The following is a 288,358-nucleotide window of genomic DNA, read 5'->3' as shown; positions in this document are numbered from 1 at the left end:
GACGCCCAGTCCTCAACCACCGGGCCGCCCTGGTGAGGTCCTCAGAGATACGTACACGCTCAGAATACATTCGGCAAAAGGGACGAAGCGACAACACCTAAGTGCATCTATGGGTGATGCAGGAGCAGAGCCCCCGTCTGGGTGAGGGGCAAACAAAGGGGCCCAAAGGCGCTCACCCTGCCTGGTGCGAACCCTTTGGTGGCCAAGCTCAGCAGCCTGGAACCCTGTGCTATCTTTTCATGGGAAAGGAAGGGCACTCCCGGGACAGAAGGAGCAATGGTGGGAAAGGGGTGAAGATGGACAGTCCAGGGGGAGAAGCCTCCTGCCCAACTCGGGGCAGAGCCCAGGACTGGGGGTGGGCAGGCCTGATTGTCAGAGGCCCTAGTTGCAACGTCCAGGAGGGGCTGGGATCCCAAGGAAGGAAAGGAGCGTGGCGGGGGAGGTTTTCTGCTTTGGCCCAGGAACTCCTGAGTCCCCTCCCCCTCCCTCCCCTTACCTGAGGCGGGGGGGGGGGGGGAGGACCAAGACTAGAACCAATAAGTCCATAAGAAATTATATATACACACTCCCTATAGAGATATGAACCAGTGTAGACCCTGGGCTGAGGCGACGCTTGTGCAGGACTCCCAGGCCGTCAACCCTTGATAATTAGGCTTTCGTGACCACTCATAGGTGATGGGCAGGGTGGCTCAGGAGGCCCCTCCCTTGGGTTGCAATATACCTGCCTGGGGTCCCCACTCACCAGACTGGGCTCAGCACCTCCCAAGCATCCCTCCCATCGGGAGGCATCTTCAGATTCCCTGTGGCCCACTAGCCCCTTGGCTCTGGTCTGGTGGGAGCCCTAGTGATTTCTCTGCTCCAAGAAGGAGGACGCTAGGCTATTGGGGGGACCCAAATGGGAGGGGGGATTGAAATTGGGGGAGAAGCTGGGGATAGAGGCCATCTAGATGTCCACACCACCAACTCTGGTACTGGCCCCACTTTCCCCCACTGAAGTGCACCAATTGCCATGGGGATGAGCCGAGATATCCCACACTGGGTGACCATTTGGCCCCTGAGGCATGGGCTTTGGCATTCTAGGGGGGTCTTTTCTCATCCCCCTCCCCTCAGGCCTCATGCATCACACTTCTGGGAAGGTAGCTCTAGGGGCCAAAATAAAGTGCTTACACCCCAAGACCCTGGCAAGGGATTAGGTGATTCCCCTGTCTTGGGGGTGGGGGGCATTGCTGACCAGTGGGTCTTCTAGGGCAGAGCCTAGGGCCGGGCCACTCGGTAACCCTGGCTCCTGAGGAGGGTGGGAAGAAGACAGGGCTAATGGAGCCACCTCATTGCACTCTCCAAGGGCACCATCCTAAGCTTCAACTGATTGTCAAATAAAGGCAAAACTAAAATGAAGCCCTCAAAGCAGATTTTCCCTTTCTCCCCCAATCTGGTAGCAAAGATCATTCTTTTGGGGGGGAATATGGTGGGCTATGACCCTCACTGCCCCTTCCTCCGAAAAAGGACCAAGAAACTGGTCAGTCTCCAGGCCATGGAGACAACAGCCCTACAAATGTCACAAAAATGCCATGCCAACATGGGCGAGACTAAGGGAATACCCACCTGGCAGTGAGAGGCAAAGGAGACTGGGGGAAGGTACCACACCCAGGGAAGGGGCATGAGCATCTCTGCACAGGACTGCAGCCTTAGAGTTGGAAAGGACTTGGATTACTGGTTTTCAGTCCCACCAACCCCCTCATTTTACAGATGAGGAAACTGAGGCTCCAAGGCAATGTCACATAGGTAGTAAGTGGCAAGGCTGGGATTTGAACCAAGTCCTCTGGTGGTTATTGGAAGGAAAGGAAACATGATATTGGGATTGTGTGTCTGAACCTCCAGATGAGTTAGTGTATATGGACACACAACTCCCCTGGAGAGGAGGGCAGGAGAGCATAGAAGAAAGTCAGCCCACTACCCCAAGGTTGGCCAATGAGTCTGAAAGGACTGGGCCATTCTTCTCACTAGAGACACAGATATCTTCCATCTTCAACCACTGCGCACACGTGCGCGCACACACACACACACACACACACACACACACAGCAGGAGGGAAACAGTGGGAGCAATGGGCTCTAGGTCAGGGGCAGGGACAGGAAGCAATGGGTATGATGAGCTATGGGGAGGAGCCAGACTTCCCTGAGCCAGCAGAGACCTCCCCTTGTGCTTTTCCCAGGGACTAGGGAGGGAAATTCATAGTATCTTTGATTTAGAGTAGGAAGGGTCCTTAGCAGTCATCTGGTCCAACTTTCTTCATTTTACAGAAGAGGAAACTGAGTCTCAGAGAAATGAAATAACTAGCAAGCTCACGCAGCTAGCAAGTGGCAGGGTGGGCATTTACCCCCCAGGTCCTTGGACTGAATTCAGCTGTCCGAGGAGCTCCGTTTGAGATGATGATCAAAGTGTCTCCTCCTGGGCAACCCTTGACCAACAGGCTGTGGAGAGCCGAGGAGCAGCCACCCACCCAAGACTGCTGGGGACAATAGGCACCGGGTGGGGAAGGGGTGGGGGTGGGGATAGTCAAAGGAACCTTGTGCTTTCTCATGTCAGTCTCCTCTCCTTGCCCTTCGCCTTCCTTGGAAAGGGTTGGGGTAGTGGTAAGAGTGGGGAGAGCTGCCCTGGAGCAGCCATGAGGCCGAGAGAGGTCATGGAGCTGGGGGTTCTTCTTCAGAAAGGTGTCCATGAAGCATGAGAGGGATAGTTGGGGCCTGGAGTAGAGACAGAAATCCTCTGGCCCCCAGGCTCCTGGAGAGGTGGGGGGAGAGGGACGAAGAATTGTGAAAGATGGAGCGGGGAGTTGGAGTGAGATGAATGGAGAAACTGAGGCAGAGGAAGGGCCAAGTGAGCCAGAGGAGAGTGCCTTGTGTCACACTGCCTGGGGATCTACTCCTGAGGGCTTCCTTCGGGGCAGGGGGGAGCACAGAGCCTTGGATGGAGCTTAGGCTCCAAAAGCAGAGTGGGGCAGAGGAAAGACCAGAGGCCTGCGGAGTTGAGGCAGCCCTGCTCAGCAGAGGAAGAACTAGGGCTGGAGGCAAGGGCCGGGCATGGGAAGCCAGAGCTTAACAAATGAAGGCTGGTGGGATTCGCTCCCTGCTCCCCTGGGAGCGGAGAAGGGAGCATCCTGGCAAGGACATACTGGGAATCACAGGATCATTTTGCTGAAGCTGGGAGGGACTTTCCATTCTCTCCTATCTCCTTCATTTTACAGGTGGGTAAACTGAGACCCAGAGGTCCTTTGAATCCAAATTTGGATTTCTTTCTATTGCTCTGAGGAACAAGTGTGCTTGGTGGGGTCTGGTCTCTGAGAGCAGAGGGGCAAGAATGAGTGAAGGGGAGAAGGAGGGAGGAAAAGAGGAACAGGGAGACAGAGAAGAGAGGGGAGCGAGGGAGAGGCAGAGACAGGCAGAGAGAAGGAAGGGAGAAGAGAGGAAGAAAGGAGGGAGGGAGAGAGACACAGAGAGAAGAAATAGGAGAGGAAAAAGGAGAGGAAGACAGAGTCAGAGAGAGAGAGAGAGAGAGAGAGAGAGAGAGAGAGAGAGAGAGAGAGAGAGAGAGAGAGAGAAGAAAGGGAGGGAGGGAGGAAGAGACAGAGAAACCACACGAGTCAGCATGCTTCTCCCAAGCTGCCAGGCAGAGCCAGAGTCTGGGACAGGGAATCCCTAACAGTGTCCCAGGGTGAGAGGTCCTGGACCCAAGGAGCCACAGGGTAGGAGCCTGATCCCACACCCTAGGTTAAGCTGCTCTAAGCTCTCTGCTCTGCCTGTACCTCCACCATATGCCAATATATGCCCCCAAATCCAATTCATTACAGACCCCCCCTTCAAAAAAATCCCAACTCTGCTCTTCCTTCTGCCCCTCGCCTCCCCCAGGACTGGTGGCTCTCCTGGCATAGTGTGGGTCTCAGGAGCTACCTGCCCAGGACCTCCTGACTGCGGACCTCCGAGCTTCCCCTCAGGCCAAAGCTTCCTGGGAGAGGTTGTGGTTGTGGCTGTGGGGGGACTAAGGTCAAGGTCAAGGTCAGGACCTAGAGCGGAGAGCTCAGAAACATGCACATTATATAACTCTGCTTTAAAATCTCTGCATCGTCTTTTCTTACAGAAATAAATACTAACTCTGTCATTCTGCCTGGCCCAGACTCACTGGAGGCAGCAGCGGCAGGAGAACATAGGGGGCCGGAGTTGTCCCCTGGGTTTGGAGAGTTGACCAGGGTCCCCAGGGTGGGAAGGTTTGGGGTTGGGTCTAAGATGTCACACCATTCCCCTTCCCTTGTCCTTCCAAGAGAGCTGTCCTAAGTCCCAGGTATGTCCTGGTCTCCTCACCCCCCCACCCCCAGGCCCACCTGTCATTTCTATGGAGATTGGTGACAGAGAAGGGCCCAGAGTCCTGCTGGGTTTCTCCCTTGATGCCCCACTGGGACTGAGGTTGGTATTGGCACCTTCCACCAGATTGGAGATAGAGGGGCAGAAGGGGGCCCCATGGCCCATAGCCTTGATGAGCTACAGGAGGCAGCCCTGGAAGAGGGGCTCAAAAGACCAAGGGTCTAGGGAGGCAGTTGGGGTTTATTGCAGGACCCCTTGAAGGAAGGGGCCAGGACAGGATATAGGAGTGTCAGCGTCTGTCTCTGCTGGTGACTGCAGCTCCCTGTCCTCCTAGGGGCCCCAAATCATCCCCTGTTCTGATGGGGTTTCTGGGGTCAGTGGGCATCCTGCCCTGGGATGGTTATCATCAGGGGCCCAAGAGGATTTGGTTGCTTCAGTCCAAGAGCCCTTAGAGGGGGAGGCAGTGCCTGGGATGGAGGCTTAGGCAAGGGGGCACCCGGCTCCAGGGTCTCCACAGCGGATGGTGTTTCATGCGGCTGACCCAGAGCCCAGACGGAAGGCCTCTGGAGGGGACTCAGGCCTCTCTGGCCCCTTGAGGTCAAGTCCAAACCTGCATCCCTTGGGTGGGGGTGTCCAAAGATGTTGCCTTCAGGAGGCTTGGCTTCACTCCAGAGCCTCTGAGTGGAAGTGGTGGGTGAGGGGTGCCCACTGGCCCCCCTGCCCGGGGTTAGCAGCCGCCTTCCACCTTGATGTGTAAGATCTTGGAGAATCCTGGCCGCCGCCTCAGTGCCTGAGGAAATGAGAAAGGGCCAGAAATTGGTCATTTCTGCACCAGAGACAGAAAAGCCTGGCCTGGCCTTCCCTCTCCTGCCCAGTGAAATGTCACTCCCTCCCCCGGCCAAAGTGTCTCCATTCATAAAAGGAGCAAGGATGACCAGAAAGATCTCCCAGGATGGCCAGTGAAGCCTCCCCACTAAAAACTATATTCCAGAGACCAAGTCTTCATAAACTTTCTTTTTACTATTGTGATAACTGTCTTTCAGACTAACTGGATTCCTTTGTAATCCTCCATATTTTATTTTATGCACTTAAAAACATTATTCGAGAAGGGCTCATTAGGCTTCACCAGATGCCATGGGGGTCCAGGACCTATAGAAGGTTAAAAAAAAAAAACCCTCTGCCACAGATCATGGTGTGTAGTATTATTTCAAAGGCTTTTCACCCATCACCTCCAATAAGTTGGAGTGAGCTAATGTTAATTCTGCCTTTTAAGAAAATTTGATTAGACTTGCTTTGGATTGAGATGTAGTCTCAATCTCAAAGCAAGTCTGACCATGTCACTCCCCTCAGTAAATTTTTTTTTTTTTAGTTTTTAGGGTTTTTTTTTTTTTTGCAAGGCAAATGGGTTTAAGTGGCTTGCCCAAGGCCACACAGCTAGGTAATTATTAAGTGTCTGAGACCAGATTTGAATCCAGGTACTCCTGACTCCAAGGCCGGTGCTTTATCCACTATGACACCTAGCCGCCCCTTTTTTTTTTTTAGTTTTTGCAAGGCAACGGGGTTAAGCGACTTGCCCAAGGTCATTATTATTGATGTGTCTGAGGCCGGATTTGAACTCAGGTCTTGCTGACTGCAGGGCCAGTGCTCTATCCATTGTGCCACCTAGCTGCCCCTCTCAATAAATTTCAATGGCATGGCATGGTAAGCCCAAAAGCATTTTGGCCAGAGGAGAGGTTGAGAAGAACGAGCTGATTCTTTCAAAGTTGTTTGATCTGCGGGGGATAGGTGATAGGTGATGGTTCAGGACCTGATTCCAATTGAAGGGGAGGCCTACCAAGGCTCTGGACAGAGATGATTTTGCCAACAGGGAAAGAGTTCCATCACAAATTAATGCCATTGGCTGCTTGGCTTATTATGGGTTCCTGGAAAGTAAAGAATGTGGAAGCTGAAAGAAGTAGCTGAGGTTGTTCTTCCTAGTGGGGTAGGGATTGGGGGGATGGAGAAGTGATGGTCCTGCCTTCTTAAAAGAACTGATACTCAAGATTCTGGGCTTAGATAAAAGAAAGCAGAATCTACTGCAAGAAAACCTCATCTAAGGACCTGAGCCTAGGAAATTCAGAAAAGTGGGAGCAGCAAAAATGTTACACCCACTGGAGAGAGACAGAAACATGACTTCCCGAGGAAGTCCACAAGCCCAGTAGAGGATCATACTCCTTATGGAGCCCAGCTGGGAAGGGCAGTGCCATGATATCCCTAGAAGGCATCCTTGGCTTCTATAAGTTATTTGGAGTACACCCGGGCCACCTGTGTTTCCTATATACCCAAACCCTAAGAGATAACCATCTGCCGTCCCTGCTGATTTTGTGTCTTTGTGTCTTTATGTTGTGGGGAAGAAGGAGGAGAAATGTTTTATTGCCATTTTTCTTCTCCTGAGGCTATTTTATTACATTCTTTTGCTGGGAATGAAACAGGTCCTCTGACTAGCCACAATGTTAACACACTGGTGGGGGCTTCTAAGTTATGGTTTTAAGTGGCTACTGAGCCACAAAATATCCTGAAGCTGGTTTCGATTTCTGGGGATGCCACACTGCTTAGGTCTGTCTGGGATCTCCATTTTGCTGTCCCGTTGTCCAGTGGAGGGAAGAAAAAATTCTCCCTTCAAGTCACAAAGGAACAGATGGCTTCTGGTGTGTGCTTTTATGTTTACAGGTCAGAACAGCTTTTGAAAACAGTTATTATGCTATTGTGTGGAATAGGTTGTTTATCAACACTGTAGAATGGTTGGGATACATGGGGACTGAGAATCAGGTCTAGGAGTCGCCATGACTGGTTGGAAGCTTGGGGCTTTTTTAGGGGAACTGACTCACCCTAAGATTGTGGCAGTAATTTTTGATTGTGGTGACAATGATATACATTAATTGATGAGGGAGGAGGAGAGATGAAAAGGAGAAGATATAGATAATACAGCAGGAGAAAAAGTAATTAATGGTGCCACATTTACTGAGGGAGACGATGGCCCTGGATGCAAGGTAATCAGGGTTAAGTGACTTGCCCAAGGTCACACAGCTAATAAGTATCTGAGGTCAAATTTGAACCCAGGTTCTCCTGTGCTATTATCATGCTATCATGCTAAGCTTCTTAATACCCTCACTCATGGTTCTATTTGGGGGAATACAGGAGGGGCAAGAAGGGTCAATTTGGACCAATCTCACAGACACAATTTGAAGATTTTGGAATGAGAAGTGTGAAGGAGTGCCTCAATATACCAGGTTGGCTCCAGGTCTCTAGAAGCATATATGAGCCATTGTTATTGAACAGCTATAGCTTCATCAAAGATAAGTTTCCCTGCTGCTCTGAATTGGTACAATCAGTGTGGGAGAAGAGTAGCAGAGGGAGAAGGTTTGCTAATAATGTAACAGAAAACAGTCCCATGGGGGAGGCGTTCATGGTTGGGTCATCAAAGTCAAGTGAGGGGCTGTCTTGAATTACCCAAGGACTTCTATGGGAAATAAGTCTCCTAAGTGGAAAGGAAGAGACTTTGGAGCAGCATGACAAGCTAAAGAGACCATAAAGTAGCTTCTGTTACAAAATCTAAACTAGATGGTCATATGTGTGCCACTAAGTACACTATTTTAAAAATGATTTAATATTTATTTCCCCTCCTTTACATTTAACTGAGTACATTCAAGAGAAGAAAGGCATTTAATGTCCAATAGAAAATGTCCATCTGTCAAGACAATGTTTGCCTTTCATTCTCAAAGACCATAATTCCATGACAAGCACATGAATTGGATTTGAGTGAGTGGGGGGCTGTGCTAAGTCACAAGTTTCACTTTCTCTTCCAGTGGTCAGGCAGGAATCAGGATGACTGAAGATGGCCCTAGATGGGAGGCAATCAGGGTTAAGTAACTTGCCCAAGGTCATACAACTAATAAGTATCTGAAGCTGGATTTGAACTCAGGTTCTCCTGACTTCAGAGTCTGTGCTATTTTTATGCTATCATGCTAAGCTTTTAAATAACCTCACTCATGGTTCTATGTTTGGGAAGAACCAAATGCAGGAGGGGCAAGGAAGTCCAAGTCTGTCTATCTATCCATCCACCCATCAGTCAATTTGGAGCAACCCATAGATGTAATTTGAAGATTTTGGAATGAGAAGTGTGAATAAGTTTTCAAGGACTTGGTAAAATGCCTCACCCAAGGGCTAAAGTTGCTTTATCTCAGATGGGATGGTTCCATGGCATGTCCACATTAGCTTGGTATAGGGTCAGTTTCATGCCAAGAGAATCATGGGCATAGAGGGAGGCTCATCTCAAACCCAAGTTGGAGTTCTTAGTGTTGAAGGGGGTATCTATTATTGAGAAGTCCTTTGAGTATGTGAATAGAGCAAGTACTGCCCACAATCTATTAGTACTAAATTGTATGATGTCTGCCAAGGGTGGGAAGAGGCATCAGTCAGTTAAAAATTCAGTCTACACTCTAGGGTGGGGAAGACCAATGACTGTGCTGTTCCATAGACAATATGAGTCTGAAAAGATGGTGATTCCCATAGAAGTAAAGGTTCCCTGTGACACACACAGAGCCAGACCTCTAGCACATAAAGTATAGCTGATCACCTGGGATTTCCTCCTGGAAAAATGTGCCATCAGAACTAGGTGTTTTTGGATGACCAGAAATGCATCCATTGCCTATTGCCATGGCACGAGCTCAGAAAAAAACTCTGATAGATACGATAATGTTATGAAGCCCAAATTCATGATCAACACCTTTGGCAAGGGTAGGAAGTTCTGCCAAGATACCTTCCTCTTGCAGGGGGTACATAAGATTGATGGGAAGCCATCTTACACCAAAGATCAGGCCACTTGCCAGGCTACAAAGTAGTCCCAGGGAGGGCATGGGGCCCTATAAACTAAAACAATGCATTACAAATGCCTATTTGTCTTTTGGGGAGGTAGAATCCCTGGGGAGCAGAAGGAAAAGGGAACTGAATGGCTGGTGAAATGGATTCTCAGAAGGGCCACCTTCTTACAATTTAAAGAGGCCATTAGTACCAGATAATAATAGCTCAGGTTTAACGATTTAGATGAGGAAGAAACTGAGTGTCCTGCATGTTGAAAGGCAATGGGATGAGAGGGGAAATAGCTCTAGGTCATGTGACATTGGACACAAATGACAATTTCTCTGAGTTTCATTTTCCTCACCTGTAAAATGTAGGGGGAAACTGTAGTAGAAAGCATCTGAGATCCCTTCCAGACCTAAATCTGAGTCTCCGGTACCCAGAAAAAGTCAATCTAGCCTATCCAAGCCCTATGAAGATTTCTGTTCAGACAATGGGGAGTGACAAATCTGGACATAATCCCCTTCTAACCTAACAATCTAGTTATGGAGAGCCTTCCACAAACCCAGGAAGGGATGGTGGGTTAGTGTTCCCATGACATTCTACTGTCAATCTAGCCTTTCCATAAACCCAAGAGGTACCATGGAAGTTGGGCCAGTGACTTTTGATGTTTGGGGAAACTGGGAGAAATGGTTATTCATTAAATAAGGTGACCCAGAACTGTGTTAAAGGATGATTTCTGGGCTTTGCATATTCCAAGATGCCATGATTCACTTTGTATAATTTTTTTTTTAGTTTTTACAAGGCAATGGGGTTAAGTGGCTTGCCCAAGGCCACACAGCTAGGTAATTATTAAGTGTCTGAGGCCGGAGTTGAACTCAGGTACTCCTGACTCCAGGGCTGGTGCTCTATCCACTGTGCCACCTAGCCGCCCCCATACTAATCTCTCTTCTTTAGCTGATTAATGGAAGTTAACATACTGGTGGAGGCTCACAAACTTTTGACTTATAGAATATCTTGAAACCAGAATAACTTTTCTGGGTGGGGAAAGGTCTTCCATTTGGAGATGGGTGCATGAGAGGAAGAGGGTCTTTCAGCTTAGCTGGAGCATTTAGTATATTGAAAAGGTTAATAGCTGATAAGACTGGAAAAGACAAGATGGCACTGGTTTGTGGAGGGTTCAAATTCTAGACAAAGGAATACAACATTTACTTGAGATGTGATCTGTGAAGTGACCTGCCTAAGTATTCTGAAAGGCTGTCCTGGAGAATAGGGAATAGGTTTATGGGAACTTGAAATAGAATTGGAGACACCCTTGGAGTTCATCAGACCCCAGTCAGGGCTGTCCAAAAGGCAGCCCACAGTGCTATTTTATGCAGCCCCCCTGGTGGGTTTACTAAATGATTTAGTAAACGAAGCCGGGTTACCGCAGAACTCTCACTAAAATGGCAAATCAAAATATATTGTCTTTTGTTTCATTGAAAACTTTCAAAAGTAAGGTTGGACAGGCCTGTCCTGGGTCATGGATCTGGAGGGATTTCAGAACCCATCTAGACCAATCCTTCTATTTTGTAGATGACCAACTTAATGTTTAGGGCACTGAAGTGACTTGCCCAGGGTCACACAGCTGAAAACGAGCTAAGTCTTCCTGGCCCTAAGTCCATGATAGTGTGCTTGCTCTAGTCCTGGGGACAGAAAAAAGAACACTCTCTGGATGGCAAGAAAAACTTGCTAACAGTGTTTCCAAAGGGGAATGTGCTTCCTAGGTGGAGGGATGTGTATGGCTCCCTATTCCTTGGAGATTTTTGACCAAAGTCTGGATGATCACTTGTTATATTGTCTAGGGAAAGGAAAGGGATTCAGAACAAAGGCATGGGTCAAGAATGGCAAACAGTGCAGAAAAATCCATTAGATTTGGTGACCAGGAGGTTGCTGGTCTCCCCACCTATCTTCAGTCCCATGTACAGAAGTACCTGAAATAACAAGACTGGAGAAGTAAGTGTGGGAAATGAGTGAGCTCTCAGGTGCAGAATGTATGGTCAGGGGCTGCTGGGTAGTGCAATGGATAGAGCACTGGCCCTGGAGTCAGGAGGACCTGAGTTCAAATTTGACCTCAGACACTTAATATTTGCCTAGCTGTGTGACCTTGGGCAAGTCACTTAACCCCTTTGCATTAAATAAATAAAATTCAAAGAAAAATGTGTGGTCTGGGGAATCCCCCACAAGGGGCCTAAGAAGTGATGTACTTACCCTCATTATCCTCATTCACTCTCATCACCCCTTTTTGTTCCTGTTCTTATCATCTTACCATATTTCTCTGAGAACCATGGCCTTTGGGACTGGGGTTTGGGGAAGGGAGATGTATTCTCCCCCCCCACCCCAACCCCTTTAGAAGTTTATAAATAACTGGCCATTTTTAGCCTTCACCCAGCTAACCTGCGGGGCGGGGGGGTCCAGGATTTCAGACTGTCCTCAGAGGAACGCTGCCCTATCCTTAGAGAATAAGAGGGTTTCTTCTTAGGACTGTTCCCCACCTCTATTTTGTCTCCCCACACTCCACACCAGAAGCAAATTCTGTCAGTTGTATTGGAGAAAATGTTCCTTCAACCTTCTCACCTGGAGCTTGGTCACCATTTCCTCAAACAGCTTCCGGGCTTCTGGGCTCCCAGGTTCTTTGAAGTAATCCACAATCCCAATCTGTACCACAATGGACTTGAGGTTTCGGCAAACGCCTAGGAAGGAGCAGGAGGAGAAAAGATGATAAAGGTCTTGCCAGGGTGCGTGACCCAGAGCTTGGGGAATGGGGGAAGGAGCCATATATCTTGTCAAATCTCTCAGACACCAGGGGCCAAATTATACTATTTCATGAATCCCCAAAACTTGGATGCCCAAGGGAGGGTTGGGGATATTTACCTGGACTAACAGAGGACCAGCAAATTATATATTCATTCTTCTTTTCTACTCATTAATCCATCTAACCATCCATCCATTAATGCATTCTTCCCCTCATTCAGTCACAAATCCCCCCATTCATCCATCCTTTCATTCATTAATCCATCTGTCACTTTAGTCATTCATTAATCAAGCCAGCCATCCTTCTACCCATTAAAACAATCACCCATCCCTTCCTCCATTCACGAATCCATCCACTCATCTCTCTTTCCATTCATTCAAGAATCTACTCACTCATCCTTACTTCCTCTCATTAATCCACCCATCCATCCATCCCTCTATTCATGAACCCATTCATTCAGGCCCCACCGATTTCCTCCCAGAACCCCCCCCCCCCCACAAATCTCACTCCTTCTCACTTCAAAGATTGCCTAGGTTGACACATGAGCCATGACAGGACAAGACCAAGCATGATGGGACATGCTGCCTGTGAGGAGTGGCCCTGGTTCCGCCTCGTGACTCACTGTTAAAATGAAGCAATGCCTTTGGGGTGACTGGGGTGGCTGTGAGCACCAGCATCTCCAGACCCTTCAACCCCTCTCTGCAGACCTCGGCCGCCACCTCCTGGGTGATCTCTGCCACGTGGTCCAGCTCTAGTACCTGAAGCCTCATGCAGTTCCGGGCTGGAGGGGGTAGAGGGAAACCGAGGCAAGGTCAGGATTCAGCACAATTTCCCATATCTCTTGACCAGCTTAGCTTCCCCATTAAAGGGAGACAGCCTGCAGATTTTGCTTGATCCATGACCTCTCTTCCTTTGCTAAGTCAGTCTCTAGCCTCTCAGTAAGATGATCTCCCTCATTCTCCACAACTGGAATAGATTCCCCCAGAAATGAACCAGTCAGAACTACGGAAGTTTTCACAGCCTCTCTTCAGTCTTGCTAAGACGTGCCTTCATTTGCGGCCTTATCCCTTTCTACTCTAAAGCTAGACCCTTGGGTCACTCCCTGCTCAATTTTGAGTCCTGTTCCTTGGTCCCCACCAGATGCTCACTCTTTCCCAAGTTGAGGTCACTCTGCCTTAGCCTAGGGGCATGAACTATTTGACTTTCTGAGAGGAATAACTCAGGGCTAGGAACCCCCAAGTAAGGCTGCTCAGAGAATAAGGACTTATCTCCTTTTGGTGGGGGACTTACCAAGCGATGCCAGGCCCTGCACACCACAGCCTGCTCCTCCTACCCCCAGGGCCCTTAGGTGGGGCCAGCATCGCCCTATCATCTGCAGGCACCGGTTACTGAAGCGTGTAGGCTGCTGGCTAGAAGACAGGTTGAAGGGAGCAAGAGTGGGGAGTGAGAAGAGAGGTCAGAGCGGCCACTGGAAATTCCCAACCGCTAACTGTCTCTTTACATCTTCTCCGCCTCCTCTTCTTGGAAGGTTGCCTAGATCTCTTTGTCTCACTGACAGAATGTAGCTCCCCCTGAGGCTCCATTCTTTAATCCAAGTCCCAAAATGCAGCATTAAGCCCATGCAGTACAACCTCCAGTCAACTCATCTTGGTCTCTAGTAACTTCTTAGGACCCCACAGATTTAGAGGCTTTAGTTGTGGAACGTGGAGGCCAGAAAACCTAATAGAAATCAGGGCTACATAGAGAGGGGGTAGTTTCCACAAATCGGGAGACAAGGATCCTACTGTGTTCTGCCCTCAACAGATCTCATCTGGAGCAGAGATCATTTCTGGGCACTGAGGTTTAAGGCAGACAGTTGAGCTAGGGTGCCCTTAAAGAGGGCACCTAGGATGGTGAAGGCCTTTCTTCACTTCTTGCCCCTTTCTCTCCTCTTCGAGACTGAGGACCATGTGAAGGCAGGACCTTGTCCCCTTTTTCTTTGGCCCTTCCTGCCCAGAGCCCTGCCATCCTGACTAGCAAGGGTCTGACATTCAGACAGGCTCTAACTGGGCTTCACTTAACCTCCTGGACTTCTTCTCACTTCGGGGACTTTGCCCTCCCTCATCACTTTCTGAAATTTCTGAAATCATAATCTCATCACTACTACCTCTGAAAAGAGAAAATCAAAACCATTCCCTATGGTTTTTTTGCAGCATCCCTGAAACCTCCTGACCCCAAAGGATCCCTCCGTGATCGCCAGTCCCTTACCGATGTTGTCAACCCCATTACAATGTATCCTCTCCATTAAAATTATAAGAAACAGTATCAATGACATTTGTTGGCAACTTTACTTTCTAACACCCACACCTTCTCTCCTCCCAAAGTGTCATCTCTTGTTACAGTCTGGCACGCTTAAAAAATGTTTATTGATTGATTGGAATGAAACAAGGTGGGGCCCTTGGCAAAACCAACCCATGCATCAAAAATACTGACATATGTAGGTAGTATTCCATATCCACAGTCTCCCACCTCTGTAGAGAAGCAGGGAGAGGTGCCTCTTCATGTTTCTTCTTTGGGACCAAGCTTGTTCATTATATTTTTATATACTCCATAATAAATACCATCTACTCTATTTAGTGTGCTGTATTGTTCCAAGTTTTTCATGGGCATTCTTTCCAACAATAAATTCATTTCTATGCTGAGGGGAGGGAGTAATGCTTTGTGGTTTACAAAGAAATTTATTTTCATGATTCTTTGATCCTCATAGCTACCCTCTCAAGGTGGTAGTGTTGAATGATATTGTGCCCATTTTACAGATAATGGAACTAAGTCTTCAAGATGAGACAGGAGATGATTGGATAGAGAGCTTGGAGGGACCTTAGGGGCCATTGAGTCCATACCTCTCCTTTTATAGGTGATTAAACTGGGGCCCCAAAAGGGGATTATTATGTAGCCCAAGTGTGGTTGCTCCAATGTGTGGAGCCAAGACTTGGATGCTGATATTCTGGGTCTAAGATTCCCACTTTCTCCCCTGTTTCTGAGAACCTCACCTTGGGGATTTCTGGATCAGGAGCCCAACCCTCCCAGCAGCCCCTGACCCCACTCACCAGGGGTGAAGAGGGGCCACCTGGAGAGAGATGATCTCCCTACAGCCAGCCCCCAGGGCCCAAATAACTTCATGGCCTACAGGATCTGTGGCACTCCTGTAGGGAAGAGAAATGTAATGAGGGCCGACTTCTAACCACACCCAGGTGCTCTTTTGGGAGCTCCACTGGCCAAAGCTGCTTTTACAATAATACCTCTACCTGCTTCCCTCCTTGATGGCTGCACAGTGCAAGGAGGTTTTCTCTTTTTTTTTTATATACCTTCATTTCCAAATAAATCCCTCCCAATCCCCAGTGAGTCATCTGTTCATAACAGAATAAAAAAATTTAAAAAAGTAATTCAGCAAAACTATCAAACACTATCAAAAATTGAGTCTGACTGTAAATGCAATGCTCGGCATCCTCAATCTCCCACCTCTGCCAAGGAAGGAGGGAAGTAAGGGATGTATTTGTTACAATTTTCAAAATTTCAAAACATTTTCAAAAATTTCCTCTTCACAATGCAATGAAGAAAGTTGTTCAAATATTATCATCTCCATTTCACAGACAAAGACCCAGAGAGACCCAGAAAGGTTAGGCCATCTCCCCAGGATCACATAGCTAGGAAGAGTCCAGTGCTCCCTCCCCTGAACCCATTGCCTCTTACTACACTGCTGAGGTAGTGGAGTTAACCAATGGTCATTTCAGACCAGGAGTCAGAAAATGCTTCTTAAGGGGCAGTGGAGACCAGAGAACTTTAGTAACTAACCAATATTTGGTGATGGCATTGGAGAGATTCAGGGGTGAAGCATCCTCCTTTGCCTTATGACATCTCCCCTACTGTACTTTCACCCACCCCAAGCCTTCCCCACCATCAGACCCACCTGTAGGTGACTGCTTGCAAGGCCCGGCAGTAGCAGCTGGCCAGCCAGAGGGAGCGGTCTGTGAGGACATTGGGGCAGTGGGAGATGCGCAGAATCAGCAGGTTTCCACCAGCAGCTTTGAGTAAGGACTCCAGCCCTGCTTCCAAGCAACCCCTGGGAACAGTGACCAGGTGGTCAGGAGACCACCCAACAATGTCCCAACAGTAATTCAATAATCTAAGCCAACAAGCATTCATCAATGGTATCAGAAATACAAAGATCAAACAAAGCAATTCCTATCCTCAAGTACAGAATTATTGGAAGGAAATTATTGACTCATGAATTTTGAATTAGCCTGGCCTCTCCATGTTGGAAATGATCAAGCAAGGTCCAGAGATATGAAGGAGGTAGCCAGTTCTGGGCCTGGGTTCAAATTCATTCTTTGGCAGACATTACTTTTGTGACCTTGGACAAGTCATGGTTCTCTCATTTTAATAATAATAGCTAGAATTTATCTAGTGCTTAGGTTTACAAAATCTAAGTTATCTCATTTGGTTTCCCCAAAAGCTCCATCAGGTAGGTGCCATTATTATCTCCTTTCATCAGATAAATAAAATGAGGCTGAAAGGAACTTAAGTGACTTGCTGTGGATCACACAGCTAGAAAGATCTGAACTTGGGTCTTCCTGACTCCCATATGTCATTAGTGACACTTTTTTTGCCTTTGTATCTATAGCATAGGACACACTGTGTAAAGGCTTTGTTGGATTACATTGAAGATGTGGTGTTCCTGTCCTTACCTGCTTCTCATTTCCACCTTTGCTTGGTTGGCCAATGCCCTTTATCCAGCCTATCCATGGACCTCATGTGTCCAGTGTCTACCTTTAGGACTTGCCCAGGGAAGAGCCATTCCCAGTTGCCCAGCTCCTCCAACTTGTGCTGGCTCTGCTCCCAAGCCCTCCTATTCACTCACCTGGTGCTCCTCAGGTACTCCTCTTTGCCCTCCTTCTTTCCCCGCTGCCGGGGCTTCAGGTTCTGCAGAGTCAGTGAATGTGTCTGGGTGCACCACTGGGACAACATGGCCAGGAACTGGGAAGAGAGAAGAAGAGACACCTATGTGTGTCCCAGGACACATGTCCTGGGGTCGCTACAGGGGCTAATGGAGAAGGAAGGCAGAGAAAGGAGGGAAAAGCAATCTGTCCCAAAATGCTGATTAACCACCTACTACGTGGCCAGCCCTGAGCTTCCAAAGAAGTTTTCAACTCCAAGATCTAGTTGGGAGAGAAACCTTCCATGTACCCAGGAAATGGAGGACAATAGAGACTATGTGGATAAGCAGTCATGCAGACTGGGAAGATGGAGAAAGGAGAGACAAGGGTAGGCTGGAACAGGTGAAGGGGCATTGGGGATTGGACTGGACCTCTAAAAACAGGTAAAAGATTGCTTTTTTCTTTTTTCAATTTTCTTTATATCTTTTGTTTTTACAACATCTAAATTTCCCACTTTTTCCTCCTCCCTTTTCCCTTGCAGAGGGAACTATGGAATAAAAAATTTATTAATTACCAACTATGTACTGAGCACTTTTTCATCTCTATAAAGGTAAAGGGAACAGATTGTTTTGTGACAATCACAGGGGTATTTATTTCTCTTTTAGTCATTGCTGATAAGATTCTTGTCAGAGTCCACAATAGGTTGATCCTTTACCTGGAAGACAGTTACCTCCCTGAGAGCCAGTGTGGCTTCAGAAGGGTCAAGGAACAGTCGATATGGTGTTTGATCCCTGACAAAATGCCAGGAGCAGGATAGAGGTCTGCATGCGACATCTGTAAATCTGACCAAGACCTTTGATACTGTCAGTATACTGATGATAAATTCTTCAGCTTGAAAAGGCTACAAGCCAAGACCAAAGTAGAGGGAGAGTTGGTGCCTGATCTTCTGTTGCAGATGATTGTGCACTCAATGTAGCTTCTGAAGCTGAGATGCAATAAAGTATGGGTCGATTTTCTGCTTCCTGTGCTAATTTTGGCCTAACGATTTCTTTTTTGTCAAGGCAATGGGGTTAAGTGACTTGCCCAAGGTCACACAGCTAGGTAATTATTAAGTGTTTGAGTTTGGATTTGAACTCAGGTCCTCCTGACTCCAGGGCTGGTGCTCTATTCACTGCACCACCTAGCTGCCACTGGCCTAACAAATAACACCAAAAAACCACAGGTGCTCCATCAGCCAGTATCACACCATCCAAATGGAGAAGTTTTGAATGCCATGGACAAGTTCACTCATCTTGGCTGTGTCCTTTCAGGAAGGCACACCTTGACAATGGGGTTGTCACTTGCATTGGCAGAGCTAGCTCAGTATTGGGGAGGCTCCAAAAGAAAGTGTAGGAAAGAAGAGGTATTAGACGAATTACCAAAATGAAGGTCTACAGAGCCATTGTGCTGATCTCATTGTTGTATGTCTATGAAATATGGACAGTCTACCAGCTCCAGACTGGGAAACTGAGTTGCTTCCATTTAAATTGTCTTAGGATCACCTGGTAGGAGAAGATACCAGACACATAGGTCCTTTCTTGAACTAAATTGCCAAGCATTCAAACATTACTATAGAAGGTGCAACTATGATGGGCTGGTCATGTTAGATGCCAGAAGTATACTTGCCAAGAAGACTAGTTTATGGAGAACTCACACAAGGCAGGCACTGAGGGTGGGGGGGGGTCAGAAAAAATACTGGGAGACTCTAAAGGTCTTAGCAACTCTCTTAAGAACTCCCATGTGCAGGAGACATTGGCATAGGACTGCCCAGGGTGGTGTGCCCTCACCAGAGAGGGTGTTAAGCACTATGAGTAAAGCAGAACTGAAGCAGCTCAAAGGTCTTCTTTGATATCAAAGAGCCAACCAATTGAGGACTTTGCAATGATCTCATTTGAGCTTCACAACAATCCTGGGAGGGAGGTACTGTTATTATCCCCATTTTACAGAGGGGAGAAATGAGGCAGACAAGAGACTTGTCCAGGGTCACACAGTTAGTAAGCATCTGAGGTCAATCTAGAATTTAGGTCTTCCTAACCCCTGGATCAGGGCTCTCTCCACTGTTCAGTCAAATTAATAATCCACTGAAAATTCTGGAATCATCTGTGGCATTCACCCATAGTGCCCCACCTCTGCAAAGAAGCAAAGGGGGCTAACTTTTTTCTTTTCTATGGGGCCAAGCTCAATCATCATCATCCAACAACATTTGGTCTCAATTGATCTGTGCTTCTTCTTTCTACAACCATGCTAATGAAGTCATCATATTGCTTTCCTAGTCCTGCTGTCTTTCCTCTGCATCAGTTCATATAAGTCTTCCCATGCTTCTTCAATGCACCCTCAACACAGTCATCATTCCACTCCATTCATGGATCACAAGTTATTCAGGTCTTCCCCAGTCAATGGGCATCTACTTTGTACCATGAAAATTGTTGTTATAAATATTCTAGTGCATGTGGGTCTTTTCTTTGTAGTACTGTCCTCCATGGAGTATGTTGAAGCCTAGCAGTGGAAACTCTGGGTCAAAGTAGACTGAGTTTTCTCAGCACAATTTCAAACTACTTTTTAAAAAAAAATTTTGCAAGGCAATGGGGTTAAGTGATTTGCCCAAGATCACACAGCTAGATAATTAAGTGTCTGAATCCAGATTTGAATTCAGATCCTCCTGACTCCAGGGCTGGTGCTCTGTCCACTGTGCCACCTAGCTGCCCCATCCAACTACTTTTTGCAATGATTCTACCAACTGTTCCACCAACATGACTATTTCCAACTTTTGAAACCTTTACCAATTTGCTAATATGAGGTGAGACCTCAGAGTTGTTTTAATGTGCATTTCTTTCATTATTAGTGACTTGGAACATTCTTTCCTGTAGCTGTCCAAAGTTTGCAATTCTTTTTAGGACTATTTCTCTTCTTTCATCATTTATCTACTAGAGGATGATTTTTGGAATTATATATTTATGCTGTTGTTTTTGTTCAGTTGTTTCAGTCTGACTCTTCGTGATTCCATTTGGAATTTTCTTGACAAAGATACTAAAATGGTTTCTATTTTTCATGTTGTGGATGAGGAAACTGAAGTTATCAGGGTTAAGTGATTTGCTAAGGATTTGAACTCATGAAGCTGAGTCTTCCTGATTCTAAGTCCAGTGCTACATATTCCACCAAAAATTTGTTAATTGGCTATATGACTATATTTGTTAGTTGCCTATATTACTTTCATATCACATCATTGTCAGAGATATGCAACACAGAAATTTTTTCCTAGTTGATCCCTTCCCTTCTTAGTTGCATTAATTTTGTTTGTACAAAAGATTTTAATTTCTTTTTTTTTAAGGTTTTTGCAAGCCAGTGGGGTTAAGTGGCTTGCCCAAGGCCACACAGGTAGGTAATTATTAAGTGTCTGAGGCTGGATTTGAACTCAGGTACTCCTGACTCCAGGGTTGGTGCTCTATCCACTGTGCCACCTAACCGCCCCCAAAGTTTTTCAATTTCATGTATAATGGGAGCTTGGCCAATCCCAGTCTTTACAGAATATTCAGTTCATACAATCTTCATGAGAACTTTTTTTTTCAATTTTTTCCTGTATTTTAATGGAGATGATGGAACATTAAGTGAGTTGGTTCTTTCACTTCAGCTCCTTCACAGCCAAACCAGGAGGCAGGGACTGTTTAAGTTTCTCTGCCTTCTCTTTGTCTGTGATGACCAATGTGTACAGGTACCTGCTGCATCGGACCTTAAACTTCACATTGTCTTTGTTTTTCTTGATCTTGACAGATTTAGCATCTTTTCGTCTGACTGTGAGCAGGAAGTCTTTTATTTCCTCAATTTTTTGGGGCATGGTGACGGCGGCGGTGGGTGGCCCAAGAGATAGAGCCTCGGGAGGGATTCTCACAAGGAGCCAAGAAAGCCGGAAAAGGCCATGAGAACTTTGATATAGGCTTAAGTATTATATCTGCTTTCTGGACCACTGACCACAAGGTAAAGAGAAAAACTGCTGATTAGCTGCTGAACTGGAACTCTTGACTTCTTTTTTAATCTGGATCCAATTAAGGGAAAACATATTTTAAGCCTCTGGGTGGGGAGAGAGATCCTGAATCTACCCGAATCTACCTTAATATGCCTTAATCTATCTACTTGGGTCCACATGAACCATAGTTTTCTTAACTTAACTTGACCCAAGTTAAGTTGTTGTCAGATCTCTCAAGGAATCTTGTATAATTTTGGTACATCCTTGGGAAACACCTTATGGAAGAGTCCTCAAGGGAAGTTTTGTTCCACTGAACGTGTGCTTTTTGTAAAAATAGTCCTGAAGCATTGCATTACAGTGAGATGTTGCATTCCCTGTGCCTTTCAGTCTACTGTATTACCATAAAAGTTTTGTAGCTACAGATTTTTTTTTGACCAAAGTTGGTCTGGTTCATAAGACTTCTCTCAAGGATGTCCTTTTTGTTCATGAAGATTCTCCCTAACATTCTTATAGATATGGGAAATCAGACATGGGCATTCAAAGTTAGAGGTCTTTGTTGTCTTTCTGGGAAATAATGTGTAAGTGTTGGATATTATAGTTCTCTGTGTCAATGCTTAATTCCACCATTAGATAGCCTAGCAGAGTACACTGAACACAGACGGTGCTTAATAAATGGTAACTTAAATGGAATCTAATCTTTGTATCTCCCTCTTCACCCCTTCAGGGCTCAGTGCATTGCTTTGTATGTAGCAATTGCTTCATAACAGTTGAATAATGAGGAACCACCAAAGTTTCTTGGACAAGAGGTTCATGACTAAAATGGTGGCCCTATGTCCCATGAACTAGAAGGAGATGATGCTGGTGACAGAGACTAGCTGGGAGGGGTTGGAAGGAGGGGAGAGTGGCGGAACGGAGGGGGAGTCAGAGGCTGGGCTGGTACCTTGGAGCAGACACGGGCATTCTCTAGCAGCACACGGGTCCAGACGGCAGGATGCCGGGCCACAAACCTCCAGTCCTTGCAGACCTCGGCAGCGTGCAGGAGGGTACGGGTGTCCAGGTAGGTGAAGATACAGAAGAGGGCTGCCCGCATCTTCAGGATCTCTGGGCTGATGACTTCGTTGGAGCGCGAGGGGCTGCCACCATCAGCCTGCCGGCCCCGCCCGCTGCCCCCCTCTGAGCGGGCTGGAGGACCTAACACAGTGTCAGCGGGGTGCACGGTGGGGAAACTGAGGCATGGGGTAGGGGAGGAGAAGGCAAGGAAGGGAGTGGTGGGAAGCTGGGCAGGAACAGGAGGGGCATATCAGGTACTGGGGGAGGAAGGGGCTGGGCCATGGACACCCCTGGAGAACATGGATAGTGTGCTGGGATTGGGATGGCGGTGAAATCATGCTTTATATATAGACTTGTAGCCAGAGGCAGATTTGGGGAGAAGGGAACACAGGAGCCAAAAAATATTCATCCAGATGGCGGAAGAGATTTTCTTTTATTCTTCACTTGCCCTCTGATTGTGGAACTTAAGTTACTTTGTCAGAAGTATAGGTTTTGTCTCCGACTAGCCCTGGGGAAATAAACCTCTGCACCTTTCTGGACCTCAATTTCTCCCTTCTGTAAAATGGGAACAGTCATTTTGGTCCCAGATGATGTATGAGTTCCCTTCCCCTCCTGGGGTGAGAACCCCAGAGGCCTTCTGGTGAACCCCCTGACTTTATGGAGGAAACTGAGGCCCAGCAAGCTCTTTCCATTGCACCCTAGGTAATAGGGAATGGAAAGTACCACTGAGGGGCAGGGGACAAAAAGCAAAAAGGCTCTGGAAGGTGAATCTCTGTCTCTCTCCCCTCCCACACCACAACAATGGAGGGCCTGGGCACTCACCGGACAGTCGGCAGCTGCTGAGGGCCCGGGGTGGCGTGGGTCCAGAGGCCGAGGCTTCGGAGGGCCCTTCGGCCTCTGACTCGGTGGTCCGGGAGCCCACGTCAGAGACGTCACCTTCCTCGCCCTCTGTGCTATGCCGGCGAGGCCTCCGCTGCCAGTTCTGGATGGCCTGGCGCCTCAGGCCCGAGCTCCGGGGCACCTGGGGCCTCTCCAAGCCCCCTCCACCCTCTGCCCGGGTCCCTGGTCCTCCAGCCCCGCCATCCCCAATGGCCGCCTCCTCCGAGGGGTAGGGGTCTGCTGTGTCGCTGTCGTAGCAGCCGGAGCTCTGGGACACGGCCTTGGCACGGCTGGAGGCCCTGGGTGGAGGCAGGAAAGGTCAGAGGAGGTAGCAGTGAGGAGGAGCTGGGCCGGGCAGCCCCAGGCCGGGGTGACCCACCATTTAAATGCCCCCTCCTCCAGGGAGCCTTCCCAGATTGAGCAGAAAGGAGCAGACAGGTCAGTGCAGGCTCTGCCAGGATGGCTGAAGGAGGGAGAGCGGGGGTGGGGGGGTGGGGAGGGGTCCTGGGGGAGGGCTGGGATCTCAAGAGCTTACCCAGTGCTGGAGGAGGAGCGGTGATTAGACACGGCGTATGTGCTGTGCATGATGGGACCTGAGTGGCGGTCCCGCTGTGGGGAGGGGGCAGAGGGGCAGGGACAGGAGGGAGAGAAGAAAAGAGGCCGGCATGGTGGGGGAGGGGAAGGAGAAGACAAGGAGGGGAGGAGAGCAAGAAGAGGGGGGAGGAGGAGGAGAGAGGAGAGAGAGAGAGAGAGAGAGGGGGAGGGAGAGAGAGAGAGAGAGAGGGGAAGGAGGAGAGGGAGGAGAGCAAGAAGAGGGGAGAGGGGGAGGAGGAGGAGAGAGACAGGAGAAGGATGAAGAAAGGAGGAAGAGGGGAGGGAGGAGAGGGAGAAGAGGGAGAGGAAAGGAGGAGGGGGAGAGGGGAGGGAGGACAGGGAGAAGAGGGGAGAAAGGAGAGAAGACATAGGAGAAAAGAAGAGGAAGAAAAGAAAGGGAAATTAAGAAGATAAATAAAAAAGGAGGGAGTGAGGGACAAGAAAAAAATGCAGGGAAAGGCAAAGATTGAGAAAGTGCAAGGAAGGAACGGTAGAGAAGAAGAGAAGGACAAAGAGGGAAAGGGAAGGAGGAGGAAGACAGACACACAGACCCAGAGAGAGCTCCATGAAATCCTCCCGTGTCATTGCCCCCTCCGTGTCTTTGCCCCTCCCCCTGCCCCCTCACATTCCCCTTCTCCTGTCTCTCCCCCCCACTTCCCCAGGTTATCCCTGACTGCTCTGAGTTCTAGGAAGCTGGAGGGGGGCGCCTCGCTTGGTTGCATCCTTGAGGGAAGGAGTGAGGACCTCAGAGCTGGGAGCCCGGTTCAGACCGACTTCTTCTGATGCCAACTCTTGGCCAGGACCCAGACGGACCTGCAGCCTCCCCTTCATGGCCCACATGGGCCTGGTCTGCTTAGTCTGAGACTCCTGGTCCCAGGGAGAAGCATCCCTGGGGGATGGGTCTGAGGGTCTTCTGGCCCCACCCCTTTCCTTCTCTGTAGTCCAGGAGGCCCAGGTGGATTCAGCCTCAGCTGTAACTAGTTACAACCCATTTATTTAAAACTGTGTGACTGAGCAAGTCTCTGAACTTCCCTGGGCCTCAGTTTCCTTGTCAGTAAGATGAGGGGGGGGTAGATGAGAGCATCTCTGAGGTCCTTTCTAGCTCTGGAATCTGTCACACAGTCAACATATGTCAGCTGAGACCTGACACCACATCTTCCCGAGGTCCCACAGCCCCCATTTCTCTTCCAGAACCTCTGGTGATTCCCCCCAGGAGCCCTCAGTGCTCCAGGGGGGCCTTCATGAGTCGTTGTGACCTCTTGGGGAGGTCCTTCTGCTCTAAGCTTGGCTGTGCTCAGGCAACAGACCTAAGACCTATGAATGTGTCTGCCCTTGAAGCCCTTCCAGGCTGGCAGGACCTTTGCCACCCAAGAGGGTCCTGGAAGAGATGCCAATGATGGGAGGAAAACTTCAGCCTTCCATTGGGGCTGTGGGAGAAGTGATAAACTACAAAGTGATACCGAAGTGCCAGAACCTCCAGAGGGGTGCTATGTGTAATGACTATGGTACTGGCCTCAGAGCTGGGAAGACCTGGGTTCAAAACTTGGCTGTGTGACCCTGGGCAAGTCACTTAACCTCTCTTCTAGTCTCAGTTTCCTCACCTACAAAATGGAGATAAATCTTAAAATGCTACGGAAACACTAGCTATTATTATTGCATGTCTTCCTTCCCTTGAGGACCCTGGTATTTTAGAAGTCAAGAGGATTAAGCTTAAATGGTGAAATTCCAGACATCATTGGATGCCTGGGGCTTGGGCCCCCCTTGGGGGTGCTGGTTGGGCACCCATTCTTGTAAAGATGGAATGGAATTCAAACCAATGACAATTTCTGAAGCATTTCTATGCCCTGTCCTAGGAGACCAGGAGCCGGCCGGGCACTCACCATTCTGCCCTTGGTCCCTGGGACGCTGCTTCGGCCCAGGCTGGCATTGGGGGTGGTGCCGCAGCTACTGCTGATAATCTGGAGCTGCTTCTCGGCTCGGTCAGCACGGTCCAGGAGCTCCTCAATGAACTGCTGCAGGCGCACCTTGGCATTGGCCTCCCTGGCCGCTGTCTCCTTCAGGAACTGGTCAATTTGAACCACCTCCCTGAGGGGTGAGGAAAGGAATTAGGGGCTTCTGACTCCCCTACTTGTCTCCAGGGGAACTGTCACCTGTGACCCTCACAAGAATTTTCTTAACATAACCTTCAGGGAACCCCTGATCTCTGACTCCTGGAGCTTGTCATCTATAGCCCCAGGTATCTCCTCATCTGTGATCTCTATGGGCCTTTTGCCATGACCCCTGGAAATCCCCTAACCTAGGAATGACCTCTGTGTGTCTTGTCACCTGTGAATTCTAGAAATCTTTTCACCTATGACCTCTATGGGCCTTGTCCCCTATGAACCCTGGAAATCTCTTCACCTGTGAATTACTTCTATGGACTTTGTCTCCTGTGGTTCACGGAAATCTCACCTATGACCTCTATGGGCCTTGTTACCTGTGACCTCTAGAAATCTCACCTGTGAATGACCATTATGGGCCTTGTCTCCTGTGATTCACAGAAATCTCCTCACCTATGTTCTCTACGGTTCTGGTCACCTGTGAATCCTAGAATTCTTTTCACCTAGGACCTCTTGTCACCTGTGACCCCTAGAAATCTCCTCACCCGTGACCCCTAGGGGGGTCTATGATCAGCCTGCTACCCTGGCCAAGGTTAGATTCACTTCTAAGCCCCACAGCTTAGGAAAGGCCTCTATCACCTTCAGGATGACCAGGAGCTATGGTAGAAATGGCAGAGAAGCCAATTTCTTTGGGCTTGATTTCAGGAAAGGCCTGCCAACTATGAGAGCTACTATGCCAAGATGGAGGTGAGCAGCCTTGGGAGGGAGAAGGGCCTCTTCCTTAGAGATCTTCCATTCAAGGCTCAGGTGCATTATCTGAGGATGGGGAGGATTCCTTTTGGGGACGAGCTAGATGGTCCACAGATTCTGTGACCCCTAAGACCCCCCTCACCTTGGGTCCCCCAGCCCCATGTTTAGTGCCCTGTGTGTCTCAGACTTCAGAAAATTCCTGAGGGGTCACAGGGTCTTGACTAAGCTGAGGCCCACTTTCCCTATCATGAGTTTTCACTTCTGAATTCTCTAACCAGTTTTCAAACCCTGAGCTCTGTTTTATAGTTGGCACCTGCTATCCTGTGAGGGAGGAGATCTCTCTCCCCACCTGGGGTCTCACACACACACATGCGTGCACACACACACACACACACACACACACACACACACACACACACCATTTCAGGCCCAAGTAGTCCCAACGATACCTCGTTGTCCAACTTCTGTTAAAGGACCTCAAAGAAGAGCCTGGGCTCTCCAGGCAGCCTGGAATTGCCTCATAGCAACCCCCACCCCAGCTTCTCCTGATTGTAGCCTCTGGGGGCAACCAGAACATGTTTAATCCCTTTAATAGATACTTGATGCTGGAGGAAGGCGGTGATTGCGGCCACTCTATCAGTTCAGTCTTTCCCCCTCCAATCTGCACCTCCGTGTTTCCTTCAACTGGCCTTCCAGTGAGTTCTTGGCTCTCCCGGTCCCATTCCTAGCTTAATGATATCCTTTCTAAAGATGGCGGTTGCCATCCAGGTGTGTTCTGATCAGGTGTCTGCCACCTTAGTCCTAGAAGCTATGCTTCTCGTCACAGCCTAGAACTGAAGCATGTCAAACCCCAGACAAACCCCTCCATAACCCATTCCTCCCCGATCTTGTACTTGCTATGCAGGCCAGGCCCAGGATTTCTCCCTGCCAAGGAAACTCTCCCTATGGCAACCTTAATGGTCTTATGGTCATTGCCTAGCATCTCGAGGACATAAGAGACTTGTTCAACCTACAGCTAGAATGTGTCAGAGGCAAGATTTGAACCCAGCTCTCTTCACCCTTTCTCTGTGCCTTCCCTCTGAGATGACTGCCCACCTAAGCTGTTTATTTCTAGCACTGTACATCTCATCTACTTGCCCTGGACTGGGAGCTCCTTGAGGGCAGGGACTGTTTTTGCCTTTCTCGGCATCTCCATCACTGAGCGCAGTGCTTAGCATGCAGTAGGCACTCCATGAATGCTTGCCGACGGACAGACTGATGGTGTGTCTCATTAATTTCATGGTATGGCTCCTGTCCCATTTGGGCCCCCCTCCCTGCAGAGGTCACCCCCATGCATGACACCAGCCACAGGCTCCAGAAGGCTCAAGGCCACCTCACTCACTGTTGTTTCCTGGTCAGCTCCTGCTCCTTGCGCACCAGGTCCTGCTTCAGCGAGGCCAACAGCTCCACGCTGACGTCCACCTGGCGGGAGAGTTCTGTGGCTCTCTCCTCTAGCTCCTCTTTCTCGCGGCCCAGCCTGGCGCTCTCCTGCCGGGCCTTCTCCAGCTCCGCGGCCTTCCTCTCCAGCTCCGCCTGCAGCCGGCCCACCTGCCCTGCGATCTTCTGCTCCACCTCCTCACTCAGACGTTCGAGCCTCTTGTCCACTTCCAGTTTCTCCAGGGCCCGGATCTTTAGTCGGGCCAGGCCTTCTTCATAGGCCATGTCTGCCGGGGATGGAGAGGCCGGGGAGGCTGAGGCTTGGCTGGGGCCGGGGCCTGGGCCAGAGCCAGGGGGCGGTGTGGATGATGCCGAAGAGGCCACTGATTTCCGGGCAAACAGTTCACCCAGTGGGATCTCAATCTCCCGGAGGGCATAGCGAGTTGTGGTGGGCATGAGGCTGGGCTCACCCAGGTCTTCGCAGGAGACTCCTGCAGGGACTAGGTCTCCCGGGAATCGAGCAAGCGGGGGGTGGTGGTGGTGGTGGTGCAGGTGATGGGCAGCCTGGGCCGGGGGTCCCACCCCCTGCTCTTTGCCTTGGAAGGATGTGCTCTCAAAGACATCCCGGCGAGCCCCAGGTACAGCCAACATGGCAGTGGGATCGGGTGCCAGAGGGAAGACTGCAGCAGCAGCTGCGGCGGCTGCGTCACAGATGCTATTGGTCTTAGAGAGGATGTAGAGGGTCTCGTAGGTGTGACTGTACTCCAGGTGAGCTCGAAGGGAGGATAGACTCCGGAAACGCTTGTGTTCCCCACAACGGGGGCAACGATAAGGCAGGTCTAGAGAGGCCATGACCCTGACCCCGGGGGGGGGTAGCCCCTCTGCCCAGCAGCCCCGCCCCGTCAGTCACAGGGGCGGGGCTGGCTCAGGGCAAGGTCATGGCCAGTTGTTGGGGAGCCCACCAGGAAGGACTGGGCAGATCCTGGGCATTAAGCCAGCTTTGGGGGGCAGAGATGCTGGAAGAGAAGAGACCAGGATTAGTCGAGTTCATGCTTCCCCCTTTCCCCTACAACTCCTACTCTTCTAGATGGGAACTGACAGAGACACAAGGCCCCTCCCTGAATGGCTCTCCCATGCCTCAGTCTGAAGTAACCTTTCCCTTCAAAGGAAGGGGGGAAGAAATGTGAAGGAAGTGGGGGTGTCTGGGGCTCACCTCCATGGGAAGTATCCCATGACACTAAATCAAGGGTCTCCCACCCCTACTCCAGGAAGATCCAAGAGGGAATCCCCCAGGAATGGCTCCTTCCCAAGGGGAGAAAATAGCTATACTCTGGGCCCCCAAACAATGGAAGAGGCTCCTGGGGATAGGCATGAACAAATTCTTAGCAACATGACCATTGTCCATATAGTGAATGAAAGATGTTTACAGAACCCTTTAACATTTACAAAACACTTTATTTATGCAACCTCAGAGAACCTTATTTAAGTGAGTGCTTTATTCCCATTTTACAGATGAGGAAACTGGGACCGGGCTGGTGGCTTGTCTAAGGTCATATAACTAGAACCCACGTGAGGTGGGATTTGAACCCAGGTTTTTCCTGTCTCCAAGACCAGTACTTGAATTCTGATACCAAGGATCTTAAGTTCAGAAGAGATGGAAGAGACCTTTGTGATCATCTAGTCCCTCATCAACTCCCTCATTTTACAATTGAGGAAACTGAGGACCAGAGTCAGAGGTAAAATGTGGTCTAAGACCACAAAGGAAGTGATAGAACTAAGATTCAAACCCAGGTCTTTTGACTCCAAATATAATATTCGTTCCATATCTGCATCCCATATTCCACTTTAGAGTTTATGGAAACTTTTTCCTTTCCATTAAGGGCTTCCTTTCCGCCACCCCCCAAGGGGAGCTGTAGCTGCGTAAGTTCAGAACCCCCAATTGACTCTCAAGGCTCCTTAAGGAACTCCCTTCAACCTCCAGCACAAGTGCCTATGCCTCCCCCACTCCACACTATTCAACACCCCAGCTTCTACCCTCAGCAACCTCCATAACCTATCTCACCTCCATCCTTCTTTCATCTCCATACATGGAGAAACCTCTGCACCACTGTGGTTGAGAATTGCTTCCTCTCTGTGCCACTCCCTAGCCTGCAGTCTGGCTTCCTTAGCCTGCTCTCTCCAAGGTCATTCATTAGCCATCTCTTTATCCTTTTTCAGTCTTCATCCTCTGCCCTCGACCTGTTCTACCATCTAACGCCTCATTCTCACCTCCCTTGGCTACATACAACATATTGGTTCTCCTCTTAGCTCTCTGCCTAAGCTATCACCTTCATCAGCATTTCTTCTGTCTCTCATTCCCAAATGGGCTTACCAAAGTTTCTTTGGAGATGAGGATGCTGAGTCATTTAACCATTTGCCTCAGTTTCCTCATCAGTAAAATGAGCTGGAGAAGGAAAAGCAAGCCATTTCAGTGTCTTTGCCAAGAAAATCCCAAATGGAATCATGACTGAAATGACTGAGCAACTGGTCACTGGAGGTTCTGGATGAGAAAGTGAGGCTGCTGACTTAACACAGCCCTCCCCTCAAATCCAGTTCATGTGTTTGTCATGGCATCACTTCCTTGATGTTGTCATTATTTTCTTCAAGATCAAAGGACAGACATGAATATATAAGGACAGACATGAATATATATACCTCTCTCTCTCTCTCTCTCTCTCTCTCTCTCTCTCCCCCTATCCTTCCCTCCCCTTCTTCTCTCTCTATTCCCCCTCCCCATCCATCCACCCACCCATCCATCCATGCAATCTCATCGATTTATCTATCTATCGATCTATCTATCAGTGACATGCTAGTGCACTAGATAAAGTGCTGGACCAGAAGTCAAGAAGTTGTCCACTTATTTCAGTCGTGTCCTACTCTACGTGACTCCATTGGGGTTTTCTTGGCAAAGATACTGGAGTGGTTTAGCCATTTCTTTCTCCAGTTCTACAGATGAGGAAACTGAGCCAGAGTGAAATGACTTGCCCAGAGTCACACAGCTAGTATGTGTCTAAACTGGATTTGAACTCAGGTCTACCTGACTCCAGACTTGGTGCTCTGTGCACTATGTTTGTCCTTTGTTCTCGAAGACCATGACAGAAATGCACATGAATTGGATTTGAGTAAGAGGGGCTGTGCTAAGTCCTCAGACTCACTTTTTTCTCCAGAGTCACCTGGATCCTGTGGCCAGAAAGGAATCAGGATGACTGGAGATGGCCCTGGATGTGAGGCAGTCAGGGTTAAATGACTTGTCCAGGGTCACACAGCTAGTGTCTATCTAAGACCTGTTTTGAACTCAGTCCTCTTGACTTCAGAGTTGGGGATCTACCCACTGGGTCATCTAAGGTAGGAAGGAATACTAACTGGTTGTACTATGCTGAAAAGTTATTCCCCTTAACCTTGCCAAGTCTTGATTTCTTCAACAACAAAAGGGAAAGAATATCACAGTGATGTTTCAAATATAATAATGTCTGTAAAGCAACAACCACCAAATAAATGTTTGACTGGTGTGGAAGGATTAGTTATTGCTGTTAATGCCTGTCTCTCAGAGTTCTGGCCTCCATACAGATAATTCCCAACTCTTCATCTCTAACCTCATCTCCAGGCCCAGATTGATGAAGATTTTGCCCCCAAGAGTGAGAATGTCCCCCCAGCATCATCTAAAATCAAATGCTTCCTCAGGGATTAGTAGTGAACTGCGATGGAAATATCGCTGACTAGGAGTCCAAAGACCTCAGTTTACTGTGATCTTGATAAGTATATCAACCTCTTTGGGCCTCAGTTTCTCCCTTGGCACAATGGAGTTTGAATTAAATGATGTTATTTGAAAGTGAAAATTTTCTGAAGGTTTTTCTCCTCCCCAAACTTCCCTTGCTGACTTCCTACTATCCTCTCAGTTCCCCAGATTTGATTCCAGCCTCCATTTTGAAAAGATCACAGATCTAGAAACAATATTAGAGAACATTGCTCTAACCTCTTCATTTTACAAAGGAGAAAACCGAGGTATAGAGAGTCAAAGGGACCTACTTCGGGTCATACAGGGAGTGACTAGGTAGAATGCAAACTCAAGTCCTGTGACTCTAAATGCATCACAGACCTCATCTGTAAAATGGGGATAATAATAAAATTCTTCATATGGCACTTCAGATAGTAGGGATTTCACTTGAATCTCATGATATCCCTGGGAGATAGAGGCCATTATTATCACCATTTTACAGATGAGGAAACTGAGGCAAAGAGATTTAAATGATTGTCCAGGATCAGGCAGATAGTGAGTTTCTGAGACAGGATTCAGACTCAGATCTTCCTGACTCTAACTCTAGAATGCTACCAGTTATGCCCCATAGGATTATGGGGAGGATTGGGCGAGAGTCTGTATATAAAGGGATTTATAAGTTTTAATGTGCTATATAAAAGTTACTTATATTTTTATCATACAATCCCCATGACCAAAAACTTCCCTTGATTCACCATTATCCATTAGACCAAGATCATACTCTCTTGTTTAGTGTTCGAGGCTCTTCAGACCTCACCCAAATTTATAACTCCATCCTTATTCCCAACAACTCAGCTCCTCAAAACTTTTTTTTAGGTTTTTTTTAAGGCAAATGGGGTTTAAGTGGCTTGCCCAAGGCCACACAGCTAGGTCATTATTAAGTGTCTGAGGCTGGATTTGAACCCAGGTACTCCTGACTCCAGGAACGGTGTTCTATCCATTGCGCCACCTAGCCGCCCCTCCCTAAAACTTTTGATCTCTTTTAGTTAGACTACTTGGAATCTCCTCAAAGTCTTAAACTCTCCTGCCTCTTCTTTCTTCCCATCAGACATCTCTTCTTCCCAACCAAACCCCACCTTTCCTCAAAGTCTAGCCAAGTCACCTCACTCCATGACTGTGCCTGGCCATCCATCAAGAACCTCTCCCTTCTCTGAACTCAGAAAATCAAGAACTATTGACTTTTCCTTTATCTGAACTCAGTAATGCTTAGCCTATTGTCCTAGAGAGGCAGCTAGATGCACTAGAGAGCCAGCCACATCAGGAGGATCTGAGTTCAAATTTGACCTTAGAATCTCCTCAGCTATGTGATCCTGGGCAAGACAACTAACTCTCAGTTTTCTCAACTGTCAAATAAACTGGAGAAGGGCAAACTACTCCAGCATCTTTGTCAAGAAAATTCCAAAAGGGGTCATGAACAGTTGGACAGGACTGAAAAAAACTACTTGAAGTTAGGTACCAAAGAGGTAAACAGAAACAGTATCTGCACTTCACTGGGTGATGCAACCAGCAAGCAAGCAACCAATCAAATAGATATAAGACATGGAACAAGGGGTACAAAGGGAGAGGAACATTTGAGAAGCAGGGGAGTATTTTCTTTTTTCTTTGGCTTTTGAGAGGCAATGGAGTTAAGTGACTTGCTCAAGGTTACACAGCTTGTAAGAATCAAGTGTCTGAAACACATTTGAACTCAGGTCCTCCTGATTCCACGATACCACCTAGTTACTCTCAGGTCAGCAATTTCTATGCTTAACATAAATCAGCAGCTGGGGATATAGATGCAAAAATACCAAGTCCTCAGAGAGGAGAGACATTTCCTTCACCCAAGAGTCACTGCAAGATACAGCTTCTAAAAATACTCAGTGATTGAGGTAGGGGCTGTGACGGGGCCCCATCAAGACCTGCCTCTCTAGGAGGCAGTCAGCTGAACTCAACCCTGAATGGATGGCCTCAAACTCCCACGGGGGGGAAGTGACAGAAGAATGCATTCTAGACATTGGGGACAACCCAGAACCACATCTTCCACAGAATCAACACCTCCAGTGACAGAGAATTTGGATAAAACTTCTTTCATGGAACTGAAATTGGAGCTTCCTGTGAGTCCATCCCCTATTCCAGTCCTGCTCTATGGGGTAATAAAGAACAAATCTGCCTGGACTCTGATAAGGGTCTCCTAGGTCTTCCTGAAAATCATCCTCTTTCCCCTCTACTCCATCCTTCACCTTGCTGTGATCAGATTCAAAGTTCAGGAGAAAAACAGATGGAGTTGGAGTCAGAGGGTTTGAGTGCAAATCTCACTTTCATTCCCTCCCTGGATGACTTTGGACAAGTTAGGCCTCAGTTTCCTCCTTCATAAAACAAAGAACAGATAATGAAATAAAAAAAAAAACCAAAATATTAAAAAAAAAAATCTCAGGAATTCAACCATTCCAGCTTAAGAACACGTGACCTAGAAGGTTCCTTCCATATTTAAATGTATGACTATGAGTTCTCACCAACATGGGCAGGTCATCTTGACTTTTTAAGTCTCAGTTTCCCTATTTATAAAATAAAGTTCATCTCATTGACCTCTAAGGTTCCTTCTAGCTCTGATCCTAAGAGGTTCCTGGATAGCTGGAATATTTATTTAATACTTACTCTGTGTTAAGGCACTGTGTTAAGCACTGGGACTTCAAATATGTGGAAAGCAAGGCGATCCTTGCCCTCAAGGAGCTTCCATTCTAAGGGGGGGGGGGAAGCTGACCCACAAAGAGGAGCTGGAGCCATGGGATAAAATAGCCAAGAGGCGCAAGTAGAAGGCTGAGTCCAGGAGTGAATTTCTAGGTCCCTGGCTAGTTCCTGATGTCTCAATTCAGCCAGAATCACAGATGAGACTCAGGATATCTAGCCCAATCTACACACCAAAGAACCCCCACTCTAACACTCTAAACAACCAGCTCACGTTCACTCTCTGAGACCAAGCAGAACAAGTTTAAACCTGCCCTCCCCTTTTCTGAAGGATGGATGGATGGATGGTGAATGACTATGAATCATCCTTGAAGATATTTTGGTCAGGATTTTACACATCTCCCCAGGAGACACAGCTGTTTGAGATCAGCTGAGATGGAAGAGGAGAAAAGAAGGAATGGAGAGGCAGATGTACAGAGAGGGGAGGAACATGGAAGCAATAGAGGCTTGCTTCCACATAGGGACACACTGTAAGAGACCTTCAGAGGCAGATACATGGGGGTTGGGGCAGAGGCAGGGAGGGGTACAAACAGAAATATGAAGGAATAGGGACCAAGAAAAACCCAAAATCTTTGATGGAGATGAGGATCATTGATCAGGAGCTAGAAGGCACCTTAGGAACCATCTCCTGAGAAGTCCACCCCCCCCATTATAGAGATGAGGAAACTGAGGCCCAGGGAAATAAATCAACTTGCCCAAGGTCACTTAGACAGTATCACAGCTGGGATTTGAACCCAGGAGTTTTCATTTCCAAGCCAGGATACTTCTCATTGCACAACAATGTTCTTTTTTAATTTGGGACAAGCCAAGGTATTTCCTTAGTAACAGTTGGTTCTACCCAATGAAACTCAATCAACCAATCAATCAATCCTCTCTCATGGGAAGAGTTCTCTGATTTCCCAAGTCTTTATTGTGAAAGGGCTAAATTTGTGACATAACCTTAGCAGCTGTGACTGAGCCCTTCCCAATTCTTTGATTCGGTCATCCAGTAGCATTTGCCTTTCAAATCCCTTATCTCTTCCTACTTTTATTGCATCATGCCCATAAACTCAGCCGATTTAAACTACTAAGCTTGCCTCCCCATCTCCTTCCTGGGCTAACACCTGAGTGGGGGCAGGACAGTCAGTTCCTCCTCTTAATTCCAATATCTCCTCTCTTTTCAATATCACCTAGTAATCCTGTAGGGAATCTGCTTTGTATGTATTTGTATGTCTCCTCCATTAGAAGGTGAACTCCTTGCGGGGGAAGGGGCTGTCTTTACCTTTCCTTGAATCCATAGCAATAAGCCCAGTCCCTGACCTGTAGTAGGAAGAGAGGGAGGATTTATTATGCTTTGACTATGTAAAACTTCTGCTAAGAAACATAGAAATAGATATAAATATTATAAATATGTATATTTATCCTCACAACACCCCTGGAAGGTAGGTGCTATTGCTATCTCCATTTTCTATTTGGGAAAACTGAGGCAAAAGGTTAGGAACTTTGCCCAAGGTCACACAACTAGTGTCTGAGACTGGATTTGAATTTGGATCTCCCTGACTCTAGATCTGGCACTTTTTTCCACTGAGTCATTTAACTGTCCAGGTAGGAAATGATTAATAAATGCTGGTTGACTGTGGGCTGGCAGATCACCCCCCCCTTCCAAAAATAAGAATGTCTTTATCAGAGGGATGTTATGAACATCAAATGAGATATCATTTAGAAAACATTTTGCAAACCTTAAAGTGATAATTATTTACATACACATATATTCACATGTAAATATGTATCTATGAATAATGCCCATCTCCCCTCTTGGTAGGTTCAGAACAAAGTTGACCTTCAGCAAAAATGTGTAATTCTAATTCTTCATTGCCTCCGGCCTCCCATTTCTTTTATTCTTTCCCTTAAGGTGTCCAGTATCTTCATTTTTTTCTCCTTCAAATCAAAGTGAAGAACATGCTTGTGGGACTGGACTCAACTGTTCGGATTGCATTTTATTTAGAAGTAGAAACTCTGAATGTCACAACTGAAGGAGATCTCCAGTGCCTGTATGATAAAACTCAAACTGGAGAAAGAATTCTTTCCATGATTTACCCAGAGAAGGGTTTTCTGGCCTCTGCCTCACTAGGAGAGGGCAGCCCCTCCTCCCATGAGGAACTGATAGGCAATTCTGACTGGCTATGGAGAATGGAGGAAAAGGAAGAGCTAAGTTCCATTTTGAGGTTTCAAGGCTGGGTGATTGGGACGGTGAGATCCTCCATGGGAATAGGGAAATTTTGGAGGAGAAGTGGGGTTTTATTGGAAAACCATGAATTCTCCCTAGGACATGTGATATTGAACTTCCAAATAAGGGCATGAAGTTAGGAATGAGAAGAGAATTGGAGTCCACCATATTTGTTTTCTACTGACTTAGATTGTCTCAAAGCCCTTCCCCTTCCTGGATGTCTTAATCCAGCTTGTCAACAGCCTTCCTAAACTGAGGCACTAAGAACCCCACAGAATACTACTGATGTGACTGACTGGGGCAGAGTTAGGACTTTCACCTCCCTAAAGCATCTCCTATGTGCCAAGGGCTTTACAAATATTTGCTTTTTTGATCATACTTGTTCAGTCATTTTTGAGTCATGTCTGACTTCATGACCCCATTTGAGTTTTTCTTGGCAGAAATACTGGAGTGGTTTGCCAGTTCCTTCTCCAGCTCATTTTTCAGATGAGGAAACAGAGGCAGTAACTTGCCCAGGGTCACATAGTGAGTAAGTGTCTGAGACTGCGTTTGAACTTAGGAAGATGAGTTTTCCCAATACCAGGTCCAGTACCCTATCCACTCTATGACTTTGATTGACATCTGTGAATGTAGCTCAAGAGACCCTTAACTCTTTTGGCTGCCAGGTAGCTCAATTTGGAAAAAAGCCCTGTGTAGTCAGTGAACCTGAGTTCAAATCTCTGCTCTGTGGATTTATGGAACTTAAGGGACCTGGGTCCTTTAGAAACTCGAAATCTTAGTTTCCTCATCTGTAAAATGAGATTAGATCAGATAATCCTTAAGTTATTGCCCTTCCCCTAAGCAAGCTGTAAACCTGAGATCCCATGAAATATGATTTGTGAAAGTGATTTCTTGAACCCAATATAGAGCTTTACATTGAGTTTTATATTATTTATAAATATATATTATATCCATTTATATATATTATATATTTATTTATATTAGATCTGTCCTGTTACTCTAGCCTGAATGATAAGACAGATGAAATCTCTTTGGAGCCTGACAGTCACCCGGTATATCTTTTCTTTCACTCTTGAGTCATCTGAAACTTTGAAAAGCATACCTTATATGTCTTTAGTTAAATTTTTGATAGAAAGTAAAATGAAAAAAAATTTAAGGCCATATCAGGTTCCTTGGGTACTCCACTAGAGACCTCTCCCAAGTTGACTCCAATGCAAACTTGTGAGATTCAGGTGTTCCCTTAGGTATTCCCATCTCATCTCATCCATACCTGTCCATCCTAAGCACATCTCCTCTTTCCTCCACAAGGTTATCTCAAGTGGTGTCCCTTCCCCCCCCCCCCAGATGCTGATGGTTTTCCTTGATTTTTCTTGGTAATATGAAGTCATTGGCTCATCAATGGCAACATTTAAAATTTTTCTTCATTCTCTCAACAACCCACATGTATATGATTCTTTAAGCTATTCCAGTAGCACCTGCCTCTCAAAGTTGTTGTGAGGACCATATGAGAAAACTTGTAAATTAGAGCTTTGCAAACCCAGTTATTAGGCAGCTAGGTGACCCAGTGGATAGAGCACTGGTCTTGGAGTTAGGAGTTTGAATCCAGCCTCAGCCACAATACTAATTGTGTGACCCTGGCCAAGTCACTTAACCCCAATTCCCTCACATCCAGGGCCATCTGCAGTTGTCCTGATGCATATCTGGCCAAGATGAGGCTGGAGGAGAAAGTGAGGCTGGTGACTTAGCACAGTATCTTCCCCCATCCTCAAATTCAATTCATGTGCTTTTCGTGGCATCACCGCCCTGATGTCATGGTTTTCTTCGAGAATGAAGAACAAATATTATTATTATTATTAGTGAAGGTTTGAAAATATTAATTGACATATTGTCTATATTATTTGGTCTGTGTAACTACCCTCAGAGATAGGCAATATTATTTTCCTACTCTATAGAAAAAGAAACTGAGGCTGAGAGAGTTGGAGTCCACCATATTTGTTTTCTACTGACTTAGATTGTCTCAAAGCTCTGACTACAGAGGCAGATACATGGGGGCTGGGGCAGAGGCAGGGAGGGGGTACAAACAGAAATATGAAGGAATAGGGACCAAAACACCCCAAATCTTTGATGGAGATGAGGATCATTGATCAGGAGCTAGAAGGCACCTCAGGAACCATCTCCTGAGAAGTCCACTCCCCCCTTATAGAGATGAGGAAATGGAGGCCCAGGGAAATAAATCAACTTGCCCAAGGTCACTTAGACAGTATCACAGCTGGGATTGGAACCAGCGTCAAGCAGCTGAGGCGAGGTTCAAGCTTAGGTCATCCTGACTCCAAGTAAACCCTTGTTTCCAGCCAACCGCCAAACCTTTGACAAGACACCTCTTGCTTCCCCAATGTCTTTTATGATTCCTCTCTACTTTCCTCTGAGGCTCAGAAATCCCTGTCTTCAGGCACTTAGACTTCTTTTCTAGGATAACTGGTCATGTTTATGTCCAGTTATGTTATGATTATAATGCCCATGGGCGCAAAGATGATGTGCTTTCTGTCTATCTCCCTGACTAGGTGCTATAGGATCTCCCACACAGTACGTGCTTAATAAATGTGAAACTGAATGGAAGGTGGGAGATTTGGTGGTTGCCTCCCAAATTCAACCCTGGTTAGGTCCTACTAATTCCTGTTATAAATTCAATTCAAGAGTTAATAAACACTGGACACAGGGACAAAAATAGACAATCCCACTACACAGGCAAACAACCAAGTACAAAGTAATTGGAAGAAGAAGAGAGCATGAGCCGGCATTACATTTTAGCCAAAATCCATCAGTCCCAAACAAGGTGTGTCCACTTTCACTTTCTTCTGAACTCTGCACTCTGCCTTCCCACTGACCTCATGATTCCACTAGAATATTCTCTCCAAAGCTCCCAATGATTCTGGAATTGCCCATTCGTACGACCTTTTCTCATACTCATTCGTCTTGACCTCTTAGCAACATTTGCCATAGTCTATCATTAACTCCTTCCGGAGACTCTCCTGCTGAAATGTTCCCTCCTGGTTTCCCTCCTACCTGTCTGGCAGCTCCTTCTCAGTCTCCTCTGCTGGATCTCCCTCTAGGTCATGCCCGCTAACAACAGGTATCCCCCAAAGTTCTGACCTGAGTGATCTTTTCTCTATATGCTCTCTCACTTGATGATCTCATTGGTTCCAAGAGGTTCCATTATCTTTCTATGCCCATAATTCCCATATTTATATATCTGGACCCGATCTCTATTCTGAATTCTAGTTCCACGCCACCAGTTGACTTTTAATGTCATATTGTCCTATAGGCATCCTAAATTCAACATATCCAAAACAGAACTCATTCTTTCCACTCATATTTCCTACCTTATTGTTGAAGACGCCACCACCTAGTTACCAAGGGTCAAAAACCTGAGGATCCTTCTCTGACTCCTCAATGGTTTTCACTCCATATCCAACCTGTGGCCAAGCCTTGGCATTTCTACCTTCCTTCCATGTCTTGTGTCCTTTCCCTTTTTGCTACTCCCGCAGTCACCCTAGCACTGTAGACCCTCACCGCCTCTTGACTAGATGTCAAGACCTTCTGACTGTGCTTCCCACCTCACCACTTCCTTCTCAAATGGGATAAAAACCACTGCAAAGGGCTCAGTACGGCATCTAGCACATAGCAAGTGAGCCCTCTATGAATGAACTCTTCATTAATATTAATACTCCAATCCATCCTCCACTTGGCTGCCAAGGAGATTTCCCTAGATCATGTGTTCCACCAAGTCAGCCCCTTGCTGAATGAGTTTCTGTGGCTCCCTCTTCTTCCACTATCAAATATCGAGCCTTTGATTTGGCATTTGAAGCCATCCTGGCTCCTTCCTAGTCTTTCCAATCTTTTCATTCTTTGCTTCCTCCCTTTCTGCAATACAGCAACAGTTGATATTCCTTAAATACACCAATCGGTCTCTGGATTTTAGGTCTTTGTACTGGGACGCTCTCTCCCCATCATCTGCCCTTGGTTTCCATGGCTCCCTTCAAGATTCAGTTCAAGTCCTTACCTTCTTCAGAAGCTTGGTCCTCAGAGATGACCAACCATTGACATTCTTTTTTTAGGTTTAAGTGGCTTGCCCAAGGCCATACAGCTAGGTCATTATTAAGTGTCTGAGGCTGGATTTGAACCCAGGTACTCCTGACTCCAGGGCCAATGCTCTATCCACTGTGCCACCTAGCCGCCCTAGCCATTGACATTGAATACATTTATTCTTTGGAACAATTATGGAATGTAGGCTCTGCCATTAGAACGGAAGCTTAGTGAGGGTAACAACTTTGTTTTGAACTTATGTTGTTCCTTCAGAGACTGATAGGGTGCTGGGAAACTATGAAGCACCTTCTAAATGATCTTGTCCAACTGGTTACACTGGAATTTTGCCCCTGTTCTCCTGAACTCTTCAGATCCCACCTCAAGACTGGAACCTTGTGGGTGACCCGGAAGGCCTAAGGGGTCATTGCCTTTTTCTAAGTCTTGTTTCCTACCTTCTCGGGATTGGTAACCCTGTGCCTTCCCACAAGGTCCCTGGGTCAATTTATCCATCCCTCTGTCTCCAGGAAGTCGTTTTCCCTGGAGAGTGTGGTTGGGCTAAATCTAGCACGGGCGCGCACACACACACGCACGCACACACATGTACACACACACGCACACACACAGCTGCCTACAAACTGCAGGCATCACCACAGTGGTAAAGCCGCCCACAGGAACACACAGATTCTAGTCTGCAGCCCACGCTGGCTCATGTAACCCCAACTGGCATCCAGGCTCCTCACTGCAGCCTCCACGGCGCTGGAGAGCAGGCTCCATGACATCCTCTGGGCCAGATCCCGAGCCGATCCCCCAGATGTGGGAAGACACACACACACACACACACACACACACACACACACACACACCATACATACACACACACACACACCACACACACACACACACACACACCACACACACACACACACACACACACGGAGTCTCTGGGACCAGCCACACGGACGACCCCCTGGGCGCACACGGAGAGGGGAGCACAGCCCCCTCACACCCCGATGCCCCTGGCTCACCCACCCACACATACGCACAGGTGCCAAGCCTGGCCCCGGCCCCTCCCCCTCTGCTCTGGAAGCAGGTTGGGGTGGGGGTAGATCTGGGGGACTGCGGGGTGGGGAGGGCCCGGGGCTGACCTCTCCCACGCCGCCTCCACCCCCTCCCCCGTTTCGGGGGCTTCGGGGCCCTCGGATGCGCCCAGCTCGGCCCCTCCTCCGCTCCCAAACCTCGCCCCCTCCCCAAACGAGTGCGATGCTCCCCTCCCCCCGCCTGTCCCCAGCCCGGGGGCCGAGGGGGAGGGGAGGCCCGATCGCTCCCTCCCGAATCCCCCCCCCCCCGCCCAGGGAGCATTAACCCCTTCTGGCCCGGCACCGCCAGGCCCGCCCTCGGCCCCCTCCCCCTCCCCCAGGCTCCGGAGAGCTTCGGGTGGTGCCAGGCCCCGGGGCTCCGGGGCCGGGGGAGGAGGAGGAGGAGGAGGAGGAGGTGCGGCTGGGCTGGGGCCCCCTCCTCCCCTCCCCCCTCACCTACCTGGGCCGGGCCCCCCGCCGCGGGCTCCGCCGCTACCTGCGCTGCCCTGCCTCCCCGGCCCCGGCCGCCCTGCCTGCCTCTACCTCCCCTGCTCGCGGGAGAGGGGGCGGCCGAGCCGGGCCGGGCCGGGCCGGGCCACCACGGACAGCGCCGCCGCCGGGGGCTGCTCCGGGCCGGGGGGCTGGGGGAGGGAGGGGCGCCCAGACAGATGCGCGGCCGGGAGGAGGGATGGCGACGGCCAGGAGGGGCGGGAGGAGCGCGAGGAGGAGGGCCGGGGGTGGAGTCAGGCCTGCGGGGGGCTGGGCGCGCCGAACACCCTCCCCCTCCTGCTGCAGGGGCGGCTGCCCGCCCAGGTGGGCAGGGCGGGGCTGGCGGCTGCTCCGGGGTCCCCCCCCCGCCTCCCCTAGGGACCACCTCCCCGCGGCGGCCTCTGGCCCTCGCGCCCCCCGAGACTGGAAGCGGCCCAGGCCGGTAAGGGGGGGCCCCGGAGCGTGCCCGCGTTCCCGCTGGGCACCCGGTGGAGGCAGGGTGGCCTTCCAGAGGGACGGGGCCGGACCTTCCCTCCCCTCCCCCAGCTGTGGGCAGGTGTGTGTGGGGCGCCTGGAGCCTGGGCGCCGGTGTGGGGTCCTGACTGGCCCCCCATGTGGGCAGGTGTGTGTGTGGCGCCTGGAGCCTGGGCGCTGCGGGAAGGTACCTTTGTGGGAGGGGGGTCTCCACCTCCCTACCGTCCAGTGGTTGCCCTGAAGCGGCGCCAGGAGCCCCAGCCCGACGTGGAGGACTGCCCAGCCTGCCACCCTGCTGCCGGTACCTTTCCATGGACCATCAGAGGGCGCCTCTCCCCAAGGCTGGGTGCAGGAACACCGGGCACCTCTTAGAGGACCAGTCCTTGGCCTGGCTCTTCTTTAATACGTGTTGAGGTGGGTTTAGAGAGTCTGCCTCCCCTCTGGTCTGGGGGCAGCAGGGAAGACCTCTCCCTTTGATGCCCCAGTCACCCTTCTGGAGCCATCCCCCAAAGAGCTAAGGGTGTCAAAGGGAAAAGAGCACCCCAACTGGCAATCAGAGGCCAACTCCGCTATGCCATCAGCTGCATGCTCAGTCTGCTCCATAGATGTGAACTGGGTAGGACCTTGTCCTCTGGCATACTTGGAATTATGCTCTTTGGCTCACCAGGCTGACAGGTTTGGAATTTCAGATTCTGGTTCTGCCATCACATCCCCTCTTTGTGCTAGAATGTAGGGGTTGGCCCAGTGGGGGGGGGTCTTATCCTTTGCCACCCTGGACCCCTTGGAATAGTCTGGTGAAGTCTAATGACCTCTTTGAAATAATATTTGGAATGAAATATATGGGATTACAAAGGAATATCAATGCTACCAAAACAGTAATTATGATGATATAAAATGCTAAATCATATTAAATAGTTAATATAATTCTTTTAAATGTCAAATATTATTAACCTATAAGCCCACAGATTTTAGGGTAAGAACTCCTAGACAAGCTGAACTGCAAATCTACTGTTCCTCTAAATTGTTGACATGGGACTTGGAAGTGTTTGAGCACCCCCTGACCCAGAGGATTTAATCCTGAACAGACTTCCTGGGAGTTCCAGCTATTGAGGATTTAACGGAGCATCCATTTTAAAGTTGTGGAAACTGAGGGTGGAAGGATGCCGTTCATAGTTTTGCAAAGACTAAGGAGCAAAGATTCTTAGGCAGGGTCCCTGCATTTCAAATTCTAGTTCAATTCAATTAAACATTTCTTAAACCTGTGTTATGTGCAAAAGGCTGAGAATAAAAAAAAATGGGGGGAAATAGCCTTTAATTTTTGTTGTTCAATGACCCCATTTGGGGTTTTCTTGGCAGAGACACTGGAGTGGTTTTGCCATTTCCTTCTCCAACTCATTTTACAGAGGGGAAGACTGAGGCCAACAGTGTGAAGTGACTAGCCCAGGATCACACAGTTAGTAAGTGCCTAAGCTCCGGTTTAAACTCAGGAAAATGAGTCTTCCTGATTTCAAGGTCTGTAGACACCCTATTCACTATGTCATTTAGCTGCCCTTGTCTTTAATTAGGTCTTCTCAAAATTTAGCTGCATCATTGTTGTTTGGCCTTCCTGACTCAAAGAGGACCATGACATCAGGGAGGTGGTGCCATGACATGCAAATGAATTGGATTTAAGTAAGGGAAGGCTGTGCCAAGTCATCACTTTCTCCTCTGAAACCATTGGGGTCCAGTGACCACATAGGGATCAGGATGACTAGAGATGGCCTTGAATGCAGTGGAAGACCTTGGTGTTTGAGTGAAGCAACACCCATTCAGTGGTCTAGGCTTGGTAAGAAAGCACTGAAGCAAGGAAAAGCCTTTTTTACCTAGTTAAAAAAAATAAAAGCAACAAATAGAACAATAGAAACAATTACTATTCATTCTGAATCACTGGAGACCAAATATGACAAATTGGGTTTAGACCATTCCGTGGTATTATTATGGTTGTCAAGTCTATTGTTAAATTCTTACATAGGATAGATAGCAAGTAATACAAATAATAGCAGGCACATAGGATTATAGGAACATAGAATGTTTTTAAATTATGGATCATTCACAATTATTTTATTTAATCTTTCCAGCAATCCTGCAAATATAGATGGATGGAAAAGTGAATAGAGCGCTTTGCCAGGAGACAAGAAGACTTGATTTCTAATCTGACCTCAATTTCTTATTAGCATTGTGACCTTGGGCAAATCAATTAACCTCAGTTTACTTCAGTTTTCTCATCTGTAAAATAGGGATAATAGCTCTGATTTCCCAGTGTTCTTGTGAGGATCAACTGAATTCACTTAGCAAGCATTAAACATGCTATATAAAATGCTGGCTTTTATTAGGTCCTTTTGTTATATGCTCTTTGCAAATTTATGTTTGCTATCAGCAAATTGAACATCAAAGACAAGTCCCAGTATTCCCGATGCAGCCTCCCTTATTCAGCTCCTTTTTCCTGAACTACTTTAATGGGCTTCATCATCATCTCCCATGTCCAACAAATCTTCTGCCAATTCAGGTGTTGACAGAAGGACATCTAGTATGACCTGTCCCAGATCAAAAATTCTCTCTTCCACAATGACAAGTGACCATCCAACCTCTGCTTGAAGACCTCTAATAAAGAGGTATGGACTTCTTTCCAAAGCAGCCCATTCTACTTTTGGACAACTCTCATTGTTAGTTATGTGCTCCTCCCCCCCCCCCTCCGCCCATGGCTTTTAATTTCCATCTATAGATATGAGTTTTATTCTTTGGAACCAAATGGAACAAGGCTAATCTTTCCACATGATAATCTTTCACATACTTGTAGATCAATATTGTGTGCCTTCTAAGTCTTCTCTTTTTTCTTCCTCATCTTAGTTCTTTCAATTGACCCTTTTATGGTTTAGCCTCAAAGTCTCTTATCAAATTGGGCTCTCTCCTCTGGATGGTCTGTAGTCTGACAATTTCATTCTAAAATGTCCTCAGAGTTGAACCTTTTGTTCCAGATGTAGTCAAATCAGGGTGTACCACACAGAGAACATTGTTCAACTGCCCATATTGACTGCCAAATCAAACCTCTTCTTCATGTGGAGTTTACAAACCATTAAGCCTTTTGATATCTTTCAAGTAAACTGGCCATTGGCCATGCCTTTTCCATCTTGTGAGATTGATTTTTTTTGAATCCATTTTCTTGTTACGTTGGATTCTGTTAGAATCGACTCATTCTAGGTTATTTGTAATCTCTGAGAATCTTGACTTGGTCATCCATCACATTAGCTCTCTCTCCTAGAAATCTGACAGCTGAACATTTGATTAGTTTGCCAATTATGCCTTTCTCCAAATCAGTGATAAAAATTGCAAATACTGTAGGGTCAAGCACAGACTCAAGGGACTCCAAGTTGACATAAGACTCATTAATTATTTGTCTTTGAGGTCAGTCATCCAATCAGTTTTCTACTCTTGTCTAGGTCACAAGTCTTCATCTTTTCTAAAAGGATGACATAATTATTTTTATAGAGTTTTTTTCCAGTGGGAGGGAGAGAAAATAGATTTCCATTATTTAAAAAAATTAAATTTTAAATTGGAAAATTTTAAAGATCAGCAAATCAATAGAAAAGACAAAGAAAGACAGGAATATTCTATTTGTAACATTGGTCTCATCTACCAGTCTAATTACCCTACCAGAAAAAGGAATCAATGTAAATAAGGCATAATCTATTCTTGACTGATCCATGTTGGCTCTGTGTGGGCGCTGCTTCTCGATGCTCATGTTTTTTTTCCTCTAAGAAGTCATTTTAGAATTTTGTCAGGTATCAAAGTCAAGCTCACTGGTCTCCAGTTTGCAGATTCTACTCTCTTCTCTTATGAAGCCAGAGATGTTTGCTCTTCTCCAGTTCTGGGACCCTTCTCCTATTCTTTTGTTTTGTTTTGTTTTGTTTTTTCAAGGCAAATGGGGTTACGTGGCTTGCCTAAGGCCACACAGCTAGGTCATTATTAAGTGTCTGAGGCTGGATTAGAACTCGGGTCCTCCTGACTCCAGGGCTGGTGTTCTATCCACTGTGCCACCTAGCTGCCCCTCTCCCATTCTTTATACAGTTTTTAATGTTATTTTTTTCAATTACATGCAAAAATAATTTTCAACATTTATTTTTATAAGCTTTTGAATTCCACATTTTTCTATTTCCCTCTCTTCTATGACAGTGAATAATATGACATAGATTATAACTGACTCTATACTCTTTCAAGCTTCACTGACAGTGGCTCAGCAATGACATCTATGCCTTGCTCTTTCAGAAAGTCAGACTTATGTAGTGAATAAATCCCTTTATCGTCCAGATCCTCTTTCCCCCATCTATATAAGAATAATGATTCTCATCCAACTCACTTCACTGAATTTTGAAAAAAGTGTTTTTCAAAGCTTAAAGTATGATAGAAATTTGAGTTATTTTATTATCATACATTCAATTCACTCAAATCATTTATTGAGTACCCACTATATGCCAGTCATTTGCCAGGGACTGAGGATACAAAGGCAGAACCATAATGACCCCTGTCTGCAAGAAATTTATATTCCAAATGGGAAATAATGTTAATACAGATACATAAACTCAAAGTAAATACAAACTCATTTGGAGAGTGGAGAATCTAGGCTAGACTAGGCTAGATCTACGTGTGTGGGCACAGTGGCATTGGAAGGGAGCCATGGAGTAAATGGGGAATTCTAAAAAACACAAATGGGAAGAGGGAATTTCAGGCAGACACAGTCTGAGATTAGAGATAGAAGATTAGGTCTAAGCACAAAAAGGCCAATTTGTATGGAACTAGATGAAGGTACTTCAAGTCTGGACAAGTGATAGGGAGTCTGATTTTAATGGGTTTCCAGTGCCAAACAGGGGAGCTTGGTTTATTAATTAACTGGCTAGTTTATGAAATCATTTATTTATTTACCTGTTCTTTAGTTATTCATTTTTAACTATTCATTCAATTATTTAATCATTCATGTATTTGTTCTTTTAGTTGTTCATTTGTTTGGTTTATTTATTAATTTATTCATCCATTTCCCTCTATACCTCTACTCCTTACCCCCTACCCCACCCCCACATCTGTATGTCTGTCTGTCTGTCTTTCTGTCTCTTTGTCTCTGTCTCTCTCTCATCTCTCTCTTTAACTCTTTCTATCACTCTTTCTATCATCTATCTATCTATCTATCTGTCTGTCTATCTGTCTGTCTGTCTGTCTGTCTGTCTGTCTATCTATCCGTCTGTCTTGGAGGCAATTGGAAGCCCCTGGAGCATCCCGAGTCAAAAAAGACTATGTTTGGATATGAGGATCAAATGTAAATGCAAGTAAGGCATTTTCTCACCCCCAGGTGCTCTATCAATGTCAGCTTTCATTACAATCCAAGTCCCATGGTCCAGGATCATGCACTCTCTCTAAATGTTCTGACTCTCTGGTGCCAGAGACTGGAGAGAATTCTGGATGCAGTAAGAACTTTTATTCCACAAATATTTCTGAACTATCAAGAAGACGTTTATTGTGGGTTGTACTTTAGCTTGGACAAATGACTTGAATTCCTCAAGGACAGTCAGATTCTCTCTTATTCTTATCTTTCTTAATTTGGGTTTTATCTCCCCATCTACCATTTTTATTCTATCCCTTCCAGTCTAAAGATGGAAGAGAAAGTGGAAGCAATTAAGAATCCAGTGATTCTATCTTCTTCCCATCATCCTTTATCATCCTTCATTTGTCCTTGAGCAGAGGTCCTAGCCTGTTTTGCTCAATTTAGATAAAGCAATCCCCTGTTTCTTTTGCTTTGTCCTCTGGTTCATTACCAGCCTTACTTCCTTCATCGAGTTAGCAGTCCTGGTGCTATCCTTAAGGCCAGACTTTTCCCCACATCTCTTGTTGTCCACTCTTTGGAGCAGAGGTTCTTAACCTGAGGTCCATCCAGAAATATGCCTTTTAAAAATTGCATTTGTATTTCAATTGCTTTTCATTGTAATAGTAGGGATTTTATTATGCACCTAAAGACATGGCATGTGAGCAGGGGTTTGAGGGCTTTGTCAGGCTCTGCCAAAGGGGGACTAGGACATAAAAAAGATTAAGAAACTGCTTTTTTCCTTGGTGGATTTAGAGCTAGAAGTTAAATGTAGACCTTCGAGAGTATTTGGTCCAACCTGTTTATTTTACAGGTAAACAATCTGCCCAAGGTCATACAGGCAGAAATAGAAGAGCCAGGATTTGAACTTGGATCAGCAGATTCTTTCCAAAGTTCGTAATTCTTCCCATCTAATTTGGATGTCTGTATACCCACTGTCACAAACATTTGCCACTTGCTGTCAATGACTTTCACTTATACAGTAGGGACATTGACTTTCCCCTCATGTTCTTTTCCCAAATGAAGACTCCTCCAGCTCTTTCCTTATCACATTCTCCAAATGCTGATATTGTTCAATGGGAATTGGCTTTGGGAAGCAAGATTCCTCTAACCATTCTATCCAATTCCCCAGCAAGAGGTTACCAGCTCTTTCTTGCTCCTAGAACCCACTCTGTTCCAGGGTCTGAATGGGTTATGAGGAGCCACATCTGAACAGTCTTTCTCCTTCATGATAACGATGTTGTTTGCTCTTTGTTCTCAGACTATGATAGCAGGGAGATGATGCCATGACAAGCAAATGAATTTAATTTGAGTGAGGGGCGTGCTGTGCTAAGTCACCCTTTCTCCTTTAGAGTTATATGAGTTTGATGACCAAATATGAATTTGGATAAATGGAGGTGCCCTGGATGGGGCAGCTAGATGGCACAGTGGATAGAGCACTGGCCCTGGAGTCAGGAGGACCTGAGTTCAAATGTGACCTCAGATACATGACACTTACTAGCTCTGTGACCTTGGACAAGTTACTTAACCCTGATTGTTGGATCCACAGACACTATGAATCATCCTCTTTCTGTCCTACACTCCCTAGTATTCTACGCTGGCTTCACTCAATGATTGCTTATGCTCTCCTGGCTTCTTCATTCATGCAACAAACACTTCTATCTCTTCCCAAGTATATCCAAAGGCTTAGATCTTGCTAGCATTTGGAGATATTACATCCAACTGCCATAATATCTGGCCATATATGACCCATTAGAACACTCTAGTTCCTCTAGCTATCCTAGCTTAGGTCCCAGGACGAGTGCTGGAAGTTTGAAGCAGGATACGCCTGAGGATGATGGCCCCTTCCCATATAAAAAGGGGTTGTCTCTTGAACTGCTGTCTTTACCTTCCTCTGTGGACTGATCAAAGAAGAAATGACTTCTTCAAGGGTCTAGTGAAAGTTCTGTTTAACTGTGATTTTCCCCAATATATTTTGACTTTCCCCCAATATATTTAACCTTACCTTGGATAAAATGTAAAGATCAATTTTGATTGGCCAAATCAATCAATTGATTCATTTGATATTGATTTCTAACTTGGTTAAGTGTTTGTGGAATAAACATTTGTTGAATTATTCTTTGTTCATATAGTTCAAGCTGTTTGTCCTCCCTCCTCCCTCTGATCTCATGGATCTGCATGTGCCTGTGCGTCACGGTGTTTGTGTCTATGTGTATCTCCTGGTTATATCAGTGTATACTTCTGTTTGTATTTATATGCAATTGTGCTTTTATGTCTCTACATGTCTGTGTGCATTTGTAGCTCTGTGATTGCATGTATCTCTATAGATCTAGAGGTACCCTGGTTAGGAGGCCAGGAGCCAGACCAGACCAGGGGCCACCCATGCCACAGGTACGGGCATGGGGTTTGAACACATGATCTCTGGTTTACGGGGCAGCTACATGGTGCAGTGGCTTTGGAATCAGGAGGACGGGAGTTTCAATCCAGTCTCGGACTTTTACTAGCTCTGTGACCTTGGGCATTGCCTTGCATCCAGAGCGATCTGCAGTTGTCCTGATTCATCTCTGGCCACTAGATCCAGATTGGGTCTGGAAGAAAAAAGTGAAGCATGTGATTAAGCACAGCCCCCCTCATACAAATCCAATGCATATGCTTGTCATGGCATCACTTCTCTGGTGTCATGGTCTTCTTCAGAAATGAAGGACAAACATTAAGTGTATGGATCTAGGTGTATTTGTGTGATTTCTCTATTTCATATTTCTAAATTATGTGCATCTATTTGTGTGTATCTGGCTTTGTTGTCTATGTGAATGTTTGTATGTGTTGTGTGGATCTGTGTGTCTTTGTTTGCATATATATTTGTGTGAACTCTGTGTATCTACTGATGTGTATTTCTCTGTGTGAATCCATGCATGTTCATGTTTGTATGTGTGTGTGTATGTGTATGCATGCCCACGCCATATCACACAGACAAGCAGCTCCCACTTGGTTGTTATGGGAACTCTGGCTCTAAAATTGTTTATCTTAAAACTTACCTAGTGTGTGCCAGAGAGCCAGAGACATCAACAAATGAAGCCAGAGACAGAGAGGCATTTAACACATTCATAAGAGGAAACTGCTGAGACAAAGAGGAATATGAAATCAGAGACAGAGATAGGCAGACAGGTTGGCCAAGAGAGACACAGAGGCAGTCAATTTGAGCCGCACTCTGTGAACCTCAGCAGTTGACACTTTTGCATCCAAGGTTTTCAGCCATGCTCCTTCTCTTCCCCTCTTCCTCATCCTTTTCTTCCATCTCCTCTGGGATCCTTCCTTTCCCCTCATCTTTTATTTCGTCCACTTCTTCTTTGGCTTGTCCCATTGCCATTTTCTTTCTTATTTTCACCCTCCTCCTCCTCCCCTCCTTTTCTTCTGAATATTGCTCTCCCTTTTCCCCCACCTCCTCTAACTCCTCTTCCTTCCCCTTCTCATCTCCAGAGTCCTTCTTTCTCCAGTCCTTCATTCTCTCTCTTTTAACCCTCTTCAGTGAAACTGAACAGAATAGGCATTAAATGCTTTCTGAGTGGTAGAATTCTAGCAAAGATAGACTATGTTTCCTTGAAACCTGGGGGTTGATCCTGACCTGCTCAAGGCTCCACCAGTTGAGCATGAGCTCAGACAGTGTCTATGGAGCTAGGAAAACTTAGATTCTTCCCAGAAGGCTGATACTAATAGGTTTCTCAGTTAAGGATTAGCTCATCAAAATTCTGAGAATATTGTTAATAGTTTACTCATGTAGCAAGATAGTACAGTACAGTGGAAAGATCATTCCCTGGCTCTGGACTCAGAGGACCTGGGTTCAAATGATGGAGCTGATTCAGTGACCTCTGAGGTCCCTCCCAGCTTATTATGATGACCTTCTTGGCCTGAAAAACTCTGAGGCCATGCATGTAGACAACATCATGGATCCTGGGAGTCTCGAAGATAAACTCTAGCCCTTACCCTCCGGAAGCCTATAGTTTAACTAGGAAGATAGTATCTATATGCATGCATGTTTTACATGCACTTTTTTTCAGCCCCCTGGACCAGTGATTTTATTGTTATAGTGATCTCCCCCCTACCAATGCCGACTGTAACTTCTTGTCCTGGAGATGGCTTGCATGTACAGTAAGAGGGATTTGTCACAGCATCAGGGTGAGGGGAGCAGGACTTGATGCTAGGTCTTCCTGACAAGGTCTACCTTTCTATCTACCCAACCGATGATGCTATTTTTCTACACATATGCAAAATGTGAGGATTGGACTAAAACCTATATAAGGTCCCTTCTGGTTCTAAGTCTATGGTGCTATGATCTAGGAATATGCCAAGTAAATGGGATTTCTTCAATGACTTAGAATCCTAAGGAGTGGAGAAGGTAAGTGACTTGTCTAGGATTTTCACAGGTAGGTCTATGTCTTCCTGAACCCAGGTATAGAACTCCATTGCACTAAGATTCCCCGATTAATTTGCCTCAGAGGGACATTTTTCATATACTATAACAATACATTTAGAAACTAACCCATTTCCAAGTATATGCATTTACATATGGGAAGAATGGATAACAAGGATCTTGAGCCTGTAAGATCCTGGGTTCTGGACTTATCTCTGTGACTCTAGGCAAACGTCTGGATCCATCTCTCAGTGAGCAAGCACCAAATGGTTCCCCAACCTGATGAATTCTTAGATCTGATGCCAAAAGCAACATATGTATATACGTAACCAGCATAAATTTGAATATAGATGTGTTTACAGAAAACCCTACCATATAAAAAAAAGTAGTAAGTGAGTAGTCCTGAAAGAACAGAAAACTGGAGGTGGGTTGGGGGTTAGGGAGGGTCTGGGAATTAATCGTTCTTCCAAAATGTGAAGATATGTGGCTTCCAAAACCACTAGGTGGTGCAAGAGTTTGCATCTTGCCTCAGATCTTACTAATGAATGACCTGGGCACTTTCATCATCTAGAAATAAGTTTAATCATAGTATCCAGTTCACAGGGTTGTTGTGGAGATTAAATGAGATGATACATCTTGTAACAATCTTGTAAATCATAAATCTGCTAATGTTATTCTTGTCTAGAGGTATTAAACCTGTTCTGCCTGACCCCCCAAGGACAGAAGCGGAAGCATTTCTAATTTAGGCTCGAAAACCTCTTTCTTTAGGGTTATCTGAAAATATAATGGGTTGCCTTAGGGGGCAACTGTCACTGCAAGATTTTAAGCCAAAGAGTGATGACTTGTAGGGGAGCTTCTTGGTTAGGCACAGTCTAGTCTAGGTGGTTTCTGAGGTTTCTTCACATTCTGAGATTCTATGATTTCATTTAATTCAGCAAACATAAGTGCCTTCTATGTATGGAATTCAGGATCAGGTGGAGTAAGGGTGGTGGTATGCAGTATTGATTAGACACGAAGCTCATGGAATGGGAGTAACAGATGAATGCAGATAACTGTAATGTGAAAGAATATTTTGACAAGTGTCTGGAAGAGAGGAATGAAACAGTATCTATATCACATTTGAGGGGTGAAAGATGCCAGTCAGGGGGACTGGAGGAGACTTGATAAAGGAGAGAACATTTGAATTGGACTTTGCAGAATGATTGAATTCCATAAAGGATGTGGAGAGGACAGGTTATTCTTGCACAATGAACAATGCAAACACATACATACATATTTTGTTTTGTTTATCTTTAAATTTATTTTTATTTAAAGCAATGCCCAAGGTCACACAGCTAGGCAATTATTAAGTGTCTGAGGTCACATTTGAACTCAGGTCCTCCTGACTCCAGGACTGGTGCTCTATCCACTGTGCCACCTACCTGCCCTATACACACATATTTTAAAAGAGAATTGGGAAGCTTGACTGAAACTTAAGGGATTATAGAGTGGAATACAATGAGATAAAGTTAGAAACTTTTTTTTCAACTATTGGATTAATTTTATTCTCAGCCCAGTAGAGAACTTCTACATTGGGATAAATCTCTTAAAATTGAGATGTGGTTCATGTCTAAGGTATCTTCAAAGGGGTATTAATAAGCCCCTTGTAGGATAGTTATTCAATGTACCTAAAGTAGGTGATAAAGTGGATGGAGAACCAGACCTGGAGTCAGGAAGACTCATCATCTTGAGTTCAAATCCGGCCTCAGACACTTAGAAGCTATGTGGCCTTGGGCAAGTCTCTTCACCCTGTCTACCTCTGTTTCCTCATCTGTAAAATGAACTGGAGAAGGATATGGCAAAGCATTCTGGGATCTTAGCCAAGAAATATCCAAACAGGGTCACAAAGAGTTGGACATGACTGACATCACTGAACATCAACAAAGCAGAATGGGTAAAATAAGAAGACAAATGGATAAGATCTCACTTGATATCTTTAAACAAAAGCTGGAGGAAGACCACTCAGAAATATTGTTGAAAGGTTTCCTGGTCCAGTGTGTATATATATATATATCAGTCTAGATAATCTCTGAGACTTCTTTCTATGATTCTGAATTCCCCAGATACCCATTCATAGGACTAAACATTCTCTTTGAATAGCTATTTAGTCCACCATAGAACAATATACCACCATAGTACATAGCACTAAAAAAGAAGTGCTTAAAACAAAGAATACTTCATTGATAAATAAAGCATGAACCTACTTTTAAACTTTCATGGGAGACAAAGACTTCCACAAGAGTTTTGGGGATGCACAGTTTCTTCAGATATGGACTATATGAAGGCTCCTTCCAGACTCATATCTCCTGCCCAGCCAGAATGCATGGCTCATTCTCTTAGGAGTGGTAGTAATGATTTTTTTCCGCAAGACAGAGGTGTGGGAAGCATCTCCCCCTGGAGGACCAGTGTCTTGGCTGGACTCCTAATGACTTTAGACCTCTATGGCTCGTAAAGTAGCTATGAATTCTAGGACCATTCTTTTTAGGACTGATGCTGGGTTAGCCTCTGCTCAGGAAAAATACACAAAGAAGAAGCAGTGACAGACTAGAGAGCTGGTCTCAGGCTCGTCTTAAAGCATTTACTATCATATTGCCTGTAATGACTTTTTTTAAAGGTTTTTGCAAGGTAAATGGAGTTAAGTGGCTTGCCCAAGGCCACACAGCTAGGTAATTATTAAGTGTCTGAGGTCGGATTTGAACCCAGGTACTCCTGACTCCAGGGCCTGCTTTATTCACTGTGCCACCTAGCCGCCCCTGTAATGACTTTTAATGTTCTTGAGGGAGGGAAGGGGAAATCTTGTACCCTCTCCAGAAATCTAGCAGAGAATTGATGGAGTGTCAAACCGAATTTTGGAAGATGGAAGAAGACAAATTGAGTGGTAGGAGTTTTATTTCTTCTTTTAAGCCTTCTGTGTAGGTGGCCTCTTAGCTCAGGGACCAGTCTTCATTGGCACAGTCTCTTTGTCATGGAGACTAGAGGACCAACTGGGAGCCCCTGGTTGTTCATGACTTTTATTTAGCAAACACATGTATCACTGGAAGTGATAGAAGAAGGGGTCAAGCATCCAGTTCCCTTGAATCTTGGGAGGCTGTACTTTAGCACAGAAATTAGGCTCCGATGACAGAAAGATTATCTGTAACTTTAGTATTTACCAGGCCAGAGGCAGCCTGGTAAAGTGGAGGCTTTAGAGAGACACAAGACCATAGTTTGAGTCTAACTCTAAACAGAACTTAGTTGTGATTCCAGACAAGTCAGTTGCTACTTCTGTAAAATGAGGATAATATTCACACTACCTTCTTCACAGGATTGTTGTGAGGAAAACACCTTTAAGTATTATATAAATATAAGCTATTCATTTACATTAGTGATTGCTGGGGAAAGTGTGTGTATGGGGGCAGGGCAGGCCAGTTTTAAATTTGGCATCAGAAAAGAGAGGCAAATAACAAGAACTCTTGAGCTTATGAAGGGGTAATAAGGAAGCAGAGTTGGGGAGGGGAACAGTTAAGCAACTGCTGTATCCTAACAAGGCTGATGAATGTGAAGCCTAGAAGAAGAGCAGCTGGTATCCCAACCTGTACCCCAGTTTCTGTGGCTTACCTTTCCCTGTGACCAGGCTCTCAGCTGTTTCACAAAATCTCAGAACTGGAAGAGACTTTTGACATCATAATCCAATCCCTTCATTTTTATAGTGAATAATATTATTTTAAAACTTTTTTTAAACAATATGTTACAAAACCCTCTGGAATGCTATGTAAATGAGTTCTTGCTATCTTCATTTTATTTGTGTTATTTTCTGTAAAATGAGGGATTTAGAATTTTTGGTTTTTGCAAGACAATGGAGTTAAGTGACTTGCCTAAAGACTCGTGGTTAGGTAAGTATTATGTGTCTGAGGTGAGCATAAGTTTATAATGAAAACAATAAAGCAGCATGGTCTAGTGGATAGAGAGACTTGAAACCAGGAGGACCTGCATTCAAATTCTGTCCATGATACCGTACTGATCATGTGACCTTGAACAATTCTTTAAGTTGTGGAGAAGTGTTGACTTGTATCAATGGAGGGATTTTCCTCACCTGAGAGTTCCCTATAACTTTATGAAACCACAAGTCTAGCCTTCCCATTCCCTATTCTTAAAAATTACATATGTAGATCTATATAGTGCTTTTCAACTTGGAAAGCATTTTCCCCTGCAACTCTGTGAGACATCCAATGCAGGGACTATTATCCCCATATACAGATGAAGCCAAAGTGACACCAAGAATTTAGCTGCAGATTTGGTATTTGAACCTTATTTGATTTAAAGTTCAACAGCTATTCTAATACTCCACCCATTTCCTGTTTTGCAAATCATAAAAGGCCCATATAGGTTGAGCATTACCATTAGACTAGTAGGTAACATGGAGCCAAACATTAAATAAGAAATTCACTTGGGCTCTCCTTAGTAATAAGTAACTAGATATGGGAACCAGTCTTTTAATTATATAACTATATCTATATTTATATAATAAAGTATTTACAAATGTGTATGTGTTTATATTATACATAAATACCTTTATATATCATGTGATATATATATCTATACATAAAATCATAAAGTTTGTCCTTCATTCTCTTTTTTCCTTTTCTTTTTAGCTCTTTGCAAGGCAAATGGAGTTAAGCCCAAGGCCACAACAGCTAGGTAATTATTAAGTGTCTGAGGTTGGATTTGAACTCAGGTATTCCTGACTCCAGGGGTCAGTGCTCTATCCATTGCACCACCTAGCCACCCTTTGTCCTTCATTCTCAAAGAGGACCATGACCTCAGGGAGGTGATGCCATGACAAGCATGTGAATTGGATTTGAGTGAGGAGGCTGTGCTAAGTCACCAGCCTCACTTTTCTCCTCCAGAGCCATCTGAGTTCAGTGGCCAGACATGAATCAGGAGAACTAGAAATGGCCCTAGATGTGAGGCAATCAGGTTAAGTGACTTGCCCAAGATCAAACAGCTAGTAAATGGCAAGTGTCTGAGGTCAGACTGGAACACCCATCCTGAATTCAAGGCTAAGGTTCTATCCACTGCACTATTTAGTTGCCCTTACAGGGTATGCATTTATTTATACATACACATAAATATGAATACATATATATGAGTTTGCTCTTTTCCAGGCACATTTTGCTTCTAGATCTGTAAAATGGGGATAATAATATGTTATAAAACCCAGTGGAATTCTGGGAAGAACTTTGTAAATGGTCAGGTGCTATGAAAATGAGTTTTTGTTATCATCATTTTATTTGTAATAGAGGTATGTACATGTTATTATCTGTTTTTAGGTTTTTTGCAAGGCAAATGGGGTTAAGTGGCTTGCCCCAGGTCACACAGCTAGATAATCATTAAGTGTCTGAGGCTGGATTTGAACTCAGGTCCTCCTGACTCCAGGGCCAGTGCTCTGCCCACTTTGCCACCTAGCTGCCCGTTATTATCTGTCAAGGGAGGGATTTAGTTTGTATCATTTCCAAGGTCCGTGTTTCTTTGACATAGACATGAGGCTCTGTCAGAGACTACATTTAGTGCACCTTATTCTCATTGTGTCCAGTTGCCCTGGCATGGTTTTAGAAACCAGCTTTCCTTATTTCCCTGCTGCCAAATCTTGCTTTTGGATTCCTTCCAAACTCAACTCCACCACTCACCTCCTTTTGGAAACCTTCCCAGACTAACTCCACGCCATGATGTCATGCTGTTCTACTCTCTTCTTCCACTCCGACTGGATGTGATATTATATAACAATAATAATGGCTGTCAATTTATAATTCACGTTAAGATTTGCAAATTGCTTTGCTTTATGTTCCACAGAATATCTCATTTGATCTTTATACCAACTCTGTGAGTAGAAGCTGTTACTATTCTCATTTTGTTGATAGGGAAATTGAGGTTCAGAGAAATTAAGTGAGTTGCTTAGAGGCCAACAACTGAATCCTGGGTAAAATTTGAATACAAGTTCTGCCTCTAAAGCCAGCAATCTAGCCATATTGTTCCACACATGTCATTTGTGTGGAGGGGGTAGATTTCTGGGTTCCAGTTCCTCCGCAGTCGGTCCTGCCCATTTCCCAATAGGTTGGTTCACAGTAAGTTATATAAGAATAACTGGTAAATTTTTCTTACGGACACATTTCATTTGCTCTTCACAATAGTCCTGTGAGATGCTATCCCATTCTCTTTCTCTGTGGGTATCCCAACGTACTGGCAGATGAGTTTCTGAAGAGCCAGGATCCACCCCGAACCCCCTCTCCAACCAGGCCCCATGAGAGCAAAGGTGGAGTCTCTTCCCTTCAGACCAGGTTCTCCCTGAGGGAAGGAGCTCTCAGGTGGTCTCCCTATTTGACCAAGGTAAGCTTTTGGTGGGCAGACCCAGACCAGGAGGCGGTAGGTTGCAGCAAAATGAAGGAAGCCAGCCATCGGACTTTTTTTTTTTGCACAAACGCTTTAATTGCAAAAATAAACACAGCTTTATCACCTGCCTGAGAGCATCTCTTTACAAAATCGATAAATAAATATTAACCAGAAAACCCAACGCTGTACTCGATGTTCGCTCAGACAGATCTGTACAAAGAAACACCCTCCCTACCCCATCCAGTGGGCCGGATGGAGGGTGATACCTCCGCCAGCCCCCCCCCCCCCGGGTGGGGGTGAGGGGCGTCGGGCCCGGAGTAGAAAAGACAATCGTCTGTGTCCTGAGTCTCCAAAGAAGCGCCTGGGAGGAGGGATGGAGCTCCCGGGGCCAGGCGCTCCGGGGAGCTGTCCTCGGGCGTGGTGCTGAACAGCTCGTGGGCCCGCTGCGGCCGGGCGCACTTATCGCCCCCTGGCATTGATCCGGAGCGGCAGGGGGGCGGGGGGTGGGACCCACTAGAGCCAGGGGATCGAAGGGCCCCTGGGGTTCTGGTCCTCAGCTCCAAGGGCGGGGCGAGGAGGAGGCTAGTCAAGGTTTGGTGCCCCGGCATCAATGCCCACAGAAGGCCGCCGTGCTCCCCCGGCACGCTTCAGGGCGAACTGGGCGAGAGCCTAGAGGGCGGCGAAGGAGAGCCCCAGAGCGTAAAAGCCCAGCCCCTTGAGTCTCTCCTCCGCCCGGGCCTTCTGCTTCAGATGCACCTTGCCGTGACGTTTCTTCTCGTCGCTGCGCGCGAAGCGGCGGCCGCACACGTCGCAGGCGAAGGGCTTCTCCCCGGTGTGGGTGCGCACGTGCGTGGTGAGGTGGTCACTGCGGCTGAAGTTGCGCAGGCAGATCCGGCACTGGAAGGGCTTGTGGCCGGTGTGGATGCGCAGGTGGCGGTTGAGCTCGTCGGAGCGGGCGAAGCTGCGGACGCAGCTCTCCACGGGGCAAGCGAAGGCCTTGGCGTGGGGCCGCGGGCAGAAGCAGCGGGGGCTGCACTTGCCCCCCCGGCGCCCCTTCCGCCTGGGCTCAGCCGCCGCCGGCTGCGCGGGTGGCGGGGGCTGCGGCGCCTGAGGCTGGGGCTGCGCTGCCGTCGGGGGCGGGAGGGGCGCGGCCCCCGAGAAGTCGCTGGCCGTCGGCGGCGCCACCGAGAAGTCTGAGGAGGGGTCCGGGAGGGGGAGGCTGAGTGGGGAAGGCTGGGTGCGGCCTAGGAGGTCCCCGCCGCCGCCGCCGCCCTCCGCGGGGGGGCTCAGGCTGAGCCCCGGCTGGAGGCCCTCGCCCGCTTCTGCAAAGTCCCCCGACGGCAACTGGCTGGAGCTGGACAGGGAGAAGGCCTCGTAGGTGCCCCCGTAGATTCTGGTGGCGGGGCCGGGCAGGTCGGCGGGGCAGCTAATTTGCAGCAGATCTTCGATCTTGGAGCCCAGCGGGGGGAAGCCAGCCTCGGGGCTAGGCTGGTAGCCTCCCGGGGGCAGATAGCTCGGAGCGCCGGCCGGCAAGAGGTCCCAAGGCCCGTAGGGGGCTTTGAAGGCCGGAGCGGCGTCTAGGGCAGGAGAGACTGGCGGAGCTCGGAGGCCGGGCTTGACGTCGGGTGGGGAGGGCTGGGGTTCGTAGAGGCACTGCGGGGAAGTGCCCGCGGTAGGCGAGGTCTCCCACGGCGTCTCCGGAAAGGGGGTGGCGGAGCCCAGGTCAGTCGGGAAAAGGTCCAGGGGTCCGGCCAGGGAAGTGTCCGGGTTGGCAGCGTATAGGGAGTCCAGAGGAGCCCGAGGGACCGCCCCGTCCGGCCCAGGGAAAGGAGCCAAGCCGAGGATCCCCGACATGAGGTTGAACAGGGCCTCCTGGTCGTGTGGGTGCTCAGGAATGGCCTGGATGAAGAAGCTGCCAGTGTAGCTGAGGCTGGGCTGGGGTGAGGGAGAGGGGCCCTCCAGAAAGAAATAATCTGAGGAGTCACAGGCACCACCCAGCGTGGAGCTCAAGAAGTCACCTGCAGGGAGAGAACAGCGGAGACCCGAGGGCGTTAGAGGAGAGCTGGCCCGGGGAAGGGCAGGACCGCAGATGCCCAAGTTTGGGAGATCTGCCTCTGCCTAGGCCACCCCTTCTGGCTGCGCTGCGTTGCCCCCACGCTCTAGTGCACAGGTTTTACTCCTCCCCGCAGCGCTCTGCACAAATATCTCTGCACCAGGCTTGTGCCCCCAGGCAATCACACGAATGTTTGCCAGACCCTAGGCGTGTTTGCAGCCCTCCAGAAGGGTCGGAGCGAGCCCCGGGGGCCTGGGCAGAAGTGCAAGCCCAGGATCACACACACACACACACACACACACACACACACACACACACACACACACGCACACTGGGGAACACTCGCATGCCCATGCAGATGGACCCTGAGAAGCTCAAGGGTTCACTTTGAGATGGTAACAGTACTGATTTGGGGGCTTGGGGGGAGTGGGGCCATCCCCTACTCCCCCCCCCACACTGGCCTCAACCTTCCCTCCTCCTCTCTCCCCGCACCATCCTGAATAGCAACGCTTCAGCTCCTAGGTTGCCAACGCATACGCACATCCCTCCCTCCATCCATCCAGCCATCCCTCCATCCCTCCATCCATCCCTCCATCCATCCATCCACCCATCCAGCCAGCCAGCATTCCTTTCAGCCCTGGCCACCTGCAGAACCTGGATCTCCCCGTACTCCCCATTCTGAGAAAAGAGGGGCTTCTTTTCTGTTTAGCTCGTGTGTCTGTATTGGGGGGGGGGGGTTCTCCTTACCTCCCGGGAAGCCAGCGAGGGAGGGGTCTCTCCCTGGTCGCAAAGTCTCCTGGCTGGTCTCAACGCATCCCTCGGGGTACTTGGCGAAAAGAGCTTCTGGGCAGAATTCGCTCATGTTCAGCATGGCGGAATGGGGGCCCCGGTGGCAAGGCTGGGGAAGCGCGCACAAGGGGCCCTGGGGGACCCCACGTTTGGGAGGTAGACGAATGGCGATCCGGGCTCCCTACAGGTCCTCTGCGGCCAGAGGAATCCTGCCTCCCAGCCTCGGGCTTTGGGGGATCGAGATCTAGGCTGTGGGGCTTGGGGGTTCTGGGGATTCCCCCCTGGAGCGGCTGCTGGGGGTCCGGGCTCCGGCTCCTCGCGTTTAGTAAGGTGCAGCTCGGCTCCCCCAAGCTGCAGCCCCCACTTATATAGTGGCCGCTGGGCTGGCGCGGGTCTTCCGCCTCCCGGGGCCGCTTCCATTTCTGGAGTCCCCGGCCCGGTCGCTGTGACGTAAATGCCCAAATATGGACACAGGATGTGGGCCAGGGAGTCCCGATAAGGAAAGCTCGCTGGGTGACGTCGCCGGCCTAGAGCTGATAGAGCTGGCTCTGGGTGTTTGTGTGTGTGTGTGTGTGCGCGCGCACAAACCTTTACATTTGCGCTTTTTGGGGAGGGGGGATGAGGGAGGGAGAAGAGGAGGTGAGGAGTCGGCCTGAGGAATCTAGCATCCCCCAGGAAGCCAGAAGAATGTTTCCCCGAGGATGTGCCTGTGTGCGCATCTCGGTCTCCTGGGCACACCACCTTAACGGCTCCCCTAGCCGCCCCCTCTGCTTTCTCCCTCCTGGGGAATGTCTCAGTCTGCTTGGCTGGCCCCGTGAGTGTGTGTATTCACGTTTGCTCACACCCCGATGTGGTGTTCTGCCTCTTGGCTTTGGGATTTTAAAAATATTTCGTCTTTTTATAATCGTCACCCCGCCCTCTCTTCCCCGCCCCCTCCACTGGGACATAGTCCAGGAAGGTCCAGGAGGAAATGATCATCACTCGGGAAAAGTTACGAGTTTCGTAGACTTTGCTGCTTCTTGTGTGTGGGGGGGGTGCAGCCCTGAGAGGACAAGCTAGCTCCTGCCTAGCCTGGGAAGCTGGTGAGTGGAGGATCCAAGCTTCTGTGGGCAGACGGGCATTCCTAGAGCCTGGGGTGGGCTGCAGCAGCCAGACTCCCACTCTCAGGGGCGCCCAAGCCAGACAGGCTTGCTTCACCTGTCCTCTAAGTGGAGACAGAAGGGAAAGAACTCATCCAGTCCTTCCTTTGGGCTAGGCACTCTTTATGCAGCTATTCACCTCCATCACATTCAGGCACTCCCTCACCAGTCACACCCTCGGTCCAATCATCCCATTTGCTCACACGGCCACGCGCACCCAGAAAGCTCACCATTTCCACATGTGAACTCAAAAGCACCCACATGAAGACACAATTCGTTGAAGTCATTTAGAGCAAAGGAAGCAGAATCAGGTGGACATTCTTCAGGCTGCTGCTGTCCTCTTCCTGGGTTCAAGCCAAAGATCCAGAAATGCAAGAGCTGCCTTGTTCCCCCTCCCTCCCAGGTCCAGGAGGTCCCAAACCCAGGACCAGTAGGTCCTAAATCAGGACTGGCCCCTTTCCCTTCCTAAGGCCAATCACAGGGTTGTAAATGGAGGCCCTCCAGGCTATGACTGCCCATTTTTCCTAAGATCCAGGCCAGAGCCTCAGGAGAACCAAAGCAGTTTGAACTCTGGACCCCTCCGCCATGTCCAGGCTGCAGGTAATAAGAAGGAAGGTAACCAGACACTGGGCTGATGCTCTTATTTGAGGAGCAGCTTGACCAAAGAGGGGGAGGTAGGTGAGTTTTCGGAAGCATCCTCCCTTCACTTCCTCACTCATGCTGCAGAGACTTGGCCTGTGCCAGGGAGAGGAGAGGAACCAAGCAAGTTGAGAGATATCTAAATCCTGTCCCATCCCATTCTGGAAGAGATCCCATTTCTATCTCCAGTGCCAATTGGAGGTGACTTCTGGGGACTTCCTCTACATCCATAGCAAAACTCCAGGAGTACCAGGGCAGTTCAGGGAGGCTTCTCTCAGCCACATGATGGGCATCAGGCTAGTACTTGGATGACAGCATTGGTGGGAGAGTTTGTCTGAAGAAGCAAACCAAAAAAGTGGAATTCATTGTTTATTCTGTGCAGTAAGCTCCTTCTCTGGGCTACTACCTCAGTCCCCGGGTAACCTTCACACTATTCTCATTTTTAAAAATTGAAACTTAATTTGATGTCATCACAGCAAGAGTTTCAAGGTAGAATTTGGGCAAGAGAAGGTTGACATTTGGGATGATTTTCAAAATTAATACTAATAATGGTAGAAAGCTAAGGGAGGGTAGAGAACAAATCTCTGGGACTTTCCCCATGATCAAGAAAAGGGGTGGGTAGTAAAAGCAGGTAAAGTTCAGGCCTGAGCCCCTTTGGAGTCCCTCCTTGAGACACTTTGATGGACATCAAAACCAAAGAGCTTGTTTTCTTTCTCTTATTGTTCCTCCTTCCTTTTTGAAGAGGATCCATGATATTACCAGGTGATGTGGTGACTTGAGTGTGAATTGAATTTTAGTTTGTTGTTTGTTTGTTTGTTTTTTTTTGCAAGGCAATGGCATTACAGCTAGGTAATTGTTAAGTGTCTGAGGCTGGATTTGAACTCAGGGACTCCTGACTCCAGGGCTGGTGCTCTATCCACTGTGCCACCTAGCTGCCCCGAATTTTAGTTTCAAGTAGTTGCCAGTCTCACTCTCTGTTCCAGAGTCTGATATCAAAGTTCAGCGGCAAGACAAAAGTCAAGGTGACTGATGATGGTCTGGGACAAAGGAGATGATCTTGGTGTCTTTGATATCTGATCAAGCTTTAAAAACTCCTTAGTACCTGCTTTAGCTGCCTTCATGGCTGATGGAACAAATTGTTCTCATCCACCCATTGTACTGGGGAATGTCTTCACAAGCTTGGGGTCACATCTCCCTAACTCTCCAATGGGTTAAGGCTTGTTGGTTACCTCAACCTGGTTTAGCCCATGATTAACCCACATCTTCAACTTTGAAAAAAAAGTTGTGTTACATACTAAATAATTTTTCTTTCTCTAATATTTTATTTTTCCTCAAGCATATGATTTCTCTCTCAACACATTCAGTTTTGATCAATGTAAAGCATGGAAACAATGTAAAGATTATCGGACTTCTTTCTGTGGGGGGGTAGGGGGAGGGAAGGAAGGGTGGGGAAAAATTGTAAAATTCAAAACCTTACAAAAAATTTTATGTAGAAAGTACTATTTTATATAGTTAGAAAACAAACAAAATGTATAAAAATGGTGGGTATTTAATAAATGTTTATTGAATTTGAATACTTTGTTAGCATTATGTGTGTATTATATGTGTGTATTTTTGCAACTTATTAATAGTTCAAGTTCAATTCAATGAGCGTCTACTCTATGCCTATGGATCCATCAAATACCTTTCATGAACAAGAACAGCGCTAGATACTGGAGATGTAAAAGATAGTAAGAAAAACAATGTAGGGATTTTAGGGTTTTGCATATGATTTTCTTCTTTGACTTTTATCAAGAGGTGGTTAAATCCATAGTGGGTATAAATTTTTTGGGAAAGAAACAATGCATTCAAAGACAACCTCACACACTGGGTGACCATGACTCCTGAATCCCGAGGAGGCATCATCCCTGTGCTGGGGCCTAGGAGCCCAGATAGCCCCACCTTGCACCCATGCAGACAGGCAGACTTGTAAAGTGTGTTCCTGTGCAGTCCATAGAAAAGGCAGACTTTAATCACAGGTGGGCCCTGGCACAGGAACTGAGCCATGGATTATACAAACTTTGTGTCTGTTTCAGACACGTGGGTTCTGTTCTAATCCCTTCTCTGGGCCTATGGCCAGGTCACTCTTCCCTGGCCCTGCATGCTAGAAGACAAAAGACATGTCTCTCTGGTCCTAGATCCAGCAACTCCCACCCTCACTGGAATGGCTCACTGCCATTTTTCTGCAGTGTGGCCCCCCTCAGGTCTCCAGATCCCCTTCTTTATTGTACCCCCTCCACCATCAGGATGCTTTCTTACTCTGCAGGGTAATCCTCTACCCTGTACTGACAGGCCAGATTGACCATCCCCAGGCTGTCTGCTATTTTTTTCTTCTCCTGTGGTTTTTTTCAACCTCTCCTCTTTATTTATGCCCCATTCCTTTCATCTAAAAATCTGTTAAGACTGAAGCTTTTTGGGCTGTGTTATTTCTCAGAAAGGGATGCTCTGTTCTATCAGATAAAGATTGGGAGTTTGAGTTGCCCTTGAATCCCTGGAGTCATTGGGTCTTCTTGAGTGAAGCAAGACACTTCCCTTCCCCATGCCTTCATTTTCTTATCTGTGAAATGGGAATGCTGCTGCAATGTTTCCATGACTTATTTATTAGTATCAAAAGACATAAATTATCCAATAAAATACTGTTACTGTTATTGTTGCTATTATGATTACATTAACAGATAGACAAGATTGAGAGAGATGATTAAGGCTTTGTGTTAACCAAATCAAGGTCAATTCTCTGTTGCCTTGATCATCTATTCTAGACCTTAAATGTTTGTTGAATAAATGAATACAGTCCGACCACTGACCCTGATGGCTGATTGACCCTTAATCCTAATATTAGGGGCCTTAGTTGAGCCCTACAAACTATCTTGCCTAGGGACCAACCCTTGACCTTGCTGCTATAAGAATGGCATCTTTGCATAACACCCCCTCACCATAATTTTATGTGATCACTTTCCTGATGTCATGGTCTTCTTTGACATTGAAATCTGTGTTACCCACAGACTAGAACCTATACCTATTCACAAATTCATCTTTAACTGTAGGGGACTTGGGATCAGAAGAGCTGGCTCCGATATCTGGATAGTCTTGGCTGTGTAATCTCTTTCTAGACTTGTGTTTCTTTTTCAGTAAAGTGGGATAAAGACAGATGACTTATAAGGTCTTTTCTAGTTCTAAATCTATGATTTTATTCTAGCCCTATCTTCAGAAGACTACCTGCCCGACTTCTATTTGTCTAGGCTAAGACTGCAGAGGGTGGCTGAACCAGATACTGGAATGGGGCATGAAGACGATGGCAGCTGTATCAATGAGACAAAGATCAAAGGGGAGCTATATTTTCAGACCACAAAATATTGATGATCTGTTTAGGATAAGGGAGGAATGGAGATGAAAAGAAGCATGCTATAGGAGAATGTATTGTGTGGGAAGATTGGAAAAATTTACTGTTCATATCTAGAGAGCTGGGATGAATGACTCAAGAAATGTTTCTTGAATAAATGACTGATAAAAACTTCCTTTCCTCTCTTCTCCCTTCCCTTCCCTCTTCTGAAAAGAGCCCAAGAAGGAGAGACAAATGGCATAATAGAAAGAGTCAGGGTTCTGGAGTCAGAGAGCTTGAGGCCAACACCTGGTTCTATAAATTGCTGGCTTTGTGACCTTGGGCAAGTTGCCTGACATTGTTGAATCACTTTCCTCATTTATTAATTGGGAGGAGGGAGAATAATGATCTATAAGCACAGGGAGTCAGAAGTGAAAGGGGGCCTTGAGATGGTTAAATTCAATCTTTTCACTGTTCGAGTGATGAAAAAGGAAGAGAAGGGCAATTCTCAAGAGCACACTGGCCCCATGAGGCAACTGGGACCAGGACAGGAAAATGGAATGGGTGCTATGGGGTAGGCGAGGAAGAAGAAGGTGAAGTAGGGGCACCGTGGTCTACTGGAAAAAGTGATAGGGGCCTTATCCTACACTTAGTGCAACACCGAATGATCAGAGACAAACATGGGGGAGACCCTTTTTAACCTTGCCATGGCCAATATTATATCGTGTGATGATGACAAGTCTCCTAACCGACTAGAGCCAAAAGAGGTTGCTGAACCAGAATTTAGTGTGTATGCAAAAAAGATCATCAGTGTGCCTACAAAAAAGGGCACTTTGTCTGTCTGTCTCTCTTTTCTCTGTTTCTGTCTGTCTCTCTTTGTCTTTGTCCATCTGCTGTCTCTCTCTCTGCTATCTCCATCTGTCTACTATCTCTCTATCTGTGTCTCTGTCTCTCTGTATCTCTATTTGCTATCTCTCTTGGTGTCTCTGCCTCTGTATAGCTTTCTCTTTCTGTCTCTCTCCATATCTATTTGCCTCATTTTTTTCAAATTAGAGGACTGCTTTGAGTAGGTGTCCTGTTTCCCCACCCACCTAGTCCGGGTTATACCATGAACCCATGATCTCTTGTGTCTTATTTTGTGGTCTTCCCCAAGAGAGTATTCCAGGATGGAAGTGTCCAGGTAACCTGCTCAGTTTGGGGAGTTGTAAGAATGGTGGCAGTAGCCACTGGAGTAGTTATAGACTAGCATTGGAAGGGCCTGCAATGGATATGGAAAGACAATTATTACGGCCAAGAATAATGAAGTTGACTTAGCCATTTTGACCTAGACAGACCAGAGGACAGATGTACAGTTACTTCTCAGGCCTTGACTCACATACTTTTCACCTCAAATTGGGACCTCTCATAGACTGTGATCCTGATGGCAGAGCCTTTGAGATCCCAGGCTCACTGGCACACTATAATTAGGTAGGGGAAGAAAATGTTAATGGAGACAATAATAATAATAATAATATAATTCTTTGAAGCCTAAAAAGATAACTGTCAGGAAGAATTAATCACCCTGGAGGACAGCTCTTGGTCTCCATAGCTACGCCTGACAATGAGATCGGAGGATCTGCTAGTGCTTCCCACTTCCTGGGGCAGACTCCAGGGCTGGGGGCTGGGGAAGAAGGGATAGAGAATAAAGAAGAGTAGATGGGAGAGAAAGACCCTAGTTTTCTCCTTCTCACTTTTCCTTCTCTGCTCCTTTCCCTTCCTCCCTTTTCTTTTCCTAATTAAGGCTAGCAGATGGGAGAAAAGCACCTAATAATGATATGGAAAGGAGAATAGGCACATCATGAAGTGAAGTTTTTCTCTCAGCTCTGTCTTCTCTCCTCCATGCTTCTCTTGTCCTCCAAATACCAGGGTCCTCCAGTCAGAGCCATACATTCAGGCCTCCTTGATTCAAAGGACTCTATATTTTCTTTTAGAAAAACCTAGAAGAGGCAATACTGAGCCTAAGGGAACAAAGGGCAGAATTTGAGATGTGATGGGGAGAGGGCATATTGGTAGTACGGGGTCTTTCCAAGTTATGATGCTGTGCAGAGCTCACCGGCTCTCTGGAGCCTATTTAACATCTCCCCCCCCCCATTTCTTCTCATCCTATCCCACTAATCAAGCAAAGATAGGAGATAGATTTAACTTGGAAGCAATAAGTAGCAACTGCTAAGAGACAAATTCAGGTTGAGGAAAAGCAAGCAACCTAACAAGGGGAATTATTTGAAAGCAAAACAGGTGGAGTTCAAAAGTAGAGAATTCCATGGCACTGGAGATCTTCAAGCACTGGGTGAAAGACCACTTCTCATGGATGCTGGAGGGGGACCATGCCGGCATGATCTTGCTTGGACTTGGTTGTCTAGGAAGTCTACTTCAAATTGGAGTATCCCTCACAGAAGACATGGGTGGGAGTCCTGACTTTTATTTACTGAAGGACTTTGGCTATGTCTCATTGCTTCTCTGGACCTCAGTTTCTGCAACTGTAAATTTGAGGGGATCGAATTGGAAAAAATCTGTAATGTCCTTTCCAAGTCTAATATTAGGTTCTGAGGTGATGTTGAGATCTCTCCTCTAGTCTCTATTCCTACAATACAGATGTCAACTCATAGCTTAAGCCAATACTTCTAATGGCTCAGGCCAAGAGTGGAATGGTTGAAAGGAAGGCATGATGTGAACTATTGATCACATAATAACAAGGTGCTCATGTGGAGGGCTATGGAAAAATAGATGATAGATAGATGGATGGATGGATGGATGGATGGATGGATGATAGATGGATGGATGGATGGATGGATGGATGAATGATGGATGGATGATGGATGGATGGATGGATGGATGGAGACATAAATGCTTGAAGAAATAGATGAACAGATGAATGGATAGAGAAATGGATAAACTGATGGGTAGATAGATTGACATCTAGATAAATGACTGAATGTATAGATAGACTGATGAATAGATAGACAGACAATAGATAAAGTATTTGTTAAGTGCTTACAATGAGGCACTATGCTAAGTAGTGGGCATTCAAAGACAAACAAGTAATATATAGTCTCTGTCCTTGAGGAACTTACATATTGTAATGCTGGAAGATGTGATCTAAAGGCATTATTGAAGAGTGAGTGCTGTGTTATGGTCTAGAAATGGTAAATGGCATGTGGAGACCTTGTCTGGGGGCAAGATAAAGTGAGAACACCTCTATTAGAGACCAAGGTGGTTCCGGGGCAGAATCTAGATCCTGTGGAAGAGAGGGTACAAAAAGACATTCTTGTTTGCAGAAGGTTCCATCTGCCCCAGACAGGGAAATGGGTGCAAGGTCATCTCTCCCCTCCCCACCTTTCTGCTTCCAGTCTGAGGAAATATAGTGCTTTCTCTTTCCTACAATGCTTACCATATGGTAGATCTTCAATTATTGTCAACTGATTGGTTAATAGTAGTAAAGAGAAGCTCAGAGCATTGTCATAAGGTGAAAATTTGCATAAGGTAACAAGAAAGAATGATCTCCATTCTATGGATGAGGGAAACTGAGGCTGGGGAAGGTTAATTCAGTGACCCATAGTCACACAGGAGAAGTGGAAGTGGAAACATGTTTTTCTAGACTTAGAAGATAACATTCCCCTTTTGAGTCCTTTCCATTCTTCTTATCTTCTGCTATTTTATGTCCTTCCCTCACTGCCCCCATTCTTCATGGTCCACTCTCAGGAAAAGCAAAGTCTGAGCCTCAGTAGACTCTGCAATACACTGCAAGCCTACATTCAGGGCTTTGAGTTGGGGTCCCTACCATAGGCTTCCATCTTTTCTTAAGGGAGGGACAAGAAAATCAATCACAATCTGCTGTTGGGAGACTAAACCATGTCCTTACTGCATCAGACCCATCTCTTCTGGCTTATCCCACCCAACTGGAGAACTTTCTTTCCCTAGTCCTCATCATCTGTGATCAGTGTGATTTTTTAAATTCAATTTGTGCTAGTATTTGGATCATTCTTTGATACACAGTCATTTCAATTAAAAGTCAGTCACACTGGCATTCCATGTCTTCTCTGGGTGCATCCTATTTGCCATCTCTCAATCAATCAACAACCACTTATAAAATTTCCACTATGTGCTTAAATATACTATGCTAAACACTGGGAAGAGGAAGGTCAAAGTCATTGTAATTGTCCTCAAGGAATTTCTATTCTAATGGTGACATACAAATAAATATGTAAATAGTATATGTATTGAGTAGATGGAAATAATCTCTAAAGGGAAAATATTACCATTTTGCAGAAGGAATGGTAGCTTCCTAAGACAAGGTAGCAAATCTCTCTCTCTCTCTCTCTCTCTCTCTCTCTCTCCTCAGGGCTCTCTGAGGGCAAGAGACTATGTCCCTTCCTTCTTAGCTAGCATTTCTATGGGCTTTTAAGGTTTGTCTCATTTTATTCTAATAATAATTCCATCAAAGGGAGCTTGTTATCATCATTTTACAAATGAGGCAACTGAAGATGAGAAAGTGCCAATATGTTGGTAGTGATTTTCTGAAGTGGGATTTGAACTCAGAACTTCATGGCTGAAAGTCAAATATACCCATTAGACTATTATGAACCTCTTGAAGGCAAAGACATTTTCTCCCCTAGGGTTCCCTAAGAACACCCCTTTGCAGGCCAGAGGGGTCTTGAGGCTGGAGATCACATTTCTCCCATAATTTGAAGGCTCTCAGGAGGTGGATACTAATGTCCCTTGCATCAAATGGGTGAGAGGAAGTAACTGAATCCAAGGGACCAGCTGGGCTTCTTCAGCCACGATGGTTCTGGTCAGGGCCCAAAGAGCCAGGATTTCCTTGAGATGGATGGGAATGCAGAGCTCCCATCAGCTAACAATCCCTCCCAGAACACTAGTCACCTACTCCATCTGTCTGACAGCTCCAAGGAACACCGCCCAAAATAAAAATCGCTAATTAGCAACTCCGGAAAACCGGAGCAAAACAACTTGTTTGTTTCCTAGAATAATCTGGAACTAAGTTCTGCTTGCCACTCTTCCCCCCTTCCAGCCCCCCCCCTTGATGCATTGAGCTGCATGAAAGTGAAGGGTGTGAAGGGCTGTCCCAGGAAGAAAGTGGAAACAGGAGCACTGGTGAACCCAGAATGCTCACTGGGATGTTTTGTTTAATCTCAGATAAAAAGCCACATCTCTGTAAAACTTTCAGGTTTGCAAAGTGCTTTCCTCGCAAACCTCATGAGAGAGCCAGTGCAGATGTCAACATACCCATCTTACAGATGTGCAAAATGAGGTTCAGAGAGATAAATCGACTTGGTTCGGCTAGACAGTATCAGAACCAGGATTTGAGTCCTCAATTCCAGATATGGCTTTCCCTCCTACTGCCCGTAGTAATAGACCCACATATATTTAATGCAAACAGATTGGTGAGTATGAGGGCAGCAGGAATAGAGGTTAGATTGGCATTGATGGTTGTTACTTATTACCCATTTGATTCTGGGATATGCATAAAGTCCCTCGCCCTCTTTGAGCTTCAGATTCTTTTCGTCTGTAAAATAAGGCAGGGTGGTTGTGGGCTGAATCTTAAGGGAGTGGAGGTTCTCCCAAACATCTTGGCTTGTGTTATTTCTGCCCTTTATTATCAAGAATAAGTTGTCATTTTTAAAGCAGATCTGAGGGAAACAGTTTAAGGGGAAAAAACTTCTTTTGATTCTCATCAGCCCATTAGAGCTGGTCAATCCAGGTATCCTAGAGGGATAAGGGAGGGCTGGTGGCCGTTACAGCAAAATGGCCCCTTCCTTAGTCAGTCTGGCCAGCTAGATCTAACAGAAAGTAAGGACTTTAGTTGTTACCCTTGTCCCCTTTCATTCTGGGAGCTTTTCTTTCCAAAGATGCTTTAAATAGGAAATGGCAGAGGTCAAAGAAAGTAAGAAATCGGGTTTTTCTTTGTAGTCACCTTCCCCTTTTACAGTGAGGGAGATAACTTCAAAGAGTTCAGGGGTCTCAAAGAGTCTACAATCATAAAGCCACTGGGGTAAGTATGGTTGTAATCATATACTGATTTGGGGTTCCAATTCTGTTCCTTCTCAAAAGTGTGTTTCTGAAATAGTGATGAAATGAGGTAGGGGAAATGGCTGAAATCTTGAGCTTCCAGCATCCCATACACTCAGCCCATCAGCCCTAGTGACCCTAAGAGGACTATTACTACATTACAGGAGGAACCTGGCCCTGGATTTATAGCCTGGAATTCAAGTGCCCTTTCTGGCATTGTCCTATCACTCAGCTTTTCAGTCCCTAGGTTTCCTCATTTTTCAAAATGGGGTCAGTGACATCAGTGTTAGCTACTTCAAGAGGTTGTTAGGGGGGGAGAAATAGAATGATGGAGATAAGGCACATGTAGAAGATACAGGATTGATCTGTAACCCCGTACATCCTCCCTCAACCACACTACAGTCTTCCTTAAGCCATCTTTCTGGACCACTTCATTTCTTTACTGTAGGTGGCTGAGGTAGGCAGTTTAGGTGTTCTTATTCCCTACCCACAATTGAGGATTTAGAGACTTAGAAGTCAAGTGACTTGTCCAGACTCCTGCAGGTAATTAGCTTCAAAGGTGGAATTTGAACTTCAGTCTCCTGCCTCCCTATTGTCGTTTCAACTTTGCTATTATGTTTAAATATAGACATTTAGCATTGTACGATATAGAAGGGGTTTTGAGAGATCAATATCACCTACTCCATGAGAGAAACTTTCTTAGATGATCATGGATCTAGATAGGGAAGTAGGCATTGTAATAGCAGTAAAAATAGAGGGTTGAGAAGGAAAAGGAGTAGGAGGGAATGGGGGTGGAGAAGAGAGGAAAAGGAGAGAGACAGACAGAGAGAGACAGACAGACAGACAGAGAGAGAGAGAGAGAGAGAGAGAGAGAGAGAGAGAGAGAGAGAGAGAAGATGAAGAAGAAGAAGAAGAAGAAGAAGGAAGAGGAGGAGGGGAGAGATTTTTTTTGTATTAATCTTTTTAAAATTTTGTTACTGCTGCAGAACTGTAGTATCAATCTCATTACATCCCAATCTTTAAGCCATCTGGATTCCTAGAACCTCAGAAATGAAGGTGCTTCAGAGGTCACTTAGTTTAAACCCCTGCTTGATACACGAGGTTACACCTCTCCCCCATAGCATCTTGAACTGGTAAGCATCCAGTCTTTGCCTGAATATCTTATTTTTAGGAGGGACTTCAGAACTCAACCCCATGTACTTGCTATCTCAATAGACTGGAGATGTCTCTAATTTCCTGGACTATGCTATTTCATTTAGTAGAGTTTCATCAGACCAGGGAGCATGTTTCTTTGAAGTCTATCCTGAATGGGAGTTGTTCTTTCACAGTCTGGAAGCCACCTGATGCATCCTGCTCCAATGTGCAGGTTCTTCTTCTTCTTCTTTTTAAAAACAGTTTTGTTGTTATCTTTTGTTTCATCTAATACATCTTTTCCTCTTCCACAAAGCCATCCCTTATAACAAAAAATAAAAAGTGGAAAGAACACCCAGTTCAATAAAACTAACCAACACTTTGGAAAAGACGGTTATTATAGTCAGTTTTTCATATCCATAGTCCCCCCACCTCCGCTAAGAAACGAGGGAAGCACAGTCAGTCTTCTATCATTTCTTTGGCACAAAGTTTGGTCATGGTTATTTCACATTCAATTAATTTATGTTGATCTTCCCATTTATATCACCATAGTCTTTGTGTATATTGATTTCCTGGTTCTGCCTGCTTTATTTTGCATCAGTTGTATCAATTGGGTAAGTTTCAGAGGTCTTTCACAACTTGAATTCCAATGATTTCATGAGTCTAAGGAATAACCCTCTTTCTGCTCTGAAATTATGCTCTTGGGATCCCATTTCTGTGAATTCTTATGCAAAACTCAACTCCAGGAAAATTTCCCTGACTAATCCTTCCTGATTCTGATACTGTAGGTTAAAAACAAAAATTCAGTTGCATAATATAGAATGGAGACACATAGCTAGATTTGGCTTCCTGTGGAAAAAGCCCCAGGGTTTTTTGTGTACTGCATTCTAATGTGAGTCAATGGTGTCACATTGCAGTCAAAAATAAAAAAAAAGTTGGGGGGAGCTCAGGCAGACTTAACAGGAATATGAAAATTCCAGAGTAGGGCAGGTCATGTTCCTGCTGTATTCTGCGCAGGTCAGGGCACACTTGGAAGACTGCATCCATTTCTAGGAGTCATATTTGAGAAAGGACATTAAAGATCCTGTGGAAGGAGATCCATAAAGATGGTAAAGGGACTGAAACCATGATATTCAAGGATCTGGAACTAGGAATGCTTAATCTAGAGAAGTGGAACCTGAGGGGAGACATGGAAGTTGCCTTAAAGTAATTGAAGAAGTTTCTGTGAAGGAGGTTTTAGACTTTATGCTTAGCTCAGAAGAGTAAACTAGGGCTAAAATGTAGAAGTTTCCAGAAAGCAGAGTTTTGGCTCACAAAATGAATGCATTTCCTAATGCTTAGAGCTTCAAAACAATCGAATGATCTATCTTGGAAGGTGGTGCTTGTATAACTGTATAACTAGTGGTTGGAGGTATTGTCAAATGTGGTAAAACGGAGCCATTTATCTATTTGCAAGGGTGAGAGGAGACAAGGGAAGAGAATAAGTAAGGAGAATGCACACCTTTGTTGGACAAGAGGTTGGAAGGGACCACAGCTAGGATTCCTTCTAACTCCAAGATTCTAAGTTCATCCTTCTACTTTAAAACCTCTGAATATTTTTGGACTTTTTTTAGTACATGTTTCTCTTCCTCTCATCTTTCCTTTCTTTGACCTTGGTCCCTCACTTTCTCTCTTTTCAATTAAATTCAACAAAACTTTGTTAAACAGTGCTAGTCACTGGAACCTTACTATTTCTATCCCCCCACATTCTTTTTCTCTATTTTTTACCTTCCTTCCCCTACTTCTTCTTCTCTTTGTCTTTTTGAAGCTAAAAAATTTCAATTAGCATACATTTCTTTTCTCTTTCTTATACCCCTCCCTTTTCATACTATTTCTCATACCTTCCTTCCTTTATTGCTTCTTTCCTGTCTCCCCTTTTATTTTCTCCTCTTCCCTTTATTTTCCTCATCCTTCCTCTCAGATAGAGGACTTAGTTGTCTGTGTTTTGATCTATTTCCCTTGTATTGAAAAGATACACAAGGCCCAGGTAAATGGATCCATGCAAGCAAAGCAAAGAAAATAATCAAACCTGTCTGCTGCAGGAACTCAGATGAGGAAGACTTATAGCGGAAACTGACCCAGAAGGTAAGATGGCACAGGAATTGTTATGAGGGATCTGTCCGAGGTTCTGAAGATGCTTTGGGGAAGACTACAGAGGAAAAGGAACTTCAGGGTTTTTGGACGAGGTCCCCTGGTTTCTCCTCCCCAAACATTCACCCTCTGTTTTCAGATCCTAGTTGGGAATAGCTGTCTAAGCCCTTTTTCTTTTGCACCCCTTTGATGGGACAGAGGATGAGATTTTGTGTGACTGAAGCTCCCATTCAGCAGAAAGGAAGAAGAATTTATTTGGTTTATTGAATTTCAGATGATTTATGGGGTCAGTGGGAGGGGAGGAAAAGAGGGAGGGATTGTGAAGGAGAGAGAGAGAGAGACAGACAGACAGAGAGACAAAGAGACAGAGAGAAAGTCAATTCTCCAAACTGAATCAGAGCAGCTGGCAAAAGGAGCCAGATTTGTGATATGGAAAGAAGAACCCGGAAGAGGGTTGATGCTGGAAATATTTTTGGCACACAAAGAAGTAGAGAATGCCCAGGGACAAGGGAGGGACAGCTGTCACTAGGATCAGCATGGGGGGGGCAGTGTAGAAAGGCACTTAGAGGAATAATTACAACCAAAAGAATGTTGCCAAAATAATTCACCCCTGACAAGTTTATCATTCACAAGCTTTTCTGTTTTTTTCTGTTTTATATGTGTTTACACATATTGTCTGTCTTAGATGGCAAGAGCCAGGAAGTCAGGGAATATTTCCTTTTCCTTTTCCTTATAAAGGACCCATTATATTGCTAAAGAACTATGGTCATAGATACTAACATCTGGACATATCACAAGGATTATTTTATTCATTTATCTTGTTTTTAAAGATTGAGGCTCTCTATTTTTTTCTCAGTCTAGAAGTGTAGGGCTACTCATGGGCCCAGTCCCATTCTGATTGGCGTGGGAACTCTGATCTATTCTTTTCCCACCTGCACCAAATGGCTACTCCTTGAGCAGCTTGGTCCCTTCCCACCAGGGATGCACCTTAGTATTAAACCTAGGGTGGACTCCTGACTGACTAGATCTGTTGCTGTTTAGAACTCTCTTGTTGAAGAAATCCACTAGTTTCAGCTTTCCCAGTCAGTGGGATTACAGATTGGTGCCATTGTTCCTGGCTAATTTGTTTTTTTGTAAAGACAGCCTCTAACCTCCCATCCTCAAATTATACTTGGAAATATTTTTTAGTGGTTCTTTATCATTTTGCTATTTTGGGGGGGATCACAAATAGGGAAATTGGACATAAAATGAAAGGTAAGAGTATTTCTTTGCAGGGAAAAATATAACTAAGGGGATTTCCATGGTTAAGTAACATCTTTAAAATAGTCTGAAGGAGGGAAGGCATTGGGAAATATCCAGTTTTACAGTGGCCATAAGCTCTCTCGGATGGTGACAAACTAAGGATATTAAGTGGGACTGGGAAAGAAAGTTGATGTTGATGTGGTAAAGTCTGACCACCAATCACTTGGCATGAGAAGTCCAACGTGTATTATCATTGTTTCTCACCATGAGTTTTTCTTCTTTTTTAAATAGTATTTTAGTTTTTCTAGTTACATGTGAAGACGAATTTTAACACTCATTAAAAAATTTTGAATTCCAAATTTTCTCCCTTCTCCCTAAGCAATTATACATACTTTATATATGTGAAATCACATAAAACATATTTCCATATTAGTCATGTTGTGAAAGAGGAAACAGACCAGAAGAAAAATATGAAAAAAATAGAGTGAATAGTATGGTTTCTGGTGTCGTCTTCCTCCTTATTGTCACATCTTAGAACTCTGAACTTCCTTCAAAGGTCTGATACCAGTTCCTATATTAGACCTTTACTGATCCCTCCAGCTGCTAAGGCTTCCCAGATCCCATGTGACCTTGCTTTTATTTTGTACATATTTCTTTGCTTTCTCCCTTGTTTAGAATTTAAATCTCCTGAGAGGTGGGGCTGTTTTACTTTTGTCTTTGTTCCTGCATTCCCTAGCATAAAATAGACATACAGTAAATGCTTGCTGGTTGATTCATTCCCTTGGGAAACATGGGGGTCCTGTATCCCTTTAGTCCAGTGTTCACCCTGCAATTTCCCAGGTATCACTTCAAAGTCCCATGGACATTAAAGAGGACAGCCATAAAAACAATTATAGTAATTAATAGCAACCCACAACATTATTCATAACAATATTTAAAGTTTTAAATTTTTTTATTTATTTAAGGCAATGGGGTTAAGTGACTTGCCTGAGGTCATGCAGCTAGGCAATTATTAAGTGTCTGAGGTCAGATTTGAACTCAGGTCCTCCTGACTCCAGGGCCAGTGCTTTATCCACTGTGCCACCTAGCTGCTCCCCCTTTAAAGTTTATTTTAAATAAAATTGATTAATATTAAAACGTGTATACAGCACTCTAAGGTAAACATCTAATTTGATCACCATAACAACCCTGGAAGATGGCTGCTATCATTAACCCCATTTTACAGATGAGGGAAATAATGCAGTTATAGATAACATGACATGACCATTGATACAGTTGTTTGGTAACCAGATTGGAGGGTTATTAAGCATGCTGTAGTGGATGGAGTAATGGGCCCGGAGTCAGGAAGACCTGAGTTCTAATCTGGCCTCAGACACTTACTAGCTGTGTGACCCTGGGCAAGTTACTTAATCCTGTTTGCCTCAGGCTCCTCATCTGTAAAGAGAGCTGGAGAATGAAATGGAAAATTATTCCAGTGTCTTTGCCAAGAAAACTCCAAATGGGGTCTGAAATGACTAAAAATAACTGAGAAACAGAAATATCAGAATCTGGATTAGAACTCAGATCTTTATGACCTGAAGCCTAATGCTTTATCCACTGAGTCACTGAATTGCCTCATCATGTTGCTAACTCACCTTTCTGGAGGATTCTTAAATTTCCAAGGCATTCTTCCAGCAACAGTCCTGTGATATTTGCGAACACTTTCTTCTGGGGGGAGCTGAGGCTCAGAGAATGGAAATGACTTTCCTAAAGACTCACAGAATTATTCGTCCCACAGTGACAGATTTTGAGCTATGGTTTCCTGACTCCAAGTCATGACTCCATAATGTCTCTTCTATTATTTCCTACCTTCCATAGCATTTCCCTTTGAGACTGGTGAAAGCCAAAGCTGGGATTTGATGTACAGGAGGGGTCTTGGGGTGGTGCTGAGGGGGAGTGAGCCCTAGAACAGGAAAGCACGGGCAGGGGGGCATCTCAAGAAGACTGGATCCATGTTACAGGCTCTAATTGGGTTGGTTGGTGATTGTCACTGGATTTTTTTCCCTCAGTATAGATGACCTCAAAGAAGGTCCAATTCTACTTTCAAACTTGATGATTTATTTCTTTTAGGTGCCAGAAGCTAAAATTTCTCTAATGATTCAGACTATTTTTTTCTTTAAAAAAAGTAAGATCTGAGAACCAGCAGATTATATATTTGGCAAAGCACCCAAATTAGCTGACGGGGGGAGGCCTGTATTTTAAGAAAGCAATAATCTTTTAAATTAACTTGAGAACATGCCATGGGAAGGGATGAATCAAAGCAATCTAGAATTCTGCTTACTGGTGGGGGGTAGGGGTGGGGAGGACAAGTGGGGGAAGGGAAGGCAGCTTCAGGATTCTGGTCTCTGTGTGAATACATAGAGAGAAATAGGGAATGACTATTGAACCTTGGAAAAATGGTTCATGAAATCCTTCATCTGGAGAGATGTGTCCTGACTGTCAATGCCCATTATGCATGACTGGTGGTCATTTAATAACCACCATGAGCAGAGCCCTGACTGTTGGCAGGAGGAAGTAGGGATGCAGTCACCAGCTTCACCAGAGAACAATGTGGTCAGGAGCAAAGATATAGCTTTTTTCCTGGTTTGATCAGGTAACTGTGATCTTTGCCCTTGGTGACCATCTCCTTGCAGATGGCTTTGTTCTTTCATTCCAGGAACACTTAGCCTCCTAGAATTCATATAATCACAAGACTCAGGAAACTCTGATGATGATGCTTTTGATGTTTGCCCTTCATTCTTTTTTTTTAGGGTTTTTTTTTTTGCACGGCAATGGGATTAAGTGGCTTGCCCAAGGCCACACGGCTAGGTAATTATTAAGTGTCTGAGACCGGATTTGAACCCAGGTACTCCTGACTCCAGGGCCAGTGCTTTATCCACTGGGCCACCTAGCCACCCTGCTTGCCCTTCATTCTTGAAGAAGACCATGACATCAGGGAGGTGAAGCTATGACAAAGCATGTGAATTGGATTTGAGTGAGGGGTGCTGTGCTAAGTCCCCAGCCTCCAGATGACTTCTCCAGAGCCATCTGGGTCCAGTGGCCAGATTTGGATCATGATAATTGGAGATGGGTGTGTGGCTATCACCTGCCCAAAGTCACCCAGATAATAAGCGTCAAAGGTTTGAGGCCAGATTTGAACTCCTGTCCTCCTGACTTAAAGGCCAGTTCTCTAGCCCAGGAAACTCTAGGGCTAAAAAGGCGATAAAAATTTCTTGATCTTAGGGAACATTTGTGCTTGTGGAGCAACATGATCTTTAATAAGACAGTGGATAGATTAGATTAGAAAAGTTTCTTGGAAAAGCTGCTCTAGAAATGGTATTTAAAGATAAGGACGAGTGATTTTTGCCAATATGACAGTATACATGGAATGAGCTCCCAGAAGACTTGAGGTTGAACCCCACCCTTGGTTTACCAAATTGCTTTTTCTGTGTTTGTTTCTTCAATAGGGGACTGAAGAATGTAGAGAGAAGCTAATATTACTCAGGATTTTAAGATCATCAGTTTTGATCTGAAAGATACTTTAGAGGTCATTTATTCTAAATCTCTCATTTTACAGATGGGGAAACTGAGGCACAGAAGGTTAAATGATTTTTGATGTTACAGAGGTTACAAGTATTACAGATGGGACTGGAACTCGGTTTCCTTTCTCAAGATTCCCTTTTCATTTCATGCATCTCTGCTTATATAATTGGCCTTGATTGATTTATCAATGTCCTTATTTTTTATGACCTCCTTTTTACTGAATGTATCCCTGAGGCAAGTCAGCCCATTCAGTGATTAAGAGTAAAATCACCTCCTGCCTGGACCACACACTAAGAGAGAAGGCTGTTGGCAATGGTCTTGGCTGGTGCTTCTAAGCTCAATGCCTCTAGGTCAGTTGGCATGTTTCTTTTCTTTTTCATCTAGTTTGTTCTGGCTGATTAAAATATTTTTCCTCTGTCTTCCTATCACAGTTTTAAAAGGCTTTCATAACATATCTTGGTGTCATAGTAAAGAGCATTGGATTTGAAGTCAATACATCTGGCTTCTAGTTCTGCCTCTGACACTTACTCACTGTGACCTTGAGCAAATTAGTCTCCCCGACCTCAGTTTCCTCATTTGTAAAATGAAAGGACTGAACTAGAAGTCTGAATCCTCTTGGGTTACAGTTTAATTTGTTAGCTGTGTAACTTTGGGAGTGTCATTTAGTTCCCTGGGCCTCAATTTCTCCTTCTGTAAAATAAAGACTTATGCCTTACAACTCTAGGTCTATTGTGATATCAAAGTTCCTTCCCTTTTTCTGGGCTGCAATTTCCTCCACTTGAAAATGAGGGTCAGTCTCTTTTGAATAATTATGAATCTCTTTTATGAGTTGCTGCACTGTCTTAGGTTTGATTTTGTCAATACAATTACTCAAAAAGAAGAGCATTTGAGGGCAGCTAGGTGATGCAGTGGATAGAGCACCTGAATTCAAATCCGACCTCAGACACTTAATAATTACCTAGCCACATAACCCCATTTGCCTAGCAAAAACCTAAAAAGAAAAGAGCATTTGGAGACTTCACCTCAAAATGGAGGGGGCATCTTTGCACAACATGGACCAACACCTTTGGAAGAGCATTTCAAAGATGCCAATCCACAACTGGCTATGATATTAAATTAGCTGGACCAACTATAGACCCGCCCCATCAGTACATTCATGTTGGACCAACAATGATGTCTAACAAGCTGAGTGCAACATTGAACAAGAAGAGAAAAGAAGACTGGGTTGATTTTGGGAGGTTGTACTGTTCTCTGATTCCAGGCTTCTTTTGAACTCCAATATTTGGATCTCAGATCAAGAACTGGAAAGAATCTCAGAGATATTTTTACCTCCTCTTTGTTTTCTTTTTTTTTTACAAACAAGGAAACTGAGGCTTAGGGTAATTATGGAAGTCATGGAATAATGCACTTTCAAGAGAGAAGATCATTCAGAAGGCAATGGAGCAGTGCATTCCGACTGTGTAAATGTTAGCCTGAAGCCAACTGGTTGCCATATCTTTCAGAAATGTTGGACCCAGGGTATTCAGGAGGTTCTGAACATGTCAAAGATGAATCCCTGTCCTGAGATGATATATTGTTGATTGTATCCCTAGCTGAATTCTCTGTATATACATGGGAGTCCAACTAGCTATGATAGGTGCCAATCAGTCTGCTCCAGGACTGAGAAACTGTGCAGCTGGGACCCTCATGGATAAGCAGACATCCTATCTTCACAGTCTAGCAGTTCCCAAGGAAAAAGACTGGTTCTTTTGCCATCCTATTTGCTCAGTTTCCCCCTCCCTCTCTACTGCTTTTCTCCTCCCCTTCAGGAGGGGGTTCATCCTCTTCCCACCCCCTATTGATCCCTTCCTTCTCCCAAACACACTCCCATTTGGGAAGGGATTGTGCTCCACTTCTCTCCCCTTGTTGCAACTCAGAATTATGAAAGTTTTGCCTGGATTACGAACTACTTTGCACAAGGTAGAGGAGTTCCACATAAATGCTCATTTCTCTTGTAATAAATCTAGTTGCCACACATATCTCATGGATTGTTATTTTTCTTTCTTTTTTGTTAATACAGATTATAAGGAAGAATTGTTCTGAAAAGTGGTATAAGGATGTCAGTCATTCAAGTAGTCTCAATCAGCATTTAAGTGTCTACTATGAGCCAGATACTGTGCTAAGCATGGATGGATAGAAAGTTCTTGCCCTCAAGGAGCTTATATTGTATCAGGGAAGAGCATAATTAGAGATCCAACATGTCCCAAAAATCTTAGTGCAGTTTGAAGTTTTTAATAGCATAAGATCTTTGGGGCACCCTGAGTAAGTAGTTACAGAATAAATGCATAATTAGTACCGGGTAGTTTAGGGAGAAAGAGAGGGCACTAGCAGCTGGTAGAATGGGATGTTGTAGCTCAGGAAAAGCTCTTAAGTCTCACAGGAAATAACAGTTATAACACTGTCATAGTATATTAGCAGGAAAAAAATCATTTAGTAAGAGAGAGGTAACTGATGGGCATCTCATGAATGGTGCCAATGCAATGTCAAGAGAATCTAAGGAGGAAAGGCCCTGAGGATGCTGGGTCCACACCTTCCCTTCTTCCATTGGTGGATTTCTGGGAGGAAATAGAGAGGAACAGCACAGGATGGTTTGAGATCTGTACTGCTGGAGGAATGCTCACGTGATGGAAATTCCATGAGTTCAGTTGTTTCAGACATGCCTAACTCTTTATGATCCCATTTGGCAAAGACACTGAAATGGTTTATCATTGCCTTCTCAAACTCATTTTACAGATGTGGAAACAGGTCAAGTGACTTTCTCAGGGTCACACAACTAACTAGTCAGTACCTGAGGCTAGACTTGAACCCAGGAAGATGAATTTTCCTGCATTCAGGGCCAGTACTCTATCCACTGTGTCATCTAGCCACCCATGCACCTATCAAGAAAATGATGGCACTGGACTTTATAGCCTATGAGGATCCCCCTCCCCTTCAAGTTCTGGCCTTCTGTTGACTATTGCATTTGTAGTTTACTACAGACTAGAGATATTTCTATTTTACAGATGAAGAAGTGGAGGATCCAAGAAGCCTTTGACTTGATCGTGGTCTCAGAGTGAATAAGAGTTTGATGGGGATTCCATATCCTAAGTCTCACTTTTTTCCATAGCATACCAAGGACCCCTGATAGTACACCCCCCCAGTAACATGGGTCCCCCATGGACTGTGTGTGGGTGACATGTATGAAGAGGGAGGCATTTGGCTTTGTTGGTAATTGAAATTAATCTTCAAAAGCCGACCCTGCCTGATAGCAACCTGTGATCATCAGAGAGGGAACTGGGAGCCAGAGGGGTGGGAGGTGAGCTCGGCAGCCAGCTTTCAGTTTTGTTGCTAAGTTCTAAGTTTCCCCTATGCCTAAAAGACAAAAATGGCTCACCCCAGTTGCTGTCACTCCCTTGCCAACTCCATATATAGGCTGCTTCCCCTGATGTTGTTCATCTTAACTTGGAGCTTCCCTCTTGATCCCCAGCCTAGTTGCTCTGTTTCCTTAAACGGCTCCAAGCTGAGCTTTGTCATTCAGAGTACTAGTCTTTCTCCATAACAGCAGGAGCCTCAAAAACCATATTCTTGGGGGGTGTATATATAGTCTTTGGTGGGAAAGGGGGTGGGAGGGCTGCTGCAGTAATTAGATTTGGATGACAGGGTATATGCTGTTCTCTTATTTCAAGAAATAAAAGGATCTTGCTACTATTATCCTTTCCATATAAAGAGAAGTAACTAGGGTGTGGCAATAGGAACTTTTCTCCAGGGTGGAAAATTTAGAGGGTGCTAAAAATTTAAATATGCATGGCATCAGCAGACTAGAAGGAGGGCCAGGGAAGGTCAGCTCAGATGTTGATTGGGTACCGGAGAAGAAGAGATTTGACTTCTAACTGGCTGTGAGAACAGTAAACTACAACTTTTGTATTCTCTTACTTTGTCTAAGTACCCAACTTGCTTCTTTTCATCCCTTCAGGTTTCTCTCTCCTTTCATCCTTTCCAGGCAGATGATTCTCTCCTGCTCTTGCAATGAACAATATTTCTATCCCAGTGAGATTATATGATCTTGGTCATTTCCTCCTTCTCCAGACCATGTAGGTTGGGGTTTTGCCAAGGCCTCTGAAAGAATAGAAAGGACATGATGCCCTCCAATCCCAAGGCCTAAACCAGATAAATTCCAAAGTGTACTTCCAACTCAGAGATTCCATTTGTTAAATCACTGTCATCACTAATTCTTCCTTTTTCTAAATGGAAAGGATCATAATTACCTGTGCAATTTTCACATCATGGATTACTGTTTTGGGTCAAGAAGACCTGAGATAAAATCTGACCTCAGATTTTTTTTTTGAGTTGTGTGATCTTGGACAAGTCACTTAACCATTATTTGCTTTAGTTTTCTTTTCTGACAAAATGGGGATAATAACAGCAGCTATCTCCCAGGGTTATAATTTGTGGAGAAGTGCTTAGCGTATGGTAGGAGCTATATAGATGTTCATTTTTATTATTGTTGCAGTTCATCCACTGGGTCTTGTCTTTGTGCATGGACAGGGCAAACTTCTTTCAGTGGGTACAGATGTCTCTGCAGTATCCTTGGGGTTTGAGGCAATCAACACAATTTCATTGGCAAATAGGATCTTCTTATTCAAAGCTTATTTCTCCTTGACCTGGACACTGCCTTCTCCCCCATCTTATATACTTGCTTAATTGAACTGAACTAAATTACGCGTTTGTTCAATAAATGCATATTCTGAATTATTCCAATTTATCTTGGGAAACCCTTAGAATTGAGAAGCTGTCCATTCAATTCATTTTATACAAGGCAGCATACCTCCATCCAGGGATAGATAGTTAATAAATGTTGAGAGAGTCATTTCAGGTCATTTTCTATGTTGATTCAATGCTCCAAGGATTCAGTTTTATCAACTCTACACCAATGGTGATTGCAACATATCTATAACTTGGTGGATAATATACAAGATGTAAAGTAACTCTTGATTTACTACTTAATTTGATAAAGTAGATGTTGGAGGCGGCTAGGTGGCGCAGTGGATAAAGCACCGGCCCTGGAGTCAGGAGGACCTGGGTTCAAATCCAGTCTCAGATACTTAATAATTACCTAGCTGTGTGGCCTTGGACAAGCCACTTAACCCTGTTTGCCTTGCAAAAAAAAAAAAAAACCTAAAAAAAATAAAGTAGATGTTGGGTCCATTTAGATTAACCTCTCCAGATTTATTGGAGTTGGTCATTTTTTACCAAGAATTTTTTGGGGGAGTGGAGGAGGGTCTGGAACTAAACAATTTTTAGCTATTTTCTTTTTGTTGTTGTTTTTGCAAGGCTATGGGGTTAGGTGACTAGCCCAAGGTCACCAAGCTAGCTAATTATTAAATAAGTATCTGAGACTGGATTTGAACTCAGATCCTCTCAACCCCAAAGGTCGGTGCTCTAGCCACTGTGCCACCTAGCTGCCCCTAGCCATTTCCTCATAAAAGAATTAGTAGATGAGGAGGAAACAGGAATTGGTATTCTCCAATCTCAGGAGGACACCCAAAATGGTGAAGGTAGGTCTCTGCCACATTGGGGTGCTTTGCTTGGAGAAAGGAAGACTAGGAATGGCAGTGGGGACATGGACAAGATAATATGTCTTCAAGTAACTGAAGGATTGTTAAATGGAGACATTAGACTGGCTTTGTTGGGTTTCACCGGTCAGAGGTCAGGGACAGTGGGGGCCAGTTGTGAGGAGGTTAGTTTTGGCTTCATATAAGGAGAAACTTCCTAACACTGAGAGCTGTTCCAAAATAGAATGGGGAGCCCCAAGAGGTCATGGGTTTAGGCTAGATGACTACTTGTCAGATGTATTGTAGAAGGAATTCTTTTTCAAGTTTAGTTTGAGCTAACTGATCTGTACCTCTGAAATTCTCTGATTCTGTGATCCCTGGTGAGGAAGAAGCCAAATGGCTAAAGATTTTGGTTCCAAATTAGGTTTGGATTCTGCAGCTAAGATGCCATCTGCAGATTTATGCTCCTGTCTCATTCACTCCCCACCTTCTCTATTCTCTTCAACAGTAAATAACACCCACTTTGAGTGGCTTAACATTAAAAAAAATTCAACAAAACCATAAGCAGTATCAGCCTCTGTAGAAAACCTAACTTTGAATAAGGGCTGCTTCTTGTATCAGGTTTGTCAGCGTTGAAGGTGATTTCCAAATATAGCTATGATATTCTCCACTTTCAAGCCTTCCCCCCACCCATTTAGTTAGACTTTCTTTAGTCTCATCCCAGAAATTCTTTCTTCTGGGATAGGACCATGGGTATGACTAAAAGACCCCCCACCCCACATATCCTGCCCACCTTCTCAGCAGTGAAGATTAGTAGTTTTTCAGCTTCTGAGAGGGGCTTAATGGCACCTGAGTGACATCCTCCAGTAAAATTCCACAAATTTAGATGCTGTCTCACAGAGTGACACATGCTTCTGTTAGTCACTCCCTCCCAGCCCTCTTCTCCAAGCTAAGTTTGTGGATCTGTTCCTGAGCTGTCACAGAAACTGAGCATTGTTCAGTGTTCAGAGGCTGCCTCCCAGACTTTTCAAAGGACAAAGAGATGATCAGTTCCTAGCTCTGGAGTTGGAAGGGACCTTCGAAGGTTTATAGGGTCCAACTCCTCCACTGTGGAGACTTGGAAAACAGAGAGGTCAACTGATTTGTTTAAGATCACACTGGGGCAAGGGGTAAAGATGAGATTCAAACTCAAATTCCTTCACAAATTCGGTTCAGTTCCTTTGACTACATCACTTTGTTTAGCATTAGATCATTAGAGTTGCCTCAGTGGCTCCCCCTAATCCAGGGAACTGCTAGTTCTCCAAGAAATAGGAGTAAAGGATGGGCTGCCTCCTTTCCTCTTTAGGTTCTCTCTTTTTTTTAAATTATAGAAATGGTTTGTTTTACAGTTACATACACTGAGAGTTTCTACCAATCTTTTTTTGCGAGATGTTGTGTTTTACAATTTTTCTTTCTCCCTCCCTTCCATCCCTCCTGCCCCCAACAGAAGGCAATCTGTTATAGACTTTTCATTTGCATTTCAGGGCCTCTTGTTAATTAGTCATGAGTCTATTATGACTAATGAATAGTAGGGCAGGCTTGATTCAGGCAGGGCTGGTAGTTGAGGTTCAAGATTGGAATGAGATGAGACATTTGTAAAACATTTGCCATTTAAGAAAAACAACTGGCGTGTTTTAACTTAGCCATAGAAGTAGGAGAGTATGTCAGTGACTTGCCCAAGGTCACACGACTGCTAAATGCTTGATTCCAGATCTTAAGTCACAAAGAGGAGTCTTCCTGATTTTAGTACTGGTGCGCCATCCACAGTGTGATTAAGCTTCAAATGTTTTTTAAGATTCCATTATATGGCACAAATGGACACTTAAAAATGTTTATTGAATGAGGAAATGGCTGCCAAGCACTATTCTGGCCACTAGGGTTACAAAGACAAATATGTAATAGTTCTTCCACCCAAACTGCTTTTGTTCCACTAGAACCCAGAAGAAACTGAAATGACTCAACAATAACAAATGCTCATTCAATTGAATTGAATAAGAAAGCAGATCTGGCTATGTTGATCAGTTGTTTTCAGTCATTTCAGACTCTCCATTGGTCCCCTTTGGGATTTTCTTGGTGAGGATACTGGAGTGGTTTGTCATCTCCTTCTCCAACTCATTTTATAGAAGAGGAAACTGAGGCAAGCAGGGTAAGTGACTTGCCTATGGTCATATAGGTAGTAAATGTCTGTAGAATGAGTTAGAGAAGGAAATGATAAATTTTTTTTTGTCAAAAAATCCCCAAAGACCCCCAAAGAGTCAGACATGAATGAAATGACTAAATAACAATAAAAATAAATATTAGTTATTATTATTACTTTTATCATTATTAATATTATTAACTTAAAGCATTTGGCATATATGCTCCTAAATATGCCTTTTCTGATTTTTGTTTTGCCACTGGCTTGGATAAATAGGTTTGTTTCCTCATTGCTATGTATGTGTTCATTGTGGAACTGGCATTCATTGGGCAAGGAATCAAGCCTTGGTTATATAACTTGAGATTCTCCTTTCTTGTTAAAGAATAGCAATCAGGAATGCATTTTGAATCAAAAATTATTTCCTAGACTAATACTATTTAATGGGGGCAAATAGACACAATTCTAGCCCAGTACATTTTCTCTCCAAGAAGAGTAGAGTGGTTGACCTCTAGCTTCAACTTTCCATTCTCCCTGCTGGCAAGTATCAAAACTTCCCTTGAAGAAGGGTGAGGGAAGGAGGTGCTCTTGGTGTGTTTTTGTCTATCTTTGAGCCACATCAAGACAAACTTAGGCAGACATATAGAATATACATGGACATGAGGAACCCCATCAATGAGGTCTGGAGTCATTAGATGACCTCCCCCCAACAAAGCCCCTTAAGGGTACTGCCAATTCTGGGAGAAGAGTGAATTGTAACCAAGGTGACCTTGAGGTAGTGGGGGTCAGGATAGTCAGTGTTCCTATATCACCATGTTTCCCTTTCTTAGGAGTCTTTTTTCCCTATTGATTTTAGGATTAAATGCAAACTCCTCATTGCTGGCCTTTAGAACACTTCGCAATTGGCTTCTGGTTTTCTTTCTGAACTTCTTTCACTTTTTCCCCTTTTATTCAGCCAATAAGCATTTATTAAATTATTACTATGTGATAGACACAGTGCTAGGTGTTGGGGATACAAAAGGAAGCAGAACTCCCTCAAAAAGCTTACTATCTAATGGACTATACAATCTACATTGTAGCCCAACTGGTCTTGTTTTCTGAACTCTGCCTTCTAGTCCTTCCACATTGGTTTTCTTTGAGTCTCAGATCCATTTTCAACCCTTATAGTGGCTGAGAATGCTGATCCCTAGAGAGGAAGTCTTAATATGGGAGCCAGAGTCTCTCTAAGATTAAATTTCCAACAAGGTGCTGATTAGTATTGTCAAAGAGAATTTCTTCATCAGGAATCACCCTTATCAATGAAATCCTGGGTCCACACCTTTTCCCTTCTCTATTCAGGGTCTAACATAGGGTCTTGAACATAGTAGGTACTTTAAAAATGCTGATTGGGCTAGGTTAAATTTAGATTGGGAGCCCCTCTGCAGGAATGGGAGGGGGCCAGAGTTAGGGAAGATTCTTTTGTTGCCTGGGTGGAAGAAGGACATTTAGGATCTGTTCAGGACCACCTTTGTTTTTACTTTGACTCTGGAGGGGACAGAATTGCCAAGACCTGAAGGGGAGGAGGGAAAGAGAGGACCTTGTTGTACCGGGAGCCGGAATCCCAACCATCTGGAGAGCCACTGAAGGGAGGCAGCCCATTTCAGAGGTTCAGGTCTCCTGGCCAGGATTCTTTTTAAAGGGAAAGAAACAAAATGGCAAAGCATCCTGTATTGTTCCAAGAGTTCTTTCCACCACCAGTTTCATCTGTGAACCTCAATTTGTAAAGGTTCATGGGGTCTACTGTAAAAATGAGAAATAAGAAAGGATTAAGGATTCTTTAATGACATGGTTTCTGGTGATTATTGCTTCACTCTTCTGAGCATTTTGCAGGAGGTTTTGAGAATCTTGGACAGACTTCAAAGAAATCCCTGAATTTGTTGTCATAGGTCTATCTCTAGTCCCATTGGATGAGCAGGCAGGCTCTCCATGGGGTTTTTGCAATCTCTCTCTCTCTTTCTCTCTTTCTGTCTCTCCCCCCCCCTCCCCATTCTTGCAAAGCATCACTGTATTGAGGAAATTCAGAAACCTGGGCTGCTAACTCAGAAGCGAATGTGATGCTTGCCTGAGCAGAATGCCAAATTATGGGCATGATTTCCTCTCCCCTGGGTTGTAATGTAGGGCACCTCACCACTGGAGTGGGTTCGAGAAGCCAGATAAATAGTAGAGGGAGAGGCTGTTTTTTTTTCTTTCTCTTATTCTCATCAACTACCTCCAATTTTTAAAAAATAAAAAGGCAAAGTAAAACAAAATAAAGGAACTTTGTAGAAACAAAAGAGACACAATCTGTGAGACATGCATATGTGAACTGAATCTTGTTTATTCAGTCCCTTGCTAATATTGTTTAGGTGTCTCTGTTTCTGCCCACTAACCTTAGGACCAAAGAACTATGACCTTGGGCAAGGCACATCTTCTCTAAGAATGTTCTCTTATTTTATTTTATTTTATTATTATTTTTTAGGATTTTTTTCAAAACAATGGGGTTAAGTGACTTGCCCAAGGTCACGCAGCTAGGTTAATTATTATTAAGTATCTGAAGTTGAATTTGAATTCAGGTCCTCCTGACTCCAGGGTCAGTGCAACCTTAGACAAAGTGAACTTGAGTCCTTGCCCTCAGGGAGTTTACATTCTTCTTGATATATTGTGGAGTAACTAGTAGCACACTCCAGGAATTGAACTATTTTAATTATTACAGATACAGATTGTCCTTGGGAGAACATCTAGGGAGGAGGAGGGAGACATAGTGGAAAGATTGGAAGATTTGGATTCATAGGACTTGGATTCAAAAATATGGGCTGAAACATTTGGTTTCATATATTGGTTTTGCTGTTTATTTGCAATGTGACTTTGGGCAAGTCATTTAACTCAAGATTTGAGTTGAATCTTGAAGGAAGCCAGGGAAGCTAAGACAAGGAGGTGAAGAGGAAGAGTGTTTCAGCCGAAAGTGTGGAGATGAGTATCATGTTCCAAGAACAAAAATAGGTTAAAGTAGACTGTGTTGAGGCAGGTAAGGTATATGGGGGCTGGAAAGAGGTCAGATTGTAAATTTGACTTAATTGTAAATCTCACTTAAATGCCAAACAAAGGACTTTATATATGATTGTGGAGATAATGTTGTCCTTCATCCTCATTCTCCAAGAGGACCCTAATTTTCAGAAGGTGATATCATGCTATGTGAGTGGATTGGATTTAAGTGAGGCAGAGCTGTGCAAAGTCACCAAGTCTCATTCTCTCCAGTGGCATGATATAGATCAGAACAAATAGAAATAATAGGGAGTCACTGGGACTCCAGAGGGGAGAAAAGTTGACATGGTCAGTAATGTACTTTAGAGAAATCTCCATGGCAATTAAATGACGGATGGATGGATTGGAGTGGGGAGAGAGGCTTATATTCTCATTAACCCACATTTATCTCCAAGGGAAATTGAGTTAAAATGAACATCCAAGCCAACTTTAAAGGGAGTAGGGAGAGTCACAAAAGGGCCTGAAGAATGATTGTGGAAGATGGGAAGGATTTCTAACCCTAACTCCTCTCCCCATGTTGAACTTTGCTTGATAATGAATGAGAGAGGGACAGTTAGGTGGTGCAGTGAACAGAACACCAACCCTAGAGTCAGGAGGACTTGAGTTCAAATGTGACCTCAGACACTTAATAATTACCTAGCTGTGTGACCTTGGGCAAATCACTTAATTCCCATTGCCTTGCCAAAAAAAAAAACCCCAAATCCCAAATAAAAGATAAAGAATGAAAGAATGAACTAAAGGATAATTTATAGAAAGTCATTGGAGACATTCACTGCCTTCAAGAAGCTTACATTATAATAGGGGAGACAATCCAAATAGTGTTTAGGAAAGGAGAGTTTTGGTCCAGAGAGAGTCTCAGGGATGGGAAATGGAACTCTTTATAATTGGAATGACTTGCCCTTTTTCAGGAACAATGATACTTTGTATTTGATTCTTGATTCCAGAACAAAATGTGGAGAGTGAGGATGGAAATAATCCAAATTTGGGACTCACTCTTTCTGCTCTCACTCTTTCCCTAGTTAGGATAGCTGGACCCAGGTCAGTGTTCCAAAGATGAGGGAATTTCCTCCTTCTATCCCTGGGTTAGCACTCATATTCAGTGCCACAGATATGGCCAGGACAGAATTTGGGCACTACTTCTCTGCAGGACACAATGCTCCAGCAGGCTTTTCAGACCAATCTTGCACTTTCACCCAAGCTTCAGTGTTCCTCATGTCCAGATATTGTTCTTTACAAGGCAAATTCCCAATAATAGGGTGAAGTCCTGGAGAGGCATTGGCACCCTGGTAAGAGAATATCAGAGATGAAGAGGTTTACAGGAGTTGGCATCAACCTGAGGACTGATGTAGAGAAAAGAACCTTGGATTTGGAGTTGGAGACTTTGGGTTCAAACATTAATACTGCCACATAATTTTTCCTTTTTAGGCTTTTGCAAGGCAATGGGGTTAAGTGGCTTGCCCAAGGCCACACAGCTGGGTCATTATTAAGTGTCTGAGACCACATTTGAACCCAGGTACTCCTGACTCCAAGGCCAGTGCTCTTTCCACTGCGCCACCTAGCTGCCCCCCACATAATGTTTTAATGTTCATTTTAAAAAAAATGTTGAGTTCCAAACTCTTTCCTACCCTTTCACCCCACCTCCTTGATAAAGCAAACGATTTAGACTGGATATACATGTGAAGGCTTGCAAAACAAATTTCCAAATTAACCATGTTGCAAAAGAAAAAAAACAGAAAACAAAAAGAAAAATAAATAAATAAAACAATTATTTATCTGAATGAAGTTGGGTATGTTATTGCTGCCGTTGCTGGTTGGTATTTATGAAATGTTAAGATTTACAAAGCATTTTACATGTGTTTTTGGATTTGATCTTCACATAACCTGGCATTGGATATTATTATTATTATTATCCCCATTTTACAGATGAGGAAATTGAGTCTCAGAAGAGATTAAGTGACATGTCTTGAGGACAGTGGCTAGGAGGCACAGTGACTAGAGTGCTGTCCTTGGAGTTAGGAGGACAGGAGTTTGAATAAAGCTTCAGACATTTACTAGCTATGTGACCTTGGGCAAATCACTTAGCTCTGATTGCCTTGCATCCGGGGCCATCTCCAGGTGTCCTGATTCAAATCTGGCCACTGGATCTAGAGGACTTTGAGAAGAAAGTGAGGCTTGGCACCTTCTCACTCAAATCCAATTCATGTGCTGGTCATGGCATCATCTCCCTGAGGTCACAGCCTTCTTTGAGAACGAAGAACATCATCATCATCATCATCATCATCAAGGGGCTAAGATGTGTTTCAGGGAAGATTTGAACTCAGGTCTTCCTGTCTCCATGTCCAACACTCTATGCCACCTAGCTGCCTAATCAGTTTGTAAAAGGAGAGAATTGGACTGAATGGCGGATTCCAGGATTAGATGACCTCAAAAAAATCTCTTCCTGGTTTAGCTAGACCAGATCTCCTGGGAACCATTGATTAATTCATTTCCAATTCTACCTGCATAGACATTATTAATGATACTAAATCATTTAAATTAAACCGTTTCCCCAATAACAAACACCCATTCTTCATGATGTCTGCTTTCACTGGGGCTTTATCCAGGCAGATGGGAAGCTGATTTTAAGAAAGTTGTAAATGAAATGTCGGCTTTCCACAGTTCATTTCTGATTTAATTAGTTAGCCCCTTCTGCTCTGCAAACATTAGCTCAGCGGGCCAATCCATAAGTGGAGCTCTAATTTTCTCTAGGAGCTTTCCCCTGAATTGTCCAAGGGACTCCATAAATCTGCAGTAATTGTCCTCAACCTTTTCCCGCAGCAGGCTTGTGTGGGAAGCCTTAAAGAGTTCTCCTCCAGGAACCTGCTGAGTGTGGCCGCAAAGGACTTGGTGTAGACTGGCAACTTTAGGACTGAAGTTTTGCTTCAGGCAACATCCCCTGGATGACTTTGACAGAGTGTGCTGAGGCTGGGCTTCCAAGGAAGTCAATGCATTTAAGGAAAGCAGGGGGTTGAATGTAGGCTATCTGAGGCTGAAGGTCCAGAGATATTGCTAGGGACCTGGAGTTGAGAGTAGACCTAAAGAGACAACCAGACAGGAGCCAGGGATGACTATTGCATTGGCTAATTTGCAGACTCAGTCTGATGAGCTGACCTTACGCAGAGGATCTGCCTCTTCTCATCCATCTTTCTGTTAATCCTCTGTAGCTATGAGAAGCTGGGATATGGTGGGTGAGTTGAGACAACTCAGAAAGCATTAATTCATTATGCAAGGTTATGGGAGGCAGTGTGGGGCCATGTAGAGGCAGCCAACTTCTGTAATTAAGAAGGCCCAAGCTCATTTTAAGTATGACACAATATTGACCATGCAACTTTGAGCAAATAAATGTCTCAGTACTTAACTCTCTAAGACAAAGAGTTGCATTCAAGGGGCTCTCTTGCTCTAGTTCCCCTTGTTAATGAAAGCATGAGTTCATTCCCTCCTTGATTCTTATGTCCAAGACATTGGATTAGTCAGTGATGATTAAAAATGGCCCTAACCTCAGTGAGCTTCCATTCTATTGAATGGTGTAATATGCATGCATAAATAAGCATCAAAGGTCTTGAATATGATGGTTTTCCTACAGAAAAGTTTCTTAAGGAAGAGCTGGAAAGCCTATTAGTTTAGTGGCTAGTGAAAGGACCTGGTATGAAATCCCACCTTTGATGCTCACTCCTTGGGTGGCCATCTACACTCCTAGACCATGTGTCTCTTCTTTTTACTCCATCAGGGCTACCTCCCAAAAACATCCATCTTATTTTAGAATTTCCCTGCTAACATGCCAAAATCAAGACCATTAATTCCCTCATCTCCCCCATTTCACACATAAAAATCCTTCTAATCTTTCCTTTACATCTTTATAGCTACTCTCTCTCTCTTTTCCTTTGGTCCAGTCCCCAACTGCTCTACTGGTAATCAGTTTTTTTTTTTTAGGTTTTTTGAAAGGCAAATGGGGTTAAATGGCTTTCCCAAGGCCACACAGCTAGGTAATTATTAAGTGTCTGAGGCTGGATTTGAACTCAGGTATTCCTGACTCCAGGGCTGGTGCTCTATCCACTGTGCCACCTAGTCACCCCTGGTAATCAGTTTTCAAGTCAGTATTGCTGTTACTGTTCATCCTTTGAAAAGAATCAATGACATCACAGGATGTAGTCTTGACTTGTGCATGAATTGGATTTAAATGGAGCACAGTGGCAGAAAGACATCAGCATCACTCTCTTCCAGAAGTCTAATGGCAAAGCAAAATTCAAGATGACCAGCAATGACTCAGTATCCAGTACATGACTTTGGTGTCTTTGATGTCTGACCATTCTCTAAGTACCTCATGGTCATTGGAATAAATTGTTTTTATCCATTTATTCCCCTGGGGATGTTGACAAGCCCTCATTCCAGAGATGCTAGTCCTCCTGAATACCCCATACACCCCAGTCATAAATGTAAAATATAAATATAAGATAAATAATGTAATATTTATTAATAAATATTAAATAAACATTTATTAAACATATATTTACTAAGTTCTGTAGATACAGAAAAAGCTTAAAAGATATTCCTACTTGATGCAATGGGAAATGTTGCAGGATGATCAGCTGTGAATGACCTACCTTTTCTCAGTAATGCTGTGACTCAAGAGACCTCTGAAAGACTTATGGTTCCATACCAGAGACAGAGCAGATGATGTCTGAATAAAAACTGATGCATATTTTTTTACTGATTTCTTTTTTCCTGGGGTTATGTTTGCTCTTACAATAGGATTATTGTGGTAATGTTTTTCATGACTAAACATTTCCTGACCTATATAAAATATCTTGCTTTCTCATTGAGGGGTATTGGGATGGGAGGAAGGGAGAGAATTCAGAATTCAATATTTTAAAAGTGAATATTGAAACTTGTTTTTGCATGTAACCAAGGAAAAGAAAAGAAAAAGAAAAAATAAAATCTATGGAACTTAAAATACTGTATACAGGAGAATACTGTATATAGTTACAATAATATTTTAATGATGACCAACTGTGAAACTCGATTAAGACAATATCAAGGGATTCGTGTTGAAAATATGTTCTCCTCCAGAGGGAGATTTGATGAATTATGAAAGTAGATTGAAGTAAATTTAAAGACTCTCTTTTTTTCCTCTGTGTTTTCTTTTGTAATATGACTAATTTGGAAACGTTTTGCTTGCCTTCTCAAAAGGGAGGGGTGGGAGAGTAGGAGAGAGTTTGGAACTCAAAATTTAAAAAAAATGAACATTAAAACTTTTTACATGTAATTGGGAAATGATCATTGAAATAGAAATATATTTTACAAAAAGATAGCCCCCTATCTGAAATTGCTCATAGTCTTATTCCATCTCTTCATCTTTCCTCTGAGTTTTTCCTTTCCATGAATCTTTCTCCCTCTCTCATCTTGACTCTCTCTTTAATGAATGTCTCCTTTCCTGCTTCATAGGAATGTATTGTGACCTCCTCAAAACAATTTTTTAAAACTGAATTTGTGATTACTTCAGGGCAGGGAGCTTCTGTTGATGGATTTGTTCTAACACAAATCAACACCATCTCTGCAACCTAGTGAATTATCCAGAATTAAGTTACTTAGGGGCGGCTAGGTGGTGCAATGGATAGAGCACTGGCCCTGGAGTCAGGAGTACCTGCTTTCAAATCTGGCCTCAGACACTTAGCAATTACCTAGCTGTGTGGCCCTGGGCAAGCCATGTAACCCCATTGCCTTACCAAAAAAAAACCAAACAAACCAAAAACCAAAAACAAAAAAAAACCCCAAAAGCTGAAAAAAAAAGAAAAAGAATTCAAGAGGAAAAGACAATATAGTGTCATTAGCAGAATTACGTTACTTGTTTAGAGTCACACAGCCAGTATATGTCAGAAGTGGGAGCCAGCCCTCTGGCTCCCAAACAGGCTTTCTGCTGAAAATTTCAGGCTGCCTCTTGGGAGGGTGGGAACTGGAAAGGGGGGAATCATGAAAGACTTCATGTAGAAGGAGACGCTTCAGCTGTTTTGAAGGAGAACTCCAAAACTTTGCATCACTCAAGTGATGTGCCAATAGTTTTATTGAGATGCTTTCTTTCCAGCAAGAAGAATAAGGCAGGAGCTAGCTAATGATTACAAGATTTGATAAAGGTGATAAGAAACCCTGAGAACACTAAAGTTGATATTTATTGCTCACCCGCAGCCCCAACTCCTAATGCTTTTAAGATTTTTCAAGTGTAAATAACAGAGAGATTTTGCCATCCCAAAGAACTTGTTTTGTGAAATCAGAGGATTCCTCTCTAAGGCAGAGAGAACAGGTGACACTTTTGTAAGTGCTTCTTCTGTGAATCTCTCAGCAATATTTTTATCTTAGTATGAATGAGCTTTTGCTAGGGTTGGGGGGGTGGTAAATGAGGTGGGGAGAGACCATCCAGATGTATCTAGACATTAGACTAAGATATCCTCTAACTCATATTTCAAGATAGAAAACTTCAGTGCTCCCCATTTCTCTTCCCCATCACTCCCACCAGTCTCTACCCAAACTATGGTTCAAGTCTTCTACCTGGACAGAATCATGGGCATGCCATAGCCCAAAGAGGATGGTTTTTTTGCAAGAAAATGGGGTTAAGTGGCTTGCCCAAGGCCACACAGCTAGGTAATTATTAAGATTTGTACTCAGGTACTCTTGATTCCAGGGCCAGTGCTCTATCCACTGCGTCACCTAGCCGTCCCTCTTCTCAGGGTTTTTATGAAGATAAAATACTATGGAGAAAGTTAGTATTTGTGCCTCAGTTTCCTTAAATTTGAAATAAGATCCCTTCCATCTTGTTATCTTTGGTCCTCTGTTTAACAAGCATCCCATTGACGTTGCTTTCAGGCTTTGGACAGAGTGTTGAAGGGACAGCCACTAGGGGGCGGGCTTCTTTCATATTCCAACTCACCTAGCCGTAGACTTGACCATCCAGGTCACTGGTGGCTACCTCTCCCAAAAGAACCCAGAGTCTTGGCAGATAGCCTTGGCTAAACTTTCAGAGAACAATGGGTTCTACCTCTGTGGGTGGCCACATTTCATATTTCTGTACTCTAGTGCTGTTGTAGGGTAGAAGCCCCTTGATCAAGTGGTTGCCCGCTCACTCATTCATGCATTCATTCATTAAGCATTTATTAGGCTCCTATGGTATATCAAATACAGTTCATCATGTTGGGGATGGAAAAAGCAAAAATGATATAGCCCATGCCCTCAGGAAAAATATTTTTTCAGAGAGAAATATATTAAGTAAATTAAAAATAATATTTTAAAATTTATTATGAACAGTTGATGAGGACACAACTCATGTGGGAGATTATCATTGAACTGACCATTAAAGAAAGCTAGGGATTACATGGCACTAGGTGGAGGAGGGAGTGCATTCTAGATAGGGAGATGTGTGGGGGGAAATCTCTGAAGGCTCAGAGACAGAATATAGGATGTTACATATGGGGAATAGAAAATAGGTTAGTTTGATTGGAATGAAGGCTGAGGCAGGGTAAATAATGGGCAGAAAGCAGGGGAGGGAGGCTGGGAGATGTCTTTCATTTCTGAGGGACATTTTACAACCGTAACCTGCTATAAGGAAACCAAATTTAAGAAGCTAGGATTTTAAAAACAGCAGATAAATGAGAGGGAGAGAATTTCGCTTGAAAGGATGACAATAACAAGGCCGATTTTACAATGTATATTTGGATGGTATTTGTGAATGTGGAGAGATTTAGAGCCTGGAGGAATGTTAGAGGTCACCCAATCTAAGCCTCATTTAGGGAAAATGAGCCCTAGAGAATTAAGTCATACAAATAGTAAGCAGATGAGCCCAGAGTATAAGCTCTAAATTCATCCTGATTTCCAATGTTCCTCCTGCCTTTAAGGCTGCAGGTTTAGAGAGCAGCCTGGTTCATGTTTGGGGAACTGTAGACTGCCTTTCATGACTCCAAGGACCATTTTTTTAGCATTTGCATTCTCCTGGGGATGATATATCACTCTGAGTTGTAGAAATCCAGGGTCTTCAAGGAATTAAAATGGAAGGTTACTCAAAGGGCAATGAATTTCCAGACACTGAATCACATTACCAAGGAAGATTGGACAGGAGAAGCAATAGAAAAGATGCCAGTGTGATGTACAATCAGCTCAGTTCTGTAGCAAGAGTCTGGGATGATGTAGGGATATTCCAATGCTATTGACAGAATGTCAAAAAATCTATAGAAAAACCTACAGCACATTGGGTGGATTCCTTTGAGTTGACTTTCCAGGGTGAGATGGACCCTAGGATAAGAAGGCTAGATGGTGCAGTGGATAGAGGAGTCACGAAGACCTGAATCCAAACCTAGCCTTAGATATTTTCTAGCTGTGTAACCCAATGGGGATAATACCAGCATCTACCTCCCAGAGGGGTTGGTAGGGTAAGATGAGGCAGTATGTGTAAAGGGTTTTACAGAGCTATATGAATGTCAGCTATTGTTACTGCTATTGTATTATTATTCTCTGAAACATTGGAAAAAGGACTATTTTCAATGAGGGTCCAAATCCACCAAAGTATCAAAGTAAATACCTATTCAATAGAGATGGTATTATTTGCTATCCAATATGAGAATCTAATGAGATGACTGTATGTGAAATATTTAAAAACTACCATGACTTTAAAAAAGGAATTATTATTATTATTGGTTCAGGGTCAGGGGCTATATTCTGTATTTAAAAAATTTTATGGTATGTCTCCTGAAGCATCCAGAGAGGGGAAGGCCCAGAGTAGCATAGTAGAAAGAATATGAGGCAACATCAGAATAAGCCTGGTTTCAAATTCTTCTGTCAGAAGCAAGATTTTTCTTCCTAACCCCAGACCTTAGCCATAAGCCATCTTACCATTAGTGAAAGGTGCCTACCTTCCAGCGGCTTCCATTCTAAGGACAGTTCTATTAGGGAGCTGGAAAGGGGAAGGAGGAGGCATGACAAATGCTTCTCTGAAACTTATTAGCTCTGTGACCACATTTAAGGTGATTGACCCCTCAGAGCCTCTGTTTACTCATCTGAAAATTGGGGGAAGGGAGCAAGATGACTTTTGGGGTCTCTTTGAACTCAAATGTTCTAATGATTTCATAAGGACCTGAGTTTGAGTCTCAATTCTGCCAATTATTTTCTATGTGTATGGTCTTAGGTAAATCATCTAATTTCTCTGAGACTCAATTTCCACATTTGTAAAATAGCAGAGTTCACTAGATAGCTTTTTTTTTTTTTTTTGGCAAGGCAATGGGCTCAAGTGACTTGCCCAAAGTCAAACAGCTAAATAGTTATTAAGAGTCTGAGCCTGGATTAAACTCAGGTCCTCCTGACTCCAGGACTGGTATCCACTGTGCCACCTTGCTACCCCCCCAATGACTTTTGAAGTTCCTTCCAGTTTGAACATTCTATGATCCTATGATTTTGACTTGAAATTCAATATATTCTTCTTATTAACTGCACTAATTAATAAGGTTAATAATAATATCTGACATTTGCATGGTGCTTTAACTTTTGTAAATCAATAATTAAAAACTTGTATTCCAAGATACAAAGGCAAAAATTAAGCAAAGTCATCAGAGAATTTGTATTCTATTAAAATGCTGAATAGATATAGACTTAATCATCTTTACAACAATTCTGTGGGAAGTGTTATTATTGTTATCATTTTGCAGGAGAGAAAACTGAGGCAGAGATGAAGTGACTTGCTTAGGGTTGCAAAGGTAGGAAGTATTAGAGGTAGAATTGGAACCCAGGTCTACATGATCCCAAGACTAGGCACTGCAAGTACTGCAAGTCTCTTAACTGGTTTTATTCAATTTGACTTAATTCGGTTCTGCTACTTCCTTTCTGGATTTCTGTACCTCCTCTGATGGTGGGTTCCCCTGGAGATGCTTCCGCCCGGTGCCCCTCTGAGCAACTGATCTGGCTCACCAGGTCACCACTGGGCTAGGTCATGCTCACCTCACAGCTCGCGCTACTCACTTTCTTGACCATGATGCCCCCTTCCCCCCCCTTCCAGCTCCCTGGAATAGCTCTGCCCAATAGAACGGAAGCCACTGGAAGTAGACACCTTTCCCTAATGGTAAAATGACTTATGGCTAAGGCCTGGAATTAGGAAGACCTGGGACCACCCAAATTTGGCTTCTGACATTAGTTTTATGACTAGGGGAGTCATTTAGACTCCCTGAACCTGCAAGAGCCTCACTTGGCTCACATGTAAATTGTGCATAGATTTTCACCTAGATTAAGGTAGTGAGTTGGAGTCCTAGTGTATAGTTACGGGATTTCTCCTTGCCTTAGTTTTCTTAGCTGTAAAATGGGGATGATGACACCTACCTCCCAGGGCTGTGAGGAGGCTGAAATGAGATATTTGGAAGGGCTTAGCAAATCTGCTTTTCCCTCTTCTCTTTCTTTTCCTCTTACTTTTCTTCAATTTCCTCCTTTTCCTCCTTTTTCTTCCTTCTCCTCCTCCTCCTCCTCCTCTCTTCTCCTTTTTTTTTTGGGGGGGGTGTTTGGGTTTTTGCAAGGCAATTAAGTGACTTGCTCAAGGTTGCACAGGATCTGAGGCCACATTTGAACTCAGGTCCACCTGACTCTAGGGCTGGTGCTCCATCCACTGCACCACTTAGCTGGCCCCTTTCTTCTTCTTCTCTTTCTTCTCCTTCTCCTCCTCCTCTTCTTCTCCTTCTTCTTCCTCTCCTCCTCTTCCTCCTCCTCCTCCTCCTCCTCCTCCTCCTCGTTCTTGTTCTTTTTGGTCTTTTTGTTCTTGTTCCTGTTCTTCCTGTTCTTTTCTGTCTCTGAAATGAGTTACTATTTGTAAGGGCTTTGCAAACCCACAATGCTTGTTGTCGTTGTTATTCCAGTGTTGCTATGAAGCTGAAATGAGATCACAGATGGAAAGTGCTTTCTTTACCAACTTGAAAACAGTGGGGAAATGTGAGCTTAGCATGACCCATTTTTTTTAGGTGCCTCTTAATGAGATCTGTATCTAGGTATCCAAATGGGATAATGGCTTGTGTTATGAGGTAAAATGGGAAGAATTTTGCTCTTTCTCTCTTGTATTATACTTCATAATGAAAGTAAATATACTCTTGGGGGGGGGCAATTAGATGGCACAGTGGCTAGAGCACCAAGCCTGGAATGAGGAAGACCTAGGGTTCAAATTCAGTCTCAGACACTTGATTGCTAGATGTGTGTCCTTGGGAAAGTCACTTAACCCCATCCCCTTACAGAAAAAAAACAACAAAAAGTACTTTATAAAAACATTAGCTGCCAGTAGAAATGGTCAAAGGTCAACCACTGGGGCTGCTGTGAAATAAAATGAGTTTTGAACCTAAGTTAGCTGACTGCCAAGACATCATTACCCCACCGAACTCTCAGCCTGGGGTGGTTTTGTTCGCAGTCATTGCAACAGGACTGAAGGAGCAAAGTATTTGGGGGGCAGATCTCTCACCTTCTGCTGGAAGGGACCTTGAAGGAGGCAGTGTCTGTTTTTGTCAATGGAAGAGAAGACTTCACTCACAGGGAATTCATTTACATATGATTAATTTTTTGTCTCTGCTTCTTTGGGGGTCAGGAGTTCCCCAATAAAGAACCTCCCTTTCTCTCTGGAGAGTGGCCAGAGTTGGGTTATCATAGTCTGAGATTATCTGGAGAGGTCAAGAGATTATTCAGTCATAGAGCCCTTCTGGGCCAGAGGCAGGACCCCATATCCTTGCTCTGTACCTGGGTCTCTAGCTAGTGTACAGGTCTGTTTCCATACTTAATCAATCCACAAGACTGTTGAGGCACTGTGCTGATAAAAATGAAGCAATTCTTGTCCTCAGGAAGCTTATATTCTACTTCAATTTTTTTTTGTTTAGATCTGTGATTTCATTAAGGAAGCTAGCTCCTCTCACCAATTGAATCCCCCCCACTCCCACTAATGGGGACTTGCTGTAGTAGGCTGGTTATTGTCACGAGGGCAAATGAGCTTAGTTTGGAGTGATTTGTGTTTAAGGAGCCCATGCTAGCTCGTCATAATTATTTCTTTCATTTCTCAAGACCCACAAATTATCCTTTTAATAATTCATGTTAAAAATTTTCCCATGAGTCATGGCATTTGGAAGTGACTATTGCTTCCAGTCCATTTTACAGAAAATTGAGAACTTATAGAGGTGAATTAAGTTGCATGGTCATGCAGCAACAGATGGAAGATACGGGGGGGGGGGCTGGGTTACATCTTTGAACCCCAAGCCCAATAGTCCAGTTTCAGTACTTCTCCTCATCAATCTCACTGGCCCATAGTGTGGGGTATTTAGACCTAGATAATTATTAAAGGCATAATTGGTAAATCCTACCCTATTCCATTATGAGCTGAGCAAGTCACTTAGCCTTATTTGCCTCAATTTCTTCATCTGTAAAATGAGCTGGAGAAGGAAATGGTGAACCACTCCAGTATTTTTTGCCAAGAAAACTCTACTCCAGGATCAAAGCCTTTCCCAAACTGCTTGGCCAAATCCATCTTCTTTCACTCCATCCATCCATCTACCTCTCTCTTGCTCCCAGGTCTTTGTCCTGGGGACACTGTGTCTATGTGTGTGTGTGTGTGTGTGTGTGTGTGTGTGTGTGTGTGTGGCAGATCTCTCACCTTCTGCTGGAAGGATCAAACTCTTCATATCTTAGCTCCAGGTGTTTGCAAGATCCATCCTCCAAACTCAGAATTCCTTCCTTCTTTATTTCCACCTCCTGGATTTCCTGGTTTTCTCCAAGTCCCAGATAACATCCCACCTTCTCAAGGAAACCTTTCCAATCGCTCTTAATTCTAGTGCCTTCCTTTTCTTATTTCCTCTTTATTCTGTAGATATTCTCACCTGAGAATACTTTATCTTCACCCACCTCTTTTTTTTGCTTTATTCTGTGAATAATACTCTATGTAACAATAACATGCTATTTCTAATTATTTGAATATATAAGGAAGTGACCTGAAAGAACTGAATTCATTGGGGGGGGGGTCATCATCTAGGTATGCTCTTGTTCAGCCATTTTTTCAGTCACGTCTGACTCTTTGTGATCCACTTTTTGGAAGTTTTCTTGGCAAAGATACTGGATTGATTTGCATTGTCTTTCTCCAGTTCATTTTCCAGATGAGGAAACTGAGACAAAAAGGATGAAGTGACTTGTCCAGGATCATACAGCTAATAAGTGTCTGAGGCCGCAACTAAATTTAGGAAGATGAGTCTTCTTGACTTTGTTCTAGCCTGCACTTTGTCCACTGTACCACTGAACTGCTCACAAGTTAGGTATAGATAATAGATATATTTTTAAAATTTTCTGTGATATTTCATTTCTTAGATTCAATTCAGACTCAGGAAGGGATACAGTCAATTGAAGATGCTTTAGGAGAGCTCCTGCCACACCATGAACTTAGGTTAGGAGAGCAGCTAAAGTGCTTGCCATCTTAGGGCAGACCATGGAGATCCTGAAGACTCTTAGGAAAACAGCATGTCAAAGAGAAAACCTGGCAAGGCCTGGGCTGGTGGCTCACATAAAGGTGGACAGCTCAAATATCATAGATAACTAATACTGAGCTACGTTGTCTTTTCATAAACTTAAGGTAAACTGCATTGGAATTAAACAATCAAAGGGTTCCAAATGGGGCCATACTTACACAAGGAAATCATGAATAATATCTTGTCTGGTATGTTGTATAGAGATTGTTGTTCCAGTATGGGTGGGTCCAGTGACTACTGAACCCTCTCCCAGTACTGAGCTTCTGAAGTTCACAGGATTTAGAACTAGAAAGAACCTTAGAAATAGTTTAGATTAGGGGTTCTTAACTCCACAACATTACCAGTTCCACAATGAATACACAAAGTAAATTGTAAAGAAACCTAGTTATCTATGACAATAGTAAAACAGAAGTTAAAATGAAAATACATATGTACATGAGATATAAATCAGACAATACAGATTGAAGGAACTCTCTCATTGGGGGGTAAGGTAACCATTCAACCAAAAGAGAAAGTCCCACATCTTACCCAAGAAAAAGTCTCTAAAGTCTCTAGTGCAATAAGCTGAATAGAAATATGATCAAAGTTCTATGTTGGTTTTTTCCCCTGGAGTCTTTTTCTCCTTTCCTTGACAAGAGGAGAGGGAGGCATTGTGAATCTTCTCTTTCTAAGCTGGAAGCAGAAGACCCCAAAGATCCTGAAGAGATTTATCTTTCTTTTCCTTTCTTGAAAGCCCCAATTCTACCCTTAGTGCAGATATAAGGTACTGATTGATACTAATGAGGAGAGAGTCCCATATCAATAGGTTTTGGGTGACATATACATTGAAGAATATTCTTCTGAGAAGGGGTTCATAAGCTTCCCCAGACTACTCAACTCATGGAAAGGGTAACAGCTATTGTCTCAATTAATTCTTATATTACCAAGAAAAAAAACTGAGTCTGACAATGATTAAGGACCTGCTGAAGATCACAAAGGTGGCACCAGTCAAGAGTCTAACCCAAGACCTTCAACTGCCAATCTGGAGGCTCACTCACTGCCATTTTCTTACCATGTATTTCCTAAAACGTGTCGGTGGTGTTGATGTCAAATACTTTTGAAGCATAGCATTATGCATTATCAGGGATGCAAACCAGGGTCAGACTTTTTTGATGAACAGAGTTTCAAAAACATCTTGCCTGTGACTAAAATAGAAGCTTTCAGGGGACTGGAAAATTGGATGAGGTGGTTTCACAGTTTTGTCCCAAGCCTCCTACTGACATGGCTACAGTCTTGAGGGCTACCTGCCGATTAACGGTGGTTTTGGAGTTCTTGGTAGCTCATTCAATAAAGCAATTACATGTTAAAAGTGTATTTCCCCATACAATCAGCCACCCCCTCAGCATTTCTATTTCTTGCATTGGAAACAGGAGACCTGGAAAGTACTTTTAAAGAGTACTGGATTTTGGAAAAGGATTTTCAATGTGAGAAGGAAAGAGAAACAGCCATGCTAAGAAATCTCCAACAATAATCTTTCTCCTGCACAACTAGGGAAAAAGCTAGCCTAGGAAAAATTATGAGGACCACATGTGTATTGTATGTAGTATCTGGTAGAAAGGATCCATGAATCACAAAACATTATTTCTGGGGTAAGTGGAGTGGCAAGGTTACTGTATTGGGAATCCAGAGAACTGGCATTGACATCAGATGACTTGGGTTCTCTGCTATATGCAACCTGTTCAGTCTTAGCTAAATCATTTGCCTTGACCCTTATGGGTATTTTGGGAATCAGGAAAAGGAGCAGGGGAGAGTTTTGATGGGTGTCAAGGTCTTCCTATGATAGGCAGGTGATCTGCTCTGGCAATGTAGGGGCATGACTCCCATAGACCTTCCTCTGCCCACAGAGTCATGGCACTCTGTTTTCTTTTCCAGTTTAAGAGGATGGATTAGGAAAGGACAGTTAAATAGAGACTTAACCTTTTCAAAGTGCTTGGCATTCCTTGTCTCATTTAAGCCTCACAGGTTTGTAAAGCAGGTAGTACCAAAGGGCTTGTTGGATTTTTTTTGGCTTTTTCTTAGTTTTGTGACATCTTTGGTAAAAGGGGAGGAAAATTCCTCTGCCTAAATTGTACAAGTTAAAATCTAAGTTGTTTGGAGCACTACAGAGTGACTGAGGGACTTGGCACTCCCCCTCTTCAAATTTTTACATATTGTTTGTGTATATATATATATATATATATATATATATATATATATATATATGTCTTTTACCCATATTGTGTATATATATATACATATATATATATATATATAATGTCTTTTGCCCATAGGATGAGAAGTCCTTGAGGAAAATGATTGTTATTATAAACTTTTAAAGATTTATTTCCACATCGAATTATAATCAAACTCTCCTGTGAAAAATAAAACCCTCATCCTAACATGGAGAGATGCTGAGGTTGTTAGTCACCACCCTACACTCTGTAATTCTATGGTTCTTATTACTCTCCCCCACTTTACAAATGAGGAAACTGAGGATCAGGGAGGTTAACTAACTTGACCATTGTCAACCAACTCATGCCCGAGACTGGATTGACATCTCCAGTACCATTTCTTGCACATGAATTATCATGAATGAGGAGAGAGTCCCATACCAACAGGTTTTTGGGGCTTGGGTATTTTCAGATCTCCATGTGACTTGTCATCTACTCCATAGGCTTCCCCTCAGAACAAGGTCCATTCTTGGAGGTTGAGTAGGAAGAGTTTTGCATCCAGAGTTTGACCTTTTGGTAAAGATCCCGGGAAAGCCAGTCTTCTCCAGACCCTGCAGACCACTCACCAGAGGCAGGAAGGCAGCAGCTTTAGAAGCACCCCTGCACTCATTTCTCACACTGAGAACAAGCAAAGCATTCAATCCGCTCAAACTCATTCCATGGTGTTATGGCAAAGGAAGGAAACAGGCTTTGTTTACCCCATTTAGGAAGCTATTAGTATCCCCATTTTTTTTTTTAGATTTTTGCAAGGCAAATGGGGTGAAGTGGCTTGCCCAAGGCCACCCAGCTAGGTCATTATTAAGTGTCTGAGGCCGGATTTGAACCCAGGTCCTCCTGACTCCAAGGCCGGTGCTTTATCCACTGCACCACCTAGCTGCCCCCAGTATCCCCCTTTTACAGTTGAGGAAACTGAGGCAAACAGCGTTCAGTGAGCTGCCCAGAGCCGCACAGTGCGCATCTGAGGCTGGATTTGAACTCAGGTGTTGCAGACTCGGCTCCCTATCCTCTGAGCCACCCTCGCTGCCTCCTAAAGGAACCACGAGGTCGGTGTGGGCACTGCTGGGGCCCGGGGCCCGCCTGGGCCCGTCCCGAGGGTCCGGCGCAAAGCGCCTGAGACGCCAAAGGCCCGCGGCGGGTCAAGGGTGACGGCGGCTGAGGCGGGGCGGGGCGGCGGGCCGGCCCGGGGGCACGGGGGCACCGGGGGCACGGGGGCACGGGGGCACCGGGGCAGGCCCGCACAGAACACGCGGCGCGGAGAGGCGGCCCCGGGCCCCGGCCGCGGCTCTGGCCCCGCCCACAGCGCCGGGAAACGAGGCCGCGCGCTTCCTGGGAGACTCGAGCCGCGGCCGCAGAGACGGGCGGGGGGCGGGGGGCGGGGGGCGGGGCCCGGGCCGCGGCTCTGGCCCCGCCCCTCCGCCTCAGTTTCCTCCGGCCCCGCCCCGCTCCGAGACACGGCCCCCCCCAGCCGTCATGGGTGGCCGCGAACGGCGGCGGCCGAGGCGGGAGGCGGCGCGCCCGCGGCACGCATGCGCCCTCTGTTTCCACGCACGCGTTTCCCGCGCGCTCCCGCGCCCCAAGCGGCCTCCTCCCGCCCTTCCCGGCTCTCGCGGGAGCTCGTCGCGGCCTCGGGCTCCCGGGTGAGCCGCCTGGGGCCCCTCCCTCCACGCACGCGCACTTCCTGCTCCCCGCGCTCCGCCCCTCCCCCCGGCGGACGCCGCGTCCTTAGCAACGCGTGCGCCGGCGCAGACCCGGCGGAGTCGGGCGCCGGGCGGGGGCGGGGCGGGGCGGGGCGCGAGCGGGAGCTCAGGGCGCCTGCGCCAGGGGCCAACGGCCGCGGGGAGCATGGAGCCGCCGGCCCCGGGCCCGGGCCTGGGAGCGGGGGAGCGGGCTCGGGGGCAGCCGGAGGGGCCGGGGGAGCCGGCGGGAGCGGGGCCGCCCGGGGGGCGCCCAGCGGTGAGTAGCGGGGGCCCCATCAGCCGCGCTGTTTGCAGCCCGTGTCGGGGGGCTCCGAGGCGCCCCCGCGCCCCCCCGCGCCCCCCACGTGCCCCTGCGGGCCGCCCCTTGCCACTCTGCTGCGCCCGCAGCGGGCCCTGGGGGCCCCGGAGCGGGGGTCGGTGCCCGGGAGCGGGGGCCGGTGCCCGGGAGCGGGGGGTCGGTGCCCGGGAGCGGGGGCCGGTGCCCGGGAGCGGGGGGTCGGTGCCCCGGAGCGGGGGCCGGTGCCCGGGAGCGGGGGTCGGTGCCCGGGAGCGGGGGTCGGTGCCCGGGAGCGGGGGTCGGTGCCGCGCGGGCATTGTCAGGCTTCCGTGCCAGGAAGCCCCCGAGGCGGGAAGAGGGGGTGACCCGAGAGGGCGGTGAGATGGAGGCGCGGCCCCAGCGGCCCCCTTTGTTCGCCCCGGCCTGTGTGCCAGGCGGGTGCCAGGCCCTAGGGACCGGGCGGGGAGAGGAGGCCAAAGACCCTCCCTGCTGCCCGGCAGCTCCCCGAGGGGGACCCCCCAAGGGGGACCAGAAAGACCCCGGAGAGATCCCCGAGGGGGAGCCAGGCCGGCCCTGAGGAGCCCCTGGAAGAGGCAGAAGGGGCCGGGCCGAGGGGCTTCGGGCCCTTCCGATCCCGGGTGCAGGCTGGCTTCTGCCCATCCGGAAGCCTGATTAGAGAAACGAGCGGAGACTAAAGCGGGCTCAGAATGCCAGCCTCGTCCTTCCGTGCTCCACATAGAGGCGGCGGTGGGGTCAGCCTGGCAGAGGGGGCACACATGAGGTGCTGAAGGTCAAGGCCCTGGCACAGGATGAGTGCCCAAGGCTGATACTCGAGGAGACCGTGGCTCACCTGTGAGATGTATGGATCATGGAAGATCTTAGGGGAACGGGTTGTTACCCTGATAGTAATAATGATGATGGTTGTTCTTCATTTTGGACAAGACCATGACAATCAGGGAGGCGATGCCATGACGTGCAAGTGAATTGGATTTGAGCGAGGACAGTGATAGAGAAGCTTGAAAAAGTAGAGGGCTTGAAGAAGGGAAGCTCGTGGGTTCCCTTTGCCGTATGAGTCTCAGATGTTACTGGACATCCTATTCTGCTCTTTTTTTTTAAAGGTTTTTGCAAGGCAAATGGGGTTAAGTGGCTCGCCCAAGGCCACACAGCTAGGTCATTATGAAGTGTCTGAGACCAGATTTGAACCCAGGTCCTCCTGACTCCCGGGCCAGTGCTTTATCCACTACACCACCTAGCCGCTTCTGGACATCCTATTCTAGATGTCCAAAAGACAGTTGGAGATATAAGACTGGAGGTCAATAGAGATTGGGGCAGGAAAGGTAGATCTGAGAGTCATCAGTAGGGATGGTCATTAAAGTTATGGGAGCTAATGACATCTCCAAAGAGATAGAGGGAGAAGAAAAGAGGGACTGAGACAGGGTCCTGGGGGAATTCCTGAAGAAGGAGAACCTGATCTGGTGGAGGATCAGCAAAGGAGGCAGAGCAAGAGTGGTCAGAGAGGCAAGGGGAGAGAATCAGGAGACAGAGGTCCTAGAGAGAAGAAAGTGTTGAAGAGGGAGGAGAGAGCTCCACAGAGTGGAAAGTTGCAGAGAGCTCAAGGAGAAAGAGGCCGTGGACTTGGCAGCTGTAACTGGAGAGAGCAGTTCTGGTGGATTGCTGAGGTCAGAAACAGTTCTCTCCAGAAGCTCATGGTCTGTCCCTGTGTTGATTCTGATTAGTTCCATGTCTGGGACTGCATCACCCTGAAAAGGGCTCCTGCTGGAGACAGAAGCTTGGGTTCAGAGTCTCAGTCACTTAGAATTGCTCTGTCTTCAATTCCTCCTTGGTTAAATATTAAACTGTGGTCTCTGATGCTCTTTCCAGCTCTCTAAGTGCAGGACCTATCACTACACGCACCTGCCACTTAGAAAATCAGTGGTGTGTTTTCCAGTGTGTTAGGTGTTGTGTGGGTACCAAAGAAGTACAGAAGGGGTTTCTTGATTCTCATGGAGCTTGTGCTCTGACTGGGGATACAGACAGTTAAATAATAGTATAAGGACATTTGTAATTAAATACAAAATGCTCTCAATTCCAAAGGGTTCTTGCTGGCCAAATGCTGACTTGACAAGACCATTAATGAATATTTTCTTTTTTTTTTTTAAGGAAGATTTTATTTACAATTTCCCCCCCCCCATTCTTTCTTCCCTCCCCCCCCCCGAACACATTCTGTTAGTTTTTACATTGGTTCCATGTTATACATTGATCTCAGTTGAATGTGATGAGAGAGAAATCATATCCTTAAGGAAGAAAAACAAAGATAGTAAAATTACTTAATAATATAACCTTTTTTTTTCTAATTTGATAGTAATAGTCTTTGGTCTTTGTTCAAAGTCCATAATTCTTTCGCTGCATACATATAGTATTCTCCATTGCAGATGGCCTAAAATTGTCCCTGGTTGTTGCCCTGTAGGGATGAGCAAGTGCATCAAGGTTGATCATTGCCCCCATGTTGCTGTTAGGGTGTACAATATTTTTCTGGTTCTGCTCATCTCACTCAGCATCAGTTCATGCAAATCCTTCCAGGTTTTCCTGAATTCCCATCTCTCCTGGTTTTTAATAGAACAATAGTGTTCCATAACATATATACACCACAGTTTGTTAAGCCAATCCCCAATTGAAGGACATTCATTTAAATTCCAATTTTTTGCCACCACAAACAGGGCTGCTGTGAACATTTTTGTACAAGTGATGTTTTTTAGCCTTTTTTTTTATCATATCTTCAGGATATAGACCCAGTAGTGGCATTGCTGAGTCAAAGGGTGTGCACATTTTATTGCCCTTTGTGCATAATTCCAAATTGTTCTCCAGAAAGGTTGGATGAGTTCACAGCTCCACTAACAACGTATTAGTGTTCCAGATTTCCTGCATCCCTTCCAACATTGGTCATTGTCCTTTCTGGATATATTGGCCAGTCTGAGAGTTGTGAAATGGTATCTCAGAGATGCTTTAATTTGCATTTCTCTAATATGTAATGATTTGGAGCAGTTTTTCATTTGACTGGATCACTTTGATTTCCTCAGCTGAAAATTGCCTTTGCATATCCTTTGACCATTTGTCAATTGGGGAATAATAAATGAACATTTTCTTTATTATTTTGCATTTTTATTTGTTTTGTTAAACATTTCCCAGTTTTACACCTCTGTTTTAAATATTTAGAAAGGGGGGTATGGGTTGTAGTTGTGAGAGAGGCATATAATTGGAGGATCATGAAGTCAGTAGGGGAAACAAGTGGAAATAAAGGCCTTGAGGTGGAAATCAGTATGATGGACTTGAGGAACATTCAAGGGGCCAGCTTGTTTGGACTAGAAAGTTCATATTGAAAACAAATGGGAAGCAACGAGGGACTGCAGTGGATGGAGCCCTAGGCCTAAAGTTCAAATGTGATCTTCAACCCTTAGCTTTGTGACCTTGGATAAGTCACTTGACCGTGTCTTGCCTCAACTGTAAAATAGGATGATAAAAGAACTGTGTACCCTGGTAGTTGTGAGGATCAAATAAAGGTAATATTTGTAAGGTGTTTCATAAACCTTAAAGCGTTCTATATCCATCCACATATAGTTATTGTAGGTTGAGACCATGAAAGAATCTGGAAGTTTGGACTTTGTCCTAAGGGCGGTGAAAATCCCTGAAAGATGTTTGAAAGGGAAGTTGACATGTCACAGGGGTGCTAATGTGATACAGACTGGGATTTCTCTTGAAGAAAATAAATTTGAGAAGAGTGACTGGAAATAGGATCTTCTAAATCCACATTGACCCCAGTCTACTTTCTTCACCCAATATTCTTAATCATAAATTCCCCATCTATTTGTCTAATTAGCTTTTTTAGGGAGTAGGGATCTTGTCTCTTTTTTCTTACATTTTTAGCCTTGCCTCAGGTGAGTTGTATTTCTGGCTGCTAGACAGGCAGAATAAATAAATAAATAGTTAAGATGTAAAGAACTGTGATTTAATAATATTAATAATTTTTCTTTTGCTTAGACATACAAAACCAACATACCAATATTATATTGAAGTTTTGTACTATCATCTTTGCTTTGAATATTTAAAATATAGATAATTGTTATTCCTCACCAATATTCTGCATTTTCCAAATTATCTTTTGAGTGATTTCTGTGAAAAGAATTGTTTAGTAAATGATAGTCCATAGCTCTGTGTTGGACTTTTGAACAAGTCTCAACTTTGAAGCTATGATCTTTTAAAGAGATGTAAAATATGTTTTTTAAAAGAACTTAATTTTCAGACGCATTTTTAGTACCTTAGTTTTCCTAACAGGTTTTCTTTTTTTCTTTATGTTTTTCTCTTTTCTTTCATTCTGTTTCTTTCTCTATCCCATCATCTGATTCTGTCTGTGTCTGTCTTGCTTTAAAGATGTCATTAGTGATAATTATATGTTTAAAAAAAAATCAGTTCCTTTTTTGCTTCTTATTCCAGGCAGCAATGAAAAAGAGCAATGAGGAATGGACAGACTTGGAAAGTCCATTTTCACTTGAGAGTTGTGAATAATTGTAGACCTTTTGACTGGAAGAGAAGTTAATCAGTTCTTAAAGCATCTTTTGTTCTAATATCCATTTAAAAGTTTTCCCCCATCATTCTTTCATTAATTTATTCATCAGCTAAGAGGTAAGTCATCAGGTTTCCCCCCCTTAATTGTTGATAAATATGATTTTAAAATGAAAGATGGATAAAAATCAAAGATTTTACTTTTAAGTAAAATATAACACATTTGTCACTCAGCTAAAGTTATTTAATAAGCACCTGTTCTGTGCTTACTAGGACTTAATAGGAAGAGAGAGCAGTAAGGAAGAAAAAATTATAAATGAAAGCATTGAGAATGGAGAAAAATGAAACAGTCCTTTGAAAGAATAATATTTGGCATATGGATGAACTGATTAGTCAGTTGAGGGGGCAGCTAGGTGGTGCAGTGAATAAAGCACTGGCCCTGGAGTCTGGTGGACTGAGGCCTATTACCTAGCTATGTGACCTTGGGCAAGTCACTTTAACCCCGTTAACTTGCCAAAAAATAAAAAAAATCACACAATTCCAAAGAGTATTGTTTCAGTTTCTTTGGGACCATTAGCATTCAGAAGAATTTGAAATGGTCCCTAATCTTATATCTTCTGGTTGGTGCTTCCCAGATAGCCAGAAGAGGTGGTAAACCATTAACTTGCACATTAGTTTTCTAATATTCACTGCGGTTTACTTAATAATCATGTAAAAGATGTAATTGCTTTTATGTAAATGAACTCTTTGTTCCTTTCTCATCGTATTTCACACTTACCAACTCCTTCCTATGAAGTAATATTGGGCAAAATGTAACAGACAATGTTAGAAAGACATTTGTAAGACAGACCTCTGCCCAGGAGGTTGCTGTTTGATCACAGTATCTGGGGTGCGTAGCTGGGCTTTTTGGAGCTCATCTGGTAGTGTAGGAGGAGTTTACCGCTGATGGAGCACAGTCCATTTTAACTGCCAGCATGGCGCCTTCCTCCAGATGACCAGCCTTGGAGAAGGGGGCTGCTGGAGATAGGAAGAAGATGATATAGAGAACAGAACCAAACTGAGACTGGAGGAGAGCCTGGGATCCCCCAGAACTGAATCTGTCCCTGGGCCGCCATCTTTGAAGGGGGGGGGACTCTGCACCCTCACAGATCGCTCTTTCAGTAGATTTGGGGCAGACCCAGGGAAGGGTTTTTATCAGATGGGGGCTTGCATGAGACGAGCCTGAGGCATGCTTCTTGCCCCAGATTCTCAGGGACTTTGGCCTCATCCTTTGTCTGTCTCAGTTCACCATTCTAGGAAGGGAGCCCAGGACACTGGGTTTTCCAAACTACCAAGAAAGATTTTTCTGGAGCTTACTTTGCTTTAGAGAAGGTGGTAATTTAAGTTGGAATCAATCACAAAGGGAAAGATGAGGAACTCCCACATCAGTGCCTGGAAGCCCACCTTAAAAAAACCGAAAACTTCCAGAAAATGCAGAATCAAATGTCAGCTCTAGAAAGTGAGATAGCAGCTTCATACTATAATAAAACAGATCATCTTTACCCCCTCCTCCCTCCCTTTTCATTTTCAGGATCTGAAAGGGACTTAACAGTTCTCGCAGCCCAAACTTTTTATTGTCAAAATAAGAAAAAGCACAGAGAAGTGGTCACCCAGGATCTGAACTTCCCTGCATTGCTCTGGGCTGTCTCCAGCAAAGTACCTGAGGCCTTGGGAGCAGAAGCGATGCCAGCCTTATCACACAACTAGTAGGTGCTGGCACCGAGGCAGGAACCATGGGAATCTGTTCGTGTGGCCCCTCTCTGTCTGTGGGACCCTCCAGGCTTTTACTTTTTGTAGCAGTCTCTGATTAGATCACAGCCTTCCAGGGGTTCCCTGACATTGATCAAAGAGGATTCAGATTCAGCTAGAGATCCAAGGTTAATCAGTTAAGCATTTATTTAGCACCTACTATATACCTGGTGTTTCAGCCACTGTACAAAGAAAAATGAAGCAAGAAACCTAACATTCTATTGACTAACATTTCTAAGTCTGTGCAAAGTACAGACAAGATAGTTGGGGCAACCAGGATTCTTGAAGTGGGGTTGGTAATAGGGCCAAGCCTACCTGTGGAGCTGGGACTTGCTCCAATTGAGTTTCTGGTGGTGGAGATGGACTCTGGCCTCCCTCTTCAACCCCAGAATTCACACATAACTTGATGCTGCATTTCTCAGGGTCTGAAAGCCGACCCCCCCCCCCCAAATTTCCATGTTGAAACCCTCTGCATCCTCTAAGGTCCCATTCAACTGTGTGTTCTTTCTCTTCCTTGACCCCCTCACCTGGAGATGATCTGTCTGTACTTGGATTCTCAAAGCACTTGTTTTGTGTCTGTGTTGTGCACTTTGTATGATGATTATTTGTGTTTTATACCCTCTCTTAGATTGGTGAGCTTGTTGAGAGCTGGCCTCTAGAAGAGTGTGTGCTGTAGAGAATGTTCATGTTTGTTAGTTTGAATTATACAGACACTTTATTTTATTTGATTTATTTAAAATGCTGTCTTGAACCTGCAAATTCACTGCAAGAGATTGATTGTCCATGAAATCTTTCTAGTTCTTGTGATCCCTAGCAGTAAAATGGGTATCATGTGGAGTTTCTCCTAAAAGACTTTCATCTGGGTTGTCCATGTATTTAAAAAAATTTCACATTCGGAAAAAGGAGGTGGGCCTGACATGTAGTGATGGAAGAGAGCTTGGGGTGCTTCTGTGCCCCCAGGACTGACCTTTGGGGAACCTCATGGGAAAAAATCCAGTGGGATGAGGAGGGGTGAGCCTTGTTTGGAGGGAATGAATATCAGCACTGCTGTGTTCATGGAGATGACTGAAGTGAGGAAATCAGTGTCTTGAAGGCAAGGCAGAGTTCAAATTAACAGGGTTCTTATCATCCTTGATGATATCTTATACCCATCTAGTATGGGAAGCATTTTCCTTGCAATAGCCCTGTGAGGCAGACAACATATGGAGTATTATGCCATTTTACAGGTGAGATAAGAGATTAAATGACTTTTATTACATGGAGATTCAAAAGATTATTGGTTTTTGGTCTCAGATTTGGAACTCAAGTTGAAATTCCAATTTTCAATGATCTTTCTCGCACATCCTATGTTGCCTTCCATAACTAGATCCTAGTTTGATAGGTTCAAGATAGGGTGGGGATCGTCTTTCAGACCCTTGGAAATATCATAACCAGCTAGAGGCCCCCAGCTAGAGTTCATTTGGGCTGTGCATCAAGTGCTGAGGCTGGAAAGGGAGACCAGTGAGGCAAGACCTCCTAGTCACCAGCTCCCCAGGGGGAGGCTTGTTCCCCCCCCCCCCCCAACCCCATCTGGAGTCCTTATTGCCCTGACTATCTTGTTTGTTTGCAGAGACTTAGAAATGGTCAAGAAGCCTTCCCCATAGAATGGTGTAGACCTTATATAACCAGTGTATTCTATCAATAAGACTCTCTGGGAATACAATAATGGAGAATTTTTAGAGATTTTGGACTTTTTTGTAATTTTATCTGCAAAGCACTAATATTGTTTGCTTTCTTACTTAGAAGTATTTGTTGCGTAAAAATTTTTTTAATCCTTGAATGATATGAGCGCAACATACTCACAATGGCAAATGAGATATTTGCCGAATGCTCAGAGCTTAGGCTTGTTCCTTTCTTTCCTCTTCAGGTTTCAGTATGACTTTATTAAAGGAGGTCTGTAGTGAAACAAACTGGCATTTATAGGAATTGGACAGAACAGGAGATCCTGTCAGTGAAGCATTGATATCTTTTTTACCTTTTGCTTTGAAAATTTTTTTTAGAAAGATTTTATTTATTTTGAGTTTTACAATTTTTTCCCCTAATCTTGCTTCCTTTCTACCCCCTATTTCCATCCACCCACCCCCTATGAAGATTGTAAGCAAGGGCTTTATGCTCCATCTCTTTAATTTGCACAGTCCTACAGTAACACTTTTCATCCTAGGACTACAAAGTGATTTATAAAAACATCCCGACTTCTTTGGCAGTTGGTACAGAATAAGTTAGCTGAGTCCCAAACTTATAGGTTGTCTAATACACTGACAAAATTAGAAGCAAAAAGGGAGTTGTGATTAGGTGAAATGTACCCCTTCAAGATCAGGCCAAGAGGTTATATTCTGGCTAAGACTTTCAGTTAGTCTTTAAAATGATTTTCTAAAGAGCCCCTAGATTTTTATTCTGATGCCATTAAATAATAATCTGACTAAAATGTATTTAGCTTATAGTAGTTGTACTTAGCTGTAAAGCCTGTGATGTTTTCCGATCAGTTTTCTTTGAATTTTTAACCCTCAGATTGGTTTACAGATAGGAATTATGATTCCCAAACTTGTCTTATAAGCCCCAGGCAGAGGGTCATCCTGGTTTGGGAGCTTTATCATAAAGAGCACATTTTACTCCTATATTATCCCTTGTACCAGCTGCTTACTTGCTTTTGAATGTAATTCTAGGTGTTGACATTAATCTCTGAAGGCCTTTGTGGTTTGGGACTCCAGTTACCTTAGAGATCTGTTTAGCAAAAATGTAATAACAATCCTAGCAGTGAAGGAAGAAAAAAGAGAAAGAAGAGAGAGAGCAATCTCCAGAGAGGGTTAGCAAGGATAAAAGGACAGGGGAAAAAAAAAAAACCAACTAGATCTTCAGTGCATGTTTGTGGGTTTTTTTTTTAAAATGGCTGAGTTAAAAGTAACTTAATTGGGCAATTTGATAACCTTAGAAAATCAGTCTTCCTTAACTATGCATATTGTGTGAGTTAAACTAAAATTCTTCTTGGAGAAGAAAAAAGGAAATTCCCTTAACATTATTATCATTATTATTATTATTATTATTATTAGCTTGCATCCATTAAATTGATTTTGAGCATATTCTTTTTTTTTCCAAATTCAAGATATCTTTTATTGGTTATTTTTAAAGTCATTTATTCCATGAATTCATAGGGGTTGGTTCCAACAGCTCAGGTTCCTTGCCATTGGTTCTCACAAAGTGTGCTTCTCTGGGTGGAGCAGGCTGACATTTTAGTTGAACCCAAGTGCCTTTTTCTTTGGCTTCTTTCTTCTTCTGATCATTTTCCTTTACTCGCTTCAGGAAGCTATCTCTGCTCTTAGAATGCTTAATATGCTCAATACACACATTAATTCTCTTGGCTAGAATCTTGCCCTTTACCTGTTTGTTTACAATAATGCCTACAGCATGCTGTGTAATATTATAGACTCGTCCAGTCTTGCCATGGTAACATTTGTGAGGCATTCCTTGCTGAACTGTGCCCATACCCTTGATATTTACAATATTACCTTTCTTGTATATGTGCATATATGTAGCCAGAGGGATGACACCATGTTTTCGAAAGGGCCTAGAAAACATGTATCGAGTCCCTTTCCTTTTGTGTTTGTCATTTTGGCAATTCATTGGAATATGGCAGATCTGGCGGAAAGGAAGGAGTGAGCATATTTTCTTTTCAAGAATTTTTTCCTCAGAGTTTTTGATTTGTAGTTTTCAATTCTTTACTCTGAAATGCCATTGCTTGTGCTTTCTTTATTTTGTTTGCTTAGTCCTTTGTGATACATACTTGGGTCTGGAAAGATGTGACTTGTAGAGGGGGAATATTTATGGTTTTCAGTTTGGCAGATTAAAATCACTAGCTATCAGTGAAATAATAGGAGCAAGTTTTTTTGTATGGAAGATGGGTTCATTATGTGACAAGGCGCAATCCCCATCTCTTCTACCCAGCAGTGGTTTACCTTGGTAGACATTACAGGAAACCAATGGGTTATTGCCTACATAATTGGAATTTTGAAAGATTTGGATTTTTCTCTTTAATTTTTTTTGAGACAGTTATTCCAATTTAGGAATTTGGGTTGTATTTTAAAAATAGGGTTATTAAAGTCAAAAAATGCAACAGACATAGTATATCTGGATTTCAGCAAGTCTTTTGCTAAGTCCTTGGTGCTGGAGAGCGGGAGGCAGGTATTTGTAAAGTAAGATCAGTCCCTGAGGGGATGAAGTTTTGGGCTCCTGTTCTGTGTCTTCTTGTAGTGCATATGTCCCAGCGCTGGCTGAGTAAGCGAAGGAACTTAACTAGCCAGAATAGTGGATACGGGGGTTAAGTCTGAAATCTTGGATTGGGTTAAAGGGCAGGATGTGCTCACTAATATCTACTTGGTCTTGTTGAGTCATTAGTCCTGGTTGATTCTATTACCTCATCAGTTTGTACCACCTAATCATTATGGCAAATGACCTTCAAGAATAAGAACTCATTTTTTTTATTTTACCCATTTAACTCACATTGTTATTTTTTGAAATCAAAATTTTTCTTTCTTTTAAAATTTTTTTTAAGGCAATGGGTTTAAGTGACTTGCCCAAGGACACACAGGTAATTATTAAGTGTCTGAGGCTGGATTTTAAGTCAGGTCCTCCTGAATCCAGGGCCGGTGCTCTATCCACTGTGCCACCTAGCCACCCCCAAATTTTCTCTTTCATAATCATATGACTTGTTTGTAAATTTAGACTCAGAGGGATCTGATACTTAATGGTAGTGTACAGTTGGAGCTGATAACCTGTATTGTTTGGTCTTCTGTATGCTATCGTCCATTGAAAATTGAGAGTCAGTCCTCAGAGCCCTCTTCACTTGGATCTAGCTTTACTCAGGGAGTTTATTTGGATACATCATAAAATTTACATTTCTTTACCAGTTGGGATTGTTTGCTTCATTGTCTTTATGTTCCCAGGGCCTTGGACAGTGCTTGTAACCTGGTAGGCTATTAATGAATCCTAGTTGATTGAAAGCTAAGAGCCACAGTATACTTGACAACTGGAAAAACTTATTCTAGAAACAACCTTGAGAGAAGAAAATGAAATAATTGTCTGTCTATAAACTCTTAAAACACCATTTAAATATGCTTAAGTAGAATAGAAGCTCATTGAGACCAGGGATTATTTTCATTTTTGTCTTGAGATAAAAAGAACAAATAGCAGCTGTTACTATCACCAACATTTAATAGACAATGAAAATGAAACTCAGGAAAGGTTAGTGACAAGATCACAACACTGTCACAGCTACTCATGTCAGGGCTGCAGTCCAGAGAGAGGTTTTCAGTGTTCTTTATTGCTATTAAGTGATAACCCTTAATAAAATATTTTCAAGATTGTTATTGTAATAATTCAGTTTCTCAAATTTGCTACTAATAAGAGTTGGCAGATATAGTTGACAAAGCCCCAAATCTAGAGTTGGGAAGATTTGGGTCCATAACCTAAATTTCTCAGACACATTTTATTTATCTTGGACACAGTGCTTAACTCCTAAGTCAGAGAAGGGTTGCTATCTGTTTAGGTGGAGGAAGTTCTCACCCTGGAACGATCTCACCCTAATACAAAATTATAGATCCTTTCTATGTGTAATAACATTTAAAAAAATGGCAGTTTATATAAAGAAAGGACGAATTTAGAGAGCCACCAAAAATTGAAATTTTTTTTTTCGTATTAGGAAAAAAAAAAACTAAACCAGCCATGACCCTCCAGGAAGCTGGAATCTAGCCAGGGAAATATGTGCACATAGATAAAAGCTTTTGTGCAGATTAGAACATGATTAGAATACACAGGAGAGGAAGAGGTGCCGTAATGCATATGTCTAGAGAGCCTGGGAAGAGAGAGTTCTTCATGAAGAGAACCAGGGCTGACCGAGACGAACATCCTTGTCTAGAAAGGATAATATTTCTAGTTAATAGGATCTGAATTAAAGAATATTTCTAAAATGCTGTTATCAGGAAGTATTGATTCAAAGCTGAAATGGAACCATGAAACATTCACCCTGGCTTATACGTGCTATAGCTAAAATCCTTCTGTTGTTAAGGTAGAATATTGTTATGAATATCTTACTAGCAATCTGTTCATTAAGAAATAATTTTCCATTGGCTTTGAGTTTTAACATATGGTCTCTCTTATCATTGTGACTACTTGGCACCATAATGGACTTCAAGTTGTGCTTAACCAGTGTGCTAGAGATAAAAACAGGTGAAAAGAAACATTTGTTGCTAAATCAGAGAAAGGAAGACATTTCTCCTTCTCCCTCTCAAATCCCATTTCCCTTCTTAATTTCTGGTTATTTTAATGGGGTTAATTGTGAGGCAACTCTTGGCATTAATTGGTCATCTTCTGGAATTATATGGTGTGTGAAGTATTTTGGCATATTGAATTTCAGCTACTCTTTAATAGCAATGTGTGGGATTAAAATCCACTTTAAAAAAAGAGAGTCCTCTGAGCAAAAAAAAAAAGTTTATTTTGACTTTTCTTGAGAAAAGGGCACACTCCAAGTCTCAACAAAGGTAGTGAAGATCAAGGAGCTTCCCGAATTGATAGTCAAAGCAAGATTATTTGGCCTAACGCTATCCCCTCCTCCTCCCTATCATCCCTCTCTATCGACTCATTGGTTAGTCTTCAGAGTTACATTCTACTTGTGAAAATCTATCCTAGCAACAAAGAAAAGACTAAAAGGTTTTCATAAAATATTACCTCACCATCCAGATGGTGAGAATAACCTTCAGGATTTTAACTATCTTATTGAAGTCATGTCACTTGTCTTGGAACGCAAGGTCTAGGAATAGTCTACATATCATCAAACAAGAGGAGGCTTATGAGCTTCTTTGGAATGCAAGGTTTTTCTCATGGGAAAAAGTCTACTATCTTTCTAGAAGTCAGTAAAAGTAGTTTCATCAAAAGTTAGGAGAATGAATCACTTGTTTGGAGTATAAGGGGCTTTCCTTTAGAAATAGTTTAAGAATAATAGTTTGTTCTTTCTTTAATATTTCTTAATCCTGAGAAGACTTAACTAGGAATATTAACCCTGAAATGGTTTTATTGGGAATATTCCACTCAATCCATATATATATACATATATATATATATATATATATATATATTTTGCATCTGAAGTTGTCTCACTCTACCCTTGATAACCTCCTCAGGTCCTATTCTCTTTTCCTGTCCACTTGGGACCTATCTTCTTCTTGGAACCTTGACCAAACAACCCATACACACACACACACACACACACACACACACACACACACACACACACACAGATACAATGGAGGAAGATGAACTCTTCCAGTCTCTCTCTGTTTTCCCCTGGAGACATTCAATATCTTTCTGTATCTGCAGAGTCCTTTCCAAGTCTCCAATTCAGATGACTTGTTGAGATCTCTTCTGGTAAAGGAACTTCTTAAGACAACATCTTATTAGACAAATATTTTCATCATTAGACCATAAAATTCTAAAGCTATTAAAATTCACATTTTTCCTTACTCACTGTCACATTGATATACATACTTTACTTTTTTTTTTTGCAAGACAGTGGGGTTAAATGGCTTGCCCAAGGCCACATAGCTAGGTAATTATTAAGTGTCTGAGGCCAGATTTGAACACAGGTACTCCTGACTGTAGGGCCAGTTCTCTATCTACTGCTCCACCTGGCTGCCCCCACACTTTAACAAAAATGCAATTTCCATAATTGTTCACTTCACAAGTGAATGTGTTGAAAATTATCAAGTTAATTTGAGCTTATAACATTTATACTAGATGACCATCTTAGTACCAAGAGTGTCCAGCTAGTGACATACAAATAGCCTTAATCTCTTGTTCTTCATTAAAATAATAACTCAAATATCCTTAACTGAAATAAATTCTTCTTTCTTCCCATTTTTTTTTTTTTTTTTAGGTTTTTGCAAGGCAATGGGGTTAAGTGGCTTGCCCAAGGCCACACAGCTAGGTAATTATTAAGTGTCTGAGACCGGATTTGGACTCAGGTACTCCTGACTCCAGGGCTGGTGCTTTATCCACTGTGCCACCTAGCTGCCCCCCACCCCCAGTATTTCTTAACTTTTTCTGATTTACTCACCTGGCTTACATTCCCTTCTCAAAGTAGAACTTGAAACTGCTACTGCACAGAAGTGTATCCTGAGATTATATAGCCTTTTTTCTTCTCACCTAAATATTCTTTTTCCTAGCATCAAATCAAATCAAATTGGAGAATCTTAATTCTTCTCAAAACATCGCTAACAGCAGAGGTTTAAACCCACATGCTGGCCCATCTATCTATTAAACTCCACTTGACCTGAAATTTCTATATCAAATTGACCTTTAGTGATTTACTAAAAGATCCAGGGCATCAAAGGAGAATTCCTTTATAGATAAAATTTTGAGTGTCAGTTTCCAGGCAGAGTTCATGTGGATAGTCAAATGCCTTAAGTCAAATTTTAGATTTATCTGGTGAGAAATTATTCAAATGTCACATTTGGGGAAGTCAAGTCAAAAAATGGTCCAACCTCAGATTGCACTGAAAAGCTGCCCCTTCAGCTTTTTCACCCAATACACCTGTCACCTGTGTAGTGTCCAAACCTCCTTCAGGTTTCCAGACTTTAAGAGAGCATTGCCTCAACAGCACTTCCTTTGCTGATCATACCTGATATCAGACACAAAACAAAAGCCAATTAAAAGTCCCATGATCTAAAGTAGAAATTCCATCTAATTAGATCTCCAAGTGAACCCACTTCACAAGGACTAAATGCTAATTCTAATCTGGATTGGTGGGTCACAATCAATCAGCCCTTTTCCCTACACATCTACTCTGAGTGTCCCTGTCAACAGAATACATTATATAAGTTTACCTTCTAAACATTCAAAAAGTAGTCAAGTTCCCCCAGCATCTGGAGTATTCCTTGACATAGAAAAAAACTTCTTCAAAAATATATTTCATAATTCAATTAGAAAGTCTATTCTCCTGGTGGTACTAACTTCTAATCTGCACACCCACATTCCTTTGTCAGAAATCATATCTGTTTTATTTCTAGATAAAGATGGTATATTAGATGCCTCTTGGCTAGCTTGTTGTATTATAATAAACACCTCCTTTGGCTAGGAATTATTCTAAAAATTCTCAAAAAACAATTAGCCACAGAAAAAAAAATCACAAATTATTATCATTATTGGCTTTCCCATGTTGCTCAGGTGCTTTTACTTCAAAGCAAACAATCACAACTTTATAAATATATCTCTGTCTCTATCTGTCTATCTATCTACATATACACATAGAGTCACAAAATTTCAATTTTTATATATTATATATATCTATATATAAAATTAGCAAGTTCTTATGCAAAAATTTCTCTCCAATAAACTTAATTATTAACCATGTTTGAAATATAAATTATTACTTTTTAGAATTTAATCCATTAGAATAACTTAAGTGTCTCTAAATTTAACAAAATAGTAATAAGTGTAACACATTATGAACTAGATTTCAAAAAACAGTCTTTCCATTATTACATTTATACCTGGATCTACAGATCTAGAGCAAGGTCCGACACTTCATTTAAAAATTTCAGGGAACCCAGGGGGCCATGACCTTTGATAATTTCCCTCATTATCCATACAAAGCAATCAATCATTAATTCCAGGTTTGATAACATTATGGTAAAATAGTTTATATTTCCAAAAGTAGATCACATGTTTGATAACACTCTTCAATATCTTACTCATTGATGTCATCTAATTTGGGTTACAGAATTTTTAATTTCCTAGTCATTTTCCAAAGCCCCTTACATTTATTCAACATTATTGGAAAGGGTATCTTGCAATAAGATATACCTCCCCAGTCTCTTATACACTATCCTTCTGAATCTGCATTTAATGTGGGGGAAGAAACCTGTAATTTTACTTCTTTAAAATTTAAACATTAAATTCTTAACCTACATGAAACATAAGGTTTTCATGCGGACATCTCATTCTCTTAAAAAAAATAACCAAAACAACAATTTCTCTTAAAGTTAACCTTTATAATTAAGTATCTTTTATATATAAACCTCTTCTAAATTTGTGCTTTATAAGCTTATCTCTTCTTCCAAATACACTTCTATTTTCAAAACAAAATAAGATTTGCCATGAATTTAATCTTGTACATATGATAATTTCTAAAGCCCAATGTACACTTTTTACCCATGCCAGTGTTATGTGTATATATAATATATATATATATATATATATATATATATATAATACGAAATTTCTTCTTAAATAAAAGATAATAAATAAGCTACATTGATCCTACATATACACATTCCCTTTTGTAAACATGAGGTAAAAAAACAAAGCCTTTCACAAATTCTCTGGGCCCAAAAGACCTTGAGAGATAAAACCTGTTGGCAAGGTATTCTACTTTTCTCATAACAAATCTTTACAAATGTGATAGATTAAACTTCAGTTCGTTCATTATTAGTTATTGTAACACAATTTTAAATTCTCAAAAGTTGTTTGAATCTGTTCTTATGCAAAGTTTACTAATTATTCACTACATATTTCAATTTCATTTTCCTTTTTCTCCCTAGAATTTTGCAACACAGAAAAATTTTTTTTTTGTATGTCCTTTATTTATTTATTTATTTTTGCAGGGCAATGGGGTTAAGTGGCTTGCCCAAGGCCACACAGCTAGGTAATTATTAAGTGTCTGAGGCCGGATTTGAACTCAGGTTCTCCTGACTCCAGGGCAGGTGCCCTATCCACTGTGCCACCTAGCCGCCCCAGTTGTTGCTAAAAATTACTTTTTAGGGCAGCTAGGTGGCGTAGTGGATAAAGCACCGGCCTTGGAGTCAGGAGTACCTGAGTTCAAATCCGGCCTCAGACACTTAATAATTACCTAGTTGTGTGGCCTTGGGCAAGCCACTCAACCCCATTTGCCTTGCAAAAAAAAAAAAACCCTAAAAAAAAAAAAGGAAAAATTACTTTTTATAATTACAAGATTTTCTTTATACTTCTCTTAAATTCCAAAAGTCATATTCAAAATAACCTTAAATCATTTTCTTTTCAAAGCTTAAAAAGTCCGCAAATTCTTTTTATGTTTATCAGTGCAATTCTAACTTCTCAGTGCTCTAATTTATAAGTTTTCTATCCTCATCGACCACCATTTCTTAATATTAGAACATTTTATGTTCTGGGAATTGGAGACTCCCTTTAATTTGAGATATTAAAGTAATATGTACTAATTCTTTACTTTACTGTTTATCATTACTTACTCACCCCAGATTTTTTTCCAGATACATGAACTATACCCCAAGCATATTTTGAATCAATGTAAAATATTATTTTTAGCTTGTTTGGTAATTCTAAAACTTGATTAAGAGCACATAACTCACAGTCTGCCCTGACAATTGTTTTGGCAGATTCCCAGCCTCCACCAAGGCCATTTTGTCCCTATTACAGCATTTGCATTAATTCTTTTTCTTCCTCTGACTCTGGAGGAACCATAAAACATTAGAATAAAAAAACTGAAACTTTTTTTCTTTACAAACCCCTTAATTCAGTTTACATATATCTTCAGATTACTTTGTACAAAAGATTAGCATATTGTAGAATCAATAATAACATAATAAAAAAATTAACATTTACTTAGCAGTTACTTTCATAGCAAACTTTTCATCTTATTGGGTTTATCGCTTTTCCAATTCACTGCCAGATATTGCAAGTGTCAATTTAATGCAATTTTCTGATTACCCCAACCTCATTTAAACATATATCTCCATTTGAACTTTTACCTTTATTTACTTAAAATTTTTTTTTTCTTACATTGATTTTTAAATCACCCCCCAAGGCTCTTCAAATCAGTCCTTTTACTTATACAATGTCAATCCTGCTCAAACTTCCTGTCTACATGCTTTAACCAATTTCCATACTTAACAAATGGTTCAAAAACTCCAACTATTTCTATGTCTTGATTCTTTTCCTAGTTCTTTCAGAACCTCTTACTCAGACTATACAACTTAATTTTTCCTTAATATTCTGTTCCACTATTCTTTTTCATTAACTCTTTTTGACTTTAATACTGTTCTGAACTAGATCCCCCTAGTTTATTTAAAACTTATTTTACAACTATAAAAAACACATTCCACTTTTTACAATACATTTTCCATTCAAAAGTTTTAATATTTAACACTTCTTGATTTTAACTGGTAAAACTTTTGAGAAGGCAAACAGGTACTTAAAAAAATCTCACAGCCTAATTGCAATATTTCCTGCTCCCCTCTTCAGATATAATAAACCACATAACTTTTCTTATAAGAAGGCAGGTCCAAAATCTTTTTGGGGGCTCTTCTGTTATTAGGTCCCCACTTGTTTCATTACTCTCTGTAATAACTAACATTACCAGAATCTATACTAATAAACTCCTGAAACTATAATATTATCATATCATTTTGGTAAAAGATAAACTATTTAGTTTCTCTTTTCTGGCATTTCTGTGTAACCAAATTATATACTTTAGAATTAACCTGACTCTCTTGACTTTCTGGAATCTCTTCCCCAAAACTTTATCAAATTAAAATAACATTTCTTTCTATGATTTCTTTATTTAGCATATTTGGTAATATTCACTGTACTGTGTCTTTCCAACTTCAAAGTAAAGTCCTTTTTAATACTTATTTTACTAAGTCTTCATGAAACAATTCTTTCTAGTATTAATTAGTCCTTTTTCTTAATAAATTCCCTTTTTTGCTCCTGTTTCCCTCCCAACATTGAGAGATAACAAACCAAACCAAACCAAAACAAAACAAAAATAGGCAAGTACCCTGGAGAAAAGAAGCATGGAGGGAGAGGAAGAGAAAGCATTCTGCCAACACAGAATCACAGTAAGGAAGTGGGGAAGAGAAGAAGTCAACAGCATTTTATCATTTTTCTGCACTTTTCCCTTTTTACTTTGTTTTCCTTCCCCATTATTAAGTCTAGACCCTAGAGCTCTCAGCCGGCACTGCTGAACCCTTCTGTCTCTAACTGCTTGGACTTCTTTGGAATCTGTCCCTGCAAATTGTATTAATTGCTTGGGAATATTTCCTCCCCTGCCCTTTTTTTCTGCTTCCATCTGATTCAATCTGCAGATTTGAGCTGCATGGGAGCGGCAAGGTTTGGGTGACCCAGGGCTATACCTGGGCTTGTGTATACAAACTTATGGGCCTGTGGTGCTGTGTCTGGGTTTTCACCTGTGGTGGGGTTAGTATTGCCTCTGGAGGTCCTCTGGTTTTCAATTTTGCTCAAACTAAATCTCTTTGAGATTCTTCCCTCATTCCTCAAGGGATCTGCCTGGGCACTAAAATCACAAGCTGCTGACAACATCCAGCATGGTGCCAGGAGAGTCTTAAGGAGGGAGTTAATTTCCCAGCTAATTCACCAAACTGTGTGGGATAAAAATCTACTTAAAAAAAAAAGAGAATCCTTTGAGCAAAAAAAAAAAAAAGTTTATTTTGGCTTTTCTTGAGAAAAGGGCACATTCCAAGTCTCACAAAGGTAGTGAAGATCAAGGAGCTCTCTGAATTGATAGTCAAGCAAGATTATATGACCTAACATGATCCGTCCTCCTTCCTATCGTCCCTCTCTGTCGACTCATTGGTTAATCTTCAGAGTTACATTCTACTTGAGAAAATCTACCCTAGCAACCAAGAAAAGAATGAAAGGTTTTCATAAAATATCACCTCACCATTCAGATGGTGAGAATAACCTTTCCTTTAGGATGTTAACTATCTTAGTGAAGTCATGTTACTTGCCTTGGAGCGCAAGGTCTAGGAAACATATCATCAAACAAGAGGAGGCTTCTGAGCTTCTTTGGAATGCAAGGTTTTTCTCATGGAAAAAAGTCTACTATCCTTCTAGAAGTCAGTAAAAGTAGTTTTATCAAGTTAGAAAAGTGAACCATTTGTAGTACAAGGGGCTTTCTTCGAGAAATAGTTTAAGAATAATAATAGTTTGTTCTTTCTTTAATATTTCTTAATCCTGAGAGGACTTAACTAGGAATATTAACCCTGAAATGGTTTTATTGGGAATATTCTACTCAGCAAGAAAAAGGAATAATAAAAAGAGGTAATTTTTTTTTGTCATCAGTTTTACTTGCATGTCAGTAGAATGCATTTGTCAACTTTAATCATAGGGCAAGCCCATTGCTTTCTTACATCAGGGACCAGAGAAAATTTTTGTTCTGGACAATTAGTTTTGCCATGGAGAGAGAGAGAGAGATAGACAGACAGACAGACAGACAGAGACACACACACACACACACACGTATCTCTGGGTAGGAGAGGAGTCTAGTAGATATAGTGAGTTTTGAAGGATTGGGGAGAATTATGGCAGACCGTATAAAAAGTATCTAGTTACACAAATCACTTTTCCTAAATCTTGATGATAGTGGAACTGAGGAAGGTAGATATCAGGGCTTTTTACAGGTGACTATATGGATGGCTTTATTTGCAAGCTTGTGTCATATATATTTCAGTCAGTAATTTATTGCTTTTCCTCTTATTTTCTCTTTTTAGGGAATGGAATCTTGGCAATCCCTTAATGTAGAAGTGGACAATTCCCAAAGCCTGCTTGCGGCCAGGCTTAATGTGATAAGGGAAGAAGGTGACCTGTCTGAATTCCCTTCTGTGGAGGAGGGATTACTGACTATATTGGAAGAAGATGGAAGGGAGAGGACTGGAGAGGCTTCATGTTCACCATTGTTAGGTAATTCTTATATAATAATAATATTGGATGGTTATGATGATTACAGGTACAATAGCAATAAAGTTTCATATTTTTGTAGAGTATGTTTTACTTATTAAAACACTATTTTCTTTTGAAAAATTTTTATTGATTAGTTTTGTTTTATAAACTTAACTTTCAAATAAACTATTATGCAAAATAGTTCCAACAGGTGATTGTGAAAATATATGCAAATATACCCTCTTACCATTTGTTAAAAGAAAGGAAGAATGGAAGGAAATAGTGGGATGAACAATGGAATAGAAAGCAGAATTCAGCAGTGTATAAATATTAGAAACAAACTTGAAAGATTCACTCAGAAAAGAAACATACATAAAGATTCACAGTTAAAATGAGAATTTATGCTTAAACTGAAGAAAAGAAACATCTTTGATCAGTCTAGTGATCAGTCATGATTCCTGGAAATGTTTTAGAATGAACACATTTTAGAATGAAACATACATTTTTGGACATGACCATTTTGAAATTGGTTTTGCTTGACTGTACATATATATTACTAGAGTTTGTTTTTCTTTTATGAGGAGGACAAGAAAATTAATATTTAGTGACAAAAAAGTAAAAAATTCCTTATAACAATAAGGCCTTGTGCTAGAATGACTGAAAATAAATGATTGTTGATTGATTTTTTCTTTTGAGAACTGCCTGTTTCTGTCCTTTGTGAACATGTTTTCTAAAACTTTAGTCACTTAACTTTTTCTTTATTACTACAATTCTTTAACTTTTTATCTTCAGAATTTCATTCTTTTAGAGTTTTCTTTCCTCCTTGTCTGACTTCTGCTATAAAATTTGAATCCACAAGATCCTACCTTCTTTCTTTTGAACTACTTTTCTTCAATCCATTGTATAAGTCAGACTTTTTCTGGCTTTTTTCTCTTTTGTCTTAAATTCTAGGAAAGGGGAGAGGTTCTCTTTTGTCCTTTCTCTCCTTCCCCAAGGTTCTCCTTTATTTTGATCTCAGCAACTAGCACCCCTATTAGTGAGAGTCAGATCCAGAACAGAATTTTTCATAGCTGTTTCTTTAAATTACTATTAAGGTCATTTTATTTTTGGCACAGAGAAAACTTCAACAGATTCCTGAATTATTGAAGACCTTTATCACTATCACTTTGCCTGACTTTTGGTTTGTTTCTTGAACCTTACCCGTTTCTTCTTTCTGTTTAGGTGATTTCTCATATATTAAAAAAATTATACTGTACAATTATCATGAGTGGACTTTAATTAATTAATATTTTTGTTTGTTTGTTTTTAGGTTTTTTTTTTTTGCAAGGCAAACAGGGTTAAGTGGCTTGCCCAAGGCCATGCAGCTAGGTAATTATTAAGTGTCTAGGTAATTATTAAGTGTCTGAGACCGGATTTGAACCCAGGTACTCCTGACTTGAGGGCCTGTGCTTTAGACTGGATTTCAGTGATAAAAACATTATTTGTTTCTCAGTTTTCAAGTTGTTTCTGTATTTCATGAAGAAAGGTGCTAAAGAATTATACATATTTAGTTTCATCCTTGACTACATTTCTTACATAGTTCCTATTTTTAGCTTCAATGAATAAGTGAATATCACATTTTCTTTGAATAATTTGTCAGAAATTCTTTCTCTTTTTGAAACTTTGATGGGGCCCTTTATTTGTAAATTACATTTTATATTGTCAGGGAATTTTAACTTTTTTGAGTGCTTGTCTCCTTAAAAGAGAGAGCAAGAACAAATTCAAAAGCAAATTTAAAGCAGAATTCATAAATGAAAGACTAAAATTCATTTCTAAAGAAAGTCAGAATTTAAACTTTGGAATATTAAAAGGTACCTCTTTTTTTTTGTTCAAAATAAAAAATCACTTTTCATCTAAACTGGATTGACTCAGGGTAGGATTCAGACTGATAGGGCTTCTACTCATGTTAAGACTGCTTTTTAGTATATGGTAAGTTTAATGTGTCTCTTGGACCTGGAGTTCAACAGAGAGGAGTTAGGGCATTTGTAGATTTGGGAATTATCAGCATAGTGATGCTTATTAAATCCTTAGAAGATGATAAAAATCTCCAAATGAGATAGTAGAGCATAAAGAAAAGAGGGCATAAGTCATAACTTTGGGGGATGCACACAGCTAGTGGGAGTATTGTGAATAAAGAACCAGCAAGAGATTGAGAAGGAGCATTTAGACATTGGGAAAAACCAGAAGAGTGAGGCCTCATTAAAACTCAGGGAGAAGAGAGTATCCAAGAAGAGAATATAATTAGTGTCAGAAGCTGCAGAGGGATCCAAGAGGATCAGGATGGAAAAAAAAGTCCTTGAAATTTGGCATTTAAGAGCCCTTTGGTAATTTAAGAGGATAGTTACAGGTGAATGATGAGGTTAGAAGTCAATTGCAGGGCCGGCTAGGTGGCGCAGTGGATAGAGCACCGGCCTTGGAGTCAGGAGTACCTGGGTTCAAATCCAGTCTCAGACACTTAATAATTACCTAGCTGTGTGGCCTTGGGCAAGCCACTTAACTCCATTTGCCTTGCAAAAACCTAAAAAAAAAAGGGAATTGCAGAAGATTTTAAGAGAATGAGAGAAGCAGAGGTGGAGTAACCTATTGATCATTAAATGGGCTCAAGAAATTTAGCTGAGGGGAGGAGAGATCTAGAAGGATATTTAGCAGGGAAGTGAGGGTGTTTAAGGTTGCAGGAGATAATGTAAACAATAGGAAAGGATTCTATATAGGAGAGATTGATGTAGACATAGGAGAGATTTATGATTAGAGACGGGATGATAGAGGAGCAGTTTGTTGGAGAAGACAGAAAGAGATGAGAACAAGAGTGAATAAAGAGAGGTTTTGCTTTGCAAGGAGAAAGTTCATCTTAAAGGAAATGGGAAGGAAAAAGTGGTAGAAGGCAGCTGAGGGATGTGAAATGAAAAGAGGTAATTCTTATTTTAAGATAGGAAATTCTATATTTTTGAGAAAGGAATGTTTTAAAAATATTAGTGACATTTATTTCTTCTCCCTCTAAAGGAAAAAAAAGCCCTTTTAATAAATTTTTATATTAACCATGTTCCAAGAATAAGAAGTAGAAAAAATATGCTTGAACCTGTCCTCTGAGTCCATTAGGTCTCTATCTAGAGATAGTTTGTTTCTTCATGAGTTCTTTGGAATTGGGGTTGGTCATTTTGTTAACAGAATTAATCAAGTTTTACAGTTTAAATATCTTCTTTTCTTTCTTTCTTCCTTCCTTCCTTCCTTCCTTCCTTCCTTCCTTCCTTCCTTCCTTCCTTCCTTCCTTCCTTCCTTTCTTTCTTTCTTTCTTGCAAGGTAAATTATTCAGCCATTCATTAATTGATGGGTACCTCTCAATTTGAAGGTCTTTGTTACCACAAAAAGAACTGCTACAAGTATTTTTGTAATTGTGTCCCTTTCCTCTTTCTTTGATCTCTTTTGGGTATAGCCCTAGTTGTGGCATTGCTTCATCAAGACCATGCACAATTTTTTAACTGTACAAATTGTTTTCCAGTATGGTTAGATGAATTCACAGCTCTACCAACAGTGTATTAATGTATCTTATTTTTCCACATCCCCTCCAGGATGTATGTGTCATTTCCCTTTTATATCGTCTTAGCCAATCTGATGGATTGTAAAAGGTGCCTCAAAATTGCTTTAATTTGTAGTCTCTAATTATTAGTGATATAGAGCAATTTTTCTTTTGGCTATTGATAATATTGATTTTTTTTCACTCTGAAAACTGCCTATTCATATCTTTGGAACATTTATCAATGTGAGAATGACTTTTATTCTCATAAATTTGAATCTGTTCCCTATATATGTTAGAAATGAAACCTTTATCAGAGATATTTACTGCAAAGATTTTTTTTTCTACCAGTTTTCTACTTTTTCTTCTAATTTTAGCTTCATTGCTTTGTTGGTGCAAAAACTTTTTATAATCAAAATTATCCTTTTACTTTTAGAGAACCATTTTACCTCTTAGTGGTTATAAACTCTGCCTCTCCTTAAACCTGACAGGAACAATTCTTCCTTGTTTCACTAATTTGCTTATATCAACTTTGATGTCTAAATCATGTACCAATTTTGAGCTTATATTGGTATAAAGTGGGAAATCGTGGTTTATGCTTACTTTCATGCTTTCCAATTTTTCAAACAGTTTTTGTAACAGTGAATTCTTGACCAATTAATTTGGATTTTTGAGTTTATGAAACACTGTAGATTACTTTGATCATTTTCTTCTGTATATTGTGTATCTAATCTGTTCCACTGATCAAACTCTCTCTTTCTAAATGCAGTACCAAATTGTTTTTGATGAATATAGCTTTTTAGTGTAGTTTTGAAAACTAGTGCTAGTCCCAGTCCTTTTCAGGTTATTTTTTTATTGATTTCCATGATATTCTTTTTTCTTTAATAAAGATTTTATTTATTTTGAGTTTTACAAATTTTCCCCCTAATCTTACTTCCCTCCCCCACCCCCCACAGAAGGCAGTTTGCCAGTCTTGACATTGTTTCCATGGTACACATTGATCCAAATTGAATGTGATGAGAGAGAAATCATATCCTTAAGGAAGAAACATAAAGTATAAGAGATAGCAAGATCAGACAATAAGGTATCAATTTTTTTCTCCCTAAATTAAGGGTAATTTTTCCTTGGTCTTTGTTCAGACACCACAGTTGTTTCTCTGGATACAGATGGTATTCTCCATCTCAGACAGCCCCAAATTGCCCCTGATTGTTGCACTGATGGAATGAGCAAGTCCATCAAGGTTGATCATCACCCCCATGTTGCTGTTAGGGTGTACATTGCCTTCCTCCACAATATTCTTGACCTTCTCTTTCTCCAAATGAATTTTTGTAGCTCCACAAAATACTTCTTTGATTGGCATGACATTGAAAAGGTAAATTAGTTGAGGTGATATTTTTATTTTTATTATATTGACTTGGCCTGCCCGTGAACAATTAATATCGAGGAATTTTTTTTTTGTAATTGTGTTCATTTACTTTTGTGTATCTTAGTAAGTAGAATCCCAAGTATTGTACAATGTCCATAGTGTTATTCTAAATGGAGTTTCTCTGACCCCTTCTGCTGATTTTTATTTGTTATATACAGAACTGCTGATGATTATAATTCTGCACCTTTCCTGATTTTCTAGGATTCTTTATTGCAACGAGTTTTGTTTTCCTCATTGCTTATTCTAATTTCTTCAATTTTTACTTTTCTTATTGCTAAAGCTAATATTTTTAATACAATATTGAATAATAGTGGTGAAAATGTGCATCCTGATCTTATTGGAACTCCTATTAGTTTATTCCCATTATATTTAATGTTTGCGGATTGTTTTAGATAGATATTGCTTTATCATTTTAAGGAGAACTTCATTTATTCCTATGTTCTTCAGTGTTTTTAGGAATGGGTGCTATCTTTTGTCAAAGACTTTTCAGCATGTATTGAGGTAATCCTATGATTTCTGTTAATTTTCTTATTGATATAGTTAATTATGATTGTTTTCCTAATAATGAACCAGCCCTGCATTCCTGGTGTAAATCCTACCTAAGCATGGAGTGTTATCCTAGTAACAATGCTATAATCTCTTTGCTAAAATTTTATTTAAAATTTTTGTATTACTATTCCTTAGGGAAATTGGTCTATAGTTTTCTTTGTTTTGACTTTTCCAGGTTTAGGTATCAACCCCATCTATGTTGGTGTCATAATATTTTTTTCAAATAGTTTACATAGAATTAGAATGAATTGTTCTTTAATTTGTATTTTCTAATTCTCTAATTATTAGTGATATAGAGCAATTTTTCTTTTGGCTATTGATACTATTGATTTGATAGAATTCATTTGTAAATTCATCTGCCTTGGAGATTTATTTTTTTAGATTTTTCAAGTCAGTGGGGTTAAGTGACTTGCCTAAGGCCACATGGCTAGGTAATTATTAAGTGTCTAAGGCTGGATTTGAACTCAGGTACTCCTAACTCCAAGGCCAGTGCTCCATCCACTGCGATAACCTAGCCACCCCCCTGGAGATTTTTTCTTACTGAATTTATTGATAGTTTCTTTCTTTTTTCTGAAATAGGGTTATTGAAATATTTCCTTTCCTTTTCTGTTATTCTGAGAAGTTTTTATTTTTGCAAATATTCAACCATTTTACTTATGGTGTCAGATTTATTGGCATACAGTTGAGAAAAATAACTCCAAATTATTATTTCCTTCTCCTTTTCCACAGTTCAATTTGGTTTTCTAATTTGTTTTTTTGATCAGATTCACCAAAGATTTATATGTTATTCTTTTCATAAGACCCACTCTTAGTTTATTTATTGGTTCAATAGTTTTCTTACTTTCAGTTTTATTCATTTCTCTTTTGATTTTTGGAATTTCTAATTTAGGTTTTAATTGAGGACTTTGACTTTTTCTTTTTCTAGTTTTTTCAGTTGGCATGCACAAATCATTGATCTCCTCTTGCTCTGTTTTATTCATAAAAGCATTTGGAGATATAAAGTTTCCCTTAGTAATAGCTTTCACTGCTTTCCACAAGTTCCACAATGATGTCTTTTCATTGTCATTGTCTTGGTTTTATTGTTTGATCCACTTATTTTTTTAAAAGTAGGTTATTTAGTTTTCAATTTTCAGTTTATCTTTCTATAGCCTTTTAAATATAATTTATATTGAATCATGATCTTAAAAAGCTGCATGTAAATTTTTGCTTTTCTACATTTGATTGTGATTTTTTTATGCTCTAATACATTGCCAATTTTTGTGTAGGTGCTCTGTACCACAAAAAAGTAGTATGTTCCTTTTTATCCCTGTTCAATTTTTTCCAGAGGTTTTCTCATATCTGGACATTGAATTCCAAAATTCTATTCATTTTCTTAATTTGCTTCTTGTTTATTTTGTGGTTAGATTTATCTAATTCTGATAGAGGAATGAGATTGAAGTCCTCCAATAATCTAGTCTTGCTGTCTTTGTCTCCCTGTAACTTATTTAGTTTCTTCTCAAAGAATTTAGATGCTATACTGTTTGGTGCATGTTTAATATTGATATTACTTCATTGTCTATGGTACCTTTTAAGAAGATATAGTTTTCTTCCTTATTCCTTTTAATTAGATCTATTTTGCTTTTGCTTTGTCCGAGAACAGGGTTGCTACCCCTGCTTTTATTACTTGAGCTGAAGTAATTTATTCCAGCCTTTTACTTTTACTTTGTGTTTACCTCTCTGCTTCAAGTGTTTCTTGTAAACAACATATTAGAAGATTCTGTTTTTTAATCCACTCTGCTTTATGCTTCTTTTGTATTTCCCTCTATCTTATCTTCCCCCATTTGTATTTTTCCCTTTATCCCTCCTCATCAGTATTTTGCTTTCTCAATCAGACCTCCCTTCTATCAACCCTCTTCCCTTTTCTTCTCCCTTTCCCATTTTAATTTTACTTAGTTTTAAAGCTTCCCTTTTATCAACCCCTCCTTTCCCCTTTTTCTTCTTCCTTCCTGCTACTTCTCTGTAGGGTAGGATAAATTTTTAAGCTCAATTGGGAATAATGTTACTCAGTGCTCACACCCTCTATTCTTTCCCTCCACTACAAGTTCATTGTGCCTCCTCATGTGGTCTTATTTATCCTCTTAATGCCTAACTGCCTTCTCCCAGCATGATTCTTTTTTCCCCACATCTTAATTGTTATTATACCTATCTTATACCCACAACTGCTATCCAAGTATTCTTTTATCTGTCTAGATTGATTGATTGATTTATAAGCATCATCACATCATAATCACTTCATACCCTTTCCCCTCTGCCCAAGTACACTTCCCTTTCAACTGTTCCATTAGAAATATGATTCTCATGAGTCATAAACATCATTAGATTATAATCAGTGCATATCCATCTCTTTTCAAGTCCATTTCCTCTAATTATCCCAATAGAAATACAACCCTTGTGAGCTAAATTTTCATGTAAAGCCTCATGATCAACTTATACCCCACCCTCTAAGTATACTCCCTTCAACTTGCCCAATAGAAATACAACTCTCATGAGTTAAAGTATCAGTTAAAACATCATTGCTTCATAATCAATTTGTACCTATTCTCTCTGTCTAATTATGCTTCTTTTAACTTTCCTAAGAGAAATACAGTTTTCAGGAGTTACAAGTACTTAGGTGTATATAACAGTTTAATCTTATTGACTATCCTTTTTTCCCCTTTTTCATTATCTTTGTATACAGCTCTTGAGTCTTGTATTTAAAGAGTAAATTTTCTGTTCATTTATGAACTTTTTATCAGATTAGTTTGAAAATCCTCTATTTACTTGAAAATCCATCTGAAATCCATCCCCTGAAAGAATATGCTGAATTTTGCAAGGTAATTGATTCTTGGTTTTGATCCAAGCTTTTTTACCTTTCAAAATATCATATTTCAGGTCCTCTGATCCTTAATATTGAAGCTAATAAGACCTGTGTAGTCCTGCTCAATGTCTCCTAGTATTTAAATTGTTTCTTTTTGACTGTATTTTTTTCCTTTAGTTGAGAATTCTGAAATTTGATTACAATATTTCTTGGAATTTTTCTTTTGGGATCTCTTTTTTGGGGATGTTGATGGATTTTTTCAAGCACTATTTTTTCCTTCATTCTAGAATATTAGGGCAGTTTACCATGATTATTTCCTGAAAGATATTGTTCAGGACCTTTTTCTGATCATGTCTTTCAGGTAGATCAATAATTTGTAAATTTAACTTTTTTTTCCAGATTAGTTATTTTCCAAGAGATACTTATATTGTCTTATATTTTTTCCAGGCTTTTGGTTTTGTTCGATGGAATCTTGTTACCTCCTAAAGTCATTAGTTTCTGTCCAATTGTAATATTTAGGGGGTGGTGCCCAGGATTGAAGATAGCACTCTTGATGTGATCTGGATAGAATATAGTGATTAGTAGAGTGTTGTATTCACTGTGCTACCTAGCTGCCCCCATCAGTAGTAGAGAAGGCTGATTCCTGACAGTACTTAGCTGGAACAAAGGGACCTGGAGCACACTTCATTGAGTATGGGGCTTCACTGATCCTGAAGTCAGTGGGTTTGGCATCCAGCTGAGACTAGTTCTCTTGTCTCCCCCCCCCCCCCAAAGTTACTTGATTTGGCTGAGGTCAGTGATAAGTGAATTTCCCAGTGTGGGAGGAGGGTGAGACAACTTTGGGGTTCATTTCTTGGGGAAACTACCATCAAAGGTGAAGAGTCAGAGAAAGAAAATTTCTGCTGGTAAAATATTGTCAGATATAGGATGTGCAAAGACAACTTAGGGATTGTAGGCCTCACAAATGAACAGTGTAATTAAAAAAAACCTAGTATATCATCACCCAAGAAATATTACAATTGAACTGCTCAGAACTTCTGAATGCTAAAAAGTGTCAATCAAAAACCTACACAAATCACCTGCAGAAAGAATCCTAAACTGAATACTCCTAGTAGTGATGAATTAAACCATTCTATTGGTAAACAGCAAATTCTGCAAATGAGTAGAAGTCCTGTCAAAATAAATGAAAGGAAATTCAAATAGATGATTCAACACCCACTAGAGATCACAAGAGAAAGATCGAAGGAGTTCAAGATCCAACCTGAGGTGACACTTTCTACAAATCTGAACCTAAAGATCATTGGAAAAAGAAAGGCATTTGGTGAAAAAAAGGCAGATAAAACATTCACACAATGACAAGTAGATGGGAACAACTTATTTACTTTGCATCTCAAGAAAACTGAAGTACTAGAGAGGTAAAAGATACAGCAAACAAATAAATAAGGAACAAAGTTATCTCTTAAAAGGAAAAAAAATACAAAGAAAAAGACACTTAAAGTGTTAATGAGAATATCAGCAACAAAAAGAAAAGAAAGACTTGAAAGATTTTGAATCTTAAAGGAAGAACTGACACCTTGACCTGATTAACCTCAGGATAAACCCTGTCATGTACAGGTGAATCAATATGCTTTCTATGTGAGGGCAAGTCAGAGGGGAAAGGGGGAAAGGAGAGAGGGGAGATAATATAATATAAGCAATGAAAGTAAATACTATAGGGTTCTAGGAGAGGAGGAGAATGACAAAAGGGAGCTATCAAAAGGGGAAAAAAATGGGAGTATTTTGAATCATTGGTGGGAGGGGGTCTACCAAAGAACACTCACATAGAGAGAGAAAGAAAGTCAATATTGTGAATTGAGGAATTTATAATGGATATAATCTGCAGGGCTTTGTGGTTTAGAGAACCTATTTCCAATAAGCAAATATTAGGTTTCCATGAATAGCATGCTACCTTAGGAGAAGGAGAGTCAGAACAACAGGGAACAATCATTACCCTGAAGAGTGAAAAAACATGGATCCAGAATGCAAATGGAAAAAAAAATGAATATGGGGAAAACAGAGAGTACTATTGAACTGCGCCAGGGATGGAGGAAAATTCAGACTTGGGAGCAGTATTCCTCTGTGCTCTTAGCTCTTGGAAGAATTTATATTTCCAAGAGTGAGGTACAATAGAAAAAGAGACAGGTGGCTATGATCTAACAAGGCAATAACATAGAAACTTTAGCAGAAGAACTCAAAATAACTTAAGCATATGGAGCATAAATAAAAGAATAAAAGTCTAGAATAGACAAAAAGGGAAGAGAAATAATGAAGAGAATGTGGCAAAGACATCCTTTAAGAATAAGATGTGAAAAACAAAACAAATTGAAGGGGAAGAGGAGGGCCAATTTGACTGGACTGCTGAGAGAAAAAAGTGAAGAATTAGATAATTAGATTGAAAAAGAAACTTAAGCAAAATTATAAAATTAGGAAAAGGTAAAAAAATGAGAGGAGGGTGAAGGGGAAGCAAGCTGGTGAGAACAGCGTTGCCTTGAAGGTAGATTAGCAAAAGTAACTGAAGGGAATTTTTTTTTAAATTACAGAATAAAAGGAACAATAAGAAAAACAACATTAAAAATAAATGGAGGAGGTGGCTGAAGTTAGAAATACATTTACTAGCCATGGGACACCTCTAAGCAAGTCACTTAGTCTCTATATGCATCAGTTTCTTCAGCTGTTAAATGGGGAGAATAATTGCACCTATCTCCCAGTGTTGTTGTGACAGTGAAATATATATTTACAAAGCACTTTGCAAATCTAAATTCATTCTATTACTAGTTATAATGATGATGATGAGGATAAGGATGAGTGGATTAAACAGTTCAACAAAATGAAAAGGAGTGACAGATTGAATTAGAAAATAAAATCACCATATCTTTTTTGCTTACAAGCAATACTCCTAAAACAAAAACAGAATAAGAATCGAGGGGCTAGAACAAAATTTAGCATCAAATAAATCGAAAAAAGTAAGGTTTGCAATTTTGCTATCAGACAAAGAAAAACCAAAGGTTTACTACATGTAAAAAGAAAAACAAAGAGGTTTTGCAGAGAAGAACCATAGTCAGCAAGCCAGTATTATATTTACATGTACCAATTCCTTGGTATTTAAACTCACAAGAGAAAAATTAATTGCATATTAAGAAGATATTGTAATATAATTGTGGTAAGAGATTATAATGTCCTTTGTTCAGACTTTTTGGACAGACTTAACAGATAATCAAAAGGGAAAATGTGGAATTGAACAAATTGCTGGAGAAATGAGATTAGTAAAGAATATGCATATTTTTCAGCACCATAAGAAAAATTTGCAAAAATTGACCATATATTGAGGCACAGAACTATGTATATATATATATGTATATTATAAAATATATATGTGAGTGTGTGTGTGTGTGTGTGTGTGTGTATTTTTTAGATTTTTCAAGGCAATGAGGTTAAGTGGCTTGCCTAAGGCCACATATTATTAAAGTGTCTCAGGCCTGATTTGAACTCGGGTACTCCTGACTTCAAGACGGGTGCTCTATCTACTGTGCTACCTAGCCACCCCAAGGCACAGAAATGTTGCAAATAAAATGTAAAACTAGAGAAATAGTAAACACATCCTTTATGAACCATAATGCAGTAAGAAAATAGCACTCCAGGGAATATCAATAAAAGACAAAAACTCGAATGAAGACTTAATAATGAAGTTATTAACTTATTATTATATTGACAAATGGGTCAAGGAGTAAATCAGGAATAATTATGTGAAAGGAAGTAGTAGTGATGAACAACATTCTACAAATTACCCTAATTTAGCTAAAGCAGTACTAAGGGGAAAAGATTATCCCCAAAACATACATTAACAAAATAGAAAAGGAAAAGATGCATGAACTAAATATGCATTTCAAAAAAATTAGAAAGTCAACAAATTCAAAATAAGGAGGTGATCATTAAAAATATTAAAAATAAATAAAACAAATAATAAATTTAAAAAATTGTTTTTTTTTTTAGTTTGGAAACTAAAACTTTTTTAAGTGTTATTTTATTTTTTCTAATTACATGGGAGGAAGGTAGAAAAATAGGGAAAGCTAATTTTCAGTGTTCATCTTTTTTGTGAGATTTAGGTTTCCCTATTTTTCTACCTTCCTCCCTTCCTTCCCCCATTCCCATGATAGTGAGTAATCTGGTATAGGTTATACATGTATAGTCATGTTTAATATATTGTCATATTAGTCATGTTGTGAAAGGAGAATTGGAACTAAAGGAAAAAAGGAGAAAGAAAAAAAAGCAAGTTTTAAAAAGTGAAAATAACATCCTTTGGTCTGCATTCAGACTCCACAATTTTTGCTCTGGATGTGGATGGCATTTTTCATCACAAGTCTTTTAGAAATCGTCCTTGATTACTGAACTACTGAGAGGAGCTAAGTCTATCATGGTTGATCGTTTTTCAGTATTACCATTAGTATGTACAGTGATCTCCCAGTTCTGCTCGCTTCACTCAGCATTAGTTCATGCAAGTCTTTAGGCTTTTCTGAAATGAACATGTTCCATCACATTCATATACCACAATTTGTTAGCCATTCTCCAATTAATGAACATCTTTGCCACTCTTAAAAAGAGCTCTATAAATATTTTTGTACAAGGATTTTTTCCCCTTTTTTTGTGAGTTCTTAGGAAACAGCCCTAGTAGTGATATTGCTACATTAAAGGAAGGCACAATTTTATTCCTTTTTGGACATAGTTCCAAATTACTCTCTTTCTGTATGTAACAAAACTAAGAACACATAAGAAATAGATGAATACCTTCAGCAACGTAAGATACTGGTACTAACAGATAACCAAGTAAAGATCTTATCAAATTTCAGAAGAGGAAACATAATGTTGTGAAGGAACTACCAAAGGATAGTAAGAACATTTTCTCTTGATGGAGAGTTTAGTATGTACTATAATAGTGACAAGAGAATTCTATCTGACTTTTAAAGAATAATTAGTATTCTATGCCAATTGAGAAATTATTTTATCCAGATTATCTTCATGAACAAAAAAGTAACTTTGATATCCAAAGCAGTTAGGGCTAAAGCAAATAAGGAGAACTCTAGACTTGTCAAACAGATTGTTCCTTCATCCCAGAAATCATTCATTATGACCATGATGGAATTATACCCAGGCTTGTAAGGATGCTTCATCATAGCTGCAGCAAGTTCTTCTATGTCTCTACTATTCAGGGAATTTAAATATAGGGGAAACTTTGTCAAAGGATTTTTCTGCATCTACTAAAATTAATCACTTGGTTTTGTTTTTAACATTGATTGTGTTTTTCTTTTTTTCTGATGTTGAACCATCTTTATATCCTTGGGTATAAAACCACAGTTTAAAAATACAGGGCAGACCAGAGAGGAAGTCTACATGACACAATCTAGTAAGAAGAAGATACCAATAAAATAGATACAAAGCAGGAAGATTAGCAGTAGAGTACTTAAAAACTCATGAAACAAATGAAAAGGGGCTAATTAAAAATTTGGTTTCAAACAACATATATATAAAATACCAAACTTGAGGTAAGAAACAAGAGAAAAGACAGAGGAAGCAAATCCAGAATGGTCCATGAAAGTCTGAGGAAAGAGCACAAATGCACAGAGGAAGGTGGGAAACTGGTAACTAGTCCACTGGATCTGGAAGTCTGATGCTTTAGGAAGAATAATGTGAATCAGTCAAGAAAGGAAGCTGTAGTAGTACCCAGCCTGCCACCCAACTCCAGGTACTGTCCAGCCAAGAGTAAAAAGAAGAAATACAGTATAGAATTAAAAAAAGTATGGATTATCTGTCTGCCTTTATAGCTCTTTAAGTTTGATGTCACTGCAGTAGAAGACACCCAGAATGCTGCAAGCCTTTGTATTGGGATCTCAAGGCTTTCAGGTTAGGGAGGGACTCAGTGGAGTGGCTGTGCATCAGTGTTGGGTGTGGAGGCCTCTAACTCTCCTTTAAACATTCCCCTTGAATCCCTGACTTATTATCATGGACTGTTCTAGATTTGCTTCCTGGCTTTGGTCTTTGCTTGTGTTTGTGGTCTCTCCACTTTTTCTCTGTCCGTCATCCCTCTATTTTAAACTGTGGTCCCTGAGTCAGTCAGTTAACAAGCATTTATGTAACCTTTATTGTGGGTGGGCCCTGGGCCTTTGGGGTGGACACAAAGAAAGGTCATTACTTAAGGAGCAGTGGGGCTGACAATATGCAAACCTGCAAGTTCATACACGAATAGAGTGTTAAGAAATTCTGTTTCATTCTTGGTCTCTTGTCTATCCCTTCCTCACCTTCAGTTGGCCATGGGGAAGAAAATAACTTTAATCCTGTAGACTTCAATAATCACTCAGCAGTTTCCTTTCCTATGTGACCAGCCTATTTTCCTTCTGGATTGTGCATTTATTTCATACATCTTTACTCTTCCTCTTCTTGTATTTTCTTTTTTGTTCTGTATAAGTTGGTTCCACCCTATTCTTTTCTGAGTGGTGATGCACATTATAACTTCATCTTGAGTGATCCTGGGCTGATAGTCATAACATTGGAGATAATTGGTTTTAAAAAGATGGGCCTTTGGGGCAGGAACCAACAAAGGAGCTTTACAATGTCTCAGAGGCTGTTCAGCCCACTCTTTCTTTTGTTTAATTCTGGCCCTAGTTTTTTGCAGTCTGTTCAAAATATAAAGACACACATACATGGACATTAATAGATATGCTCTCAATGTTGTCTGTCACTTTGTATCATAGACATCATAATTTGGACAGAAAGCCTTCTTTAGTCTCATTTGTCTTTTTTCTCTCTGTTCATTTGGGAAAAACTCTTTTGTTTGGTTCTGGATCTCATCCAGGAGGCTCTGCAGTGATCTGGGACTTGCTGTATCTAGCATGATGTCATCCTCAGACAGGAGCATGTCGAAGATTTCACTATCCTTGGGGAATTAATTTTGGGCTTTTTGTATTTATTTTAAGTTCCTATTATCCTCTTGTATTATTCATCATAATATTCTAATTCTGCTTCTAGTCATTCTTAGGAACTTTTCTTTTTTTGGTTCCAGAAATTGCTGCTTAATAATGACATTTTTGTGGTTTCTTATATGTTTTCAGTTTAATGCTCTTTGAACTATAACCAAAGCTGTATTTGTATTTCATGATTTTAAAACACAAATGACCTTCCTTTCCTTGAAAACAGTTTGTCATATGGCAGGGTCTTGAGACATAAAGAACTATTTAATAACTAATATCTACCTTTAATATCTGCTAATATTTTTTGTTTTTTCAAACTTTGTAGCCACTGAAGAACCAAACAGTACCCCTCATTTTCCGTTGCTGGCATCATCTTTGACCCACAGGGTTTGGAATGAGACTCTGCTTCAGCAGAGTGAGCTGGAGTTCACGCCTCTAAGGTGGGATGCTTTCTTTTTTTTTTTTAATTATTAATTAATTTATTTTTGAATTTTACAGTTTTTCCCGCTTCCCTCCCCCCACCCCCCACAGAAGGCATTCTTTTAGTTCTTACATTGTTTCCATGTTATACATTGATCTAAGTTGAATGTGATGAGAGAGAAATCATATCCTTAAGAAGGAACATAAAGTATAAGAGATAGCAAAATTACATACCAAGAGAACGTTTGTTTTTTTTTTAAATTAAAGGTAGTAGTCTTTGTTCTTTGTTTAAACTCCACAATTCTTTCTCAGGATATGGATGGTATTCTTCATTGCAGATACCCACAAATTGTACCTGATTATTGCACTGATGGAATGAGCAAGTCCATTAAGGTTGATCATCACCCCCATGTTGCTGTTAGGGTGTACAGTGTACTTCTGGTTCTGCTCATCTCGCTCAGCTTCAAATCCTTCCAAGCTTCCCTTTATTCCCATCCCTCCTGGTTTCTAATAGAACAATAGTGTTCCATAACATAAAAGATTTATCCTAATTTGATAATGACCAGTGTCTAAAATGAGAAAAAATAAGTCTCTTAACTGTAGATTTAGAAAGAAAAACCAAAAATTGTGTTTCTTTCCAGAGCACACTGTTTTTTCCTAGAAAACTCTGTCCTTCAAGGGACTTTGCTCCTCTTAAGGACACAAATGGAATCTTCATTTTCTCATCTGCTATGAAGAATCTCTAAATTAGGAGGAAAACATTATTTAAAGTCAGGATATTTGTCTCAGGGATCATGGACCTCCCAAGCAGTCACTGTGAAGTAGACACCATTTGTGTGTTTCTCCATCCCCTTAGAGAACTGCTATTTCTACAATACCCTACAATGCTTTTGGAACTCTCCCTTCAGAATGTCTTAACACAAGAAAATTAATCTCCCATCTTTGCAGTCCCTGGAGAGTGTTCTATATACATGGTGGGCTTTTGATAGAAGATCTAGGCTTCCTGGGCTTTGAGTATATAAACATTGTATAGTGTCCTGTTTTTTTGAGAGCAGCACCTGTTTTTAGAAAAAGACAAATCTAGATGCATATTGTTATATTTCAGTAAGATCCAAACTTGTACTTGAAAGATAGCAGATAAACTAATGTTTCCTTCATGAAGAAAACTTGAGAGTTGTTTAAATTAGGATGATTTCTTTATTTTGAAAAGACATAATGAATGAATTGGACAATTTTTTTTGTCCAACTCTGAGATTCTCTTACAGGAATATAGATACTTGCTGAATGAATGAATATTAAACTGAGTTGTATTAATATTAACTATTATAGTGTTAGAAATTTTAATTTGAAGGTTCTCTTTAATATAGAGTTTCAGAGTTTAGAAAAAGTAAATTTAAGTATTTTGACTCTTGTTTTACAGGAGGCCAAAAAACCCGATAATTTATAGATTAGCAGTCACTATTTACAAATGATGGGTTTCATTTAATCAATCACTATTCTAAAGGTGCTTGAAGTGAAAGACATTGTTGTGCCCTTTTGAGCATATTTACAGCAAAGCCCCTGTTTTTTATCCATGTGACTCTCACTTTGGAGATGACTTAGAGCAGAGTGGAGAAGAGGCTTGGATCTAGTGAGTGACTTTAGGTTCTAATCCCAACTCATTAGCTTGTGACTAGAAGTACTTTTGGTTGAGACCTTTGACCTGCCTGGGCAGGAAGGGAATGGACCATCTAGTTCCTAAGGTCCTTTCCCTTCTCTGACTGTGTGATATAGCTGGTGTCTGTGTTCATATTTGAAAAGAAAATATTTTACCATTCACCCCTTTTTATTTTCCATAATTTATTATCAGGGGGATTCCTGATCTATCTGAAGTTTCAGAATCACATTCCAGACAATTGCACATCAAAGAAACCTTGTTTCCATCCTCCTCTGAAAGGCCCTCTGTCTTCTGCCCTAGCTCTCTCAGTACGGATCCTCAAAATACATTTGGAATTGGCACCACCATCTCTTATGATACCAGCAGTTCGTGTCCTTATTTGCCTCATCAACAAGCGTTTATTGACTTAAACAAAAAGTCTGCTTCTTCACACGATACATGTCATGAGCTTTCCAGATCATATAGAGCTGACAGTGTTGACAGCCTTGCTCCTGTGTCACAGAGGAGGTGGGAAACTTCCCGGAAGCCAGAAACATTTCCAGTTAGACAGGGCCAGAGCACACTTGCAGATGACAGCATTTCTCCTTTGGACTGCAAATTTTCACATTCTTCCCTCCTTCCTTGCTTAGAGAAAAACAGACTAGGTTTTTCTTCATCTTTGGATAGCTCTTTTTGTGAGAGTTTGAAATATAAGAACCTAGAAGAATATAAGATGAGCCCCAAACTTGAATCTTTGAAATCAGATGAAAGCAAAGCTAAAAGGTTGGGGGATCTTCACTCTCCACTTTTTAAAGGAGAGCTTTCCTCCAAGTTTATGTTTCATTCCTTGTTCCCTATGTCTTCACAAGACCAACCTATCCAGAATCCTCTAGGTCTTGATGTGGATTCTGTAAAACTTTCAGTACACAATGGCAGTACTAGAAAAGAATCTTCTGATGTTACTTTTCATTCTGGCAGCCAGCTTTCTGTTAAATCTAAGTTGGATGATATGCTAAAGCCAAGCCCAAAGGAAAGTCTTGATACTACTGAAACAGTGGCATTACACGAGATTGTGACTTCTGTAGAGTCGACAGCAAGAACAAATAATTCTACTGCTGGTCAGAATTTATTGGATGTTGAACTAGATTGGAAACAAAAAATTTCTCATTTGAGTTCTCACGCAGAAAAATCTTCACCAGGGCAACTAACTCAACCAACCTATCAGTCAACTCCTTCCTTATTTTTGGTCCAAAATTTAACTCCGGAAGCATCTCCAAAGTCAATTTCTGTCACTTCAAAACTTCAGTCTCCTTTTATTTCCCCAAATGAATTAGCCGAACCTAACCCAAGAAACCATGCTCATTGGAAATCACAATCACCTTCACATAACCAGGAGGTTAGCAGTAGGTCTATGCCTCTTCCTTCTTCTGATACCAAGGATACTTCTGAAGATCTGCCACATATATCACCACTAACTCAAACCTATTCTCCTACTTTACTAAATATTCTACATCATGATAATTCATGTGATTATAAAACTCAAGGTGAAGCTTCCCAGCCCTTGGCATCATTTAAGGACAATACATTGAGGACAAATGGACTTAGGAAGGATGACACTGATATTAAAACTCCACAGCTCAGTGAAAGTGGTATTATATCCAGTGGAAGAGTTGCTGAAATGCTCAGAGAGGAGAAGTATAATATAAATGATCTACCAGAGACAGGAGAGCTTCTTCAAAACCCCCCTGACCCTTTTGGGGGCTCAGAAGTCCATTCTGGTTTGCCTGACCACTTCCAAGATGGTGCCTCAGAGCACGACATTTCTCCTTTGACTTTTTCCCAGACCAAGTCCTATCAGAACCCATCCACCACTGACAATAAATCAGCATCTGCAGAAGCATTGTTTGCTAATGCAGAGGTCAAAGAGTATGAGGATGGCACTTCACCACCACCACCCCCTGAGAAAAAGGTAAATACACTGGGAAGAGAAGCATCTTTAATTTTAGCCTATTTGGTAGATTTACTTTTAATAAAAAAAGAATTAGATTGTATGGGGGTAAAGGAGAAATTCAGCAGAAAATAATGGGAAACTAAATGAGAGACTGGAACAGAAAGCAAAAGGTTAATGTGTGAAGTAGCATTTCTGTGGGTACCTGGGTTTTAGTCATAGTCTAACATAGAAGAATTTAAAGTTAAGAGGAACAAAAAGAGATTATGTGGTCCGCCTTAGCTTTGCTGAGAATTGAGGAATCAGAGGTCCCTAAAGATTGTGATTTATCCTAATTGTAAAATTTTAAAATGGGAGTGTCATCTTAAGTTTGCTACTTAAATTTATAATAATAATGACAGGATCCTGACAATCTCTAGTGATAAATTAAATCAGATTCATTTGTTTAAATATGTGAGTTTACTTGCCCCTGGAAATTTTTCCTGAAGGGACAATTTTGTCCAAAGGAGAAGATGTATATTTGTGTATTAATGTCCTCTGCATGGTCTGGTGTCAGAGTTGGAGTAAAATGTTTGTGTCTCCTAGTCTTTAATAAAATGACATTTTAAGTTCTGTGGACAAGTACAAGCACTCAAATACAAATAAGAACCAAAGAAATTAAAATGAGAAAACCATTACATATGATTGAAAGATTTTTATTTACTGATAATTAAACCTGTCACATGAAGCACTTCACAATTGCTTGTGGCTTTAGAAGAAAAGATGGACATATTGGTGTATTTGGGTCCCCTCCTGTTTTCTTGACCTGAATTGATTGCTGTTGTGCTTATGTTTAATCACCCAGTTGTCATCTGATATTTGTTTTCTTGTTTTCACTCAATTCATTTAAGCCTTCCCACATTTCTTTGAATTCTGTATATTTATTGATTCTTATGGAGAAACAGTGTTCAATAGAATTTTAGACTGTAACTTAGTCATTTCTTACTCATTATTTCTGGAATTTTGCTACTACAGATAGAGTTTCTAGGAATATTATTTTTTGAACATATAGGACTTTCTTGTTAATGACTGCCTTGGGATGTAATCCCAAGTTGTAGGATTATTGGCTTAAGATGTCTGAATTTTATTAAAACTCATTGCATAATTTCAGCTTTTTGAAAAGATGGAATCAGTTCACAACTCCACCAGGAATGTTCTGGTCTGCCTAAACTTCATTTCCATGCTGCAGCTGAGAGCTGTCAGTTTATTGTTGCAAATCCCTGCTATGATAAATGACCCATTCTCTCTGTTCTCCTAGTAGATGAATTGGTGTGATGGGAGAAAGTATCACCTGCTAGTTGATGATGAGGTTTAGGGGTGTGTGTGCGTGTGTGTGTGTGTGTGTGTGTGTGTGTGTGTGTGTGTCTCACAATATGTATGTACACACACACACACAAAAGATATTTTACCTTGGCATTAAAACCACATAGATTTGTAAAAAAAAAATCAACTATTTCCTGTCACAATGGAAGGGCTCAGGCTATATCAGTTTCTGAGAACCAGCTCAGCCACATTTTCAAGAGGCTCCTTCCTTGATCTGCTGCTGGGTGATGAGTTTTTGTCCATCACAGTGGTGCCCAACCTGAAAGGGCTGAGGTTGCTCTCTCCTCCTTAGCCTGCCCTCCACTTCCAGGGCAGCGCCGCACTGATGCTAGGCCTAGAGACTCCTGCCCTTGAGAAATCCTCCAGGTTTTGCACTCCCCATGGCAATGATTAGTTTTCAAGGTTTTATGATCCACCTTTGAGACTGCATTGATGAAGTATGGATGTTTAGTTGTCTTTCATTCTCAAAGAGGATCAAAATGACATCACTATGTTACAATTAGATTTAAAAGCATTGTGTACAGACCTCTGTTCTGCTCTTGGTGTGTTTCTTCTGGAGTTGTTGGGCATCAAACACCATTTTGATCATTCCTTGGCCCTTTCTGAACCCACACTGGCTTTCAGGAAGATATTTATTTTTGGAGAATTTACACAGGGCAGGTGCTCAAAGACAGGACCCGAAAAAGCAATATAGGGACACTCTACTCTGAGGGTCTCTTTTTAGAACTTTGGAATTGATTGTGCAACTTGGAAGACACTGGCATAGGTCTGCCTAGCATGACCTGTTCTCAAAGAATTGAAGTAGCTCAAAGGAAATGCAAGATGAATAAGTTTAATGAATCTCTTGTCAGGGGTTCACATGGCCTATTTGTGCCTAACCTGTGGTAGAGCATTCCATGCTCATATTGGTCTAATCAGTCACAGTTGGATGCAATGTAAGACTTTAACATAGTGATGTGTTCTTTTGGTCCTCTTCCAGAAAGGACAATAACCAATACCTAACAGGTGAAGGATCAGCTTATTAAGGAGGACTCTGGCAGAATCTTTCCAGCAGTAACTGAGAGACTCCCAGCTGTGACTGTCACAGGACAATCTATTTTCCTTACTTTTATAGAGATGGACAATGAAGGTGTCCTTGAACCCTGGGAGATAATTACCTCTTACCATATAATATAACCCAGCAAATTTCATTTAGCTTTTGTGTGAGCATTTGGACCCCCCCCCCCCCCCAAATCTCAGCTGGAATAGAATCAACATCAGGTGCTTTGCCACAGGAGACAAGCTGAATGAATGACAATCAAAACCTCTTTTTCAGTTGGAAACTTTTATAGAGAGGAATTGATTTCAACCTGAGATATATGGTTAATGGCTTCAGCATTGATTGATGATAAGTTTGTTGAGAACTCTATGGAAGTGTTCAGCCCATTTCTCAGCTATCGTGTCCCTCTTACGAATCAGTTTGGCTCCATCAGCATTGAGTTGTTGAGATGCACCTTAGTTCTTTGACTCATAAATAGCCTTCAGGACATCATAAAAGTGCTTTGGATTGTTACTAACTGCATAAAACTGAATTTCATCTGCCTTCTAACTGAACCAAGAATTCTGCATCTCTCAAAGCTTCACTTGTACTTATTTTTGATGAAATTAAATACTGGCAAACTTCATAGAGTTCTTGTTTTTCATTTAGCAACTTCTGTATTTACCTATCATTTTCATCATACCAGTCTTGTTCATGCATGTTTCTGACTCAGATGTGTGAATGCAGTGCTGTCCACTAGCTCCCTGAAAGCTTCTCTGCTCCTCTGTGGTCAACTGTGTGTTGGCTCAGCTTTCTCTCCAAGCTAGCCAAACTGTGCCCACTCAGAGAAGTGCTCTAATCTCTTGACATTAATTCTTCTGGTAGTCATATTTTGCTTTAGGACTGTCACTTTGAATATTTATCTAGGAGAAGATAAATCTATGATCAATTTACGCCACACATTGCCTTTGTCACTCACATCCTGTCTGTCTCTTTTCTTACAATGATATAGTCTGTTAAATTTTGCCAGTGTTTTTGCATGGGTGCATCCAGGAAGTTTTACTGCATTTAGGTAAATTGCCTCTTACTATTTAATATAAGAAGAGAGTGTTTGTGCTGAGAAGGTCATCAGTTGTGCAGGACTTCAGTAGTAGGTGACCATTGCTGTTGTTATTTCCAAGTCCATTCCTCCTAAGGACTCCCTGCTATGTCTGGTAGTCTGAGCCTACTCTAGTTTTAAAATCACCCAGACTATGGACATAGAAGCTATTTATAGGATCAATAAGAAATATTTTTATGAATGCTGTTTAATTTTCCAGGTATATGCAAAGATAGTTTTCAACATTCATCTTTTTGTTAGCTTATGAGTTCCTCTCGTTCCCCCCCCCCCCCCATGACAGCTAGCAATCTGAAAGAAGGATCAGAACTAAAGGGGAAAAAACATGAGAAAAAGGAAAAAAAACAAAACAAGACTTAAAGAATGAAAATAATATACTTTTTTCTGCATTCAGACTCTTTAATTTTTTTCTCTGAATGTGGATGACATTTTCCATCACAAGTCTTTTAGAATTGTCCTTGATCACTTGAACTGCTGAGAGGAATGAAGTGCATCATAGTTGATTAAAATGTGTATAGTGTTCTCCTGGTTCTACTCAATTTCACTAGGTATCAGTTTATGCAAGTCATTGCAGGTTTTTCTGAAGTTTAACTACTCATGAATTCTTTTTTTAAAAAAAATTTTCTTTATTATTTTATTTTATTTTTCTAATTACATAGTAAAAGTGGTTTTCAATATCTATCCACTTGCAAGTTTATGAGTTCCACATTTTTCTACCACCCTTCCTCTTCCCATGGTGGTGAACAATCTGATAAAAGTTTTCCTTGTATAATTGTGTTTAACAAATTTCCATATTAGTCATGTTGTGAAAGGAATTAGGACCAAGAGGGATAAACCATGAGAAACAAAGAAAAAAACATAAAAGAAGTTTTCACCTTTTTTTTTGGGGGGGGGTTGCAAGGCAATGGGGTTAAGTGATTTGCCCAGATCACATAGTTAGGTAATGATTAAGTGTCTGAGGCTGGATTTGAACTCAGGTACTCCTGACTCCAAGGCCAGTGCTCTATCCACTGTGCCACCTGCTGTCCCCAGTTTTCACTTTTAATAAAAAGTAAACATAGTCAACTTTGCTCTTAATTCAGACTCCATAGTTTTATCTCTGGACATCTTATTTTGTGATCTATATCTCAGGATTGTCCTTGTTTACTGACCTCCTGAGAGGAGCGGCATCCATGTAGTTGATTATCTCACAATGTCCTTTTGGTCCTGCTCACTTCACTAGGAGTCAGGTTATGCTAGTCTTTCAAATTTAAAGTCAGGCTGCCCATGCTTACCATTACTGTTGGCAACTTACTGTTCCACACATTCATATAGGATAACTTGTTCAGCCATTCACCAATTGGTGAACATCCCCTTATTTTCTAATTCTTTGCCATTATGAAAAGAGTTGCTATGAATATTTTTGTACATTTGTTGCTGGAGCAAAGGGTCTGCACAGTTTGGTTGCCCTTTATGTGTAGTTCCAAATTGTTCTTCTGATATTAGGAAATATTGAAGTATTCCTGTAGAGGGTATGATACTAGCTGGGACTTTAAAGGAAAGCAGGGTGGTTAGTAGGCAGAGTGGAGGAGAGAGAGTTGATGACCTGGGGCTCTTGGACTGAGAAACTAGGACTGTCTCCAGTGAGGCCTTGGGGGAGTGGGGCTCAGCAAGTTGTCAGACTCTTTTGGCCTATGTCTCACCCTCAGGGGACCTTGTTGCTTCATTTGTTAACTGAATATTGTAAATATCAAAAATGTTGGAAACATGTCACAATTATAGGAGTCCAGATAGAAATTACTTTCAAATGCTAATAGTCCCTGTGAATTGAGTATAATATAATAAAACATTCTGTATTTAGTATCATTATGGTCCTAGACAGAGTTTAACTTGTCACCTAACCTCTCTGTGTTCCTACCTCTAAAATAGGATTGATGTTTGTCTCTTTCTAAAGTTATAGAAGAGTCATGAATTTTAAAGTTTTTGTAATGAATTTCAAATTTATTTCTTTTATCTCTTTCCTCATGTCCCATATCTCATGACTTTTAGGTATACCATCATTTCATCGACTCCCTTCCATTTGTTCCAGGATCAGTCACAGAGCCTCAATTACTATGTCCTAATACATTAAGGATATTTTGTACGAGCCCAAAGATCACTTCAAACAGTAAGTAGAAAAGGAGACTTAAATCTTCTTGGAATTCTAGAAAATGTAAACATTCCTTCCCTATCTCTTCTTTCCTTTTCCCCTCTCTTCCTTTCCTTCCCCTTTCCCTCCCCCACCTCCTCTTGCCCATTTAATTTGTTTAAAAATAACAATTCTTGGTATATTTAAGCAGATTTCAATGATTTGAATAACATTTTGTAATTTGGATCATAGAATTCTTTTTTAAAAAATTTATTTATTTTGAATTTCACATTTTTTCCCCCAACCTCACTTCCTTCCCCCACCCCCCACAGAAGGCAGTCTGTTAGTCTTTACATTGTTTCTATACATTGATCTAAGTTGAATGTGATGAGAGAGAAATCATATCTTTAAGGGAAAAAAATAAAGTATAAGAGATAGCAAGATTGCATAAGATAACGGGTTTTTTTTTAAAATCATAGAATTCTTCTTAAAAGTTGTTTGATTTACAAATAAATGAATGTACTCCTGTTCAATGAGCTCCCCATAAGATGTGACCTATTGATTTCACTGTGTTTGGGTACATGATTTTATTCTTTGTTTCAAACTTACAGTCTATGGGAGAAGATAATGTGAATATATATATATATATATATACATATATATGTATATATATATATATATATATATAGAGAGAGAGAGAGAGATGGAGATGGAGGCAAAATAGATACACAGTGGTTTGGGGAAATAACACTAATCTCTGAGGAAGTTGGGAAAGCCTCTATTGAAATGTGACATTTGAGCCATACCTTTTTTTTTTTTTGGCATGGGTTAAATGACTTTCGTAAGGTCAAACAGCTAAGTAATTATTAAGTGTCTGAGGATGGATTTGAACTCATAACCTCCTGACTGTATGGCTTGTGCTCTATCCATTATGCCACCTAGCTGCTCCTCTGAGTCATGCTTTGAAGTTGAACTGAGGAAAGAGCGTTGTTGGCTGATGGGACAGAATCATCAAGAAGGCCAGATGGGCTACTCCTTAGTGGATGTGAAGGGAAGTGATAGTGAATAAGGCTGGAGAGGCTGCTCTGTGGTGGGGGGTAGCCAGAATTGATAAAGGTGGCAGTGAAAACTTGGGACTGTTTGACATTTACTGTGTTGATTGTCATAGCACATTGTAAGAGTGGGAGAATTGAACTCCACTCTGTATAAGCTTCCTTGTCCTGTTGCTGATCATGCCTAGCCAAAGCCTGACCCCCTTCAGATGGTACTGAAAAGCTCTGTGGAGGGGCAGTGGACAGAGCACCGGCTTTGTGGTCAGCTTCTGACACTTGAACCTTTCTTGCCTTTTGACCCTGGGCAGGTCACTTAACCCTGACTGTCTCACCAAAAACAAAACAAAACAAAACAAAAAACCATTGGAGAAAATTAGGAAACCATGGAGCCTGGGTCCTCTCTAATCTTTTATACCTCCCATATGCCTTAATGGTTATTTCAAACCTCCTCATTCCTGCTCCAGCCTCCTATAGCACCCTCTTCTTACTACTTCTGAGAGGAAGATGTCAGTGCATACTGCTGAAAAGTCAAAGCCACTGGCCAGAGCACTCTCTTCTTTCTTCCTTCTCTCATCAGTTCAATACCATAAGTAACCATTTCTTCCTTCACCTCTGTTTTTCATGAAGAGGTGACCCTTCTTGCAAGGTTTTCTCTTTGTATGCACCCTTGAAGTTATCTCTTCCTGTTTTCTATAGGAGATTCCCACTCTTTCTTTAGAGAATTTAAACATTTTCAGAAAAAGAAAGTGTACAAATCATAAATAAATTTCTGAGGAAAAAAACCAAATCATTAGGACTAGATGGATTTGCTAGTGAATTTTGTCAACATTCAAAGAATAAATTCCACTATCATGTAAATTGTAGCAAAAGAAACTACCTTAACTAACTTCTATGACACAAATGTGTTCTTGTGTTCTTGTTACATAAACCAGGGAGAATCAGAATAAGAAAAGAAAACCTTAGGTTACTATTCCTAATAAACTTGCAGAAATTTTCAATAAAGTATTATCATATAAACTAAAACAATATATTATCATGATTATGCCATATGACCACATTGGATTGAAACCAGGAATACTGGGTTGGTTTAATAATGGGAAAACTCGGGGCGGCTAGGTGGCGTAGTGGATAAAGCACCGGCCCTGGAGTCAGGAGTACCTGGGTTCAAATCCGGTCTCAGACACTTAATAATTACCTAGCTGTGTGGCCTTAGGCAAGCCACTTAACCCCATTTGCCTTACAAAAATCTAAAATAAAATAATAGGAAAACTGTAAACTTAATTTACTATATTAATAACAATCAAAATTCATGATTATATTAAGAAATGTAGAAAAAAGCCCCTAACAAAATATACTATCTTTGGGAAAAAAGTAGAAAAACCTAAGAATAAATAGATCTTTGCTTAAAATTATTAATATTATATATCTAAAACCAAGGAAATTTGTAGCAAATAAACTAGAATCTTTTCCAATATTTTCAGGGGTGATCAAAGGTATCCATTAACACCATTTCCTATCTGACACAGTCCTAGAAATGGGGGAAGAAATTGTGGGAATAATAGATAAATAAGAAGCAAAAGGATCACTCTTTGCAGGTAACATGGAAATGTATTTAAAGAACCCTAGAGAATCAACTCTCAGTCTTTTCTAAATCTTCAGCATTTCTGTTTTCTTCCATTGAAATTTGAAGCTTTTTCTTCTGATTGTTGACAAAATCTGAATAGAATTGTTAAATGTAATAACTATAATTTTTGGAGTTTTCATTCTTGATTTTTTCCCCCTGGATGCAGTCTCTTAATTTTTTCCATTGATATTTTATTTTCTTTGTTGAGAAGTTCTGGGAAGTTATCTTGCATGCTTTTCTGAATTATGGTGGTAAGCTTTTTTTTTTTTTTGTCTTTTATTATTTTGAGAGTCTTAGATTATTCCTTTTGTAACCTGTCTTTGAGTTTATGTGAGAGACAACAATGAAACCTCTGTCACTGATTCCTTTAATCTGATTTCAAAGACAGGATGTAGAGGCACAACCTAAGGTCTGCTTATTTGGAGATTTCCCCTTGGTTCCTGCCTAACTGGCTCAGTGTCTTGTTCTTGAACCTTCCCCATTTGTTGGTCTTAGGTCCACTTTATCACCTTAGTGCCTTACTTTCTAGCTACTCTGCCACAGCTGAGATTTGAACCTTGAATTTTTCCTTTAACTTAGATATTTATGTTATATTCAAGCTTTAAAGTTATTCAAAATATAATGTAGTGATTAGTGGAATAAATTATCTAATTTGTATAAAACTAGCAACATGTGTTCTGGGATGTTGGGGCGGGGGAAGGATCACTATTGACTGTGGTATTGGGGGTAGTTTCATGAAGGAAACAGCCAACAGTCAACACAGTAAGTGTCAAACAGTCCCAAGTTTTCACTGCCACCTTCCTTCTTTTCTTCTTTCTTTACTTCCTCCCTCCCTCCTTTTCCATCCATCTATCTAGCCATCCATCCTTCCCATGATTATAGGCTCCCCTTTGATCTGGGAATCTTGTCTGGTTATTCCTTTGTAAGCTGGTTTAGGGGTTCAAATTGAGACCTTGCTCTACTCCTAGGGTCTGAGCCACACTGATGTTAATGACTTCTGAACTTCTTCCTTTCTTGGAACACCACACAGGGACCTCTTTAGAATGCCATCCCTGAGTACAGGTCTCCTTCCTATTCTGCCCTGACTTTATGACCTAGATCTGGGCAGTGGGCACATAAAGTTGCCAATTTGCCCTTGTCTCCCTTGTGATGCCCCTGTATGGGTCTTGCATCTCCTCTTGCCCCAGGGCTTCACCTCTTCCCTGGGTGTGTGTTGCTGGCCTGACTCCATCTTCAGTATCCACAGACCTCTGTGGATGGGTCCCAACCCAGGTGAGCTGGACACATTCTCTGCATTTCCTCATCAGGATGTCTTGTGATGCATTTTATAGATATTTTTGGAGTTTTGTGGAGGGGGTTTGTAAGGTTTTTAGCTGTAAGGCTTCCTCTCCTGGCCTTCTTTCTCCATCTCTGTGAGTGGCTATTATGCACCCCACACTTGTCATTTCTTGACTTCTAGCTTAGACCCTGGGGGCCATTGTCCTGTCTCAGTTGTTCTCTTTCATTGTTTCTGTTTCCTGTAATGGCTTTGAAGTTTCTCAGGAGCATATATGAGAACTTGCTGGTCTCAGGAGTACTTCATAGCAGTCTTTTTCCATGTTAACATGTCTATACACATTAGTTTGATATGGATACTTTGTAGGGTTTTGAGTGCAATGCAGTCATCCGTATCCTGGGAAAAGACACTCTCTCTCTCTCTCTCTCTCTCTCTCTCTCTCTCTCTCTCTCTCTCTCTCTCTCTCTCTCTCTTATTTTAATATCCAGTACTTTAAAAAATTCTTTTTTCCTTTTAGTACATTCCAACTTGTCTGGCATCTCTCATGTCAGTCGTTCTGTCCTCGGGAAGTTCCACTCACGACAAGAAACATCACAGCATTCAGATTCCAAGGACAAAACTGTCAGTCAGGTTGAGAGAATGTCTCAGCAGCAGGAGAAGATCTCTGAAAGTACCCCAGAGGCTTCCCCTAAGTCTGAGCAAGCCGAAGAGAAAGACATATCACCAGCAATTCCTTCTGCTCATTTGTCTTATAAAGAGGATTTCAAAATCATTTCCAAACGTGTTCAAAAGCTCATAGATCATTGGGATTCCCATCCCTGTGAGGTCAGTGCCCACACTCTTCCTATGGTTACACCTATGCCTACATCCATGAATAAAGATGGGAAGAAAGTCAAACCAACACTTTCAGATATTAAGGAGTTATCTGAAAGTGGTTCAGAAACAGATAAAGGGTTCCACACGCTCCTGGTGGAGGCAGAGGATATTGCATGGAAGCAGTTTACCAATTCTCCCTCTCTCTACTCTCCCACATCTCGGCTCACCAGACTGGATAACAATAGGGAGGCCTCTTTGAGTAAGGACTCCATGGTGGGGCTTTCCCAGAAGTCAGTATGGGATGAAAAGGTGACCCCTACCACAAAGGTAGACACTAACCTGGATAGTCATTTCACTTCCCAGAGAGGTACCAGGAAAACTTGCCTTCAGGAAATGGAGAGTAAAGCTAGAGTGGCCTTGAAGGAGACCCTCAGACAATATGAGACAGTCCAGTCAACATCAAGATGTGAACCTGATAGAAGCAGCGCCTTTCTTGGGGAAGATGTGTTAGACCCTGTAAGGCCCTTTACAAGCAGCAATTCAAGTAGTGATTCCAGTGAGACCAGAGTTTCATACCTTTGGGATCCTGTTTCTGAGTCCTGTCTTGGGTACCTGCCCCACACCCCAAGCCATATGTACCTGGGAGATGTCCAAGAGAGAGAACTTATTTCTGATAGTGATGATGGGCGCAGCAGTGAGGATTCCTTGGCTGCCCATGTGCGGCATCTCCTGAAGTGGGACCCTCCAGGGAGCTTCGCCACGCAGATGCTGCGGAATGCTGAGGAAGAGGAGAGCAGAGTCCGTGCACGTGGTAAGAGTTTACCTACCCCACCTCCTTCTGCATCATGCCCATCTAGATTGAGAAAAAAAAATTGAAATAAATGCCTCTTTGGTGAGATTTCAGGTCCCACATCATCATGAAAGAACCATTTTCAGGTAGTGTGACTGAAAATATTTCTGACTGATTAGCTAGCTAGTAACTAACTTGCAGCTTGTTTTTAACCATTTAACCATAAACCATTGTCATCCCTCAGTCTCCCCTCCCAACCCAATCCCAGGTATAAACCCTGCCTTGTAGTATATGTAGAACCTTGAGAGACTTAGCTGGTGTTTTCCAGGACCAAGATAAATCATTAATCATTTTTTTATAGATGTAAGATATTTTATTTGTAAATGCTGATCCTCTAAATCTGTTTCCACAAATTCCAAAACCCATAACACTCTGTATACTTCAAAAAATTAAAAAAATTTTTTTTGCCAACATTAGGTACTATTATACAGAACCAGAATATTGTACAAGAGAAGAAAAATATTCGAGAAACAATTTCATACAGCTATTTATCAAGAGAAAAATATATACAATTGATTTATTCTTTAAGATAAAAATACATCATGCCATATACATTACAAGTTTAGAACTGTATCACTGATATATTAACAGTTTTACAGTCCACTTGAATTGTGCACACAAAAAAACCTTCATTTTATACTTAGCCTGTGAAGTGTCAGTACCAGAATTTTAAGTATAAAATAAAAAGCTAACATGGTTCAAAATGCTGATTAAGTTTCTACAAGCAAACACAGTGTTTTATTTTTTTTTTAAAAAAGAAATGTGAACAAAAACAGTCCATACAAACACATCTTTAAATTACATTTTCCAAACCTCTGTTGTCAGTCCTGCAGCTGCAAGCATAATTCATTTTGTTTTGTTTTTCCTTTTAAATCATTAATCATTGCAACTGTCCATGACTTCAGTTAATTTTCACTTGTATTACCTTCAAACACCTCCTTCTTGCTTGTAGAGAGACATCCATGATGCTCTAATGGGAAGAGAACCTGTCTTTGTGTCAGGAAGGCTGGGTTCAGATCCTGATTAAATGATCTCAAACACTCAGAAATCATTTGCAGAGCAGGAACCAACTTGCCTGTCTCCTGTTAGTTTGCCCCCCAGTTGCATTGATTTTCTCTCCAAAACAGCAGGTGCCTTGGGAGATAGGTCTTCATGATTAAAATAGATGGAATTAGACAATGAAACTTTGACAGTATGGTTGTATTAATGTAGGAATTTCTTATCTCCATTGTTGTAATACTCTTACCAGCTTGGAATCTGAAGCTTAATCTGGCTACTGAGTGTGGGGAGTCAGTGACAGAGCTGAATGAGGACGACCTGAGGAAGATGAAAGAGATCAAGGCCAGCTTGTTTGGGTGTGGGAGGCCACTGGACTTTTTCCAGGTATGTGGGTGGACCCAGCTTGGGTCAGGAGGCACATTGACTATATTGGTCAAGATGCCCTTTAGGTAATTAGCTGATCTTCAAATATTTAGGAAGTGACCACTCTGCCAGGCTTTTCCTCCTGGCAGTGAGCTAATGTTTTATTGGAAGAAATGGGGTGGGACAGGTCAGGCATATCAACAGAAGAATATGTAAAATCAATATAGTGTCATTTGGGACTGAGGTGGGAGAAGCAGGAGTAGCAATGGAAGTCTTTTTTTTTTTTTGCCAGGGCAAATGGGGTTAAGTGGCTTGCCCAAGGCCACACGGCTAGGTAATTACTAAGTGTCTGAGACCTGAGACCGGATTTGAACCCAGGTACTCCTGACTCCAAGGCCAGTGCTTTATTCACTGTGCCACCTAGCCACCCCTGCAATGGAAGTCTTGAAAGGCATTGGTATCCATCACTAGATGTGGAATCCTGGGCAAGTGGCTTCTCTTGGGTTTGTCTCAGTTTCTTCCCTCATGATAGCACCCACCTCCCAAGTAGGTCAGGTTCACATGAGGTCATATTTGTAAAGTGCTTCGCACAGAGTGCTATTGGATGACATCATCCTCATTGTCATCCCTTTTTCTCAGCTGTCTTCTCCTTTTGCACCTGCAGACCTCTTTTTCCGTTGGAGAATTGTTCTCACAACCTCCCTTTTGGGGAAGGCCCCAGGCAGTAATCCCCCAGCATCTGGCCTTGTGGGAGGTGACAGCCCCTCCTTCAGCTTTTACTACTCATCATTTTAAGGAAAAATTCCATTTATTCCTATGCTTTCTGATTTTTTTAAAAATAGGAATGGGATTTTGTTTTGTCAAAAGTTTTTTTCTAAATCTATTGATAGTCGATTCATTTTTGAGGTTTTTTGTTATTGATGGACAATTCTCCAGAGTTTGGCCACAACATTCCTTCTTGTTTTCATTTTAGGATCTTTTTCTGGTGGGGATCGATGTACTCTTTCAGTAACTACTTTGCCTTCTGATTCCATGATATCAGGGCAGTTTTCTATCACTAGATCCTGTAATATTAAGTCCCGGCTTTTTTTTTCTTTAATGTTTTCAGGAAGTCCTATAATTTTCAGGTTGCCCCTCCTCGATCTATTCTCGAGGTCAGTGGTTTTGCTGATGAGGTATTTTACATTTGCTTCCATTTTTTCTCTTTTTTGATTTTGTTTAACTGACTCTTGCTGTCTCATGGAGTCATTAGTTTTTGTAGACTCCATTCTTTTTTTTGGGGAGGCGTTTTCTTCATTAACCTTTTGCAGGTCCTTTTCCAATTGGTCAATTCTACTTTTGAAAAGAGCTTTCCATTTGACCAATTGAGGTTTTGAGAGAATTAATTTCTTTTTGCATTTGCCCATTTGAAGACCTGAGAGAATTATTCTCATTTTGTATTTGTCCAATTGTACTTTCTAAGGTTTTGTTTTCTTGTTGCAAGGTATTAATTGTCTCTCCCAAATTTTCCAGTTGATTTTAAAGCTCCTTCCTTATTTCTTCAAGGAAGTCTTTCTGTGCTGGAGACCAGATTGTATTCTCCTATGAGTTTCCAGGTCTCTCTGAGTTAGGGTCTTTCCCTTCCAAGAATTTTTCTATGGATCCACCTTTCCGCTGACCCTTCTTCATTTTGCTAAGACCTGAGTTGGGGAGGGGCTGGTTCACCGGGGCTTGGGATTGCTAAAGGTTTTGCTCACCGAGTGCGGTTTCTCTGGCTGGCCAGTAGGAGGTGCTGGTTGCTTTCTCTGGAGTGTCTGTGACCTTGGCTGAGGCCTTCTCCCTTTCCTTGAAGTGAGGAGTTGGAGCTATTGAATTCTTTTGCCTTCAACCCATAGTGGGCTTTACCCTGGCCTGAGGTCATTCCTCAGCTGGGCTGGTTCTTCTGCTCACACACCTGGGCCTGAGGCATAAGTAGTTTGCATTTGTTAGGGAAGAAGTCTGAGTTGTAATGGGACTCAGACCAGAGGAGCCCAGGGATGGTGTCTGAAGCCTTCCTGCTCCAGAACTCTCCCCCCAGCCCTGTCGGGATCTCCCAGGGGACAGCTCCTACACCAGCGGGCCTCCACTCTCCCACCAACTCACACCCCCGAGGTCCAGCCCCAACCTCATCCATCAGGTCCGTCTCTAGGACCCTCAGACTCCTGGCTCCAATTCAGCTGCTAATCTGGTTGATCGGGGCTGATCCTCCCTCTGAGCCCAGACTCACCTGCCCAAATTTGGCCAAAGCTGCTGCCAGAGACAAATCCCGAGGTAGATGTTCTTTCTCCTGGCTTTTCTTTCTGGGTTTTGTGGGTCGGATTTCTTTTTAAGGGGTTTGTTTCATGTGATAGATGGGGAAGAGATCAGGAGACTTTAGAACTGTGCCTGCCTTCTCTCCGCCATCTTGGCCAGAAGCTGTCTTGATGGACAATTCTCCTTGGAGTTTTCCTAATATTGAACCAGCCCTTTATTCTTGCTATAAATCCCACCTGATCAGAGTATTGAATCTTTGTGATGTGTTTCTATATTCTCTAACCTCTTATTTAAAATTTTTTACATCAGTATTCATTTGGAAAATTAGTGTATGGCAATTTATTGCTTATTCCTCTCTCTTAGCTATGGAAATCTGTTTTTGTCTTTTTGGTGGAGTATGAGACCTGGCTCACATGAGTACTCAGTTGGTGCTTGGTGACTGACAACAAGAGTGATCAGGAGGGAGCATGTGCTGAATCACCTTCTCAGGAAGACCCGGGATGGGCTTTCTCTGCCAGTATTCCTCTGGCATATACACTTAACTAACTACAGTTAGTTCAGAACCAATCCATATTTTGTGGAAAGATGCAGCACTGAGTAGTATCAGATTCCACCACCACCAGAGAGGCTGCGCAATTATTGCTCCTAAGAAAACTCCCATTTCCTTTTTTCTTTCCCTGGCTCTTAATCAGCAATCCTATATTTCCTTGTATTTATTTCACCAGTGTGTCACCTAGTGCCTAGCATATAATAAGCGCTGAAGAAATGCTTTGTCTATCTGTCCATCTTTTCTTCTCTGTCAGTCATCTTTATCATCTCTTGAATCTCTCTACTGTCCCTGTTGTCTTTTTCTCTCTCTCTAACTATTCATCTATATCTCTTTCCAAAAATCTCAATTTACCATCTCTGTTATCTGGTAGTCTGAGTAATTTCTCCCATCTGTCCATCTGTCTCTCTCTTTGAATCTGTCCAGCTATCTGTCTTTTCTCTCTCTCTCACACCCTCAACTCATCTCTCTGCCTATCACCTCCTCTCTGTCTATCTGTATCTATTCATCCATCCATCCAAATCTATATTTGTCAATTGGACTGTTTCTATTTATCTCTCTTTCTGTGTATCTCTCTCTCTCTTTCCATCTGTTCGTCTGTCTGTCCAAATCCATCCAAATCTATATTTGTCAATTGGACTGTTTCTCTTTATCTCTCTATGTATCTCTCTCTCTTTTTCCATCTGTTCGTCTGTCTGTCCATCTATCCATCCATTCACCTAATCCATCTATGCATCCTTCTTGTTGAACCAGTGGCAGAATTTCAGACCCGATGGGGAGATTGGAGGCTGCCTAGTCCAATTAATAGATGAGATAAAATGTTTCCACTAACACCAGTTGTACTTAAAGTCTTTGCTTGAGGACCCGCATTGAAGAACATCTCATAGTTTCCTGAGGGCAGACCGTTTTACTTTTGGAAAATTGCAATTTTGGGGAAATTTTTCTGTTTGAAGGCAGATTTGGGCTCTGCAATTTCTGCCTTTTGATCCCAGGTCACCCTCTAATGGAAAGAGTCAATTGAGAAGATGAGATGAGTTGAACCTTGGATGTGCTCCTTCCACCTCTGTGGTCTTGGGGAGGTGCCTTAATGTAGTGGGTCCTTCGTATCTTTTTTCTGTAAAATGGCAGTTTTAAACTGGATGATTTCTAGGATTCTTCCACTTATAATTTTGTAATTCTTTGACCTTTTTCTAGTGTTAGGAGGAAGGCCTGATCGTTCAAAGCCTATATGATCTTATATTTATGGTCTATCTTGTCTCACCTTTTCTGTTGTGTGGTGAAATGCTCATTACAGTCATGCCACCTCTTAAAGATTAAGTTGCCCTTCACATAGTGGTTTTGAATCACTTTAACAAAACTGTTGTATTTTTTTAGGGTTTACCATGCCCAGTAGGGATAAGAAATATCTCAGAAACATTGTGTGAGCATGTCTTTATTGAGGCTCATGAAAAAGACTGCTTCAGAAGTATGGCTCATGAACAGTTGACTAGCCCTTCTCAAGATTTTAGATGTGACAAGTCTCCAGAGATAGACCAAAGACAGTCAACAGCCTCTTGGAATGCACTGTGTGCCAACCATGTGAAGTCAACTGTTGAAACCTCTAAGTCAAAAGCATGGAGGTCAGGAAGTCACCAGTTATTTCCATGCTCCTCCTTGGAGTCTCCTTGCGTGAATATGGGGCCCACAAGGTCATTCCCAGAAGAGATGGAGACAAGGTCGGTGGAATCGGTGGGACCTGCTGCGGTGTCTTCTCCAGCACCCATCAGTCTTTCCTCTCATCCACCTTCTGGACTCTGCTTTGAGACCCTCAGATGCTCCCAGTTCTCCTCTGATGCTCCACTTGTGCTCCAAGCTGACCAAGGACAAAGCTCTCCCGCTGTTGCTCAGAGATCTCTGCTGGCGTCCAAGAGCCCTCCCCCGACTTCAGTCAAAACACTGGCAAGCTCCTTGAGGAAAGATCCAATGCTCACAGGAAATGAGCATAGTCAGGTGTCCATTGACTCTTCTGTTGCCACCAAAAGGTTTCAAGAGAAAGAACCCCCTGCATCACCATCTAGCAAAACTCCTGATGAGCTTCAGTCCACTATCAAGGAGAGTCAGCCTTCTGATGGCCAGAACCTTGCCAGGGGAGTGAGTCTCAGCTCACTTGGAGTTGGGGTAAATGGAGTTGCAGAATCCCCTTCTGGTATTTCCCCTGAGGAGCAAGCAAGGCATTATCAACCTAGTCATGCCCCACCTGCAGATAATAGAGTGGGTCTTGGATGCTCTTCACAGAATTCTCTTTCTCAGCCTCAGGGTAACACAGAGGGAAAGGAAGATCGGCTGAAGCAAAAAAGTCATTCTTCGAATGTGGCAGATGTTGAAGCAGAGTCCAACATCACGGTCTGCCCAAACTCCCCAGCTCCAGGAGGAGCAGTATCGCCTAGTCCTTCTTTATCTTCATCTCCGAAACAGAGAGCAGTCTCTTACCTTCGTATAACTCTCTCCCCCAAGGCTTCCAAGGCCAAGTTGAATGATGAGGCCTTAAAGAAGCGACAGCAGGCATTGAAAAATGACCCTAGAACAAGACTGAATGATTCAGGGAATGTTAGTGCATGGACCTCGAAGCCAAGATCTCTTGTGCCATTGGAATCAGCTCCTCAAGAATTGACATCATTACCTGATGAAAAAGAATGCTTAAATCGTAAACATCACAAGACTAGCCAGCCCTCAAAATCCTTTTCAAGGCAGACTCAAGTTAATATTTCAGATTTGGATGTTTCTTCACATTCTAAAGAAGTCCAGAACTCTCGAGAGTGGTAAGTCCCCTGATAATATCAGGAAAGCTGATTAAAATTATTATAAATAATATTAGAGTAGATCTAACTCACTTGGGAAGAAGAAACAATCATTTCTTTTCTTGGGAATTAAGAGTATTTTAGGTGGTTCAATAACTTTATAAAGGGGGATCAATTTATGGTTATATTTGTATTCCTGAGGCTGGTCACTATTTTAAAAAATGGAGTTATCTTGTAATTGGGAAGAATTATGTCTGAAACAGTAAAAAACAAAGAATACAGATAATCATAAATTTCTTTAGTTTAAAAAGTTAAAACAAAAGGGTCCTATAGGGAATGGTTTTTAGAAATAATATGAATAAGAAATTATATAGTGAAAGGTAGCAGTGGCAGGTATTTGTCTACTGTGGGAACTACTGCAAGCAAGATTTTACAAAGTTAGCAAAAATGACACAACTTTATTAGGAATAAATGGAAAACAATGATTGCAACATAGTAAAAAATCCAAACACTTAGAAAATGATGACCTCGGATCTCTTAATTCTTAGTTAGAGAAGAGGTCTAGTTTCCATTATAGCCAGTTTACTGAAGATGTTGGTACCTTGTACTTTTGTGGCCTGTATGATATAAATTCTTGGCATCCTTGGGAACAAGTAACAAGTTTGGTGCCTGTGTTTCTTAGTTATTTCTTAGTTATTACTCCTTAATCCTATTTTTCCCCTTAAGAGTCCATTTCACACATTTAATTAAAGAATTTACTAATAATTCACATTGTGAATGACTTTTAAGAGGTACTTACACAGTTGTACATTCTCTCAGCTTAGGTTGTGGGACTTGTGGGTCATAGCAAAGAGCCATAGACAGAACTCATCTCATCAGACCTCTGGTTTTTTTTTTTATAGATAGGCTTACCAATTTGTCCAAAGTTGCACAACTGAGTCCATGCCAGAATTGGAATTCATATCTCAGTTCCCTGATTAAATGATACACTCTTTGCCCTGTGCCTTGCTTCCAATTGGATCGAAGATGGAAAAACATTTTAAAAGTATCTATTATGCCATTAAGCAGGCAAATGAATCTATATCTCTCAGTTGTGGTGAAAAATTATGTATAGAATAATTAGAAAAAAATTGTTGAAGACAAAACTGATGGACTTTATTATATGACAGTAGAATTTTTCATGAGAAAAACTATCCCAAATAAAATGAAAATTTTATGGTAAATGCAGATTTGAGTAGTTAATGTTCATTCCCTATTGGACAGAGTACATGAACAGATAAGGAGTAAACCTACTTTAAAGATCACTCAAAAAAATTGTGAAGATTCTAATAATCATGAACTGTAAAGAAAACAATTCCATACTTATAAATTTTGTCAAGAGTTAAAAAGCCATATGAAATTTTGTGTCATTGTCGTTGATTATTATTCCTTTTTATAGAAGAGGAAATGGTGCTGAGAGGGTAAGTAACTTGTTAATAAATGATCTGGCTAGTAAGTGCTGAGGCTATTTCCCTACATCATGTAAAGTAGATGATTGTGTCCTTTGATTGAGTGGTGGTTCTCCTATGAGTTTGAGGACTATAGCTTTGGGATGGTCTTTTGAAGAAAAAAAAGCGGAAACCTTGAAACAACCTTGGGTATCAAACTCAGAAAGAAAAAAGTACTGCTAAAGCTTATGTAAGTATCCCTGTGGCTTCAAATTAAAAATGTAATATTATCTTTTACTTTTAGTGTATTTTTTATTTTGTTAAATATTTCTCATTTACATTTTAAACTGGTTCAGGCCACCATTGGGAACATTATTCAGTAGTAAACCAAGTGTTTGTCATTTTGGGTTTTCTTTGGCTAGACAAATTGCAATGTATTACTGTTAATGAAATTGTCCCATTAAAAAATAGCAAATATGAGGAATATATAGAAATTTTAAACATTAAAAAATGATGTTGAGGGAAGAAAAAACACAGAAGAAAATAAATTTTCATTATTCCTATTTAAAAAGTAAAACACATTACAGAAATATATGAAAACCCAGCTGAGAGATTAGAAGGACACATAACAAATAGTTAATATTGTTGTTCAGTTGATTATTTGTGTCCAACTCTTCATGAGCCTATGGGGCAACTGTTCACGGGGTTTTCTTAGTCAAGATACGGGTTTGGTTAGCTATTTCCTTCTCCGGCGGTGGGGTGGGGGGGTCCAGTAGATCACTTTTGTCAGGCAGACAGAGATTTAAGTGCTTTTCCAGGTTACATAGCTAGGAAATATCTGAGGCTGGATGTGAACTCAGGTCTTCAGCAGCAGCAGCATTGACAGCTACTGTCTCTACTGAACCCACTAGCTACCTTTATTATATAACATTTTAATCTTGGTAAAATTCTCTACAAATATGATTTGATTTGATCCTTTAAACAGCTTTGGGATGAAGTTCCTTTTATTATCTTCATTTTAGGTGAGAAAAGTGAGGCAAAGATGGCTTAAATGACTTGCCCAGTGTTACACAGCTAGTAAGCACCTGGGGTAGGATTTGAACTCAAGTCTTCTGTTCTCTAAGTTCACTATATGCCATCTAGTTACAGAAGAGTGCTGTCATTTTTCAGTGGTGTACATATTATTGATATCTTTTGCTCAGCTTCTTACATATAGTCTGAGTCTCACTGTAGGATTTTGAATAAGTAGTTTATTTTTTTTTCTGTAGTTGGGATTTAGATGAGTATGGAGGAAGTGGGCAGGAAGATCAGTTGAATCCTTCTGCAGTATTGCCAAAGGATTTAGTGCTTCGAGGGACTGTCTGGGTCCACTTTGTAGTTAATTGGTGAGGACAACTGGTGTCTGAGCTACAGAGAGGTGACATGGATTTCCCAACGACCCAGGATCTGGTACTGCTGGGTCATCTTCCTTCCCATTTCTTCCAGCAAAGTGAGGCTTTGAGCTCTCTCTCTCTCTCTCTCTCTCCACCCTTTTCCCTGTATTTTTTCCAGGTGGTGCTCGTGATATGAGGCATTTTTATAGCACATTTGACTAAGTTTCCACTCAGAATTTTGGCAAAACTGAGATTGAATTGGGAGTCTCTGACTCCCAGCTCACTTTTTTTCTTGTTTAGTGTTATCCTGGTTATTCTGGTAGAAATGGGAATGAAAAAGAAGATAATTGTGTAATGAGATGCAGGACTGTTGAGGTTTCAAACCTGGGTTCCTAACAGGAGCAGGAAAGGCAAGTATGGAGGAAAGAAGATAATTTAGTTTTTATAAAAGGACACTTGAAAGGAAAGAGTTAATTCCCTACTGACTAAATTTTTCTTAACCCAGTCCTTATCTTTTTTTACCTCTGTTATCCTAATTTTCCATCTTCCCTTATGATTTATCTATAAGAAAGTTTCTGTGTAGGGTAGTCTCTTCTCTCTTTCACTTTTTCTTTAGCAGGTCATTTCTTTCACATTTCTCTAACTTAGAAGTTTATCTTGGTATATGGTGGCAGATGTTGAACTTTTTTTCTGCCAGAGTACTTTCTGGTCTTTCCAGTACTTTTTGTTGAATGCTATGTTCTTGCCCCAGAAATTTGTGTTTATCAAGTACTGGGTTATTGTGCTCCTTTGATTTTGTGTATTGTGATCCTAATTTGTTTCATTGATCAGCTTCTCTATTTCTTACCCAGTACCAATTGGTTGATTGATTACAATTTTGTTGTATTCAAATCTGGTACTACTAGGTCCCCTTCCTTCCCATTTTTTCCCCCACACCAGTTCCCTTGATTTTCTTGACTTTTATTCTTCCTGATGAGTTTCATTTATTTTTTTCTAGTGCTATTGGTATGTCATAAAATAAATAAATAAATTATTTTAGGCAGAATCATCATTTTTATTACATTGACTCATTACTTATGAGCAATTAATTTTTCTCTAGTTCTTTGAATTTGCCTTCATTTGTATGGTAGAATATTTTGTAATTGTTTTCATATAGTTCTTTTCTTACTGCTGGAATTTGTTGATAATATGCTCAAATGCTGATGATTTATGTGTATTTTATCTCTTCTAATTTTCCTGAAGTTAATTGTTTTGATTAATTTTTTGACCTTAATTCTCTAAGTAAACTATCATAGCATATATAAAATTATACAAAGTGATTTGGATCCTCATTTCCCATCCTTATTCCTTAATTTTTTTTTTGCAAGGCAGTGGGGTTAAGTGGCTTGCCCAAGGTTACACAACTAGGTAATTATTAAGTGTTTGAGGCTGGATTTGAACTCAGGTATTCCTGACTCCAGGGCCAGTGCTCTATCCATTGCACCACCTAGCTGCCCCTCTTATTCCTTAATTTTTGATTGATTCCTTAATTTTTTGTTTTATTTTTGTTGCTATAGATAGTATTTGCAGTACAATATTGAATAGTAACCATAAGGTCTTGGTTTTGTATTTCTTCTTCCTGTGGGAATTCATTGATGACTTGTCCATTTTCTTTTCTAAGATATGGTTAGTTAAGAATTCTAATTTTATTTTATTATTCTGAACAAGTGCACTTTTTTTGGAAATATTCATCAGTTTCATTTAGGTTGTCAGTTTTATTGTCATAAATGATTGAAATACATACTTCATTGCTGTTATTTCTTCATTGGTTGTGAATTCGTTTCATTTTGGGTATTGAGAATTTGATTATTTTTTCTTTTTGAAATTTGATTTTCTTTTAAAGAATGGTGTATCTTATATTATTAATTTAAAAAGGCTCAACTCGAGTTATTTATTTTTTTAAACTTGTTTTGTTCATTTCTCCATTGATTTTCAGAATTTCCATTTTGTTTTAAATTATGTATTTTAAAGTTGTTGTTTCTCTAGGTTTTTTTTTTGTATATTCAATTTGTTGATCTGCTTTTTCTCTTTTTTAATTGATGAAAAGGGTAGCTTTATATCTCTTAAATGTTAAATAATACTTTTGGCATCCCACAGTATGTTGTCTCATTGCTGTCTTTTTTTTTTTTTTTTTTTTTTTTTTAGGTTTTTGCAGGCAATAGGGTTAAGTGGCTTGCTCAAGGCCACACAGCTAGGTAATTATTAAGTGTCTGAGGCCGGATTTGAACCCAGGTACTTCTGACTCCAGGGCTGGTGCTCTATCCACTGCTACCTAGCTGCCCCTATTGTTGTCTATCTTTAATGAAATTATTGTTTTTATGATTTATCTTTGACCCACTCATTCTTTAGGTTTTTGCAAGGCAAATGGCATTAAGTGGCTTGCCCAAGGCCACACAGCTAGGTAATGATTAAGTGTTTCAGTCCGGATTTGAACCCAGGTACTTCTGACTCCAGGGCCGGTGCTTTATCCACTGCCCCACCTAGCCGCTCCTGACCCACTCATTCTTGAGATTGTTATTTACTTTCCAGTTTTTAAACTATTTGCTTCAAATGCCTTTTATTGAATGTAATTTTTATTGCACTATTGTTGGTAAAAGTTGCATTTAATATTTTTTTTCTGTATTTGTTTATGAAGTTCCAAATACTTTTTTTTTTGAAAATTTCATGCACAGTTAAGAGATAGGTAAATTCTGTTGTTAGTCTATATCCTCCAGAGATCCCTCATTTCTAACTTTTCTAAAATTCTGTTTATCTCCTTAATATCTTTATTTTTTGTTAGTGTATGAGGGGTGTATTGCAACCCCACATTATTGTAGTTTGGATTGTCTATTTTCTCCTTAACTCATTTAATTTTTCTTCTAAGATTTTGGGTGCTATGATACTTAGTAAAAATGTTTAGAATTGATATTATTTCATTGTTTATGTGCCTTTTATCAAAATTTTTTTGTTTATCTCTTAATTTGATCTATTTTTGCTTTTACTGTATCTATGATATGATGGCTACTTTTGATTTTTTTATTTCTGCTGAAGCATATTTGATTCTTTTTCAGCATTTTATTTTAACTCGATGTGCATCTTTCTGTTTCATATGTTGTTTTTTTGCAAACATATATTGTTTGATTCTGGTTTCTATTCTCTTCTGCTATTCCTGTCTGTTTTATAAGTGAGTTCATCCCTTTCACCTTCATAGTTTTATTATTGCTAATTGTGTATTCCTTTCATTCTTTTATACTTTTCATTGCCTTTTTGCCCCTTGAATTCTTTTCAAGAGTCAGTTTTACTTTGGATGAAATGACCCCTTTTAATCTGTCCTCCCTTTTATCCAGAGCCTATTCTTTAATCCTTTTTTTCTCTTATTTTCCTGTTGAGTAAGATTTATTTCTGTACCCTACTGGGTAAATATAACCCTCTGTCTCTAATCAGTTCAGATTAGAGTGAAGTTCAGGTGTTGCCCACTGCCCTCTAGTTCTCTTTCATATATAAACTTCTTGTGTACACCATTTAGGTTAGATATTTTTTTCCCATTTTTCTTCTCTTTACCCCTGTTTCCTAATGCATTATTTATCATTCTTTGGAAATTATTTAAATATAACAATCACACAGGTGTTCTGTCTATTTAGACTCACCTCTTGTGATGATAAAATTCTGAAGGGTTACATGTATCATTTTTTTTGTCCTTCATATTTGGAGGCCACAACATCAGGGAGGTGAGGCCCTGACAAGCACATGAATTGGAGTTGTGTGAGAGGGGCTGTGCCAAGTCACCAGCCTTTCTTTCTCCTCCAGAGTCATCTGGGGTCCAGGGGCCAGAGGTGGATCAGGACGACTGGAGATGGCCCTTGATGGGAGGCAATCCAGGGTTAAGTGACTTGCCTAAGGTCACACAGCTAGTAAGTGGTAAGTGTCTGAGGCCAGATTTGAATCTAGGACTGATGCTCTATCTATCCATTGTACCACCTAGCTGCCTATAACATGTATTGTCTCCCTATATAAGAATATAAATAGTTCACCTTAGTTTTAGTCTATTATGATTTTTTCACACGTTTGCCTGATCTTTGCATCAGGAATCCATGGAAGTCCTCAATTTTTTTCCCCACAGAAGTATACTGAATTTTGGTAGGAAGATCATTTTTCATTCTAAATTTAGATCCTTTACATTCTGGAATATCTTATTAATTAATTAATATTTTTAATAGTTTTTAATATTTAATATTTTAAATTTTAATTCTTAATTTTAATATTAATTAATTAAATTAATTAATATCTAAACTTTCCATTTCTTTTTAGTTGTGGCTGCTAAATCTTGTGTGATTTTGACTATGTCTCTTTGGTTTTTGAATTCTTTCTGACTTTTTACAGCATTTTCTCCTCTTTCTTAATTTGGTAGCTCTGGATTTTGGATACATTTCTGGGAGTTTTCATTTTTGTTTATTTTATTCCCCCCCCCAAAGTGACTGCTTTCTTCCTTTAGTTTCTACTTTGCCTTCTTTTTCTCAGGATAAAATTAATCTTTCTCCTAGATCTGTTTTCCTGGTCATTCTATCTATGAGTTATTTGACATTTTCTTCTATTTTTCTAGACTTTTGACTTTGTTATATTACTTATTGCCATTTCTACTTAGAGGTAGTTCAGGAGACCTTTGGGATCTCTTTCTGCTCTGGTATTTCCTCCTGTGTGTCCTTTCTTGCCTCTTCTTTCTATCTTTGGTCACTGGAATTCTCTCTGCTGCCTCTTGGCTTTTCTGATCAGAATTTGGGATAGAATATTTTCTAGATCATTGTTGATTAACAGTTATGTGGAGCTAACCACTCCTCCTTCTCTCTTGACATCCCCAGCTCATTCTTACTTTAAATACGTGATTTGATAACCAGCTCAAAACTTTAGTCTTCCTTGTTTTTACTCTTTCTTATTTCCATACAAGTAGTTTGTCATCATGTTCTGCCTGTCTTCTTCCATTTTATCCTGCAACTAGGAGGATGGGGATTTTCATAAAATAAAGCACTGTTAATGTTACTTCCTGTATTTAAAATAGATTCACATTACTGATCTCTTAAAGTAAAAGTTTTATAGTCCAGCACTTTCCATGGTTTGGTTCCAGCCTTCTTTTCCAAATTCATTTCCTATTTCTTCCCAGCATACAGTATCTGCTTTAGCCAGATTACTTCTTGTCTCTAAATATTTCACAATTTTGCACATGTCATTTTCATTGCTCAAAACATCCCTTTCTTTGACCTCCTAATCTCTTCCTATTGAAATCTAAATTTAATTATACCCTTAGATTCTGTCCTGGACCCTCTTACCCTTTCTTTTTTTACTCTTGGTGATTTCAATAGTTGCCTTTTATAGCTCTTCATAATCCGGCTCCCTCTTACATTTCCAGTCTTTTTGCACCTTACTTTACCCTCTATTGACTTGGTGATCTAGTAATACTATGTTGACTGAAATCTGAAATAACAGAAAGCACAGGTTTGAGCATATCAGTTTATGAGGCAGTATATGCCAAGGGCTGGTCGTCTTCCTCAGTTTGGCTCTTGTCCCCAAATATAGGGGGATTTTTGAACATTAAAAGAAAACAACAGCATATAAACAAGAATTTGAGATTAGATAATTTTTTTCTAATTGTGGAGGAAATATTAGGGGCTTTCCAAGTTGGGAGAGGAGTATGAGTAAGTTTCAAGAGTTGGGAGGAGGGGAGAGAGCAACAAGGTACAATTCTCTGAAATCAGAAAAGAGGTCCCTACTCCCACAAGTGTCCTTATCCAATCAAAGGAAAAGGAATTAGTAACTGATTCATCAATACAGAGCTATTTTTCAGATAAGACACATGAGTTGCTTTGGATATATAAATGTGAAAAGACTCCATGTGTTTATCTTTGGATCTGACTGGGTTTCTGGTCGGTAAAACCTAGGTTCTCAGTTAAGTGATTCTAAATGAAGGTAGAGGTAGTCCAGGGCAAGGGTTAAGCGATGCAATCAATGTTTCTCAAGATTCCCCTAATTATTTTCTCAGAAGACAGAAATTGGACCCACAATTGAATAGAAGGGGAACTCCAGAATTGAGCCACATGTCATTCATTCCATTCCCACAATTCCTCAAGCCAGAAGCTCTGTTTCTAGAATAGCAATTTTCTTTTTTATTATCTGACTTCCTAGACCTTCTTGATTCTTCCCCCCAATTATTTCCAGTTTATCCTGTTTGTGTAATTTGTGCATAGTTGCTAATCCCCACTTTTAGTCTGTGAACTCCTTGAGAGTAGGTTCTAAATTGGATTTTTGGAATGTCCTACACTAGCTGATGCTTATTAAAATGCTTGTTGCTTCCTGTGAAACTTGAGGTCAAAGCCCACATTCTAAAGGAGGCCATTTCCTTCTCATCCCCCCCCCCCCCATCTGATGGTACTTTTCTTGTAAAGCTTACTTGAAATGTTCTATTTAATTATCTTGTAAGGACTGAACTATATGCCCCTTTCACAGCCAGTCTGATTTTAAACTTCTTGTGGGCATGGATAGTGCTGAGCACACAATGCCCTAAGAGATATTTGAGGCCTGAGATTGAAATTAGGCCTTGAGCCTTGAGATCCTACCTTAGATGCCAGATCCTAATGAAAAAGTATGATTCACATTGTTTTAACTCTTTAACGTTTTCACAAAACTTTCTTCTGAATACTCCAGTAAGAAAGGGAGCATTTATGTCCTTCAGACTTTTATGATGAACATTTAATCAATTCTGTCGTCTGAGAGGAGCTGGAGGTACAGGGAAATTTTGCTTCAGAATACCCTCAACCCTCCTTTTGTCTGTCTTGGTGCTTTAATTAGCTGGTGTTCTGTTTCTAAGGAAAGATCATTTCAATTCACATTGAAAGATTTATTATTATGAAGAGGGGCAAATCTAAGTTTAAAGGATGAATAGGATTAGGAGGGTTTAGTTTGAGAGTGCATTGACTGTGAGATGAGTAATGGGATTGTGGGAAGGGGGATAACCTTTTGATGTTGATGTCATCCAGTTTGACTTTGGCATTTTTATGACAGAGAATTTTTCCAAAGATACATCCTGGTTTGCAAAGACTATTACATCTCACCTTGTGTGGCATTTTTTGTGTTTAGTGAAACATCAGATCACTTCAGGAAGGCAGTTTCTGCCAATTCTTTCAAGCTGTCATCGGATGCCATCACTCAAATAACTACTGAGAGTTCAGAAAAGACCACACTTTCATCAGAGATTTTTATTAATTCCCAGGCTCACAACATCATTAACAAGCCACCTCATTGCCCAACTGGTAAGAAAACTTTTATTATGTGTGCTCATTTACATGTGAAATCTGTTTGTACATATGTATATATATATGTGTATATATATATATATATATATATATATATATATATAATTAGCAAGAAACTATTAGACTTTTTTTGAGTCATCCTGTAGATTAGTGATGACCCAAATAAGAGAATTTTTAAGTTTATCTTTTCATTTTTATGGCTTTTAAAAGTTAAGAATAATAGGATCTAGTGTGCTTTTTTGAATCTTAATGTTTTTTAACATTTAGAGGATGTGATTTATTCATTGTCTCAGTGTTTGTCATCCTTTAGCATCAGGTTACAGATTACAGGATTTGTGATGATCTCGTATTAAACAGTTTATCAATCATTCTAAATGTTTTGACTCTCAGTGATTTATTTCAGTTCAGTTTGACAAACATTTATTTAATTCCTACTTGGTACAGCACTGCGCTAGGGATAGAAAGACAAAAAATCCAAACCTTTGTATCCTGCAGGAACTCACATTGTTAGGAATATAATGTGTACAGAAGGAAATCAAGAGGAATTTCAAGAGGGAACAAATGCTCAGGACTTCTTGCCTCTCAGTTATCTTTAGAGTGAGGGCATGGTCTCCTTCCATACACTGGGCTTCCCTCCATCCCCTGGTTGACTCTTAGTAATTTTTAGGCTCTAGAGATTGTGTAGCATCAGCGGGAACATCTTGTTTCTGCTGGTGTAGCATCTTGTGAATTGTTGAAAGTATTGAGCCACTTTTCCAGATGCCATCCTCCTGCTCTTTTTCTCCTTTTCAGTCTATCTTGATTCCTTGTCTATTAAAGAATTTATTTGTCAGTGACTTTAGAGCTGTGTGTTGCCTGTACTTGAATCATTGTGAATGTGGCAGGGACATGTGCACTGGTGTACCCTAGGTGTCTGTGCTTGACCCAGGACCATTGAGCATTCTTATCCATGACTTGGATTAGGGCATAGATGGCATGCTCTTCCAGTTGGCAGAGAGTGAAATCATAGAGAGAAGTTGTCATTATCCAGAGAGATCTTGAGAGGCTAGAGTCCCCAAAAATCAGCTTCACAGTTTGCCATTTGGAGCAGGCATGGTTAAGAAGGAGAAACAAATTTGAAGAAAATCAAGGGGTTTCTTTCAATGAGTGCAGGGTCAGACTGGGGGAGCTATGTGGTGTGGAAACCCAAGAAGCTAATGGCTCCTTGGGCTACATAAAGGTTTGATTGCCAGGAGAAGGTGGAAAAGGGACAGAAATATTGAGATTGTAAGGACTTAAGTTTATGTAGAAACATATAACTTAGATCAGTGAACATGGAGATGCAAATCTAAGAAATGATTTGAGGGGAGGCTAGGTGGCATAGTGGATAAAGCACTGGCCCTGGAGTCAGGAGTACCTGGGTTCAAATCCGGTCTCAGACACTTAATAATTACCTAGCTGTGTGACCTTGGGCAAGCCACTTAACCCCGTTTGCCTTGCAAAAACCTAAAAAAAAAAAAAAAAAAAAAAGAAATGATTTGTTCAATTTATGTAGGTTAGGAAGTTGAGACTAGAAATGGCCACAAATTAAGAAGAATTTAAATACAAGGAACCACCCTTTATTCTCAGGAGGCTTAATGAAGCCAGGTGATTGTAAGACTATAAAACATATGTAGCTCTTCTGGCATGGTTGGAGAATTTTATTATAAAAAAAAGATAGCTTAATAAATTCCCTTCCTCCCTGTCCCCTTCCCTGTCTACTTCCATCTTTTTATCCTCCCCCCCCCCCCATTTTTCAGGGTAAAGTCTACTTCAGAGTGAGAGAAAGCTTAGTTTTACTGTAAAACAAATGATTATTTTAGAGTGTACAAAATTATTCACATATATTTTTGAAGCCTTTTTCATAGAACTGATAAGCTTTTATAACTTGCCAAGGTTGAAATTCAGATGACATGGCAGGTTTTCACAGTTCTTCACAATTGCTGATACTTTTCAGTGACTTTTTTCTAATTTCTCAAATACCAAATAAATGCCATTGTTATTTTTTAAGAAAAACAAAACTATACCCCCTTGAATACTTAAAAATCTTTAACCAGAAAGTCACTATCTTACAGGCAAAAGTCTCTAACAAATGATAGTTCAAATTCATAATTCAGCATTTTCATTTGAATTTATCATTTACATTAAAGGAGAATCTAAACCTAATATTACAAATACATTATGCTGTAGTTTCATTCCACAAATGAACAGTGCACTTATCCAGTAGTTTAACAAAAATCACAATGTAAGAATTCTAAACAGAAAACTTGAGCAGAGCCAAGATAGCATGTAAAGCTAGCGTGTTCCTGGAGCTTTTCCCTACACAATATTAAATGAAGCCTCTACACAGACATTAAAACTACAGATCCCACTAAAAAAAGAAAAGATTGAAACAAGTTTTCAACAGTAGACATCCTGGAGGATCTTCAGTGAAGGAAGGGTCTCTTTAAGGGAAAAGGGTAAATAAAGCCCAACTAGGCAGGAGAGCAGGAAAGCTTATGGAGGCGTTTAGCCACAGCTCAGGTCCTGGCAGTTTGACAACAGCACAGGTCCCGACAACTAAGTCTGAATCTTGGGAACACTGGTTAAAAGACAGGACTGGGTTGGAAACAACTACTGCATATGCAGACCTGGATGTAAAGGAGGAAATAAACCTCTGCATAGGCAACACCTGGGCTGCATAGGCAACATCTTGGTCAGTAATAAGCCAGCCCCCTACAGACACAGCTCAGTTCTATTCTCCTTATAGCCTAGCAGCAGAGCTCAATCAAAATGAACAAAAAAACTAAAAGAGCGATAACCATAGAAAGCATAGATAGAGAAGATAAAAATGCCATCTCAGAGAAAATAGTGACAAATTACCTACTTTGAGATGGGCAATCTAAAAAAGGAGTCTATGAATTGGACTGAAATACAAAACCTCATAGAAGAGCTTTAAAAAGAATTTAAAGAAGAACAGAAAGAAAAAAATGGAAAAAAGAAATGAGAACTATGCAAGAAAATTATGAAAAACTGATCAAAGAATCAATTCCTTTAAAATTAAAAATAACCAACTGGAAAAAGAATGTAACACAGACTCAATGTGATCAATTGGAAGGGGAATGCAGCTCAGTAAAAAGTAACATTAACCAACCAGAAAAGGAAACAAAAGCTAACCAAAGAAAACCCCAAAAGTTAGAATTGGAAAAAAGAAACTAATGAATCTCTGAAATACCCAGGATTATATCAAACAAAATCAAAAGACTGAAAAAGTACCTTTTAGGTAAAACAAACAACTCAGAAAATGGATTCAGGAGAGATAATTTATGTATTTTTGTTTTATCAGAAAGCCTAGATTTAAAAAAGAACTTGGAAAATATCTTTCAGGAAATTTTCAGGAAAAACTGTCCCAACATACTAGATCAAAAAAACAAAATGTCCTTGAAGGGACCCACAAAACACCTCCAGAAAGAAACCCTAGGCTAAAATCCCCAGGGATTCTTATGGCCAGATTCCAAAATTGTCAAATAAAGAAGAAAATGCTGTAAGCAGCCAAAAGGAAGCAATTTAAATGCAAAGGAAGCACAGTCAGAATTACACAAGACTTATCAGCTTCAACATTAAAGGATGGGAGAACCTGGAATAAGTTATTTTGGAAGGCAAAGAACCTTCAATTGCAACAATTTACTATCTTGAAATATTCAGCATATTCTTTGGGGGGAAAAGATAAATGTTCACTGAATTAGAGGATTTAACAAATTTTCAGACAAAAAGACCAGAATTGAACAGAATTTGATCTTTAAATACAAGACTCATGAGATACATAAAAAGGTAAATGTAAAGGGGGGGGGAATCAAATGTTAGTCAAGAACATTGCACTGTATATATCTCTACAAGATAATACTTACAGCTCTTGAGAATTGTATTTCTCTTAGGATAGTTTAAAGGGACGAATATAGTTGAAGAGATCGAAGAAGACTAAAATGACACCACTATGTTTGAGACAAATTACCATGCCTTCGACTGTGGCTGATTCTACCAATATGCTTGGAATGCTCTTGTCTTGGTAGTCAGGCACAAATAGTGAACACCTGGAATGCTTATTCTAAACTTATGTATCTTAGATTTCCTTTGAGCTACTTTAATTCTAACTTGCTCTTAGAGCTCAACACTTTCTGATGAGGGCATCCTATCTCCTCTCACACCTTACAATCAATTGTTAGGTTCTTAAGAGAGACCTTCAGGGTGTTCAGGTACTTAGAATACATAATTAAATTAGAAGTGACTTTCCTTTACTAGATACCTAGAGAGTTTGTGATGTTTGTCCTTCATTCTTTTTTTTTTTTTTTTTTTTTTTAGGTTTTTGCAAGGCAAATGGGGTTAAGTGGCTTGCCCAAGGCCACACAGCTAGGTAATTATTAAGTGTCCGAGACCAGATTTGAACCCAGGTACTACTGACTCCAAGGCCAGTGCTTTATCCACTGTGCCACCTAGCCGCCCCTTGTCCTTCATTCTTGAAGAAGACTGTGACATCAGAAATTGATGCCATGACAAGAACATGAGTTGGATTTGAATGAGGGACTGCTGTAGGTCACCCGCCTCACTTTCTCCTCCAGAGCCATCTGGATCCAGTGGCAAGATATGAATCAAGATGACTAGAAATGGCCCTGGATGTGAGGCTATCAGTATAAGTGACTTGCCCAAGGTCACACAGACTGGATTTAAATCAGGTCCTCCTGACTCCAGAGCCAGTGCTCTATTTACTGCACCACCTAGATGCCCTCTAGAGATTTGTAGTATAATGGGGCAAGTACTTACAAGGATTAGGCATTAAAGAGATTAAGAAGAGATCTTTCCTTAATTAGTACTTTAATTTAGTACCATGCTTTGGGTACTAAAGGGACAGTGGGAGAGGGTATACCCAATATTTTGGTTGAGGAGGACTGTAGGGCTAAGATTGAAGATAAGGGCAACTAGGTGGCACAGTGGATAGAGCATTGTCCCCGGAGTCAGAAGTACTTGAGTTCAAATCTCAGGTCTCAGACACTTAATAATTACCTAGCTGTGTGGCCTTGGGCAAGCCACTTAACACAATTGCCTTGCAAAAAAACAAAAACAAGATTGAAGTACTATAGAAATGAAGGAAGAAAGTATTCTTAGAGTGACTGGACATGAAAACTTTTTTTTTTTTGTGAATAAACAACACCAGGGAAAAGGCACAAAGGCCCATTATAGTAGAGAGCATGTGAACACTGAGTAAATCCTACTCAATAGATTTGGCCCAGAGAGGGAACAAAATACTTTCCCAATTGAGTTTAAAAATCTTATCTTACTGTACAGGGAAGTAGGAAGAAAAAGGTAAAGAAAAGGGAAGAAGGAACTGAAGGGGAAGGCAAAGGTAAAAGAGAGTAAATTTAGAGTGAAAATTCAGAAGAAAACTTACAGAGGAAAGGGAGAAAAACACAGGTGAGGAAGAATAAGGAAAGGAAAGAATGGAGATAGAAAAGAATGTGCCTTTTCTCTGCAGTACATGGCAAATTGACCAGATATTAAGCTATATAAAAATCAATGCAGAAAAGCAGAAATAATAAATGCATGCTTTTCAGATCATGATGTAATAAAAATTACATGTCAAAGAGCCATGGAAAGAGAAACTAAAAATTAATTGGAAACTAAATAGCTTAATCAAACAACAAATCATAGAAATAATCATTTCATCCAAGAAAATAACATACCAAAATTTATGGAATGCAGCCAAAGCATTTTTAGGAGAAATTTTATATCTCCAAAAGTTTATATGAATAAAATAGAAAAAGATGAGATCGATGAATTGGATGTGCCACCAAAAAAGTTAGAAAAAGAACAAATTAAAAATCCCCAATTAAATATCATATTAGAAATTCTGAAAATCAAAGGAGAAATTGATAAAATTGCAAACAAGAAAACCATTGATCTAATAAATAAAACTAAGACTTGGTTTTATGAAAAAAGTCCAATAAAATAGACATTTGGTTAATCTGATTTAAAAAAAAAAGAAAGAATATCAAATAACCTGTATCAAAAACAAAAAAAAAGTGAACTCACCACCAATAAGGAGGAAATTAAAGACATAATTTGGAGTTGTTTTGCCCTACTGAATGCCAGTAAATTCGATAACCTAAGTAAAATGGATGAATATTTCCAAAACTACAAACTACCCGGATTTACAACAGAGGAAATAAAATACTTAAATAACCCCATATCAGAAAAATAAATGTTAGAAACTATCAATAAACAACCTGAGAAAAAAGTCTCCAGGTCCAGATGGATTTACAGGTGAATTCTACCAGACATTTAAGGAACAATTAATTCCATTTGTACATAAACTATTTGAATAAATAGGAGGAGTTCTGCCAAATATCTTTTATGGATACCAATATGATGTTGATTTTTGTACCAGAAAGAGTCAAAGCAGAAAATTTTAGTCCAACCTCCCTAATGAAACATTGAAGCAAAAATTTTAAATAAAATTTTAGCAAAGAGATTATACCAAGTTAATTCTAGGTTAATACGCCATGATTAGGTAGGATTTATACCAGGTAGTCAGGGATGGTTCAATATTAGGAAAATACTCAACATAATTGTATATATTAATAACAAAACCAAGAAAAATCATGATTATCTCTATAGATATTGAAAAAACCTTTGACAAAAACCAATATCCATTCCTATTAAAAACACTATAGTATAAATTAAATTAATAAATTGAAAATAAAATGACTTTAATTAGTATTTATCTAAAATCTTCACCAAACATTATATGTAATGTGGATAAACTTGAAGCATTTCCCATAAGATCAGGGGTGAAACAAGGATGCTCATTATCATCATTACCTTTCCATGTAGTATTAGAAATATTAGCTTTAGCAGTAAGAGAAGAAAGAAAAATTGAAGGAATTAGAATAAGCATTGAGAAAGCAAAACTCTCACTCTTTGCAGATGATATGATGGTATACTTAGAGAATCCGAGAAAATCATGTAGAAAACTACTTGAAACAATTAACAAGTTCAGCAAAATACTAGGATATAAAAAAAACTCACATTAATCATCAACTTTTCTATATATGAGCAACAAAGCCCAAGAGGAAGAGATGGAAAGAGAAATTCCATTTATAGTAACTATACAATATAAAATGCTTGGAGAACTACCTTCCAAGACAAACCCATAAACCATATGAACAATTAAAAAACACTTTTCATTCAAATAAAGTTAGATCTAAACATTTGGAAAAATAAAAATTACGCTTGGTTATATAATAATATGATTAAATTACTGTTTAAGTGCCATACCTATCAAACTACCAAATACTATTTTTTTTGATCTGCAAAATAGTTAAAATTCATCTAAAGCAGCAAAAGCTCGAGAATATCAAGGGAACTGATGAAAAAAAATGGAAAGGAAGGTGACCTTGCTGTACCAGTTCTAAAGCTATACTCTAAGGATGCGGTCATCAAAACTGCCTGTTACTGGTTAAGAAATAGAGTAATGGACCAGTGGATTAGGAGAGGTTCAAAAGAAACAGTGGTAAATGACTATAGTAATCTATTGTTTGACAAACTCAAAGACTCCATCTTCTGGATAAGGACTCACTATTCGACAAAAATTGTTAGAAAAACTGCAAAATAGTATGGCACAAATTAGGCATAGACCCATTTCTTATACTCTATATCAAAATAAAGTCCAAGTAGTGTAGACATAAAGGATGGTAACCATAGATCAGTTAGCAGATGAACAAATACTCTTATCTGTTGATCTATGGAAAAGGGAGGAATTTATGACCAAACAAGGAATAAAGGGTACATTATAAATTGTAAAATGAATGATTTTGACTAAATTAAAAAGGTTTTGTACTAATAAAACCAATGCTGCCATGATTAGAAGGAAAACAGAAAGCCAGGAAACAATTTTCACAGCTAGAAGGTGTGATAAACGTCTTATTTCTAAAATATGTACAGAGTTGAGTCATGGTTTTAAGGTTTCAAATCATTCTCCAGTTGATAAATGATTAAAGGATAAGAATAGGCAAATTTCAAACAAAGTAATTAAAGCTGTATATGATAATATGAAAAGATGCTCCAAATCATTATTGATTTGAGAAATGCAAGATTGGCTAAGATGACAAAAAGGGAAAGGGATCAGAGGATTGGAATGTTAATGCACTGTTGGTAGAGTTGTGAACTAATCCTAATTTTGGAGAGCAATATGGAACTGTGCCCAAAGAGCTCTAAAATTGATCATACTCTTTATTCCAGAAATACCAATACTTAAGGCTATATCCTGAAGAAATCTTTAAAAATGGATAAAGTCCTACATGTTTCAAAATATTCGTAACAAATCTTTTTTTGTAGTGGCAAGAATTGAAAATTGGGAGGGAGAAAGAGATGCCTATCAATTGGGGAGTGGCTGAATAAGTTATGGTATATGAATGTTGTTATTCTATAAGAAATCATGAATGATTGGACTCTAGAGGAGCTTGGAAAATTACAGGAGCTGATGCTGCTCAAAGGGAGCAGAACCCAGCTTGGACAATGCTGAGATAACTGTTATGGACAATGTCATCCACATCTCGATGAAGAAAATAATTACAAAATAAAGCAAAACCAAACCAAATTAAAACTCTTATAGAATGTGAATAAACACTGTATTCACTTTTAAAAAATTTCTCTTGTATTTTCCTAACTATTCCATGATTTTCTTTCTTTTCCCTTAGTCCTAATTCCTCATTTAGCAAATGACTAATATGTAAACTTGTTAAACACAATTGTCCATGTACATTGTTCACCAGAGAATTGGTCTCTGATTGGGAGGGGGCTGGGAAGAGAGGGTGGAAGAAAATTGTGTAACTTATAAATATGCATGTGGATGAATGTTGAAAAACTTACGAAATATCTATAAAAACATAATCATATTATTAGCTTAAAGCAGTATCATAGATTTAAGACATGATTACAAAATTTATTTCCATTTAGTAACATTGATCTGTGTCTTTGGTCTTAGTGGAAAAACTATTCAATTTGTCTTTCAGAGATGAGTATAAAATACCATTTACCATTCAGAAAACTGATCAACTTGGCTTAAATAATTTTTTCCCTCTAATTTATCAAACCTGATATAAATCTAAAGTTTAAGTTGCTTAATTTTAAATCTTGCTACATGTTTCCACTTATTTTTCATATTCATAAGAATATCAAAATCTGTGAATAAAGTCTAGAAATAATGAGATATGTCCAAAGCATCTTAAGCTTTCTGGGAAACACAAGCATTTCTCCCAAGTAGAGAGCACATCTGTACAGGTGTGGAAATCTTCCTGGTTTCCTCCTCTTGTTGAGGCTCAAAAATTCCATCACTATCCTGAAATTCCCATGCTGGATGTTTGGTTAGCTGGCAGAAATGAGAATCCCTAGTTCTGTATTCCTGCAAAATCAGAGTTGCATTTTAAAGCTTATCTACTTCTGTGAACACCTTTCTGTACTTTTTCTTTATCTTTCTAATTATTTTGCAGCCACAGGGCTGCTGCAGATGGTCCTCAGCTTCCTCTAGTTTGTTTTCCTGCAGACTCTGAAACCCTCCTCAGATCTGATCTTCTATCTTTTGAACTAGCTTTAGGACAACCATTGGATTGTTTCCTTGACAATAGCAAAACTCTCCTTTCCCTGGTTAGAATGGAACCTTCAAACTTTTAGACAGGTTTTTTTTTTGAGTTTGGATTTGAACTCAGGTCCCAGAAAAATTTTTTTTACATAGTTTCTACCCTTCAGTTAGAGCTAATACTGAAGCTATTACCTTGAGAAACCCTAAAGTTGATTTACCACGATAGATAATTGAATATCTAGAATTACAAAAAAGAAATTTAAGAAAAAAATTTTTAAAGAGAAATTTAAAATGTCACTTACACACTTAGTCACTTGCTAACTTTGTGATTTTGGACATTTCAGTTTCCTCAACAGGAAAATGGGGATAATAATTATCTAATGATAAGAGGAGTAAAGGAGGCAGTACTTTTGGAAACTTTAAAGTTTCTGAGGAAATGTTGTTTGTTGTTTTAGAGTAATTTAGAAATAATTGGAAAAATATATATAGAACCACTTTTAAAAAAGTAGTATTTCCCCTCATTTCTCCTTTCCCCAGCCACTTATTTAGCAAACATATCCATGTTTTTTGGAAAATAGGATTTTCTTTAGATGGACATGAAGTGAAAGTATTTATCAACAAAGTTTTTCAATGTTAAGGAAGGAACATGACTATTAACAATTTTTGTATTTATAGATTAGAATACTGAGGTCCACAAAGAAGTGACTTTCCCAAGGTAATGTGCCAATTAATTCTTGAGGTTGACTGTGGCTTGAAATAGGAACCCCTGACACTAAATCTGTATAATTTGTTCATTAAAACAAACTGACTTAATAAGTACTTAATAAAAATGATAATATACTTTTCCTATTACTAATTACAGTTAAAACTTAAAATATGTATGTATATATGCATGTATACATGTATATATTTTGTTTGTTTGCATATCCATGTATATGCATATTTGAGTGGATGTAAAAATAGTTTTTTAATTATAATAGAAATAAGCATTATCAATAATAAAATGGTAAATTAAAATGGAAAATTTAGATACCTTCAGAATTGCTAATAAAAATCTAACAGATGAGAATATTAAAAATCTAAGAGGAAAAGGGAAAGAGTTGGAAGTTCTAAAGGGAACTTCTCAAATTATAGTTAAGCCTCAGGAAAGTGTAATACTTTAACAAACAGAAATAATTGTATTTTTTAATTGAATATTTGATAGTTGAAAAATATGTCAAGATTAAGAACGTTTCATTTCCTCTAGTTTAGTAAAACTGAGGAAAATTTTAGTAGGCATATGAAATATTCTTTATAGTAAATGTAAATGAGCTTTTACCATTCTAAGAACAAGAATAGTACAATAATTCAAACAAAATCCATTTTTATTTTGTTTATAGGAAAGACATTTAATGTAAAAAAAAATAGACCTCAATCTAAATTTAGCAGGTTGATCTAAATATGTGAAGCTACTACATTTTCAAAAGAATCAGGAATGGGCAGTTTTAGTTTATGACAAAATAGAATTCAAATTGAAGAACACTGAAGGAAATAGGCAAGACTTTCACTTAAATGTAAGAAAATAAGGAGTAACTTAAATCTCAGTTTATATGTCTTAGATACCTTTGCAGTTAAATTTATTGAAGAAAGGTTACCAGCAATAAAAGGAGCAGGCAAAAGTATATTTTAGTAGGGGACCTCAATTCCATTAATGGAATATAATGAAACAAATACAAAGATTGTTAGTAAATAAATCACAGTTTTGATTTGTTTAGTTTAATACATTGAAATTAATATAAATATTAGAGAGAAAGAGTACAATAAAAGAACTTTAACAAAAATTTAAAGCATAGAGAAGCCCTATGTCAATTAAAAAATGCAGAAATTACAAAAGTTATCTTTTTCAGTGTTTTTAATAATTCTTTAGGACAAAATTTATTACATTCATTACATTTTCATTTACATGCTTTGTGACTTCCATAAAACCCATTATGTTGTATTTATATAGCTTTATACACTTTGTTGTTACTTTATGGATAGTCCCTAACCTGGATTTAAGAGAGAAATTAGAATTTCCACGTCAATTTTCAGAGTTAGCCTGAACTTTTCCTATGTACTTTATTGGTCCAGTTACCTTATTTAATGATAGACCCTCTTATATGGGTTCTGATATTTGGTAATCTTAATGGTATAGGCAAACTTGAGGATAGTATTTTTATTTCAAGAGATCTACCACTTAATGATATGGAGTGGGAAATGTTGAAAATCTGAGATGCCAAAAGAAAAATTGACTCCACTTTGTCAGTGATGAGTGATGCATTAAAAACTCCATCTATCCATCATAATTGGGGAATAGAGTGATCTGGTTGGTTATGTATTTGAATTAATAGTATCTTATAAATACTAGATGGTTATTGTGAATTATCAGAGAATTAGTTCAAATGATATATAAACTATATAATTTGAATGCTAAGTGCATATCAGAATTATCTAAGGAGGTATTCCAGAGTCTTTTTTTCTTCATGGCCATTATTATTGACATGAGTAGTAATTATCATGGGGTCATAGATTGTATGCATAGGAGAATTAAAAAAATAATTTTAAAAGAATAAAAATTTATGACAGAAAAATCAAGTCTTCAGAATAATATATAAGAACTGCAGTCCGCCTTGTCACCAATGATCTCTCTTGAAAATAACTTCTCTTGAACAGAATACTAGAGGGTTCTTAGAAGAGATTTATTTTTAGAATGCTATAAAATGGAACTTATTTATGCTTCAGCTTATTTAGCATTTTTGGATATGCTTAAATATAGATAGTATTCTTACCAAATTTGTAAATGGTCTAAACCTGGAAGAAATAATTCATATTGACTTGTAGAATCATGTAGAAAACGTTGTTAAGAGTTAAAACATGGAACTATCTTATAAAAAGAAATCAATATTTATTTTAAAAAAGTGTTTCCAATTCATTGATTACCCATTGATTTCTAATGTAAAACTATCTTTGTTATGTTAATGTGTTTAAGTAGTTTTATTATAATAATTTCTAAATTTTTGAAAAAATTCAGCTAGCTAAATTAATAATTTTCATTTTTTTAAGTTTTTACAAGGCAATGGGGTTAAGTGGCTTGCTCAAGGCCACATAGCTAGGTAATTATTAAGTGTCTGAGGTCGGATTTGAACTCAGGTACTCCTGACTCCAGGGCCAGTGTATCCACTGTGCCACCTAGCCGACCCAATAATTTTCATTTCTTTTGAGTGTTATCTGTTTATATTTTTTAACCACTTATCTTTGGGAAATGAATGTTAATGCTAAATTCATTTCAATTCCCACATTTTGACAGTTGGATTTTTTTCAATAACATTTTTAGCAAAGACTTTTCTCCCAGTGGGTTTCCTTTTTACTATTTGATTCTTTTTGTCATGTAAATGCTCTTCATGTATCTATTTTTTCTGCTATAATTTGTATCTTGAATAATAAGTTTTCAGGTATCTAGGTGGCACAGTGGATAGAGCACTGGCCCAGGAGTCAGGAGGACCTGAGTTCAAATCCGACCTCAGACACTTAATAATTACCTAGCTGTGCGATGTTGGGCAAGTCACTTAATCCCATTGTCTTGCAAACCCTCTCCCCCAATAAGTTTTGCACCTTTCCATAATTGCAATAAGTTTATAGATATTTGTATCATTTCCTATATTTCTCTTTAATACCAATATTTTTCTGGCATATAGCCATGAGTCATAGAACAGAACAATTCCTAAAGAACTGAAAAGGGAAATCAGGTGGAGAACAATGGAGAAACATAGGGTAGGTGTGAGCTGACACTGACATGAGAAACTTCACAGAGAAATGAGAATAAAGGATGTTATCAGTGAAGTGTTTGATAGAAAAAGAATATAGATTGATTGGTCATTTAGCAAGTGGGAGATACAAGAGATGGCTTCCCTGAATGAATGCCCCACTTATGTTCTCATAGTTAAATGAAAAAAAGCAAGCCAGGCCTCTTGGATGTTGGACTTCCTGTGAAGCACTTGAGAAGGATCTTGAAAAGATGGATGAGTTGAAATTTGCATTAATGGAAAGAACATCCAGATTGATTAGATCACAGATCGATTTTGGTATTTTAAAATCAATGGCCTCATTGGAGTGTATTGTGGGATATGACATGAACTGTCTTATACTCTTTAGTTTTTCCAGTAGCTTTTATTGATTTATTTATTCTTTCCTTCTTTTGTGATATTGGATGTATAAATCATTAGTTTATTATATATGTTTCCTTCTAGTTTTGAATTCTCAGATCTGTTCTATTAATCTATTTTATTTACTTATCTAGTATGATAGAGTTTGGTTGTGGATGATTTAGTAAGAGTCTTCTAGAGTTATAATAACACCCATTTTATGTAGCCAGTGCATGATTTACAAAGTTTTGTTTTCTAAGTTATTTGAGCCACAGAATCTTCATGTTATTATCCCATATTTGACAAAGGAAGACATTAATCTTTAGATAGTTTATTTGCCTTCCTCTTACAGTCAGTGTGCGTGAGAACTACCATTTTTCAGGCACTCGAAAAACATGAGACAATATTTTTCTTCCTCATGAATAGACCAAAACCGTTTTTCTCTATGTCCTTCTCCTTTTTCCTTTATAGTTTCCTTCCTTCCTTCCTTCCTTCCTTCCTTCCTTCCTTCCTTCCTTCCTTCTTTCTGAGGCATTTGGGATTATGTAACTTTGCCAGGGTTGCACAGCTAGTAAGTATCTAAGGTCATTTTTGACTCTAGGCTAGTGCTCTGATCCTCTGTGCCCACCTCTCTACCTCATTTTGTGTTTTCTTTTTTCATTCATTGTACTGTGATGCTTTCTCTCCCTACAGCTCCACTTTCCCTATTGCCCTACAAGCCTTCTGGAAGTGCTGAAATGTACTATGTTCCAAACTCAGCGGAGCCCCTCCAATATCCTGCGACCAGATCAGAGACCACGCTTGAGAGCAGCCACTCAGGTAGTGTGTGAATCTGTGGTTTATATGTTAGCCATCTGGGATCAAGTGTGAAAGTTAGAAGTACTTTAGTATTCTTTGTACAGTTTGTTGTGGGAACTTAGTTATTAAAAAAATCCAAACTGAATTATCTAGACAGTTGTTAATGGATCATTTCATTGTTTGGGTTTTGTCTAGGAAAGAAACTTATTTTGTTTTATCTCCTAATTCTTGTGGTTCTGCTCTGTTCTTAGCTGAGAAGCCATTAGAACTTTATATCTTGCTTTGAATAGACAAGACTTTGAAAAGGTAACAGGTGATTGGGTTCTATCTACTAAAGTCATCTCACTCTCATATTGTAAACATGCCTTTAGACTTTTGTCCCATTTACAAGTTCACTTTGTCCAACATGTGTAGATATAAATACATCATCACAAATGAAATGCAAGGTGTGCTTAGCACTGAGCAGGCCAATCTCTGGGGAGATATGGAAAGGAAGAACAAAAACGGGTTTTCTGCCCTCCAGGAGCTTAAATTCTAATGGTAGAGGCAACAGGATAAGAGGGAGGTCATCTGTCAAAGGCACATGCCGGGATGGTGAGGTCAGTGATTTTCAGAAAAGTGTCATGGTTGTAATGAGATGACGGAGCTGGGGGATACCCAGATGGCATCTGGGACTCACAGTTTTCTCTCCCTCTGCTGTGATGATTTTCTTTGACTCTGATTTTCTGATATTTACTGCCCCCCCACTGGCCTCTATCTGAAGACTTGGGCAGTTTCTCTGGAGCTCTCCCTTCTCCCCCTCCACCTCCTGGCTTCCCTGGCTCCATTCCTGAAGACTCAACTCAGTTCAAATCCCTCAGCTCCCTGAACATTTTGGCTCGGAATCTCCTTGGGGGCAGAGACTGTTATTTCCTTTCTTTGCCTGGCACTTAATGCAGTTTCTAGTATCTAATATACAATATTTGTTGCTGACTGACCACCTGCATTCACTTCATTTCAAGTAGATACCCGCATAGCCATATTAGTGAGCTCTTGATTACCCAACACTGCTCCATATATCTCACAGTATTCTTGGAACTCCCATCATTGACCCTTCCCTTTTCTTTACTTCTTTCTTCTCCTACAGTTTGATCAAATGCTTTGATGATGTTTTTGCTCATCTATTTTCTTGACTGGCTCACTGTGCACTCTAGCTAGCCTATATTTCCTTTCTCTGTTTCTCAGACTGATGATCTATCTGTATGGGATTGACTAATGATATCTTCGGTGTCAGTCAGTGCTTCCTCTATTTCCATAAATAACAAATCCCTTTAACTTAAGGAGATGGGTTGGGGAATGGCTGAACAAGTTATGGTTTATACATGTTATGGAGTACTATTCTATAAGAAACCATGAATGTTTGAACTCTAGAGAAGCATGGAATGATACAGGAACTGATCCTAAGAGAAGGGAGCAGAACCAAGAGAACATTGTACACCTTAACAACTCCCTTGATGGATGCAGCTTTTCTCAGCAGTTCAGAGAGCCAGGACAACTCTGGGAGACATATTTTGGACAATGATACCCATCCAGAGGAAGAAAAACAAAACAAAATAAAAAGAATCTGAATGAACACTACATTCACTTTTTAAAAAATTTTCTCATATGTTTTTCTTATGTCTTGGTTTTCTTTCTTTTCCCTTTATCTTAATTTCTCATGCAGAAAACGATTAATCTGTAAATGTTAAATACAAATGTGTATTATGATATTTGCCACTGAGGGGAGGAGGATGGGAAGGGAGGGTGGAAGAAAATTATGTAACTTAAAAATATGCGTATGCATGTGGATGAATGTTGAAAAAATTTCATAACAGGTAACTGGAAAAATAAAATATCAATTAAAAAAAATAACTTAGAAGGGTCTTAGAGAGTTGCTTTAGCCAAAATCTGCTGCTTTGTTTGCAAGATGAGTAAAGAAATAGAGAGCAATGATCTGAATGAGATTGTAACCTGACCCAGGTATCCTGAAAGACCTAGTCCATGGAAAGTAGAGGGGTGAAAAATTGCAGGATGTGGGACCTGAGAATTTTCATGATTTTCAAAAAAAAAAAAGGAATGTAGTTTGCATGCCAGTGTGCCTGACTTCAATTCCTTACATAAAAATTATAGACTCTGTTATTAAGGAACAGTTGGGTAGTGAATGTTGAGACAGTGAGGCAATGATTACAGAGGAACGGCTTTAAGGTCTTGTAGGGTATTGTAAGACCACTTCATTTCCTTGTTTGGCAGGAATGCTGATTGAAAAGATTTGAGGAATGTTCAAGTTAAAGTTTATGTGGATTTAGCAAAACATTAAATAAAGACCTCTGGTATGAGGGACTGTCAGCCCTTTTCAGGTCTACTTCTGCCTTTGGTGTCTCCCTGATCCACTGAACTCTCACTTGTGGCTCCAAGAACCTATAATGTGTGCAGCTAATGTGATGCCATAGCATTGGCAAACAAGCTAAACCAGCTTTGAGTCTCAGACCGACCTGTCGGTGATTTAGGAGGTTGTTTACTCCAAGCATGTGGATACTTTCTCTGACAGAATGGGTGGATAAAAACAAATTGTTCCAGCTGAAGCAGGTGCTATGGAATGCTTAGAGCTTGTTTAGATAGCAAAGACACCAAGGTCATCCACTGCATCTCAAACAATTACCAGTTGTCCTTTTAACTTTGTCTTTATCTTGCTTTTTTTGGTTTTCAGAAGAGAGAGGGAGTCTGATAACCTTGCCCAATTCTGCCTTGATTTATCCAGTTTATGTGTGAATCAAAAAACATTACCTATGTCTTTTTTTTTTAAACTATCCTCCAAAGTCTTGTGACAAGCCCAAGTGACAAAGCAGCAGATGCAGATCTGGGAGGTAGTTACCACCTCATACACAGACAGCCCAAGCAAGGTGATCATCTTCTCTCTGGAAGCAACCCCTGAGTGTCTGAGCAGCCTTTTAAGAGTCTTACTGTCCACCCCTAATATGAGGAAGGGGCTGGATGAAGTGACCTCAGAATTGTCAGCTTCACCCCACTCTGGTGTGTTTCATGGATGAAATCAGTACATGTGCTCATAGACAGCATGAAGTCCAGTAGACCTGAACAAGATGGCAAGAAACTTAACAGGCATTGCATTTAAATAACAGCCTTTAGTGAAACAAGGCTAATAAATGAAGGTCAGCTCATGAAGTTGGAACCAGAGATCCGATTTTCTGGAGTGGCTTCAGTGAAAATAAGGGTTGTGAAGCTGGCATAGGTTTTGCAATCAAAACCAATCTAATCAACAAGCTTTGTACCTACCAAATGAACTGAATGACAGACTTATGAAAAACATGGCAAGGAAAGTGCCATGTTACCATCAGACCCTGGGATCAAAGAAAAATTTCATGAAGACCTGGTTATAATTGACTTTAATATAATTCTGGATGACTGCCCAGACATGGCCAGGAGTCTTTTAGAGAAATGAAGTCAGAAACAGCAGCAACAGTGGTCACTTACTATTGAAAACTTGACCTTCTCATCACAAACACTGTCTTCCACGTACCTAAATGCAACAAAACTTTGTGGATGCAATCTTACAGCAAAGGTTGGCATTTACTAGACTTTGTACCATTATGAAAAGAAGAAAGATAGGATGTGGTAGTGACAAAGCTGTGAAGCAGAGTGCTGGACTGATCATAGACTGGTCCTCTCTAAACTGCCCCAAGGGCCAAGGATTACCACAGACTTAATGTTAACAGAGTAGAGCTTTCTCCGAGAGTGAGCAATTTGTTGCTAACTTGGGGGGGGAGGCTGAGTCAACACACAGTTGGCAACAGTGGAGCAGAAAAGGTGCGGTTAGTTTCCAGAGATTTGGTATACAGCATTGCATTTACTCATCTGGGCCAGGGCACTCACAAATGTCAATTGGTTTGGTGAAAATGATGGGGAAATTCAGAAACTACTTCATAGGGTTTATCAGTTTTTACCAGTTCATCTGTCTCTAAGAAGGCAGCATTTAACTCCCATCAGAAGTCAAGTGAAAGTGAAGCTTGAGGAGATGCAGGATTTTTGACTTAGTAAGAAGGCAGATGAAATTAAATTTTAGTAACAATCAAAATGCTTTTATGATTCTCTGAAGGTTATTTATAGAACAAAAACCTGTGGTACATCTCAGCTATTCAGTTATGATGGAACCATGTTGTTTGTGGCAAGAGAATGTTATTCTCCGGGAGTTTAAGGATACCTCTGTTGAACATCTGAAAGGGTAAAGAAGATAAATTGTCCTGTGACAATCATGGTGGGCTGAGGGGTGGGGGAGGGGGGTTGTCTTTTATTCATTGCTGTCAAGATTCTTGCCAGTCGTCCTTAATAGAAGGCTGATCCTTCACCTGGAAGCCAAGTGTGGCTTGAGAAAAGGATGAGGAATGGTGGATATGCTGTCTTACAACTCCAGGAGAAATGCCAGGAGCAGAACAGAGTCTGCACACAGTGTAGATCAGCCTTTGATACCTTCAGTCATGAGGACTTAAGGAAAATTATGTCAAAAGTTGGTTACCTGGAGAGGTTCATCAGCATTGTCTATCAGTTTCATGGCACCATGATTGCCTGGGTTTTAAATAATGGATGAGGTGCCCATATTTTCCCAGTTACCAGTGGAGTGAAACAATGCTATGTGCTTGTTCTCAGATTTTTTAAGCATGGTGTTTTTTAACAATGACAGAAGCCTTCAACAAGAATTAAAATGGCATAAGGTCTGCTCCTGAACTGATGATAAACTATTTTACCTGAAAAGACTACAAACCTAAAGCAGAGGGGTAGAGTTGGTGCCTATTTTGTTCATAGCTGATTGTGCACTTAATAGGGTCTTTGAAGTTGAGTTGCATCAAAGTATGGCTCAATTTTCAGCTGCTTATGCTAATTTTGGCCTGTTAACACCAAGAAAACAACCACTAGCCAACACCATACCATTGATATGTAGAACCATTACCGAAAATGGAGAATACCCTGTGTGTTCATTGCTGGAAAATTGTACTGCCAAGGTAAATAACTGAATAACAGCAAAATTGTTTACCGTAAAGTTACTGTAGATATTGAGATACTCCAAATCTCATCCTGGAATAAGAAATGAGTATTGAGGAGTTAGAAAAGTTGAAAATGAGGCTTGAATTGATTCTGTTTTGAAGGTTTTTTAAGAGGAGAGGAAAAAAAGGAGGGTAAAAAGGAATACTCTAGTGTGCAAAGGAACAAGCTAGTTGAACTTTTTTCATAATTAGTGTCTACAAGTTTACCAGCATGGAGGAGTGGGGAAAGTGTCTAATGAACCTCATTCTTCTCCCAAATAGACAGTGTAGATATACATCACAGTCACTAGGGAAATGTATGGGCATCAGAAAAGGAGTGCTATGGAAAAAGACTGTTATTCAGATAAAAAGAAAAGGAAACAACTGGAAGCCGGTGGGATAGTTATTATTTTGGGGAATGGCTGAATGCATTGTGGTCTATGAATTATGATGAAATAGAAGGATGCTTTAAGAAATGAAGGAAAGAGATACTTTAGAGAGGGGACTGATGACAAATAGGTAGCAGAAACTGGAGAGCAAGGACAACAACATGGCCATGAAGATGGCTTTTTAAGACCAAAGAGCTTGTCTGCAGAGACCCCATATGATAGTGTGCTGCCTACCTCCTGTCAGGAAGGAGGAGACATTTGGTTTGGTGTGTGGCCTCGGTGCATTTGTTAGGAGGGAGTGATAGTGGTTGTTCTTGTTTTTAACTAGTAGGTGGGGGTAGAAGAAATTGAAAGAGGGGTAAAATGAGGAGATGGAAAAGAGAGAAGGTCCATCAAGACATTTAAAAGGTGGCCCAAAAAATCTAGAATGAAGCCCAGGTGAGCAGGACTGGCTTAAAGAAATGAATTGGATTTATGTAACTTTAAAAGAAAATCAAGGGGTGGTATTGAATCAGATTCATAGCTTCCTATACTGTATTGTTTTTGTTCTACTTTGTGTCTAAAATGCTCAACTTTTTTTTTCCTCTTTTGGTCATTAAATTTGGGATAATCTTTCTTTCTCTTTCACTCTTTTTTCTTTCTTTCTCTTTCTTTCTTTCTCTCTCTCTCTTTCTTTCTTTCTTTCTTTCTTTCTTTCTTTCTTTCTTTCTTCCTTTCTTCCTTTCTTTCTTTCTCTTTCACTCTCTTTCTCTTTAGCTCTCTTTCTCTTTTGCTTTCTTTCTTTCCTTTCTCTCTTTCCCTTCCTTTCTCTCTCTCTCTTCCCCCCCCCCCCCCATGGGTCTCCCCTTCCCTCCCTCCCTTTTTAGACAAGGGAGAGTTAGAAAAGGATCACAGCCAGAATTTGAAAAGGAAGTTGTGAGTTGATCACTTCACATGAGTTGAAGTGACCAACTTAGCTCACAAATTATGTCAGAAGGCATTATTTACATTGGATGGGAATACTTCCCAATCCTCTTTTACTGTCATTTTATTTACTGTGTTTCTGGTTCCTTTCTTGTTGTGTTGAGCTGGTACGTTCTCAGATACTATAGAGAATCACTTCTTCATTTTACTTTGCTCCTCTTCCTCCTCCCTCTATTCTCTCTTGGGAATTCAGTTAGTTAGAAATATTGGAGTATGGAAATACATTTAAGAAGAAAATTAACCAAGCCTCGATTTATTTTTTGCTTTTTTTCTACTTTTCTCTTATAATGTGTGATGACTCAGTCCTTGCAGGTCTTGTCCCTCACTGTGTTCTTGGTGTTCCTTTCCCTTCCACAGGCTCCAATGATGCTATTGCTCCAGATTTCCCCACTGATGTTCTGGGCAAAAGGGATGAGAATGTATCCAGTACTGTCACCATTAAGCACAAAGAGGGCATCTACAGCAAGAAGACTGTGCGTAAATCAGCCTGGACTGAAGAACGAAATTCCCCCCAAGAAAAGATCTCAGGTAGGTGGGTGGTTTCAGCTTTTTTTGCCTTTGATCTGTCCTGGGTTCAAATTTCCTGTTGTTGCCAGGTGCCTTTTCAATTCTGTTTTGTGCTTAAACTAACTGAAGCCCCTCTTGGACAAGTGATAGATGGAGGGGCAGCTGCAGAGTCCAGAGGGCCCAGGTTCAAGCTTTCTGTATAGATGAACCTGGATGAGTTACTTTACCTTGTAGTGCCCCCAACTCTGACCCTATGGCCTAGTCAGCCCTCTGATCAAAGAGTCTAATTTTTTTTAACATATAGTTTTGTGTAAAACCCTTGAGATATTTCATGATACCTTTGAGGTACTGCATTAATTTCTTTATTGCAAGGGCAATGCTATCAGACAACCTTTACAAGTAGAGCAGGGGTGAGGAATGTCTGGCCCACAAAGGCTGGTGAAATCATTGTTCTTTGTTCTGGCACAGCTGCAGCAACCACAGCGGGACTCAAAATTCAATAAATCTAGGAGCTTTTTGGGGTTGAATTAACTAAATGTTTGACCAAATATTAGGTGAATGATGTTATAAGTGTCTGTGACTCTTGGCAGAAAAAAGGTTCTCTACCCCTGCAGTAGAGCATTAGTTCATTGTGTGTGTTTCAGAAATCATAATCATCAATCAGTCTTGATGAAATAAAATTGCCTTATGGATTGCAGTTCTGTAGGTAATTGATGTGGTGCTGGGAAGCACTCACGAGGATCAAATGAGCTAAGCTTGTACTGGTGTTAGGTTTCCATGGCAATAACTTGTGAGGGTCCTTATTCTTGCTTTCTCAGCACAGTAATAGATTTAACTTGGTTAGAGTCCAGTACTGACTCCTCAGGACCATAAACCTGAGATAAGGGGACTATTCATTTAGAAATTATGCTTTGATGCAATTAAGCTTTCTATCTGTGCATGGGAAAAGAAGGAAAAAAAAGGATAATTTGATCCTTGGCAGAGCCTAGAATAAAAATAAGCCTATCTCAGCATGCCACTTATGGACTTGCTTTAGTGGCTCCATGTGGTGGCATCAGTGATGGCATCAGTGTCGCATCTTAAATATGTTTATGAATAACCCTGTGAAAAATCTAGTTTCCAATGGAATACTTTGCATGCCTGGGTATGATTGATTGTTGGTCATCCTTAAATATGATGTTGGTAGAGTAGAGATGCGAAACTTCATGGAACCTGAGAAGGCCTGGTCTATGCTTCTGTCTTTGAAGAGTAGTGGGACTCTGTCCACAGATGCACGCTCTTCTTCTGGTGAGACAGATTTTTTGAGTTTCTGTCCATGGATCTTGGTTGAGTCTTGTATGGGTGTTGGGATGTTGTCTCCTCCTTTAGTTTGGGAGCTCCTTGAGAACAGAGGTGTCCCCAACACTTAGCATATTGTCTCAAATAAAGTAAGTGCTTGTAAATGTAAGAATGTTAATTATCCAGTGGACAGCTTTTCAAAATTTATCTGGGGTTGTTTTTAGATAAGATCTATGACCTGGTGTTAGCCCCATGTTTGAAATCTTTCAGGGGTGGTATGCTCAGCAGGCAAAGCCTTCCAGGAACCAGCTATTCCTACATTTAATGATCAGGTGTCCCCTGAAGATTCTAATGCAGGTCAGAGCCTGGCTAATCTAATTACACAGCAAGGGTCAGTTTTAGTCTGCTAATCTCATTATTGAGCCATATACATATATATATATATATATATATATATATATATATATATATATATATATATTTATATACATACTATCATAAAGGGGGGGAAGTGTTCTTTTTTTTAGGCTTTTGCAAGGCAAATGGGGTACAGTGGCTTGCCCAAGGCCACACAGCTAGGTAATTATTAAGTTTCTGAGACCATGAGACCAGATTTGAACCCAGGTACTCCTGACTCCAGGGCTGGTGCTCTATCCACTGCACCACCTAGCCGCCCCAAATGTTCTCTTTTTAATTGTGTTTGTATTATATGTATAGTATTTGTTTAGTCATCACTCAACATTTGAGGGGGTTAGGGGCGCAGGACCCCTATAAATGTGAAAAGCTGCAAATTACTCTAGGCACCTCCCCAAATCTTTATTTGTAATCATTTTCATTTATTTAATTTTATTTATTTAGTGCACAAAACAAATAAACCAAGTAAAACAACCCACTACACCCATACAAAGTTGCTGTTTCTACATGAGCGAGATTAGCATCTCACACACTGCAGTCTTCACAGCTCATGGTGTAGCTATGGCATCTCCTTCATGGATTTCCTTCTCCTACAAGGATACCTGGGGGAGGCAGTTATGTGACTACGTCTGGATGGTAGGGAAATAAAGAGAAGGTGTCCCCAAAGAGAGGGCACAGTCTGTGGTTCTTTAGTGCATGGAAACTTCTAATAGCATTAGACTATATCCTTGTGGTTATAAATACTATTAAGGTACTGGAGTAGTCAGAGTGTCATTGAATTTTGTTTTAATTTATATTTATTTTATTTTTGTACAGATGATTTTTTAATACATTATTAAAATATTCTTGTTTAAGAGTAAACATAATACCCCCCCCCCAAATATAGACCCTCATGAGCAATAAAGGAAAGAGGAAAAAATTAAAATTAAAAATAATAATAATAATAGGGATAGCTAAGTGGCACATTGGACAGAGCACCGGCCCTGGAGTGAGGAGTACATGAGCCCAAATCTGACCCCAGACAACCAACAATCACCCAGCTGTGCAACCCTGGGCAAACCACCCCAACCCTACTGCCCTGCAAAAACCAAAAAAAAAAAAAAAAAATCAAAATCAAATAAAATGATGATAATAATAGTAATAATAGTAGGGATGGCCAGGTGGCGCAGTGGACAGAGCACCTGCCCTGGAGTCAGGAGCACCCAGGTCCAAATCCGGCCTCAGACACCCAACAATCACCCAGCTGTGTGATTCCAGGCAAGCCACCCAACCCCATCCTCCCCGCAACCCCCCCCCCAAAATAACAACAACAATAATAAAAAATGTGCTTCAGTCTGTGTTCCAACACCACTAGCTCTGTTGCAGGTGGATCACATTCTTTAGGATAAGTCCATCACAAAAGCTACTTCCATAATTTTTCACTGTTGCCATTGCTGATAGCAACTCTCTCCATTCAAACCTCCCCACTACCATACACTATATTTTCTCTCTCCTTTCACTCTGTCCCTCTTCTTAAATGTGCTGTAGGGTAGCTGAGTGGCACAGCAGACTAATCACCAGCCTTGGAGCCAAGAGGCCCTGAGCCCACCTACCACCCCTAAGGCCCAGCAGCCACCTGGCCCTGTGGTCCCAGACAGGCCATCCAATCCCAGCCCCTTGCAAGAACTAAAAAAGAAAATATATATCTCTCTCCTGTGGTCCACCCTCTCCTCCATCACTCACATCCCCCCCATCCCCCTGTTCCTCTTCTCTCCTTCTTACTCTAGATGTCTATAGCCCATCGAGTATATATGCTATATCCTCTCTGAGCCACCCCAATGAGAGTAAAGGTTCCCTCATTCCCCCTCGCCTTCCCCCTTCCGTATCATTGCAATAGCTCATTGTAATAAAAAAATCTTATTATATGAAACATCTCCTCTCCTTTCTATTACTCACATTACATTTCCCTTTTTAGCCATTGACTCCATTTTTACAATATATCTTCAAACTCAGCTCTCCTGTGCTAAATCCATAAAAGCTCCTTCTACCTGCTCTATTAAATGAGACATTTCCTATGAGTATTATCAGAATCATTTTTCTATGCTGGAATACATGTAGTTCACCATCATTAAGTCTCTCATATTTTCCCCTTCTCCTCCACTCTATGCTTCACCTGAGTCCTGTATCTGAAGATCAAACTTTCTGTTCAGCTCTGGCCATTCCAACAAGAACATTTGAAATTCCCCTGGTTCATTGAAAGTCCATCTTTTTCCCTGGAAGAGGATGTTCAGTTTTGCTGGGTAGTTGATTCTCAGTTGCATTCCGAGCTCATTTGCCTTCTGGAATATTATATTCCAGGCCCTATGAGCCTTTAATGTAGTTGCTGCTAAGTCCTGTGTGATCCTGACTGCAGCTCCACGATATTTGAATTGTGTCCTTCTGGCTGCTTGTAATATTTTCTCTTTGACTTGGGAGTTCTGGAACTTGGCTATAATATTCCTGGGGGTTGCTTCTTTTTGGATCTCTTTCCAGGGGAGATTGGTGGATTCTTTCAATTTCTATTTTGCCCTCTGCTTCTAGGATATCTGGGTAATTTTCCTGTAGGAATTCTTTAAAAATGATGTCAAGGCTCTTTTCCTGATAATGATTTTCAGGTATCCCATTAATTTTTAAATTATCTTTTCTGAATCTGTTTTCCAGATCAGTTGTTTTTTCAGTGAGGTGTTTCAGATTTTCTTCTAATTTTTCATTCTTTTGTTTTTGAAGTATTGTGTCCTGACTTCTCGTAAAGTCAGCAGCTTCCTTAGCTCCATTCTAGATCTGAAGGATTTGTTTTCCTCAGAGAGCTTTCTTATCTCTTTTTCCATCTGGCCAATTCTGCTTTTTAAAACATTCTTTTCCTCAATAATTTTTTGAACTGTTTTATCCATTTGGCCTAAGCTGGTTTTTTAACATACTATTTTCTTCAGCATTTTTTTGGATTTCCTTGACTAAACTGCTGGCTTCTTTTTCATGTTTTTCTTGCATCTCATTTCTTTTTCCAATTTTTCTTCTATCTCCCTCACTTGATTTTCAAAATCTTTTTTGAGCTCTGTCATAGCCTGAGCCCAATTTCCATTTTTCTTGGAGTCTTGGACTTGGACTTCCTCATCTGACTATTTTGATCTTTCTTGGGATCATAGACAAAGTATTTCTCAGTGGTGTTCCTGTTTTTTCTCTGCTTACTCATTTCCTCAGCCTGTGCCTGAACTTTTGAGTATTACTGGGTCAACCCCCCCACCCCAAGGGTCTCAGTGTGTGAAGCTCTGTCCTCCCTCCTGGTCTGTGAATGACCACAAGTGCACCCTTCTGCCAGGGGGCTGAGGTGGGGGGGGGGGCTCTGCTGTTCTATGTGGGGCCTAGACTGAGATCCTGATCTGAATATGGTCAGAGCCCCAGGGTCCTGTTCCAGGGACAGAGGACAGACCTCGGAAGTCTCTCTACCCCCTACCTAGGCTGAGTACTCAAGGCTGAGTTGTCTGGGGGTTCCTGCTTACCAGTTCTGCCTGCTTCCTGTTACTGGATCTGGGCTGCCTGCCCGCTGTTTGCTGAGTGCCCTGAGGGCTGGGTTTCACACAGTTGCTCTGGCAGAGGCGCCCCCCCCCCCTCCAAGTTATGCCCCGAGTGTAGGTCAGGAAACTGCCCCCACTACCATGAGCTGTGACTCCCAGCGCCCTGGGGCTGCCTCTGGGAGGCTGAAATTCCTTCACTCTGGCGGCTGCTCCACTAATCCCATGGAGTAGAGCCTTTCCACTATTTTCCAGGTTACCTTGGGCTGGAGAACTGCCTCACTGGATCCCGCAATGGGTTCTGTCTCTTGAAAATTTAGTTAGAGTCCTTATTTTATAAGTTTTGAGAGAGAGCACCTAAGAGAAGCTCTTCTCCTGTTGCCATCTTGGTTCTGCCCCTCCCCCATCATTGAATTTTAAAGTTAGAATTTTTTTTATCAGCTGCCTAGCCCAACTCTCTTATTTGTAGAGAGAGAGAGATCAAAGCTCAGGGATATCTCGGCCAGACTCTCACAGCTTGGAAAGGTTGGTAGAGCTTCTGAATTGAGCAATGTGAAGTTGCCATCAACTTGGGGCCATAGGGTTAGAATTGATTTTTATACAGACAGGTTAAATTATGAAGGAGATGATGAGTTTTTTTTTTGTTTGGGGTTTTTTTTTTTAGGTTTTTTTTTTCCTGCAAGGCAGATGGGGTTAAGTGGCTTGCCCAAGGCCACACAGCTAGGTAATTATTAAGTGTCTGAGACCATATTTGAACCCAGGTACTCCTGACTCCAGGGCTGGTGCTGTATCCACTACGCCACCTAGCTGCCCCTGAGATGATGAGTTTTGTGAAACATTGTATATTTTCCTTACATTTTGACATGTTTTTTCCTATGTCTACAGAGGGGAAGATGAATATGACTGATATTTCTAAGGAAATAACATTTGTTTTTGAAGTTTTTCAAAGCTAATTATTTTTTTTTCTTCCCAGAATCTAAAAATCAGTTGGAGCTTGAAAACACCACCCATTCTGTCTTCAAGTCAGCCCAATTTTACTTTCATAATCCAGTCCACCATCACCATGATCACGATTTCTTCTCTTGCTGTGAGCCTTGGGGAAGGGGAACTTGCCTTACCCATTCCAGAGGAGACTTCTTTCCTTTTGCAGACAAAGACCATTGTTTCAGTCCACCTTATGAAACTTCTGAAGGTGAGCATCAGTGCTCCCCCTTGAAGACCGAGATGGATTACACCAGGTTTGAGAGGTACTGCTGGAACCTCAGCCCAGACAGAAAGCTGGGGTCTCAGCCAAGGCTGGAAGAGAATCTCACTGTTGGAAGCAAAGTGAGCAGCACCAAAGAGACTTCGAGAATCCACTTTTCCCTTTCCAAGACACTTGAGCCCAGCGTCACTTTGAATGAGCTCTGGAACAGGTTTCAAGAGCGACAGAAGAAGCAGAAACCATCTGGTTCCAAATCCTTGGATGAGTTATCCTTGGTGGATCGCCTGGATCGTCTGGCGAAGGTCCTTCAGAAGCCCATGATGTTCTCTCTCCAGGCTTCCGAATCTGCCCAGAGAAAGAAGAAAGGCGAAAATGAGCCTCTGTCTTCTCATCAGTCAAGTTCGTCTCCCCAGTCTCCAGGTGGACTAGCTGGTGGTGACCAGATGAAGCCTGGCCAGCCCAGGCAGTTGGGACTGGATTCGGTAAGCCTGGTCTCTTCAGATTCGGGGCCCTCCTCTGAGCCCACAGATCCTGGGAGTGAGTCAGATGCTTCGGTCCAGACTGATGGGGAAGCCGGCCTGTTTGGGGAGGTGAGCAGTGACCTGTCCATCATTGACCCTGCCCAGATAAGCATGTATGAATCACCTAAATGGCAGCAGCAGCACTCATCTGGGAGGCAGAGAGAGGGCAGTAGGAGAGTAGCCAAGTGGAAGAAGTCTCCCCCAGCTTCTCCTCAGGTCAGAAGGAAAGGCTTGCAGGTACATGGGCCCCCAGCTGCCAGCACCCTTCCTCTCTTCCTCCCTCCTTCCCCACTTTCCTTCTTTGCCTCTCCAAGCCTGCCTACCTGGGTCCAGACAGATGGAGGTATGTTTGCTGTTGGTCTGTGTTTTCCTAGTGCCTAGGACAGAGTTAGTACCTGCTTTTGACTCATGGAGAAATCAAGATCCTACCCCCCAGGTGCTTCAAGATTGGCAAAACTGGGGCAGGAAAGATAACTCTGTGTCATATCCAGACCCTCCTGAGTCCAACAGTCAAATTAGTTTTTTAAGGAATTTTTTTTTTGTTTTTATGTATTTTAGGCAATGTTTAAGTGACTTGCCTAAGGTCACACAGCTAGGCAATTATTAAGTGTCTGATGCCAAATTTGAACTCAGGTACTCCTGAGTTCAGGGCTGGTGCCCTATCCACTGCACCACCTAGCTGCCCCAGGTAATGGTGGGATATCATTTGTAATGATCTCACTGTACTTGGTCTCTCCTTGGAGCTCCAGAGACATGTTTCTAAGCCCACTGGGAAGGATCACGGAAGTAAGCTAACTGATAATCTGAGCATGGAATTTACAGTCTGAGTACAGTGACAGAAATTATCCCCTGGATGGTCTGGAGGCTGACCGTCAGGCCACATCAGAAAAGTGCCTCCCATCTACTGGCTCCCCTGTCTCCCAGTTCTCTGCTCCCTCCTTTCTGCCCAGCCCTCTGTTCCCATCCTGGATTGTTCCTACAGTTCTTTTCTCTCTCTAATAGTCTCTTTCCATTTACACATTTATTCTCTGCTGCCTGTGAACACACCAAGTTCCTGATCCATTTAAAAACTCACCCTCTTGACTGCCATTCTCCTCTTCTCCATTCCAGAGCCAGATTCCAGTAATGGCTAATGCCTCTCTTTTCTCTCCTCAGTTCCTTTTTTTTTAATCCTTTGCTTTGTGACTTTCCAATTTACTCAATTGAAGTCTTTCTCTCCCGAGTTGTCATTGATCTCTTACTCCCCAATTTTCTCCTGAGTTCACAAATTACCTAGTGAACATTTCAAATGGACACCCTTCAGACATGGCAGACCCTGAGTTCTACAATGGCCTTTGCTTCCTTGTCTCTGGGGTGGCCCCTCCAAGATCTCCTCCAGGCCTCCCCCCCGAGTGTTCCTGGTCCATGGCCTCTTGCTTAGCCCCTGAACTTGGCCTTCTTTAGTGTTTCCCACTCTTTCTATAGCACCTGGTGAGTCATAGCTTTAATAAAGCTTATTTCCTGACTGATGTTTAAAGTTATAAAGACACCAGGAACTGGGTGCTCTGGGACACTCTTTAGGTTCCTTTTCTCCCATCCACTAAATGGGGGAAGCAGTTTTCTCAGTTCTCTTTGTGAGCACAGGAAATGTTTGACAATCCCCACCAAGTGCTGCCTGTCATCTTTGGGGGCTGTAGGCAGTTGGAGTCACGAGGGGGAGGCTCACCTCTGGGGCTTAAGATGCAGGCCGACCTGCCTGAGTGCCAGGGATGCTTTGCAGGTGGATTCTGTCATTTCCTTGGATTCCATCTCCACTGTCAGCAGGGCCTGGAGTCCTACCCCCAAGAATAAGCAGACTCTACAGATGTTAAATAAGGCTGTTCAAACAGGTGAGTGATGCCCCCCTCCCTCCCCCCATGAAGTTTCTCCTATGGCTTTGGTCACTTCAGGGTTTCAGTCAGGAGGAGAAAATGTGGCTTGAAAGAGACTGTCCCAAGAAAGAAAAGGGGCGTCATCAAATGTGAGGGGCTTGGTACTTCCCCACCTTGGGGTAGAAGCTACCTTTTTCCTTTTAGAAAAAGTCCACTTTAGAAAATAGTGCTCCAATTATATGTTTATGACAATTCTATCCATCTACAAGCATTACATGTTTAGGAAATTCTAAGCTCTGCTCAACCCAGAGTGACAGTCTCCATCCTTGAAGAACTCTCATTTTGCCCATTTTTGTTCACCCTTGAAATCGCTCTCCTGAGTCTGAGGAGCCCAATAATCAAAGGGAGGAGGGCTAGAGTATAGGTCATGGATCACTTCTGACTTAGGGGAGTTGAATGGATTAGTGTCTTCACCCAATTCAACCCGTATATGTCAGCATATTGAGGTAAATTACGAGACAAAACCATATCCACAGAAAAACCCATATACATGACAAAGGCCTGGGGGGCACTGTTTTTTCTTGGCCTTGTTAGTCCTTTACCTACTGAATGAGATGAGTGAGCAGGAAATCCTCTGGGACTCCAATGGACAGCCAGTAGAAACCTCAGGTTTCCAAGTTTTCAGAAGAGTAGATTTGCGTGGGGACAGGAATCCTCTGGTGTTGTTATGGTATGGAAAAGTCCCTAGGGAAGGGCACTTGGACAGAACTTCCTGCATTTAAGCCAGTCAGAACTACAGTGAAAGATGGACCCCAACATCATGTTACTTTTGTTCTTAGGGGAATTGGAGATTGTAAGAAGTACAAGGAAACATACTCGAGATTTTGGGGTGACTTTTCCAACCCCAAGTTATAATGCAGCTGGTACAAGAGTAGACAAATATGTGAACTGTTCAAGTCCAGGAAACTATTTAGAAGAAAAGAAGTCGATGGATATTTACCTGTGGACCAAGAAGCCAAGGAGAAGTAAAGCTCATTGCTGTGAAGGTAAAAGCCCCCAGGTTCAGGTTAACCTTTGCATCTGAAAGCTTTCAAGTGCTTCCTGTCTGTGTCTACCTTTTCCCACCCCCACCTCCCCTTCCTGTTCCATTAGCAGGAAAGACGACAGTCTCAGGGTCAGGAGGGTCATGGTTGACGTGGTCCCCTCAGCTTGGTCTGGAGTCTTTGGGCCTGGTGTGGGGGGGTGGGAGGGACCAGCATCTCGGTCTCGTGCTCTTGTTTTCCTCACTTTGGGGATCTTATCTTCCTTGTTTTCTTCTTTAGTACGTGATTCTACCCAATAACCTGAAAGCAAAGGCTCAGAGTCTACCTTCTGCTTTCCTCTACCTGCCTCAAAAAACACATTTAATAAACTGAGTCAGCTGGAGGAAGGAAAGCAGATCCCCTCTTGCTTCTTGTCTCCTTTCTGCTCCTCTGGATGTTTTCCCCAACTGACTTCCAGGAAACTGCCTTGGAGAAGGATTTCTGGGGCTGGTCCCTTCCTGGAGCCTGAACTAACCTTGGGGCATCAGAGTGCTCCTTTGTTTACCCCTGTCCACAGGAATGCTGGTGGCTAGCACCAGGAGTGTCCAGAAGCCATGCAGTGTCCCCAGAGAGCTAAGATGATAAAAGTGCTGGAGAAACTGGGCTTAGTGTGACCTCCAGATGTCCTCAGTTCACAGGCCACAAGCTGTCTTCCCTGGAGCAAGTGGCACGGCTTTCTATGCAGCCTTCCTGGTCCCCCACAGCTGTCCTGCCCTCACGGCCCAGGTTGCTTTCTCCCTGTAGGGATATTGGGCTGTGAGTTCTTCCATTGCCCCAGCTTGAAGCCCAAGCACACTGACTTGGTGGGAGGAAAGTTACCTCTGTGTTCCCTAGAGGGGGATTAAGCCCTGGCATGGAATTTTCACCCCTTTCCCCCTTTCGACAGCATAGACCGTATAGCTGGTGTAACGTTTGACAGTGTAATGCGTGTCTTCTGTTTGTTGGTGGCATTAAGCATCCTCAGCTTTGGCTTAACATCACACTTCCTGGAAGGGCAGGAGGTTTGGTTAGACAATTTGCAAAGAATATTCCTCCAATTAGATTAAAAGTACAGTGCTCTCTAAACTTGCTGTTTCCTGGCACTGCTGTGTGTGTCCTAGCTGGTCACCCCTGCTTCACGGGGGTGACCTGATCTTCCAGGTGATTAAGGCTCTGGACCTCCGGGAGAAGCTTGGTGCACTCCTGATCCAGTGAATCCCTTAGACCCTGGCTGCTGGGGCACTGACGCCTGCCCCAGGGTTACCTGGAGGGGGGATCTTACACCCTACTGCCAGCCCCAGGTGCCCCACTTCTCTGGTTTCTTATCCCTTGCCACACCTCTTCTGCCACTGCTTCTCCTCCTATCTGTACCTACTGCTATTTGTTCATGTCTGGAGAGTTCAGCCTAGGTAGGACAACCCAGTTCTCAAAGGGAAAGAGGTGGGCTGGGAACGGGGAGGGAGCCGGGGGTGGGGGCACAGAAGAAAGAGGGAGGGATGAGCCTGGAGATTGCTTCCCTCCAGGAGCTCCAACCTGGCTGGCTCCTGCATCCTTTGAGATGGTAGGCCACTTCAGAAGTGTAGTGTGTGTCCTCTGACATTGCCAGTGATTGTGCATGGTGAGATGGGCATGCTGCCCTGCCTGGAGCCAGGTGCAGGAATGGCTCCTGGCTGTGGTCTCTGCTGCCCCCACCCCCTGCCTTCCTGTCCCTGGAAAGCAGGAAAAGTGGTTGATTAAGTTCTCTGGTGAGAACCACCTGTGCTGGGAAACTGAGAGCTTGTCTTCTTTTCTCCTTATAAATATTTTCCATAGGGGTTTCCTGGTTTATTCCTGCAGAAAACCTAAGATGTGCCTCTAAGAAGGAAAACCAGGCCAGTGGGGTATCTGGCCCCAGTGTCTCCTGGTTTGCCTCCCTGACTCACACCAAGCCCTGGAGACAGCCCCTCCGCGAGAAGAACTGGCAGACAGATGACGGGGATAGCAGCAGACTGCAGGCAGCGCCACCCATACTCCGTGATGACCAGGAATCCCAGAAACGATTCGTGAAGGGAGGCTTGCAGGTGTGGAAGGCTCTGGTCTTGGGGAAGGAAAAGGAGGTGCTGGTTACAGACCCTGTCTGAGTTGGGGGCCCTTGTCTGGCCCAGTCTTCCCAGAGGCACAAGTGCCTTTCTCAGACAGATTTTTCTCCTAGGCCCTTTGCTGCCAGCAGGCAGTGGTGGTAAAATCTGAACCTGGGCGCCTGGGCACAATCTGCCTTATTCTCTGGTTTGGTCAGTCTTTGGGAGCATCTGTGTTCTGTCTTTGACAAGAATCCTCCCCCTCTTTTAATCAGCACAGTGCCCTTCTGTCCTCCACTCTTTTTTCTCCTTCAGTGACTTGTTCAGGGTCACTCAGTAAGAAAATGGCAGAGCCCTTATCTGAACCAGCACATTCTCCTGGGCCCTGCTGCCTCTCTGGGGGTCCATGGCTCCTTTGGGAGCTGGTCATGTTTCTTTTATGAGAACGAGATCTTCCTGACTGGAGAGGCTTTTTTGGGCCTCATTGTGATTTCTGATTGGAGACTTGGCCCAGTGGTCACCTGGTGACTCTGTGCTCTTCTCTGTGCTCTAGGAGTCCCTGGAGAGGTACCGCCCTGACTTCATCTCACGCTCTGGGGCTCGGGTGAAGCGGCTGAGGTTAATCATGGAGGAGAGGAAGCTGCAGTGTCTGCTGCAGAGGGAGCGGGACAAGCTCTTCAACACTGTGGAGCAGCAGATGGAGTCCCAGGACATCACCAGCTTCCTTTCTAGGAAAGGTAGGGAGGGTGGGTCCCACTGTCTTGGTGGGCTCGGTCACCTCACCCGACAGCCAAGGCAGCAGCTGGTGGGCGCATCTCGTGCTTGCCACGCTGAGGGAGGGGCCCGTCCCCATTGTTCCTTTTTGGGATGTGTTTCAGCGAAGGAGAGGGCTTGGGAGAGAAAGGAATGGAGAAAAGGGCACCTCTTTTCTTTCCCTGCTGCCACCTTGGAAGTTGGGTTGGCAACCAGACCTGGAAAAAGTTGGAGGAAGGAGAGGGGCCACCCCAGGCAGGAGACCCTGGTGCAGGGGTAAAATGTGAGCACCTCTGAAGCTTTTTTTCCAGGTCTAAGAGTCTGTTTTTCAGAAATTGCTGTCCCTGAAACTGGCTCCATGTCTAACAGTTCCTTTTACTTTGTGGGGTCTTTTGTCCTCATAGACAAGTGCCCCTTCTCCCAAAGAATCAGAATATCAGGAATACGTTAGCGCAAATCCAAAAGGAATTTTTGGAAGGACCCACTGACTTCTGTTTCAGGTAGCCAGGCTTCCTATATAGACCATTCCAGAAGGAAAGTTATATGGGCATAATCTTTGGGGTTTATCCATTTGTGAGCCCATTCAGTTCTGAGGGCTTCCAGTCTTAAGTGGCAGTCTTAAGTTCTCTGATAACCCAGGATTGCATGGCGGCTTTGATCTGATGGCTCCTTACTGGGGTCCAAGTTCATGTCAGGTCATAGCTTGTACTCCCCCTCTTCTTCCCATGGGCCCTTATGCGTTCTGTAGGGAAGGGGCTGCCCTTCGGCTTATCAAGGAGTCCCAGGGCGAGGGGGTTGTTTTCCGAGGCCTGTGATCGTGCCTCTGAGCGCTGAAGGTGCTCTGCTTTAGGAGCATGCAGAGAGACCCCCTGAGAAACGAGCAGACAGGAGCATGGTGGGGTCATGGTGGTTTTTGTGGTCCCTGGGCCTTGCCTGGACAGAGACATTTGCAGAAGTCTCTTTTTTTAAGACTATTCAAAAAACCATGAAAAATGCAGTTAGTGGTGGTTCTGTTCAGTCAACCTATGTTTATGGAGCACACCACATTAGGGACCTCAGTAACTGCAAAAGGAGCTTCAATATCTAGTTGGGCAGGAGGGAGGAAAGATGTCTCTCTGGACCAGAGAAAGGCTGAGGCAGCACGTGAGCCCTCTGTCTCCTCTGTGCTCGTGCCTCCATGGAGCAGGAATCAGAGCCCTGGGAAGATGCTCCTCCCTTGGAGTTCAGCAGTGGAGAGAACTGTGGGGTGCAGTCGGGGGGAACCAGGCTACCTGCCGAGCTTGGAGAGTCTACATATTGGAGCCAAGTCATTGTGAAGTTAGTGATGGGTGTGCTAGGCTTGGCTAGCAAGGACAGCAGGTAAACAAGTATGAGCAAAAAGGATGGAGTTAGGATGCCTGGAGACGACCTCAGAAAGAAGGCACTGAGATTGAGGACAGGGAAGGCTTTGTGCAGAGGAGGCCGGGGGAGGGGGAGATTTCTCATTGGGGGACTGGAGAAAGGGGAACTGAATGGAGCAGGGGAAATGAAGGTCCTGTGCCCATGTCACTGAAGATAGGTGGGAGAACCAGACATAGGGGAACTGGAAAGGGAGCAAGGGGCCAAGTTATACAAATAAGAAAAGTTGTTGACCCTTGGAGGTTGACGAGGAAGTGTTGGGGTCAGAGCTGCACTTTGGGAAGACTGCTGTGGCCAAGGAGTGGAAGATGATGGACTGAGACCTGATGCTTATTCTTTCTCAAAGGCCTTTACATCTGTGATCTCATGGCTGTGGATTAGTCAGAAAAAGTTTCATACAAATAAATAAAATGCTTTTTCCTCAGCTGTCTCCTAGTGGGCAATAAGACCCAGGTGAAATCTGATCTTTCAGATAACCATAGGCAGAATGGATTGAAGGCCAGTGGCATTTTCTGATGCCTCCTCTGTGGTCTCTGAGCAGCATACCATTTTTGCCCCAGTATTATCCCAGCCTTGCAGGGTGAACATTGCTTTTGGAATTTGGGGAGTTGGGTAAGAACAGAAGTTTAGACAATATCATCATTAAACCATTGTTGACATGTGTCCCTTTGTCTTGCCCAGGTTATGTGACTAAGAAGAACAGGACAATAACTAAGAAAGAAATGGTACAACGATCAAAAAGGTGAGATGCCAGACTGGGCTGATGATAAACCCTGAGCGGAGGTACTTTTTGTGATCAAAACAAATGTGGGAAATTACTTAGGAAAGCATATTCTGAGCCACAGCTGGGACTTTCTTAGGAGAAAAAAATCTAAATAGACATGAGAAAGCAAAGACCGGCTAATAGGGGTTGAATGAGAAGGCCTTTCTGAGTTGTATGGGGGTAAATCTAAAGGATACGACATTGGAAAATCATGTCACCAAATCTAAATGCCATTTGATTACAATCTGATAAGCCCCAGTTAACTAGAAAGCAGACTTAATCAGCTTTGGTAGAAGATAGGAATTTTAGTTATATCACTCTATAAATTGGAACTTCTAAAGTGACTAAAAAGAACTGAGCCTTTAGTTTAAATCTTTTCTCTTCCCCACCCCCCATTTTTGATCCTGTCAGCAAACTGTCTCTGTATATGAAATCTATCTGAAAGGACAGATTTAGGCCCAACATCTTATCTGAATGATCCCCAAATCTGAATTACTATAGGCATTTTGTTCTATAGTGAATTTAATCAGTTTTACTTTGTTATTAGTCTTGTAATAACTTTTATTATAGATAATTTTGTCTTGCCTTAGTAGTAGTAGTAGTAGTAGTAGTAGTAGTAGTAGTAGTAGTAGTAGTAGTAGTAATACTTATACCAGCTAATATTTATATAGCTCTTTAAGGTTTGCAAATTCTTTTAAATAATTTAATTTCTCAACAACCCTGGGAGATGGGTGTGATTGTTCTTTCCATTTTTCAGATGAGGAAACAGTGATTTGTATAGTTGATCAATGCCCAAGTCCAAATTTCAATCTTGGTGTTACTGATTTAAGGACTAATACTCTTATTCATTGTGCCCTTTAGTTGCTGGATGAGAAGTTCCATGAGGGCAGGGCCATGTCTTTTTTATCTTTGTATTCCAAATGTCTGTCAGGGTGTATTGAATAGCATGAGCACTAAGTAATTGTGGAACAATGGACTCCTTATATTAGAATTGCTTGTTATAATCTTGACTCACATTGGTCCTATCCCAAAACATCTTTGTGTATTTACTACATTTCTGCTGAAGACAAGGTAGCATGTTTCAACCTTGAGTTCTCTATTATCACAACTGATCATTGCATTGATCAGAGTTTCCAAGTCTTTTACTGTTTGATTTAAAGTATTGTTTTTCAATACTTCGTTCATCTGGTTCTTTTAACTCATTCTGCATCAGTTCGTAGAGTTCTTTTCAGGGTTCTCTGAAACAATGTTCTTTTTCATTTTTTTTAATAGTACAATAGTCTTCTATCCCATCCAAATGGGATATGATATCATAACTTGTTTCAGTTATTTTCCAATTAATGGGAACTGTCCCTCATCTGCCCCCCTCCATTTTTGATTCTCTGAAATCAGAGCTGTTATAAATATTTTTGTCTATATGGGTTTCTTTCTTTAATCTCTTTAGGCTATAGACTAGAAATGATATCACTGAGTCAAAGGTGATGCAATTTAATAGCTTTTGGGGCATAGTTCCAAATTATTTTCCAGAATAGTTGCATAGCTTTTAGTAGCAATATAGCTGTTTTGAAGGTTAGGTTTCTTTAAAAATAGGGCTGTCATTGGACTGTTTAACCTACCACACTGAAGATCTCTTGCCCCCCCTGTATCTCTTAGCTGAACCCTATCTTATTTTAGTTCTAGAAAGACCTCTATCTTTGAGGTCTTTTACTATATAGCCTAAAATATTACTTTGCTGTTTGCTTAGGGGAAAACATGGGGACCAGTGAGTTTTTAAGGCATAAATAGCATTCAAATATAAATATGCTCATATGGATATATTTGCATGTACTATATATATATATCTTTTGGAAAGAGCTCTAAATTATAAATTTGGTCTTGATAGTGTCTTTACCAGATCCTTTAGCCAACTAATGCCATGATTACAGGAAAAAGAAGAATTAAACCCATATGTTGGATTTACAGATTTAGAGCTAGAAGGGTCTATAAAAGTTCCCTCATCCAACCACAATCATTTGACAGATTAGGAAACTAAGGTTAAGAGAGGACTCCTGGTCATGATAACTGAGGCTAAGTCTTTGTAGGTTTTTACTGTGGAGAAGGGTTAAGACCTGTTCCATTTGGCCCTAGAGGACAGATGGAGGAGCAGCACGGAGAAGTGACCAGGTGACCAAAGCAGGCTGGATGTCCAGGAGCATTGCTTAGTTATGACAGCTATCCCAGAGCGGGACTCCAGGGGAACACGCCTGAGGTGCATGGGGCAGCCAGGATTGTCCTGGTAGAGGTTCACAAAAGCTCCCAGTGGCGGTGTAGAGGCTGGAGCTGCCTCTGATAGTGCTTCTCAGGACAGAACCTTCCTTTCTATACTTGACCCTGGTGTGAGAATCCAGAGAGGGAGCAACTGAAGTCTAAGCCATCTGGAGAGTTAGGGTGTTGGTTCATGGTGCACCTGTGTCTCCTCCAAATGTACCGGTACGGTCCTGCTGAGAATAAATGTTGGATAAATGCTGTAAAGGCCCTTGGCTCCTTGTGAACTTTGGGCACTCCCCCACGGAAGGAAGATTTTAGTGAAGGCAACAATAACCTTCTCTTGAGAGGTGTGGGTATTTCATAATTTGCCTTTCATATCCTTACCCAGGCTTGAGATGACCCCCAGAGAAGAAGCCAAGCCTCAGCCTCTTCTCATGCTCCATTGATTCCTGCCTATCACTACTCAATCTGGTGCTTTATTGGTCAGGAATTGGGTCTCTAGTGTAGAGAGAATAAATGGAGGTAAACCCTTTATTCATTTAAATTTGGGCAAAAGACAACAGTCTGTTGGTCAAAAGGTTGAAGAAAGAGGTGATATATAATCAAGACTTTGAGTAATTACATATTTCCAAGCAAATATAATGCTCCCATGTCTACTCAGATGGAACTAGGACTGCACGGATTCCGGAATTCCCTCAAACACTGCAGATCAGCACCCAAACATCTTTGCTCTCCTTCCTAGGGCGATGGTGGTCTTCTGCACTGATAGCTTATTTACTGTCCACCTTTCATTGCTCCTTGTCATCATAGGCCTGGAACATTTGTTGTTCTTCATACAGTTCATTAATGATGTTCTTCAGCTATTCCTTGAACAAACTGCCTGCCTATACCCACCATGTGTCTCTCAGACACCCACTGTGCTCATTTGTAATTCTTGGTCTCTGCCATAAAGCAGCCCCAGTTTGTAATGAAAAGACAGATCTTTCTTTTTGATATGGTGTCAAAGTGTTTTCCATATTTCCAAAATCAGGTCATTCTTCCTCTCGACTTCCTTTCTTTCTTCAGAGCCCAACTTACTGTCCTCTTCTTTTGTCTGTCCTAGATAGCAATACTTTTGGGCAAGCACCACAACACAAACATTCCAATGGATATTGAAATATGGGCAATAGATAGGTTGTATTGATTTGGTGTTTTCTGTATGGACGGAATGGGCCAAACACATTCTGAGTCATTGTAGATCATTCCAGGTAACTCCAGTGTCTTGGAGTTTGATGCAATTCAATGCCATCCACAAAATCAAAAGGACTGAAAAATAGAAGAAATTGTGAAACAGCTCATTGGAGAAACTACTAGACTGCCATGATTTAAAAAAGAGGCTAGACATCCTATTTCAAGTATTTTAAAAGATAACTGTTGGTATCTCTTATAATCAGAGGATAAAGTAGAAATAGAATCCCTTCCTGAAAGAAACCCCAATGAAAACATCTGAAATTCAGAACTTCTTGTGTCCAGGAAAAAATACTGCAAATAGTCAGAAAGAAAGAATTCAAATATGGAAGAGCCACAGAGAGGATCAAACACAATTTAGCAGTGATCGCTAAAGAGACAGGAAACTCAGAATATGGTATTCCAGAAGGCAAAGGATATAAACTTATAGCCAAGGATAACATATCCATAATCCTGCAAGGGGAAAAATGGGCCTTTAATGAAATAGGTTTCCAAATATTCTTGATGAAAAGACCAAAGCTATGAAGAAACACAGGAATGAGAGAAACATAAAAAAGGGTGACCTTGAATGAACCATGGTGAGGGACCAGGCCAAGCTGTTGACATGTTAATACCCTGGGGAGGTGATGTCTATGCCCTCTGAACACTTCTGACTTGGAACCAACTGACTTGGAAAACAGGTCAAGGAGAAACTATCTGACTGCCATGATTTAAAAAAGGGGCTAGATATCCTATTTTATTATGGATCGACAAGGAAGTAGTTTCGTTTTTTTACTTTTTGGAGTGCATGCACGCTTTCTCTCCTTCCCTCTCTCATTCTGTCTCTGTCTCTCCCTTCCTCTCTCATTCTGTCTCTGTCTCTCTGTCTTTCTCTCCCTCCCTCTTCCCCCTCCCACCAAAGAAAGAAATAGGAAAGAAGTTTATTGGTAAACAGGGAGATTCACGTTAAGCAAGTAAACTTCAAGGAAGTTGAAAAATGTTTAAAGCTCTTTTTGAAGTGAGAAAGAATTGGAATCTAGGAGATGCCAGAAATTCCTGGACCTGGATGAATAAGTTCTGGTATTTTTTTTTTAATGTCATGGAATTTTATTGTATTGAACTCTGACCAACTTGGGGCCAGAGGACAAATGATAAAAACCTGCTGCCCACCCACTTTGTGCTACAGAATGAACAATGAATCAGGAATATTTTTTAGGGCATGCTCAGCATGGGAACTTGTTTTGATTGTGATTTTTTTTCCCTTTTTTTAATATTTATGGGGGGGTCAGAAGGTGAATATTTGCTGGTTAAAAAAATAGAATATGATTAATAAAAACCTTAATGTTTCTGGTGGTAGCTTGGGATCAGGAAGGCTGATCTTGCCTCAGATACTCCCTAGATCTGTGACTTTGGGCAAATAATCCGGGTCCTCATCTGAGGTCATGGTAGCTCATGCCTCACCTTGTCCAGTTGACTTTGCTCTGCTGTAAAGCTGGCCACAGAGAGTGTTTTGTATCTTGGTGACTCGGCATGGGACTGACCCTATGCATGTAAGAAATGTTTGTTGATGACTTGGCTGGCTATAGAGGAAGTAGGTGATAATGCCCCCTTCTCCCCTCCCCAGCCTCTCCAGTTCAGCTTGGTATTTTTATTTAGAAATCCGTCGTCTTCATTATTACCTTATTTGTAACCCTGGTGTTTGTGGAGTCAAAGAGGGCCTTTATGAATGAGTCAGCAATGGCTACACATTGCTTGTGTGGTTCAACCTTGGGGTGGGAGGCAGGATTGCTAGAAGTGTTTGAGCAATAAAATGTCTTGGAGGAGTTTTAGATAAAGTTACCTGGACCTTGGAAAGGTGGGTGTTTGCTCTGCTAGTGAGAGAACTTTATTTGGGAGAAAATACTGAGAGTAGGTCTTGAGTATAAAAAGGACATTTATGGGGTGGCTAGGTGGTGCAGTGGATAGAGCACTGATCCTGGAGTCAGGAGTACCTGAGTTCAAATGTGGCCTCAGACACTTAATAATTACCTAGCTGTGTGGCCTTGGGCAAGCCACTTATTCCCATTTGCCTTGCAAAAAAACCTTAAAAAAAAAAGGACGTTGGAGTCTAAGAAGAGATAAGTTATTGGAGAGAAATCATCCTTGGCACTTTTTTGACTGAGAAATTGAAAAAACCTTTGAAGTTGAAGACACCAATTTTTTATTGATGAAGAAAACTATGGTGAGACTTCTACAGTGCAATTTTAATTTTAATCGAAGAATAGGAGATTCCTCATTGGTTCTCATTGACCAGGACTCAGACCCCAACATTGAGGTATCCATATCAATCAGTGAAATTAATTGAGTACAAGTCACTGTGTTAGGTGATTGGGAGATGAAAAAGGGATTTTTCTCTAACTCCTATTTTTGGTTCTTATTTTTTAATGTTTTTCTTTAGTCTTACCTAGACTCACCTTTGGACTAAGGTCACCAAGCAACAAGGTATCTGTAGATTTAATTTGGAGGGAGTTGCTTCTGTCAGCAGGCCAGGAATACTGGGCAGAACTCAGGGTGCCCTGAAAGAGGAGGCCCTTCTCTGTAGTTCATAGCCACACTGAAGTATCCTAGATGTGGTTTTGGCCCCTGTAACGCCATTGAGCCCCATGGGTTGGAACAGCACTGCTCTAAAATTGCCCTCTATAGTAATACCAAACTGAGCCTGCCTTGAACTCCTGAAGAGCAGCTGCGCTCTCTTCTCCTCTTACTGCCCCAGTCTCAGGCAGACATTTCTAATGAACTTTTTCTCCCTCTCTCTCCCTCCCCCTCTACCCCCCCCCCCACATCCTCCTTAAATTCTGACTTCATCCCACTTCTGCAGGAGAGTTCCTGAGGCTTTTGGAGAGGGGGGTAGGGAGAAAGACTATTAGACTAAGACTGTTGGAAACACCTCAAGCACCTGGGCTGCCGAATCAAGGCCCTTTCAATTTGATCTTGGAAAAATTGACATTTTATCCCTTCCTTATTGACTCCCTTTGGTTTCTGTAATTCCATTTAGGCCTTACCTAGTAGCACTCCACACAATGTCTCACTGTTTCCTTGTGAGCAGCCCTGATATTCCTTCTTCAGAGGATGTCATGGAACACAAGTGACCAGCTTAGAGTTGTGCAGCTGCCGGGTGGCCTACCTTCTCTGTGGGGGCTCATGGCTTCCTCTCCGAATGGCAGACCTGGAACTACCCCAGATCAGCCACTGTGTCCTCCCCGGCCTCTCTCCTGTCAAGTTAGATTGGGGATGGGGACAGCATTCTGAGGGCTCTACTGCAGATTCCATGGTGGCTTCTTTCATTTTCAAGGATCTATGAGCAGCTTCCTGAAGTGAGGAAGAGGAGAGAAGAAGAGCAGAGAAAGTCAGCGTACACTACATACCGCTATAAGGCCCAGCTTTACAAAATGGTAAGTTCAGGAGCCAGGGCTGGAATGACTCCATCTGTTGCACTAGCCAGATGAGGCAGGCACTGCATGTTTGTGTGCATGTGTGTGTGTATGTACACATGTGTGTGCATGCCTGCTCTGCCAAGCTTGGGAGGAAGGGTCTCAGTGCATAGGAGCCAGGCCTTGTGTAGCTGATCTGCTTTTAACAGCAAGACCTTTTCCTAGACAACTCAGACATAATGGTCTCTGACAACCGAGCATATTAATATGGAATGAGGTTGAATGCCATGGCTGTCTGGGAATTCTCAAATCTACCTGCAGGCTTTCCCACCTTCCTGTGTTTTACATTCAAACCCTACCAGAATATGAAGATATTTGACTTTTTGCTGTAAGATTCCTCAGGTGTCTCCCATGGCTTTTTTTTCTTTTTTTTAATTAAAGATATTATTTGAGTTTTACCATTTTCTCCCATGCTTTTTGTACCCTGGGGTCACAATCGATGGAGGCTTTTCCTCCTGAGGGGTGAGGGGCTCACGTGAAAGTCAATGTCAGTTTACCTATACCAGGTAATGGGTGACTTTCTTGGCCTTAGACCAGGAGAGGATCATAGAGATCCTTGAGTCTTTCTGCCTCTTTGTAGAGAACACGTAGATCTCAAGACAGGGGTGCAGTCTACTTTATGGCAGATGGGCTGTTGTGCTGGGAGTCATCCTCTGACTCTGGAGCTTTCCCATGACCCCATCCAGTTCAGTAGGAGAGTCAGCCAGCACCTAGCCCAATGTGTGTGGGGGGTCCGATCAGATAAGGAGATATGGGAATGCGTGTAAGCAGGAGGGGAGCAGCTAGTCACCAGGGAGAGAGTGGGGATGGTGGTGGCAGGGTCATCTGAATGAGATAGTGTGTCTTGGGATCCATCATGGCAATGAAGGGTTTGCTTTGGCAAGAAGCAGCACCACCTCTGTGTGAGTGATGTGTTTGTGGTGAGAAGGGAGAAGGGGAGCTCACAGTCAACAGCCTCAGGCTTTTTGGGTGAAATATGAAGTGAAGATGAGAGAGTGGAGGGAGGGAAAGCTGTGGAAGATAAGAGGAGTGACCAAGAAGTGGTGTGTGGGGAGTTCATGTTAGGTTGCTATTCAGGGATTGCCTTGCCCCAGTGAGTGCCCGTTGGTGGTAACAAAATTGGAGAAGACCAGTCTTCCTCCAACTTTGTTCAGGAACGCTGATGGCGGTGATCAGGGCAGACGCTTGGCAGGGCAAGGGAGAGTGTAGGGTTAGCCTGGGGTAAGGCAGCATAGCCAGGGAAGAGATGAGGGACCAGTCTAAGGAGAGGAGGCAGAGGGAGGGAGGAGAAGGAATGGGAGGGAGGAGATGCTTGTAATAATGGCAGCATCATGGGAGTGACCATTGGGTGGGGTGGAGCAGATCCTGGAATCAGGGCCATCCAGATCTTTTAGTCTCTGCATGTGTGTTGAGGTCCCTCAGATGAAGGCAAGGCAGGAGTGAAGGACAAGAGAGCCAGGCACTGACCTCATGGAGGAGAGAAGAGAATCTTGATTGGGTGACAAATTCACTCTGTGACTCAAGTGACCCTCCAAAGAGGCAGCCGTGAGGGGCAAGGAGGGCCTGACTAGCAGTGTCCTGAAAGGACGTCAGAAAGGCTGAGAGGAGTGCTCCGTCTTGTGGGCCCTGAGCTCCCCAACTCCCATTCTGGAGCCTGTCAGTATGTGAGTTTAGGTGCTCATGCCCAGCAGTCCGTCCTGCCGTCTCCTCAGCAGGGTGAAGTGCAGATGCTGCCTCCCCTTCGTCACAACTCTTTCCATTGATGTTTGTATGTGGCTTTCATGCAGGGACTGCAGAGGGGCGAGGGAGTTGGACTCTGTCGCTGCTTGGGGTCTTCCTTGATGGACTGAGGAAAGTCTCTGGGATGCATGAAGTCCTCAGCAGGCTTTCCTTAGCATCCCCTGGCAGACAGTGAGGAGAGAGTGACAGCCTTCTCGTGGTTGGAGGGTCAGCAGAGTCATGAGATAAATACAGCATTCATGGAGCAATAGCAAGATGTCTGGAACCGAAGTTGCAAAATGGGAAGTGGGGTGGGACTTTGCCAGTCTCCATAGGGCCAACTGCTCGGGACAAGGAGAAGGCCCCATTCACCGGGTTTCTTGTTTATTTTCTTTCCACAGAAAATCACCAACCGTGTCTTAGGGAGAAAAGTCCCCTGGGATTGACAAGCAGGATCATCTCCAAATTCTTATATTTTATGTTTTTATAAAATTCCAGATTTCTGCAGGGTATAATGTGTGATGCAAATATGTAATAGCTGAATCTATTTATATATATTTGTGTGTGTGTGTGTGTGTGTGTGTGTGTGTGAATGTGTGTTAATAAAAGTTATTGAATGTTCTTGTGCAGTTTATGAATCCTGTCTTTGGGGGGCTTGGGTGAATCCCTGATGGACATGGACTTTATTTCCACATCGCTGTTTGGAAACAATAGCTTTATCTTTCAGTTCCTCCCAGAAGCAGGGCTTTTGGTGTATGAGTTTTTGTGGTTTTTAGAAAATAAATGACTTTTGACTTAGAGAAAAACAGCCCGGGATTCTTTCTTTCCCAGATGGGAATGTTTAGGGGCTCAGTAGGTCCTTACAAAGGTGTGTCCAAGAACTATGACTGGCTGTGAAGGCTGGGGCTTTGGGCAGGGTATCAAGCAGTATGTTCTGCCTCCAGTGACGTCCCTCTCTTGGGTGTGAAGCCCCAGTCAGAACTCAGCAGTGGACCAAGGGCTGCAAGGAATCACTCTAGGAATAGTCTAGTAGGCCCCAGAAGCCCCTGGGGGCCAGGTGCTGCAGAGGCTTAGATAGAGAGTTGAAGTTGGATCGGGACCAGAGCCCGAGGATCCCTGTCTGGGCCCATTTCTCCTGCTCACTGCCCCCCCCCCCCAAGAGAATATAATCCTTGTGAGAGCAGAGACTGGTCTGTTCTGTCTTCATATTCTACTCACATGCTGCTTCACTTGACTTGGAAAAGTAAAACCACAGGTACCTGAGTCTCTGCGCGGTGCAAGAAGCAGTCTGGACTAAGCCATGGCCTCCATGTCGGCAGCAAGGCTGGGATTGTGTGAGCTGGGCTCCATCAGAGCATTTCTGTGAGAATTTGAAAGTTGATGTGTGTCTCCTGTAGTCCTCCCAGCCCCTTGCCAGTGGCTGTTGTCATTCTCAGATTCTCCCCACTTCTGCCTGGGCACCATCTACACCCACCCCTTCCCTTTCCACTTACTAGGCCTCTGGGGGTATCTCCAGCCCTCAATCTGAGGGACTTAATAAATAGGTTTTTAGGTTTTTGCAGGGCACTGGGGTTAAGTGATTTACCCAAGGTCATAGCTAGGTAATTATTAAGTGTCTGAGTCTGGATTTGAACTCAGGTCCTCCTGACTCCAGAGCTCATGCTCTATCCACTTCACCACCTAGCTGCCCCGAAGGACTTAATAAATATCCACTTCTTTAGCTCTCATCTTTGTATCCGTGATCTTCAGTTGTTCCCTGTGTGGCCAAATCGTTTTGACCCTATTTGGGGTTTCCTTAGCACAGATAACAGGAGTAGTTGCTTCTCTGGCTCATTTTATAGATGAAGAACCTGAGGCAGATGGGTAAGTGACTTGCTCAGGGTCATACAGCTAGTAAGTGTCTGAGGCTGGACTCCAAGTCCGGTCTTCCTGACTCCAAGCCTGGTGCTGTATCCACTGCACCACCTAGCTGCCCATGTCGATGTTCTATCAGTCTCTATATAGCAGATGATAATTATATACCTCCTATCTGGCTTTTGTTCTCCATCCCCATACATCTGAGCTAGTGATGGTATCTGATCATCTTCTGCAAGTCAGAACTTCCTAATTCAAAAGGACTCGGGTTGATCCAGGTAGCTTGCCCACCCTGAGCTCCTTGTCCTCCCCCCCAGGAGGGGCAATGGGCTCACCAGGAGTTGTGTGGGAAGCTGAGGTGACCCCACACAAGTGTAAATAAAACTTGGACCTTGAGCAAAACGTTCTTCCAGGTCCACCTGGGCCACAGATCCACCAAGGCGACCACCAGGGACACCTGTGGACAGCAGAAGTGGGGCCAGAGGAGCCCCCTCACCCCCACCTGACCTTGATCACCTTGTGCACCCGCTGAGAAACAAGATGGCCCAAAAGGGAGGCTAATGGCCATCAGGCAGAACTGCATATAAGCTGTCTGCTGGAGGCTTTGTTTAGGCAGGTTTAGGGGTCCAGGCCCCACTGGTGTGAAAATGAAGCACTGAAGTGGGAAAACCTTGCCCCCCTGAAAAACAATCTGCCTTTTCTACTGTCCATTAATAACAGCCAGAGTACAGAGCATCCACTCTGCGCCAGGATGATAGCGACTTGTGAACTTGCTGACCACCCTGTGAGGTCGAAGTGGGAACATGTTCCCAAGTGACTTGGCCAAGGTCACCCAGGCGGAGTCTGAGCTGCCATTTGAACTCGGCTCTTATGACTCCAAGGCCTGCGCTCTGGTGTCACCTAGCTGCCTCTCTGTTAGAATAAGACTGGATGGTCCTTGGTGATTTCATGTCACCTGTGTTGGAAGGCGCTGCCCTGACGGACATGTGTGCCAAAGGAGTGATGGAGTAGCAGGTGGAGAGCCCAGAGAGGGGTTTCAGCCAGGCTGGGCAGGTAGGAGGCTGGGCAGGGGGAGGGCAGCTCGCTTGGCCAGAACAGATAAGACGGCGCCTCCTTTTTCAGGCCTGCTAATCTACAGGAGCAGAAGGAGCCGGAGATGTCTTGAGAAGAGGGAAGTACTGAACCCTTAGGCTTCCTGAGGCTGCCCAGAGATAGTGTTCTCTCTCTCTCTCTTGCTCCCTGCCCCAGGGTGGGGGTGGGGGCTTCCAGGGACAGGCTCTGGAGGCTCCGCAGCTGAGCTCCCCAATCTTGCCCACCTTATTGATTTATTCTACTCCCTGTACACTGGAGAACAGCACAGAGGGCTGGACACAAACCATGGCACTATTATATACACTTGCAGCTTATAAAAAAGAATCAATTCAGCATGTTTGTTCCAAAGCTGCCTCGCTTGTGTGTCTGCCTTCTGAACCTTCTCTTCTAAAAATATACCACAGATTTTAGTTTTTGCATAGTTTTCTCAATAATCCCCCCCCCCCACTTCCCCAACACCAAAAAACCTATTGCTTTTAAACAAATTTTATTTAAGGCAGTAGGGTTAAGTGATTTGCCCAAGGCCACACAACTAGGCAGTGTCTGAGGCTGGATTTGAACTTGGGTCCTCCTGATTCCAAGGGTCGGTGCTCTATCCACTGTGTCACCCTGCTGCCCAAAACCTGTTGTTAACAACTAAAGAAAAAGCAAAATTCGAAAGGGGCCATGCTTGGTACTATCTCCACTGGGGCTATAGGATATCCCAAAGCTCCGGTCCGCTCTCCAGGTCCCACACTGATGCTCCCACAGTCGCCCCAGACCACTTTTCTTCCCCTCATCTTCTCCAGACACATCTGCGCCTTTTTGCTTATCTTGGAATATTGACTCCCGTTTATGCTCACGTCACCATCTTCCCTTTCTTCGTCCCCCTTGGTGCCAATGGCCCCTCAAACAACCTCCTCCAGGGAAGCCTTCCCACTTTGGTGCAGACGGTTTAAAACTTTTCCACCCCTCCCCTACACTTAAAAAATCCTTGCAATGGGTTAAAGGCATTTATGGCTAAATTGCATCTTCCATGCATATTTCTTATAATATTGTTGATTGTTTTTTGTGACCTGGGCAAGTCACTTCACTTGTGATGCCTCAGTCTCCTCAACTTTAAATGAGGATAATCTTCCTCCTAAGGTGGTGGTGTCACTCAAAGGAGATATTTATAGAGGACTTGGCCCATTGTAGGCCCTGCTTCTTAGAAAGATGGGGCCCCTAGGACTAAACTTAATGCTCCAGAGCAGGTCACACCCTCTATCCCAACCCTACTACTGGAGGCTGAAGCTCTGTTCTCAGCTCTGCTCCTTCCTGTCTGCGGGACCCCCGACACTTCACTCAGCCCCTCTTGGCCTTGATGTGCTAATCTATAAAACGTAGGGGCTGGGATACATAGCAGCCAAGGTTCCTTCTTGTTCTAAATCTATGATTCTGGGGGTTTTCTGGCCCAATGTCCTCCTAGTGAGGCTTAGGTAGGGAGGACTGGGGAGGGGGCCTGGAAAACTGCCTAGAAACCCGAGAATCCCACCCCTCTCAGCTACACAAGGAAGGGTGGTGGGGAAAAAACATGGACTGGGGGGGCTGGCCTGGGATCATGTTGTTTGAGGGGTCAGTTAGCTGGGTCCTGAGACTTGTACCTTATTTGTCCTTTGTTTTCAAAGACCAGGACCCCAGAAAAGTGAGACCATGACAGGTGAGGCTGGGCTGTGCCAAGGCACCAAACTCGCTTTCTCCTCCAGAGCCATCTGGATCCAGTGACCAGATATGGATGGGGAGATGGCTCTGGATTCCAGCAATCAGGGTTCAAAGACTTGGCCAGGGTCGCACAGCCTTAATGTTGATCATATGAGGCTGCTCCAAAGCCCCAGATCCAATCCTGAGGCCTCCCTCCTGTGTCTGTCTCTGACTCTGTCTCTCTCAGATCTGGGCTTCAGGGGATCTAGGCCACCCCGGGGGGGGGGGTTCTGGGTGTGTTAGCCCATCTTTTGTGACCTGGGTGCCAACATGGCTGAAGTTGGGTGAGGGCAGGAGCTATTGCACTGTGATCTTTGTACCTTCAGACCAGGACAAGAGAAGAGATTGCCATTTGCTGGCATTCATGTTGTTGAAGGCTCACTTTCCATCCATCTGAACACCACTGAACAAGTCGCCTGGATGGACCCCGGATCTTCCCCCAGCTTCCTCTGTTAGAGTGTGAGCAGGAACTGCCCTAGATTTCTAATGTGAACCTCCAGGGCTAAGCCTAGTGTCCGGGACTCAACACTGCTTTGTGTTTTTAATTTGAATTGAAGGCTTGCAAAATGCTGACAAATATCTATTTGATGACAACCCTGGATGTGGGCTCTAGCATTATCCCCATTTTAGAGTTGAGGAAACTGAGGCAGAGGTTAGGTGATTGGTCCAGGGTCATGAAGCTAGTGTCTGAAGTCAGAGCTCAGTTCTTCCTGACTCCAAGTCCAGAGCTTGCTTGTTGAAATGTGTGGGTGTGATTGTGTGGGACACTGAATGTGAAGGAGCCGTACTTGTGTGTGTGTGTGTGTGTGTGTGTGTGTGTGTGTGTGTGTGTGTGTGTGTGTGTGTGTGTGTGTGTGTGTGTGTGTGTGTGTGTGTGTGTGTGTGTGTGAGAGAGAGAGAGAGAGAGAGAGAGAGAGAGACAGAGAGAGAGAGAAACTGAGACAGACTCTTCCAGACATGGAGGATTGCTAGTGCAAAGGCACTGAGATAAGAGATGAGATTTAGATTGCTTTGTCTTCCTCAGAACCGGACTGGCTTCTTTGCCCCTCAGAGTTTCAGAAGAGGACCCTTAGGGAGGGAGGAGTCTCTTCTCTAAGGTTGTCAACTCAAGCCCTGAGCAGCTCCATTTCTCTCATTGTTGGGAAAGCTGTGACTAACACTCCCAGGTCCATTTAGCATCACTTAACTTTTATAAAGAGATAACATGTATAACAAACCATCCAAAGTGCACCCTGGGGACACGCTCTCTCCTGGAAAAGTCTCTAGGAAAGCTTGCTTAAAACTTACCACAATTCATTTCCAGTTAAGATGCGGCAACTGATGAGTCTGTCACAACCATCTCCCTTAGGGTTGGGTAGTCAAAGGTTACTCCTTGATACCTGGAACACCAGCTGGAAAACTGGGCCTTGGCTCTAGTTTCTGGATTACTGGGCTTCATTCTTCTCCCCTTTAGAGATTCCACAGGTTGGCACCATCTCTCATCAGTGTCAATAAATGAAAGACAAAAGATGAAGTAGTTGAAGTATACAGGCTTTTTGAATGTTTCTGGAACCAATTATTTGACTTATTCCTGACTAAGGTTAGTCAGCTGGAACCAATCTACATATATTCCATAATATGTCTCTCCAATGCACTTTGCTAATATATCTTCACAGCTCTTCAAGAAGCAAGCCTCTCAGGTTCTCCATGTGTACAGATGCTATCTCACATGCGTTATCCATTATGAGGGCAGAGAGAAGGTCACTTTGGCTGGTTTGTAGAACAAAGTATGGGAAATAATGTACAATGGGGTTAGGTTGAATCTAGGTCGAAAAGACCATTAAAAACTAAACAGGAAATTAATTATAGTGGGAATATAGAGAATTATAGGAAAGTTGGAGTTGATGAGTGACATGGTCACATCTTCCCTTAAGGAAAATTACTTTGGTGGCAATGAAGAGGATGGGCTGGAATGATGAGTCGGAGGACAAATAGGAATGAGAGTATCTGTGTGAGTGGAGAAAAGGAATTGAATGTGAAAAATGTATGGAAATAGAAGGGACAAAATTTGGCAACAGATTAAGTCACTGGAGTGAATGAAGGATGGGGAGGAATTGAAGAAAATGTGGAGGTTATCAAATTGAGAGACAGGAAAGATGGTGTAGTGTTCAATAGAAATAGCAATTCTTGGAAGGGAGTGGGTTTAGGGAGAAAGTTAACAAAATCAGATTTGGACACTGAATCTGAACTGTTGCTGGGACATCCCATAGGCTGATGGTAGTATTAGACTGAAATTCAGGGGAGAGACTGGGTCTGGATATACAGATAAATGAGTCATTTGCATATAGATGATGGTTAAATTCATGGGAACTGATGAGGTTATATATAGAGAGGGCAGAGAGAAAAGATGAACCAGGACAGAACTCTGGGAAATATCTACAGTGAGTGGTTGTGATATGGATGATGCACCAACAAAAGAAGTAGCAGTCAAATAGATGGGTGGAGAAGGAGGAGAGAACAGCATCATAAAAACCCAGAAATGAGAAACTCCGAAAGGAGAAGGTGGCATCAATGTCAAATGCAGCAAAGAGGATAAGAAGAATGGGAACCAAATTTGTCAATAAGAAGTCATTAATGACTTTGGAGAGAGCAATTTCATTGGATGATGAAGTTGGAAGCTAGATTGCAAAGACTTGACAGATGATAGGAGATGAGGTAGAAACAATGAGTGTAGATGGATTTTTCAAGACTTAGAAGGGAAAGACAGTTATAGGATGATGGCATGAAGGGAATGTCAGAATCTAGAGGTTTTTGAAGGATAAGAGCTATTTGGGAATGTTTGAAAATAGTAGGGAAGGACTCAGTAGAGAGAAAAAAGTTGAAATTGAGGAGGTGAATGGGATGGGGTAAGGAGGGAGGCAGATATAGAAGAGATGGGGGAATGGGAGCAAGAGAGAGGGAAAGAATGCAATGTGCTGGAGGAAATGGGAGGGCAAGGGATTGAACAGATGGGTAGAAAGAATAACCTTGTCTAGGACAAGAACCACCTCACTGTCAGAGACCAAGGAAAGGAGAGAGAAGATATAGTCATTATGTATCTAAGAAATTTTGGCATAAAGTTAGAGGAAAAAAGGGAACTCACATCAAGTGGCCTGATTGTTCTCAGTAAATTAAGAGGCAAGGTCTTGGTTGTGGGAGGTTTTAGCAAGGAAAAAACTTGGAATAGTTTCTCTAAAGAAATGAGTTTAGAAGGAATAATAGGATCTTTGATCTCTATTTTGTTTTCATTTTGCCTGCTGGTTTCAGTAATTTGGGACAATTTTCTTCTATGATTTCCTGATGGTTGTCCAGGTTTTTTGATTCATCGTGTATTTTTAGTATGTTGGGTAATTTCTTTTTTCATTCTATTTTACAGGTCAGTTATTTTTGATGGGAGATACCTCATATGAAATTCTAAACTTTTAGTTTTTTGACCATGTTTTAACATTTCTCCTGTCATTGAAATTTTAAATTCTATTTGCTCCATTCTATTTTTTCAGAACAGAATCTTTAGTGAGATAGCCAACCTCATTTTCTATCAGTTCTGAAAATTCCAAATGTTTCCTCAGGAAGAAGTAATATACTTGCTGCTTGGAGAGATTTGGTGTTTTTAGTACAAAAATGAGGGTCTCATCAATTTTTTTTAGGTTTTTGCTAGGCAATGGGGTTAAGTGGCTTGCCCAAGGCCACACAGCTAGGTAATTATTAAATGTCTGAGACTGGACTTGAACCCAGGTACTCCTGGCTCCAGGGCTAGTGCTTTATCCACTGCACCACCTAGCTGCCCCTCTCATCAAATTTTAACTTCCTATAATTGTGAAGACTTCCCTCCCGTGTTATGGGTAGATGAGGACAATTTTCTCTAGTGGCAGCCATGAAGGCAACAACAAAGACTTCAAAGTCTTCCTCTGTATTCTGGGGCTATCACCCATCATCTTAACTTGTGTCTTGTCCCTGACTTTGATGATTAGGTGCAACTCACTTAAATCCAATTCACAGGGAGTCAAGATATCACCCTGTGTTGTCATTGGTCCTTTTTGAAAACAAAGGACAGGAAAAAAGACCAAAAACCCAAACAACAGACAACTACATGAAGTCACCTTTGAAAACTATGTGATTTATTGCAATGACCAGATTACAATATGGGGAGTGTAGAAAGATTCACTCCAGGTCATCTTTTCTGTGTTGTGATGGATTGATCACTCCCAGATTGTACAGCTCTATTTATTCCCTTTCCACATTTTTCCTCAAGAGTTCTAATTTCATTCTTTATCTCTGGCTTCAACTCTTCTCTCATCCTTTTTTTTTCACAGGTTTTCTACCCACTTTTGGAGCCCTTGTGGTCAATTCTTTTTTTTTTTTCCTCCTGGCGTTTTTCGGTACCTTGATCATAGGATTATTTTAACTCATAGTATTTCTTCATTATGTAATGAGAGACAAACCAGTGAGAATTCAGTCTTAGGAGTGTGGTACCTTCACACTTTCTGGTAAATAATACAGAATATTAGCAATGTCCCTTTTCTAGTTTCAACTGAAGATGTGGAGACTTGGTGACTTCTTTTGGCTCTGTGAGGCTTGAAAAATCTGACTGAAGAATCAGAGACAGTTGACACAAACAACATGAGGGCATAGTTTTGCTTTTTCTTTCCTGGAAGCTTCTGAGGGACGATTGCTTTGAGTTACCAGGTGATGGAAAGTAAAAGAAGGAGAAGGAGAAGAAGGAGGAAGAAGAAGAAGAAGAGGAGGAGGAGGAGGAAGAGGAGGAGGAGATGATGATGATGATCAGTAGCAGCTCCTCACTGCTTCTCTCCTCACCTGGTCACCATGTGTCCCTGAGTTCCTATTTCTTATGTCTTATTCTTTACTGATTTTAGATGAATATTAACAGCTAGTATTTATATAGCTCTTTCAAGTTTGCAAAATGCCTTACAATAATCTTGGGAGGTAGGTACTATGACTATCTCCATTTTACAGATAAAGAAACTGAGGCAGGCAGTGAGTGGTGAAGGGCCTTGCCCTGATCACAAAGCTAGGTTGGATTTGAACTCAAGTCTTCCTGGCTCCAGGTTCCAGTGTACCAGTTAATTCAATATCTAGTTTTTTTCCATTTCTTCCATCCCTGACATGAGACTTTTGCAATTCATTTCTCAAATGAAGGGTATTCAGAGATGAAAGCTTTGAAAGGTCAGCAAGAAGCATCAGGGGTAGTGCTCACCAGTCAGGAGCAGCAGTGTTCAATGAGGAGCCAACCCTGAGGAACCCGGATGGACCTCTAAGCTGAGATTGTATCCCACAAAGAGGTGGACTAATGAGCAAGGGAGGGTGATTTGTTTTCTCTCAGGAGGAATTGAGGTTCCTATTCAAAAGGATTTAAAAAAATCTATCCTTGTTTTGTCTTCTCAACAAATATACTTTTGTTAAAGTTAAATGCGAACAACTGGTTGCTCACTATTGGGAAAGAGTCCATGGGATAGGGGATGCCTACTATGACTGTTTACCAGAAGCCATAATCCTTCAGGTACCCTATCTTGAAGGGAGGAGTAGTCATCTCCCCTCTGGGAAGTCAAGCTGCTAGTTCTGGGGGGGGGGGGTTGGAAAAGTGAGGTCAAAGAGGCTGCTACCTTTATTTATATTAGGAGGGTTCTTCTGTTGCTTGTCCCTTCAGTCTCTCTGCTAGGGGTGGCTGGTGCCACTCTGGTTCCTTAGCCCATTGTGGATCTCAACAACATTGTGGATCTCCTTTTCATTGTAGTCACTGACATTAACACTGTGAATAAACTGTTATTTGCTTAGAGAAAAGGTGCCTCAGTTTCCCTTTTTTGTATTTTACTTCCACAGCAAAGAGGATGGCCCCTGTGAGTGGGTCAGCCCCCTTTGAACTTTAAAGGACCCATATTGGGAAAGTTCCTGAGGAATAAAACAGGTTACATCAAGCTAGGGAATCCTTCCTTTGGGTCATAGAAGCCTCTGCAATTAGACCAGAGAACTACAATAAATTTCTGAATCCATTGCAAAGGAAACCCCTAACCATTTTAATGATAGATAGTGCAAAAGTGCTAATTAGCCTGCTGAATGAGAGACTGATTGGTCTCTTGGTTACTCAATGGCTACCTGATAGGAAAGCATTTCCATAACAGGTGTCCTGGAGGAATATGGAGCAACTCTGGAACAAATTAAGAACATTACCTTATATGAAGGAAAGGAAGGTCAGGGAAGAAAGAAGAAACTAGCTATCATGACCCCAGGACAGGCAGCTTCAGTTAGTCTCAAGATTCACATGACATTTTATTGGGCAATGAAGGGTTAGATTGTCATAGAGTACAGGAAAAAATGAACCTCAAGAATAAAAAGGGAGATAGGTCTTAGATTCTAGAACCTTCCAGAGGGAATAGCAAGGTATGAAGGTGTTTGGGAAGGGGAGGGGCTGGGGAATCTCAAAAAGAACTTTTTTGGTTTCCCCAGAACCTGATGTCCTAGCCCCATTTTTCCCCATCCACCTGTCTCCCCAGGCCCATGTCACAGTTGGGGTTGAGGACACCTACTGTGACTGTTTACCAGGTACTGGGGTCTCTAAATGAGGCCTGGACTTTGTCTGAAGCACTGTTACCATGTTTTCTGGTGTTAGGGACACAAAGGAAGGAGAGTCTCTGTTTGAAGGACTTTGGATTCCATAGTGAGCTTCCATTTCTTGAGCACTTTAAGGTCCACAAACCATTTTACATGTTATTTTATTTGATCCCCACAACAAGCCTGTGAGGCGGACACTATTATCTCCATTTTACTGATGAGAAAACGGAGGCAGACAGAAGTTAAATTGACTTGTAGCTAGGGAGCATCTGGGGAAGGATTTGAACTCAGATCTTTCTAATTTTGAGGTTATTGCTATATCCACAATAACAAGCTACACAGAGTAGACATGTATGCATGAGAAGCACAATGCATACACACACACACACACACACACACACACACACACACACGCATTTTTGTATATAGTACACATAAACAGATAGGTAGCACCATAGAGCACAGAGCATGTGGCTTAGAGTCATTAGCTGTGTGACCCTGGGCAAGTCACTTCACCTTGTTTGTCTCAGTTTCCTCATCCATAAAATAAGTTGAAGGAATGGCCAACCATTCCAGTTTCTCTGCTAAGAAAACCCCCAATGAGGTCACAAAGAGTTAGACAGGATTGATCAATAAATAATGAATATTCACATATATGAACTCTATATACACACATACATACATACATACTGGGTGCGCTATGTGCACAGACAAATTATATATTGTCTATAGCATCTATATTCTCTATGTAAAATGCATGCTACATAGCATATACGTATGTGTGTAGAGTGTAGGTATATACTATGTTTATGCATCCATGATATATTACATGTTTATCCTATGAAATACAGATGCATCTGTACTCTATACATGCAGTATGTGTTTATGGCATCTATATGAAATAAATGCAAAGAAATCCCAAAGGGAAGATGTTGCCAGCAACTGGTAGGGCAAGAGAATGGAAGAGCTTCATTTTGGAGATGGTGCCTCAGCTACATCATTAAGGGTGCCAGGGACATCATCTGCCAGAGATGAGGAATGAGTGATTTCCAGATTGCCAGGGGAGATTACCTGAGGCGGAGAATGGGCTAACAGGGAGCAGTCATTTTGAATGGATTGGGGGATAGGTGAATAGAAGAAAGAAGACTGGAAAACCTTAAATGCCAGGCTAAGGAGTCTGTATTTTGTGCGGATTTCCTTCATACTGCTGGAGGGACTTTGGGGGGTGGGGGTAGGGAAGCAAGATGGGGGGGGATTGTAAAACTCAATATCTTTAATAAAACTAAATTAAAAAATTAAAAAAAATCATCTAATCTACCTGTTGATGAGGCTAGAATGCCATTAGAGTGTAACCAAATTAGAGCATTTGCATTAGAAAGGGCCTAAGCAATGAGCTCATCCAACCTATTCATCTTACAGATGAGAAAAAGGAGAGAGAGATGAATTGACTTACCCAAAGTCACACATCCAATGTATAGCAAAACTGGGATGAGTTCAGGCTTTCTAAAGTCAAGGCTAATTAAATCTTACCCTTCATTACCTACGTTTGCTTTGGGTAAACTGCTGTCCTCCCAAGAGGACTTGGGATCCTCTTGTAAAATGCACAAATTGGTGGAAGTATTTTTCCCCATCAAAGATCCCATAATATTTGTTGAGTGAACAGAGGAGTCTGGCCTGACTCACTTTGGGTCTTTTCTATTCTACCTAGGGTGGGAAAGGGGATTACAGAGAAAAGGGAGCAGTGTGGAGGAAGGTGTCACGGGACTCAGAGTCGTTGACTTGCCCATTGTCTCAAGGGTTAAGTGTTTCCTTTAGGACTTAGAGTGGTAGGGAAAAGAGGGGTGACTCCAGCCAGTCAACAGCTCTACAGGGATATCTTGCAGATCCAATTTTCTTTTGAGTTGCAGTTCAAATCATTCCAGGACCTCAGGTCTCCCGGAACCATATGGATACAATCTTCTGTTAGTCCCTGTTCTTGATGCCAGTTATCTGGTTGATTGGGCATCCAGAACCTAGGAACAAAGGAGAAGCTCAGCGCAATTGAACCTAGTCTCCCTGTAATCAGAACTCTTTCAGAACAAAATTCTTAAACAAGAAAAACTTAGAGGCCCCCATGGATGTGTCTGGCGGGGTGGGTGGACAAGAGCTAAAGAGGGATGAACTTCCAGGCAAGTACTGACAGTAGATGAGAAATCCTGGGGATGAATCCTCATACATCAGAAGATTTGGGTTAGACTCCTTAGGCCCTCATAGAATTCCTTCCCTAGATTTTCCTTCCTTAATCAACTCTCTTTCATCTTGTGTCTAGTTGGATTGTCAGCATTTATATGGAGTTTTAAAGTTTGAGAAGCCTATTGGAAAGCAGGTGCTATTCTTAATAGACACACATGGGGATGACGGCATCTCCCTGCAGGCCTAAGATGAGGATCAAATAAGATAATATTGGTAAAATCTGCAGCACAGAAGGGGTAGGCAACCAGTGTGTGGTGTGTGTGTGTGTGTGTGTGTGTGTGTGTGTGTGCACGTGCACATGCATGTCTCCCATGCATGTACAAATGATCAGGGAGACTCTTAGGGAATCAGCTTCTAGGCTTCTGTGGGGGCCCAGAGCCCTCTTTCCAAAGTTTTGGCTCCATTTTCTCTCTTGGCTTTCCTTATGTTCACGCTTGGGAAAAGGAGACATCAGGGTGGTACAAAATAAGGGAACACACATTTGTGAGATGTATACAGACACTACACACACTGTCTCTTTATGTCTCTGCCTCTCTCTTTTTTAAAATCTCTGTCTTTGTCTCTTTGTCCCTCTCTATTTCTCTATCTCTGTTTCTTTGCTGTCTGTCTCTCCCCCTTTCCCCCCTCCTACAAGAGAATCGAGAGGAATTGATGACAAGTTGGACTCACCGTGCGGACTTAGATTCATCATAGGGGCTCCCATCCACCCAGTGCCAGATACCCTCACTGCCCTTGTCAGTCAAGCCAATCCAATGGGAGGTTTTAATTGTTCTGAAAAGAAATGCCTACAGAGGAAAATAAGCATGCATATTATTTGTACATATATATAATCTGATACTATGGAGAATCCCAAGTGAGAGCTAGGCTTGGTGACTAGGTAATTCCTGGCCCTGATAAAATGAACAGAGAGATTCTCTTAGGGAATCAATCAAATAAATATTTAATGCAATCTTAAACCTGGAAAAGAGAACTTTTCATCCATCCTGGGGAGCGACTTGCTCCAGGGTCTTGGAAAGATGGTCATTCAGGTGTGAGTCAGCCCGAGTTTATGGGGAAGATGGTTTAAGACCATTTTTTGAAGCAGTCCATCCTATTAGGAAAAGTCCTAATTACCAGGATGTTCTTTTTATTGTTTTGCATTCTACTTCCCTGAATCTATAACCCATTTGTTCCTTTGGGGACAATTCAGAAAAATCCTTGGCTCCTCTTCTACTTCAAAAGTCATCATATTTACTGCCTCCCCCCCTAGTCTTCTGTTCTGTAGGCTAGGCATCCCCAGTTCTTTCTTTCTTCCTTATATGCCAGGCAGAGATTGTCCAACCCTCAGAAAAAGCCCTTGAATCATTTAATCTGGTGCTGCCACAGCAAGTGCAGGTGGGACTTGAAATTCAATAAATCTAGGAGCTTTTTAGGGGAAAATTAATTAAATGTTTAATCAAATATAGCAGGTAAATTTTTAAGTTGAAAATTTTGCATGACCCATGATGATGTTATAAATATCCAAAGATAACCTTCATCTTCCTGTGAATCTGTGTGGTATAACAGAAAATCATTGAATATTTAAATGGAGAAATTTTCATTCAAAGTTTAGGCAAGACCTAGCTGACTCAAATGAATGTTCTGGTGTAGATAGATCATAGTCTCTGTAGAGGCACTACCACAACCAGGGTATAACAGAGCAGCCTCTGAAGGAGATTAGTGACCCCACCTTTATCCACCATCTGGAAATCCTTTAGCCTCAGACATGTGAACCTCTACACATACTCCCATGAGTGTGATTTTCTATTTGTGCCCTCTATGTGAACACTCCCTGACTAATGCTGGGTTATTTGGGAGAGGGAACCCTAGCTTTAATGACATGACATCTTGTAGGTACTTTTCCTACTAAGCCATTTCCATAAATGCTGTTTAGCCATTTTCAGTCATATCTGACTTTTTGTGACCCCCATCTGGAGTTTTCTTGGTAAAGAAACTGGAGTGCTTTGCTTTGGCCTTTTCCAGCTCATTTTCCAGTTGAAGAAACTGAGGCAAACAGGGTTAAGTTTCTTGCTCAGAGTCACACAGGTAGTAAGTGTCTGAGGACAGATTTGAACTCAGGTTTTCTTGACTCCAGGTTTAGTGTTTTATTTACTGGGTCACCTTAGCTGTTTTGAGCAAACTCTTACTCTGGTTGTCTATTGAAGTGCAGAAGTTATAGTTTTAGGACTGAGATCCTAACAGTACTTTGACCTTGAGGTAGATGTTAATTGGACTGGAACTGGTCTCTGACCTGTGGGTGACCAGATTTGAACAAAGTAGACCAGAGATAGGAGAGTTCAGAATCAAATAGAAGTTTAATTTCACATATGTGCAAGCATTTCCCTCACTTTCTGGCTATTTTTGTTCAGTGGTTCAGTGATTCCATTTAAATTTATGTTAGAAGTGGAGTTGGACACATAACTGGGTCAATGAACTCTCTGGTACCAGTGAGAATGGACACGGCTCCATTTATTTCTCCAGAAATAATCCTCCCTCATCTGCTAGAGCTCTGTCTTTTTCTCTGATGCAGTCATCTGATCTCCCTTTGGTTGAGTTCAGCATTCTTTATTTTTTTTTTAATTAAATTTTACTTTTTTCCAACTACATGTTAAGTTTCTCATCACTGAATTTTGGTAAGATTTTGAGTTACATATTTTTTTCTGCCTCCTTTTCTTCCCCTCTCCTCCCTATGACTGAGTAATCTTATATAGGTTATATATGTATAATCTTAACACATTTTCGTATTAATAATGTCACAAAAGAACAATCAGAACTAAAGGGAAAAAACCATGAGAAAAAAAATCCATAAAGCCAATTTTAAAAAGTGAAAATGTATGATTTGGTCTGCATTCAGATTCTCTAGTTTTTTCCTCTCAATATGGATGGCATTTTCTATCACATCTTTTAGATTCTTTGGATCATTAGACTACTGAGAGGAGATAAGTCTATCATAGGTGATCATCCCCACAATATTGTTGTGACTGTGCAGTGCTCTCCTGATTCTGCCCACTTCACTCAGCATCAGTTCATACAAATCTTTCCAGGCTTTCTTGAAATCTCCCTGCTCATGATTTCCTATGGAACAATAGTACTCTTTAGCATTCATGTACTTCAATTCGTTGTCATTCCTCAATTGATAGGCAGCCCTCGATGTCCAAATCTTTGCCACGACAAAAAAGTTGCTATAAACATTCTTCTACATGTGGGGCTTTCCCCCTTTTATTTGACCCCTTTGGGATCCAGATCTAGTAGGGATATTATTTTATCAAAGTTCTTTGTGAGGAAAACTCCAAAGCCTCTTCCTTGACCCTGTATCACTCTGGTAAGGCTCTCCTTTTTAATCGTACATTTGTTCATTGGCCTCCAGTGACCATGTTCCTATTGAATTTGGCTCTGCATTCTCCTGGATAACTTGTGTGTCTTAGTAAAACCAGTTAATAATAATTATTTACTCTGTTAAAACTGTCTGCATCATTTTTGTGTTGTGAGCCACCTTGTTGTTTGTATCTGTCTTGTCAGGAAAATGGACGTCACTTGCAAGTGTTCCAACGTTTTCTGTAACCCCATGATTTGGAGAGGATACCAGGGCCCATAATTTTCCATAACTCTACTGTAGAATATGGGGAGTCTAGACCAGTGAGCCTGATCTCAATTCTTGGCAACATTCTAGAAAGTTTAGTTAAAGTGATAGTTAGTGAATGTCTATTAAAAAAAGCAAAGAGTTGGCAAAGTTTCATGTCATAAACCAGTAGCTGACTGATGCTTATTATGACTCTGATCCAATCATCTTGGGAGATTTAATCAACTACATCCTGTTAAAAAATTAGTTCACCTTTTTAGTCAAAGGGAAAGCTAATGGCCCCTTGGATCTATGCAGTTCCCTCCTTTGCTGCTTTATGCAGTTTATAACAGACAAAAAATTGTGTCCTATCACAGTAACTGAGTCCCCAATTACAACATCCAGACATAGGTTTGTCTCTGTACTTTGAATTTGTTTGTCTCTAGCTAACTTCTGGTCCTCTCAGAACCTCATCAGACTTTTTTTCTATTTCACCATACTGCAAGATCATGTCCACCCTGAGATTTACAGCTCCTCATTACCCCCCACCCCCACCCCAGGAGTCCTTCCTTCTGATTGGTGGAAGGCTGACAGTGGACAGCTCCTTTCATATCCCCATACAAGGAAGGGTTCCCTGGGCAGCCATCTCATAAATTCCCATTTGGCTGAAGGATTCATCCTGCCTTCAGGTAGGTATCCTCCCTCCCCCCCTTTTTTTAGTTTCTTTTTATTTGTTAGCTTCACCCATTAGCTTGTGGGCTTGAAGGCAGGGACTATCTTTTATCTTTGTATGTCCAGCACTTGGGACAATGGGTGGTACATTGTAGGTGCTTCATGTTTCTTTACGTTTGAGGTAAAAATGGAGATACAGGAAATGTTCAGGTAAAAGAAACAAGAAGAAAATATTACAGCATCTGTAATTGAAGAGGAATAAGGAAGAAAAGTTGAGGAAAACCCAGACCTACCTTTATAACTTCCCTTAGTTCTAAAAGAGCTCTGTATAACCAGTCATTTCAGTCTGAATTTTCTGTTCCTAGGAGTCTGCAGGGCACCAGTTACCCTCTCTGAGCTCTTCTTTCTCTGTTGTAGCTCAGTTCTTTTATTTTCTGCTTTCAATCAGTCCTGTCATTTTTACTTGTTATGCTTTTTTCCATGTCCCCGATTCTTTCTCTTTCATGAATTCTTTGTCGAGCCAGGAAGGCTGTCCTTCATTGTTCCTGCTGCTCAGTTCTCAGGGTCTCTACTCTTTTCTTTCAGTGTCTCAAACACAGTATGTATCTCTTTAAGAACTCCGAGGGTATGACTCATATATGCCTTCTAGTTCAATTGCTTCCAGATTGTTCCCAAATTGTTCTCCTAAATTGTTCCCAAATTGTTCTCAGGGCTAAGAGGGGAATAATTGTCCTTCTGCATTAGAAATCCTAGGGTGCCAGTGAATTTTCAAACTACCTATCATGATGGGAACAAAACCAGATTATTTCCTTTTTTGGCAAGTTTATTATACAGAATGTTTTTTTTTTTTTTAAAAACACACACCATTTATTAAGCGCTTTCTAGTCTCAGAAAAAATGCTAAGCACACAAGACACAAATTTAAATCCCTGCTCTCAAGTAACTTGCATTCTAAGGGGAAAGACAACACCAGTAAAGGGCACAATGGTCCAGGAGCAGTTCTTTGGACCAAGGAAAGGTGCTAGGTATCAACGAGCAATTGATTGGCATATCCTTTGTGGAACTGGAAAACGGTGGAGGTACTTGACTGGCAACACTACATGGAGGTGTCTAGGAAATGAAACTGTACAAGATAAGGAGAAAGTGCATCCATTTTGAGAGTGGGATCTTTTCTTTCCAATGGAGGTGAAGGTTGGGGCTCCCATTATTACATGGAGATGGCTTACAGGTGCTAGATTGACTGGTAGAACAGGGGATTGCTTTAGGGGTAATTTATTTGAATTTTTATTTGTTTTATTTTTCTTTAATAGTTTTTAAAATCAATTGTATATATATATATATATATATATATATATATATATATATATATATATTTTCTGACATTAACTTTTTTTTTTACATTTTTGCAAGGCAAATGGGGTTAAGTGGCTTGCCCAAGGCCTTGCAGCTAGGTAATTATTAAGTGTCTGAGACTGGATTTGAACCCAGGTACTCCTGACTCCAAGGCTGGTGCTTTATTTACTATGCCACCTAGCCACCCCTTCCAACACTAACTTTTTAAAAAATTTTTTCCTCCTAATATCTCCCCCCATCTCTGAGAGAGCAAGCAATCTGATATGTTGTACACGCACAACCATGTTATGCTTATTTCCATATTAGTCATGTGAAAGGAGAATCAGATCAAAAGAGAAAAATCACGAGAAAGGAAAATCCCCCTAACAAACAAAACACTGAATATATATTCTACTTTGATCTTCATTCAGACTCCATAATTCTTTCTTTGGATATGGATGGCATTTTCCATCACAACTGACCTGGATTTTTAGCAAAACTTCCTTCGCTATTTTAATGGACAAGATAGAGGAATGAAAGCTAGATAAAATATCTTTGAGTTGTATTGGAATTGTGTTAGAACTGGTTGAATGATAAGACCCAAAGAATAATCATTACTGATTTATTTTTTAACTTGGAAGGAGATGTCTAGTGAGAACCTCAGGGACCTATGTTTGGTTTTATACTGTTTATCCATTTTATCAGGATTTGGCTATAGGCTTAGATGGTATGTTTATGAGATTTTCAGCAGCTCCGGAACTGGGAGGAATAGACTCAATTTCCAAAAACCTCTTGAAGAGCTAGAACATTGGATTGAATCTCATTCGATAAAAAGAGGTAAATGTTAAGTCTTCATATGGGTTCGAAAAATCACCTATATAAATATGGGCAAGTATAACTGGACAGATCATTGGAAAAGATCTGAGGGTTCTAGCAGACTGCAAACTCAATGACTCAACTGTATGACTCAATAGTGGAAAAACAGATGCAATTTGGGGTTGCTTTAAGGAAGATATGATGTCCAGGGTTAGTTATAATTTCATTGCATTAGGTTCAAGTCAGAAACCATAAGAGGACATTGTATTTAGTTCCAGGCACCACAGTTTAAGGAGAACATTAATGTACAGTTGTAGAATACCTAAGAAGAGGACTGTTGGGATGGTGAAAAGCTTTGGGTTCATGTCATTTTATGATTGGTTGAAGAAATTGAAGGTATTTTGTCTGGAAAAGACATTTCCATATTCATGGAAATATGACTTCTATCTTCAATTAACATTAATAATAATAATAATATTGAATATTTATATACTCCTTAAAATTTACAAAGTATTTTACATATATTAACCCATTTGAATCAGGCAACTATCCTGCAAAGCAGATGCTATATATGGAGAATTTTTTTCCATTTTTGAACTGAGACAACTGAAAGTCAGAGTTTGAGGGATAGTCTCATGGTCACAGAACTGGCAAGTGGGATATATGTGGGGTTGGAAAATAGGCTAGATTTGTTCAGCTTAGACCCAAAAGGTGGAATGGAAGAAATCAGGAAGTAGCAGAGGGATGGTTTTAGGTTTGATGTCAAGAAAAACTTGAGAGTTTTTCCAACAATGGGAGTCATCCCAAAGTAGAAAGGGCTGCCTTCTGAGGTGGGGGAGGAATTGATTTCAACTGAAGCCTGGATGACCATTTGTCAGTAGTCAAGAGAGGATTCTTGTTAAGATATCAGTTGGACTTACTAGATGACTTTTTTTTCAGTCATCCACATTTGTAACTTTAGACTAATCCTTGATCTCTCACCCTCAACCCCAAGTATCCATTCAGTTTGCAAGTCTTGCTTCTATTTCCCAACATTTCTTGATATCATTGCCTTCTTTTCACTCAATTGACTGTTTCAGACCCTCATTCCTTTTCTTCTGAACTATTGCAGTAGCCTTTTAATTGGTATCCCTTCCTCAAGTCTCTTGCTTCTCCAATCCATCCTTCCCAAAGCAGCCAGATTTCTTCAGTGCATATCTGGCTAAGTCACCCCCTTGATCAATAAACTCCAATAGCTTCCTTTTTACATAAAGGATCGAAACCAGGTACCTGTGTTTAGTGCAGAAAGCCCTGAACAGCCTGGCCACAATCTACTTTCCCAGGATGATTAGGTATATCTTCCTTCTCACCCTCTATGGTTTGGCCAAACTTTTCTTCTTAATTCTATCTCATCTCCGTGTCTTTGTACAGATTATCTCTAATGATGGAGATGTATCTCTTGTTACCTCCAATTCGATAAATTCTTTTCCCCTCAAAACTCAGCTCCTAGATGTATCCATTTCTCATCCTCTAAGTTGCTGCTGGTGCCTCTTGTCCCTCTGCAACATGGTTGCCTTGCATTCATTTTATATAGACCCACAAGTGTACACATTTGTCTTTTCCAATAGAATATAACCAACTCAAGGGCAGAGATTTTTGCCTTTTTGGTCTTGACTTTTGTCTTGCTAATGGACTTTGAAGACTCAGGAAGGGAAAGTGAAGCTGATCACTGTGTGTGTGTGTAGCTCTGGAATGACCCACCGTTTTTCCTTATGGGAACTCTAGTATGAAAAAAAGACTTTGCTCCTCTACACTTCCTCTCCCTCATGACCTGTTATTTATGTTGTGTGTCTATGTGCAGGCATGTATATGGATGGACATGTGTGAGTATGTGAGCATGTGTGTTGTGTGCATGCACGTGCATCACAAACCTGTTCCTTCTCTGAGGTCACGGAGGTCAGATTGGAGTCCTTAGACACACAAAACTGCTGAGCCTCTGCCCAGGACTTTTTTTCACTGGAAAAATAGTAGAAATTCTCATCATTCATCCTCCAGCCTTCAGATGAGAGTTTGACGATGGTCCCTTAATAGTCAAAGAGAGACAACATGTGAATAGGAGCTTCCAGAGGTTCTGAATCTTTCTAGGTCATGGATTCCTTTGGTCAGACTAGGGAAGCCTGTGGATTTCTTTTCAGAATAATGTCTTTTAATGGATTAAGTAAATCACATAAGGTTACAAAGAAACTAATTATAGTTAAATACACCTAAGAAATTAAAAAAAAAGTTCCCAGACTCCAGACTATTAACTTCTATAAGATAGAGAAGGAGGAAGCCCAGGAGAATAGCTGAGGTCACCCACAAAGCTTCAGGAATTCTTGAACACTTGAGTGAGACCTATATGTCTTCAGAAGTGGTGGGACTCTGAGAGATGTGGCTCAAGGGAAGGATAGAACCATTGTAGCCAAATGGGACTTGGGAATCCAGGAGTCTTACAAGGACATTGAGATTTTGGAGACAAATAACAGGAGTCCTCTAGGAGAAGAAAATCAGACACTTGTGGTTTGCTTTTGGGATGTCAGTGGCAGCTCCAGGCTCTCAGACTAGAGTCATATAAGATTTATACCCTCTTTATTTGAGTCAGAGTTGAGTGCCACATATATTGTGGCCAATCAGAACTTGGCTGGAAAGCAATTGCCTAAGGGCATCTGAACCATGTTTTTGAATGTCCCTCCCTGAAGACCCAACATCTGGAGGAACAACCTAGGAAATATTCAGATCCACTTGACATAGGATTTATAAAAAGATGATGACAGTGGGGACTCACAGTGGTCAACAAAAATCAACAGATCACAAATGGGGAAGACAAGAGAAGTTCAAAGAAGACCTGAGACCAAGCTGCCAGATGAGCCCCTTAGCTGGGGGAGGTTGGGTAATCCCAGAGAAAGGCACATATATGGGTAGAAAAGTGTTCTGGGGATAGCAGGAAGAAGACAGAGATTTGAAACTTTTGTCAAAGAACTTAATGTAATTGAAGGTTGGTGAAGGTGGGTCACCTAATGGTACTAGGTGCCACTTCTTACATGCCGGCATGGAGAAGACTAAACTATCTCATTGGATTAGGTATTATTAGAATAGTTATTGGATTTATGCCTCAATCCCAGAGAGGTTCCAAAGGAAGAGTCTACCTCAGATCAGCGTAGGATCCCCAAAGGATTGAACTTACCCAGATAGTCACGAAACTTACAATATTTATAATGAAGTTCCTGATAGGAAGCATTGAGTATCTCCAGAGGGCTCTTTACCATTGTCACAGCCAAGGTTGAGTTTTCAGTGGTGCTGTTGGGCTCTGCTTTCCCAGAGACACTTAGGCATGCATTTTTCCATGAACCTAAATCTTGAACAAAAAAGGGCAAGATGCAGTAGGTGCAAGGCAGACTCCCAAGACCATCTTCCAGTTCCTGAGAAAAGTCAGAAAGGGAAGACTAGGACCCAAACTAAGGGCTCATTGACCTGATTGTTGATGATCATGGCAACAGAGGAGCATAGATTTAGATCTGAAAGGGATTGGAGGGGACGAATGGTGCACAACCCACTCATTTTATAAAAAAGGAAACTGAGGCAAAGGGAAGTTAAATGATTTACCTAAAATAACACAAGTGATAAATAGCAGAATCTGGATTTTAATCTGGGATCTCTGACAAACTCTCTTTTTCTATTTCCTGACAGTAATGATGACTGCGTGCTGTCATAGAAATGACAGTCACCTCCAACATCTTGAAAATAACAACAATCCTAAATTCTTTATTGGGGGTGGGGAGAGTGACCTAGATTATTTTCAGTCATTTGGAAGCATCACTGGTCAGACATTTCCTCTTCTATTTTGCTTGACCAGAAGCAGGGGTTTGGAACCTAGCCCCCCACCCCCACCCCGGGGACTTACGCAGAATAGTTATAGCTGTCACAAAAGCCACCACCAACAGAACAAGGAAGATGAGGATGGCATAAAGGATCCTGAGATTCTTGTAGACTGGTGGTATCTCTGCCTTTGGCTCTATATTTGGGGAGGAAAGGAAAGTGTCCATGAGTGGTTCTGGGGTGATGATGCTTGATATCCCTCATTCTTGCAAAAGAGCATGATGGAGGGGCAGCTAGGTGGCACAGTGGATAAAGCACCAGCCCTGGAGTCAGGAGTACCTGGGTTCAAATCTGGTCTCAGACACTTAATAATTACATAGCTGTGTGGCCTTGGGCAAGCCACTTAACCCCGTTTGCCTTGCAAGAAAAAGAAAAAGAAAAAGAGTATGATATCAGGGAGGTAATACCATGACAAGCACATGAAGTGGATTTGAGTGAGGGGGTGCTGTGCCTGGTCACCAGCCTCACTTCCTATTCTGGAGTCATCTGTCTCTAGTGGTCAGCTATGAATTAGGATAATTGGAGATGGCCCTGGATGTGAGGCAATCAGGGTTAAGTGACTTGCCCCAAATCACATAACTAGTAATGTAAAGTGTCTGAGGTCAGATTTGAAGTCAGGTCCTCTTGATTCTAGGGCAGGCGCACTATACACTGCGTCAAAATAGATTCCAAAGTTCAGAACAGGTTCTTTGTCTTTATTGGAGCTGACTGGACTCTTGGCTGCCCCTTCATAGATTTAGAGAAGACTGAAGAGAGATTGAGAGTTATAATAGTTGCCAAGTCTTTTTCTATTCCCTCTTCATTTCATCTCATCCTTTTTATTTTTCTTACATCCTTTCCCATGATATCTTACTTCCTCTTTGTTTTTCTCCCTCTTTCTAAATATATGTTCACATCTGAAAATCTAATTATTTTTGGTTAAACATGTCTGCCTGCAGTGGCCACATAAGTCCTATCTAAATGAAAAAACTTATTTCTAATCATCAAAAATAGATTATTGTGGCTGTTAACAACATTAACATTTTTACAATGCTTTAAGATTTGCAAAGTTATCTCATTTGATCTCCATAACTGTTCTGGGAGGAAGGGGATTTTATGATTTACAAGAATAGAATGAATGCAAAAAACTAGGGAAATGTCTTCATAGACAATATCTCAGATAGGATGTGATAGGGTTGGAACATTACTCTGATATAGGAAATGATGAACAGATTGATTTAGAAAAACATGGTAAGACTTGGACCTATGGAAGAAGATGCTATCTACCTTCAGAATGATGACAAATGACAAGTGGAAATAAGCATGATATGGTATATAAAAAATTTATATATATATTCATTTATACATTCACTCATATGTCTGTGTATGTTTGTAGATATACATATATATGTGTATGTGTATCCATATCCACACAGATATCTCCACACTTAATTGTAGTCTTCTTTAGGATGAAAGGGGAGGGAAGGGGAAAAAAAGTAAAGTAAAAAGTGTACAGTAGGGTGGCTAGGTGGTGCAGTGGATAGAGCACTGGCCCTGGAGTCAGGAGGACCTGAGTTCAAATACGACCTCAGACACTTAATAATAATTACCTAGCTGTGTGACCTTGGGCAAGTCACTTAACCCCATTGCCTTGAAAACCCCCCCAAAAAAAGTGTATAGTAGAGAACAAAAGAGATCCAATAGGGAAGCAAAGAAAAATTGGGCAGTTTTAAAGCGATGTATAGTATTTATGATATAGGTTTCCTTGAAATGGAAATATGTGGTTTTATGTTGAATCCTCTCTTATGGTTGGCTATGTACATGGCAACATTTGCTTTTTTCTTTTATTAATTTGTATTTAATTTTAAAATAAAATATCTACAGAAAAGAAAGTTAAAAACTTTTTTCATATGTAATTGAGAAAAAATAAAATATTGTTTCTTTACAAAATAAGACTATGCTCATGAATCATCTTCAAGTCTGAATATACAATGGTGAGAAGGACTTCTCAGTGGAAGGTTCACCTCCCCACCCCACCACCTCAACCTCCCTTAAGAAGATTAATAAAAGGATTTATTACAAAGCAATTTTTATAGAAAACATAAGGGATAAAAAAATAATAAAAAATACCATAAGGGATGAAGGACATAGAAAATAGAGAATTTTAACAATATAATAGCCTTTTGCTTGAATAAAATAAATAAGGACAGAATTAAAGGGAAATTATAGGTATGGAATATTAGTATTTGAAAGATATATAGTATTAGTATTAAGATTTGCAAAGCATTTAAAAAATATTGCTTATGAGGCAAAGTAAAGATGATGAAGAAAAGTCAAGAAGTTGCTTGAGTTCTCCTAAGTTTTCCTTGAAACAACTTTAAGTCAGATCTAAAAAATGAATTCTGGAGCAACAAAACCCATAAAAGGATGGAGAGAAATAATTTCCAGGTCAAAATAACTTTGAAAGTCTGGAGGAAAGGTCTTACTTGGATAGAAGAGGAGTTCAGAACAGTGCAGGTGGTATATGGATAAGGCAGCAGGAGACTCTGACCTCAGCACAGATCACCAACTAAAATTCTGGGCCCTGGCTCAGCAATCCTACAACATAGTGGGTCAGCTGTAGGACCTCCAGCTTACAATGCAACAAGCCAGTTGTCAGGCCCTTGGACCCTGATGCAAGAAGATTGGGACAATGCCCCCTGTGTCCCAGGACTAGAGATAAACTTTAAAAGTCATGAAATAGGTTGGAGAATGAGCAAACCAAACAAATAAACAAAAATCCCTGACCACAGAAAGCTGCAATGGCAACAGGAAAGATCAAAACAAAAATCCAAAGAGGGCAACAATGTCAAAACACCTACATGCAAAGCCTCAAAGAGAAATATAAATGGATCTCAGTTTCCAAAAGACCTCCTGGACAAGCTCAAAATCTTTTAAAAAATCAAAAAGAAGTAGAACAAAAATTGACAAAAGAAATGAGAGCTAATGGTTTGGTAAAGAAGTTAAAAAAAATAGAAAACTATATACAAAAAATTCACTGAAGAAAACAACTCCAAATGGAAAAGGAAGGGCAAAAATCTCTTGAAGAAAATGCTTACTTAAAAATTAGAGTTAGGTAAGAAGAAACTAATAGCTCCATAAGGCATCAAGAATCAGTCAGTTAAACCAAATTAAAAGAATGAAAAAATAGAAGAAAATATGAACTATCTCAATGGAAAATAACTGATCTAGATTTTTCTATTTTAGATCCAAAGAAGATAATTTAAGAATTATTGAATTACCTGAAAGTCATGATTAAGAAAAAGAATCTATGTGGCATCTTTCAAGAAACTATGCTAGGTGGAGCAGTGGATAGAGCACTGGCCCTGGAGTCAGGAGTACCTGACTTCAAACCTGGTCTCAGACACTTAATAATTACCTAGTTGTATGGCCTTGGGCAAGCCACTTAACCCCATTAGCCTTGCAAAAAACTAAAAAACAAACAAACAAACAAAAAGGAAACTATCTAGAAAAACTGCCCTGATATCTTCGAACTGGGAGTAAAATGGTAATTAAAAGAATTCATTGATCACCTTCTGAGATTACAAAATGAAATAATATTATACCCAAATTCCAGAACTCTCTAGTCAAGGAGAAAAAAATGCAAACAGAGAATTCAGGCTTACTACCATGGTACAGACCTCATACTGTGAAATCAGAATTATACAGGATTTAACTTCTACCTTAAAGGATCAGAGGACTGGAAAAATTCAGAGGTAAAGAAGTTTGAATTACAACCAAGAATCAACTATACAGCAAAAGAGCATTATCTTCTAATGGAAAAATGGATATTTAATGAAAAAAGAGCACTTTTAAATGTTCCTGATGTAAAGACCAGTATTAAAGAAAAAATTGATTTTCAAATACAAGATTTAAAAGAAACATAAAAAGGTAAACAAGAAAGAAAGAGAAGCATAAATTATTTAATAAATCAAATTGCTTACATCCCTACATGGGAAGATACTACTTGTAACTCTTAAGAACTGTATTTTTTTTTTATTAGGGCAGTTAAGAGTATCCATTGACAGAGGATGCAAATGTAAATGAATCATCCAGAAGCATTTCATCTGAGCAAGTTAGTAGACTAGGAAAACTAGGAGGAACTGAAGCTTTATGGGTGTAGAGAAAGGGGTCATCGAGAAGATCAGATTGAATGGATTGTTCATTTCCCTTGTCTAGTATAAATTTCACTGATAGCCTAAAGGAAGGTACCTAAATATTGAGGTAAACTTCCCCATGATGTTATGGCCTAAATTAGTGGTACAGACCTCATTCTGTGGAATCTCTTACAACTCAAGCTTACCACATACTAAGGTCTTCTGGCTTCAGAGCTGATGCTCTTTCTTGGTCAGGGAACCAAATGATGAAGTTTAGGTTGAGTCTTAGTGAAAAATTCATGAGACAATGAGTTATAAGGGATATAAAATTAGGTTTATTTCCTTCAAAAGCATGAACAGAGTTCCTATTGGAATTCTCCCTCCCTGGAGGAGGAAATAGGGAGTGACTTTTGAAGGCAGGAGTCTTGACAGAAATAGCTTGTTGTGGGAAATAGCGCATCCTTAGAGCCAGCTATGATCTTGATGTATAATAACCAAAATCAATAACTGAGTACTTATAATGTTGACATAAAGGATGGTACTTTTGAATTACATTAAGTTTAGATATACACTTTTTTGGTTTCAAGAATAAATAATTTGCATAACATATTTGATTGATGTCCATTTAAAAAATAAGACTGGATTATTTGGAGGAATTAAAGATATTAAAGATATAGTGAAGCTATTGCCAAGAGTCAGAAGATCTGAATTTTCATGATTCTTTGATTTCTAAGTTATTCTTTTTTTTTTTTTTAAGGTTTTTGCGAGGGAATGGGGTTAAGTGGCTTGCCAAGGCTACACAGCTAGGTCATTATTAAGTATCTGAGGCTGGATTTGACCTCAGGTACTCCTGACTCCAGGGTTGGTGCTCTATCTACTGCGCCACCTAGCCTCCCCTAAGTTAATCTTGAACAACTAATTTTTTATCTTTAGGCTTCACTTTCCTCACTTGTTAAATGGGAAGTTGGATCAGATAGTTCCATAGTTCTTTTATATTTGTAATTATATTCATAATAACATTACTGCCTGATCATATTTTTGAAACTCTTTGTATACTCCTGGAAATTTGAATATAGATCTTGTGATTATCATACATACTATCTATCTCTATAATCCTAGTGAGAGATTGGTCCAGCTCTAGATCCATATTGATATGAAATAAATTTATGGAATAAATTAGAGTGATTAAGGAAATGAAGAAAAAATAATTAAGTCTCTTGAGGAAATACTAATAACTTAATTGACCAAGATGAGAGAAATGTGAGCATCCACAGTCAAATTTCCATTGATCTAAAGCAATTTCCTAAGGAAGGCTGCTGTGAGACAACTTTTCTACTTTTTGTTGGTAATACCTCCTCTTAAGGAAAATAAATCCAAAATATTGCTTCTTGGATAGAATATATGAAAAAAAACCCAAAAATGTGATGTTTCCCCTGTCCCTTCTGGGATTGTTCCAATTCAAACACACATCCTATCAGTGAACTATCAACTATAAAGCTGATACTAGGTATGTTGAAAGAATGCAATAAAGATACCTGAAGTCTAGTGATAATTTTATCCCCCTTTTCCTGAAATTATTTTCTCTTGTTCATTTTTTATTCCAGTCTATTTAAATTCTTTGTAAGATTTGTCTCTTCCAGGTCATAAGCATTGCATTTCAGTTAGCAACCAGAGAGAGATAGATAGATAGATAGATAGATAGATAGATAGATAGATAGATAGAGAGAGAGACAGAGAGACAGAGAGACAGAGAGACAGAGAGACAGAGAGAGAGCACCAGCCCTGGAGTGAGGAGGTTGACTACATCTCAACACCCCCTCAAATAAGACACACTGTCCCTTCTATCAGGAAGCAGTTTCAGAAGATAAGATCTTTGTCCTAAACCCCAAGTGAATTTAGGTCAACTATTTGAGGGAAGAATGATGAAGGAAAAATTTTATGATAATGAAGAGTTAAACTAATGAGTTAATCATTGTTGTTTGTGCCCTATTTCACAATTAAGGCACTTGGCCATAATGAGCTACTTCTATGAAAACTTCTGACTTTATAAATCACTCCCCATTTCCTTGGGGGGGAGGGTGAGATGGAAAGTGAGGGGGATGAGATAGAAAATGGGAGGGTGAGATAGAAAATAGGAAGGTCAGATGGAATGTGAGGGGAAAGTGGAGGGGGTGAGATGGAAAGTGAGGGTAAATATGATATAATATTATTGTGCTGTAAGACATGATGAATTCAAAGATCTTAGAAAAACATTAAGAGACTTGCATGAAATAAGGAAAAGTGACATGAGCAGAACCAAGAGAAAATTGACTTTAATAATAGCAATAATGTTTTAAGAAGTGAATTTAACTAAATTGAAATTGTATCATATTTAATAATAGCAATGATTTTTTTAAAAGAAAGATTTTATTTATTTTGAGTTTTACAATTTCCCCCATTCTTGCTTCCCTTCCCCCACTCCCCACAGAAGGCATTCTGTTAGTCTTTACATTGTTTCCATTGTATACATTGCTCTAAGTTGAATGTGATGAGAGAGAAATCATATCCTTAAAGAAGAAAAATAAAATATGAGTAGTAAAATTACATAATTTTTTTTCTAAATTGAAGGTATTATTCTTTGGTCTTTGATCAAACTCCACATTTCTTTCTCTGTATACAGATGGTATTCTCCATCGAAGACAGCTCCAAATTGTCCCTGATTGTTGCAATGATGGAATGAGCAAGTTCATCAAGGTTGATCATCACCCCCATGTTGCTGTTAGGGTGTACAATGTTTTTCTGATTCTGCTCATCTTGCTCAACATCAGTTCATGCAAATCCTTCCATGATTCCCTGAATTCCCATCCCTCCTGGTTTCTAATAGAACAATAGTGTTCCATGACATACATATACCACAGTTTGTTAAGTCATTCCCTAATTGAAGGACATTTACTTAATTTCCAATTCTTTGTCACCACAAACAAGACTGCTATGAATATTTTGTACAAGTGATGTTTGTACCCTTTTTCATCATCTCTTCAGGGTACAGACACAGTAGTGGTATTGATGGATCAAAGGGTATGCACATTTTTGTTATCCTTCAGGCATAATTCCAAAATGTTCTCCAGAAAAGTTGGATGAGTTAACAGCTCCACTAACAATGTATTAGTGTCCCAGATTTCTCACATCCATTCCAACATTAATTATTGTCTTTTCTGGTAATATTGGCCAGTCTGAGAGGTGTGAGGTGGTACCTCAGAGATGCTTTAATTTGTATTTCTGTAATAAGTAGTGATTTAGAGCAATTTTTCATACGACTATGGATTGCTTTTATTTCCTCATCTGTAAATTGCCTTTGCATATCCTTTGATCATTTGTCAATTGGGGAATGGCTTTTTAAAAAAAATTTGACTCAGTTCTCTGTATATTTTTAGAAATGAGTCCTTTGTCAGAAATACTAGTTGTAAAAATTGTTTCCCAATTTACTACATTTCTATTGATCCTGGTTACAGTGGTTTTGTCTGTGCAAAAGCTTTCTAATTTAGTGTAATCAAATTATCTAGTTTGTTTTTAATGATGTTCTCTATCTCTTCTTTGGCCATAAAATGCTTCCCTTTCCATAGATCTGACAGGTAAACTATTCCTTGATCTCCTAGCTTGCTTATAATATTGTTTTTTATGTCTAAATCCTGTATCCATTTTGATCTTATCTTGGTATAGGGTGTGAGGTGTTGGTCTAATCCAAGTTTCTCCCATATTAACTTCTAATTTTCCCCAACAGTTTTTATCGAAGAGTTTTTATCCCAATAGCTGGACTCTTTGGGTTTATCAAACAGCAGATTACTATAATCATTTCTTGTATTGCACCTAGTCTATTCCACTGGTTCACCACTCTATTTCTTAGCCATACCAGACAGTTTTGATGACTGATGATTTATAATATACTTTTATATCTGGTAAGACTAAGCCACCTTCTTTTGCACTTTTTCCCCCATTGAATCCTTTGAAATTCTTGACTTTTTATTTCTCCATATGAATTTACTTACATTTTTTCTAACTCATTAAAGTAATTTTTTAGAATTTTGATTGGGAGGGCACTAAACAGGTAGTTTAGTTTTGGTAGAATTGTCATTTTTATTATATTAGCTGGACCTATGAGTGGTTGATGTCTGTCCAGTTATTTAAATCTGATTTTATTTGTGTGTGAAGTGTCTTGTAATGGTTTTCAAAAAGTTTTTGAGTCTAGCTTGGCAGGTAGACTCCCAGGTATTTTATATTGTCTGAGGTTACTTTGAATGGGGTTTCTCTTTCTAGCTTTTTCTGCTGTAATTTGCTAGTCATATATAGAAATGTTGAGGATTTATGAGAGTTTATTTTATATCCTGAGACCTTGTTAAAGTTGCTAATTATTTCTAGTAGTTTTTTAGATGATTTTTTGGGATTCTCTAGGTATACCATCATGTCATCTGCAAAGAGTGAGAGTTTTATCTCTTCCTTCCCAATTCTAATTCCTTCAATTTCTGTTTCTTCTCTTATTGCTGAAGCTAACATTTCTAATAGGATATTGAATAGTGGAAGGGTGATAATGAGCATCCTTGTTTCACCCCTGATCTTATTGGGAATGCCTCTAGCCCATTGGAGATAATGCTTGTTGATGGTTTCAGATAGATACTGCTTATTATTCTAAGGAACAATCCATTTATTCCTTCACTCTCTAGTGTTTTTAATAGGAATGGATGCTGTATTTTGTCAAAAGCTTTTTCAGCATCTATTGATATAATCATATGATTTTCTGATAGATTTTTCTATTGATATAATTGAGTATACTAACAGTTTTCCTAATATTGAACCAACCCTGCATTCCTGGAATAAATCCTACTTGAGCATAATGTATTATCCTAGAACTTGTCATCCTTTTGCTAAGATTTTATTAAAGATTTTTGCATCTATATTCATCAGGGAGATAGGTCTATAATTTTCTTTCTCTGTTTTAACTCTTCCTGGTTTAGGTATCAGCACCATATTGGTGTCATAGAAAGAGTTAGGCAGAGTTTCACCTTCATCTATTTTTCCAAAGAGTTTACATACAATTGGAACCAATTGTTCCTTAAAAGTTTGATAGAATTCCCTTGTGAATCCATCTAGCCCTGGAGATTTTTTTCTTAAGGAGTTCAATAATTGCTCATTGAATTTCTTTTTCTAAGATAGGGTTATTTCAGTTTTTAATTTCCTCTTCATTTAATCTGGGCAATTTATATTTTTAAATATTCCTCCATTTCACTTAGATTGTCAAATTATTGGCATAGAGTTGGGCAAAATAATTCTGAATTATTACTTTAATTTCCTCTTCATTGGTGGTGAGTTCACCTTTTTCATTTATGATACTAGTAATTTGGTTTTCTTCTTTCTTTTTTTTAATTAAATTGACCAGAGGTCTATCAATTTTATTTTTTTTCATAAAACCAGCTCTTGGTTTTATTTATTAGTTCAATAGTTTTCTTGCTTTAATTTTATTAATTTCTCCTTTAATTTTCAGAATATTTAATTTGGTATTTAATTGGGGGATTTTAATTTGTTCTTTCTCTAATTTTTTAGTTGCATATTTAGTTTATTGATTTCCTCTTTCTCTAATTTATTCGTGTGAGCATTTAAAGATAGAATCTAACCCCTGACAGCTGCCTTGAGTGCATCCCATAGGTTTTGGGATTTTGTTTCATTATTGTCATTATTTAGGATGAAATAATTCTTTCTATAATTTGTTGCTTGATCCACTCATTCTTTAAAATGATGTTAGTTTCCAGTTAGTTCTGGGTCTATATCTCCCTGGTCCAACATTGCACATGATTTTTATTGCATTATGACCTGAAAAATATGTATTCACAATTTCTGCCTTTCTGCAATTTATTATTAGTTTTTTATGCCCTAGTATAGGGTCAATTTTTGTGTAAGTGCCATGTACTGCAGAAAAAAAAGTATATTCCTTTTGATCCCCATTCAACTTCCTCCATTAGTCTATCATATCTAGGTTTTTTTTTTAGGTTTTTGCAAGGCAATGGGGTTAAGTGGCTTGCCCAAGGCCACATAGCTAGGTAATGATTAAGTGTCTGAGGCTGGATTTGAACTCAGGTATTCCTGACTCCAGGGCCAGTACTCATATCTAGGTTTTCTAACAATCTATTTACCTCCTTAACTTTCTTCTTGTTTATTTTATGATTAGATTTAACTAAATTTTAAAGTGGAAGGTTGAGGTCTCCTACTAGTAGAGTTTTGCTGTCTATGTCTTCCTGTATCTCTTTCATTTTCTCCTCTAAGAATTTAAATGCTATACCATTGGGTGCATACATATTTAGTATTGAAATCACTTTATTTTCTATGGTACCTTTTAGGAGGATATATTTTCTTCCTTATCTCTTTTAATGCTATCTATTTTAGCAACTACTTTGTCTGAGATAAGGATTGCTACCCCTGCTTTTTTCACTTACACTGAAGAAAAATATATTTTGTTCCAACCTTTTACCTTTATTCTATATGTATCTCTCTGCTTCAAATGAGTTTCTTGTAAGCAGCATATTGTAGGATTCTGGTTTTTAATCCATTCTGCTATTTGCTTATGTTTTAAGGGAAAGTTCATCCCATTCACATTCAAAGTTATAATTACTAACTCTTTATTGCCTTCCATGCTATTTTCCCTCTGTTTGTATCCCCCTTTTCCCCTTTATCCATATTCCTCAATATTTTGTTTTTGAATACCGCCACCTTCAGTATTTTTGCCCTCCTATATAACCCCCTCCCCTTTCTTTCCCCTTCCCCTTTTCCCCTTCCTCCTTCCCTTCCTTCTGTTAGCTCCCCATTTTCTCCTCTTCCCATCCCCCCTCCCTTTTTCCCCTTTTAATACTCGAAAGGTAAGATAAGTTTCTTAACTGAGTGTGTGTAAGTTAACTTTAAGCCAAGTCTGTTGAGATGAAGATTCAGGTGGTTCTCACCTCCTTCCTTCTTCCCCTCTATTACAATAGATCTTTTGTACCTCTTAATGCAATAAGATTTACCCCATTTTATCTCTTCCATCTTCCTGTCTCCTTACTGGCCCCCCTTTTAAGGAGTTATTGTTTTTAAATCATTCTATCTAAGTCACAGAAAAGTTATGACTGTCCATAAGTTCTGGCTAAATATATTCTCTCTAATAGGGTTACAATTCTTGAGAGTTATTAGAGTCTTTCTCCCAGGTAGGGATTCAGCCAGTTTCATCTTATTGAATAACAGTCTAACAGATAAGTCATAAATGACAGTCACTTCTGGCTAAGTATATTCTCTCTAATAGAGTTCCATTTCTCAAGAGTTATGAGACTCTTTCTCCCAGGTAGGGATATACACAGTTTCATCTTATTGGATAGCAGTTTTTTTCTTTACCTTTTTTTTAACCTTTTCAAGTGTCTATTGAGCTTCCTGTTTGATCTCCAAATTTTCTATTTAGCTTTGGTCTTTTCATCAAGAGATATTGGAAGTGTCCCATTTTGTTAAATGTTCATCTTTTCCCCTGGAAGAGAAGGCTCAGCTTTGCCAGATAGTGGATTCTTGGCTGCATTCCAAGCTCCCTTGCTCTTCAGAATATTGCATTCCAGGCCCTTGATCACTTGATGCAGCCAGGTCCTGCATAATCCTTTCTGTGACTCCTTGGTATTTAAATTGTTTCTTTCTAGCTGCTTGCAGGATTTTCTCTTTTATTTTATAGTTCTAGAATTTGGCTACAACATTCCTTGGTGTTTTCATTTTAGGATCTCTTTCTGGAGGGAATCGATTTATTCTTTCAATAACTACTTTGCCCTCTGGTTCCATGATGTTAGGGCAATTTTCCATCACTAAATCCCGTAATATTAAGTCCAGGCTTTTTTTCTCTTCAATGTTTTCAGGAAGGCCTATAATTCTCAAATTGTCCCTTCTTGATTGATTCTTGAGGTCAGTGGTTTTGCTGATGAGGTATTTTACATTTTATTCTATGTTTTCAATCTTTTGGTTTTGTTTAACAGAATCTTGTTGTCTCATGAAGTCATTAGTTTCCACCATTAAGATTTCATTTTTTTTAGAGAAGAATTTTCTTCATTTACCTTTTGCAATTCCTTTTCCATTTGGTCAATTCTATTTTTGAGGAGTTTTCCATTTGCTCAAGTGCAATTTTGAGAGAATCATTTTCTTTTTGCATTTGCCCAGTTGAGGATCTGAGAGAATTATTCTCATTTTGTATTTGTCCAATTGTATTTTCCAAAGATTTGTTTTCATGTTGTGAGATGTTAATTTTCTCTTGAGTTTTGTTTCTCAATTTTTCCAATTGATTTTTTTTAGGTTTTTAGCAAGGCAATGGGGTTAAGTGACTTGCCCAAGGCCACACAGCTAGGTAATTATTAAGTGTCTGAGCCCAGATCTGAACTCAGGTACTCCTGACTCCAGGGCCAGTGCTCTATCCACTGCACCACCTAGCCTCCCCTTTCCAATTGATTTTTAAACTACTTCCTAATTTCTTCAAGGAAGTTGTTCTGGGCTAGAAACCAATTCATATTCACCTCAGAAGTGCTAGATCTCTCTGGGTTAGAATCTATTTCTTCTAAGTATTTCTCCATGGGCCCCCTTTCCTATGGCCTTTCTTTATCTTTCTAGGGTCTTGTTTTGGGGGGGCTGGCTCTCAGAGGTTTGCTTTTGAAAATCCTAGACTAGGCTTTTGTTCACTTGGCTTAGTAATTCCAAGGGCTGGTCGGTAGGAGGTGCTGGTTGCTTTCTCTGGAGTGACTGAGGCCCTCAGCAGCAGGGTCTGAGTTGACCTTGAACAATGGGCTGGGCCCTGGGGTAGGGAGTTCATCTCCCTTTCAGCTGAATGAATTCTTTTGCCCATGTCTGAGGGGGTGGGGGTTGTTTACTGTTTGTACTGGGGAGAGGGCTCTGTTGAAAATATGGAGCTCAGGTCCCTGGCCAGCTGGTTGTTCCCCATGCCTACTCTGAAACTCTGTGCTGGAACTCACCTTCCCATAGCTCCTCTACCCTTGGCCAAAGACTCCACAGCTAAAGTTGGTTCTTGCACCTGCCACTCACCAAAGTCTCTGTGGTTAATGCCAGTGCTCTGACTTCCCCCTGTTGCTGTCCCTGTGCTCTCTTCTCCCAGTTCACCCATGGTCCCCTGAGACAGACCTTGTTAGTAGGGATTCTTCTCCTAGCTTCTCTTTCTGAGTTTTGTCATTCGAATTTCTGTGAAGAGGTTTCTTTCATGTTATTTTTGAGGGAAACCAGGAACACTTAGCACAGTGCCTGTCTTCTCTCTACCATCTTGGCCAGGAGTCAGCAATAATGTTTCAAGAAGTGAAATTAAGTGAATTTAAGAAGAGTGAATAAGTTATTTTGGCTATTATAAAAACCCAAATGAACTATTAAGGATCTGTATCCAAAGAAAGAATTGATAACTATAACTATGTAAGAATAATCTTTCATATGTACCACACACACACACACACACACACACACACACACACACACACACACAAACTTATTTGTGTCTAATGGCCATCTTTAGAGTTGGGGGGGGAGGAAAAATTACATGATAATTTTCTTGTATATTTGAAAGGAATAGCAAATTATGCATAGTAAACCTGCAGTTTCATGTTCAATAATCTTTTACAAGTATTGTTATAGAAATGCTTGTTTTAGTCCATAAATTAAAAATAAAATAAATTATAAAAATTAAATAAGCCATTAATGAATCCTCTAAGGAAAAATTCCTTAGAGGCCAGATGGATTCACAAGTGAATTCTACCAAACATTTAAAGAACAATTAATTCCCTACTATATAAACTATTTGGGGAAATAAAGTCCTATCAAATTCCTTTCATTACACAAATTTGGTGCTGATAACTAAACCAGAGCCAAAACAGAGAAGAAAATTATAGACCAATTTCCATAAGGAATTTTGATGCAAAAATTTTAAATAAAATATTAGCAAACAATTTAAAGTACAGCACTATATCACTAGGATCATAGACTGTGACCAGGTGAGATTTTTACTAGAATTGCAAGCTCATTATATAATAAGAAAACTATCAGTATAATTGACCACATCAATATCAAAACCTATAGAAATCACATGATTATCCCAACAGATGCAGGAAAATGTTTTTGACAAAATGCAATATTCCTATTAAAAACACTAGAAAGCACAGGAATAAATAGAGCTTTCCTTAAAATGATAACTAGTATTTATTTAAAACTATTATCAAGCATTATCTGTAATGGAGATAGGCTAGAATCCTTCCCAATGAGATCAAGGAGAAAGCAAGGATGCTTGTTATCACTATGAGTTTTCAGTACAGTTCTAGAAGTGTTAGCTACAGCAATTAGGGAAGAAAAAGAAATTGAAGGAATTAGAATAAGCAATGAGGGAACAAAACTCTCACTATTTACAGATGATATGATGATATGGTTAGAGAATCCCAGAGAATCAACTAAAGAACTAGTTGAAACAATAACCTTAGCAAAGTTACAGGAAGTAGAATAAACTGACATTCTATGTATTACCAACAAAGTCTAACATAAAAGATAGAAAGAGAAATTCCATTTGAAATAATTGTAGGCAATATAAAATACATGGAAGTCGATCTTCCAAGGCAAATCCAGGAACTATAAATTGCCAAATACTTTTTTACACAAATAAAAGCAGAACTAAATAACTGGGAAATATTAATTGCTCAGGGGTCAGTAAAGTCATTATAATAAAGATGACAATTCTCCTTAAATTAATTTCTTATTCAATGACTTACTAATCAAACTATGCAAAATTGTTTTATTAAGCTAGAAAAAATCAACAAAATACATCTGGAAGAACAAAAGGTAAAGAATATCAATGGAATTAATGAAAACAATCATGAAGGAAGTGAGAAATATGGCCTCGTTGTACCAGATCTCAAAATTTATTATAAAGTGATAATTATCAAAATTATCTAGTACTAGCTAAGAAATAGAATGGTGGATTAGTGGAATAGATTAGGTACACAGGATTCAGTAATAAATGACCATAGTAATCTAGTGTTTGATAAACCCAAAGACCCCAGATTTTGTGTCCAGAACTTACTATTTGACAAAAAAAAACTATTGGGAAAACTGAAAAAAAACCCAGTATGGCAGAAATATCTATCTATCTATCTATCTATCTATCTATCTATCTATCTATCTATCTATCTATCGAGAGAATTGATTCAAATTTGTAAGAATACAAGTCATTCTCCAATTGATAAATGGTGAAAGGGCAAGTACAGGCAGTTCTCAAATGCAGAAATCAAAACTATAGTCATTTGAAAAAATGCTCTAAATCATCAATTAGAAAAATGCAAATTAAAACAACTCAAATACCATCTCAAACCTATCAGTTTAGCTAATAATGCAGGAAAGGAAAATAATAAATGTTACATTCATGAAGAATACATAATAAAAAGGAAATTTGTTTAAATAATTGTTTAGTTTGTTTGGATATGTTTTAGTGTGGTTTGGATAAAAGCAAGGCTTTTTGACCATTGAGAAAGAGGAGGAAGGGGAAGGACCAAAAGAGAATTAGAAAGAACCCAGGATTTAGATTTCAATAGCCTAGGCTGAATTTTAGCCATGTTACCTATGAGATATTGGGCATTTCATTTCCATAGGTATCAATGTCTTTATCTGTCAAATGAGGGTTGGGGACAGGATCAAAGGGTTCTTAACCTAATTTCTCCATGGATAGATTCAGAAATTAAGAAAAATTTATCTAACCATTAAAATTTCCTTTAATTTATAGATATAATCAAGAAAATATGATTCTCAGAAGAGTCCATAGGTTACCAGGGGATTAACCTCTCTTCCTTTGCTTCTTGTTCTCCTATGGAACCTTTGTGACAGAAGAGCCTTGGGAGAGAACTCAGGAGATGGGATTTTGGTTTGCCAAGAATTGGAGCAAAGAGAAGGTAAAAGAATCTAGGGACTCCTATACTCACCTGATGGCTTTGGCAGTGGTTTTCTCTTTGGAAGGTTAATGTATATGCTTTCAGAATCCATGGTCCCAACTTTCTCAGTGTCAGATGAAAAGTTTCGACTTGTAAGCCCTCTAAGCTTAATGGAAAGAAAGTGGAAGTTGATGCTTTGGCTTGGCTAAAAATACTCCCACCACAGAGGATGTGTGTGAATATGCACATTTATCTGTGGTCTCATGCTCATCCACTAAACATCAAATCAGATCAGAAAAAAATGGTCAGTACTATTTCAGAACATCTGGTAAGACTGGATATGGAAAGTCGTATCTGCCACTTATATATTGCTGCAGCAGATAAATAAATTTTCTCTGGAGCACATAGAGTTCAAAAGGCAGATGAGAAAACTGGAAAGAAAGATGAGTAAAGAATAAGCCTTGCATTGAACTTTTGAGACTGGAACTGGACCAACTTCTTAGAAAGCCCCCTCTGACTAAAGAATAGGTGATGACCTCGACCCTGACCTACCAATCTTCTTTTTCATTTTCATAATCAGGCTCTCCTTTTCACTTTCATAATTAGGTCCTCCATTAAGGCTAAAGTAATATTTATACTGTCATTTCCAAGAGATTTTTTTTCTTCCAAGCTTTGTATAGTCTTAAAGAACCACTCACTCACATGATAACCCTCACAATACATTTACTAGTTAGAATCATAAGTAAAATGGATATGAATACTTTGCAGTGGTTGACTCAGCTGTCCAAAATCTCAGTTTTCCAGTATCTTTGTCCTCTTTTGTTTAAATTGACTCTATCAACTTCCCCAGTGACTCCTTGCCATACTTGTGGATCTCAGCTTCTCCCATCTTTTTTAGGAGTTTGATCTATCAATTATTTTTTTCTCTCAACTTCAGTCTTTTTTTTCTCCATTTCTATTTTCTACAAACACTCAAGTCTACCTTACCCTGAAATAAAATTTCACTGGACCTTCCTATATCTCTCTTTACTTTCACTTCAAACTCCTAGATTGTTATTAAATTCAGGTGGTCTTAACTCCCTCACTCTCCCTCACTATCTTCTCATTTCTCAAATACTTAAAATTTGACTTCCTGTCTCACCTCTTAACAGGAAACTGCTTTTTTGGGGGTTTCTAATGATCTCTTTTTTTAGGTTTTTTCAAGACAAATGGGGTTAAGTGGCTTGCCCAAGGCCACACAGCTAGGTAATTATTAAGTGTCTGAGGTCAGATTTGAACCCAGGTACTGCTGACTCCAGGGCTGGTGCTCTATCCACCATACCACCTAGCCGCCCTGCTAATGATCTTTTTAGAAAACTTTTATTTTTATATCATCTTCATTTTCCAAAATATCCCTCTCTCTTCCTCCACCCAGAAAGCAATTTCTGATAACAAAGAATAAAAAAGAAGGAAAAAAGTTTCCCCAAATTAAGCTTAGAATCAGAAACTCTGTATGTGGAGCATTAGTTATACTTTTAGACATGTCTGATTCTAAGTTCATCTTCATGAGATCAAATGTGGAAGAATCAGATCAAGCAAAGGGAATAGAAAGTGTCTAGGAGAAGAGGGTGATCAACAGTTTAAAAAATACAGAGTGGACAATGAATATAAGAAACAGACATCTAATTGATTAATTAAATGATCATTGGCTGTTACAGAGGTTATGGAAAATTGTTCAGTCATTTTCAATCATATTTGACTCTTCCTGACCCTATTTGACAGAGATACTAGAGTGGTTTGTCTAAATCAGGAAGACTTGAGTTCAGATCTGGTCTTAGACACTTCCTAGTTACATAACCCTGGTCATTTAATCTTTGTCTGCCATAGTTTCACAGTTGGGATATGGGGATGATAATCATTGTACCTACCTCTCAAGGATGTTGTGAGAAAAAGATGAGACAATGTTTATAAATGCTTGGCAAATCCTAAAACATATAAATACTAACCATTGTCATTGTTTGTATAGCATATAGCCATTGGACACTCATCCACTTAGCAGTATCTTTCCTAGAGTATGTTGCCAGAGTGGAACTCATAGTCTTGATGTGGCCTGACAAGAGAATCGATCATATAAAAACATAAAGGTTGGTAGAATCCCTTTTGGTAGAATTGTTTATGATCATCTTTATCATTCTAGTTTTTTCAGTCTTCAGGTTTTCTTTCTTCTCTTCAGAGAAAGGGTTTTGCCTAACCAGATTGTCTAACTCTGAACCTCATCTTCTTCATTTATAAAATGGAAATACTACCTACTTCACAAGATTATTGAAGAGAAGGTGCTTTAGAGGATAAACCAATGATAATATTCTCATTATGTATACTCACAACAAACTTTATGATTAGATTAGTTGAATGGGAGACTTCATTCTTGACCTTGAAGTTCTAAGGTTGGACTGGCAAAGGTGAAGTGATTTTCTCATGGATACACAACTTCCAGAAATACCTGCCTTTCCCCTCCTCTTTCCTCCAATATGACCCAGATCTACTTTTTCAGTTAGGTCTCTGATGTCAAGTGAGAATCATTGAAACCCATAGAAATGTTCAACTTCAGCCCAAGACTTTACAGAATAGAAAAAAATGTTGGAGATGTCTGTCCAAACATCTCTGAACACTAGCTTGAAGATATCTTGGGAAGAAAGGGAAGAGGCAGAGGCAGGGACTGAGCAAAACTGAAAAAGCCCTTTCTTCTAGTCCTCAAGAGGCTTGTGGGGTAGGGAGGTAGTTACCAAAGCTGAGCCAGTATGAACCAGAGTCAACCTTTGGCTGCCTTGTCCGAAACTTCCTGGAATGGGGATGTGTGGAGAGGTCACTTAGCACCTCAGAAAAGAAAGACTATTCTTTTCCTCCCTCTTTATGTTTTGACCAGAATGAGGAACAGTCCAAGATCCACCAAGAGGGACCAGATGCATGCAATGAGAATACCTAAGTGAATGACACTGGAAATAGAGATGGAAGGATAGCTGTGAGTATGAAGATCAGGGTAAAGGAGTGGAGGTGGGGCCCAGGTGAGGGGGAACCTATCATTTTGATGTCTCAGTTCTGAAAAGATTCAATTGGCTCTCTTCAAATGAACTTTTCCACACTTGACCTTCTGAAGTCACTTTTTTCACTTCTCCCCTAAAGACCTAGCTGCCTCCAAAGATCATGCTGGAAGAGCAATTTACTCAAATGAAATTTATGACTATCTTAGATTTAGAGCTAGAAGAGACTCAATATTCAGGTCTACCCTCTTATTTGTCACACAGAGCAGTTGAGGTTACAGTCTTTTTTAAATAAATATTTTATTTGTTTTCCAATTATATACAATAGTAGTTTCTTACCTATCTTTTTTTTGTAATGTTTGAATTTTACAATTTCCCCCTTCCCACCCCCTTCTCTCCACAGAAGGAAATCTGATAATCTTTACATTGTTTCCATGTTATACATTGATCAAAATTGAATGTATTGAGAGAAAAATCATATCCCTTGAGGAAAAAATAAAATATTAGAGACAGCAAAATTATGTAGTTCTTAAGACAATTAAAAAAATTAAAAGTAATAGTCTTTGATCTTTGTTTAAACTCCACAGTTCTATCTCTGGATACAGATGGTATTCTCCATCTCAGATACCCTAAAGTTGTCCCTGATTATTGCAATGAGGGAATGAGCAAGTGTATTTTGATTGATCAGCACCCCCATGTTGCTGTTACGGTGTACAGTGTTCTTTTGGTTCTGCTCATCTCACTCAGCATCAGTTCATGTAAATCTTTCCAGTCTTCTCTGAAGTCCCATCCCTCCTAGTTTCTAATAGAACAATAATATTCTATAACATACATATACCACAATTTGTTCAGCCATTCCCCAATTGATGGACAGTCACTTGATTTCCAATTCTTTGCTACGACAATCAGAGATGCTATGAATATTTTTTTACAAGTGATGTTTTTACCCTTTTTCATGATCCCTTCAGGTTATAGACCCAGTAGAGGTATTGTTGGATCAAAGGGTATGCACATTTTTATTGCCCTTTGGGAGAGGTTACAGTCTTTCCCCAAGATCACAAGAGATGGTACATGGCAAAGAAATGATTCAAATCTCTAAGGCTCCTGTGATCCCATTACATTGTTATTCTATTCACCAAGTTATTTCTTAAGTTTTACTGTGTACTGTCATTATAATGAATGCTGGTTGGTTATAAAGACAAAAACAAGAGTCTTGGGATTCCTATTCTAGTCAGTGACCTTCAATATACCTCCCAAAGCCCAGTTAGTGTCTTCAGGGAAGATCTAATCCAAGGCAGCACCTAGCAGGGCTCCATTAGGTATTGTGGGAGAGGGAGGCAATTAGCCTCTGCCTTTGATGAGTTCACCTTGCTCTATTCTGGTTACAGAAATTTATTAGCTGTTAAATCTTAAGTAAGTAATTTTATCTCTATTTTCCCGTTTCCTGAGCTGTAAAGAGAAAAGTAATAATGATACCCATCTTTCAGAGTTGTTGTGAGAACAAAGTAAAATATTTGTAAAGTGTTTAATACAGCAACTGACATATGCTAAACCCTACATTTTTATCTCTTTAATTGAATGCAATGTTCCATGCCTGATAATTCTAAAAATAGTTTTAAAATGCCAAAGGTAATAATTAATGATTTTTATACAGAATAATTTGGAAATTAAATTGATGATATATGAAGTTTATTGTTATATTTCTAAATTCTCTTATATTGTGAAATTTGATAGACCCTTGTAACAGAAATACTGGTAGACTAAACAACTTTTTAACCTGGATGCTGTTACACATGAATTGGGCTTTTAAAAAGATGAAATAAAAATAGATATTTGAAAACTAGAAATCTCTCTTCTCAAAACTAGTCTATTGTAAGCTCTCCAAATAGTTTAATAGATATTTGATTTAATGTAATTATGAAATTATAATTACTACATTGTTCGAAACTAGCTCCACATAACTGGAAAACGACCATTTCTATGTGTTGTTTAGAAACTCTTGACTAAAGACTATTTTTATGTCAACTATAAACTCAGATTCAAAGACTGATGTAGAGTTTTCCTCTAAGGGCCCCTACCAGGTAGGTCCTTTTGACTACTTCCAAAGCTGTGGGTGTGGACTTCTGGATCATCTAAAGAAAGCCCCTGCTTGAGTGAACAGGAAAAACATCTAGGGACCTCAAGATTCACTTAGTATAGATTCAGAAGGAACCGATATACAGATGAAGCAACTGTCCCAAGACTCCAGATCAGAGTTGAGCAAAATATCCAAGTTTTTTTCTTTTTTCCTTTTGTTATATTCGTAAACACCAAGGCCCTGATTCAAGTATGTACTGGCAATTTGATCCTCTCTTTTCTGATTGCAAACAAACAATGACTAGAAATGACACCTGGGACACACTTCCCTGATAGGTCCCCCGAAGGAACTAACAAACACCACTGGGCAACATTTCATCTTGGCCCAACTTGCCTCCCATGACATCTTAGCTTATACATTTCCCTCCTTTACTGACCAGAAGGGTGGTGGTTCTTTCAGACCTTCTCCCTTTGATCAAAAGGGGAAATGTCAAAGTATTTGGAGATACTTTGCTTTCCAGAGCTAAGGAAAACAATCTACATGATTTTCATATTATCTGTAATGATTATACTATCTATTTAGATTTGTTGGAACTTCTATGGTTCTTAGGGGATCCTGATGGGACTGACATGCTGCAGCACAAAGTGATCAATCACATCTTCCATGTTAACAACCCCTATGCTTGTAGCTGCTAAGTGAACCAAACCAGGTGCTCCATTTCTGTTTCTGCCACACTAACTCTGGTTATGTACCCCGCTGATTCATCACAAGGCTCAACAGCCCTAACATTGTCACAAGACAGTTACAAGGCTCAAGGATTCTAATAACTTAGAGATTGTTCTCACAGGACCCAAGAACACCTGTTTTTACCCCAAATGCCTGCATGTGTCGGCCTGTTGTGGGAACTGTTTACTCAAGATTTAAAAGTGACTTCAATGTGATTCAGTCTTTTTTTTTTATTTTCATGCTAAAAACCCTACTCCTATCAAAGGTAAATAAACCCTTTTTCTCAGGAAAGTGGACTTCTCTTGCAAGTGTTTTCTATCCATAGGTTAGAAACCAGTTCAGCCTGTACTATATTTAGAAATTCTTTCCTCAATCTTGTATATGAAATAAGATAGAATGCACAATGCCAATCACATGATTCTCTTTGTCCTGTCAGGTTCCTTTGGTCCTTGGAAGGAAGGAAAGAATTTCTTAAACATGTCCTATGTGCCAAGCTAGACATGTTACAAATATCTCATTTAATGTTCACAACAACCTTGAGAGGTAGGTGCTGTTATCATCACCCTCATTTTTGTAGTTAAGGAAACTGATACAAGGGTGGCTAGGTAGCATAGTGGATAAAGCACTGGCCTTGGAGTCAGGAGTACCTGGGTTCAAATCCGGTCTCAGATACTTAATAATTACCTAACTGTGTGGCCTTGGGCAAGCCACTTAACCCTGTTTGCCTTGAAAAAAAAAACCCTAAAAAAAAAGGAAACTGATACAAACAGAGTTTGTGACTTACTCAGGGTCACATAAGCTAGTAAATATTAAAGGTAGGATTTGACTTCAGGTCTTCCTGACTCTTTGGTCACTGTGCCACCTCATTGCCCCATTGGGCCAGGATAGGTAGGAGGAACCAGGCCAGAAGATAGGGAGGATGACATTTTTGTCCTTACCTGATTCCTGTTCAGAAAGTCTCTATATTTGGCTGCTTCCTCCAAGTTCTGTGTTCCACAGGCCTCATTGACAGGGAGCCCAGAAGCAAGATATAATTTAATTTAGCCCTATACTTGTGCTCTCCAGGGCTCCTATTCTCTGTAAAGCATTTTATTTTTTAAAATGTTTAAAATTTTATTTTTATTTTCAGTCCAAATTCTCTCTCTTTTTTTCCACCTTCTCCACCTACTCAGAGAGCAAGAAATATGATGCCCATTATACATACATATTTCTGCCTTAGCTATGTTCTGAAAAAATCAAGAAAAATAAATGAAAAATATGCTTTAATCTACACTCTAAGTTCATCAGCAATCTGTTTGCAGATGGATAGCATTTTTCATAATGAAACTTTTGGAGCTGTGGTATATGATTGTCCTGATCAGAGTTATTGAGTCTTTTATAGTTCATTATTATTCCAATATGCAGTTACTTTGTACAGTGTGCTACTGGTGTGTCTCATTTTACTTTCTGTGAAGCATGTTTAAAAATAAATCTTGGATATTTTTAATAGTTAAAAAATCATATGTCTGAGAAGAGCAAGTTGAAATGGGGAGAAAAATCTTTTGCAACTTTTTTTTGTTCTTAAGGTATAATAACAAGATATACTGAACCACTCCTAATCTTCTAAACTAATTCCAACATTCCATTATGCCCCTGAGAAAAGTCCCTTATTAAACGTCGGTCCCCCTTTCCAACTTTTCCTTTCTGTGTCATCTTCCACATTAAAATGTAAGCTCCTTGAGAACAGGGATCATATTTCCTTTTAATAGTATTTGTATTCTCAGGAATTAGCATACAATCTGCCTTTATTATATAAATTCTTAAAATGGAGGCTAGTGGCAGTTAAAACTTGTGGGCTGTGCTTAGCTCTCTATTCTGGAACTCAGACTTCTAAATGGCTGTCAGGGACCAATCATTATTTCCTTACAGATGCTGTTCCGATTCTCCAAAGCTTTTTAAATTAGAATAATTTCACAATCTGACACATTTATAACATCCCTTTTAGGACTTACTTTCCTAATTCCCACATGAATAATAAGTTTTGGTTTCCCAGAGAGTAGCAGATTTCTTTTCCCCTTAGAGTTCGAGACAAAATCTTAATGAATAGGAATTTCTAGTACTGCTCATGAGCCCCTACCAATGTACTTTCTATTGATTATCAGTCCAAGTAAATTACACTTTAGAATGGATATTTACTAAGTAGGTTTAATAAGGAGAGCTATTGGAGACATATTTCCCCCTCAAATTTGGGTCCTTGTCCCTTGCACACACATGTTCCCTTTAGAGAGTAGGTTAAAACTTACAGAGTATATTGGTTGAAAGGTAAATACCACCTCATTGGTACTGGAGGTGTTCTCTCTCTTCATGGGATAGTCCTCAAGGATTTCTCCTTAGGTGTAACTCTTTGCTGGACTTGGAGGATCGATACTTTATAGAATCTATAGCTGAAGCTTGTCTTCCCCTCCTTCTTTTGGGGAAGGAGAAGCCTTTTTTTCTTCAGGGGTCCAACTTATCCTATGACATTTTTCAGGTGTTTGGGTTATCTATGATTACATTAATTGGGACTGGGACAGAAGTCCTTTGTTAATCAGATAATCATAGGTACATTATTTCATCTCTTTGAAATTCAGATATCTCATATGTACAATGGCAAGAATAATCCTTGAAGGTGGTTAGATGGTACAAAGAATACAGCACAGGCACTAAATCAGGAGAGTCTGAGTTCAAATCTAACCTCAGACACTTGCTTTGTGATCTTGGGCAAGTTATTTAATCCTGATTGTTCCCCCTGCCCCATTCAGTTCAGGAGAACTGAAAGGAAAGTGTTTCATAAGTATTAAATTACCTTAGAAATGTGGAAATTATTGTTATTGCTATTATGACAATATAATAATATTGTTAATATATAAATATTATATGTATATATAATATGTAAAACAGTCATTTTACTATGCTTTAAAGTTTTCAGAGTGCTTCACATATAAATACATATATATCTTAACCTATATTTATGTGGATATGCAAATATCCACATATATCCATATATATCCATATATAATATATCCATATATATATACACACACCTCTCTCTATGTATATATATATATATATATATATATATGTATGTATGTATATGTGTTTATCTATATGTCTGTGACATTCAGTTTTCTTACATACAAAATGACCTTAGGATTTGGGTCAGGAAAAGACTTTTTGATGACTTTCAAGATTATTTCTTTTAGTTCTAATAATATTTATCTTCTATAGTGTTATTTAATTTGGGGTTCATAACAACCTTAATACTATTGGTATTATCCCCATTTTAATATGAAGAAACTGAAGTTCAGAAAAGCTATTGGTCGGTCAGTTAGCATTTATTAAATTTACTTTGTTCTGAGTTCTGTGCTAAGGCTAGGAGATACAAAGAAAAGCAAAACTATTTTTTTCTCAAAGCACTCACATTCTAATGGGAGCAAAAAGAGCTAAACAGTGATCTACATGGATATAAGCAGAGAAGAGAGAAAATAATTTCATAGGGAAAATTCTAGTTTTAAGAGAGATTAGCGTAGACTTGTTGCAGAAGGTGGGATTTTAGCTGGGACATGAAGGAAGCTAAGGAAGCCAGGAAGTGGGGATGAGGAGGAAAAATATGCCCAGCATAGGGGAAGGCCATTGGAAATGCATGGACTTGGGAGAAGAATTGACTTGAATGGAGTAGGAAGGCTTGTGTCCCTGGAGAACAGAGTCTGTGGAAAGGAGTAAAACAAGAGAATCCTGAAACGGTAAGAAGAGCAAAGGCTGTGAAAGGTTTTAAAAGACAAACAGAAGGTTTTACATCTGATCTTGGAGGAAACAGGAAAGAGTTGATTGAATAAGTGGGGTGACTTGACCAGTCTTGTGCTTGAGGAAGACTACTTTGACAGGTTCATGGAAAAGGGAAGGGACTTGAAGTGAGAAGATGAACCAGAAAGGATATTGTAATAGTCTAAACGTGAGATAATGGGAGTCTATATCAGGAGAGTAGAAACGTCAGAGGAGGGAAGGGGGCATATGAGAGGTGATATGAAGGCAGAAATGACAAGGCTACAACAGATTGAATATAGGGATTGAAATAAATAGAGATGCTAAGGATAACAACAAAGTTATAAGCATGGTGGTGGTACCCTTGACAGTAACAGGGAAATTAGGAAGAGAGGAGAGTTTTGAAAAAAGAAAATGAGATGAGTTTGGACATGTTGATGTCTACAAGATATCCAGTTTGAAAAGTCTAAGAGGTAGTTGAAAATGGGGGACCAAAGGTCAGTTGGAAGAGAATTATTGGCATAGATAGGGTAATTGAGTCTATAAAAGTGGATGAATCCATCAAATACAATATAGAGGAAATATAAAAGAATAAGAGAAGCCAGCCCAGGACAGAGTCCTGTGTGATACCCACAATTCATGAGTTTAAACTGGATGAAAACACAGCAAAAGAGACTGTGAAGGAGCAAGGAGATAGGGAGGAGGAGAACCAGGATGCCACAAAAACCCTAGAGAAGAGAGGAAATAAGGGAGAAGAGGTGACTGACATTGCCAAGGGTTGAAGAGAGGATGAGGACTGAGAACAAGCCATTATATCCATCAATAAAGATCATGAGCAACTTTAGAGAGAAAGAAGTTTTAATTAAATGTAAAGGTCAGAAAGCAGACCATGGAGAGTTAAGAAGAGAGTGAGAGGAAAGGAGATTCTTATCATGGACATGCTTTTTTTTAAAACAAGTTTAGCCACAAAAGGGAGGAGACATACAAGAAGATAGCACGAATGGAAGAATCTAGTGAAGTTTTAGAAATGGGAGAAATGTGAACATATTTGTTTCCAGTAGAGAGAGAGTGAAAATAAGTAAGAGAATGAGGATGATACAGGGGGAGATTTGATGGAGAACACTGGATGAAATGGGATCCCTTGTGTATGTATAATAGGGGTTGATCTTGGCAAGGAGAAGAGATGAAGGAAAAGATTGGGAAAAGACATCTGAGTGATGCAAGCTAAAAAAAAAAGGGAGGGAAGAGGAATCTCTTGGCAATTAGCCCCTATTGTTTTCAATGAAATATGAGGCAAAGTTCTCATCTGAGAGTGTGGTGGAGAAGAATGTGGGAGAATTGAGAAAAAGGTAAAAAAAAACTTGGAAGAACTGTGAAGGTTCAGTTGAGGTTATGCTGCATAAATCTGTAGTGGACTCAAACTGCATGGTTTTGTGATTTTTCCTCCCCCTTCATCTAGCAGTGAAGATAGTAGGGTGATGACAATAATGCAAGGCTGAGACTTGTCAGACCAAGATCACTGATATGATAAGGAGCCAAGGAACTCAAGAGAAGAGGAGAGAGGAGAGTTGAAGTTCATCAATGGAGTAAGATGGGGAATGGAGGACAGTATAACCAGGAAGGGAGTGAATGCAAGCACAGGAAGTTGCGGTGAGAACAAGTAACAGAATTTGGGGTTGCAAGGAGAGGAAGAAGTGGAATAACAAGAGATTGTGATTAGGTAAGGAAATTTCAGAGTAAAAATGCAATTTGAATGAGATGGAATTTCAAACATTGCCTTTCTTCCCCATCATTTTTTTCGCTTTTGGTTTGTGCTTCTTTTACTAAACTGTTAATTGTCTTTTTTTTCTTTTATCATTCTCATTTATTTTCCAAATTTTTCATCTACCACTCTTATTTTATTTTAAAAATAAATTGGTTTTAGCTTTTCCATGGAATTTTTTTGGAATTGGGTCCAATTCACATTTTTCTTTGAGGATTTTTTACCCTTTTTGACATTGTTGTTGACATTTTGACATTGTCTTCTGAGTTTGTATCTTGATTTTCTTTGTCACCATAGGAGTAATAATCATGTTTTTTTGGGTTGTTTGCTCATTTTCTAGCCTATTTCTTGACTTTGAACTTAAAGTTGTGCTCTGTTCTAGGGGTGGGGATGGAGGGACATGTCCCAAGATTCACTGCTGCTTTTTTGAGTCATTTCTGGGAGTTTGGAAATTTTTGACATTTCCAAGGTGGTGCTATCTAGGGAGAAGTGTGGTCTCTACTTTCTTTTCTTTTCTTTTTTTGCAAGGCAATGGGGTTAAGTGTCTTGCCCAAGGCCACACAAATGGTAATTATTAAGTACCTGAGGCCGGATTTGAACCCAGGTACTCCTGACTCCAGGGCTGGTGCTCTATCCACTGTGCCACCTAGCTGCCCCATTCTACTTTCTTTTGATTGGAAATGATACTGTTCCTCAACAGTAAGTTCTTCTCTGCCCTGGATCAGTGACACAGAAATGGGTATGAATTAGGGAATTGCCAAATAGTGCTCTCTCTTGGGTCCTGCTAGCACAGGGGCTGCTTTAGTCTCTTTCTCTTGTTCAATTGAGTTGTTTTTCAATCATGTTGGTGCTTTATTGGCAGAAATACTGGAATAATGGTCATTTCCTTCTCCAGTTCATTTTATAGATAAGAAATTGAGACAAATAGGTGACTTATCTTGGATCACACAGCTAATAAATATCTCAGGAAGATAAACCTTCCAACTCCAGGCCCACACTATCCACTGCACTATTTACTATCTCATTCTAACCAATTGCCAAATTCTCTTTCTGTCTCTCATTAGAAAGCTACTAAACTGGTGGTGCTACTGCTGTCAGCACCTTCAAGACCTACAACTGATGTTTCTGTCTCTGGCTCTGGGTCAGCTCCAACTCCAGTTTCACAGACCTATCCTTCCAGCATCTTAAAATTGTCTAAGACTGGAAGGTTATCTTATCCCAATCTTTTTTGTTTCTGTTTTGTTCCAGAATTCAGTTTGAGGACTTATCTAAAAGTTGATTGGAAGGGAAGGATGGTAAAATTCAGTTGCTTCCTCTATTCCACCATCTTGGCTCTTCCTTGAGAAGTCCTTATAATCCAAATCCTCCATATCCTTTCTTTACTATATGGTATGAAGAATAGCAATTGTTATAGAATATTTGTACATACTCCAAGTCAATATTGGAGATTGTATCGATCTGAGCATGTTATGTCTTCTTATAAGGACTGGACTCTCTTTGGTGAGTCCTCTATTACACAGAATTTGAAAGTTGACTAGAGCGGACAAATTTCTGAATAACACTTCTGGAATCATGAATTTTGAGGCTGTCCAAATATATATTTTGTTTTTCACAAGAAACAAAATTTAGAATAGATATGTAAAACCTACTTTGTTTTTCTTATTTCCATATTTTAGGATTAAAATATTGTTCAACATTTTTTAAAAGGACAACTCTACATTTGGAGCTAATAAATTAATCAGTTTTGGACAGCTAGGTGGCAGAGTGGATAGAGTGCTGGCCCTGAAGTCAGACTGAACTGAGTTCAAATCTGATCTCAGATACTTACTAGCTGTATGAGCTTGGACAAGTCACTCAACCCTGATTGCCTCACATCCAGTACCTTCTCCAGTTGTCCTGATCTATATTTGGCCACTGGACCCAGATGACTTTGGAGAGGAAAGTGAGGTTGGTGACTTAGCATAGCTCCCCCTCACTTAAATCCAATTCATGTGTATGTCATGGCATCACCTTTCTGATATCATCATCTTCTTTAAGAAAGAAGGATAAATATCATCATTATAAATAAATCTGAGTGTCTTCAGGAGGAAAAAAATGGGCGTGAAGAGGAAGCAACTGTTTGTCCCCCAAAGAGTGAAATAATAGAACCCCAGAAGTTATCAAATGAGACAAGAGGCAAAGGAGAATAATAATAATTTGTGGCTTCAAACTTCCTTCAGATACTGAGATGGTTATTTGTCCACCTGAAGATAAAAATAAGAAGGTGTACGGGGCGGCTAGGTGGCATAGTGGATAAAGCACTGGCCCTAGAATCAGGAGTACCTGGGTTCAAATACGGTCTCAGGCACTTTAATAATTACTTAGCTGTGTGGGCTTGGGCAAGCCACTTAACCCTGTTTGCCTTGCAAAAATCTAAAAAAAAAAGGTGTACTGTTTTCTCAGGAAAGGAACTAAGGTCTTATACTTGATACTTGTAAAAACAGACCACTGCTTCCCTCTTCTGGTGATCTGCAGGGGCCACAGATGAAATTTCTGGAAGGAACTTGAAAACTATGGTCACAGATGGAGAAGGCTTCAACAGGAAATTGCTGATTTGAAGGGCACAGATTATATTTTCATTGCTATAAAGAATTCAGGAGAGAAAATACCTGGAAGAAAATAACTGGAAAAGAGAATGGGATTTGGAATTCTGGGTCTTGGCTTAAAATAAAGAGGTGATAGAATACTCACCAGTGATGGAGTGCACCCAATAAAAGATGGTATAATATAGGTAGGGAAATTGGTCCTTGAGTCCCTCCCTGGTGTGACCATGACTGGTGTTCTTTGATGAGGTGTGAAAAAGTTCCCTACTTTAATTAAAAAGGTCATCTGACTACTGAACATATGAAAATTGTCCATGCTACTGGATATCTTTAAATAGCTAAGCCTGTCAATGCTCTGTCAATGGTCATACCCATACCAATGGTCATAGTTCCCAGGAAGAGAGAAACACTTGCTCTTCCAAGGGAGCAAGAGCTCTGAGGTGTAGTATCACTTCCAATCAAAAGACAACAGAGATCACACCTCTCTCTGAAGAGCATCAAATACCAAGAACTTCCAAACTCCCAGAACTGTCTCAAAAAAAATAGCAATGTGCAAAGACCTAAAGTATGGGATATGCTCCTCTATCTCCATTCCTGATTCAAAGTCAAGAAAGAGGCTATAAAAGGAACAAATTGAAAAAAAAACAACATGACTCTAAAAAACTACTATGGTGACAAAGAAAATCAAGACACAAACTCAAAAGAAGACAACAATGTCAAAATACCTACAAGCTAAACCTTAGTGAGAAATGTGAATTGGTCTCAATCTTAACAAGAATTCTTGGAAAAGAATTTATTTTTTAAATAAGATAGAAATGGCAGAGGAAATATTTGGAAAAGAAATGAGACTAATTCAAGAAAGCAATATAAAGATAATTAATGGCTTAGTAAAAGAGATACCAAAAAAATCCTAAAGAAGATAACATCTTAAAAAAACAGAATTGACCTGAATAATTGACCTAAATAAATGTTAGCTATTATTATAGTTATGATTTAAATATCTATCTTTGAATCTATCTATATATGCACACATATTATGAAAGATTTCCAATCCTACCATTAAATTCCATTACTAAATTATCACTGCTTACTCAACTGTTTTTCTTGTCAATGTCTGAAATTTAATATGCTGAAAATGGAATTAATTCTATTTTTCTTTTTTTCCAGAAATAATATTCTTTTTATTTTAGAAGGATACAGAAACAGATAAACACCCTTTCCCCCTCCTTCCCTTAAATAAGAGCATTTGGAGTTCCACTAAGTTCCCAACAGGTCCAAGCCTTCCTATTTCCCTTTCCTCAGAGTCATAAGATTTTTAAAATTATCTATATTCTTCCCTACAGCTCAAACCCAATCTAGGAGGGGGGGGGTAGGGATGAGAGAGCAAGAAAAGAAAAACGTGGGCCCTCCTTAATATACTAGATATTCCTTTCCCAAGAAAAGGATGAAGGCTCAGCTGATTGGAGTAGATAAATGGAAGGGAGGAAATGGAGATATGTTATTTTTTCTTTGGGTAGGTGGAGGGCTAAAAACAACTTCCCTTTAACCTTACATATTTATATATTTACAGTATATATGAGAACAAAGGTTTGGGTGAAGTCAGTTCTCATGATGGGGAGGATGAAAGAGAGGGAAACAGACACACACACACACACACAAAGAGAGAGAGAGAGAGAGAGAGAGAGAGAGAGAGAGAGCGAGCGAGAGAGAGAGATACATACATTATCAAATCTCTCTTCTTGGTCATAGTCTTTCTCTACCCATCCAATTTTTCAAGTATCAACTAGAAAAAGTGAAGGATTAGGAAGTGATGAGAGTTGGAGAAAGAAGGAATGTTTGAAGGATTTCAGCCCATAGTTCTCTCCAAGAGAAAACTGAGAGAGCAGGGGAAGGGTATTCCACAGGGAAAAGGGATCTGAACGTGTGTGGACTTTGAAGCAACCAGCCATGCCTGCCAAGGCATGGCAACCCTGCAATGCATCTCCCATTGGGGTGGGAAGCTATGCCAAACCCATCTCCTCCAGGACACTTCGAGGTGACTCATCTTCCTCCTGTAATAGATCTGCTTGTTCTATGGCTTTTAGCACACTTTTCTTAGAAGTATCCTGGACATCACCACCCATCAGAAATTCATCCAAGATGAAGTAGGCCTTCTCAAAGTTGAAGATGATGTCGAGTTCACATACACTGCCAAAATATTTGTCCAGGAGTTCCACATATCGGTGGATCAGTTCTAGTGTGATAAGCTCATTATCTTGGCCCTCGATGGCACAGCAGAAGTAGAGACTTGCATATCTTTTATAGACTACTTTGAGATCTCTCCACTCCAGGAAGCTGCACATCTTCGGCTTTCTGGCCAAGACGACCTGCATAAGTTCTCGAACCATCTTTTTCCTCTCCTTGTCTGACATAGCCAAATACCATTTCTGTAGCCGAAGCTTCCCTTTGCCGGCTGAACAGCAGCATGAACCGCATCATCCTGCAGCCTCGGTCGCGGCGCGTCCGTCCTCGGCCACCGTTCGGGCCGCCTAATTCTATTTTTCTTAAAACCCATCCTCCCTCCAAATGTCTCCATCTCTATGGATGGCACCAGGATCATGTTCATAACCTAATCTCAGCTGGGATGGAATAGCTGCTTGGCAAGCCATTAGTTCATCTTTAGTTCATTCCCAAATAGAAAAGGAATACATTGCTTCTTAATGAAACCCCCAAAGCCTTGATGGTCCCCAGATCAACAAGCGAATCACTGACACTTTCACTGAGTAGAGGTGGTCTCAGTGCTTATTCTCCGGAGACTGAGGTCTTAACTCATGAGATCCCTTAACTTCTCTTTTTTTTAATGTTTTCATTTGAGTTTTCTATCGCTTCTGCTTCCAAACGGAAGAAGAAGCCAGAACATTTCCAAGGTGAATTTCTTTATTTTCTAGTAATGTCCTTCATCATCTCCTCCCCACTACCATCTTTTATGATTCCTATTAATAGATAACTGATTATAGCAAGTTAAAATATCAGCTTAAACATTCTCATTGTTAATTCTTAAGGCAAAAATATCTCATAGCAAGGAAGGAAATAAGTATTTATTAGGTACCTAGTATTGTACCAGGCAAAATGCTATATTTTAAAAATATCTCGTTTGATCTCAAAAGAACGCTGGGAAGTAGGGGCTATTTTGATCTGTATTTTATAGTTGTGGAAACTGAAGTAGAAAGAAGTTAAATGACTTTATGTAGTCATAAAGCTATTAAATGTGAGGCTGGATTTGAACTCAAGTCTTCTGATTCCAGGTCCACTGCACCACCTAGCTTTCCCACGGTGGACCCTGGAGTCAGGAGGACCTGAGTTCAAATCTAACTTCAGACAGTGGACATTTACTAGTTGTATGATCCTGAGCAAGTCACTTAACCCTGAGTGCCTCACATCTGGGTCATCTCCAGTTATCATGATTCATATCTGGCCACTGGAACAGATGGTTCTGAAGGAGAGAGTGTAACTGGTGACTTAGCAAGGCACCCCCTCACTCAAATCCAGTTCATGTGCTTGTCATGGCTTCACCTCCCTGATGTCATGGTCTTCTTTGAGAACAAAAAAACAAACTACAGCAACAATCTAGTCTACCCAAAGACAGCTCTTGGAATAACATGAATCTTCTTGAAGTTCAATAACAAAAATCAGGAGACTCATATGATACCACAGTCTATATGTTCTATTCATTTATTTGTGTACATGCTGCATATCCAAAGTAAGCCAGAAAGGAAGATTTTGATTTCATATTTATATACTGAATGCTTACTACCTAGTGTCTTAGACACAGAATAGGGATGGGACTGAACCTGTGATTTCACTGAGCTCGGAACAAATAGGTGAAGAGCTGCTACAACTTGTAATCTTAGAGAGCCTAGTCAAATCACTAAGCATTTGTTAAGAACCTACTGTTTCAACATCACCACTCTCTCCCCCCAGCCAAAACCAGTGCCACATTCTAGTGGGGAGACATTTCAGCAACTGTGTACACATATAACGAATAGAGAATAAATTGTTGGCAATCTTGGAGGAATGGTAGTAGCAATGTAGGGGGAGAGTGGGCAAAAGATTTTGCAGAAGCTCTGAGAGGTTCATACAGGTCAGACACAGGCAGGACTTGAACCCAGACCTTCCTTTCTTTGAGGCCAATCCTCTTTCCCAAGGGTTCTAACCACAGTTGGATTTAAGGGAATCCATGAACTTGGACAGACAGAAAAATTCTTCCTTTTTTTCACTAAACTCTAAGTGAAATTGAGCATCTCCTTCAATTATGAACATTAATGAAGGTGAGAAGAGGCTCACAGGCTTCCCCAGACCAAGCCCTAAATGAGTTCATGACCTCAAAAGGTAAAGAACCCTGACCCTTTTCTCCCCTTTTGTTGAACTGAATGGAAGTCAACAGAATGAAAGTTACAGAAAGGTGCACTCAAAGGAGATCCTTCTAACAGCAGAGTTGCCCAAATGATTGAGTTTTTAGGCAAGTTCTTCCAAAAGATTCTAGGTGATCTCATTAAGTGAGTCATGAATTCCTGTGTTGGCTCCTACTGAGTGGTCTCTGAGGTTCCTTTAAGGGCTAATATTCATATCTCTGAAGACGGAGAAGTCTTATCTCCTTCAGATTAATCATTGCCTGTTCCTTTGACTATTCATCACACGATATGATCTCAAGTCTTTTCATCATTCTGATTGTCTTTCTCACAACTAGGTCAAACTTTTAGATAGTTCTTCCTCCATAGGTGGTCTGACTAGGAGAGGATAAAGTTAGATGATCACCTCTCTAATACTGATCACTATTATTCTTTAGCTTTTTTTTAATTATAAATTTTTTTTTGCAAGACAATGGGGTTAAGTGACTTGCCCATGGTTACATTGCTAGGTGATTATTAAATGAGGCTGGATTTGAACTCAGCCCTGACTCCAGGACTGGTGTTCTATCCACTGCGCCACCTAGCTGCTCCCTCACTGTTATTCTTTAAATACAAGATTCAACTGAATAAACTTTTTATTTTTCCATTTAATTTATCTTTTATTCTTTTATTGAAGTAATTTTAAAAATGTTTGTGTAGAACTAAGCTCAGATCCCCTTACAGTCATTATTATACTATACTCTAACCACTAATTCAAACAATGGAGGAGAACCAATCCCAGAGACAATATCTTTTCTACTCAATTTTTCAGTTGTATGGATTTTCTAGATTATACACGAGCCACAGAACATGATAACACTACTAGTCAGTCTGGGCCCTTCACGATTTATGGCTTAGGGAAGCAAGATTCTAATTCTGATGAGGATTATGATGAACTCATATTATTAACTAGTACTGGCATAGGAACAAACAAGTTACCAGAGTCACTGAAGGATAAAAATTGTCTAAAAAATGACCAAACAGGAGTACCTGGGTTCAAATCCATTCTCAGACACTTAATAATTACCTAGCTGTGTGGCCTTGGGCAAGCCACTTAACCCCATTTCCCTTGCAAAAACCTAAAAAAAATGGCCAGACTAATTTTAAATAGAACAAATAAAATTTTAAATAGGTGAGATAGCTGGAAATATTGCATAGGGAGCTAGTTGATAATGTTAATGCTTATGTCTATATGCAATATGAACCCTGAATGACCTATAAACATAGAGTCATTGCTTCTCATGATAATCACTGCATTTTCAATATCTTTATAGTTTATTGTTTTTCTGTCTTCATTTGCTTTATATTAGTATCATCATATAATTTATGTATATTAATATATGTATATCATTTATGTATGATTGTTTGTCCTTTGTTCTCAAAGAGGACTATGACATCTTCCTGATGTCATAGTCTGTGCATGACTTTCAAGGAATTGGATTTTAGTGAGGGAGGGCTGGGCAAAATTGCCAGCTTCACGTTCTATTCCAGAGCCATCTGGGTCCATTGACCAGATATATATCAGGATGATTGGAAATGTCCTCTGATGCGATGGGTATTGTATAGTTTGTTAACTGCTGTTTGCTTTATGCACACAAGGTGATTGTTTTATCTGACCTACTGATGCTATTATTACTTTGATTTTGTCTCCTATTATGCATATTTAATGGAATTAATATCAGATGAAAAACAATTGCTGGAGCAATCCCAGTGGCTCAGTGTCCTCAGGTATGAAAAGTCCTAAAATCTATAGCATTCATTTGGAAGTTTGGTTCTCCATTCTAATTTCAATTTTTATCTGTGGCTAAGCTCTGGTCTCTTTATTTTTGAAACAAAAAGTCAGGATATAGGAGATATTTAAATAAAAGAAGTGAGCAGACTGTATTTATTTTAGGATCTGTTACTGGACAGACATGGGGAGAGGAATTTGGGGAAAGAGCAAATTTTTTTTTGGAACTTCTCTCAGTCCTCAAAAGGGGAGTTATAACCAGGAACTTCAGTTCATTTATCCTGCTCTGAGATACCTTTGGGGGCCAATAGTTCACCTTGATTTTTCCCTTTTTGGTCATCACTCAACCCTCCTTTCTGTCTCTCCTTTTGATTTCTCTTTTTTGCCCCATGCTCCTGCCTGTACCACTAATTATCTTTATCTTTATTTATTTAGTTTTTAGGTTTTTGCAAGGCAAATGGGGTTAAGTGGCTTGCCCAAGACCACAGAGCTAGGTAATTATTAAGCGTCTGAGGCTGGATTTGAACTTAGGTACTCTTGACTCCAGGGCTCCTGCTCTATCCACTGCACCACCTAGCTGCCCCTATTTTTTAAAAATGTTATTTATTTAAGGCAATGGCTTTAGTGACTTGCCCAAGGTCACACAGCTAAGCAATTATTAAGTATCTGAGGCCAGATTTGACCTCAGATCCTCCTGACTCCAGGACTGGTACTCTATCCACTGTGCTATCTAGCAGCCCCCCCCCCTAATTATTTTTAGCTTACCCTATTAAATCTGGAGTGGGATGGTGATGATGGAGGCAGCTATGGATGCTGTTTTCCCATTGTTGCTGTCTCAGCTCCAAGCTCTTGGAGTTCCTACATCTTCCTCTCACTCCAGGATTTAGAATTTTGTTCTTTCTGAAAAATTTAGCTATGGTACACTGACACAGAATTCCATAGTACAGGATGCTAGCACATTCCACAGGAGAGTAATGCATTGCATCAGCATTTAACAGAACAAAGATGGCTAGCTCAGCTTCAAAGATAGGGCACCAGTCCCAGCCGATATTCATCAATAAACCATTCAATTGATTTAATAAAATGCAGAGCATCATTTCACAGGCTATTTATCATAGGTCTAAATTTCATTCAGAATAAAGTACAATAATCAATGTAGTAGCAAACAAGATGGGCTGGGTTGCAAATGTAGACCATAATTGCCTCAAGGACTTGGACCTGAGTTCTAGAGGTGAAGCAAATGGCCTTGAGTAACAAATATTCCAGTCTCAGATTTTTCAGATGAGTAACCCAAGGTAGAGATTTGGTTAAGTGTAGTTCTTTCTAGTATCAAAATGTTGGGCTAGTTGGTTATCTTCAAACCTTTGACAAAGAAACTAGGCAAAGTACTGAAAGTAAGTCTCGTTGCTGTGGGCTTGGAGTGTTTCTGGTGGCTTAGAGATTGCACTTGGAACTCTATTGGAATGCTCAAGGGCTTGGGCTCTCATTTATTTATATCTATCTCCCCTTACTAAGGCCACTATAGAAGACATGCTTCTGTGGAGAAAAGAAAGAGATTAGTTCATTATGTAAATACCACTTCATAGGGTAGCTAATGTTTTTTTCATACATTAATAAAATATCCTTGTTTAAGAGTAAACAGAATACCCCCTTCCCCCCACAAAATACAGACTTGCTTGAGTGATAAAGGGGAGAGAAAAAAATTAAAATAAAAACAATAATAGTAATAATTGTAGGTATGGCCAGGTGGCGCAATGGACGAAGCACCAGCCCTGGAGCCAGGAGCACCCAAGTCCATATCCAGCCCCATACACCCAACAATCACCCAGCCGTGTGACGTGCAAGCCACTCCAACCCCACTGCCCTGCAAAAACCAAAAGAAGAAAAAAGAAGACCTAAAATAAAATAAAATAGTAATAATAGTAGAGGTGGCTGCATGGCAGACAGAGCATTGGCCCTTGAGCCAGGAGCACCTGGGTCCAAATCTGGCCTCAGACACCCAACGACCACCCTGCTATGTGGTTCCAGGCAAGCCACCCAGCCCCATTTGCCCTGCACCCCCCCCCCAAATAATAATAATAAAAAATGTGCTTCAGTCTTTGTTCCAACACCAATGACTCTGTCACAGGTGGATCCCATTCTTTATGGTAAGTCCATCACAAAAGTTACTTCCATATTTTTCCACCATTGCCATTGCTGATTGCAACTCCCTCCTTTCATATTTCTCTACTGTTGGGAGCCAGGGTCTCTAAGCTATTTGACACAGTCACAGCCAGAAGACTCAAGGCAGTCACACTGCCTGATGGGACAACATTTCCTTCTTCAGTATATAGGGATTTCATGTATACCAATATTTATAGGTTTATTATTAATTACAATATTTACTCACCCTAATACTGGAATGACTATAAAGGAAGGATTTCAGAAAGATTCCTTGAATAAAACAGATTGTAAACTCTGTCCAAATTTAACAGGACTGCCTCTCTTTGAGGCATACAAAAGGCTTCAACATTATGAAATCTCTGGAAAACCCAGCACTGGGAATTTCAAGGAGATGCCAGAATATATACAGGGAAAACAGATACAAGATGGGTCAGATAGAATTCCAGGGAAATTAATAGTTTTGCCCCCCTTATCATACACAGGAATATATGAAAAAAATGGTGAGAAAATAGTTAGTACAGGTGACCGATATGTGAACTCCAGCAGCCTTAGTTTCATGGGAGAGAATAAACAAGTCACAGAAACTGTGGCTTCTACCAACAAGGCCTAAAAGAAAAATTGGCTATTGTAAGAGTTAACGGATGGGTGGACAAGCATAAAGACCCTCAGTATAGATTGGTAAGGAAGTGTATCGAAAAATATTACTTACACAAAAAATATAAAAAAACTTTCCATTAAAAGAATTGCTTAATTAATTAATAACTTTAAATGAATTAACAATTATACAATGTAGTAATAAATAAGGTAACAGACAGGTTAAGGTCATCATGGTGTGAGTAGGGATAAGAAATCAATTAACTATGTGATTATTACTTAAACTTGTAAGCACATGATGAAAACTTGTAACCATATGAACTATATGACTGATGATGAAAATTGTACACTCTTGTAACCAAGGAAATGATCTTAGCTTGCTTGCTTGATACACACATGATACTGAGACTATAAAAATAAATCCAAGCAGCTGACAGTCAGTCAACCTGCTCCTGCCTTTACCCCCTTGTTGACTCAACTCATTTCGCCGACTCTGTCCCTCCTGTCAGGTTCCAAGGACCCTGCGGAGGCTGGACCCCCGCACTCTACTACCATGTACTATATTTTCTCTCTCCTTTCACTCTGACTCTGCTGTAGGATATCTGAGTGGCGCAGCAGACAGATCCCTGGTCCTGGGGCCAAGAAGCCCTGAGCCCCCATGACCACCCCTTAGGCCCAGAATCCACTTGGCCCTATGGTCCTGGACAGGCCATTCAATCCCAGCCCCTTGCAAGAAGTAAAAAGGAAAATGTGTTATGTCTGACCACTCTCCCCCATGGTCCATCTTCTCCTCCATCACTCACATCCCCCCCTTCCCCCATCCCCCCCTCCTTCTTACTCCAGATGCCTATACCCCATTGATTATATATGCTGTTTCCTCTCCTAGCCACCTCTGATGAGAGCAAAGATTCCCTCATTCCCCCTTGCCTCCCCCCTTCGATATCATTGCAATAGCTCATTGTAATAAAGAAATATCTTGGCCTATTCCCCCTCTCCTTTTTCTTTCTCCCATTACATTTCCCTTTTTTCTATTGACTCCATTTTTACACCATATTTTATCTTTGAATTCAGCTTTCTCCTGTGCTTCAACTATAAAAGCTCCCTCTACCTGATCTATTAACTGAGAAGGTTCATATGAGTATTATCAGTGTCATTTTTCTATGCAGGAATATATGCAGTTCATCATCATTACGTCTCTCATATTTTCCCCCTCTCCAATCTCCATGCTTCACCTGAGTCCTGTATCTGAAGATCAAACCTTCTGTTCAGCTCTGGCTATTCCAACAGGAACATTTGAAATTCCCCTGGTTCATTGAAAGTCCATCTTTTTCCCTGGAAGAAGACATTCATTTTTTGCTGGATAGTTGATTCTTGGTTGCATTCTAAGCTCTTTTGCCTTCCCGTATATTGTATTCCAAGCCCTATGAGCTTCCAATGTAGTTGCTGCTAAGTCCTGTGTGATCCTGACTGCAGCTCCACGATATTTGAACTATGTCCTTTTGGCTGCTTGTAATATTTCCTCTTTGACTTGGGAGTTCTGGAATTTGGCTATAATATTCCTAGGGGTTGGTTTTTTGGGATCTCTTTCTTTGGGGGATCAGTGGATTCTCTCTATTTCTATTTTGCCCTCTGCTTCTAGAATATCAGGGCAATTTTCCTGTAGTAATTCTTTGAAAATGATGTCAAGGCTCTTTTCCTGATCATGACTTTCAGGTATTCCAATAATTTTTAAATTATCTTTCCTAAGTCTGTTTTCCATATCAGTTGTTTTTTCAATGAGATGTTTCACATTTTCTTCTAATTTTTCATTTTTTTCATTTTGAAGTAATGAATCCTGGTTTCTCGTAAATTCATCAATCTCCCTGAGTTCTATTCTTTGTCTGAAGGATTTGTTTTCCTCAGAGTGTTTTCTTATCTCCTTTTCCATCTGGCCCATTTTGCTTTTTAAAGCATTCTTCTCCTCAATAACTTTTTGAACTGTTTTATCCATTTGACCTAAGCTGGTTCTAACTAAACTTTTGAGAGACAGAACCCACAGAGGGACCCAGTGAGGCAGTCTCCTACTCAAGGTAACCTGGAAAAGAGCAGAAAGGTTCTGCTCCCTGGGGTTGGAGGGGCGGCCCACCAGAGGGGTGGCCTGCCAGAACGAAAGAACTTCAATCTCCTGGAAGCAGCCCCAGGGTGCTGGGAGCTGCGGCTCACAGCAGCCGGGGAGTCTCCTGAGCTACACCCTGGGGAGCACTGGGCACAAAGTGGGGCAACAGTGGGGGACCTCTGCCAGAGCTAGCATGTGAAGCCCAGCCCTCAGGGCACACAGTGAGCAGGCCACCGAAGCCTAGTTTCAGGAAACATAAGCAGGTGGAGCTGGTAACCAGGAGCCCCCAGTGCATGAGTCCATTGAGCTGAGGGAGGGGAGTGAAGAGAGAGAGACTGCTGAGCTCTGCCCCTGGAACAGGGTTCTGGGGCTCTGAGCACATTCAGATCCTGATTGCAGTCTAGTCCCCCCCATAGAACAGCAGGCCCCCCCCCACGTCAGCCCCATG

General features: G+C 41.1%; 5 protein-coding genes and 1 pseudogene across 6 annotated transcripts; 1 reads left to right on the top strand and 5 right to left on the bottom strand.

Moving 5' to 3' along the window:
- Positions 1-4,585: 4,585 nt before the first annotated feature.
- Positions 4,586-29,006, bottom strand: FBXO41 (F-box protein 41). Its single transcript, XM_074222122.1, has 12 exons — positions 27,652-29,006; positions 25,302-25,506; positions 23,363-23,436; positions 22,771-23,126; positions 21,839-22,080; positions 16,883-16,998; positions 15,932-16,084; positions 15,072-15,167; positions 13,276-13,394; positions 12,608-12,766; positions 11,808-11,923; positions 4,586-5,145 (listed from the first exon to the last, which is right to left on the bottom strand). Exons 1-12 carry the CDS (start codon positions 28,536-28,538, stop codon positions 5,083-5,085), a joined length of 2,586 nt encoding a protein of 861 aa, XP_074078223.1. The 5' UTR covers positions 28,539-29,006; the 3' UTR covers positions 4,586-5,082.
- On the bottom strand, positions 20,493-20,777 carry LOC141512824 (large ribosomal subunit protein eL38 pseudogene; annotated as a pseudogene).
- Positions 29,007-59,420: 30,414 nt separating the features above from the next.
- On the bottom strand, positions 59,421-61,675 carry EGR4 (early growth response 4). The gene is made up of 2 exons (XM_074222098.1): positions 61,552-61,675; positions 59,421-60,769 (listed from the first exon to the last, which is right to left on the bottom strand). Exons 1-2 carry the CDS (start codon positions 61,673-61,675, stop codon positions 59,421-59,423), a joined length of 1,473 nt encoding a protein of 490 aa, XP_074078199.1.
- A 47,612-nt stretch (positions 61,676-109,287) lies between these two features.
- On the top strand, positions 109,288-223,965 carry ALMS1 (ALMS1 centrosome and basal body associated protein). Its single transcript, XM_074195575.1, has 19 exons — positions 109,288-109,399; positions 130,354-130,543; positions 146,207-146,321; positions 148,259-149,906; positions 155,411-155,528; positions 159,959-161,068; positions 162,357-162,490; positions 166,662-168,085; positions 178,008-178,180; positions 192,665-192,790; positions 199,530-199,700; positions 205,872-206,860; positions 208,383-208,491; positions 209,313-209,519; positions 211,347-211,594; positions 212,145-212,328; positions 214,424-214,484; positions 221,290-221,389; positions 223,549-223,965. Exons 1-19 carry the CDS (start codon positions 109,289-109,291, stop codon positions 223,591-223,593), a joined length of 7,263 nt encoding a protein of 2,420 aa, XP_074051676.1. The 5' UTR covers position 109,288; the 3' UTR covers positions 223,594-223,965.
- An 11,125-nt stretch (positions 223,966-235,090) lies between these two features.
- LOC141512811 (C-type lectin domain family 4 member F-like) lies at positions 235,091-263,119 on the bottom strand. 2 transcript variants are annotated; one of them, XM_074222074.1, is made up of 6 exons: positions 263,010-263,119; positions 246,945-247,055; positions 246,249-246,398; positions 244,936-245,087; positions 237,299-237,414; positions 235,091-236,409 (listed from the first exon to the last, which is right to left on the bottom strand). In XM_074222074.1, the coding sequence occupies exons 1-6, from the start codon at positions 263,068-263,070 to the stop codon at positions 236,262-236,264; spliced, it is 738 nt and encodes a 245-aa protein (XP_074078175.1). In that variant the 5' UTR covers positions 263,071-263,119; the 3' UTR covers positions 235,091-236,261. The 2 variants fall into 2 exon arrangements, with proteins under 2 accessions (XP_074078175.1, XP_074078186.1); XM_074222085.1 differs by having other exon boundaries at positions 246,249-246,392.
- Positions 263,120-278,413: 15,294 nt separating this feature from the next.
- On the bottom strand, positions 278,414-279,380 carry LOC141512807 (AP-1 complex subunit sigma-1A-like). Its single transcript, XM_074222067.1, is given in 2 exon segments — positions 278,414-279,346; positions 279,348-279,380. Coding segments are annotated over 2 exon segments (477 nt in total). The 3' UTR covers positions 278,414-278,902.
- Between the last annotated feature and the right edge of the window lie 8,978 nt (positions 279,381-288,358).

This window comes from Macrotis lagotis, chromosome 1, assembly GCF_037893015.1.
Source record: "Macrotis lagotis isolate mMagLag1 chromosome 1, bilby.v1.9.chrom.fasta, whole genome shotgun sequence".
In the NCBI taxonomy this organism is placed as follows: Eukaryota; Metazoa; Chordata; class Mammalia; order Peramelemorphia; family Peramelidae; genus Macrotis; species Macrotis lagotis.
The sequence above is the reverse complement of the archived record's forward strand: the minus strand, read 5'-3'. Positions and strand labels throughout refer to the sequence as shown.

Bases quoted from the DNA above. Each gene is read 5' to 3' on its own strand.
- FBXO41 (XM_074222122.1), bottom strand. From the start codon at position 28,538: ATGGCCTCTCTAGACCTGCCTTATCGTTGCCCCCGTTGTGGGGAACAC. The intron at 23,437-25,301 runs GTGAGTGCCCGG...CCCTCCCCACAG, and splicing joins CAGGGACCAAGGGCAGAATG to CGGGACCGCCACTCAGGTCC. The intron at 13,395-15,071 runs GTGAGTGGGGTC...CCTGTCTTCTAG, and splicing joins GTGGCCCCTCTTCACCCCTG to CCAGCAGCCTACACGCTTCA.
- EGR4 (XM_074222098.1), bottom strand. From the start codon at position 61,675: ATGCTGAACATGAGCGAATTCTGCCCAGAAGCTCTTTTCGCCAAGTAC. The intron at 60,770-61,551 runs GTAAGGAGAACC...CTCTCCCTGCAG, and splicing joins CCTCGCTGGCTTCCCGGGAG to GTGACTTCTTGAGCTCCACG.
- ALMS1 (XM_074195575.1), top strand. From the start codon at position 109,289: ATGGAGCCGCCGGCCCCGGGCCCGGGCCTGGGAGCGGGGGAGCGGGCT. The intron at 130,544-146,206 runs GTAATTCTTATA...CAAACTTTGTAG, and splicing joins TTCATGTTCACCATTGTTAG to CCACTGAAGAACCAAACAGT. The intron at 199,701-205,871 runs GTAGGTGGGTGG...TTTTCTTCCCAG, and splicing joins CCCCCAAGAAAAGATCTCAG to AATCTAAAAATCAGTTGGAG.
- LOC141512811 (XM_074222074.1), bottom strand. From the start codon at position 263,070: ATGGATTCTGAAAGCATATACATTAACCTTCCAAAGAGAAAACCACTG. The intron at 247,056-263,009 runs GTGAGTATAGGA...CCCCAAATATAG, and splicing joins ACCACTGCCAAAGCCATCAG to AGCCAAAGGCAGAGATACCA. The intron at 236,410-237,298 runs GTGAGTCCAACT...CTTTGTTCCTAG, and splicing joins GATGAATCTAAGTCCGCACG to GTTCTGGATGCCCAATCAAC.